The sequence below is a fragment of the Muscardinus avellanarius genome, assembly GCF_963383645.1.
Source record: "Muscardinus avellanarius genome assembly, chromosome: 19".
Lineage (NCBI taxonomy): Eukaryota > Metazoa > Chordata > Mammalia > Rodentia > Gliridae > Muscardinus > Muscardinus avellanarius.
In genome coordinates, this window is record NC_137805.1 from 41975958 (window position 1) to 42219750 (window position 243793).

Genomic DNA, 243793 nt, shown 5'->3' on the forward strand with positions numbered 1-243793 from the left:
AGGGGAAAGGCTCCTGTAATGGCAGAAATGGGACCGGTTCGCTTACAGGGGGACAGCTAATCCAGCCAGCTCCGTTCATATAAGCCTAACTAGGTGTTTAATAGCAGTTTTTGGGATAAGGAAATAAATGTTCATTTTAAGAACTGGCTGGCAAGCTGGGTGTGGTGGCACATACCTGTAATACCAGTACTTGGAGGCTGAGACAGGAAGATTGCAGATTCGAGGCCAGCCTCAGCAACTTAGGAAGACCCCTTATTTAAAAATAAAAATTGCTGGTCGTGGTGGCGCACGCTTGTAATCCCAGCATTTGGAATGCTGAGACCGGAGGATCACAGTTCGCGGACAGCCTCAGCTACTTAGTGAGGCCCTTCGCAACTCAGTGAGACCCTGTTTCAAAATAAAGAATAAAAAAATTGCGCAGGGGGTGTAGCTCAGAGGTCAATGTCTCTGGGTTCCAGCCCCAAACCCGCAAAATATATATATATATATATATATATATATATATATATATATATATAAAATAAAAATTAAAATTAATAATCCAGGAATGATGGTGCATGCTTGTAATCCCAGTACTTGAGAGGCTGAGACAGGAAGATCACAGGTTCACGGCCAGCCTCAGCAAACTCATGAGGCCCTTTGCAACTTAGTGAGACCCTGTTTTAAAATAAAAATATAAAAATAGGGCTGGAGGTATAGTTGGGAGACTGATTTCAATCCTCAGTACCACAAAATAAATAAATAAATATTTCAAGAGGATGGGAAGCCGGATACGGTGGCACACATTTTTCATCCCAGTGCTTGGGAGGCTGAGACAGGAGGATCATAGGTTTGAGGCTACCCTCATCGAGTAGTGAGGTTCTCATCAATTTAATGAGACCTTGTTTCAAAATAAAAATAAAAAATAGGACTAGAGTATAGCTTGGAGATAGAATGTCCCTGGGTACAATCTCCAATGCCACAAAGAGGGGAAGGGGCCTGGGGGTATAGCTCAATACTACAAAAATAAATTAATGAATAAAGAAAAGAACTGAACTGAGTGTGGTGGCCGCACAGGCCTGTAATCCCAGTACTGGGAGATTGAAACAGGAGAATCATAGGTTCTAAGCCAGCTTCAGCAACTCAGTGAGGCTCTCGAACACTTACGGAGACCCTGTTTCCAAATAAAAAATAAAATAAAATTGGTCTGGGGATGTAGCTTAGAGATAAAATGCCCCTGGGTTCAGTTCCATGTGCCTCAAAAAACAAACAACAACCCCCCCCCCAAAAAAAAGAAAACTGGCCTGCAGTCCTTCACTGCTGCTGGAAAGAAGCAAATGACAAAGTCACTTTGGAAGAGGGTTTGGCAGCTTCTTTCTTTCTTTCTTTCTTTCTTTCTTTCTTTCTTTCTTTCTTTCTTTCTTTCTTTCTTTCTTTCATTTTGTTGTTGCTGTACTGGGGTTCCTGGAAACCCTTCTATCTCCAGGCTACACTCCCAGATCTATTTTATACTTTATTTGGAAACAGGGTCTCTTAAGCCAGCAAGGTTGGCTTCGAACCTGTGCGATCCTCCTGTCTCCGCCTCCCAAGCGCGGGGATTACAAGCGTGCGCCACCACGCCCGGCTGGCAGTTTTCTTGGGAGGCGGAGACAGGAGGATCGTGCAGGTTCGCGAAGCCAGCCACACTGGCTTAGGAGACCCTGTTTAAAAAAAAAAAAAAAAAAAAAAAGTTTAAAATAGGTCTGGGAGTGTAGCCCGGAGGTAGAAGAGTTTCCAGGAACCCCAGTACCACCAAAAAAAAAAAAAAAAGTTAAACATTCTCTTACCACAAGACAAGGCAATTCCAGTCCTAGAGTCCCCCTAAGAGCAACAAAAGTGTATGTTCTCACAAAACCTTATATGTAAACATTTATAGAAGGTTTTGTTTTGTTTTGTTTGTTTGTGATGCTGGGGATAGAACCCAGGAGCATTCTACCTCTAAGTACACCCCCAGCCCCATTTTATTTTTTTTTTATTTGGAAACACGGCCTTACTAAATTGCTAACATTCGCACTGAGTTGCCGAGGGGCACTGAGTTTGGAAGTCACACTGAGCCCCGGCAGATCGCTGAGCGGCTCACGTACCCTCCCCAGGCCCCGCTCACCTGTCTGTTGCAGTAAGGACAGCAATGGCAGTTGGGCGCAGCGGCCACAACTGCAATCCCAGTTCTTGAGAGGCGAGACAGGTTCCACAGCCAGCGTCAGCAATTTAGCAGTGCCTTCTGCAGCTTAGAGAGACCCTATTTCAAAATAAAAAGTAAAATAGGGCTGTGTGTGTAGCTCAATCCATCCACCATGTGCGCACCTTCTGCCCCCCACAATAGAGATGGTCACTCTCACTTGCAAGGCTTACCCTTCGCCACGCCTGTATCGACACACTTCACGGTAATCTTCACCGCAGCCCATGCTGAGCCCTTTTACACCCATTCTACAGAGGAGCCAAGTGAGGTCAGGCATGAGGTCCAGTGCAGTGGCTGGCAGAGTGTTTCCACCAGGGTTGAATTCTGAATCGCATGGCCTCTCCATCTTACTCCGAGTCCTGCATCTGAATCCTGGTCCAGCAACTATTCTGACTGCCAAGCTCCGCAGGGCCCCTTGCATTCGCTGCAGTAACCCCACACCTCCGAACTCTATAGGAGCCCATGGGGTTTCCAGCCGCTCCATCTCCTGCCTGCTCCTGTGACCCACCAGCCCCTTCTGTTTTGCTTTCAGTAGTGTGTGTGTGTGTGTGTGTGTGTGTGTGTGTGTGTGTGTTTGTGTGTGTGTTCTTTGGGATTGAACCCAGGGCCATTCTACCTCTGAGATATACCTCAGCCCTTTTTTGTTTGGAAACAGGGTCTCATTAGGTTGTTGAGAGTCTTACTGTGTTATTAAGGCTGTCCTCAAACCTGTGATCCTCCTATCTCAGCCTCCCAAGTACTGGAATTACAGGTATGTGCCACCACACCCAGCTGTTTTTAGTAATATTTATTTTAAACCCATCATTCCTTGATGGGTATGGTGGTGCACACCTGTAACCCTAGTACTCAGGAGAATGAGACAGGATGGTTATGGGTTCAAGGCCAACCTCAGCAAGTTAGCTGTACCGTGTTGTTAAAACAAAAAAAGGGGGCTGGGGTGTAGCTTAGAGGTAGAATGCCCCTGGGTTCAATCCTTGATACCAAAAATAAAATAAAGCCATCATCCCATTCTTAATTGATGGGGATTCGTGCTGACCTGACAAATTCATGACCAGGCCAGAGGGTGCCATGCCATTTATTCCTTGCCTCTATGGGGTGGCAGGTATGTTTGTTCTATGCCAAAAACATGACTCAGTGCTGGCTAAGAAGTAAGGTCACAGTTTCAGTACTAGGAGGGTCCTCAGAAACTGGCTTCTACCTGTGCGCGGTGGTGCATGCTTGTAATCCCAGTATTTGGGAGGCTGAGATAGAAGGGTCGCAGGTTTGCAGCCAGCTCAGCAACTTGTGAGGCCCTGTGCAACTTGGTGAGACCCTGTTTCAAAATAAAGAATAAAATCGGGCTGTGGGTTTGGGTCTGAGATAGAATGCTTCTGGGTTCAATCTCCAGTACCACAGAAGAAGAAGGAGAAGGAGAAGAAGAAGGAGAAGAAGAGGAGGAGGAGGAAGAGGAGGAGGAAGAGGAGAAAGCTGGCTTTTTTTGGGGGGGATGGTACTGGGGATGGAACCCAGGGGCTTTCTACCTCTGGGCTATACTCTCAGACCTATTTTCTATTTTATTTGGAGACGTGGTTGCACTAAGTTGCTGAGAGCCTCACTAAGTAGCTGAGGCTGGCTCTGAACCTGTGCGATCCTCCTGTCTCAGCCTCCCAAGCGCGGGGATTACAAGTGTGCGCCACCATGCCCGGCTAGCTTGCCCCATTTTAAAAATCAGTTTTATAGACTGTGGCTAAGTGGAAGACTTCCAAAGAAATAAACAGTTTTTAAAAGTTTGAGAGTTGCGGTCTATGCCAATCCCCGAGTTTCCAGGCAGAGTAACTGGGGCCCGGAGGGTTGAAAGAACCGGTGAGGGTCACGGAGGGCGTGATTGACAGGCGTGGGAGAGGTGGCAGGTCTCACACCTCCACCAGAGCTTCTGCCTCAGACGCTTTTATGTCATTTTTAAAGATTCCTTAGCTATAGGCAGGAAAAATCTGGAAACACAACAACTCTCCCAAGGTTTTCCGTCTCTTCTCTCGCTTCGCACTTCTCCGAGGCAACCGCGCTGTTCACCAGCTTGACACTCGGCGGCGGCTCCCCAGGCTAGCTGTGGAAATGGGCCTCCGATGGCAGCGGGCGCAAATCAAATAGAGGAAAATTCTGATAATTGGTCGACAAGGGAGAGAGCGAACAATTTTCCTCACTAAGGGGAGAAAAACACTTATTGGTAATGTGTCTGCCCCAAAGTGAAATAAAGTTAAGCGCAGAGTAGAGACTGAACTTTTTAAAAGGCACATTTATCTCAGAGAATAAATGAACCTTTGGTGTCTCACCATGATGAGCACTCCAGTTATTACAGTAGCAGCATCCTATTCTCCATTCCTCCTGGAATAATATTACAACTCTATCCTCTCTTCGTCCCCTCAAAGATAAAGAGGAAGTTTGATATGGGTCTTAATTTGCGTGGGGCAAAACCTCTTTTCCCCCCCGATCAGGGTTCATCCTTGCGATGCTAAAAATGGTGCTCCGGCTGACTTGTGGGTAATTGATCCTCTGATGCGGATGACGTTTGGGAAATGGAGGTATAAATGATGTGAGCGCCAGGCAGCCACGGAGTGAATGCCCAGCGTTGTTGTGGGACCGAAACAGCGTCTCACAGCGGAGGGAGACCTGCCACACCGGAGGTGAGAGGGGTGGCCCCGGGGGCTGGGCTGGATGGGGGACAAGAAAAGTTGACATTCCCACAACTCCAAGACCCCACAGGAAGGAGGCCCGTCGCCATCTCCCTGTCTGGTGAGTACCTTCGGGCCCCACCCTGGGTAAAATGGCCCCTCGTTAGGGGCTCACACTTTGGATGTTGGCACAATCTGGGGGGCTGTCTTGGATGTGTGGTGCTTGAACTGTGGAGCAGTGGCCGGTGAACGTGCCGCCGGGGCGGTGGGGAGCTGAGGGAATGTCCCCAGGGTTTTTTCCAAGGGGTGGGGCAGGCTTCCAGGGAAAGACCTGAGCTGGCTCTTGTCAACAATGGGACTCGGCCATGGATCAGAGAGAAGCCAAGTGGCCGGGTGAATCCATACTGCTGGCTCATCGATCGCTCAGAACACAATTGCCTGAAAATTGACTTTTTTTTTTTTTTTTTGCTTTCTTGCTCAATTACAGCCATGCTCCTTACTCTAGTATTTAGACATCGTTGTCTTCCTTTGGAGCCCTCCATTATCCCATGCCGCTCCCCTAATTCTCAATTGGATGGTCCTGAAGTAATGGGGTTTTTTCACGATAAGCTGCTTCAGACCCCTTTCGGAAAGACGGCGGATGTCACTCTTTTTGTGTGTGAGATACTGGAGATTGCAGCAAAAGCTGTTCTGCCTCCGAGCTATACCCCATGCCCTATTTTATTTTTTATTTTGAAACAGGGCCTCACTAAGTTGCTGAGACTAGCCTTGGACCTGTGATCCTCCCGTATCATCCTCCCAGGTACTGGGATTATAGGCATGTGCCACCACGCCTGGCTGGTGGCACTCTTTTGAATAACAGTTCAGGGTGCTTCCTCATTAAAGATTAGATTTGAAGCTGGGCATGGGGCTCACGCTTGTAATCCCAGCACTTGGGAGGCTGAGACAGAAGTATCGCGGTTCACGGCCAGCCTCAGCTATTTAGTGAGGCCCTTTGCAACTCAGTGAGACCCTGTTTCAAAATAAAGAATAAAAAATAGGGCTGAGGGTGTAGCTTGGAGGTAGAATGCCCCTGGGTTCCATCCCTGGTACTGCTAAAAAAAAAAAAAAAAAAAAAAAAAAAAAAAGATCTGGGGCTAGTAGAGTACTTGCCTAGCATGTATGAGACCCTGAGTTCTATACCCAGCACCACCAAACTTAGATCTCCTTACACTGGGCACATTATTGGTGAAATGGCTTATAAACTGGAACAAGATGTCAATGTTCTGGGGTCCTCAATTCGAAAGGAAGTATTTAGGAAAGGTAAAATATCCCCCCTCCAGGTTTTCAATTCTTGAGACCTGACTCCTGCCATTAGCTAAAGGTGTGTGGCTGCAGAATTCTCATGACATCCATGGCTTGAAGGCTAGCAAGTGCCAACCAACAAGGGCCGAGTGCCTGTTTACCCTGCGTGCAGACAACCGCAAACATGTTGAGTCATTGAGTGTGGGGGTGCACACCTCTCATCCCATTACTTGGGAGGCTGAGACAGGAGGTTGGCAGGTTCAAGGCCAGCCTCAGCAATTCAGCAAGGCCCTCAGCAATTTAGTGAGATTCCTTTTCAAAATAAAAGCCCAACCTGACGGAGCACACCTATAATCCCGGTACTTGGGAGATTGAGACAGGATGATCGTAGATTTGAAACCAACCTCAGCAATTTAGGGAGACACTGTTTCATAATATAATATAAAAGCTGGGCATGGTGGAGCACACTTGTAATCACAGATAGTACTTGGGAGACAGGAGGATTGCAGGTTTGAAGCCAGCCTCAGCAACTTAGTGAGACCCTGTTTCCAAATAAGAAATAAAATTGGTCTGGTATTATAACTTGTAGGTAGAATGCCTTTGGGTTCAAACCCCAGGACCAAAAAAAAAAAAAATTATATGTATATGTTACATAAAATATACTTTATTATATAAAATATGTATATGTTTATATAAAATTTACATAAATATAATTTTATATATGCATATAAAATAAAATAGGGTTGGGGCAGTAGTTTGGAGGTAGAATATCACTGGGTTCGATCCCCAGAACCCCCCCCCAACACACACACAGAATCAGCACTGCAGAAAGCTGAAGGGCACACATCAGGAAAGGGTTTGAACTCTAGAATACCCTCGGAGTCACCCAGCGGCTGTCAGCGAGGTGGTTGGTTGGGGTTACCCTTCACTGTGAAGTTCAGCTCCTTAGACTGACCTGTGGGACGTGTGTGTCAACAGCTATCTTTTTATCCTTCTCTTACTAGAGGCTGGGTAGTTCTTGCTCCCATCTTATGGAATCCCAAGCCCTAGGATTTGGCAACCCCATGGATGAAGATTCGGTTCATTCCTGCAGCCCGGGGAGGCTGCGGGTCTGGCCCCCTCCCCCAGGGCACATGGTTTATAACCAATGCTGAGCCTCCTGCTTGATCAGACTGTACAGCTCAGCCTGGCCCTGGAGCGGGGTGCTCCCAAGCTTTTTGTGGCTTGTACCCCCAAGTCTGCCCTCTCACGAGGTTACTTTCAATTCGCTGGAACCACGGGGCGTGCAGAGGGCGGTCACGCAGGTGCCGCCGTTTGTCGCCCTTTTGATTTTCTCAGAGGCCCGATGACAAAGAGCGAATGCTTTCTGGGGCTTCGGAGCCCTTTCCCATGTGCAGGTGATGAATTCTGAGGGCCGTGAATGGGGAGCGCTGTGAATAGGGTATTGTATCTGAAGAGCTGCCTGGAGGAGCCGGAGGGAGTCTGCTCGCCTGGGAACCGGGGCCCATTCTCAAGTGCCCACCCCAAGTTCATTGTGATGGAGGGCTGTGGGAAAGGGCCTTCTCCTCTTTGGGGTCTTTTCTTCAGCTGTAAAATGAGGGTGGCGAGCCCTGCTCCGGAGGGAGAGCGTGAGGGGGGCTGTGCGGGACGGGAGGACGCAGCGCTCGGCAGGGGCAGGAGGTGAGGCGCTGGAGAGCAGGCCGAGGGGGCGGCCCGGACTTCACTCTGGAGGCAGTAGAAGGCCGAGGGTTCTGGGCAGGGAGTGAGGCCACAGGGCCTACGTAGGCCCAAATCTTAGAAGAGGAGCAGCAAAGGGGTCAAGGAAGCCAGGCCGCTGCAGGGAGGCAGAAGCGTCATGGTTTGTATCAAGGAACTTACCTGTCCCCCAAGATCTTCCTGCTTAGAAAATTGGATTTCTGCTGGATGTGCTGGCACATGCCTGTAATCCCAGCCCTTGGGAGGCTGAGACGGGGGAATTACAGGTTTGAAGTCAGCCTCAGTAACTTGGTGAGGCCCTCCACAACTTAGTGAGATTTTGTTTCCAAATAAAAAGTAAAATAGGGCTGGGGGTATAGCCCAGAGGTAGAAGGTCCTTGGGTTCTATCCCCAGTGAAGGGGAGAGAGAGAGAGAGAGAGAGAAGAGAAGAGAAGAGGAGAGGAGAGGAGAGGAGAGGAGAGGAGAGGAGAGGAGAGGAGAGGAGAAGGGAAGGAGGGAGGGAGAGAAGGGAGGGAGGGAAAGAGGGAGGGAGGGAAAGAGGAAGGGAGGGAGGAAGGGAGGGAGGGAGGAAGGAAGGAAAGAAGGAGAAATGAAGGGAAGGGGAGGGAAGAGAAGGGAAGGGAAGGAGGGAGGAAGGGAGGCCCTTGTAGAGAGGCAGCCTCCTCCAGCTGGGGTAGAGGGAGCCAGGTGTGATGTAGTGTGTGCAGGACAGAAGATCACAGGCCCTGGTCTGAGGAGCCCAGTCAGGTGCAAAGACGTCACCAAAGGGGTCAACAGGCGTGTTCAGGTACAGATGCTCTGGGTAGCACAGAGGTGGGTGTGGGGCAGATGCCGGCTCCTCTTCTCTCCTCTAGCCTCAGTCCTTACCAGCATAGAGGAGGCCTAACAACTGTCACGTGTCAGTGCCAAGGATGTATTCTGAGAAATGTGCCACTGGGCTGGGCGTGGTGGTGCACACCTGGAATCCTAGTACTTGAGAGGCTGAGAACAGAGGATTGCAGTTCACGGCCAGCCTCGGCTACTTAGTGAGGCCCTCCGCAACTTAATGAGACCCTGTTTCCAAATGAAGAATAAAAAATAGGGCTGGGGTGTAGTTTGGAGGTAGTATGCCCCTGGGTTCAATCCCCAGTATCGCAAAATAAATAATAAATAAAATAAAATAGGCCTGGTGGTGTAGCTCAGAGGTAGTGTGGCCCTGGGTTCAATCCTCAGTACCAAGAAAAAAAAGAAAGGAGGGAGGGAGGTAGACTGCGCCACTGGGCACCTCGTCGCCATGTGACAAAGCACAGATTGTGCGTACGCACACTAAGATGGCTACCACTTCCCCGGGTGATTTAACCTCGTGGGGCCAGCAGTGCACACGTGGCCGGTGGCCGAGCAAAACGTCACCTGACGCAGGCCTGTGTTGGGAAGACAAGGGAATCTGGGGTCCACACTGAAGAAAACAAGATGAGCTCCATGTCCACGTGGGTCAGCATGGTGACAGCACGTGCTTCTAGAGCGCTCCCCATGTGCTGAGCTGCTCATGCAGGTGCCTCCGCCCATGGGTCCACATGAGGACCTGAGGCAAGGCAGACATCACCTCTTTGTGTGTGTGATGCTGGGGACGGAACCCAGGGCGTTCTACCTCTGAGCTACGCCCCCAGCCCTACTTTTTATTCTTTATTTTGAAACCAGGTCTCACTGAGTTGCAGAGGGCCTCACTAAGTAGCTGAGGCTGTCCACGAACGCGATCCTCCTGTCTCAGCCTCCCGAATGCTGGGATTAAAGCGTGTGCGGCCATGCCAGGCTCCAGATCTACCTCTCTTTACGTACGGTTGGGGAAACTGAGGTCCAGAGAGGTGAAGCTGCTCCCTCTGGGACACCGGCCAAGCGGCAGCAGAGCCAGGATTTGGACATGGACTCCTCTGACCAGAGCTGAGCTTAGCCCTGCTCCTGTGGTCACTGCCGCATGGATGGGGGTGTGTGCATCCGTCGCCCCAGCAAGGCTGAGAGCGCACCTCTCAGGCCTGCCCCCACGGGTCCTGGCCACCTGCTGAGGTAGCCAGAGAGAGTCACTGGGGATTGGACCCAGGGGCATTCCACCTCTAAGCTACTACACTCCCAGGCCTATTTTATTTTTATTTGGAAACAAGGTCTCACTAAATTGCCGAGGACCTTGCTAAGTTGCCAAGGCTGACCTCGAACCTGCGATCCTCTCAAGTACAAGCATGTCTCAGCCCCTCAAGTACAAGCATGTGCCACTACCCCTGGCTTGTTTTTGTTTTTTCCTTTTTTACCCCACAGCTTCCAGAGGACAAGAACATGAAGGCTGGTCATGAGCAGAGCCCGGAGCAGAGCCCAGCAGGCGAAGGGCATCCGTGGCTATGGCCGCACCTGACCGTCCCCCCTGCTCTTCCGCAGGTGCCGCCCCAGGGTGAAGGATGCCGCTCTGGGTGCTCCTCTTAGTGATCCTCACCCTCAGCAGCGGCTCCCAGTGCTCCCCGCCCCCCTTCCTGCCGCTCAGGTAAGCAGCCCAGGGCTCCCTGGCTTTCTTCAAACAGCACCCATCCTGGGGAGGGACCAGATACCCTGAGGGTGAGCGGGACACAGGGCGACAGAGGGACCTTGAGAGACTCGGCAGGGCAGCCCCGCTGACCTCTCCCCCATCCTCACCCCGACCTCCGGCTCCCCGTGCACAGGGTACGGCGGTACGCAGACGCCATCTTCACCAACAGCTACCGGAAGGTGCTGGGCCAGCTGTCGGCCCGCAGGCTGCTCCAGGACATCATGAGCAGGCAGCAGGGGTGAGCGCAGGCTGCAGCACTTCACATCTGTATTTGAATTTTATAAGTTGTCCCCAAATGTCCTTTAAAATTATTTATTTTTTGGATCTAGGATCCAATCCAGGGTCATGGTTTCCACTCTGTTGGCATGTCTGATTAATTTCTGCAATTTAATAGCGATCCAAAGACTTTCATGACATTGACTTTTTTTCCCCAGTACAGGAGATTGAATTTAGGAGTATTCTATCTCTGAGCTACAACCCCAGCCTTATTTTTTTTTTTTTTTATTATTATTTTGAAACAGGGTCATGCTAAGTTGCTGAGGCCGGCCTGGAAACTGTGATCCTCCTGTCTCAGCCTTCCAAGTTCTGAAATTATAGATGTGTACCACCACAGCCGGCGACACTGACTGTTTAGTGAACTTGTCAGAAGCGGCGTCAAAGTCAGGTTACACACGCACAGAGGTGGAGTGTGTCTTTCCCAGCGCACACCAGGAGGCACCAGTGTCAGCTTGGCCCGCTATTCGTGGATGATCGGCTGAATCAACTGGTTACCGTGGTCCTGCCAGATTAATTACTAATCTTGGGGAGATTCTGAGACCATGTGCACCCGCGCACTGCGCTCTTCATACTGTATGCCTGCCCTCCTGATGTGCTGAATCTAAGTCAGTTGTGTGGGAGAAGCCACAGCAGATATTAGAATAGCAGCTGTCTACATCCTGCTCAATGGTGACCTCACTGTCTGTCTGTCTGTCTGTCTGTCTCTCCCCAATCACAGAGAAAGGAACCAGGAGCAGAGAGTAAAGGAACGACTCGGCCGCCAGGTGGACGGTGTGTGGGCAGGCCAAAAGCAGGTGACTCTGGAGAGCCTCCTGGTGGGCCTGCAGGGGAGCAGGTAGGCTGTGTGTGTGTGTGTGTGTGTGTGTGTGTGTGTGTGTGTGTGTGTGTGTGTGTTCTTAGGGACCCCAGAGGTTTCCACTGCCAGGTAAAAGGAAAGAAACTTGTCTTCTCCAAAGGTGTGGGCCTCTGCCAGGAGAACTGAGAACAAGATGCCTCTTTCCACATATCAAGAATAGAAGAAGCTGGGCATGGAGGCACACGCTTGGACTCCCAGTACTTGGGAGGATGAGACAGGAGGATCGCAGGTTCAGAGTCAGCCTCAGCAATTTGGTGAGGTTCTCATCAACCTAGCAAGACACAGGGCTAGGGGGTGCAGCTCAGAGGTAAAATGCTTCTGACTTCAATCACTATACAAAAAATATATATATATTTCATATATATATATATGAAAGTAAAAGCCAGATGTGGTGGTACATACCAATAATCCCAATTCTTGGGAGGCTGAGAGAGGAGGATCACAGCTTCAAGGCCAGCCTCAGAAATTTAGCAAGGTCCTCAGCAACTTTAGTGAGACCCTGTTTCAAAATAAAAAATAAAAAATAGAGTTAGGGTGTAGTACAGAGGTGGAATGTCCCTGTGTTCAATTTACAGCACCCCCTCAAAAAAACAGAAGAGCTAAGGCAAGAGGATCACAGATTCAAGGCCAGGATGTGATAACACTGAGAGCCTGCTTCAAAATAAAAAATAGGATAGGACTGGGGTTGTATAACTCAGTGGTAGAACCCCAGTGCCCCCCCACACAAAAGAATAGAGAAAGGACTGTAGTCCCAATTATTTGGAAGGCTGATATGGAAGGATCACTAGAGCTCTTGAGCATGGGGCCAGCCTGGACAATGTCGTGACACCCTACCTCAGAAACAAACAAACAAACAAACAAACAAACAAAAAACAGAGGAAGGAAGGGGAGGGAATGTGTGTTGGGGCTCATCAGCCTGACTGTCCAGGCTCAGGATCTGAATCCAATACTGTTACTCACTGGTTCTGAGCTAATCCCAGAAACCTGGATTTCACCAAGTGATTGCAATGTGGGTGATCGGAGAGGTAGGCAGGAAGCCCTGCACCGTGGCAGACCAGCACACCCAGGCACCCTGTCCTCAGTGGGAGAGATGGTCATGGCCGTCACGTCCCATCTCACCGGCCCCCTACCTTCCCACGGGAAGTCAGGGAAATTGGGAATGTACCTTTCCATTTTATAGGAGAGGAAAAGGCAAGGAAGGGTTGCAGCTGGCCAAAAGTCAGGGACTGGCAAGCCCAGGTCCTGCTTTACCTCCTAAGATGTCTTCACCCAAACAAAGTTTCCCAACGGTGGCACCACTGTTTGGAGAAAAACTGATGTATTTTAGACACTGGCTTTATATTTATTTATTTATTGCAGTATGTGGGATGGAACTCAGGGGCATTCTACCTCTGAGTTACACCCCCAGCCCTAGTTTTTAGTCTTTTATTTTTGAAACAGGGTCTCACTGAGTTGCAGAGGGCCTGGCTAAGTAGCTGAAGCTGTCCGCGAACCACGATCCTCCAGTCTCTGCCTTCCGAATGCTGGGATTACAAGCGTGCGCCAACATACCCGGCGTTTTATTTCTTAATTTTTGCAGCACTGGGGATTAAATTCAGGGGTGCTCTACCACTTAGCAACAGTCTCAGCCCTTTTTATTTTGAGACAGGGTCTCTCTAAGGTACCCAGATTGGCCTTGAACTTGCAATCCTCCTGCCTTAGTCTTCCAAGTAGCTAGAATGTCGGGTGTGTGCCACTGTGCCTGGCTTTTACAGCCTGATTTAAAACTGTGAGCTAGCCAAGCATGGTGGCACACTCCTGAAATCCCAGTACTGGGGAGGCTGAGACAGGAGAATTGCAGGTTAGAGACCAGCCTTAGCAATTTAGTAGGGCCCTCAGAAATTTAGTGAGAACCTGTTTCAAAGTTAAAAATTAAAAAGGGCTGGGAGTGTAGCTCAGAGGTAGAACGCCCCTGATTCCACCCCCAGTACCATGAACAATATGAACAATAAAATAAAATTAAAAATTAAAAATCTGAAAAGCACAAGCATGTTCCAGCATGCTCCTGCCAGGACACTTTCTCAGTAACATGTAAAACAGCTCTTCCCAGCACAGCTCTCAAATGCCCCTTCCCCAGCCCAACTAGACACCAAGAGCCCAGTTGTGCCACCAGCCACCGCCCGGAAAGACCATAGAGAAACCACCGGGGCAAGAAGTAGGCTGCGCCTGGGCCTGGTTCTAGGACCAACTCCCTGCCCACAGACGTGGGTGGCACATGCCTGGAATCCCAGTACTTGGGAGGCTGAGACAGGAGGATTGCAGGTTCCAGGCCAGCCTCTACATTTTAGCGAGTCCCTCAGCAACTTAGACCATTTCACAATGAAAAATAAAATAGGGCCAGGCATGGCGGCGCACGCTTGTAGTCCCCGCGCTTGGGAGGCTGAGACAGGAGGATCGCACAGGTTCAAAGTCAGCCTCAGCCACTTAGGCTCTCGGCAACTTAGTGAGACCCTGTTTCCAAATAAAGTATAAAATAGATCTGTGAGTATAGCCTGGAGGTAGAAAAGCCTCTGGGTTCCATACCCAGTACTACCAAAAAATAAATAAAATAAAATAAAATAGGGCTGGGGAGTAGTTCAGAGGTAGAATGCCCCTATGTTCAACCTCCAGTAACACACACACACACACACACACACACACACACACACACACACAGAGAGAGAGAGAGATAAAAGAAACAGGCATCTTCCTAGTTTCCTCAGTGGAAGGAGCAACTCAGCTCTGATCACCTCCGGTGTCCTTATGGCTATAATTCTTAAAACACTGCCTCTCAGAAGGATGTCCCCACACCTCTCAGGCTGGGAGCAGGTAGATATCCACCTGCTGTGGTCTCTGCCAGGCCGCCGGAGGCAGGAGTGGCCCCAAGGAGGGCCGATCCTGAGGCTTCGGGCTTTGTTCTGCAGGTTAAAAGCAAAAGGCTTCACAGAGTGCACTGGAAGGGACCAGAGGCCATTTCAGCCTTGCTCCCCATCAGTTTAACAGCTGCAAATACCAGGATTTCACTAGCCAGGCCCAAGAAAACATGAAATAAGAGTGAATTCTGATAAGTTAATCGCGCAGAGCAATTTGACAGACGCACCTCTGCGTCCACCACACCTGTGTTCTCACAGTTCCGGAAAAAAACTGAGTTTTCAGTTTAAGCCATCTCCCTTCCCCAGTAAAAGCCACTCAGTGACTGCCGGGCACGGTGGTGATGCCTGTAATCCCAGGATTTGGGAGGCCGAGACAGGAGGATCCCAGGTTAGAGGCAGCCTGAGCTGCACAGCAAGACTCAACAACCTAGTGAGACCTTGTTCCAGAACAAAAAATAAAGTGTCGGGGATAGTAGCTGTGAGGTAGCGCCCTCGGGTTCAATCCCCAGTACCCCCTGCCCCCGCCACACACACACAGGCATCCAGGGACTAGCGGGTGCCAGGCTGTGGGCTGGAGATCAGCAGAACGGGACAGCCATGGCCCCTGCTCACAGGGAACTCAACACAGAGGCAGCTGGGACTCACGCAAGGTGCTGCGCGGGGGGTTATTCAATGGGAAGGGCATGGTACAGTAGGCACTTGGCTGGAAGAAAGCTGAGTCTGGGGATTACGTGGAAGGGGAGTGACTGGTCTAGGGTCTCAAGGAGCCAGCTGGCAGACAGGCCGGGTTCTACTTTACTGACAGACACGAGCATCCTGCCCCCACATCATGCTGCCTCGCAGAGGAGACAGCCAGCTTCTGCCCTGAGCATCCATCACCCTGGGTCAGCTGCTCCCCAACGCACCCTGCAGCCTCAGGATTGACTCTCTCTCTCTTTCTGCAGCAGGAATTCTTAAGGATGAAGACTCCACCAGAGGCTCGGGCGCTGCTGCCCAGACACAGCTGGGTCTGGTTCATCCCATTTCATATCTGACCTCCTTCTTCCCTTGTGAATACAATAAAATTCCCCACACTGGTCTGCATTTCAGTTTTGTTTTGTTTTTTAATCTAGAGCTAGCTTAATTTTTACCCTGTTTTATACAGTTCCATTTTCCAAGGTGACATTATAAGGTATAATTTAAAGCAATAGCTAGGGGGGAGGAAGGCAAATCTACCACACACAGAGCAGCGGCTGAGCTGCTTGGACACTCTCAGCTGCTCCCGGTCCTCCCTGATTAGGAACCGAGGCACAGAGAGGTTAACTGAGCTGCCCATCCCTCAGCTGCCAGGAGAGCTGGGCTGCAAACCAGGCTGTCCAGCCCAGAACGGAGCTCTCAGCCATGCGCATCTCCCCTGGGTCAAACCATCCTCCAGCTGCCGGGGACTTGCCTATCCATGAGTAATACCGCTTAGCCACTCTACAGATATTTAGGGCTGGTAGTGTAGCTCCATGGCAGAGTGCCTGCTTAGGTGTGTGAAGCCCTGGGCTCAGATCCCTAGTCCTGAATATTTATCTATTTACTATTATTATCATTATTATTATTATTGTGTGCATGTGTGTGTGTTGCTGGAGATTAAACCTAGGAGCACTCTGCCTCTGAGTTACACACACCCCAGCCCTTTTTTATTTTTTAATTTTGAAACAGTCTCACCAAATTGGGGAGGGCCTTGCTAAGTTTCTGAGGCTGGCCTGTGAACCTGCAATCCTCCTGTCTCAGCCCCTCAAGTACTAGGGCTACAGGCGTACGCCACCACATCTGGCTTTATTTATAGAGCACGCACTGGGACAGTGTTCCAGGCAACGGGGAGACAGTTGTGAATACAGTCCTTAGCCTCACAGAGCTTTACTCCTATGGGGGATGGTAATAAACAAGCAAACACTGGTGCAAAACACAAAGCTTGGAAGAGGTGGGCGTGCTGGGGTTATTTTAACTCCATTTAAAGACAGTGATGTGACATTCAATTGAAGAGCTGAGGAAGGAGGAATCGGTGCTGGGAATATCTGGGTAAAGACCATGCCAGGCAGGTGAAGAGAGGCACACAGGCCTTGAGGCCAGAGCATGGAAGGAGGACTCTCAGGGCCGGTGTGGCCAGCTGGCGCGGGCAGGGATGTGCTCAAAAGGAAGCCAGGCCCAGAGGGGCTGCGGCAGCTCATGGGCCAGTGGAGGGAAGAAACAAAGTTCAACAAACTGCACTAAATGACTGCATGACAAATGGTGATTCTTCACAGTGATTCATGGACTGGGCAGTGTCTTGCAAGGGCCTCCAACGAGCTGAGCAGCACTGGCAATTTTAGGGGGAAAAAAAAAAAAAAGAAAGAAAAAGCCAGGCGCGGTGGCACACGCCTGCAACCCCAGTACTTGGAGGCCAAGACGGAAAGCCAGCCTGCAGTAACTTAACCAGACCATTTCCTTCCTCCCTCCCTCCCTTCTTCTTCCCTTTCCTCCCTCTTCCTCCTCCTCTTTTTGTGTGTCTGGGGATGGAAACCAGGAGTATTCTACCTTCAAGCTACACTACAGCCCTTTTTGTTTTTTATTTGGCAACAGGGTCTTGCTAAGTTATTGAGGGCCTCACTGAGTTGCTGAGGCTATCCTCAAACCTGTGATCCTCCTGTCTCAGCCTCCCAAGTACTCATGTTACAGGCGTGCCCCACTGCCTCCCACTTCAATAATATCTCTATATTGATCAAATATCAAGATGATTATACTTTGAAAACAGTTGGTTAAATAAAATATATTAAATTTAGCTTTTTGTTTGTTTGCATTGCTAAGGATTGAACCGGGGCCTGATTCGGTTTTAAAAGGTTAGATTTACTCACAGTAAAATGCATAAACCTTAAGTGTATAGCTCAGTGAGTGTGTGTGTGTGTATATATATATATATATGGAGAGAGAGGAAACCTTTTATATATAGAGAGAGAGATAACCACATATATATATACACACACACACTCACTGAGCTATACACTTAAGATTTATGCATTTTACTGTGAGTAAATCTAACCTTTTACTGTGAGTAAATCTAACCTTTTAAAACCGAGAACTGTGAATTCTGGATAGTGGGATGTTTGTATCGATTAAAATTGCAAAAGATTCTCAGCATCTTGAGGCTGATAGGCAACCCCACCCTTTTCCCCTTCCTTTTCCAAGATAGGACATGGTCACTATGGAAGGGAAATGCTTAACCCAGGTCCATGGGGGCTGGGAGACAGGAGACCAGCCCCAGAACAAAAAGAGCGACAGGCTTCATCATAGGGCTCAACCACCTGCTCTCCCCAGGAGCCCTGGGAGAGAAAGGAAGCGTGGGAAACCCTCTGCAGGGGGCCACCAGAGACAATAAGAACAATGGGAAACAAAAGGCCCTCCAGAGAGAAGGCTGGCCATTGAGGGCAGGCGTCCACTTCAACCAGGAGAGGCCTGGGACCTGCCAAAGCAGAACAAAGGAGCCGGGCTGAATGGGAGAGAGCCCGCCTGAGACCCCTCCTCCCTCCTGGACCCACCGGCTCATCTCTTTCCCTGGCCTGTCCCAACAAAAGCAGAAACCCAGGGCTCTCTCATTTCCAATTAGTTTTTCAAATGAAATAATGACCGCTGGGTCCTGCTGCTACTTGAGGTTTGGAGGTGAATGCAATTATAGAGGGGAAACCATCAGGGCGACAACTCAGTGCTTTATCTCCATTAACTGCAACACTAATGGCGTCTTAAAAGACAGCCCCTCTCCACAGAGGTGCCGGGGACCTACTCCCGTGGGAGTTCTACTTAAGACTCAGGGCTATTTATCCCCTAAAGAAACGCTCTAATCAGTGGGGGACTTGTTGCTGTTAACATAATCCTTCATGTTTGTATTAAAGTTCACAAAGAGGCTTCCCGTCCATTCCTTTATTTGCTCCTACAATACTTGGGAGGCAGAGACAAGGATCACAGATTCTAGGCCAGCCTCAACAATTTAGCAAGACCCTGTTTCAAAATAAAAGAATAAAAAGGGGTTGAGGATGTGGCTCAAAGGAAGAACGTCCCTGGGTTCAATCCCTAGTAACACACACACACACACACACACACACACACACACACACACACACACACAAACAACTATAAGTCAAACATATCTATAGTTTGCAATCTCTGGGAAGGCGGGGCCTGCTTCTCATCTTAAGGTGGCCTGCAATTTCCCAGATTGTCCTCTTACCTGTACAACACCATTTAGAACTAGCCCAGACTACTAGAATCTTTCTCTTTCCCAACCAAAAATCCCAATTTCCTCACTGTAGTAAAGTCCAGTTAGGTTGAAAATCAATCTGAATAAAATGATATAACATGCCGGGTGTGGTGTCGCACACTTGTAATCCCAGCATTTGGGAGGCTGAGACAGGAGGATGGTACAGGTTCGAAGCCAGCCCCAGCTACTTAGTGAGGCTCTCAGCAACTTAGTGAGACCCTTTTTCCAAATAAAATATAAAATAGGTCTGGGAGTATAGCCCAGAGGTAGAAGCCCCTGGGTTCCACCCCCAGTACCACAATAAAATAAAATAAAATGATATAACGTCTACCCCCTGAATTTAATAAACACTGTGAGAATGAACTGTATCTCAAAAGTTGACTAGATGCCTCATGTTTCAATTAATAGAACTAGAGGCAATGAACCAGTGTATTCAGTGTCACACGCTGGCAGGATGTGTGCGCACCGTGATGAACTCTCACTAACCCAGATGGCACAGCCTCCTACACACCGAGGCTGCCCGGGACCGCCGTCACTGAGCACGGTGTTAGGCCGTGCTCAGCAGGTAAGAGGCCACGCACTGAAGATGCACCAAACGCTTTGATCCTTTGAGGCAGGCCCTGTTATTACTATCGCTCAGGCTTACAGAAGTCGAGCTGCGTGCCAAGTTGCCCCGGTGAGGTGCAGCAGCAGGCCTGCCTGGCGCACTTGGCTCAGCCCTACTTCTCTACACAGTGCCTCAAGATGTGCTGGTCCTGGGACACAAATCTGCAAGGACCGTTCTTAAACTGGGAGCCCGTAATCCCAGATACACAGGAGGCTGAGGCAGGAAGGTCACAAGTTCAAGGCCAGCCAGGGTAACTTAGACCCCATCTCACAATAAAAATTTAAAAAGGGGTTGAATCAACTGGATGTGGTGGCATATGGTTGTAATCCCAGTACTTGGGAATCTGAGACAGGAAGATCACAGGTTCGAGGACAGCCTCAGCAAGTAGTGAGACTCTCATCAACCTAGCAAGACCCTGTTTCAAAATAAAAATAAAAAATAAGGCTGGGGGTATAGCTGAGAGGTAGAATGCTCCTGGGTTCAATCCCTAGTACTACAAAAAGGGGTGGGGGTTTGGTGTGTGACTCAGTGGCAGAATTTTTTTTTTTTTTTTTTTTTTTGTGGTACTGGGGGTGAAACCCAGAGGCTTTCTACCTCCGGGCTATACTCCCAGACCTTTTTTATATTTTATTTGGAAACAGGGTCTCACTAAGTTTCTGAGAGCCTCACTAAGTAGCTGAGGCTGGCTTCGAACCCATGTGATCCTCCTGTCTCAGCCTCCCAAGAGCTGGGATTACAAGCGTGCGCCACCACGCCCGGCTCAGTGGCAGAATTTTTGCCTAGTAACACACACATGTGCGAGGCCCTGGGTTCAATCCTCAGTATTGCCAAGGAAAAAAGGTGGGACCTTTAAGCTGACTTAGTAGGACCCTATTCCAAAATAAAAAATAAAAAGGGCTGGGGGTATAGTTCAGAGGAAGAACACTGGTGGGATCAATCTCTAGTTAATAAAAACAAACAAAACAGGCCCTCACTAGACACATCATATCTGTCAGTGTTTGAACTTAAGACTTTCCAGCCAGAACTGTAAGAGATACACTTTTTTCTTTTGTCATACTGGTGATTGAACCTAGGGGCATTCTAGCTCCAAGCGACATTCTCCAGCCCTTTTTATTGATTATGAAACAGGCTCTCGCTAGGTTGCCGAGTCTCACTGTGCTGCGAAGGCAGTCCCTGAACCTGTGATCCCCCTGTCTCAGCCGCCCAAATCCTGGGATTACAGGTGTGTCACCACACCAGGCTTAATACACTTCTACTGGTGTACTACAGTCTCACGTAATAATGTTCAGGGTGACAGGGCTATACAGAGCACCCGGGAAGCTTCCAGGTGCCCCTCTCTTCCCTGCACATACTGAGCCCGGCAGGGCTGTGTTTTCTTCACTAATGCCCCCCCATTGCTCCCATGGGGTCTCCCCTCCTTTATCTAAAGACTTTCTGGTATCCCAATGACTCCCTAGCTTCCACATATGAGAGAAACCCAAGACCCTTCACCTTCTGTGATGGGCTACTTTCAACACATTTATTTTCCTGCAAATGATGTAACTTTGCTCTTTACTGCTGAGGAGAATTCCATAACTTTATTGGCAGCCATCCAAGTCGGTTCCGGGATCGGCTATTTCCATTACGCATAAGCATAATGAATCACTTAAACATTCTGATTGTAAGAAATATATTTCTATCATCTGCAAACAAATTACCCAGTTTCTTCCTCCTCCTTCCTCCTTTTTCTTTTTTTCTCTTCTTTTTTTTTTTTTTTTTTTTGGTATTTGTGGTACTGGAAGCTGAAGCTAGGCATTCTACCTCTGAGCTACACCCCCAGCCCTTTTTACTTGTTGTTTTAAAACAGGGTCTCACTAGGCAGAGAACCTTGCTATGGTGCCGAGGCTGTTCTCGAACCTACGACCCTCCTGTCTCAACCTCCGAAGTACAGGGATTCCAGGTGGGTGCCTCCATGCCCAGCTCAATTAGTTTTCTTTAAGATAATCCCTCCCCTTCTCCACGATGTGCTGAGACCAAAGTTTCCAGGCAAGAGCCTGGAGCAGGTCCAAGAGGAATCTTCAAACAGCCTGCTGCAGTGCTCACTGTTGGAGAAGCACCAACAAAAACATGCCTGGATGAACGCCTGGCGTGCTCAACAGCCAACTCCCCACGAAGCCCTTAGATTATCCACTCGAGGACCCCCCACCCAGGAGTACTAGGCAAGCTCTCACTCAAGCCTTGGCGCTATTAGCATTCTCTTTATTCCAAAACAGATTAATTACAGGTCTCAACTTTTCAAATACAACATTTAGGTAACTTAGAGTATCCGAGCACCTTGCTGGGCTCCTACCAGAGGAACAGGCGATCTGGGCTTGGACGTCTGCTCTGTGGGGAACTGGGAAGCAACAAGCGACAGCACAGCCACATCTCATGGCTTTTTTTTTTTTTTTTTTTAAATAAAGTTGTTGGGTTTTCCACCCATTCCTCTTTTCACATTGAGAATTGTTCTTGACTTTTCTTCTTGACATTCATTTCAGTTTACAGAATTTCTATCCTTTTTCTGGAACTAATGTGCTGTCCTAAAAGAAAATGGAGACAAACACAAAATCAGAGAAGGATCTGATTCTCTGTCACAGTTCCTAACTGTGTAGGATCCCACTTATAAGGGAATATTCACTATCTACTGGCTCTGTTCACTTTTGCCCCATCTCATTCCACAAACAAAGTCAAGTGGCTAATTCAGAATTAAAGCTGACGACGACTTAGAAACAATGAAAAAGCTTGATGATAATCAGGGTAGCGTGTACAAACACAAGATGAGGTAATTCCAGGCACACCTCTCACCATGAGGCCAGAAAGCGTAAATTTCACAAGGACAGAGAGGACACAGGGTTTTGTTGTTGTTCTGCCATACTAGGTATTGGACCCGGAGGTGCTCTACTGCTGCGCCACACCCCAGCCCTTTCCTCTCTTCTTCCCTTTGGTACGGGGTATTGAGTTCTCTACCTCTGAGCTACACCCTTGGCAGAGTCTCCCTCAGTCCCTGAGGCTGCTCCTGCCTCAGCCTGTGAATAGGCAGGATTACAGGTGTGTGCCACACCCCCGGGGAGAGGAGAGTTTAAGCAATGTCCATCTTCAATCTCCCAGATTCCACATCTACCCATCAGCATAGCCTTGCACAGCACGGGAGACGACATCCTGCGCCGTATTTCTACCATGTAGCTGTCTTCTTGCTAAGAGACTCAAATCTAATACAGGACAATTCTCAAAAATGGGAGTCACAAAAAAATTTCCAGCAGGGATAATATCTATTTCTTTATTTCCTCTTTCTGATTGGTTGCCTTTCCCTGGAGTCTAAGAAGTGATGGGGAAACATAAGAAGTGAAAATGATAATCTAGACAGATCTGGAACGAGGGCAGCAGTCGCGGGTTCGGGCAGGCTCTGGTGCACAGGCCCCCAGTACTGTCCTCAGCAAGTCAGGCAGCCTGACACTGTGGGGAGTGCTACGGTGACGATGTCTCAGTCTTGCAGAATGGCAGGCTCCAAGCCAATTACCACAACCGTTCCCAGAGGCATGCACAGGCACGGAGCTGACCACGACAGCCAGGCTGTGCACCCCTAATTCCTCCCAATGTTCAGAGGTTCTTAGAAACATTAAAGCATGGGCATTCAGAAAGGGTTGTGCAGAAAGGATTGCATGAGTATGAAATAAAAACAGGTGATGAGCCGGGCGTGGTGGCGCACGCTTGTAATCCCCGCGCTTGGGAGGCAGAGACAGGAGGATCGCGCAGGTTCGAAGCCAGCCGCGCGCGCTGGCTTAGGAGACCCTGTTTCCAAATATAAAATGTAAAAAGAGGTCTGGGAGTGTAGCCCGGAGGTAGAAGGGCTTCCAGGAACCCCAGTACCACCAAAAACAAAACAAAACAAAACAAAACAAAAAAAAAGAACAGGTGATGAGCAGTGGCCCACCACTTCCATCTTAAGTGAGAAGTTGTGCCCTGCATCATTCCTGCTCAGATCAACATCTGTCTTCAGACCACGAGTCCTCAGCTACTAGGGGCTATACTAAACACTGGGTCTGGAAATCAGAAAGTCCCTAAAGTGCAAATGGCCAAGTGACTTTCCTCTCTCTCAAGCAATGTGAGATGGGGGTAGGAGGTGGAGGACGACATATAAAACCCAGGTGTGCTGTCAGGCGTGGTGGCGCACGCTTGTAATCCCTATGCATGGGAGGCTGAGACAGGAGAATCGCACGGGTTCGAAGCCAGCCCCAGATACTTAGTGAGGCCCTCAGCAACTTAGTGAGAGCCTGTTTCCAAATAAAATATAAAATAGGTCTGGGAGTATAGCTTGGAAGTAGAAAGCCTCTGGGTTCCACCTCCAGTACTACCAACAAAACAAAACAAAACAAAACAAAAAACAGGTGTGTGTGGGGGGGGGTGTAAAATCAATACAGAGTAAAGAATTAGAGAACTCAACACGCAGCAGGACTTCCTCTGAAAGGGAACCTTGGGTAGAACACGTGTAATTTAGGACACACTTAGTGGCCAAGGCCAGGCAAGGCCATGGGGAGGGAGAGGGGCTGCCCACAAGAGGGTGCAGGGAACTTCCTGAACTGTGGAACAGGCCTCTCCCCATCACGACTGAGGTGGTGGTTGCGTGACCACACACGCTTTTCAAGATTCACAGAATTATACACAAAAAAGGGTCAATTTAGCTAGCCGGGCGTGGTGGCGCACGCTTGTAATCCCCGCGCTTGGGAGGCAGAGACAGGAGGATCGCGCAGGTTTGAAGCCAGCCGCGCGCGCTGGCTTAGGAGACCCTGTTTCCAAATATAAAAATGTAAAAAGAGGTCTGGGAGTGTAGCCCGGAGGTAGAAGGGCTTCCAGGAACCCCAGTACCACCAAAAAAAAAAAGAAAAAAAAAAAAAAAAGGGTCAATTTACTGGATGAGAGTTACACCTGTTAAACTTGGAAAAAACAAAGCCAAAATAAATGCAGTTCCTTTCTGACAGAGGGTTAGAAGGCCAGCTTATGCTCATACACCAGTGAAAGGGCTCTCCTATTTTCAGAGGATTAAGGAGGAGATGGCTTCATTGATTTGGCAGAGAAATTCCAATATCTCCCGCCCCTCTGCTGGACAGGGGAAGGTCAGCAGACCGCGCCACACAGGCCAAATCCAGCTCACCACCAGTTTAGTAAATAAAGTTTTATTGGAACACAGCCACTTGTTTATGTGACTATGGCTGCTTTGTATGAGTGCTGGAGCCGAGTGGATGCAACAGAGACCACTGGCCTGCAAAGCCCAAGACGGAACCTGGCTCTTCACAGAAACCTCTTGCTGGCCCTGATCTAGGAGTGACCCACAAAGCGGCAGCTACTGTCCTGCTTCCCTGCTTCCTACCCCACTCCATGCTGTCCTAGGACTGACCCCCGGAAGGCCAAGTGGCCTGAACCACCATGAGCTCTAGGAAATCAGATTCTGGTGTTGGCTTCGATCTGTGGCCATCAGTCCTTCAAAAAAAAATTTTTTTCCCCGGTATTGGGAATTGAACCCAGGGGTGTTCTACCTCCAAGCTACACCCCCAGCCTTATTTTTTATTCTTTTCATTTGAAACAGGGTCTCACTAAGTTGCAGAGGGCCTCACTAAGTAGCTGAGGCTGTCCATGAACCTGCGATCCTCCTGTCTCAGCCTCCCCAAGTACTGGCATTACAAATGTGGGCCACCACACCCGGCTTCCTTCATAATTTAGTCTCACCAAACCACAGTGTTTGGCCCAACTAGAAAATAGGGTTAGAGAAAGGCCTAGAAACTGTGACAAGGTGTGCCAGGATTTGCCATGGACCCCTATTTAATGAACTTGTGTCTTGGATGAATTCCCTTTTAGAAAGTTCAAGGCTGAACTTGTCTTATCCTCAATTCTGCTCTCCTATGAACAAAGACAGGGCTCTCAAGTATACATTAGAAGTACCCCATGGGACATAGAGAGGATGAAGTTTTATACAGCTGGGGCTAGGCCAAAGTTGCTACAAAGTTATGCAACCAGCTGGCTAACTCAGGAGTCTTTGGCCTGGTCCAGTCACAACCTCATCCAGCAAGTCAGAAAATGGCCTCAGAAATTGGCTTTGGCATTGGGAGGGATGGGGAGGAATGAGTGGGCTGAAAACGCAATCAAACAACTGACATGCATAAGGTGGGCAAGATGGCAGGGTCCTGCTCCTGGGATGAGCCCGCCCTTCATCTTTACCGTAGTGTCCTATATTTTGCCAATCTACTGCTCTGCTCTGCAGCGATCCTGCCAAAGGAAAGAGGGTTTGAGAATCAAGAAAGGACAGTGAGAGGAGAAATCAGCTGAGGAAAGAAATGGCAAACACCCAACCAGAGCTTTCATTAAGTTACCAATTTTCACAGGGCAACACTGGCTCTAGGACTTAGGGAGGTATGATAGAAGGCTTGTGCTTTCGTGTGTGTGTGTGTGTGTGTGTGTGTGTGTGTGTGTGTGTGTCTGTCTGTCTGTCTGTCTGTCTGTCTGTGGGGATGGAATGGCCTCTGGTCCCCTTGAGATTCTGAGAAAAACCATGGTCTCTCTCCCCAGAAATGCATACAACTTTAGATTTCAGATTAGGAACTTCTGCTAAGCAGCATTTGAGTCAAATGGATTCAACCCTGCTCTCCCTCTGGTTTTGACTGACTGTGAGCAACTCCCAGCAAAGAGAGAAGGTAGCAGAGGGCTGCCTCTTGGTTTCACAGGGGATCCAGGCTGGCTGCTGCAAGGGCGCAGGGCTCTGCTTTGGAATAGCCGCAGAGTCTCCACCTGTCTAGATGCAACGTGTGCCACCGAGCAAGTCAAGCAGCAGAAAGACCAGCGCCCTGCTGCCGAGGGAGCTCTGGTGGCCCAGACCACCACAGGGAAGCCAAGCGCATGTCTGCGCCATCTCCGCAGTGAGGCGCCCTGAAAGCTCACAGTGGGAACCTGGGTGGACCATTAATGGTCTCCCTGGGAAAATCTCTCTCAGCTCTGACCCACCTAATTGGTAGCCATGTTGGAGGGCACATTATTGAGTGACGTTTGGCCAGCACAAGTCTTGAGAGGAGAAAGCAGAGCAGGTATGAAAATGAGTTCTTCCAAAGCTGAAAGCAACTCTGACCTTTTCTTACTGACCTTTGCGTAGCTGAAATCGCCCAGGTTCTAATAAAGTCAAATCAATGAGAAACACCTACGTGACATTTAAATTTGCTTCTAATTCTGTTCTGAAAGCCAAGCTGCCAGTGAGCTGCCATCATGTCAAGGCCTAACTACTTGTCTGATTCCCAGCCTGCCTGGCTCCCGGGCAGGGCAGAGGCTCCTTGGCAGATGATCCCTGTGAGCTTCTGTGGGGCAAGGACACCCCCCCACACCCAGGAGAAACTCCAGGCATGCTAGGGGCTACTGAAGGGGCACTCTCAGGGGCATGGAAGAGGTTGGGCAGCAGAGAAGGAAATTTTTACACAGCCAATCATCTTCCACAACATATTCTACCCCACTTCTTTAATCTACACAAAACAATTACTTTTCACATTCTAATGCGTAGGGACATAAATTATTGTGGTTTTAATATAGGCACAGCTGATTGCTAAGGTGCTTTTCTGACTTCAAAGTTCTGTGGCTTCTGTGTCAGGCTGGAGATGAATCACTTTTCACATAGTCTTGGTCTAAAGCTGGGTGGGCAGAACTGAAGCAAGTATCGCTAAGCCTGCCCTGCAGCCCCACCTTACCTCTTGACTGCCTGCTGGGCCAGCATCCGGTTGCCAGCCAGAAACGTCACGCTGCCCAGGATGGCCAGGTACTTCAGGGTCTGAAACATGTTGAGCTGAGTCCAGTAGACATACATGAGCCCCAGCATCGCTACAAGAGGAGGTATCATGATATCCAATTAAACAAAACTGTGACAAGGACAGGGGAGGGGTAGGAAGAGTGACTACGGGGTCAGGGAAGGGTCTGCATTTCTAGGCCAACTTGTTTTACTCCTTATATCTGATGCCAGAAAATAGCTCAATATACTTGCCTCTCAGCTCTGACTACCAAGAAACTCAGAAGTAAAAATCAGAGTTCAGCTTCTTTTTCTCAGGCTAGATTTGTTCACATCTATTTCTTTCTTTCTTTCTTTCTTTTTTTTGTGGTACTGGGGTTCCTGGAAGCCCTTCTACCTCCGGGCTACACTCCCAGACCTATTTTTACATTTTTATTTGGAAACAGGGTCTCCTAAGCCAGCGCGCGCGGCTGGCTTCGAACCTGCGCGATCCTCCTGTCTCTGCCTCCCAAGCGCGGGGATTACAAGCGTGCGCCACCACGCCCGGCAGTTCACATCTATTTCTTTGTTCGCTTCCTCCTGCTCCTGCTCCTCCTCCTCCTCCGAGGTAAAAATCAGAGTTCAGAATCTTTTTTTTTTTTGTGGTATTGAGGCTGGAACCCAGGGGGCATTCTACCTCTGAGCTATACTCTCGGCCCTAGTTCTTTATTCTTTATTTTGAAACAGAGTCTGAGTTTCTCAGGGCCTCACTAAGTAACCACAATCCTCCTGTCTCAGCCTCACTAAGTAACCACAATCCTCCTGTCTCAGCCTCCCAAAATGCTGGGATTATAAGCATGTGCTACCACGCCCAGCAGAGTTCAGATTCTTTACCTTAAGCTACAGATTTGTTCACATCTATCTGTCTCCTTCCTTCCTTCCTTCCTTCCTTCCTTCCTTCCTTCCTTCCTTCCTTCCTTCCTTCCTTCCTTTGTGCTAGGGATTGAACCCAGGGGCATTTTACTTCCCAACTACACTCCAGACCTACTTCTTATTCTTATTCATAACTTGCTGATGCTGTCTTCAAACCTGCAATCTTGCCGGGCGTGGTGGCACACGCTGGTAATCCCAGCATTTGGGAGGCTGAGACCGGAAGATCACAGTTCGCGGACAGCCTCAGCTACTTAGTGAGGCCCTTTGCAACTCAGTGAGACCCGGTTTCAAAATAAAGAATAAAAAATAGGGCAGGGGGTGTAACTCGGAGGTCAAATGCCCCTGGGTTCCATCCCAAGACCCGCTAAAAAAAACCAAAAAAAACCAAAAAAAAAAAAAAAAAAACCCTGCAATCTTCCTGTTTCAGCCTCCCAAGTACTGGAATTACAGACATGCACCACCATACCTGGCTTATTTCTCTGCTTCTTTAATGCAGGTTTTTGTTTCATTTAAAAATTTACTATCATAATATATTTGGAATTTACTTATTATCATTATTATTATTATTATTTTATTTTTGCAGTACTGGGGACTGAACCCAGGGGCATTCTACCTCCAAGCTACAATTGCAGCCCTATTTTTTATTCCTTATCTTGAAATGAGGTTTCACTAAGTTGCAGAGGACCTCACTAAGTAGCTGAGGCTGGCCACGAACCTGCAATCCTCAGCCTCACAAGTACTAGGATTACAAGCATGTGCCACCACACCACACCTGGCTCTATTTTTCTTTTTCTTTTTCTTTTTTTTTTTTTTTTTTTTTTTTGCAGTACTAGGGATTAAATCTAGGGCCTCACAGATGCTAGGCAGGCACTCTACCACTGAGCTATACTTTAGGTGTTGACCCTAAGGTCATGCTAAATTACCCAGTCTGGCCTTATTTACTTTTTCATGATACTAGGGGTAGAACCCAGGGTCTTTCTACCTCTGGGCTATACTCCCAGACCTATTTTTATATTTTATTTGAAAACAAGGTCTCACTAAGTTGCTGAGAGTCTCATTAAGTAGCTGAGGCTGGCTTTGAACCTGTGTGATCCTCCTGTCTCAGCCTCCCAAGCGCTGGGATTACAAGAGTGCGCCACCACGCCCAGCCAGACTGGCCTTAAACTTGTGATGCTCCAACCTTAAGCTCCAGAGTAGTTGGAATTATAGGTATGTACCACTGCACCCAACCTTTATTTTTCAAATTCTCACTAAAAGTATGCAGGATATAAACAATTTAATAATTTCCTTTTTATTAAAAACATGTTAAGTACGCCAGGCACTCTGTCATGTGCCTGTAGTTCAAGGGAAGCTGAGATGAAGAAATTGAGATCCTGGGCAACATAGTAAGACCCCCCCCCCATTCAATAAACAACAAAACAGAAACATTAAAAATGATCCACCACTCTGACTAGAAGGGGAGCCAGGAGGACTGCGGAGAAAGGTTTAGTAGAAAGGGATCAGAGCTGGGCACTGACAGCTTACCAGCCTTTATGCCCTTACCAGCCACTTAATTTCTGAGTCCAAATTTACTACCTGTCAAATGGGATCATAATTCCTGCCCAATCACTCCATCAGCATTTTAGTGAGAATCAAACAAGGAAAGATGCACAAAAAGGACACTGGCAAGAAAAGTCATGGCTCTCAACACATTTTTATTCAGGTTTTGTTCTTGGTCTGACCCGGGGGGGCTATCATTCAAACCCAGCAAAGGAGCAGGAGAGAAAGGTCATTCTGTCAATTTAGCCCTGAAGGATGACAGATGGACTGCGGCAGGGGTTCTTAACCATTTCTGAGGTCCTTGACCTCAGAAACCTGAACTTCAGACCTGAAAATCAGTTAGACTCTCCCCAGAAAAATACAGATACACATTGGCCTGGAATTTCAAGGGATTCATCTACAGACCCCTCCAGAAGCCATATACTGTGGATGCAGAGATGATGACTCCCGAAAGAGAAAGAATTAAAAAATATCGACCTCTCAGAGAGACAAAGGCAATGCGGAGCCAATAGTGTCAAAGTCTCAGAAATGCTTAACTGATTTGTGAATTTACTGTCTCATTATGTGCAGACTGCTTAGGTCCTAAGTTCTCAAGAGAACAACACAGGACAGTATGTCTGACTATAAAAGGGGCTGTTTTCTATTACTGTCCAGACAGAGCCGCCAGCAAATGTGAAGATCGATGCGGTGGGGAAAGATAACCTTTGGAAACTGCATTAATGCTCTTCATCCAGGAAGATGGCTCAGTGTAAAGATATGATAAGTGAGTAATCTCTAGAAATGAACAGGGCTATTAAATGAAGGTAAATGGGCTGCCAACAGCCTGCTGGTACAATGAAGCCCAATATAATGACAGCTGTTCTAAGCTGATGGGCCAAACAGGTTTATCATCATATTAACTATCTTAAAAGGCCAGGAGGAAGAGGGAAATGTTATGCTATTAAGTCATTATAGTTAATAGGTTGTGGGTCTACTTAACAGGCCTTTTGCGTGTGTAGACAAAATGTCAGAGGAGGTTAAATGGAATTAGCGGCCTGGGGCACTTACCAGCATGTCCCAGGTGAAAGATAATCGTGCTAGGAGCAAAAGTGAAGTTGGAGACATTGGCACCAATCCGGATCCACTGAACGATGGGGAGAAATAAATTAAAAAGACATTAGAACTTGAAAGGGAGGCAGCACATGCCATGCCAATGCTAATCCAATGAACAGCCCAGAGGCTTAAAAGTTCATGCACGCCAGAAAGACAGGGAATTTTTCCAAGTGACAAGCACCTTATTACAAGCCCTCAGGAAAATATTGCTCCTTTTTTGCTTTAGAAAGGCATCTCAGCACTTGCTCTCAACTGGGTTTGGGTAACTCAGCCCTGAACATCATTTTTAATGACAGCAAACCCCTCTACTTTAAAACAGGCGAAACTATGAAGCAGAAAGGTCAGAAACTGCATTTATGATAAAGTAACTGACACTTCCACTATGTTCTTTAAGAACTGGTAGGATGAACCTGCCACAGCTGGCGGGTCGCGTGCTCTGCTCTGGGCTCCTGCCTTCTGAAATTCCAATCACTCAGAGGAGAACAGGTGTCCCGCTCTAGGTCCGGTTTCTAAAAGCATGTGTCATGCTTTCTAGATTTAAACTAGCCAACAATTCTTTTGTCAAAATCAATGCATTAATTAGGAACTCTAGCAACTTTCCAAAAGTTAAGACCAAATGAAGATTTTCTCAAAAAGTCTCTGAACTTTTTTTTGTAATTTTAAAAGGGAAAGAAAAAACAAAAACTGATCAGCTAAAAAGTATACAAACAGTGCAATAAAGTATAAAAGGTACAAGTTTCCTTCCTCAACATTCTCCAAAATGTCCTCTCCTTAGAGATGACCAAACTAAGACATATCTTAGAAATGCTTCTCACAAAGTGGATCACATGGAACCCACTGGCCTTGTCTTGCCATCCTCACTCAATAATCTACCTTGTCCATCTTGTCACAACAGATAGACACCTACCAATGCCGTTAACAAGCCGCACCTTATCCCACTGCACGGCGTGCGCATTAACACTTGCTGTTATGAGGACTGTGGCTGTCTCCAGCTGTGTGCGCCCCAGGGAGCTGGAAGGCAGCCCTGCCTCCATTCTGCACAGCCTTAGCCGGCCCTTGCTTTTTTCCCACTGATCTCATCTGAACACTCTTCTACAGCATCGAGGCCCACACACTTTTGTCATTCTCCTTGGCTATTAGGAACTTTCTCAGGCCCTCTTGTTAATGGATCAGTTTATCTGGCCACTCCCCCATCGTGGAGAATTCTGGTTATTCTAAAATTTTTTGACCATCCGTTCAGGTCACAGCTGCTGGACCCCTCCAGAGCACAAAGCCCCCTTTGGAGCGGCTACATCTGCCGAGTCTGGCGCCAGACACACGCTGCCCATGCTAATTACAGCGACTCACCAGAGCAAAGAGCAGGAGCAAGGGCGAGAGGATGAGCGCCGTGAACGTGTTGGACACCACCGTGGGGGGCCGCTTCTCAGGCTCTCGAAACAGGTGCTGCCAGGAGACACAGCAACAAGACTTCAGAAAAACCCTTCCCAGTAGGGGCTGCCATGTGCACCAGGGACCACAGAGTCAACAGCAACCACAAAGAGAAAAGGCTTCTTGGAGGCCACGCCCTCCTGGCAACAAGGGGTCCTGGGACTCTGCCCCTCTCAGTGCTGGCTTCTGATCTCAGGTCCCCCTTCCCCAGATACCACACCGGTTCCAGCTCACTGCTTGGTCAGCCCTTTTTCCACCCCAAAGACTCACTGCCGCTAAAGAGGCTGCAGCATACAACTATAAAGTTACATCTGGCCAAGTCACAAAGGGTGCCCAGGTCTACAGATGGCTTCGGTGGCACACCTGAGGCAAGACTCTGAGTTTCACAATGCTTCTGGGTTACAGGGTGGCATCTGGGTTGCTAGGTCATAAGCTGCTTCCTCGCTTCAGTTAGGTAACTGGCCGCCCCTTTAATATTTAACACAGGCGCACTATAGAGGGTTCTGACCTTGCCCACTGGTCCCTCCCCCAGCCAAAGTTCCAGGGATGCTCTGAACACTTTCTCTCCACTTGCTCTCCTTGACGTTCAGAGTTAAGCCAGAGGCGGGCAAGCATCCCACTGATATTTGTCTTCTGAGAAAATTCCTAGAGTCTTTGGGACGCTCACCCAGACAGCACAACCTAGAAGCAGTGATAGATTGGGGGTCCAGAGACCTCTGTATAAGCCCAAATTAATATCTATGGCTGTGAAATCAGAAGCAATAAACCTTATTCTTTGCCTCGGTTTCTAGTGGAAAATTGGGGGTGGAAAGAGCAACGACCATCCTACTAGGCTTAAAAAGATACTGCAAGGACCAAATGAAATAGGGCATTTGACTATGCTTTATGAGTTGTAACAAACTTATGCAAGCTGTGTGTGTGTGTGTGTGTGTGTGTGTGTGTGTGATTATATATATATGCTGGGGATTGAACCCAAAAGCATTCTACTTTCTCAGCTTCTCGAATGCTGGATTTATTTATTTATTTATTTATTTATTTATTTATTTATTTATTTGGTGGTACTGGGGTTCCTGGAAGCACTTCTACCTCTGTGCTACACTCCCAGACCTATTTTTACATTTTTTATTTGGAAACAGGGTCTCCTAAGCCAGAGCTGGCTTCAAACCTGAGCGATCCTCCTGTCTCTGCCTCCCAAGGGCGGGGATTACAAGCGTGTGCCACCACGCCCGGCTCAAATGCTGGTTTTAAAGTGCGTCACCACGCTCAGCTGGCACTCTACTTTTGAGCTACACCTTCAGCCTAATTTTATTTTATATTTGGAAACTTGCTGAGGCTATCCTTGAAACTGTAATCCTCTTGTCTCAGCTTTCCAAGTACTGGGATTACAGGTGTGAGCCACCATGCCTAGAGACTTTTTTTTTAATGGATTTTTCATAGCTGGGGCTAGTGGTACATGACTATAATCCCAGTTCTTGGGATTCTGAGACTGGAGGATCGCAGGTTCAAGGCTAGCCTAAGCAAGCCTATCAGCAATCTAGCAAGACTCTGTTACCTTAAAACAAAAAATATAAAATGGGCTGGAGGCAGAATGCCCCTGGGTTCGTCCCCAGTACCCTCCACCCCACACACATTTCCTCCAGTGTGTAGATTACGGCCATGTGCTCGGCTGGCAGATGCCTTGGCATCCCAGCTCCACGGCTTGGCCCACAGAGCGCCTGTGCTTGAATTTTCACTTCAGCCTCGCTGCCACTGCCACTCAAGGTTTCTCATCTGCAGCTATGCTACCGTGCCTCCACCATCACAGCTACACGTCCGCTAACTGTTCCATGCTCCTTATTTTTGTACTGAGGACTGAACCCAGGGACATTCTACCTCCAAGCTATACCCCCAACCCTTTTTACTTTTTACTTGCTAAGTTGTTCAGGCTGGCCTCAAACCTGTAATTCTCTTGTCTCAGCCTTCCAAATAGTGGTATTCCAGGTGTGCGTCACCACAGCTGGATTTGTACTTTACTCTTTTTTTTTTTTTTTTTTTTTTTTTTGCGGTACTGGGGATGGAACCCAGGAACATTCTACCTCTGAGCTACACTCCCAGCCCTATTTCTTATTCTTTATTTTAAAACAAGGTCTCACTGAGTTTCAGAGGGCCTCCCTAAGTAACAGGCTGACTGTGAACCATGATCTTCTTGTCTCAGCCTCCCAAATGCTGGTACTAAAAGTGTGTGCTACCACGCCCAGCTTGTACTTTACATTCTTTTTTTTTTTTTTTTTTTTTTTTGGGTATTGGGGGTGGAACCCAGAGGCTTCCTACCTCTGGGCTATACTCCCAGACCTATTTTATATTTTATTTGGAAACAGGGTCTCACTAAGTTGCTGAGGCTGGCTTCGAACCTGTGTGATGCTCCTGTCTCAGCCTCCCAAGTGCAGGGATTATAAGCGTGTGCCACCACGCCCGGCTATACTTTACATTCTTAAACAGCACTCTGTCAACATGAAGAGGAGCTGGAAAAGAATTCTACTACATTACCTTTTGGGCCCCATCACTTTTTCCAATAATAAAATGAGAGCAAGTTATGTGGTCTTAACATTTCACGTTAATTCATATGTAGGTTTCCATGTCACTACAGTAGGACCACTTCTCACCACTGCAAAACCATCCACTGAATGGATCCACCTCAGTTGCCTTAACCAGTACCTGAACTGCTTGGCAATTGCTGTGTTCACCTTGTAATGGGCTCCAGAAACACTTCCAAGTCTCTTTCCTTATCCATTATCCATTCTGTCTTCACCACAGTCCTGTGAGCAGGGTGCGCGGGGCTTGCTCATGTTTGTATTGCAAGGGGAGCCTGAGAAATGAAGGGCCTGCCCGGGTGCGTGACCTGCCGCCCCGATTCACGCAGGAGCAGAGGAGATAGTGCTGAGCTCATCTGTGCCTATAGCGCAGCATGAGGGCTGAGCTTCCGCATACTGAGAACAGAGACAGCTCTCATTTCATTGCCTATGCTCTGCTTTCTTGGTGCTCCTCCATACCTGTTTGTTCAGCTCGAGGATGAGACTGTTATTTACCCTGCCTAACTCACACGGTGGTGAGTGAGGCTCAAACTATTAAATGACATAAAAACAAAAAAGGAAAGAGGAGCTGTGCCATCGTCCAGGGGGTGCTTATTGCCCTCTCACTGCGCCATCTATCCCCGCTGTTTAGTGGGCAAGGCCTTTGGGGTGTACCTGAATTTCCTGTTTCGGTGTGAAAAGGTTCTGGGACAGGACAGTCGAGGGAGCTTCTTCTTCAGGGAATTTGATGACCACATCAGCCTAAAAAGTAAGGACAGTCTTTAGAGGTGAACAGTGGAAAAGGGAGTAAAATTCCTTGGCAGGATGATACTTCCTGACCAGGACCATAACTGCAAAAAGCTACGAGCAGTCCAATCACCTTTGATCCATTAGTTGACAAATAGAGGCAGTAAAAATTTCAAGAATAAAACAAGTGTTTGAAAATGCTTTTTAGAGCAAGAGTTCCAATTTTCTACCAGTATGATAGAAAAAGCCCCATAAAGCTGCTTAATAAAAAAGACCCAGCTGGTACACTGGCTGTAACAGTTGTAATCAGAAACTGCTTGTTGTCCCCGGGAAGTGTGATTTAATCACAGTAAAAAAAAAAAAAAAAAAATAGAAAAAAAAGAAGAAGGAGAAGGAGGAGAAGGAGGAGGAGAAGGAGGAGGAGGAGGAGGAGGAGGAGGAGGAAAGAAATGAAAATATGATCTTGTACAAAAAACAGCTCAAAGTCCAGGAGAAGAAAAGGAGCCCTGAACACAACACAGAAAACACAGCTGCCCTCTGTCCTGCACACGATCAACATCGCTCAGGCTTCAGTCTGACTTCTGCTACCTTTCCAGCTCCATCTCCTATGGCTCTCCTCAGAGACGAGGGCTCCAGCAAACATAACCACTCACGAGCTTCTCTGTGGGCCAGTCCCCAACAATTCTCCCAGCATCCCCTGATATTTCCAGCAAGCCCCTATTTTTCTTCAACTCTTTGCTCAAAAGCCAGGTCTCTTGAGGTATTTTCTGCTACTGCGCAATTCAAAGAGAGGCAGAAAAGAGCGCTGTATACATACACTGGCGACACAGATACTCACGAGCATCTTGCACACCTACAATTCCTCACCCCATAGTATCCTGAACTCTTATCCCTCCCATGAGGCCGTATCATATCTCAAAGGCCAGGGCCTTGGCTTTTACATCTGTGTATTGCAAAAAACAGCCTTGCCGTAAAAACCGCCTTACAGTATTACCACTTACAGAAATTCACAGATCACTAAAATTATGAGAGTGAATTTATTCCATTCATTAATTGAAGCAATATTTACTATCCACCTGCCAACCCTAGGCATTGCCCTAGAACCACATACAGAGAAAGGGCACAGTGCCTCCTATGCAAGGTGAGGGCGAGGAGACCTGTCACCCACTGGGGTCAGGGCACACTCAGCCACATACCACATTCCAGAGGATTGGGTTCTTCAAAGTGGCATCTCCGATGATTAAGTAGAGCGTGTAGGTACCCGACGCAGAGTCAAACTCGATCTTCCTTTCAGAAGTGTCCAGTTCAAACTTGTACACATTCTTATTGTCCGGCTCAGCAACAAATACCACTTCCTGCCCAGTTTTCTGGTTATGGAGTCGGACGAATGTCTATTTGGAACAATAACAGCACCTTTCATCTGATCATTTCAACCCCCCGAAGGCCCAAGATGGAATCAGCCAGCAGCAGACTATCAGTCTTTTCCTCGCAGTGAAAGCTCTGGGATCTGCCAGATGCACACTGGAGAGTAAAAGGAGTGGCTGTCCCACCATAGCTCCTAGCTCAGGGACAACTTTTTAGTGGTACGAGGAAAGAAATTGAAGTTAGGGTTCCAGTCAATTTTTGCCAACTTAAGAGCCTGTATGCCCAGTTTGTGAATGATTTAAGCCCTTTGCTATTGCTGCAATTTCTTCTTCCTGCCAGGCTTTTGGCCACTTTGCTGCTCAATTAACTTCTTCACCAGAGGGTGAAAAGAAGGGAAATGAGGTGGAACTATAGAGGCCCGTTTTCAATTTCCTGGTGCCTCCAGCTAAAGATTTAGTAGAGGAGGCTTGAGTGTCGATAGCAAGGCAGAGTTCTAATCAAGCAGAGCGCCCAGTGTTAGAGAGCCCCAGCTCTGAAGACAAACGGTTCTGACTCTACTACTTATTAGCTGAGCAGGTTATTTAACCTCTTTGCACTTTGATTTCTTTAAAGTAGAAGGATTTGTAATAATTAATGCAAAGCATGTGTCACAGGACCTGGTATCTAATAGCCAGTCAACAACCAATAGCTAATGATATTCTCAATACAATGGGACTAAGTCTAATCACTTTATCCTCCTCGTGGTACAAGAAACTAAGGTTTTTGTGCTTAAGAACAGCAGCAAGGTGGGGCCTGGTGATGCACGCTGGGAACCCCAGCATTTGGAAGGCAGAGACTGGAGGATCGCGGTTCATGGACAGCCTTAGCTACTCAGTGAGGCCCTTCACAACTCAGCAAGACCCTGTTTCAAAAAATAAAGACTAAAAAAAATAGGGCTGGGGGTGTAGCTCAGAGGTGCAGTGCCCCTTGGTTCCATCCCCAGTACAGGAAGAAAAAAAAAAAATATAGCAGTAAAACTTAAATATTCACTCAGAGTCTTCCTTTCAAGAGTTTCAAAATAAAGAATTCCAAGGTAAGTATGTTGTTCCAACTTACAGATAGTAAGCATAAGAATTAAATGAGCTGTCATGGCCGCCAGCTAGTGCTGGATCTAAAGAAAAAGTATAAATCTCATTTGTTACTCTACACCTGGGCAACAAAGAATAACCTTCAAGTTACTTAGGGAAGAGAGCCCAGAGACAGGAAGCATCTCAACTCCAGCGGTCAGCCCTGGCTGGGAACGGCACTTAGGATGCCTGGTCTCCCCTCATGAAGCTCAAGTGGCTGTCAAGCACATCTGCACAATGCCTCTCCACCTGGGCGGTCTCTGGGCCATGGTTTTCCAAAAGAGTTTAGGAAGAAACAAGTATTTGGTTAAAATTGTATTTCCTCACTAACCCTCCCTACCCTAATTCTACCAATTTAGTCTTATAAATTCTTTTGTTCATACTTTTTTCCCTTGTGCTCTTTGGTTGCCAAGTGTCACTCTGGGAGAGAACTGGGAAATGCTAAAGAGTCTTCCATGCTTAAAGGTCACCGGTTGTGCCTAACTGCCCGACTAAGCTGTGTGGTGTCTGAAGGTGGAGAAGAGAGGACAGTGCCAACTGTGGTCCTCGGGGCAGATGCCCTTGGGCACCGGTACAACAGCTGCAACCAGGAGACAAAGAAAGCGAGAGGTGTGCAGTAATTCCGCTCACTTCAGTGGTCTGCTCTGAAGTGACCTCTCGGCACAGACAGTCTGCTGGTTCTTGCTGAAGCACCAGTACAGAGCACTGAAACCAGGCCCATAAGCTCCCCTTATTTCTTGGCATGAATGCGTGTGTGCATGTTAGTTCCTGGGGATTAAGCCCAGGTTCGTTCTGGTTCCGAGATAAACCCCAAGTTTTTTTTTAATCTTTTCATTGTGAAACAGGATCTCACTAGTTTGCTGAGAATCTCACTACTTGCTGAGGCTTGCTCGAACTTGCAATCCTCCTATCTCAGTCTCCCAAGTACTGGGATAGGCATGTGCTACCAAGCCTGGTTCTTTGCTGCCTCTAAGCATTCATCTATCTGAATTTTCCTCTACACACACTTAACCATGTATGTGGCAGGGCCATGAGTTCTTCCCAATCCAGATGAAAAAGGCAAGAGTATGGAGAAGTCTAAGCATGAGGGGACATACTGAGTTCCCGTAGAAAGAATATAAGGTTTGAAAATTTTTTGAATAATAATTTTCATTTTACATATGAACAAAAAATGCTTTGCATCTTCTGCCTGGGTTTTCCTTTCTTCAAAATTATCTCAATATTCTCTTTATTTATTTGTTTGTTTATTTATTTTTTTGTGGTGCTGGGGTTCCTGGAAGCCCTTCTACCTCCGGGCTACATTCCCAGACCTATTTTTTATATTTTTATTTGGAAACAGGGTCTCTTAAGCCAGCACGGTTGGCTTTGAACCTGCGTGATACTCCTGTCTCCGCCACCCAAGTGCGGGGATTAGAAGCGCGTGCGCCACCATGCCCGGCTTCCCTTTATTTTTTTAAATAAAAAAAATTCTTGGCTGGGAGTGGTGGCACACGCTCATAATCCCGCGCTTGGGAGGCGGAGACAGGAGGATCGCCAGGTTCGAAGCTAACTGTGCTGGCTTAAGAGAGTTTCCAAATAAAAAGTATAAAATGGGTCTGGGAGTGTAGCACGGAGGTAGAGGAGTTTCCAGGAACCCCAGAACCACCAAAAAAAAAAAAAAAAAAAAAAATCTAAAAGCTCAAATGCTAATCTGCCTTAAATACATCTTCTCAATACCATCTAATCTGTTAAAAAAGAAAAAAGAAGTGCATCCATTGGGAATAGTGGTATACACCTATAATCCAGTACTTGGGAGACCGAGACAGAAAGATCACAGTTTGAGGCCAGTCAGCCTCAGCAACTTTTGTGAGACCCTTACGTAGTAATTTAGTGAGACCCTGTTTCAAAATGAAAAATAAAATAGGGCTGGGGTGTAGTTCTGAGGTAGAAAGCCTCTGGATCCAATCACCCCCAAGGTGCATATGAGATTTAGAGCCTCATGTGGGAGAGCCTGACATTTTCTCCTGCCAGAGCACGCCACTGCTCCAGCGTGCAGTCATGTTTCAGGCCCCCCGCGCGGTCTGGGCTTCTGCCTCACCTGGTGCGGGGTGAGTTCAGCTCCAGTGTTCACATCCACCAGCTGGAAGAACAAGGCGAAGTTCTGGTGGCTGTCGGCGACGAATGTGCCCTTGGCCTTGGCCGGGTAGGTCACCCTGAGAGACACGACACAGTGAGTCTCTAGCCAGGATGAGAACAGGCAAGAATACATACTTCACCCCACCACCTAAACCCTCTCCTCAGACCACTTTTGTGGTGGGCAGACAGATGTGGAGAAATGCCTGTGGCCTGCGGACGGAGAGGACTGATAAAGCCAGGACTGGAAGAGAGTTTGTTGTTGTTCTATTTTGTTTTCTGCAGTGCTAGTACTGACCTCAGGGCCTCGCATACAAGTGCTCCATCAGTAAGCCACACCCCCAGCCCCTAAGCCAGGACTGCGGAAAGCATAGAGAAAAGTTCCATCTGGGTTTGGAGAAAAGGCTCCCCGTAGATGCTGGCACCTGTAGGTGTTCACTTCAAAGACCTAGACTCTCAGCTCAAGCAAGTCAGACACTGGTGGAGCCCTGCAGGCCAAGGGCAGGCTGAGAGCCGGGCTGGCAAGCCTGCAGGAGACGGTCATGGACTGACGCAACAGCTCGAGTGAGGCTGGAGGACAAGGGGGGGAAGGGAGAGGCAAAGGAAGAAAGGGGTCTTGGAGATTTTTCTTTTCTTTTTTGCTATATTTTTTCCTGGATACTGTTTGAATTTATTTTTCTGCCCTAAAATTGGGTTTCAAGTCTTTTTCTCAAAAGACAGATTTGATGAGAAAAACTGTTCTCTGAGCTACCTCTGGGATTTTAGGGCAAGAAAGCCAGAGGTAAACAAGCCAAGTGGTTACAGAGCTCACACCCAACTTTATTTTATACTTTTAATTTATATTTATTCATGAAGAGCAACTCTTTATATAGAAAATTAAATTTTGCAAAATGCCCTCACAGATATTACTTCAGTAGATTCTCATAGTGCTCTTCTCTCCTGTATCACTATGATGATAACCAAGCCAGAGAAAGGCCACTCTACCTTGACTTAAAGAATGAACACTGGGTTCCAGGCTCTGGCTAACATCCCATCCTGAAGATGGCCTGGAGGGTTCACCTACCATCCTACACTCTCCAGCCACCCAGCTGATTAAACTGGGACTCAGCTATTCTCAGAGATTTAGATGAGTACCACCTCCCCACCAGGATCTGGGGAGGGCTGACAATGGGCTTCAGACAGCCTTCTGCCCAACTCCCATCAGGTGTCAATGATTACTGAAGGCTAGAGTGAATTCAGAGGAAACAAATACCCAGTAATGCCTGCCACAGACATGGGAAAGGGAACCACCCCTAGTGCCAGGTATCACCATTTCAGTTCTAATGACCTGAGGCTTTCAAATGATTCCAAATCCACTCCAGGCCAGAGAGGGCTGCCATGAGGCCACAAGAAGCAAACTCATGACTGTGCAGATAAGGCAAGTGCACCAATAGGTAAATTAATGCAGCTCATTCTTCGTTGAGAAAGTCTTGTTATTAAAACCTGTCATCTGAATAAACAGTGTGCCTGGTGGCAGAGCTGAGACTGACTCAGACTTCCATTCTGAGGTAATCTCTAGTCTCAATGTGGACTGGTAATAAAGAGTTTGCCTGCAGGCTGGTATACAGACAACCCCCAGACCTGCTCAGATGCCAAGTAGAATCCCTGCAGCAAGTACCACTGGAATCCAGCCTCTTGAATCTGGGATGCAGGATGGATCACTGTTGACACAGAAATGCCATCTGGAGGCAATGCCCAAGGTATGTGTGTTTTTCTCAGCTCTGGAGCCTGGGGACACCCTAAGCCTATGTGGCATCTCACCTACCGGGTGGTTTTGGGTGCGATGCTCTGATCCTTATCCACAGTAGACAGATCAACATTTGTGATGCCAACTTCAGTGGAGATCTTAACTCTGAGCTAGACCAAAACATAGAAGACAATTACCAAGTCAACTGGTGCTTATACATGGAATCACATGTATATCCAAAGTCTTCCACTCTTAAAAAAGGCATTAAAAGAAATTCTAGGCTGGGCGTGGTGGCCCACATTTGTAATCCCAGTACTTAGAAGACTGAGACAGTAGGATTGTAGGTTCAAGGATAGTGCCAGCAAGTAGTGAGACTCATCAGTTTAGCAAGACCCTGTTTCCAAATAAAATAAATTCTACAACAGAAGTCCTTTTTTTTTTTTGTAGTTCCGGGAGTTGGAACCCAGGGGCTTTTCTACCTCCAGGCTATACTCCCAGACCTTTTTTTTTTATACTTTATTTGGAAACAAGGTCTCACTAAGTTGCTGAGAGCCTAAGTAGCTGAGGCTGGCTTTGAACCTGTGTGATCCTCCTGTCTCAGCCTCCCAAGCACTGGGATTACAAGCATGTGCCTCCACACCCGGCCCAGAAGTCCATTTTTGGGGGGGCACTGAGGATATGGATAGAAATCTTTAAGGATCATATAAATCTGACCCAGCAAAATAGTCTTTCCACCTCTCCCATTCTAAGGCCTAAAAAGCAACTCCCCAACTCTATCTCTTCTTCTCTGGCTTTGGTTCGATGATAATATATCCTAAAGAGAAAAGGACAAGAAGAAAAATAATAGGCCTTTTCCATGTATCCTGTAAAATATATAAGGGGAGCTGGACATGGTGACTAATACTTGTAATCCCAGTACTTGGGAGGCTGAGACAGGAGGATCAGGGTTCGTGGACACCCTCAGCTACTTGGTGAGGCTCTCTGCAACTTAGAGAGACCCTCTTTCAAAATAAAGAATGAAAAATAGGGCTGAGGGTGTATCTTGGAAGTAGAATGCCCCTGGGTTTCATCCCAAGGAACACACAGACATACACACACACGTACATACATACATAAGAAATTCCTAACTATAACCTTTAAATAATCAATAAGCACCCAGCTGGGCAAGGTAGCACACACCTATAATTCCAGTACTTGAGAAACTAAATCAAGGCGTGTGTGTGTGTGTGTGTGTGTGTGTGTGTGTGTTAGAGAGAGAGGAGAGAGAAGACAGATAGATACTGAGAACGAAACACAGGGGCATTCTTCCTTTGAGCTACACCCCCAGCCCGATTTTTTATTCTTTATTTTGAAACAGGGTCTCTCTGAGTTGCAAAGGGCCTCAATAACTTGCTGAGGCTGTCTGCAAACTGCGATCCTCCTATCTCAGCCTCCCAAATGCTGAGATTACAAGCATGTGCCACCATGCCCGGCTCTAGGCAAGTTTGAGGCCAGCTTTGGCAACATAGTGAGAATCCATTTCAAAATTAATAATAATAAAAAGACTGAGGGTACCGGGCATGGTGGCACACGCTTGTAATCCCAGCATTCGGGAGGCAGAGGCCGGATGATCACAGTTTGTGGACAGCCCCAGCTACTCATCGAGGCCCTTTCCAACTAGTGAGACCCTGTTTCAAAAGTTAAAAAAAAAAAAAACTAAAAAAACCTAAAAAACAGGGCTGGGGGTGTAGCTCGGAAGTACAATGCCCCTGGGTTCCATCTCCAGTACTGCAAAAAGACTGAGGGTGTAACTCAGTGGTAGAGTACTCATGGCTTCAATTCCCAGTAAACATTTACACACACACACACACGCACGCACGCACGCACGCACGCGTGCATGCACACACACTTGCACACCATTCAATTCTAATGATAGCTAAGATTCATTGAGTGCTTACTATGTGAAAGGCACTGGCCTTGTGAAGACAATGTCATTTAATCTTAAAGATCAGAGATTAAGCTTTCTCAAAATGAGAGGACGGGTTAATGATATAGTCAATATTCAAGCTCAGGCAGGCAAAATCCACGTGTTTAGGAAGCTTGTTGTCCAGCTTCCCACCAGCATGTCGGGCGTTGCAAGGAGCACTGTAACTCTGCCCATGGAAACCCAGGACGCGAAGGTAGTTATTGGGAGTTCATAAGTACTTCTCATTCTGCTCTCGTGTGATTCTTTTACTCCCCAGCCCCCGTAGAGTCAGGCACAGCACGTGACTCGTCTAGCCAAGGGAATGTGAGCAGAAGAGAAGCTTTGAGAGTGAGTGTGCTCCTCAGCCAGAGGCCTGGAGGAAGGACGGCACGAAGCACAGCCTCCGACGGACACGCTGAGAAACACTGCGTGGAAGTAAACCGAGACTCAGCTTATAATAAGCACAAACCATCTTGATTTTGAATTCTCTATGTCTCTTATAAGTATTTCCATAAAGAGGAGCTACCTGATGTCAGTAAATAAGAAATCCAAATATTGAATTAAATAAATATCCAAAAGAAAGAAAACATGTTAAAAAAATCTATTTGTGGAAAAACTCTTAGTTAAAATCTAAGTCTAAATGTGCAAATTAAATAGGCACTTTTATGTGCAAATACATCTATGAAAGTCGCAAGTATCAGACTTTAGTGTAATGCTTGAGGAAAACCTCGCCAAATCCACTGGTCTAGTATATGTCAGGGTCATGGAGCAGAGACAGAGGTCTGGGCAAATAATTGAAGGATAAAGTCAGTATTTTTCTAAAATGCCAGAGGCAAAGAAGAAAAATTTAGAAAGCATAAAGACAGCTATCAAGCAATCCTTTTTAGCAGTCTACCCTCCTGCCGCCATAATAAATACTTTGTGACAACAGCTCCAGTTATCAAGCTGAATACGGTGTTGTTTTTTTTCTGAAAAAGAAAAATTGAATATAAAAGACATATTACCAGGCCGAGCATGGTTGTGCACGCTTGTAATCCCAGCATTTGGGAGGCTGAGACAGGAGGATCAATAAAGTTCAAAGCCAGCCTCAGCTACTTAGTGAGGCCCTTTGCAACTCAGTGAGCCCTTTTCAAAATAAAGAATAAAAAATAGGTCTGGGGGTGTAGCCCGAAGGTAGAAGGGTTCCATTCCCAGTACCACCAAAAAAAATAAATAAATAAAATAAAAAAAAATAAATAAAAGGGCGGGTCTCCAGTGACTAGAGAACTGTTTGGCTTTTCGGTGTGCCCCAGGCAGAATGACACGGAGGCCACCAGCGGCCGGGTCCTCGCTTGGACCCCCACCTGCAGCAGTGATGTGGCCTCCGGGGCTGCTCAGCAGGCTCACGCCACATGTTTGTTCTGAGGACCTCACAGGCACTCAGCCCAGACAGACAGGAAGGACACAAACAAGGCAGACAGCAGCGGCCACTGCTGGTTTGTTTTCACTTGTTTTAAGTCTCCATAAGAGAGCTTTCTTTGCTGCCTAGAAATAGTGTAAGGCCTTTTATGAATATAGAATAGCTTGAAATAAATCCTTCTACTCCCCAAATCTCACTATCAACAGATCTCCTGAAACACTCAAAAGCATTTTTATGCCACTCTTTTAAAGCAAGCTGAGCAATATAAACCACAGCTATTATCATTTTTGGAGTGAACCCAGAGGTTCACCACTAAGGTGCATTTCCAGTTCTTATTTTTATTTTGGGACAGGGTCTTCCTAAGTTTCCAAGCCTGTCCTCAAGTTGAGATCCTCCTCCTCAGCCTCCTGAGTCACTGGGATTACAGGTGTGCCAGTGTGCCCAGGTCACTGAAACTTTTTTCCAAGCAGCAGCAGCAGCAGCAGCATGATCATTATTTTGGTGGTACTGAGGATTGAACACAGGGTCATTCTACCTCTGAGCTACACCCCTAGCCCTATTTTTTATTCTTTGAGACAGGGTGTCACTAAGTTGCAGAGGGCCTCACTAATTAGCTGAGGCTGGCAGTAAACCTGCAATCCTCCTGTCTCAGCCTTCCATGTACTGGGATTACAAGTGTGCACCACCACACCCTGCTCAAAGCCCTGTTTTAAAGAATTTGGTGTAGAGCTAGGCACGGTGGCACGCTCCTGTAATCCCAGTTATGGTAGGCAAAAGGATCACAAGTTTGAGGCTGCCCTGGCCAATTAGCAAGAACCTGTCCCAGAATAAAACATAACAGGGGATACAGCTGACTGGCAGCATGTGACTGGGCTCACCCCCAGCACCACATAGAGCTCAGTGTACGGGCCCATTGCTTAGCTGATGCTTCTTTCAAACCAACACTGTAGGGTTAGTTTTCCTAACGGGAGGGGACTTGTTTCTCCACTTTATATGTAGCTAAGACTGCTTCACATAGGATCAGGCTAGTCCTTTCTTTGCCTGTGCTGTGTGCTATATACATCTCAAAATTGTTTTAATGTCAGGAAATGCAGTCTTTCTGCTGGGAGTAATAATGCCCTGTTTAGCTTATTGCTGTCAAACATGATGGTGCATTAGGGGCGGTTAATGCTAATGAAAGCTTCCAAAACCCATGCTTCCCTGACAGTCATTCCAGTGTCGACGAGTGCTATCACACGCTGCCACACCAACAAGCACTAATGCACTCTGGCCAGTGGTGGAGCACATAGGACCACTGAGTCGCTCCGAGGAGTAAGTGTAAATGTTCCTGAGATCACAAAGTCGCCTATGTGGCAGTTAGGGCCTGCACACACGCACTCTCGCTCTCTAATGTGATGAAGAGGGAGATTTTCTTAGTGTTTACCCCATCACCAGGAAGGAAAAAAGCAGCAAATGGCTTCAAGAGGGTCTTATTATCATTGCATGAACAACAGCTATTAGACATTTCTGCTGTTTAGTACTTAATTTTCCTAACAACCACAGAAACACTTGGACAAACACCAGATTTGATGTTACAAAAAGCCAAGCTGTTACAGTAATCAAGACAGTGTGGTACTGGCATAAGGACAAAAATACAAACTAATGGGATAGAATTTTGAGTTGAGAAATTAACTCTCAACGTTTATAGTCAATTGAGTTCTGACAATAATGTGGAGACAATTCAGTGGGGAAAGAACAGTCTTTTAAAAAATGGAGCTAGGACAACTGGATAGACACCTGTAAAAGGAGGAGGTTGGATCCCTACCTTGTAACATACACAAACATTAATTCAAAACTATCACAAACCTAAGTGTAAAAGCTAAAAGTAAAAAATCTTGGATTAAAGCAATGGTTTCTTAAATATATCACCTAAAATACTAGCAACAAAACAAAGAAATAAAAAAATTTTGTCATCAAAAGTAAAACCTTGGCCAGGTATGGTGGCACATGCCTGTCATCCCAATACCTGGGAGGCTGAAACAAGAGGATTACAGGTCCGAAGTCAGTTTCCATATAAAGTTCGCGTCAACTTAGCAAGACTCTTTCCAAATAAAAAATTAAATAGGGCTGAGGGTGTACCTAGGAGATAGAATACCTTTAGGTTCAACTCCTAGTCTGTCTGTCTGTCTCACACACACACACACACACACACACACACACACACACACACACACACACACCCTTGCCAGAAGTGGTGGTACATGCTTGTAATCCTAGTACTCGGAAGGCTAAGACAGGATTGCAGGTTAGAAACTAGCCTCAGCAACTTAGTGAGGCCCTCTCCAATTTAGTGAGATCCTGTTTCAAAATAAGAACTAAAATTAGGCTGGGGGTGTAGCTCAGAGGTTAGAACATTCCTGGGTTCAATCTCCAGTACCATAAAATAAAAATTAAAAAAAGGCTGGAGGTATAGCTCAGAGTTAGAATGCCCCTAGGTTCAATCCTTAATAACACACACACACACACACACACACACACACACACACACACGATCTGATAAAACCATGCAATAAATACAATTATAGACAGGGTATAAAATACTATAGCAAAAAAAAAAAAAAAAAAAAAAAAACTAAACTTCAAAAGACTGAAGCCCTAAATCTAAGGAGAAAAAACACCACACATTGGAGGATCCTTTTATAACCTTGAGGAAGCACAAAATTTTTTAAAGATACAAAAAAATTAAGCTTCATTAAAACTAAGGTTTTGTGGGCTGGACATGGTTATGCATGCTTGTAAACCCAGCATTCGGGAGGTGGAGGCTGGAGGATGGTGGCTCACGAACAGTCTCAGCTACTTAGCGAGGCCCTCTGCAACTCAGTGACATTCTGTTTCAAAAATAAAAAAAATAAAAAAAAAAAATAGGGCTGTGGGTGTAGCTCACCAGTTCCACCCCCAGTACCACACACACAAAAAAAGTGTTTGTGTATAAAAGATGCTATGAAGTAACGCTAGAAGATACCTGATGCTTATACCTAAGTATCAATATCTAGAATGTGTATCACTTCTAAAAACCAATGATAAGAAGATAAAGAAACAAAGAAAACAAGCAAAAGATGCATGACAATTCACAGGAAAGAAAACCTAAATGGCCAATAAAAACAAGAACAAATGTTTTATTGCACTAGGAACCAAGAAAAAAGATTAAAATAACAAAGACGCCATTTTCCTATCAGATTTTTTAAACTAATGCCAAATATTGGTGAGAATATGAAGAAAGAGCAATCTGGCAATAACTAATGAGGCGACAAAGGGCTCGCAGAGAGGCCACGCAGGCGGGTAAGCGGGCCTGGAGATGAACTGGTGAACAGAAGGAGGCCTAGGAGCAACTGTGAGCAAGGGCCCTCGTGGAGCCGGCACTGCTTCCAGGGTGGGGAGGTGGAAGGAAGAGGCTGCAGGAAAGCAGAGCTTTTTATTTAACCTTCAAGGTTACAAGTAAGGCGTCCCAATGAAGAAAATGCACATTAAAAGAATCTGGACTTAAAGGTTCATGGTTCTGTAGTTTCTGTCCAAATTTTATGCTAGTGAATGGACTATGATCAGACATCTTATGCCCAAAAGGTCAGACATGAGACAGAGTGACTAGAATTCCAGAAAACATATTCCTTTCTGCCAAACTTTACCACAAACGCTTAATCTACCTATGTTAAATAGTGTCCTATTTTTGAAAAGGTCACACCTGCTAGCTGCTGACTCTTCATTAAAAGAAAGTGAGTGTTAAAGAAGCCAAGTTGATGAGCTCGCCAAGGCAAACTAGGATAACAGGAGCAATAAACCTCATTGTTATTATAAACAAATTATATATCACATATGATGTGTATATGTATAAATTATATGTTATTATAAACATAAGTTATATATTACAAACAATAAGTATATTTATTTTTACTTTTTGTGGTACTGGGGATAGAACCCAGGGGCATTTTACCTCCAAGCCACACTCCCAACCCTATTTTTAATTCTTTATTTTAAAATAGGGTCTCACTAAGTTGCAGAGGGCCTCACTAAGTAGCTGAGGCTAACCGCAAACCTGTGATCCTCCTGTCTCAGTATCCCAAGTGCTGGGATTACAAATGTGCGCCACCACGCCTGGCTAAGTATATTTATTATAATGATAAATATTTGCATACCACCGGGCATGGTGGTGCACGCTTGTAATCCCTGCCCTTGGGAGGCGGAGACAGGAGGATTGCGCAGGTTCGAAGCCAGCGCGCTGGCTTAAGAGACCCTGGTTCCAAAAATAAAATAGGTCTGGGAGTGTAGCCTGGAGGTAGAAGGGCTTCCAGGAACCCCAGTACCACCCAAAAAAAAGTAAATAAAAATATATAAATAGTTGTATAAAAAAATAAAAGAAAAAGGGTATTTTGCTCTTACCATCGAAGTCCAATAAATAAGAGTAGAAAGAACAAGAGAGAACAGCACTTTCTGACAAATGCCACAGTAATGCTATAGATAAGAACATCAGAATATTCGCAGTCTCAAAGTATCACTACTTACAACACATCGTTACAAAGCAGAACAACAGAAGCTTCCATTTAAAACCTAGCAAATATCACCTTGCCAAGTGATCAAAGTTAACATGGCCAGCAATTAAGCATATCAATGTCATACTTCTTCCCACCTCAACTTTTATATTATGCTAGTGATGAACCCAGGGTTTGTGCATGCTCAATAGGTGTTCTAAAACTGAATTATATGCCCAGCCCTCATCATATACTTCTTATTTATTGGTAATACTGGGACTTGAACTCAAGGCCATTCTACCTCTGAGCTATGTCTCAGCCCTCTTATTTTTTAATTTGAAAGAGTATCTCGCTAAATTGCTGAGGCTAGCCTCAAACCTGCGATCCTTCTGCCTGAGCCTCCCAAATACTGGAATTACAGGCATGTGCCACCATGTCCCTCATATACTTCTTAATGTGATGCACTGAGGAGGACAGAAAATCACTTTGGGAGTATTTTTGCTAAAGTATAACCTCAATTTAATCATGAGGAAATATGAGGCAAACTGCGATGGAAAGAAATTCTATAAAGTAACTGGCTAGCCCTCTTCAGAAGCGTCAAATTCATAAAAACAAAGAGATGTTATATTAGAGGAAACTCAAGGGACAGGACAACAAAAGGAACGTGAGCCTAGGTCGCCTCACGCACTAGGGAAGGGGCGCTAGAAAGACACAAGTGGCAAACCTGTGTTAGCCTCTGTAGACTAGTTAATAGTATTATATCAATATAATTCCCTGGCACTAATTCTATTATAGTTATATAAGATGTTAACATTTGGAGAAACTGGGTAAAGTATATATAGGAATTCTACTTACTATATTTGCAAATTTTATAAAGATTAATTTTTTCAAAATGAAAACAAAATTAAAAGACATCTGAAAAACAAAGGAGATAGTCATCGCAAATAGCACACATTTAATATTTCTGGAAAAGTACTGTACCACTCCAAGCAAAAAAACCACAATGATGCAGACAAGTAGGTGCTGCAGAAAAAGTAGCTGAAACATTGAGAGATGACAGCTGAAAGTGGTGGAAGAGAAAGGAGAAAATAGCATTACAAAAAGGTCAAGCCAGGTGTGGCGGCGCATTCCTATAATCCCAGTACCCGGCAGGCTGAGATAGGAGGATCACAAGTTCAAAGTCAACCTCAGAATTCAGAGAACTATAGCAACATATGCATACCTATGTTCACAGCAGCACAATTCGTAATAGCCAAAATATGGAACCAACCCAGGTCCCCATCAACAGATGAATGGATTGCAGAACTCTGGGAAATACACACAATGGAATTCTACTCAGCAATAAAGAAGAACAAAATCATAACATTTGCAAGAAGATGGAAAGTCCTGGAGAGCATTATGTTAAGTGAGACCAGCCAAGCACAGAAGGAGAAGGTACATATGTTTCCTCTAATATGCCCAAACTAGGGAACCTAGAGGATACCAGTGGGACCCCAGATAATGGAGGGGAAATACCAGCAAAGCCTGAGTGGATAGAGGAGCAGGAAGGTTGAACTTGATTAATGAGGGTCCACATCCGAATATGTGTAAAATTATGAATATGGCATGGTTACCCGGGACAATTATTGTTGGGAGGGGGGAAGGGAAAACAGGGGCAGGAGGGGAGAGAGGGCACCAAGTATAGTTTAAATGTATACCATTTATGTTCAATAAAAAAATTTAAAAAAAAAAAAAGTCAACCTCAGCAACTTGGTCAGGCTCTCAACAATTTAGCAAGACCTTGTTTCCAAATAAAAATAAAAAAGGACTGTTGGGTTAGATCAGAGGTAGAATGACCCTGAGTTCAATCCCTAGCACTGCCAAAATAAATAAATAAGTAAATAGGCAGGCCAGAACCAGTGGGAGCACAACTGAAGCCCAGCTACTTGGGAGGTTGAGGCAGGAGAACTGCTTGAGCTTTGAGGCCAGCCTGGGCAACACAGGAAGATCCAATCTCAATAAGCAAACAAACAGGCAACTGCTAGGAATGCATGCACACAGCCCTGCAGCCTCTAAGGCTGGCTCTATATTCACCAGGGCACACTAAACTGGTATTGTACAGGAGATGTACCCACCATCACTGGAATGACCCTGGACACATTATCCCTTTAACCATCATCTATGAAATGAAGACAACTCCACCCACCTGAGGGTTGTTGCTAGAGTGAAAAAATGCAAGAAAGAACACACAGGACTGTGCTCCTCACCTAGAGGGATTTAGCAAAGCATTCCGATGACCTCAGAGGAAGAGAGTGTTCAACCATACTCCAGACTTAAGTATGAAAATCTGTAATTCATCTTCAATAAACTTATATCTACAAATGTTAAAACGAAAGCCACGGTGTCTGTAGGCGTAAACTTCCATTAGCTGGGAAAAACACCATTGCAAAATATCTCCTTCCCACAGAGCATCAGATAATTGAGACTTAGTTTTCTGTCCTTAAAGCTACTTGGGTATTCTTCCCAACTGGAGTTAGCTAAACGTCTGCAACACAATGCATTATGGAAGATTATTGGTTTTCTTCGGTGCTTTCCCCAGAGCACCTCATTACAGTGTATATACACGTCACATGATGCTTTTCACCACCTAATTGACATCTAGCGCTTTTCTAAACCTACCAAACCTACCACACAACACATTTTAAGGCTACTTATGTCTCAGCAGAATTGTGAGTGACTTTTATTTTTCTATTTCCTAAATTTCATGTAAGACACTCATGCCAGGGTAGGTCAGTAAGACATGTGTGAGGCCCTAGATTCAACCCCCAGCACCAAAAAGAAAAGAAAAAAGACAGTAACATAAACTTGCAATAGAAAACTAATGACTAGCAAAAGAAAACGTTCTCTGATCAGGTTCTTGATTTACTACCTTGGACGACACTGTCAAACAGCACAGTGCAAACCTCTCTCTTCACATGGTCACGCTAAGCAAGATCAGAGAAGCCAATGCACTAGATGATGAGTGCTGTGCATCTCAGTCAATTCTCTGGCTATGAGACATGGCAATGGGTGAGGAAACAAGCACCTACCTCTACAGTGTTGGCAATGTAACGGCTGTCACCTTCCACTTTGACAGAAAAGTCATAATAACCACTGGAAAACTTGACATTCGCGAAGTTTAGTTCAAAACTCTCCCTGTTAGAAAAGACATCGGGGTTAGCAAGAAGTCACACAGGAGCAGGGCGTGGTGGCGCACACTTGTAATCCCAGTACTTGGGAGGCTGAGACAGGAGGAATACAGATTCAAAGCCAGCCCCAGCAGCTTAGTAAGGCCCTCAGCAACTTAGATCTTGTTTCCAAATCAAAATATATATATAAAAAAAAGTCACATAGGAGAGTCATGAATGTAACAGAGGATCTACACATCTCCTACACCACACTTCAACTTTTCACCTTCCCACCCGTCACGAGCAAGCTCCTGCTCACGTGGGTTGTAGCGTGCGCACAAACAGCAGCACCGTCCACGATCATCTCCTCACCTCGATTTCAGCTTTGTTTCTTCTCAGTTTCTAGACTAAATTTTCAGTTTTCCTTTTTTTCTTCTAACCTTTAGACTTCTACCTCCCTCTGGTAGCTTCCTACAATTTAATGCAAAACAGCTAAAACTATAGCATGCTCCTAATTACATTTTGTTTATTTTTCACTGCTGAGGATGGAGCCCAGGGCCTTGAGCACTGAAAGGCAAGTACTATACCACTAAGCTGTACCACTAAGCTGTACCACTCCACCTCCAGTTACTTTTTTTTTTTTATGGTACTGGGGATGGAACAGGGTCATTCTACTTCCAAGCTACACTCCTAGCCCAATTTTATTCTTTCTTTACATTTTGAAACAGGGTCTCACTAAGTTGCAGAGGGCCTCACTAAGTTGCTGAGTCTGTCCTCAAGCCTGCAATCCTCCTTCCTCAGCCTCCAAATACTGAGATTAAAAGAGTATGCCACCACACTCGGCCCCCCAAATACATTTAACAAAGAAACCCACAGAAGAAAATAATTTAAAATGTTCAAAGGCATTGGTGTAAGGTAATATAACTGTGAATCATTTTTGGGTAACATTTTCCTGTTTTGTGAATTTCCCCCAAAGGATGTATATCTCACTTTCTATAAAAAGAATATAATTTTTATTTCATTTTATTAAAAAAATTTTTTGTGCTGGGCATAGTGGCACATGCTTGTAATCCCTGCGCTTGGGAGGCAGAGACAGGAGGATCGCGCAGGTCCGAAGCCAGCCTCGCTGGCTTAAGAGAACCTGTTTCCAAATAAAAATATAAAATAGGTCTGGGAGTATAGCCCAGAGGTAGAAGGGTTTCCAGGAACTCCAGTACTACCAAAAAAATAAAAATATAAAAAAAATTCTTTGTGGTACCAGGGATGGAACATTCTACCTCTGAGCCACAACCTCAGCCCTATTTTTTTATTCTTTATTTTGAAGCAAGGCCTCAATAAGTAGCTGAAGCTGGCTGCCAACCGGCGATCCTCCTGTCTAAACCTCCCAAGTTCTGAAATTACAAACATTTGCCACCACAGCTGGCTTTAATTTTTATTTTAAAGAGAAAAAAAAGTGAGACGCAATAGCACACACCTGTAATCCTAGTAGTGAAGAGAACGAGACACAAGAAGGGCCATAGGTTTGAGGGTAACCTCAGCATTTAGCAAGACCTTCAGCAACTTAGGGAGGCCCTGTTCTTTCTTTCTTTCCTTTCTTTCTCTTTCTCTTCTCCTCTCTCGCTCGCTCGCAGTACTGCGGATTAGACCCACAGCCATTGTACCTCAGAGCTATACCCAAAGCCCATCCCCTTTTTGGGTTTTGAAGAAGGATCTTGCAAGGTTGCTGAGAGTCTGGCTAAGTTGCTAAGACTGTCCTCCAATGTGCAATCTTCTCCTCTGCCTCCCAAGGACTGGGATTACAGGCACGTATCACCACGCCTGGCTGAGATCCTATTTTGAAAAAAAAATTAAAAAAAAAAAAATATATATATAGGGCTAAGGCATAGCCTGAAGGTAGAATGCCCCTGGATTCAATCCCAAAAAGAAGAAGGAAAAAAAATATTATAGAATACTTAATTCTCTGGGGAAATAAATGTTCATGACACATTGTTACAGAGAAAGCATAATTCTAATTCAATCTTAAAAATGTATTTATATGCATAGAAAAAAGATTGACAAAAAGATTGTAAAATGTTAGCAGTAGTTATCCCTGGGTGGTACAATTATGGGTGATTCATATATATCTTTTTTGTGCTATTCTGATTTTTTCTTATTATGAATGTAGTACTCATGCATAAGAGAAAAATATATTAAATTTTAAAGTAGCCATTCATATCACAAGACAGAATCAACCAGAAATACACAGAGTAAAATCAAAATTATTTATTTTTATGTATTTATTTTTTTGTGTGGTACTTGGGATGGAACCCAGGGGCTTTCTACCTCCGGCCTATACTCCCAGACCTATTTTTTCTTTTTCCCCCAGTACTGGGGATGGAACCCAAAGGCATTGTACCTCTGAACTACACCCTCAGCTACTATTTTTTAGTCTTTTTTTTGGAGCCTCACTATGTAGTTGAGACTGGCTTCGAACCTATATGATCTTCCTGTCTCAGCCTCCCAACTACTGGGATTATAGGCATGCACCACCATGTCCGGCAAACCAAAATCCTTTTAGTTTTAAAAATCCTTTTCTAGAGCCAGGAATGGTGGTGCACGCTTGTAATCCTGGTACTTGGGAGGCTAAGACAGAAGGATCAAAGGTTCTCGGCCAGCTTCAGCTAGGCCTTCCACAACTTAGACCCTGTTTCAAAATAAAGAATAAAAAAATAGGCTGGAAGTGTAGCTCAGAGGTAGAATGCCCCTGGTTTCCATCCCCAGTACTGCAAAAATCACAAACAAAAAACAAAAAACCCTCCTTTTCTTAAACTGAACTATAGGGTTTTATTGAATTTTGGCAAATTTGGTTTTATGATCTTGGTAATACACTGGCTGCAGGCTAACTTTTCAAAACAAAGTTTGGTGCCTAGCAAGAACACTTAATGCATCGACTCACCCCACAGGGGAGAAGGGCGTCCTCTGGAGCACGGTGGCTCTGGAGGCGACAGACTTCGCATGCTCTAGTTTAACAGTGGCCTGAGTCAGGGGCTGGGACAGGACGTTGGTGACTTGCAACTAGAGACAAAAGACAGACGAACAAATCAATAGCAGTGGAGGTTTAGGGGTAGAGACTTCATTGCTAGGGTGCTTTATCTATAGGAAGAAGACTCGGCAGAACCAGCGTCCACTTTAGGAATCTCCCTTGACCTCTGCTCTGCTGCCCACCAGAGATCCAACAAGAAAAGCACGATTCAATCAGGAGCAGGAGAGTACTGAATGCGAGAGCTGGAGAGGACCCTAAAGACAATCTTGCCCAACAGTTTTAGAGCGCAAGACAGAAAATGACTAGTACCAAATTAGTTCCTTTTTTCTGATCCCCTGTTCTATTCATTCTACTACAGTATCTATCTATAAAATATAATTATATGTAAGTAATATATACTTTTCCCACTTTGTTCTCTCAGCCTTCTCTCCAGAGTATTTATATTAATCAGGTTATTTCTCATCATACTCTATAAGGGAACATAAGTTATATGCAGAGACAGGATGGGCAATTTTGAAGTACAGGCCACTTCCTCAGGAAAATGTGTGCAAGGGCCACAAAAGAACTTTTGGGATATATGGTACTGTCGTCCAGGGAAGAACTCCAATATTAGACATAAACAAAATGCTAATTTCTATGAAGATCTTATTTTACCATTGGCTTCCAAACAATATTAACAAAATGCTTCATTTGAGGTGAAATTTCTAGGCATATTCAAGATTTGTGCATTTTCTCTGCTTAAAAAACAAAATTTAAAAACACAAAAGAAAAGTCTATGCTCACTGCTGAGTGTGAGGGAGTGCTGCGCTATGAAGAGGAAAAAAGATTCTTGATCATCAGCACCAGGGAAGAAGAGATCTAGTTATTTTAACTATAAGCACAAGAATTACTTGAGAATTTAAAACAGCTGTGTTAAAACAATGTATTTGGAAAATAGAAAATTCTGGCACTGGGACATATACTTTAGAAGCATCTGGCAAGGCGTGCTGATGCATGTTCGTAATCCTAGTACTTAGAAGGTGGATTATAGGTTTGAGGCCAGCCTTAGCAATTTAGCAAAGCCCTCAACAACTTAGAGGGAACCTGTTTAAAAATAAAATAGAGCCGGGCGTGGTGGCGCACACTTGTAATCCCCGCGCTTAGGAGGCAGAGACAGGAGGATCGCGCAGGTTCAAAGCCAGCCGCGCTGGCTTAAGAGACCCTGTTTCTAAATTAAGAAAAATACAAAAATAGGTCTGGGAGTGTAGCCCGGAGGTAGAAGGGCTTCCAAGAACTCCAGTACCACCAAAAAAATAATAATAATTTAAAAAATGAAATATAAAAAAATAGAAGCCGGGTGTAGTGGCACATGCTTGCAATCCCAGCATTCGGGAGGGTGAGGCAGGAGGACTGCAGTTTACAGCCAGCCTCAGCTACTTAGTGAGGCCCTCTGCAACTAGGTGAAACCCTATTTCAAAATAAAAGGTAACTAATAGGACTGCGGGGTATCAATCAGAGGTAGAATGCCCCTGGGGTTCCATCCCCAGTACTACAAAATGAATAAATGAATGAATAAAATAGGGGGAGATGTAGCTTAAAAGTAAGTCACTGGATTCAATCCCCAGTATGGGGAAGAAGAAGAAGAAGAAGAAAAGAAAACATCTGGAGTTAAGGACCTAGAAATAAGCTGGGGGCAGTGGCACAGTGCATTTAGGAGACCCAAATAGGATGACTGCAGATTCACGGCCAGCCTCAGCTACTTAGAAACCCTCAACAACTAGACCCTGTTGTTAAAAAAAAAAAAAAAAAAAAAAAAAGCATACAAAATAGGGCTGGGGGTGTAGCTCAGAGGTAGAATGCCCAGTACCCCCCCACACACACACACACACAAATTTAAAAAAGGACCTAGAATACAATTTCCTTGCATTTAATTTATTGACAGCCTTTACTATTAAAAAGACTTTTTTGAGCTGGGCGTGGTGGCGCATGCTTAAAATCCCCACGCTTGGGAGGCCGAAACAGGAAGATTGAAGCCAGCAAGGCTGGCTTAAGAGACCCTGTTTCCAAATAAAAATATAAAAAATAGGTCTGGGAGTGTAGCCTGGAGGTAGAAGGGTTTCATAGGAACCCCAGTACCACAAAAAAAAAAAAAAAAGATTATTTTGGGCAGATTTGCAAGGGTCTGTGACGAGTTCCCCAGTGGTCATGTTCCCATCTCTATGATAAGCAGAATAGGCCTTGCTTGCCTGACATTTCATGAATCCTCATGAGGGATCCAGCTGGCTGTAAAACATAACCTGCAGATTTCTGGGAGCCTTGCCCTAGGAGTGGCATCAGAGTGGCATATCTTGGGCATGGAGGTCATACCCGCAGGAGAGCCTGTTCGTGAGTGTCGGAAGCAGAGCCCTCAGGCACAACCACAACTGGCACATGGTAGCGATTTTGGGAGAGCGCAGCAGCAGCGGAAGCCACACTGAAGGCTTCTGACAGCGACTCAAAGTTCTTCTTGCTGAAGATGGTGTTCATCAGCTGGATGACCTGATCCTGAAGGAAAAGGGGAAGGCAGATCAGACCTCCTCTGCCGGAAGTGGAAAGCCCCACATGCTCCCCACCAGATTCCAGTCATTCACGAGTCACGTGTTCACATGAAACGCTTCTAGCCAAACTGCAGGAGGAGGAAAACATATATGCTCCACTTAACACTTCAAAGTGAACTTGATTGCTTCATTCTATCTTTTATTAGAAACTGAAACGCATGCATTTATTTGTCCGCCCTTTAATGAATACTTACTATAGAAATGTGAAGTACTTCCAGATGACTGAGATATGCAGGGTATAAATTCATCTGACAGTAAGTGTTTGTTAAATGCCAGCAGGGGCCAGGAATCAGGATGCTTTCCATCCTGAATGACTGGCATCATCAATGCTTTTCAAATGAGGAAACTGAGGCTAAAGCAGGTTAAGTAACTGTGACAAGCTGGGAAGGCAAGAAGGGAGGGAGGGAGGAAAGGAAGAAGGGAGGAAGGAAGGAAGGAAGGAAGATAGCAACACCAAAACCCAAATGCAGATTTGTCTCCAATGTCCTGCCACAAGAAAATCTGTACTTTCTTAGTTTCCATAACCCTTCCAGCTAAACTACCTTCTCTCTGAACCCAACTCTAAAGTAGAAAATTGTTAAGTTTGTATTTGTAAGACCAAACTTTATAGCCAAAATGTACAATAGAAAGAAACGAAAATAACTCTCCATTAGGAACTAATGGGCTGCTTAGAGGAAGGACTAAAAGCAGCTTTAAAACAAGTGTAACCTAAAAGCATTATTACAGTTCTGGAGGTTGTTTGCTTAGGAGGAAACATTTTCCACTTCAATCAGTTTTGTTTTTTAAAATATCCCATCTAACAAAAGAGCTCCCTTGTTCCTGACAGTGTTATTCACAGTTGACATGAAATAATTTTCTTTAATTGTACCAATTACATTTTTCCATCACTATGCTGTTGACATGTTAAAACGAGTGACTATTCACTAGAATTGCTGTATCAAAAGCAGTGACAGCTAAATTACTCCAGCCAAATACCTGGCTAGTGGAAGCTTGGAAATAATGCAAGAAAAAGTTTAAGTTATTTATGTAGAATGTCACCAATTCATCTGACTTACTGTGTATAGGAGAATCCCCAAATAATTTGTACCATAAAGACCCTACACATTTGTCCTTTCGCCAATGACAGAATTCAAAGGGAGGATGAGCAAGGAGCAGCAGCACACACCTGTAATCCCAGCTACTTGGGAGGCTGAGGCAAGAGGATCACAAGCTCGAGGTCTAGCCTGGGCAAGTTAGAGATCCCGTTTCAAAGTTTAAAAATAGAGCTGACCGGGTATGGTGGCAAACACTCGTAACCCCAGCATTCGGGAGGCTGAGACCGGAGGATCACCATTTGCGTCCAGCCTCAGCTACTCAGTGAGGCCCTTTGCAACTCAATGAGACCCTGTTTCAAAATAAAAGAATAAAAAATAGGGCTGGGGTGTAGCTCAGAGGTAGAATGCCCCTGGGTTCCATCCCCGGTACTGCAAAACACACACACACACACACACACACACACACACACACACACACTTAGACAGAGACAGAGAGCGAGCCGGGCACAGTGGTAGATGCTTGTAATTTCAGTATTTGGGAGGATGAAACAGGAAAATCACAGGTTCAAAGCCAGCCTCGGCAATTTAGCAAGGGTCTTAGCAATCTAGTGAGACCCTGTTTTCAAATAAAATCTAGCTGGGGTGTAGCTCAGAGGTAGAATGCCTCTAGGTTCAATCCCAGTCCCTCCCTAAAAAGAAAAAAAATTTTTAATAAATCAAAAGGACAGCAAGCCGGGCGTGGTGGTGCACGCTTGTAATCCCCGCTCTTGGGAGGCTGACACAGGAGAATCACACAGGTTCGAAGCCAGCCTCTGCTACTTAGGGAGGGTCTCAGCAACTTAGTGAGACCCTGTTTCCAAATAAAGTATAAAATAGGTCTGGGAGTATAGCCAGAGGTAGAAAGCCCCTGGGTTCCACCCCCAGTACTACCAAAAATAAAAATAAAAAATAAAAAGGACTGCAGATATGATTTCCCCAGTACCACTAAAAAAAAAAAAAAAAAAAAAAAGGTGTGTTTGTGTGTATATGATACTTCTTAACCTCCTACACTTAGGACAAAGGAACAGACAATTAAAATGCAAATATATGAGCTGGGCATGGTGGCATATGCTTGTAATCTCAGTACTTGGGAGGCTGAGACAGAAGGATCACACAGGTTTGAAGCCAGCCTTGGCTATTTAGTGAGGTTCTCAGCAACTTAGTGAGACCCTGGTTCCAAAACAAAATAAAAAAAAAAAAAAATAGGTCTGGGAATGTAGCCCAGTGGTAGAAAGCCCCTGGGTTCCATCCCCAGTACCACCAAACCAAAAAAAAAAATGCAAATATATGAACAAATTATTAGGGGTTTTTTCCCCTCTACTTAGGAAGCTGAGACAGAAGGACTGCAGGTTCATGGCCAGCCTCAGCAAGTTAGTTGAGGCTTTCCGCAACTCAGTGAAACCCTGTTTCAAAATAAAGAATAAAAAAGTAGGGCAAGAGGTGTAGTTTGGAGGTCAAATGCCCCTGGGTTCCATCTCCAGCCCCCCCCCCCAAAAAAAAGATAAAATAGGTCTGGGGATATAGCTCAGAAGTAGAATGCCTCTGGGTTCAATTCCAAGTACCACACACACACACACACACACACACACACACACACACACACACACACAAAGAGGAGAGAGAGAAAAAAAAGTGTCAGACACAATAGCACACACTGTACTTAGATAGCAGGTTCAAGGCCAGCCTTAGCAAGTTTGCAAACCTGTTTCAAAATAAAAAAATAAAAAGAGCTTGGGGTGTAGCGTGAAGGTAGAATGTCACTGGGTTCCATCCCTAGTACCAAAAAAAAAAAAAAAAGAAAGGAGGAAGGAAAGACGGAAGCCACAAAACTCATAAAGCATAAAAGAAATGAAAGTCCTAGTTTTGAACCCAAATCTCTCCTCCAAAATTTTAAATTTTAATAATAGCAGCTAGTACAACTAGTACTCCCCCCCTTGGTAGTACTAGTATTTGAATTGAACTAGTAGTACTAGAATTGAACCCAGGAGCATTCTACTTCTGAGCTACACTCCCAGCCCTTTTATTTTTGTTTTTTGCTAGGTTGGTTACTGAGATATGTTGCGTAGGCTATCCCCAAACCTGCAATCCTCCTATCTCAGCCTCCCCAAGTACTGGGATCACAGACATGCGTCACCACGCCCAGCTGGCAGCTAGTAATTTAAACACTTAGAGATCAAGGATTGGTAACCTTCTCACACTGGAGGGTACAAAGAGGGCCCTACTCAAAAACTTCCAATACATATTCCAAGTACAGATTAATTCAAGTTAACAAGCTCCTCTTGGGGAAGAAAAAAATAAATAGACCTTTTTTTTTTTTTTTTTTTTTTTTTTTTGCGGAACTGGGGATGGAACCCAGGAGCATTCTACCTGAGCTACACCACCAAACCCTATTGTGTGTGTGTGTATGTATGTATGTATGTATGTATGTATGTATGTATGTATTTTTGTTTTGTTTTTGTGGCACTGGGGATGGAACCCAAGGGTATCTACCTCCAAGCTACATTTCCAGTCCTATTTTTTTTTTTTTTTTTTTTTTTTTGCGGGACTGGGGATGGAGCCCAGGGGCATTTTACTTCTGAGCTACACCCCCAGCGCTATTTTTTATTCTTTATTTTGAAACAGGGTCTTTCTGAGTTGCAAAGGGCCTACCTAAGTAGCTGAGGCTGTCTGAGAATGGCGATCCTCTTGTCTCAGCCTCCCAAATACTGGGATTATAAGTGTGCGCCACCATGCCCAGCTTTATCCTTTATTTTTGAAACAGGTTCTCACTAAGTTGCAGAGAGCCTAAATAGCTGTGGCTGGCCACGAACCTGCAATCCTCCCGTCTCAGCTTCCCAAATCCTGGGATTACAAGCATGTGCAACCACACCCGCTTATTTTTAATTTTGAAACAGGGTTTCACTAATTGTGGAGGCCCTCACTAAGTAGCTGAAGGTGGCTCCGAACCTGTGATCTTCCTATATCAAACTCCCAAGTACTGGGATTACAAGTGTGTACCAACATGCCTGGCTTAAGAATTAATTCTTTTTGTTTTCGGTACTAGGGATGGAACTCAGGGGCATTCTACCTCCACGTGACACCCCCAGCCCTATTTTTTATTCTTTATTTTGAAACAGGGTTTCAAGGAGTTGGGAAGGGCCTCACTAAGTAGTTGAGGCTGGCCTCAAACCTGCGCAATCCTCCTGTCTCAGCCTCCCAAATGCTGGGATTACAAGAATGCACCACCATGCCCAGCAAGAATGAACTCTTGATAGCATGAACCACATCCATCAGCCAAAATGAGCTCAGACTTAGCTACTGCTGAAGATGAAAGGAAAGAGAAGATCAGGCAGTTTAAGATCAAGGCACTTCTCAAAGAAAGGTTTGCAGGCGTCACCAAAGTGGAAAGCATTCAAACAAGCAGAAGGGATATCAGAAGGGAAAAGGAAGCGGGGCAAGTATAACATGCGTGGGCTTCTTACCATTACGTCAGGCCTACTCGTGCCATTTAAAGTAGGGTGATAATTTATCGCATGCCTGTCACGCTGGCAACCAGTTTCTTAGCACCAACACTCCATACTTCTCTATCTCATTCTTACGGCGTACCTCAAGACACTGAATGACAGACAGCACCTCAAGGTGTTATCTGAACACCGCTCTGAAAACAGCTGTCCCTAGCAGCTAAAGTTGGCACTGTCTTTTGGGTGTAGGCCTGAGATTGTTAGGTTGGTACCTCTTTAATGGACGGTACAGCCCCCACGTGGTCCATGAGCTTATAGGTGGCAGCAACAAATAATGCTGTGGTTTCCAGTCCTTCTTCAAACTGGAGATACACGCCCCCCAGCTCATCCAGGCGAGCAACGAGGTCCTGTTACCACAAAACAGAAGCATGCTGACGTCAAGCGATCGGAGGTGAGATGCAAAAACCACCACCCCCTACCCCATCACAAACAGTCTTGAGAAATCTCTTCTCTAAATCTGAAACCTACCTCCATCACTTGATATTTTCTAAAAACAAAAACAAAAAAAAGGCCCTTAGGCAGAGGGTGGCATATATCTCCACTCGCAGAACAGTCTCTCTGGTGGCTCTCGGAGTACATCGTCCGTCCTAGGAGCATCCCATGGTGACGACGTTAGGACAGCCTGTCGTGACTGCCATACAGTCTCCGAGGGTGGGCCCGGAGAAAGAGGACGTCCTTGGCAAAGGCCAGAGCAAGAATAAAAACCGCCATGGCCATGGCCACTTACTAAGCATCTACTATGCATTAGGTTTTTTTGGATGTAATGGGAATTGAACGGAGAACCTCGTACAATAAAAACTCAACCCTTTTTATTTTGAGATAAGGTCTCACAAAGGCTGGCCTCAAACTTGTGATTCTCCTGATTCAGCCTCCCCAGTAGCTGAGATTACAAGCATGTGACACTTTGCCTTTTAGAACTTCATTTGTTCCTGCAACCACCATATAAAGAAACGAAGACTCAATGCTATATTAAATAACTTGCCTAAAATTACAAAAGAGTAAATGGCAGAAAAAGGTACCTGAATTTTAGGTTTGCTAGGTTCCAAAACCTACACACTATTAGATTATTTCTACAAAAAGGTAGAAGAACAATGTTACTTAATTTATGGTGTAACTATCAAAAGCCTAACAAATATTCCTAGGACATTCCATTGCTCTAATACAAAGAACTTAAATATGCCAAGGACTTAAAATGGCTATAACAAATAATCGGGCATATCTATGTGCAGGCCTAAGACAGGAGCAGGGAGACCCATTTGGCAAATCAGGGCCATACCTCTATCTCCTCCACGATGCTCCTCAGGTCAGCCTGCTGGGACAGGTGGGATGCTGTCTGCAGAGCCTGGACAGTTCTGGAAGGTAAAGAGCAGAGCATGGTGGTGCATATCTATAGTTCCATTACTTGGAAGACTGAGACAGGAGGAATGCAGGTCTGAGGCCAGCCTCAGAGACTTAAAAATAATAATAAATTAGGCAGGGGGTATAGTTCAGAGGCAGAATGCCTCTGGTTCAATCCTCAGCACCACAAAAAAAATAAAGAAAAAGAATGATTTAAGCTTGTAAGGGATATGCTCTTGGGGAGAGCAGGAGGCAACCAAGGTGTGTCTGGCATCCCCAGTGTTATGTAGGATCAGCACTAGCTGCCTGTTAATCTTTTACTGTTCTTAATCAAGAACAAAGAGATATGGTGGAAATTATATTTGTAGAATTTTGGGTAGAATTTGGGGCAATTTTTCTGAAACTAGCGCAACATGAAGAGAAGACACTCAGTAAATATGTGCTGAAGGGTGAACTCTTGTGCTACCACCACCTGCTGGGGGTCCTGGGATGCCTCACATCCCTCAGAGAGGAAGTAAGAGGAAGGCACGGAGGATGTGGTCCTAAACCAGTTTATTATTATTTTCTTTTCCTATTATTCACTATTCAATTTATTTTTAACTTAATAATCTCTGTATATCTCTATGAAAACAAATATGATTTATTCTTATTAATAATTGTATTACAGTGCCTAAATATGCCAAAATTTACTCAATTTTCCATTGACACATTTTTTATTTTGTGGTACTGGGGACTGAACCCAAGGATTCTCTACCACTGAGCCATGCCCCTAGCCCTTTCCATTTTGAAACAGGGCATCACTAAGTTGCTGAGGCTGGCTCTGAACTTGCCATCTTCCTGTCTCAACCTCCCAAGTGCTAGGATTACAGGCATGTGCCACCATACCCAGCCAAGAAGCATTTTATTAAACTAGGTTTTTACAATGCTATAAGTGATAATCTTTATTTATGTATAAGTTTTCTTTTTTTCTTTTTTTGGTGCTAGGGATTGAGTCAAGCTACCCCCTCCCCAGGCCAGATTTTATTTCTTACTTGGAAACAGGGTCTCACTAGCTTGCTGAGATACTAAATTGTTGAGGCTGGCTTTGAATCTGCGATCCTCCTGTCTCAGCCTCCCAAGTACTGGGATTACAAGTGTGCGCCATCATACCCGGCTCATATATATATATTTTTTTTAATTTAATGAGGTAAAATTCATATAACAAAATTAACCATGTTAAAGTGAATAATTTCGGGAGGCTGAGACCGGAGGATCGCGGTGCATGGATGGCCTCAGCTACTTAGGCCCTCTGCAACATAGTGAGAGCCTGTTTCAAAATAAAGAATAAAAAATAGGGCAGGGGGTGTAGCTCAGAGGTCAAATGCCCCTGGGTTCCATCCCCAGACCCACAAAAAAAAATAAATAAATAAAGTGAATAATTATTTAACAAGATTCATATGGTATACAACCAAGACATACTGAGATCTAAAACATTTCTATCTGTCCAAAAGAAAACTCTATACCTTTTTTTTTTTACCAGAGGTGAAACCCAGAGGCTTTCTACCTCTGGGCTATACTCCAAGACCTATTTTATATTTTATTTGGAAACATGGTCTCACTAAGTTGCTGAGAGCCTCACTAAGTAACTGAGGCTGGCTTTGAACCTGTGTGATCATCCTGTCTCAGCCTCCCAAGCACTGGGATTACAAGTGTGCGCCACCACGCAAGCAATTTGTCCCAATTCCATCTTCTCCCAGCCGTTGGCAACCTCTAATCTATGTTCTGTCTCTGGATTTATCTATCCTAAATATTCATATAAATTGTATCATATAATACAAGAAGGACATTTATGTCTGGCTTTTCTGACTTGGCATAACTTTGTGTGTGTGGTTCTGGGGATTGAATCTAGGAGCACTCTACCTCTGAGCTACACTCCCAGCCCTATTTTATTTTTTAGTTGAAAGTCTCTCACTAAATTATAGAGGGCCGCACTAAGTTGCTGAGGCTGGCCGTAAACCTGTGATCCTTCTGCCTCGGCCCCCCAAGTACTGAGATTACAAGCACATGGCCGGGCGTGGTGGCACACGCTTGTAATCCCGGCGCTTGGGAGGCGGAGACAGGAGGATCGCACAGGTTTGAAGCCAGCCGCGCTGGCTTAAGAGACCCTGTTTCCAAATAAAAATATAAAATAGGTCTGGGAGTGTAGCCCGGAGGTAGAAGGGCTTCCAGGAACCCCAGTACCACAAAAAAAAAAAAAAGAAAGAAATAAACAAGAACACACCACCACACTGGACAGCATAATATTTTGGGGCTCATCCATGTTGTAGAATGTATCAGTATGCCATTTATTTTTTATGGCTTATTCATATTTTGTCTGAGGGTTGTTTTTTTTGGTGGTACTGGGGGTAGAACCCAGAGGCTTTTCTACCTCTAGGCTATACTCCCAGACCTATTTTATATTTCATTTGGAAACAGGGTCTTACTAAGTTGCTGAGAGCCTCACTAAGTAGCTGAGGCTGGCTTCGAACCTATGTGATCCTCCTGTCTCCGCCTCCCAAGTGCTGGGATTACAAGTGTGCACCACCCACCCGGCTCTACTTTGAGTTTTATTCTCCATTAAAAAAAAAAAAAAAAAACTTTTAAGGTGGAATGTAATATGTGTATATGTATTTTTTTTTATTAAACTATACTCTCTTAATACATATAGACAGTTTGAAAAGTATACATGTGCTTCTCTGGGTGAAAGGAGGGAAGCTGAGTCCCCCTGGTGGTCACACAGACTGCTGCTTAAGCCCTACTTCTAGGACAAAACGGGGTCTTGTGTAAACCACCACTATCAAGTTAATGTGTCCAGAAATGCAGAGCGAGAATCTATCTATTTATGCCAGGATCATAACAATTTAGATTTCCTCTATGGAAAACTAATTCCATTCAAATAACAAGTTGGAAAACAGAGGGGTCACAATTCACAGAGAGAAGCCATATGAGCATTCAACAACCCCTATTGGATACCTGTTATAATGCACTTGGGAAAATGAAACCTGAATTTTCAAAAATAAAAACCCCACATCTACCCATGATAAATGCTGAGCTCAGAAAAGGTTGTTAAGATAGCCTAGAAAGAACGTTTCTATTAAGATATCATTTTGCTCTTCTTTGGAACCACTGAGTGCCACGCTGGTAACCACCCCAAAAATTTCAGAATAAAATTAAGCCATTTAGCTTTAGAAAAGTTTTGTCACTGGCTTTAATTACTTATTCCTCAGCCAGCAATTTCTTCTCTCTGGAGTACTATATTCAAACACCAAGAAAGCAAGCCCTATTTTGCTAACACATAGCAGATAATTCAGAGAAATTGGTTTTTGAGACCGCAATGACATATTTTCATATGGTTTACTTAAACCTATGAATATTTTCTCTTTCAGGACAAATTTATGAACATACCGTTCCTGGAGTAACTCCACAAATACAGAAGGCCTGTTTCAAAGAGTCCTTATTTAAAATAATCAGATTTCCCTAAGCAGGGCAAAATAGTAGTAATAATATCAAAGCATGCTGTAGTTTAATCTTCAAAATAGCCCCATGAAATAAATACAATCTCTGGTTTTTATCTGTGAAAGTACTAAGGTTTAGGGGAGTTAAACAGCCCACTCATGGTCACAGATGTAGGAAGCAAAAGAATATGGATTTGAACAAGTTCTATCTGATCCAAAGTACTTCCTCTTTCTGCCTGTGAGCATTCTACAAGACAGCAGAATGCTCACTTTTCTTTCTTTTCTTTTCTTCTTTTTAATGTGGTACTGGGGATTGAACGGAGGCATTCTACCTTTGAGCTATACGCCCAGCCCCTTTATTTTTTTGTCTTGAAACAGGATCTCCCAGATTGCTGAGAGTCTCACTATGCTGCTGAGCTTGCCCTTGAACCTGCAATCCTCCTGGCAGCCTCCCAAGTACTGGAATTACAGGTTGTGCCACCAAGCCCAGCTCTTTATTAATTCTATTATTTCTTTATTGGATATTCAATGTGCTGGGCTCTACCAGAACTGTAAATAAAGCTTAGGATCTAAAATAGAAAAAAGGCTGAGAAGCCAGGTGTGGTGACACAGACTTGCCATCCTAGGACTCAGGAAGCTGTGACAGGAGATCGCAGGTTTGCAGCCAGCCTTGGCAATTTATTGAGGCCCTCTCCAACTCAGTGAGACCCTGTTTCAAAATAAAAGGATAAATTGGGCTGGGGGGGTGGTAGCTCGGAGTAGAATGCCCCTGAGTTCCATCCCCTATACCACACAAAAAACAAAAAGGATACAAAAATAAGGAAAGGCACATGCTTGTAATCTCAGTACTTGGGAGGCTGAGATAGGAGTATTGCAGGTTACGTTGCTGTTTTGGGGGGGGTTTGGTGCTGAACATTGAACTCAGAGGCATTCTACTTCCAAGCTAAACCTTCAGCCTAGTTTTATTCCTTATTTAAAGACAGGGTCTCAATAGGTTGCTAAAGGCCTCACTAAATTGTCAAGGCTGGCTTTGAACCTGTGATCCTTCTGTCTCAGTCTCCCAAGTACTGAGATTGAGTACAAGCGTGAACCACCACACCCAGCTAGAATCACAAGTTTGAGGCTGATCTCAGCAACTTAGCAAGACCACTATGAAATAAAAAAGGGCCAGGGATGTAGCTCAAAGCTACATTGCCCGTGTTCAATTCCTGGCACTAAAATAAATAAATTAATTAAATCAAATAGAAAATTACAGTGCTACCAAGGAAGTATCCAGCTACCTGAGAAGGAAACGCTTTAGAGAAGGAACTGTTTCCTGTGTGCTCACTCAGAACAGGCCCTGGGTGAGGCTCTGCACATCTACCCTCTCATTTCACCCTGCCATTTGCTATCTGCCATAAGGACTCTTGGTCCCATTTTACAAATGAGGCTTAATGGAACTTAGTAACTTGCCCAAAGTCACACAGCAAGGAAAGAGCACAGCTGGGATTCAAATGTGAGTCTGCATGACTCCAAAGCAAATGTGTTTTTCTTGTACTTCTTCCAATTCTAGGGTTGTTTTTTGTTTTTTGGTGGTACAGGGGTTCCTGGAAACCCTTCTACCTCCAGGCCACACTCCCAGACACCTATTTTATATATATATATATTTTTATTTGGAAACAGGGTGTCTTAAGCCAGCAAGGCTGGCTTTGAACCTGCGCGATCCTTCTGTCTCCGCCTCCCAAGCACGGGGATTACAAGCGTGCGCCACCACGCCCGGCCAATTCTAGGGTTTTTGAGAAAGGAGATTTTCTTTTTGTATGTTTTTTTAAGAAGGTGGTAGCATACGAGCAAGGCACTGACAGTGACATTATGACATGAGACGGTGGTAAGCATTTCACCAAAAGGGCTTATGAGCGGAGATTGAAATATGTAGCCTGGCCAGGCTCACAATCCCAGTACTTGGCAGGCTGAGACAGGAGGATCACAGGTTTGCAGCCAGCCTCAGCTATTTAGTAAGGCCTTCTGCAACTTAGTGAGATACTGTTTCAAAATACAGAATTAGCCAGGCATAATAGCACATTCCCCTTGTCTGTGTGGCTGGGTTTGTGCTGACTCAGCACTTGTGTTCTGCCTGAGCTGCGCAGAAGACTGTGTCTGTGTGCACTCAGAAGGACAGGGCCCTTACTGTCTAATTCACTATCTGCCTGCTGTGCCTAGCAGAGCACCCGGCACATAGTAGGTGCCCAGGAAGTATTTGCTGAGCCAATAAATGACCCCTGTCTTTATGTGGGATGCCTAAGAGAGCTTGAGCTGACAACTCACGCCAGCACGGTCTCCTCCTTGCTGAGACGAGCAGTGAGAGCCCCAAGTGCTTCCTGGGACGCCAAGGGAAGGCCAAAGCCACTGAGCGCTGCGACTGCATGGTAGATCTGGCTCATAGACGAGTCTTCACTGACAGCTGCCAGGAGCAGGTCTTTGGTCTCATTTGAAACAGAGATCTAGGAAAGGATTGGCAAAGTTTTAGAACAGGTTCTGGCAATTTGTGGCAACTGTCAAAGTCACAGCACATGCTCACTCCCCCACAAAGGCCATCCTAAGCACAAACCGTTTTAAAGGGGACTGACAAGTTACTTATCTATTTATATGGTTTTCCTACGTTCATAAAATGATCCAGAAAGCTAGGGTGAGGATAGATAAACTTTGAACATTTTTAAATGTAAAGGAAGAGGGAAAGAAAAACTCAAGGCCTCCAAAGACAAAGGCAACAACTGCAGGAAACAGGCAATGCCCACAAAAAGTAGAAATTTAAGGATAAAGAAAATACACTATACGTTCTTAAGAAAATAATCAGCCAAGTGTGGTGGTGTATGTCTGTAACCCCAGTTCTTGGGAGACTGAGACAGGAGGATCACAGGTCCAAGGACAGCCTCTCAACAATGTAATGAGACTTTCCGCAACCTAGCGAAACCCTATGAAAACAAAAAATAAAAAAAAAGGCTGGAGGTATAGCTAGGAAGCAAAAATGCCCTCTTGGTTCAATCACTAGTACCACAATTAAAAAAAAAAAAAAAAAAAAGCCAGGTGTGGTGGCACACGCTTGTAATCCCCGCGCTTGGGAGGCAGTGACAAGAGGATCGCGCAGGTTCGTAGCCAGCCGTGCTGATTAAGAGACCCTATTTCTACGTAAAAAAGTATAAAATAGGTCTGGGAGTGTAGCCCATGGGAATGTAGCCTGGAGGTAGAAGGGCTTCCAGGAACCCCAGTACCACCCAAAAAAAAAAAAAAAAAAAAAAAAGCCAGGCGTGGTGGCGCACACTTGTAATCCCAGCATTCGGGAGGCTGAGACCAAAGGATCGTGGTTCACAGACAGCCTCAGCTACTTAGTGAGGCCCTCTGCCACTCAGTGAGACCTGGTTTCAAAATAAAGAATAAAAAATAGGGCAGGGGTGTAGCTCAGAGGTCAAATGCCCCTGGGTTCCATCCCTAAACCCGCAAAAAAAAAAAAAAAGCATCATAGGAAGCCAGGTGTGGTGGCACATGCATGTAATCCCAGTACTTAAAAGGTTAAAACAGAAGGATCGCAGGTTCAAGATCAGCCTCAGCAACACAGGGAAGCCTTCAACAACTTAGTGAGACCCTACTTCAAAACAAAAAAATAAAGTGAGGCTGGGGGTAGTTCAGAGGCAGAACACCCTTCAATTCTATTCCCAATACCAATAAAAAACCCAGAGCCCAGGTATGGTGGTGCACACTTGTAATCCCAGTCCTTGGAAGGCTGAGACAGGAGAGGCCCTCCATGACTTAGTGAAACCTTATTTCAAAATAAAGAACAAAACACTAGGGCTAGGGATATAGCTCAGAGGTAGATTGACTCTGGGTTCAATCCCTAGTACCTAAAAAAAGGAATATAATTCCCACACACATCAATGGAGTCCCATTATTTAAAAAGAAGTCATAAGTCGGTATGGTGGTACATGCCTGATCCCAGCTACTCAGGAGGCTGAGGCAGGAAAATCACAAGTTTGGTTCAACCTGGGCAATTTAGCAAGACACTGTCTCAAAAGTAAAATAAAACCAGGCATAGTGATGCACACTTATAAACCCAGTACTTGGGAGGCTGAGACAGGAGGGTTGCAGTTCAAGGCCAGCCTCAGCAACTTAGTGAGGCCCTTGGTAACTTAATGAAACCCTGTTTCAAATTACAAAATAATAAAATTGGGTTTAGGGTGTATATAGCTCAGAGGTAGAATGCCTCTGGGGTTCATCTCCAATACCACCAAAAAAAAACAAAAAGTAAAATAAAGCCAGATGCAGCGATACACTCCTATAATCCCAACTACTAGGGAGGCTGAGGCTGGGGGAACACAAGTTCGAGGCCAGCCTGGGCAACTTAGTGAGACCTTGCCTCAAAATAAAAAATAAAAGGGGAGGAGAAGTAGCTCAGTGGTATAATGCCCCTGGGTTCAATCCCTAAATACCACAAAAGAATAAAAAATAAAAAGGGCTGGGCCTATACCTAAGCTGTAGAGTACTTGCCTAGCGTGCTGGGTTTAATCCCCAGCACCATACATACACACCCTCCCAACACACACACACACACACACACACACACACACACACACACACACACACGACCCTTCCCCCTTTAAATTGTGTTTTAAAGTAACATTTAGAGTAAATGTCAGCATAAAAACCTGGACTCACCTCACACCCTGAAAGGGCCTGGCTAGCCTGGGCAGCATAGAAGAGAGAATCCACGCTGCTGGGGTCAAGGTTGGATTTGATGAAGGTGCATGCTTTCTAAATAGAAAAGAAAGTCAGTATTAAATGGTGACCTCTGCGGTGACTAGGAAAAGCAAAGGTGTTTGGGGTGGTAACACTCTAAACCACATATGACGGCTTGAAGTATGGGCCACATGAGATTTAGTTTTTAAGTAGTCACGTTCATAAAACAAAGTGCTATCCAGACCGCTGTCTCCCCACGAAGGGCAGCGTGCCTGGAGGCTCGTGAGTACTTCAGGGCCTGAGCCTGCCTGAGCTGTGTGTGCTATGACACTCTTCCTTTTGATGACCACTTTTTTTTTTTTTTTTGCGGGTCTGGGGGTGGAACCCAGGGGCATTTGACCTCCAAGCTACAACCCCAGCCCGATTTTTTTATTCTTTATTTTGAAACAGGGTCTAAGTTGCAGAGGGCCTCACTAAGTAGCTGAGGCTGTCCGCAAACCGCGATCCTCCAGTCTCAGTCTCCCGAATGCTGGGATTACAAGTGTGCGCCACCACGCCCGGCCTGATGACTTTTGAGGACCCTTTGTAGACAGAATCACCATTCCCGCTAACAGCGCAGCCTGAAGTTAGTGAGTCTCTTCCAATTCTTGTTGTAGTGGGGTCTCCACTGAGATGTCTCCAAGGCCTAGCACACTCAGCGAATCTAACGTGACCCTGAAGCTTTCTCCTTCTTCACCTGGAGATTCTGACTCACATACAGCATCATTATGCAACCACTCCCCAAGGCCAAAACTGGAGAGTCAGTCTTGACTTGCCCCTTCCCCAAGCCTGTCAAGTCTATCTCCTTAAACTTCTCAGCCCAAGTCTGGCCCACTGGCTTCTACCATCGCCTTAGAGTGGCTCCTCAACATTCCTCACCTGGACTGCCGCAATCCTTTCCCAACTGATCTCAGGCCACAGCATCCATTCTGCACAATGTTTTAAGACTGATCTTCAAGCTGGGTGTGGTGGCACATGCCTGTCATCCCAATACTTGGGAGGCTAATCACAGGAGGATCACAGTTCAAGAACAGCCTCAGCAAGTAGTGAGACTCTCATCAACCTAGAGACCCTGTTTCAAAATAAAGTAGGGCTGGGATGTATCTTGGAAGGAGAATATCCCTGGGTTCAATCCTCAGTATCAAAAAAAAAAAAAAAGACTGTTCTTCACAAAACGTGCCCATGTCCCTGCGTGCGTGCGTGCGTGCGTGCGTGCGAGCGAGCGAGCGAGTAAGCGAGAGAGAGAGAGAGAGAGAGAGAGAGAGAGAGAAAGAGAGAGAGAGATATGATTGACTGATTGATTGATTTTGGGAATGAAACCCAGGGGCATTATACCTCCAAGCTACACCCCAACCCTATTTTACTTTTTATTTGGAAACAAGACCTCACTAAGGTGCTAAGACCCTTACTAAGTTGCTGGGACTATCCTTGAACCTACGATCCTCCTGTCTCAGTCTCCCAAGTCCCACGATGCTAGGCACGCACCGCCATGCCGGGGCTTACTTAGCTGTTAAACCTTTTGATGGTTCCCTATTATTCTCAGCTGTGATCCAAAGTTTCTGACACAGCCGGGTGTGGTGGTGCACGCTCGTAATCCCCACGCTTGGGAGGCTGAGGCAGGAGGATCGCACAGGTTCGAAGCCAGCCTCAGCTACTTAGAGAGGCTCTCAGCAACTTAGTGAGACCCTGTTTCCAAATAAAATATAAAATAGGTCTGGGAGTATAGCCCGGAGGTAGAAAAGCCACTGGGTTCCACCCCCAGGACCACCCAAAAAAAAAAAAAAACAAAGTTTCTGACACAGCATGAAGTACCTTCATGACTGACCCTTACTCTGTGTCAGCTGTATTACCACACCCCACCACCCACCCCAAATCCTCCACACCATGGTACTGGGGACTGAATTGAACCCAGAGGCATTCTACCTCTGAGCTACATCCCCAGCCCTTTTTTACTTTTTGCTTTAAAACAGGGTCTCTCTCTAGGTCGCTGAGAGTCTAAGTTGCTAAGGATGGTCTTGAACCTGGGGCCTCCTTTCTAAGCCTCCCAAATACTGGAATTAAAGAAGTGCACCACCACGCCTGGCGCAACCTCAGACTCTCACCTCCTGCAGCTCTCAGCCACGCCTGTCACCTTCTGATCCTGCAACTCTCCTTCCCTTGTCCCTCTCCTGCCAAACCAGGTTCTATCGTCTCTGCTCAGATGCACTTCTTCTACAGAACCTGATTGAGGAGGAGCAGGCACCTCCCTCTCCCAAAGCACCTGCTCCTCCCTGCCTCTGCCTCCCTGGGTGTCAGCTTCCAGAGAGCACCAAATGCCCATCACAGTGACTGGCAGAGTCAACATGGAACAGAGCCCTGGCAACTTCTATTCCATCCAGTAAGATTACTTAATAGTTATATTGCTAACATTTTACTTGAAGTAATATAAAATCTAGCTATTCAAAATTATATGGCAAGCTAGGCATGGTAGCACACTATATTCCCAGTACCTGGGGGGTTGAGACAGGAGGATCGCCAGCCTCAGCAACTTAGTGAGACCCTGCTTCAAAATAAAAATAATATATGGCTGGGGGTGTTGCTAGGAGGTAGAATGCCCCTGGGTTCAACCTCCAGTACTTAAAAAAAAAGCGCACACACACACACACACACACACACACACACACGAAACCCAATCAGAAGCAGGCACTTCTGGAGAACAAGGGGAACAGGGCAGGGTGGGCTGTGCAATGGCTTGTTACTTTTCTCAAATAGCTGTTCTATGTCATGTGAAGTTTTGACACATGGATGTTACTAGAACCAAAACACTTTAAAAGCTCTTAAATTAGTTTTCAAACAGATATTTAAAAGCAGCCCGAGGGAGAAAGGAAAGAAATACTTCACCTTATACAAATTAGGGGTGTGAAAAGCAAAGCAAGTGACTCAAGCACAGATCCTAGTGATAACCCAGCCACACGCGCGCCCTGTCGCCCCCTGGTGCTTTAGCAAGGAACGACCATTTCCCATTTACTCCCCAAAGGCCCCTAAGCATTGGCACTTTTACCAGTTTAGGTTTACAGACAAGAGGTAAAGGAATTTGTTCAAGGTCTTTCAGCTCTTAACAGAAAAACTCAAATTCAATCCTGAAGAGCCTGGCTCCGGTCTGAACTATACAACTTTCCTCTCAAGAGCCCACCACAAATGATCTGTCCTGGAGTAAAACTAACATCAAGCCGCCTCGGAAGCGTTGGAAAGACAAACTGAGGTAAATGGTACTGTCCAGTGGCTTCAGGACCCATGATGTTTTCAGCAGCAGGAGAAGGGGGCCTTAGAAAGCTCAGGACTCCTGGGGAGCCCCCTGGACTGAAGAGGTACATATAGCTCTGACTCAAGCCACCCGTTCCAGACTTACATTCCCAACCACATGTCAGAACTGCTCCAAATGTCTACCCCTATTTGCTCAATTCCGTTTTGTGTCCTGGGTTAGTAATACTCTGCTCATCCCGAAATCCTCCTGAGCAGAGAACCTCAGTGCGTTCCTCTTCTTCCCACAGCTTCCTGCACCTAATCAGGTGCAGGCCCCACACTGAAGACAGCACATGGCTCTCCGCTGCCCACCCTCTCCCTTGCTGCCTCAAGAACACGTCCCCGCTACTCTTGTCTCCTCTAAGACTGTGCATGGAGCGCCTGGCCAGAGCCCTACACCAGATCCTTTGTCATCACGCCCAGTTTCCATGTGAGCTGCAAGCCCCACTTACCTCTGCTCCAACTGCCCTGGACACCCACTCATGGCCTCAACACTACAGGCCCTTTTAAACCTCTAGTCTGTACAGAACTCTCCCCAGCCGCTCAGCTCCTCCCTCCCTACTGGCAACTCATAACATTTTAATAAACTTCCATGCTTATTTTTTAAATAAAACTTCCCCGGCCAGGCATGGCAGCATACACCTGTAATCCAGTGCTTGGGAGGCTGAGACAGGAGGGCCACAGGTTCAAGGCCAGCCCTGACAACTTCATGAGTGTCCCTCGGTAACTTAGACCCTGTTTCAAATTAAAAAGGTGTGGGGGTGTAGCACAGAGGTAGAATGCCCCTCAGCTCAACTTCCAATACCAAAAACAAAAACAACTTCCCTCAATCCCTCTCCCCACCAGATGCTCACTTTTCTCCTCCCCAGCCACACTTCTCTGGAGAGTTGCCTGTACTTATGAAACCTTCATTTCCTAACCCCCACTCACACCAATCTGGTTTCTGCCCTCATCATGCCACTGGTGATCTCCAAACTGTCAAAGCAAAGCATCTTTCCCAGTGTTCACTCCCTCCACACTGGCCAGACCCACCTCATTCTGAAACCTGTTCATGGGGTTTCCGAGACTCCACCGCCTTCCTGATTCTCTTCCTACTTTTCCAGTAGCTCCTTCGCAGTTTCAAGCTCTTCCATGTGCCCAATGCTGGAATGTCTCAACTTCCTGGCCCACTGCTCGCCTCGCAGCCCCAGTCAATCTAGTTCATACCCACGACTTCACCCAGAACCTTGATGTAGATAATCATCATATTTGTACCAGCTGATTTCACTCGACAGCACAAACATGACTTAAAGGCACCTCAAGCTCCACATATCGAAGACCAAATTCAAGTTTTCCTGTACCAACCGAATTCTCTTCTGGCACTCCTACCTCTTGGAATGGCCACACCAGCCTTCCACACAGCAAAAGCTCTAAGTCTCAGTATTGTCCTTGCACCTCTTCTGCAGCCAGTCTTAACCACCACAGCCTGTCCAGCACAAAGTAGGAAAGAAATACTTCCAAAATGCAAATCAGATGACAGGAACTGCTATTTAAAATCAACTGCTCTTTGGAACAAGATCAAGGCCTCCCTGTAGTGGCCAAGGCCCTGGGGCTTGGTTCCAGCCTTCCTCTCTAGCCTCACTCCCCCAGCCCCTCTGACTGACACATGGTTTCCTTCCAGGCTCTCAAGTATAACTTGCTCTTTCCCCATGCAGGCCCTCTGCTCAGGCTACCTCCCTCCTTGACATCTCTTACCTCTCCGGTATCCTGGCTAATTCCTACCTTCCCTTCAGAACCAGTTTATTCATACCCTCTTCATTTAGTAAACAGCTACTGAGTGCCCACCACATGCCATGTGCTATGTTGGGCACCAGGGGTACACAGCAAATAGAAGAGACAAAACAGACAAGTTCCTGCCTCAAGGCGCTGTATTTAGGATGGTGAAGAGTGGGATTTTAGAGCCAGAGGTTTCCTTGGGAATGCCTTTCCTGACTGGATCAAAGTCCTCTCTTTTGTGGACAGCCCCTATTTATAAAAGAACTGTTACAAATAGTCGTGTATACATCTGATTACGATTGATGCCTAGCTCCACTTTTAGACCATGCATTCCAAGAGAACAGGGGTCTCTCTCCCGTTCAACACTAAATCCTCAGTGCCTAGCACTAAGCCTAGTACCTAGTAGAAACCCACCACATATTTGGTGCATGACTAAATGAACCGTGCAACAAGCAGCCAGTGCAGAAGGCAACTGCGGTGTAAGGTGTGGCCAACAGGGGGAGTGCTGCTGGCTCCCTCTGCTGGACTCTATGGCACTTCCCACAGACTATACTATACCTCTGTACTGAGCACTCTACAGTGGTGCTTGCCTCTCGCTAGATAAGGAGCTCTGTTGTCTCTCTGCACTCAGACAATGCCATCGCTCTATAAAGGACTGACGCCCTGGGGCTGGCTGCGGGGAGGACCAGGCTCTCACACACGCCAGGCAAGCACTACCCTACCATACTTTTATATGCACCTATCACACACCAAGAACGAAGACAATTAGATTATACTTATTATCTTATCGATACTCCATATCACGTAGGGCTCATTAAGCCCAGTTTAAAAGAAGGAAAGTGCTTGATTCACATAAATAACCCGTGAACAATGCTTAAAAGTTCCTTATTTCAGTCATTTGAACACTTCCATCACAATTTTTGCCATAATACATATCTTATATACTGAATATATTCATTGTGACCACAAAACATCTCCCAGTGTTATGTTTTCTTAATCTTGTGAAAAGCTAAACAGTATCTATAAAATTAATACAATTTTGAACCAGGCATAGTGGTACACACCTTTAATCCCAGCACTTGGGAGGCTGAGAGAAGAGGATTGCAGGTTCAAGACCAACCTCAGCAACCTAGAGAGAGACCCTGTTTCAAAACAAAAAATAAAACTGGGTGTGGTGGGTGGTGCATGTTTGTAATAATCTCTGCACTTGGAGGCTGGGAAAAGAGGATCACAGATTTGAGGACAACCTCAGCAAATAGTGAGACTCTCATCAACCTGCCCTGATTTTCTTCTTTTTTTTTTTTTTTAAGATTTAAAGAAGTTTATTAAAAGATAGAAATACAGAAAATAGAAATACAGCCCCATGCCAAAATGGCATGGGGGGGTGACTCGAAATGAATACACCAAAGGGCTTACACGTGGACTCAGCCTTTTATACCCATGACCTCCATCTTGTTTGCGTGACTCTGATGTAATGAACTTCCCTGTAAGGTACCTCTCCCCTTAACCCTGAAAGGTACCTCTCCCAGCAAGGTGTGGCGAGGTGTCTACTTTCATGAAGGTTGACCCCTACCATCTTAGCCAGCTTATCCAATCATGTAGATCTGTCTTTACATAAAGGCCTAGTTCTCTTCAACTAAGATCTGTCTTTAGATAGAGACAGGCCTAGTTCTCCTCTCCTGTTGACTGGTTAATTGCTTTTAGCTAGGTTAATTTACATTGGAATAGTTGCCTGCTTTTAGGCAGAAACCAAGTCCTTGCACAGATTTGCCCCTCACCCAATTTTTGAAATATATTAATAATCATAGCTTTCTCAAATCTTCCTAGGTCATTCCCAATACTGGTACATTCCCCCCTTTGTCTAGTAACTTCCTGACACCTGTCAGGCCAAAGGTAGATACAGAAAATACATTTTGACATTTACAATTTTACATTTAACAGGAACTCAATTTCCCATTAATTTTTTTCCCTATTTCTATTGCATGAATGTACCCCTTAGCAAAGGAATAAGGACGTCGAATTGGTCATAAACTGCTTCGAGCTGTACAGGGGCGAAGTTAGGGGGCCCCAGCTTTAGGGTAACATTCATGCATGTAGTTGGCATGGGGGAATCAGATGGGTCTGTACTGTGTGCGTCTATCCAAAGGGCCTTGATAGATGTCTGTCAGGTTCTGTCTGTCGGCAAGCTTTAACCCTTTTGGGGTGCAGTGGTACTAGGACCACTGACGAGATGCCCTGAAGTCACTTTCAGAGATGCCGTGATGCAAAAGCTGCTGTACGGTTGTTTTAAAGCTCAATAGCTCACCAGCTGGAGCTAAAACGGCTGCTGTTCCCCACTGGCCCATTAGACAAAAAGTCACGTGAAAATTACTGAGCCACGTGCTCCGCACTGCCCCAAGACATTGGGCGCCAAAAATGTTGCAGTTTGGCGCCCTTAGAAAGAGGTAAAGATAGAGCTTAGAGCAACGCACCACGCCTCAGAGTGACATAGTGGGATGACCCAAAACAAAGTTAGCCCCGTGTTGGCGCCAAAAATGTTACGGATTGAGGAGTATGGTTTGTGGGAAACTGTTCCCCGGGGACCCCTGCTAGGGTCCTGGACACTCTTTCCCCCAACCCATAACATAAACCAAAAACAGAAATAAACCGTGGGCTCTTGTCCTAAGCTAAGAATAAATATGCATAGCTTGGACAGTTGCTGAAGATTTAAAGAAGTTTATTAAAAGATAGAAATACAGAAAATAGAAATATAGCCCCATGCCAAAATAGCATTGGGGGGGGGGGCTCGAAATGAACACACCCCTCTTATTTGCAAAGCCCCCTGATGGGAGAGGAAAAACAAATTGAGAAACATGGAGTGCAGCAGTGTTGACTGGTTGGGCGGTGGTGCTACAGATTGGACCCAGGGGCGTTCTATCTCTAAATGCTACCCAACTAAAAGGCAGTTTGTGAAACTGGATTAAAATACAAACCAAAAAGTGAGTCTCTAGCATACACCGTTTAAAAGAGATGAATTAGTTTGATGACTTAACTCACTGATCCAACTTTATCACTAAAAATAAAGAACCAGAGATAAACATCTATTGATAGAATTCAAGCACCACCTATGAAATATTTTTGCCAAGAAAAACGACCCTGAAAATAATTAAGCTGCAGTTGAGCATAGTGGTGCACACTTGTAATCCCAATACCTGAGAGGCTGAGACAGGAGAGTCACAGGTTCAGTCAGCCTCAGAAACTTCGTGAAGCCCTCTGCAACTCAGTAAGACCCTGTTTCAAAAGAAAGGAGTAAAATAGGGGTGGAGGTATAGCTTGGAGATAGAATGTTTCTGGGTTCCATTCCCAGTACCACACACACAAAAATTAAGCCTCAAGAGCTAACTATCAATTTGAAAGAATATATGGATTAGGGTTAATATGTTCAAAAACATTATGAAGATGCAAAGGCCAGTGTCGAGTAACTGAGCGAGACCCCATTTAAAAAGAAAATATAAAATGGGTCAGAAGTGTATCTCAGAGGTAGAACACCCCTGAGTGTTCAATCCCTAGTCACTCCCACACACACAGTACTCAGGAGGCTGAAGCAGGAGGATCACTTGAGCCCAGAAGTTCAGGGCTAGCCTCAGCAACATAGCAAAACTGTCTTAAAAATACTCACTGGGCGTGGTGGCACATCCTTGTAATCCTAGTACTTGGGAGGCTGAGACAGGAGGTTTGCAGCCAGCCTCAGCTACTTAGGCCCTCAAAATTAGTGAGACCCTGTTTTAAAATAAAGAATAAAAAATAGGGCTGGGGGTGTAGCTCAGAGGTAGAATCCCTGGGTTCAATCCCCAGTACCACCAACAAATTAATAATTAATAATAATAATAATAATAATAATAATAATAATAAATACTCCAGGATTTTTTTCCTGGAAACCCTTCTACCTCCAGGCTACACTCCCAGACCTATTTTCATACTTTTTTATTTGGAAACAGGGTCTCTTAAGCGAGCGCAGCTGGCTTCGAACCTGCGCGATCCTCCTATCTCCGCCTCCTGAGTGCGGGAATTACAAGCATGTGCCACCAGGCCTGGCCTCCAGAAATATATTTTAAAGGAGAAAAATGTAATCAAAATTGCAAAACATGAATAACTGTTCAAGCTGGCAGATAGTACAAGGAGGTTCATGTCTATGAATGTTTGAAAACTTCCATTATAAATGGCTGAAATAAGAGTTGCTTTAGCCAGGCATGATGGTGCATGCCTATAATCCCAGTACTTGGGAGGCTGAGACATGAGGATCACAGGTTCAAAACCAGCCTCAGCTTAAATGAGGCCCTCCACGACTTAGTGAGATCCTGTTAAAATAAAATTAAAAAAAAAAGTAGGGCTGGGGTATACCTTGGAGGTAGAATGCCCTAGTTCAATCCCCAGCAGGCCCCCCACACACGCACACAGCTTGGAGGTAGAATGCCCCTAAATTCAAGTCGGGCGTGGTGGCTCACACTTGTAATCCCCGTGCTTGGGAGGCTGAGACAGGAGGATCGCACAGGTTCGAAGCCAGCCTCAGCAACTTAGTGAGACCCTGTTTCCAAATAAAGTATAAAATAGGTCTGGGAGTGTAGCCCGGAGGTAGAAAGCAGCTGGGTTCCACCCCTAGTACCACAAAAAAAAATAAAAATAAAAAAAAAGAATGCCCCTGAGTTCAATCCCCAGCAGTACACACACACACACACACACACACACACACACACACACACACACACAGAGTTGCTTTGTATTAGCTTTGTTACTGTAACAAAATATGTGAGATAATCAGCTTATAAAGAGAAAAGGTTTCCTTTGGCTCCTGTTCAGAGGTACCAGTCCATGATCAGTTGGCCCCACTTCTCTGTGCTTATGGTGGCATATCATGGTGGGAATGTGGCATGGCAGAGCAAAACCACTCCTCCACAGCCAAGAAGTAGAAGAGAGAAAGAAGAAACTAAGCTCCTACAACCCCCTTCAAGGAAATACCCCATTGGCCTGAGGTCCTCCTACCAGGCCTCACCTCTTAAGAGTCTCTACCACCACCTCGCAACAGTGCCCCGGGCTGGGGACGAGCCTGACACATGGCCCTTTAGATCACATCAAGCCACAGCACCACTCTTCTTTTCATTTTGGTTCTGGGGATTGAACTCAGGGCCGCTCTACCTCCTAGCTCTACTCCCAGACCATTTTGGTTTTTTTTTTTTTAAACAGGGCCTATGTTGCTGAGGCAGGCCTTGAAACCATGACTCTCCTGTCTCAGCCTCCCAAGAACTGGGATTATAGGCACATGCCACAACACCTGACTCGGCACTGTTTTTTAAACTTGCACCTCACCATAAGCTCTGAAGGCAGTGATATGACTGATTCCCCACTGTGCGCCCAGGGTCTAGCACATGTGTCAGTAAACAACCGCACAGTGAGTGAGGAGTACCAACTGATTTCGTAAGCTAATGTCCACTCAGTGGGTCAAGATGCTCGTTATCTTCTTGGGAAAAAAAGTTCTTAGGCCAGGCATGGTGGCGCACGCTTGTATTCCCCGCGCTTGGGAGGCTGAGACAGGAGGATCTCGCAGGTTCGAAGCCAGCCTCAGCTACTTAGTGAGGCTCTCAGCAACTTAGTGAGACCTTGTTTCCAAATAAAATATAAAATAGGTCTGGGAGTATAGTCCATAGGTAGAAAGCGTCTGGGTTCCACCCCCAGTACCACACACACACACACACACACACACACACACACACACACACACAAATTCTTAGTCATGAAAGAAGCCAAGAGCTCTGAGTCCAGGGCCAAGGAGGGCCACAGGCCAGCACTGAGACAAAAGCACTCAGGAGGCCAGCGGGGCGGGAGGTGGTGTCCTCATTGAAATGCACTGCCCCTCAACTTCCCAGGCCGCAGAACCCAGGCAGGACCCACACTCCACTAAGGAACAAAATGAGAAGAGCAAGAAGTAACATGTATTTCTTCTGAGTGAAAGAGAAGTTTTTAGGAGTCATGCACTCCTTTGCCCTCTGCACACATTCCAGATGAAGACTGCTCCTAAAAATCCTGGACCACAGAAATAAAGCAAAGCTTCAACTGGTCCATGATGGCCAAACAGCAAAAAATAAACTTTTATCACAAGCCACTGATATTTGGAATCGTTTTACAACAATATGAGATATATTAGGCAGAATTCTAAAGATGCTCATCTACCCCAATATTTCCATCCACTGATTATTCACTTAAATACAAATCTAGGAACTGCTATGAAGGGATTCTGTAGGTGTAATTAAAGCCTCAAGTCAGTTGATCTTAAAAGCCAAGAGTTATGTAGGTGGCCTGACCTAAACATGTAAGCCCCTTGGGTAGCAGACACTTTTTTCTGGCTGATGGCCAAAGAGGTCAAGGGGACCTGAAGCTGAGGACTGAGCAGGCCACTGGTAGTTTAAGTGTGGAAGGGCCACATGAGAAGAAAGTCAGGGACCTTTGAAGAACAGAACAGCCCTTGGCAAAGAGCAGCAAGAAAACAGGGACTCAAACGTACAACCACAAGGAACTGTATTACACCAGCAGCATGAATGAGCCTGGACGCAAATTCCTCACCAGAGCCTCTGGCAAGAGCTAGTCTGGCCAATACTTTCCTGCATCTTGATCTCAGGAGACACCCAGCAAGAGCCCAAGCAGACCACCTGGACTTCTGACCTATAGAACTATCAGCTAATAAATGTGTGGTGTTTTAAACCCCTATGGGTTTATGGTAATTTCTTAGGCAGTCATAAAATACTAAAGTAAGCCAAAAAGTGGCACATACCTCTAATCCCAGTACTTAGAATAATGAGACAAGAGGGTCATAGATTCACAGCCTCAGGAACTTAGTGAGGCTCTCAGCAACTTAGCAAGACTCTGTTTCCAAACAAAAAATTATGCAGGAAATAGTCTCAGGGTGTAGCTCAGAAGTAGAATGACACTGGGTTCAATCCCCAGCACAAAAGTAAATACGTAAATTAATTAAAGTACTAAGGTATATGTGAGAAATCTGGCACAGACTGTCCATGCTACAGTAATGAATAAAATGTATTCACAGATGGGCATGGTGGTAAATGCCTGTTAACCCAGTACTTGGGAGGCTGAGACAGAAGGATCGCAGGTTCAAACCAGCCTCAACAATTTAGTGAGGTCTCAGCAACCAAGTGAGACCCTGTTTCCAAATAAATAAAATCAGGCTGGGAATAGCATGGAGATAGAATGCCTCTAGGTTCAATCCCTAGTACCCAAAAAAAAGTAAGTTCACTTAATATTTTCCCCAAATTCAGCAAAGGCTTAAATCATGATGCATTCTCATCAAAAGTAAAAAAAAAAAAAAAAAAAAAAAAGTCAAAGTTGCCTAAGTTGCCTAATGAGTTGATGGTCACTTGCTTAATACACAGGAAAATACATAGGTGAATTCCATACCTGGGATGCCTCCTTGAATTTCTTTGTTACTGATAAGCCACAGTCCCAGACACTTTAGAAGTACACGCAGTACCGAACAGCCTCACTCACAGAACTACAGTAAAAGTTTCTAGAGGATCTATGACTTGCTCTTCTTTCTATTCCACTAATAACCTCTGACATGGTTCTAAATATACATTAGGCACCAAAAAATACCTGTCAGACTGAAATACTTAATATTTGATTAGTCTTGCTTACCCTGAAATTGCCCAGGGTTTGTTGTGAATTACCCAAAAGACACAGCGAGGAGATGAAGGTCCCCCTGAACGTGCAGCCTTACCTTCACATCTGGCACCTGGGCCCCAAGGCTGCTGAGGCCCGCGATGGAGTAGAAGGCAGATTCCAAGTCTGTGAAGGGGCGCTCCAGCGAGGCTCTCAGTCTCTCCACGTCATGCTTGGTGAGGTAGTGAGTGGGCGTCAGAGCCTGGGCGCCGGCTATGATTGTCAGGGCCAGCAAGAAGACAGTGCTTGAACCTTGGAGGGAAACAAGTATTAAAGACATTCCTCACAACTCCAGACTTCTACAGGCAGTCCCAAGGAAGAGGCACACCAAGGTCTGGGGACCAAAACACATGGGCAAAGGAAAGGAACTTGGGCTGTGGGCTAACTCAAGAAGAGACTTGGGGAATGGCGAGCCTAGTCAGCTGTCTGAAGGACAGTCCTCCCAGCAGCACTGGGCATCTAAAGCACTGGGCTCCTCACACCATTCCATCCATTAGCAACGTGACCATGGCAAAGCTGAGCCAGGGCCTCAGCTTCCTCAAGAGTGTCAAGTGAGACAACAGCAATAGAATCCTCAGGGTGGTTATGAACTAGAAAGATCTTAGCAGAATGACTAGCGTAAGTCAGAAGATGGCCACGTTCCTATATTGCTCTGTGCAAAGAGGAATAAAACACTGCTTTTTCAGACACAACGAAAGAACAACTGAAGAATGACTGGCACACACCAAGCCTATGATAACGTCAGCAACTACTTCTAGTATCGTGAGCATTGTTATATCTACTTATAGCGATCTCTACCTGTCCTATGCAGTATTTTTTTTGTATGTGTGTGTGGTACTAGGAGTGGAACCCAGAGGCTTTCTACCTCCGGGCTATCCTCCCAGACCTATTTTATATTTTATTTGGAAACAGGGTCTCACTAAGTTGAGAGCCTCACTAAGTAGCTGAGGCTGGCTTTGAACCTGCACAATCCTCCTGTCTCAGCCTCCCAAGCACGGGGATTACAAGCGTGCGCCACCACACCCAGCTTCCTATGCAGTATTAATCACAACTATGATAGTATGAGATCTGATTTCTTTGCTAAACTTTAAGTTCCATGAGGTTAAAGACTATTTCTCTAGTTTACCCCAGAATTTTCATGTCTTGCAAACTGCCTTGCATATGTAGGTACTGAATTAAGTATTTGCCAAATAAATAGAAAAACTAGCCCCCATCTATGATGCCCCAGGGGATAGGAAGAAGTTATACAAGTATTCATTTCTATTTTTCATTTAAAAAACAAAACGGGCCAGATGGCACATGCCTGTAACCCCAGTACTTGGGAAGCTGAGACAGAAGAATCAAAGGTTCATGGCTAGCCTCAGTAACTTAGCAAAACATTCTTTCAAAATAAAAATAAAGCCAGGTGTGGTGGCATGCTTGTAATCCCATACTTGGGAGGCTGAGATAGGAGGACTGCAAGGTCCCAGTTGGCAGCCAGCATCAGCTACATAGTGAGACCCTCTCTAACTTAGTGAGACCTTGTTTCAAAATAAAGAATAAAAGCCTGGCATGGTGGCACACACTAATCCCAGTACTTGGGAGGCTGAAACAGGAGGACCTCAGCCTCAAAGCCAGCCTTGGCAGGCTTTTTTTTCAACAACTTAGTGAGACCCTGTTTCCAAATAAAATATAAAATAGGTCTGGAGGTGCAGCCTGAAGGTAGAAGGCCCCTGGGTTCCATCACCAGTACCGCAAAAATTTAAAATAAGAAAATAATGTAAGCCGAGTGTGGTGGTTTTTGCCTGTATTCCCAGTATTTCGGAGGCTGAGACCGGAGGATAGCAGTTCTCAGACAGCCTCAGCTATATAGTGAGGCCCTCCACAACTTAGTGAGACCCTGTTTCAAAATAAAGGCTTAAAAATAGGGTAGGGGGTGTAGCTCAGAGGTTGAATGCCCCTGGGTTCCATCCCCAGAACTGCAAAAAAAAGAAAGAAAAAAAAAGAAAATGTAAAACAATAAATAATAACATATAGGGCTGGCCAGGCGTGGCGGCGCACGCTTGTAATCCCCGCGCTTGGGAGGCGGAGACAGGAGGATCACGCAGGTTTGAAGCCAGCCGTGCTGGCTTAAGAGACCCTGTTTCCAAATAAAAATATAAAATAGATCTGGGAGTGTAGCCCGGAGGTAGAAGGGCTTCCAGGAATCCCAGTACCACCAAAACTACACACACACACACACACACACACACACACACACACACACACACACACGGCTGGTGGTGTAACCTGGAATGCCCCGAGGTTCAATCTCCAGTACTACAAAAACTTAAAAAGGGCTGTAAGGTGTGCCTCAGAATGTCCCTGGGTTCAATTACCAGTGCCAAAATAAAAAACAAAACAAACTTTTTTGTGTGGTACTGGGGGTGGAACCCAGGGGCTTTTCTACCTCCGGGCTATACTCCCAGACCTATTTTCTATTTTATTCGGAAACAGGGTGTCACTAAGTTTCTGAGAGCCTCACTGAGTAGCTGAGGCTGGCTTCGAACCTGCGCGATCCTCCTGTCCCAGCCTCCCAAGCGCGGGGATTACAAGCGTGCGCCACCACGCCCGGCCAAAACATTTTTGAATGGATGCTTCATGATAAAGTGAATTGTCTGCACCCAAGTAAAAAGGAATAAAAAGCAATCATGAAGCTAACACTACGGTCTCAAATCTACTGCCTATAAGTGGCAAGTTTAGTTTGAACTAGAATTCCTTAAGAAAGGCATATCCATTTTACAAATAAGAAAACTGAGAATCACAGCAGCTTACACAGAGCCAATCCCGGACTCAAACCCAAGTCTAACATATAGAGTTTGCACTCTACTATTTTTTGGAGATTACATTAGCAGTAACTCAGGGAACCATTCTTCTATGAACATTCATCCCATTTAGGTTCTTGTGTGTATTAACCTAAAAAATATTAAAGTTCGGGAAAGAAGGGAGGAAGAAATAATGGAAGGAAGAAGAGGGGAAGGAGGAGGGAAGGGTAGACAAGGGTACAGGCTCAGTGGTAGAGTGATCCTCTCAAATGTACAAGGCCCTGGGTTCAATTCCCAGCTCTGCAAACAAATCCTAAACAAACAAAAAAATACAGAGATGTAAAATGTGAACTATCATGAATGTGTCAAACACTATTTTAGGTGAAATATAGCAGAAACCACCTGCCCCATTCTCAAAGAGCTTGTTAAAATCTAGTGAGAAAGAAAGACCTCTCAGGAGATAATTAAGAAACATGACTTATTAGGCTGGAAAGTAAAAAGTGCTGGGGAGAAAAGTGAAGCAGAGAAAGGATATGTGGCAGCTGGGCACAGTAACCCAGGCCTGTAACTCCCAGTACTGGGGAGGCTAAAACAGGAGGACTGTGTGGGGGGGGGGGGTTACTGGGGTTCCTGGAAACCCTTCTACCTCCGGGCTACACTCCCAGACCTATTTTTATACTTTATTTGGAAACAGGGTCTCTTAAGCCAGCGAAGCTGGCTCTGAACCTGCGCGATCCTCCTGTCTCCGCTTCCCAAGCGCGGGGATTACAAGCGTGCGCCACCACGCCCGGCTAAGACTCTGTTTTAAAATAAAAAAATAAGCCGGGCGTGGTGGCGCACGCTTGTAATCCCCGCGCTTGGGAGGCGGAGACAGGAGGATCTCACTGGCTTAAGAGACTGTTTCCACATAAAAATGTTAAAAAATAGGTCTGGGAGTGTAGCCCGTGGGAGTGTATCCCGGAGGTAGAAGGGCTTCCAGGAACCCCAGTACCACCAAAAATAAATAAATAAATAAATAAAATAAAATAAAATAATAAAATAAAATAGGACTAAGGTGTAGCTCAGAAGGTGTCGCTCAATCTGCAGTACCACCAAAAATGAAAGGATACGTAGGAAGGGCTACATGTTAAATATGAGCCTGTGAAGAGTCAGAGAGATACCAAGCGTCCACATGAAAGGGGAAGGAGCACATCATGAAGACATGGGGGAGAAACCATTTCAAGAAGAAAAAGCAAGTTAAAGACTTGAGACCAACGAGGCCAGGACGCCGCGAGGGAAGCCCGAGGGAGACAGCAGAGGCCAATCCAGAGGGCCGCTAGGCCACCGAAGGGACTCTGACTTCTACGGAACAAGATGGGAGTTGCTGGAACGTCCTGAGCAGAGAGGTAACTTGGACTACATTTTTACAGGATCACAATGATGAATAGAGAGCATGCAGGAGGAAGGACAGAAAGAGGAATACAAGTTAGGAGACTATTATCCATAAGACAAGCCAAGACGAGGGTGGTCAGAACCTGGGCAACTGCAGCAGAGGTGGTAAGCAGTGGTCAGGTCTGGGCCTCTCAGGTTGCGAATGGATAGAAAGGTGTAAGTCTAAGAGGTGTCAAGGTGCTAATGCTGAGTCTCCAGTGCCTGGTGTAAATGCACGTACTCAAAACTGCAGTCCACAGTGAATGACTACAACTAGCACTTTCCCAGCTAGACTGTAAAACTAGCAGAGCATCAGCGACAGAATCCTTATCTTCTCACTGTGTTACAAATATCTTTTTTGTCAAAGATATGAGCACTTAACATTTGCCAGGCAAGAGCAAATTAAGTTCTCTGCATACCTCGAGTCACCAAATACTTACAATATCTAAGTGAGATAGCTATTTTCTGCATTTCCCCCCCCCCCTTTGAAACAGGGCCTGGCTAAGTTGCTGAGGCTGACTTCGAACCTGCGACCCTCCTGTCTCGGCCTCTCAAGTACTGGGATTCCAGCTGTGCACCACCACACCCGGCCTGCTTTCTGCATTTTACAGACTGAGAAACTGAGGCTCGGAAGTACTTACCAGCCTCCGCCCTAAGTCACAAAACTGAACTCAGACTTAAACCAGTTACTCTCCCATCACTTGTCTAGCACTAAGGCGGCTAGCCCATTCACGGTTATCCTGGTCAAGTTACTCCGGCATCTCTGGGACTCCAACCTCTCAAGGAAAGACACCCAGTTTGGGATGAAAAGACACGAGATCCCATCCTGGGGTGTCCACTCCATACGCCATCAAAGCAGGGCACCCGGAGTTGCTAACCTGGTGTATACAAAGGCGACTGTCTCGTTTAATACGGCAACGCCATGAAGCAGGCAATGCACTAACTTGTTTTACAGACGGGAAACTGGGGTGTCGGGAGGTTAAGAAGCTGGCCCTAGGTCACAGAAGGAAAACGTGGCAGGCCACGAGTTTGCATCCAGAGTTCGGACTCGAGAACACAGGCTCCAAGTTCCCAGAGAGAACTAAATGATTCTCCTGGGCCTGGCACCGGACAGGGGGCGATGGACCAAAGCACGGCCGGAGGGCTCGGCCCAGCGCTCCCACCGAGGCCGGGGGGCTGGAGCGCCAGCTCGGGCCGCGCCCCGGGGCCCGCCGGGCGGGGGCTGGAGGGCCAGCTCGGGCCGCGCCCCCCGGGCCTCGCGGGGCGCCGTAGCCCGCCGCGCCGCCGCAGTCGCGGGCACTCCCCCAGCTCGCAGCCCGTCGGACCCTCGACCCCCAAGAGCCCGACCCCATGCCCCAGTCCCGCAGGGGGCGCGGACCCCGCCTGGCCGGCTCCCGAGTGGCCGGCGCCAGCCTCCCGCGGCCCAGGGCCCGCTCCCCTCGGCGTGCGGACCGCGGGGCCGCGCTGCCGAGCCATGCGCAGCGCCTCACCCGGCGGCGCCATTCCTCCGAGCAGGTCCCGGCGGAGCCCGAGCAGCAGGCTGACTTCCGCTCGGGAAAGTGGCTCCACGAGCGCGCCGGAGGGGACGCCAGGGACGCGCGGCGGGGGCTGCTGGCCGGAATGGGCTCCAGGCACAGGTCGGTGTCCGCGGTCCCGCCGGGCCTGGCCGCTGCCGGCAGCCGCGGCAGGGACTCCAGGCCTCGCTCGCCCCCGGGCCTCGCGGTTCCTGGGTGCGGGCCCGCCTCCCCCCGCGCCCCGGCGCACTTGGAATCGACCGTCTCGCAACGGTCCTGTTGTGGGCGGTGCCCGGACGCGGTTGGACGAGGGCGTTGGGTGGGCCCGAGACGGGGCCGCCTCTGATTGGCCGATCGCGGTGATTGGTCGGCTGCTCAGTCACTCACGGGTCTCCTTGCAGCCCGGTCAATTTTAAAGGCGCGGGAAAGGGGCCAGTTCGAAGGGGTGACTCCTAGTCGCACAGGCTTCGGGGGTTCTTATTATTTGCGGGGTTTTATTTTTTTCCTTTTGGAAATTATGGCAGTGTCCCCCAAAGGTGATCATTTCACTTATTAACAACCGACCCAAGTGAAGTTTTATCTGATTTTCAGAGCAAATCTGTCAGGAGCATATTAGCCCAATTTTTTTTTTTTTTGAAGATTTAAAGAAGTTTATTAGAAAGATAGAAATACAGAAAATAGAAATACAGCCCCATGCCAGAATGGCATAGGGGGTGACCCGAAATGAATACACCCTATTAGCCCAATTTTAAAGATTTGGCAGACTCAAATCTCATACAAGAAGAGTATTAATACTTAGATGCAATCATGGCAGTACACCCGGACAGTGTACTAAGCACTCTACATACAGTATTTACTCCGTGTCACCAATCCGTAAACAGCCCAGTAAAAACATGGGCAAGGCATTTTAGTGAGTGCTTCATCAAGAAGCAGATATAAAAAGAACACATGAAAACACCAACATTATTGAGAATTAAGCCACAGAGAGAGACCGCTACACATCCACTAGAATGGTTAATTTTTTAAATCTACCAAGTTTTTGTTCTTCCTGTCTCAATCTCCCAAGCACTGGGATTACAGTTGTGCCCCGCCAGGCCTGGCTTGGCTAAATGTTTATAAAACATAAGGAAGAAAGAATAAAGATACAGTGAAACTGTGCACTCCCATCCTCTTAAGAACTTTGAGCTCTTCTCTCTGATCCTGCACATTCTCTCCTCTTCCCTCTCCTGTTAAGAGGCATCCATCCTGCAGATTACATTGTTCTCTTGCTTTTTATCATAGTTTTACAATATACGTTATAATTCCAAGAAGTAAGCCGGGCGTGGTGGCGCACGCTTGTAATCCCAGCATTCGGGAGGCTGGGACCTGGAGGATCGCGGTTCGCGGACAGCCTCAGCTACTTAGTGAGGCCCTCTGCAACTCAGTGAGACCCGGTTTCAAAATAAGGAATAAAAAAATAGGGCTGGGGGTGTAGCTCGGAGGTAGAATGCCCCTGGGTTCCATCCCCAGACCCGCAAAAATAATAATAATAATAATAATTATTATTATTATTATTATTATTATTCCAAGAAGTACAGTTTGGCATGTTTCTTATCATATAAGCGGAATTCATAGCATATTTTCTTCTGACTGTTTTTCTCTCTCAATATTTTGAGATTTATCTGTTTTGTTGTATATAGCTATGGCTCATTCATTTTTACTGCTACATAATGCTTCATTGGGTGAGTGTACCATCTTATCTGTTCTACTACTGATGGGCCATCAGATATCTCTAGCTTTCTACCACGATAACTATTGCTATGAAGATTCTTATACATATTCCTTTTACACATGTGTTTTGCTGGAATACATTCCTAGAAGTTCAATAGTGAGTCTTAGTATATGCACACCTCCAACTTTACCAGATAATAGCAATTATTCCCAAAGTGGTCATACACATTTACACTTCCAGCTGCAATTTATAAGATTTGCTGTTGTTCCACATCTTTGTCAACACTTAATAACCATGTCAATATAAAAAATTAAGTAGAGCTGAGTGTGGTGGTGCACGCCTGTAATCCCAGTACTTGGAGGCTGAGACAGGAGGATGACAGGTTTGTAGCCAGCCTCAGCAACTTAGTGAGGCTCTCCGCAATTTAGCGAGACCCTATTTCCAAATAACAATTAAGGCTGGAGGTAGAGCCCAGAGATAGAAGGACCTTGAGTTCTATCTACCCCTAGTATCACCGAAAGAAAAAAGTAAGCAATATAGAAGTTTAAGAACTGTTTTTTAGTGTGTGGTACTGGGATTGAACCCCGGAGAATTCTACATCTGAGCTACACCCCCAGCTCTATTTCATTTTTTTTATTTGGAAATAGAGTCTTGAAATATTAGCGAGGCTGGCCACAAACCTGCCATCCTCCTTTCTCAGCCTATAATCCCAGTACTTGGGAGGCCAAGACAGGAGGATCACAGGTTCACAGCTGACCTCAGTGACACAGTGAGATTCTCAGCACCCTAGTGAGATCCTGTTTAAAAATAAAAAAGGGAGCTGGGCGTGGTGGCGCACACTTGTAATCCCAGCATTTGGGAGGCTGAGGCCGGAGGATCACGGTTCGCGGACAGCCTCAGCTACTTAGTGAGGCCCTCTGCAACTCAGTGAGACCCGGTTTCAAAATAAAGAATCAAAAATAGGGCAGGGGCTATAGCTCAGAGGTCGAATGCCCCTGGGTTCCATCCCCAGACCCACAAAAAAAAAAAAAAAAAGGGCTGAGGGTGAAGTTCAGGGGTTGAATGCCCCTGGATTCAATCCTCAGTACACACACACACACACTCTAAGTTTTTCTCCGAACAATTCTATTTCACAAATGTTTGGTTTGAATTCGACAGTTTTTCACGTCCCAATGTGTGTGTCCCAACATGCACATACTTAACCACTTTTGCAAAAATTTTGTTTTATTCTAGTAAAAATAGGACTACATTGTACCCACTCGTTGGCAACTTGTGTTTTCATTCACTGGTCCCTGTTAAGTAGATGCAGATATACCCAGTCCTTCACTGTAGGAGTATTTATTGGACAGTCCATGTACCAGGCATTGTTCTAGGCTCTTCGGACACATTGAAAACAGCCAAAGATCGTTGGCTTTGTGAAGCTCACATACTAACGGAGAAATAGATGATAAACAGCAAGCATCATAAATAACTGAGTTCAGCTGGGGGTCTGGTTGTGTGGGAAAGCACATGCTTGGGAGGTGCAGGGCCCGGGGTTTGATCCCAGTATCAGTCAATCAATGAAAAATGGAATGATACATTATCAGCTCTTATATAGCTGAGCATGGTGGTGCACACCTGTAATCCCAGTACTTGGGAGGCTGAGACAAGAGGATCATAGTTTCAAAGCCAGCCTCAGAAACTTAGCAAGGCTCTCAGCAATTTAGCAACATCCTGTTTCCAAATAAAAAATAAAATCGATCTGGGGGGATAGCTCATAAGTAGAATGCCCCAGTATCCAAAAAAAAAAAAAAAAAGATATTATGTCCTATGGAAAAGGAAAAAATAAGTAGCCAAGGATCAGCAGACTGAGGCAGGCTAGGTGGGAAGGGGAGCTCAGTCTGTTTCTAACAGCAGCGCAGCACTCCTGGCCTAACCATTCACGTCTTATGAGGCTGTGACAATATTCTCGGTGCCCGGGATACAACTATAACCGTGTGACAAGGTTTCTCCTCTGATGGCGTTCACAGTCTAATAGGAGACCAATGAATCCAAGTGAATAAAAGCGGTTAGTAATAAGTAAATACTATGACATAAGGAGCAACTATAGGCTGGGGAAGAAGCTGCTTTATTTGACCTGATGATCAAGAAATACCTCTCTATGAAGGAGACATTGCGGATTTCAATTGAATAATGATACAGAAACAATTCTAAAACACTTGACTTTTCTTTTTTTTCTTTTCTTTTTTTTTTTTTTTAATTGGTACTGGGGATGGAACCCAGGGGGCATTCTACCTCCGAGCTACACCCCCAGCCCAATGTTTTTATTCTTTACTTTGAAACCGGGTCTCACTGAGTTGCAGAGGGCCTCACTAAGTAGCTGAGGCTGTCCGCGAACCCGGATCCTCCGGTCTCAGCCTCCCGAATGCTGGGGTTACAAGCGTGCGCCACCACGCCCGACTTAAAACTTAATTTTTCCAATCCCTTTTTATTTCTAGGCTCTGTGATCAGGAAGTAATTATCCCTTGTGCTTCTGACAATGACTCTGAAAGTGTGGATTTGCAGCTGATGAACTTAGAGGATATTAAAAAAGACCAAAGTGGCACTGAACTTACAGGTGAAATGGGGAAAGAATTTTTTAAAGGTGGGATTGGGGAATAATGGAGTCAGTTTGTCTGTGTCTGTCTGTCTGTCTGTCTGTCTGTCTCTCTCCCCCTCTAGAGCTCTGGATCATGCCTCAGGCATGCTAGAGAAGTGCTCTACTTCTGAGCTGCACTTTTTTTTAAAGTCAAGCCTTGCAGTATTGATTACTTGCTGGGGAACTAGCTGTTGACTAGAATTGGATAGTGAATTTGGTTCAGAATCTAGTTCAAAATAAGGCACAATATTCTAGACCCACAGGAAACTAAAGCTGATTTTGAGACAGGCAATCCTGCAGCCCCTACAGCAAAGCGTGAGTGCAAGAGGGATTCTGAGACGGAAGGCGTATGTATGGGCTGACAAAGCGTGGAAGGACTTCATGCAGAAGGTGGGATCAGGATTGTCCTACAGAAGGACTACCTTTTATTTATTCTTCAGTTTTTTTTTCTTTTCTTTTTTCTCCTTTTGGTGGTACTGGGGTTCCTGGAAACCCTTCTATCTCCGGGCTACACTCCCAGACCTATTTTACATATTTTTATTTGGAAACAGGGTGTCTTAAGCCAGCAAGGCTGGCTTTGTGATCCTCCTGTCTCGGCCTCCCAAGAGCGGGGATTACAAGCGTGAGCCACCACGCCCGGCCTTCTTCAAACATTTTTTGAATGCCAGGTGCTGGGCACACAATAGTGACTCTACCTGACATGATCCTGCCCTTATCGAACCAATATTACAGTATAGAAAAAAGACCCAAAAGAGAAGACAGACAGTGACTAAAGCGATTATAAACTGTGGTAAGCACTATGGAAGAATTAATTAAACAAGTGGCTGCAAAACAGTGAGGGAGATGGGGACCTACTTTCATCTATGGTTGTCAGTGAACTCCTGTCGGAGGTGGCGCTGTTGAATCCAGACGAGGAGGCCTCGAGGACACAGGACAGGGCAAGCCAGGTGAGAGGCAGAGCTTGGAAGAGCTTTCTGGGTAGTTGGAAAAGCATGTGTGAGAGCAAGACAGGCCTTAATGTATTGAGGAAATATATTGACTTATCCAACGAATATTCACCGAAGCCCTACTGTGCCGTCAACCCCGTCTAACTGCTGGTGGCGCCGCAGTTAACAGCACCCACAGGGCACTTAGAGGTGAACGAGCAGTTGGCTCAGTGTGTGCGAGTGAGGGTTAGAGTTGGTATAGAGATGTTCATTCGTGGCTAGGCAGATGGATACTTAGCCAACATAGGCAGAGAAGGAATTTAGGGCCGGGCCCCTGGAGCTGAGGCCTGGAGGATGAGTAAGAGTTAGCAAGGCAGACAGAGGTGAGAAGGTGGGAAATGCAGGCAGAAGGAGCAGCCTGTGCAAAGATCAGAGATGAGTGAGAACGTGGTGTCAGTTATTGTAACTAGAAGACAAAAGGAGACAGGGAGTGGAGGAGCTGGCAGAAGAGGCACTCACGAGAGTGATTCAAATCCTCAGATGTAAACCGGGTGTGGTTTGCACATACCTGTAATCCCAGTACTTGGGAGGCTGAGATAGGAGGATCGCAGGTTCATGGCCAGTCTCCACAACTTAGCAAGGGCCTCCACAAGTTAACGAGACCCAGTTTCCAAATAAAAAGTAAAATAAGACTGGGGGGTGTCGCTCAGAAAGTAGGTTCAATTATTAGGTTCAATTCCCAGTACCATTAAAAAAAATCTTCAGATGCTAAACATGTTAAAGGGAAAATAGTAAGATCATTTACTCAATAGAAAAGAAGGATTTTGTATTGGAAGAGAGAGGAAGTGAAGATGTAAAGATAACAGAGAGGAAAAGGTCACTTGGGGAGCAAGGAATGGCATTGGTGCTAGCTGTGTGTCTGCCAGATGAGGTAGGTTCAATTAGCATCGCCATTTGCAAATGAAGAAATAGACAAACTAAGGCCACACAAGTTACAATGCGAGAAAGAGAGCAGGCCCCCCAGCTGCGCAGCCTGCGGGATCACAGCTGCCCAGCCCAGCACTTGCTGCAGCTGGGCCCGCTGGGAAGAGGCTGGGAAGAGGCAAGCATCCGCAAGGAGCTATGTGTACACGGGTCACTTCAGAATAAGAGTGTTTTTAGTTTGAATCATAATATTGGGACTGGGGGTGTAGCTCACGGTAAACTATGGACAAACACACAAGGCCCAAGGTTTAATCTTCAGCACCCAAATTAAAAAATATATATCTGACACTCAGGGCTTACTGTGTCAGATGCTAGGATCTGTTCTTTGCATGTATGACCTAATTTGTTTCTTACAATAACCCATTTTACAGATGAGAAAACTGAAGTTACGGGAGGAAAACAAACTTGATAAAGGTCATGTAACTAATAACTGGAAGAGCCAGGATTCAAACTAGTCTTAAACTGAGGTTGTGTGTGTATATGATACTAGGGGTTGAAGCCAGGGGCATTCTTCCTCTGAGCTCCATCCTCCCAACCTCATTTTATTTTATTTTTTTCAGTACTGGGTATTGAACCCAGGAGCCTTCTACCTCTAAGCCATACGCCCAACCCTATTTTTTTTTTTTTTTTTGCAATACCAGGGGCATTCTACCTCTGAATTACATCCCCAGCCCTATTTTTTATTCTTTATTTTGAAACAGGGTCTCATTAAGTTATGGAGGGCCTCACTGAGTAGCTGAGGCTGGCTGTGAACCTGCGCTCCTCCTTTCTCAGCCTCCCAAGTAGCCCATTTTATTTTATTTTATTATTATTATTATTATTATTTTTTTTTTGGTGGTACTGGGGTTCCTGGAAGCCCTTCTACCTCCGGGCTACACTCCCAGACCTATTTTTACATTTTCATTTTTGGAAACAGGGTCTCCTAAGCCAGCGCGCGCGGCTGGCTTCAAACCTGCGCGATCCTCCTGTCTCCGCCTCCCAAGCGCGGGGATTACAAGCGTGCGCCACCACGCCCGGCCTCTAGCCCATTTTATTTTGAAACAGAGTCTTGCTAAATTTCTGAGGCTGGCCTCGAACCTGTGATCCTCTTGTCTCAGCTTCTCAGGTACTGGGATCACAGGTGTGCGATACCGCGTCTGACTGAAACGGAGCCTTTTAAAGTCAAGGTTCTTTACCACGCTGCTGCAGCGCAGTCCCAAAGGTCCTTGTAGCTTAGAAGGCCCTTACAGAAAGTTGGATTTGGAATTTAGAAAAGAGAGATTCAAAGAAGAGAAGGGATTTTGCTAGAGTCACAGAGCAAGTAGGAAAACTGTCTGCCCTGCCCCGTGGTTGTCCCACTAAACTATATATACACTGTCACGTCACGTGGTATGGACGTGTCATCTGGTGCCTTTCTTTTGGCATTAGACTCGGACAGCTCTGACATCTCTGTGCTTCCTCGGGAGTCCTACACAGACAGCTTCAGATCCGTGACCCATCGGAGGCCCCTCAGTGAGGCGAGCGTTGAGAGGATGGTCCAGTCCATCCAGGCAGTGTTTAGTGGTAAGCCGAAGGTATGCACAGCCATCTGCCTGTTACCCAGCTAGTCCCTCCAGGTCAACTAATGCTGTGAACATATATTACTTATTATTCAAAGGTTTTATATGTTACAAAATGGTGCTTATATTTATGCTTTTGTATTTATTTTGTATTTAGAGTTCAAAATTACATGTTTATAACTTATAAAATTATATAATTCGCGTAAGCCAGCTGGGCGTGGTGGCGCACGCTTGTAATCCCAGCATTTGGGAGGCTGAGGCTGGAGGATCACAGTTTGCGGCCAGCCTCAGCTACTTAGGTAGGCCCTCTGCAACTTAGTGAGACCCTGTCTCAAAATAAAGAATAAAAAATAGGGCTGGGGGTGTAGCTCAGAGGTAGAATGCCCCTGGGTTCCATTTCCAGTACCGCAAAAAAAAAAAAAATCATATAAACCAAAGAAAATTATAATAAAAATCACAACTTAATCTAGCCAGTACACAAGAACTGTAGAGAAGTCTGAAGGCACAAAGACCCAGAAGTAAGAAAGTGCAGGGGGAAAGTTAATTTGTCTAGAGCTCAGAATCCTGCAGAACAAAACAAGAAACAATCTGAAGTCCCGGGATCCCATTGGAGGGAACTGGACCTCCGGTTGAAAAGGTTGTAGGTAGGAAGTTTCCTGAGAAAGATTTATCTGGCTATAGCTTGGGAAACTAATTGGAGGGGAGCAAAACCGAGTTTTAAAAAAAAAAAAAACCACTGTTAGCCGGGCGTGGTGGCGCACGCTTGGAATCCCAGCATTTGGGAAGCCGGGACTGGAGGATCGGGGTTCGCGGACAGCCTCAGCTACTTAGTGAGGCCCTCTGCAGCTCAGTGAGACCCTGTTTCAAAATAAAGAATAAAAGAAAGGGCAGGGGGTCTAGCTCGGAGGTAGAAGGCCCCTGGGTTCCATCCCCAGTACCGCAAAAAAAAAAAAAAAAAAAAAAAGTTCATTGTTAAAAGGCTCTACTGGTTCGTGTGAGAACATAGTCATGAACACACAAAGGGGAAAGGATGGAAGAACCGTTCCCAAGGTCATGAAATTATTAGTGCTTTTGTTTTCCTCTTTGTACTTTTTTTTTTTCAGCACGGGGAATTGAACACAGGTACCTACCTCAGAGCTACACTCCGCGCCCTTTTTGGTTTGGTTTGGTTTTGAAACAGGGTCTTACTAGTTTGCTGAGAGACTCATTCAGTCAATCCTCCTGTCTCACCCCCACGTACTGGAATTACAGGTGTGTACCACCGCACCTAGTTTTAGACTATTTTTCTAAAGTTTCTAAGATAAATATAATTTTCATAATCAGGAAAATATAATGTTGATACAAAAAGCTTTTACTTTTCAAATCAGAACTTTCATTTTAATAATATGACTTGAAATAACGACTCTAATGACACCGAGAGGGAACTAAACATAATAGCAGAGGTCGCTTTCGGGAAGCTTGACCTGGCAGCACTGCCCAGGGCGGGGAGGTGGGGAAGTCAAGTCTAAAGGTGGGAGGCAGGCACGGTGGAGCATACCTCTAACCCAGCACTTAGGAGACTGAGACAGGAGAATTGCAGGTTCGAGGCCAGCCTCAGTAGCTTAATGAGACCCTGTTTCAAAATAAAAAATAAGCCGGGCGTGGTGGCGCACGCTTGTAATCCCCGCGCTTGGGAGGCGGAGACAGGAGGATCGCGCAGGTTCGAAGCCAGCGGCGCGCTGGCTTAGGAGACCCTGTTTCCAAAATGAAAATGTAAAAATAGGTCTGGGAGTGTAGCCCCGAGGTAGAAGGGCTTCCAGGAACCCCAGTACCACCAAAAAAAAAAAAAAAAATGGGTCTAGGGATTTAGCTCAGAGGTAGAATGCTCCTGGTTTCAATCCCCAGTACCACAAAAAAAAAAAAAGAAAGAAAAAAAGAAAAAAAGAAAGAGCCATCATGAAATGGTTAGTAATATAGCTGAGAGGGGAAGCAAGGTCCCAGATCAAAGTAGGCCCGATGCCCGATGAACAAGGACTCCCACTGAGATGCCTCTACAATTCATTATTCCTTGTATGAAAATGAGCACTGGGGGCTGGGCATGGTGGTACACGCTTGTGATCCCAGTCCTTCGAAGGCTGAGACAGAAGGATTGCAGGTTTGCAGTCAACCTTAGTTACTTAGTGAGGACCTTCACAACTTAGTGAAATCCTGGTTTTTTTTTGTGGGGGGGGATATTGGGGATGGATCCCAGGGACATTCTCCCTCCTAGCTACACCCCCAGCCCTATTTTTTAATCTTTATTTTGAAACAGGGTCTCACTGAGTTGCAAAGGGCCTCACTAAGTAGCCAAGGCTGTCCACAAACCATGATCCTCCTGTCTCAGCCTCCCAAATGCTAGGATTATGAGCATGTGCCACCATGCCCAGCTAATGAGACCCTGATTAAAAATAAAGAATAAAAGCCGGGTGTGATGGCACACACTTGTTATCCCCTTGTTTGGGAGGTGGAGACAGGAGGATCAAGCAGGTTGCAAGCCGGCCTCTCTGGCTTAAGAGACCCTGTTTCCAAATAAAAAAAATAAAATAGGTCTGGGAGTGTAGCCCAGACGTAGAAGGGTTTCCAGGAACCCCAGTACCACCAAAATAATTAATAATAATAATAATAATAATAATAATAATTTAAAAAATAATAAAAAATAGAATGCTCCTGGGTTCAATCCCCAGTATCGCAAAAAAAAAAAAAAAAAAAAGATACAGGGATTTGTTGAAATGCCAGATGTTTAAAACATTCCCAGAATCTTTTCAAAGGTCCTCTACAATTACCAAATCAGATTCTAATGATTAATGATATTTTTATCATTTTTCCACAAATTCAGGGTGAACTCGAAAAGCTGATGTTCCTAAGATCTTTGTCTTCTCTCAGCCGAAATTTATGTTTTGATGAAACCACAAAGTCATTCATTTACCACCACATACCAGACATAGTGCATACCCTGCATGTAAGTATTCCAACTGTATCTCAGAGTGTTGGGGTCATACAAGCTTGGCGGCTCGGCCAACATGTATGTTGTAGTCTCAACATATCTTCCGTTCCCTTAAGCCTCTTCTCATATCAGCCTTTCTGCACAGAGAAGTACTTGGAGGTACCCCATAGATATATCACCCTTGAAAGCCAGTTAAAAGAAGAAACTGTAATCCCGGTTCTTAGGAGACTGAGACAAGAGGGTCCCAGGTTCAAAGCCAGCTTCAGCAATCTAACAAACCCTGTCTTAAAATAAAAAAAATAAAAGGGCAGCGATGAGCCAGGCATGGTGGCACACATTGTAATCCCAGTACTTGGGAGACTGAGACAGGAGGATTGCAGGTTTGAGGACAGCCTCAGCAAGTAGTGAGACTCTCATCAACCTAGTGAGACCCTATTTCAAAATAAAAATAAAATAGGGCTAGGGGTATGGTTCAGAGATAGAATGGCCCTGGACTCAATCCCCAGTACCATACACATACACACACAAAAATGCGGGGAGGTAGCTTGGGAGTTTAATGGCCCTGGGTTCAACCTCTAGTACCAATAAATAAATAAAAAGGAGAAAAATAGTATTTAAATTTCTCAGCAAGGCCAATACTGTTCTCATTCCTTAAGCAGTAATTTGGGGTACCATCTATAATCAGCTTCCTGGGTTAAAGGCCAGCTCTGCTTCTTTATAGTCATGTGACTTAAAGAGATTGTTTATCTTTTTTTTTTTTTTTTTTTTTTTTCGTGGTACTGGGGTTCCTGGAAACCCTTCTACCTCCAGGCTACACTCCCAGACCTATTTTATATATATATATTTTTTTTGGAAACAGGGTCTCTGTAAGCCAGAGAGGCTGACATCAAACCAGCGTGATCTGATCCTCCTGTCTCTGCCTCCCGAGCGCGGGGATTACAAGCGTGCGCCACCACACCCGGCTAAAGAGATTGTTTAAACCAGGCGCTTGGGAGACTAAGACAGAAGGATCATAGGTTTGAGGCAAGCCTCAGCAACTTAGTGAGACTCCATTTCAAAATAAAAATAAAGCCAGATGTGGTGGCACACGCCTCAAATCCAAGTACTTGAGCAGCTCAGACAGGTTTTCAGGTTTAAGGACAGCCACAGCAAGTAATAAGACTCTCATCAACTTAGTTAAACACTGCTTTAAAATAAAAAAATGAAAATAGGGCTGGGAAGGCTGAGACAGGAGGGTCACAGTTTGCAGACAGCCTCAGCTACCTAGTGAGGCCCTTTGCAACTCAGTGAGACCCTGTTTCATAATAAAGAAAGTCAGGGCTGGAAGTGTAGCTTGAAGGTAGAATTCCCCTGGGTTCCAATACCACAAAAAATAAAAATAAAATAGGACTAGGGGCGTATCTCAGAATACCTCTTGGTTCAGTCTTTAGTACCAAAGAAAATAAATAAATAAATAAAAGATCTGGAGACTAAAAAAATAGAGTAATTGAAGTCAAGCTGAGTCTGTTTGTTTGTTTGTTCTGGTACTGAGTATGGAACCCAGAGGTCTTCTACCTCTGGTCTATACCCTCAGACCTATTTTGTTTTTTATTTGAACACAAGATCTTGCTGAGCTGCTGAGAGCCTTGCTAAATTGCTGAGGCTGGCTCTGAACCTACAATCCTCCTGTCTCAGCCTCCCAAGTACTGGGACTGCAAGCATGCACCACCATGCCAGGCTCTGACTCTGCTTTTAGCCTCCTAAATGAAAAGGTAGATAGAACAGGTCTTGTTGGCTACACGCATTCAAGATCTACTTATCTACCAAGAGCAGTTATATACTTTTCATTATTGTACTATAGAGAATAGGAATAGTAAATTTTTAAAAAATTCTTATTGATGAATTATATTCATATATCATAATGGGGTAAAAAATAACTTGTGTAGACATAAATGCACACATCACGGAATAGTAAATTTTTAGTGAGAAAGATGTAGTGAACACAGGAGAATCTTACTCTGCTCCCTAGAAATTGGGGAAGTGGTTTGAGGAGTCAAGTTGAGGATTTCTTCCCAAGTGCAGGCTTCACAGAGTCCAGAAAGTTTTCCTGTTGCTTCCCCTCAAGATAGAGACCAGAATGGCCTCTTTTACAGAAGGCCACATCACTGCGAACTGTGCTCTCGCAGCTTCTGAGATGTGCATTGTGTGACACTAGGATTTTAACAAATTTTGGAGACTTGAGAAGTTTTAAGATGAAGGCCTCGCTACCCATTTATTTGCACATTCTTGGACATTATACTAATGTCCAAGTATGTGCTTCAGAAATATTTTACTGGATGTGTGCAAGTGATGGTGTATCATTTGGACCCAGAGGAAGTCAATCATTAAACATGCACTTTTATTATTTATTTATTTATTTATTTATTTATTTATTTTGGTGGTACTGGGGTTCCTGGGAAATCCTTCTACCTCCGGGCTACACTCCCAGACCTATTTTTTTATATTTTTATTTGGAAACAGGGTCTCTTAAGCCAGCGCGGCTGACTTAAACCTGCGTGATCCTTCTGTCTCCGCCTCCCAAGCGCGGGGATGACAAGCGTGCGCCACCACGCCCAGCCAAACATGCACTTTTATAAATAAAAGGCAATTTAATTACCAGGAAAAAAATTATTTAACTTCTTGATACCTGTTTTTTCATCTATAAAATAAGAATAGCTATAGTTACTTCACAGAGCTATTGTGAGCATTGAGTTTAAAATTAATGTAAGCCGTAAACATGACCCATAACACATATTATGCATTTGAGAAACACGATTGTAAATGTTGTTATTGTATTTGGCCTGTTTGTACTTGCTCCAGCCACAGTCTGCCACCAGCTCACCCATTTGTCCCCTGTGACTTGCCTGACGGTTGCAGGCAGTGTCCTAAACGCTGAGGCGGCAGACAAGGAAGGCAAATGTCTGTTCCTGCAGCCGAGTGAGGGATAACCGGGTCGCTACTGCAAAAGATTAATGGGTTTGTTGGGGGCCCAGAGGGATGCATGAGAAGCCAATTCCATGTCAAATGATCCCGAAAGGGTCGCAGAGGAGGCATGTACTTAATTAACTTCTTGGTGCTTTATTTTTCTGAAGAAAAACAGGTGCAATTTATTATACTTCTGCTACCTTAAAATAAAAAATCTAGAGCTGAGCATGGTGGGATATAAGCGTGTACCACCACATCTGGCTCTAGACTTTTTATTTTAAGGCAGCAAAAGTATAATAAATTGCATCTCTGATAGCAGGAATGACACGTTTGGTCTTGCTAAGCTAGACATCATCTCTAGTGTTGTAGTTTCCTGGTCTGTGGACCAGCAGAGTCCCAGGCTGACACGAATAAATTATCTCAAGACAAAGATTTTGCGTTGCAAGAGGAGAGAGAAGAAGGCAAGAGAGTCAACCTCCGCGAACAAATCTCAAGCCTTCCTTTTATTAAAAAGGCGATATAGCGCCGGGCGCGGTGGCGCACGCTTGTCATCCCCGCCCTTGGGAGGCGGAGACAGGAGGATCGCGCAGGTTCGAAGCCAGCCGCACTGGCATAAGAGACCCTGTTTCCAAAAATAAAATAGGTCTGGGAGTATAGCCCAGAGGTAGAAGAGCTTCCAGGAACCCCAGTACCACCAAAAAATAAAAAAATAAAAAACAAATAAAGGCGATATAGAGTTCAAATTGTTTTCCTTTAAAAAGGAACAAAGACATTACCCACGTTTTGATTAAAGCATAGAAAACATGACAACAGTTAGTTATATAGGTTAATTTTAACTCCAACCTTCCATAACAGGAAGCCTAGGAAATTGTTTTTCTTATGTTAGAAAGAAATATAACAAGCTGGGTATGGTGGTGCACACTTGTAATCCCAGGACTCTGGAGGCGGAGACCAGAGGATCGCAGTTCGGGGCCAGCCTCAGCTACTTAGTGAGGCCCTTTGCAACTCAGTGAGTCCCTGTGTCAAAAGAAAGAATAAAAAATAGGGCTGGAGGTGTAGCTTGGAAGTAGAATGCCCCTGGGTTTCATCCCTAGTTCCACAAAGAGAGGAGAGAGAGAGAGAGAGAGAGAGAGAGAGAGAGAGAGAGGAAAAAGAAAGAGCAAGAGCAGGAACACTGTCTTCAGTGTCCCCTTCGATGGCCTTCCATCAAAGCAGGCAGAAAGCTAGAGATTCGTGAAGCCAACAGTTCCTAGGTTCAGAATTGTTTCCCACACACTAGTAATGAAAATACTAAATAGCAGGCACTAACAATTATCCAGGGCTACTAGATACTATGAGTTTACTCAGTACTTACAGCCAGCCCGTGAGGGTAAGCAGTATTGCTGTCTGCTTTGACAGATAAACTGAGGCCAGAGAGCCTCAATTGCTTATGTCAAACAGCTCATAAGAGGCACAGCCAAGGTCTGGGCTCTGGCTCTGATGAGAAACACCCACCTCCGCTGGCCCCCCCAGGCCCAGAGTGGACTGCTGCTGCTCTGGAGGCCGCCTTCTCCTCTGGTCACCGCTGGCCTCAGTCAGTGTGTCGCCTCCCTAAAGTTCTTTCCCTCTCCCTGCAGGTGCTGGTGACAGAAGAACCCCTGCATTTTCTATTCAACTCCGTGCGACAGGAGGCCTTTGTCGCCATCACTGACCTCAGGTGACACCCGCTTGCTCCTCACCTGCGCGCCCTGGTTTCTCATTCCAGGCCACTGCACAGCTAACTGGCCTGTCCCATATTTTAACATTTGAAAACTATTTAGATAGGGAAGGGGAAGCCAAATCCATGTTTGTGTGTCAGAATGTTGATTCTGGGTATGCTACCATCTCTATCTGAAAGACCTTGTTGGAACCTTTCTGGAGTGGAGTTTTGTCCAAAATATCTTCAGTGGAGAGTGACTCCTATACGTGCCCCATGACAGTAAAGCCCCAACCTCTAAGAGGGATGCGAGGGCTGCCTGCATCTGCTTCTTTCTCTTGGGGATTTGTATCCTAGTGATTAAAATGACTAAAGGAGCCACACGTGGTGGTAATCCCCACGCTTGGGAGGCTGAGAGGGGATTGCACAGGTTCGAAGCCAGCCTCAGCTACTTGGTGAGGCTGTCGGCAACTTAGTGAGACCCTGTTTCCAAAATAAATTATAAAATTGGGTTGGGGATGTAGCCAGAGGTAGAAAGCCCCAGGTTCCACCCCCAGCACCACACAAAAAAGATGATTAAAGGTTTAGAAAAGTCCTTTAGTAAAACATTTTTTACTTGATTCAACTCACTATTCTGCAAGTGAACACTCATCAGAACACACTTAGAAAAGCTGGCTCACTGGAGCCGCCTGTCGCAGGCTTCCTTCCATGGTGAGCGGGGCCTGGAGGGCTCCCCTCAAGGGACTCCCGAGCAGACGTGAGATTCGCCTACTGACCAGCCATGCTGTTTACTGTTGTATTAGAGTGATACTCCAACCAACCAGTCTATCCTGCTGTGTGTGTGTGTGTGTGTGTGTGTGTGTGTGTGTGTGTGTGTGTGTGTGGAAAATAAACCGAGGGGCATTCTACCTCCAAGTTACACTCCCTAGCCCTGTTTTTCATTCTTTATTTTGAAACAGGGTCTCACTAAGTTGCAGAGGGCCTCACTAAGTAGCTGAAGCTGGCCACCAACCTGTGATCCTCCTGTCTTAGCCTCCTAAGTACTAGGATTACAAACATCCACTACCATACCCAGGTCTTATTTTTTATTTTTAAACAGGGTCTTAGCCGGGCATAATGGCGCGCGCTTGTAATCCCCGTGCTTAGGAGGTGGAGACAGGAGGATCGCGCTGGTTCGAAGCCAGCCTCCCTGGCTGGCTTAAGAGACCCAGTTTCCAAATAAAAATATAACAAAAAGGTGTCTGGGAGTGTAGGCCGGAGGTAGAAGGGTTTCCAGGAACCCCAGTACCACCTAAATAAATAAATAAACAGGGTCTTGCTAGTTTGATGAGAGTGTCACTAAGTAACTGAGGCTGTCTTCAAACATATGATCCTCCTGTCTTGGGATTACAGGCATGTACTACCATGCCTGCCTCTGCCATTTTTAGTTACTTTGATCCCTGCTTATCAATATCGATCAACCCTCCTCCCAACTTGCTATTTCAAACTTTCTTTTCTTAGTTACCAAGATGTTCACTTGCTGTTTGGCTCTGAAGATCGAGCTGACTTGTTCAGTCTTATCACCAAAAGTATCATCACTCTGCCCCACGTGAAGACGCTTAACCAGATGGAGGAAATCATGCCGTTTGGACCCTATAACTCCAAGGTGACCCATCTTTTGCTTTAGTAACTTCCCGTCCTCAGAGTCAGTCTTGGCTTCTTTAGTTTATTAAAACTAGCCAAGCCGGGTGTGGTGGCGTATGCTTGTAATCCCCGCGCTTGGGAGGCGGAGACAGGAGGATCGCGCAGGTTCAGAGCCAGCCACGCTGGCTTAGGAGACCCTGTTTCCAAATAAAAATACAAAAAAAAAAAAAGGTCTGGGAGTGTAGCCCGGAGGTAGAAGGGCTTCCAGGAACCCCAGTACCACCAAAAACAAAAACAAAAAAACTAGCCAAAAACTTAAATTTGGTGAGTAAAATGGGTGCTTAAATTAGATAACAGCTTTCACCCTTTTAATGTCTTATTCTTTCATTTTCCTTTATTCCAACCTTTCTTTCATTTTGGCCTTAAAATAGGGGGAAGTGTTCTTTCATGTATTTTTATTTATTTTTTAGAGTTATTTTTGTTTGTGGTACTAGGGTCTGAACCTAGGGGTATTTCACTTCTGAGATACACCCCCGGTCCTTATTTATTTATTTATTTATTTACTTACTTACTTACTTACTTACTTATTTATTTTTCCAGTACTGAGGATTGAACCCAAAGGCATTCTATCTCTGAGCTGCACTCCTAGCCCCATTTTATTTTTTATTTTGAAGCAGGGTCTCACTAAGTTGTGAAGGGCCTCACGAGGTTGCCGAAGCTGGTGGGAAACCAGGATCCTCCTGTCTCAGCCTCCCAAGTCCTGGGATTACAGACATGTGCCACCATGCCTGGCTCAGTCGTGTATCTTACAGACAGTTATATAAAGGGCTCCCATGTGCTGAGCATTGTGGTGGGCAAAAGGAGTAATAGCAGCACACACTCTCATTCATGGGGCTTATGTTCTGGCACAGAGAGACAAACCACTGGCAGATAAGTGTGTCAGCTGGCAAGGTGGTAAGTGTCAGGGAAAAAATAAAGCAGAGAAATAGGAAAAAAAAAGTAGTGCTGTGGTTGAGACACACCCGGGAGGCAGAGGGAGGAGCAAGGGCAGAGGCCTGGTTTTCTTCTGTGACTGGTAAAGCAGTTACCTAAGAAGACTTAGTCCCCTGTTTCTAGATGTCAGAAAGAGTCACAAGCACCTTGATGACTCCCAAGAAGCTCCCTAGATGTAGTTAAAACCAGTTAATGGTGGTCTCAACGATGCAGAGGTGTCCATTTGAAATGGGGATTTATTCTGTTTCACCTCATGCCACAAACTGCACAAACTGTCTTATCAGTTTACCAGAACTTTATCCTGGGTTTGTGCCTTTGAGTAAAGTCTTGAGATAACAACCAGAGCCTTAAAAGTGTGCAGAAGCTGGGCTTGGTGGCATATACTTATAATCTCAGCACTTGGGAGATTGAGACAGGAGAATTGCAGGTTCAAGACCAGCCTCAGCAATTTACCAAGGGCTTCGGCAACTTAGTAAGATCATATTTCAAAATAAAAAAAATAAATAGAGCTGTGGATTGAACTCAAGAGTTAGAGTGCCCCTGAGTTAAATCTCCAGTACCACACACACACAAAAATAATAATACCGAGCTGGGCCCCTTCCTGGGGCCAGCACTGACTCTGCACCTTTTCAGTGTCTTTACAGACAGACGTTCCAGGCATTCTCTGAGATGCTCCAGAGTTTGGTGGTAAAAGACCCACATTTGGAAATTTTTGACACCATTTTTCAGGTAAACAAGATATCAGGGGAGAATAAGAAACTATTCCCATTCACTGGTGACAGTGGAAGAAGAAAGTGTGGCAGGATTAAGTTGCAGGAGCCAAGCGGCAGCGGGGAGAGGATCAGCTGTCGGGGCTGAGCGGCGGCGAGGGCTCCACGCTGGCGGCCACCGCTCACTGGCTGGGAGTCCTTGGGCTGTAGCTCCTGAAAGGACGTCGCTCTCTGAGTCTCATTTTCACCTCTACGTGGAGATCATAATTAGTATATCGAATAAATGGCCCTCAGTGAATGGTTCAAAGGGCTGCTATAGTTCTTCCTTAAAGTAATACTCTTTCCTAGCAGAGAAGGCTTTTAGTCAGTGGCCAGGGAACAGAATCAGCCTTGTGAGTTGGTAAATAGGCAGCTCCCTACCAGATGGGACTCACAGATGTTACATGACCACCTGACCTTCCTCACCCTGAAGCCAGCCCAGACACATCATCTCACCTGTAGAGATTTATTCACTGCAGCTCAAACACAGCGCTCCTGGGCCATGCCTGTGCACACACGAATGTGTTACTGGGGATTCAACCCAAAGGCCTTCTACTTCTGAACTATATTTTCAGCCCAATTTTATTTTAATTATTTATATTTATTTGTTCATTTATTTCTGTGGTACTAGGCATTGAACCCAGGGGCGTTCTACCTCTGAGCTACACCCCAGCCCTATTTTACTTTTTATATTGCAATAGGGTCTCAGTAAGTTGCTGAGAGCCTTGCTAAATTGCTGAGGCTGGCCTCGATCCTCCTATCCCAGCCTCCCAAATACTGGGATTACAAGTATGTGCCACCATGTCCCATATGACTTTATTATTTCATTTATTTTATTATTATTATTATTATTATTATTATTATTATTATTATTTGCAGTACTGGAGATGGAACTCAGGGGCATTCTACCTCAAAGCTACACCCCCAGCCCATTTTTATTCTTTATTTTGAAACAGGGTCTCACTGAGTTGCAAAGGGCCTCACTAAGTAGCTGAGGCTGGCCACGAACCGCGATCCTCCGGTATCCGCCTCCCAAATGCTGGTATTACAAGCATGTGCCACCACACCCAACTTTATTTTTTTTATTTTTTTGTGGTACTGGGGATGGAACCCTTCTACTTCTGGGCTACACTCCCATACCTATTTTATATTTTATTTGGAAACAGGGTCTCTTAAGCCAGAGAGGCTGGCTTTGAACCTGCGCGATCCTCCTGTCTCCGCCTCCCAAGCTCAGGGATTCCAAGTGTGTGTCACCACGCCCGGCTATTTTTTATTTTTTAATTTTAATTTTTATTTATTTATTTGCGGGTCTGGGGTTAGAACCCAGAGGCATTTGATCTCTGAGCTATACCCCCTGCCCAATTTTTTATTCTTTATTTTTTTGAAACAGGGTCTCACTGAGTTTTGAAGGGCCTCACTAAGTAGCTGAGGCTATCCACGAACCACTATCCTATGGTCTCAGCCTCCCAAATGCTGGGATTACAAGCGTGCCCTACCATGACCGGCTTATTTTTTATTTTTTAAGCAAAGTTTTACTAAGTTTCTGAGGCTGGCTCTAAGCCTGTGATCCTCCTGTGTTCACCTCCCAAGTACTGGGGTTATAGGAAATACACCACTGTACTCCTCTGTGTGTGTGTGTGTGTGTGTGTGCACGCGCGCGCACGCGTGAATTCCAGAAAGGGATACTCCTTTAAGCCATTATTAATCACGTGTACCTGAGTACAGATGGGCATTGATCCCGGCCATAACTGAAATTGACATTATTTCTCATTCCTCTTCTATTTGGACATCAGTGCACCAGCCAGGTGGGGTTTCTGTCCTTTGTCCAGTTGTACCGTACACTCTCCTACCCTGGTGGTTTAGTTCAGATGATTTCAGCTCTCTGAAAAACTGCCATCATTATGAGCTCCTGCTTGGATACTGTCTTCTCCAGGAGTCCTCCCCTAACTGACTGTTCAGGTAGATGCGATTTCTGCATCCTCAGAGTTCTTTAGTAGCACATTATTAATTTTATTTCTTGCCAAAGCCAAGTTGAAAGGGCTAAAGACACACAGAAGAATGGAATAATTCATTGGAGAAATGGGACAAAAGGGAACAAATCTAGGAAATAGCCCCAGTAGAAGCCAGACCTTCTGAACACCTTCAACTTTAACCCAAAATGGTTTGTCATTTAGGATGGTCTTTTTTTTTTTTTTTTTTTTTTTTTTTTGGTGGTACTGGGGTTCCTGGAAACCCTTCTACCTCCAGGCTACACTCCCAGACCTATTTTCTATATTTTTTATTTTTTTTTGGAAATAGGGTTTCTTAAGCCAGCACGGCTGGCTTTGAACCAGTGCGATCCTCCTGTCTCTGCCTCCCAAGCGCAGCGATTACCAACTGCGCCACCACGCCCGGCAAGGATGGTCTTTTTTGTTTGTTTGTTTGTTTGTTTGTTTGTTTGTTTTGGTGGTACTGGAGGTGGAACCCAGAGGCTTTCTACCTCCGGGCTATCATCCAGACCTATTTTATATTTTTATTTAGAAACAGGGTCTCACTAAGTTGCTGATAGCCTTACTAAGTAGCTGAGGCTGGCTTCGAACCTGTGCGATCCTCCTGTCTCAGCCTCCCAAGCGCGGGGATTACAAGCATGCGCCACCATGCCTGGCTTGGCAAGGATGTTCTTTTAAGACATCAAAATAATATGAATCTCCAGGTGTGGTGGCGCACGCTAGTAATCCCTACACTTGGGAGGCTGAGACAGGAGGATCGCACAGGTTCAAAGCTAGCCACGCTGGCTTAAGAGACCCTGTTTCCAAATTTAAAAAGTATAAAATGGGTCTGGGAGTGTAGCCCGGAGGTAGAAGGGTTTCCAAAAACCCCAGTACCACCAAAAATAAACAAATAACAACAACAACAACAATAATAATATGAATCAGCTGGGCATGGTGGTACACACTTGTAATTTTAGTACTTGGGCAGCTGAGACAGGAGGATCACAGTTCGTCGCCAGCCTCCGCTACTTAGTGAGGCTCTCCACAACTTAGTGAGACCCCGTTTCAAAATAAAGAGTAAAAAATACAGCTGGCCGTGTAGCACAGAAGTAGAATGGCCCTGGGTTCAATCCAGGGAAAATCCAGTACTGGGGGGAAAAAAAAGAATCTTCTCTCTCCACATTTTCTTCCAAACAGAATAAAGATATCACCCCAAATCTTCCTGATAAGTTAGCCTCCCTTTATTTTTTGCAGCACATGGACCCCTTCTTACAGTCAGTCAAAGACAACGAGCGGGTACGGGCCACAGCCAGCATGGCCCAGGTTCTGAAGTGCTTATCCAAACATCTCTGCCTGAAGGTGAGAGAGAGCCCTTTGCACAGGAAGAAGGTTTCAAAGCCCCCCCCCCCCATTTAGGACTCCCAGCCTGCCTCAGCATTATTTACATATCTGCCCCTCTCTGAAAACATGGGCAGCCTGTGGCTGGGTACTGTTTATTAATCTTTGCATTGCAATTGCTTGGCATAATAGTTGGTACCTAATAGGATAGTAAATGTTTTGGGGTGAATAAGTGAAATCTGAAAATGTCTGAGGGCCCACAATAGCCAGGTACCTGTGCAGATTGTTTCAAGAAATGAATTCCAGCCAGGCATGGTGATGCACACCCATAATCCCAGCATTTGGAAGGCTGAGACAGGAAGATCTAGGTTAGTGACCAGCCTCAGCTACTTAGTGAGGCCCTTTGCAACTCAGTGAGACCCTGTTTCAAATTAAGAATAAAAAAAATAGGGCTAGGAGTATAGCTTGGAGGTAGAATGCCCCAGGGTTCCATTCCGAGTACTGAAATAAACAAAAAAGAAAGTAACGAAGTCCAGCCAGTAAATTCAAGCAAATCAATTTAAGCATCCCGGCATCTCACAGAGATCGGTACTATGGTATTTCTTTTCCCATCCTAGCTTTTAGCAGGATGTGGTGGCACACTCCTGTGATCCCAGTATTTAGAAGGCTGAGACAGAAGGATCACAGGTTTGAGGACAGTCTCACCAACATAGCAAGAATCTAAGCAACCTAGCAAGATCCTGTTTCAAAAGCAAATAATACACAGGGCCAGTGGCGTAGCTCAGAGGTAGAACACCTCTGGGTTCAATCCTCAGTACCACCAAAAAGAAAATATATACATACTTTCCACACCTTGTTGAAGCAAATCCCCCTCAAACTATGTTACCTCCTTTTTTTTTTCTTTTTTTTTTTTTTTGTGGTACTGGGGGTGGAACCCAGGGGCTTTTCTACCTCCGGGCTATACTCCCAGACCTATTTTATACTTTATTTGGAGACAGGGTCTCACTAAGTTGCTGAGAGCCTCACTAAGTAGCTGAAGCTGGCTTCGAACCTGTGCAATCCTCCTGTCTCAGCCTCCCAAGCAAGCACTGGGAGGATACATCACCATGCCTGGCTTTGCTTCACTCTTTGAAATTATATTTTTATAGCTACCTTACCTGCTTTTCCATAATAAGACAAAGTGTCAATAAAGCTTTAAGGTGAGCCAGGCATGGTGGCGCATACTTGTAATCCCAGCTTTCAGGAGGCTGAGACCAGAGGATTGCGGTTCGCAGACAGCCTCAGCTACTTAATGAGGCCCTCCGCAACTTAGTGAGACCCTGTTTCAAAATAAAGAATAAAAAAATAGGGCAGGGAGTATATCTCTGAGATCGAATTCCCCTGGGTTCCATCCCCAGACCCGAAAAAATAAATAAATAAAGTTTTAAAATAATACTAAATGCTGTATTTCACTTTACATCAAGGAATTACACTTAGCAGAGTAGCATATTTTCCAGTATTGTAAATTTCTCAGATATTTGATTTCTAATGGTTGTATTCATAGAATGACTTACCATAATTTAATGTATCATTATTAAGCAGTTATTTCCAAAATGTGATATTTAAAACGGTGCTAGAATGAACATCTTTATGCACAATATTTTCATTTTTCAGATTGTTTTCTTAGGTTATGATTATACCATTTTCTACCATGTGCTGGATATAGTGTATGTACACATGTTAAATGTTAGCCCTCTGTAACCTGTAGGAAGAGAGCTGATGAAGTCAAGGAGTAAGTCATTGACTCCCCAGGTAGAAGAGATTTTGGAAGATACCTAACACAGTACACCCAGGCTTCCAGTCTTAGTGCTCCTTTAGGGACCTAAGGGCTGAATGTGACCCTTGAACTTCTCTTGAGTCGGGAGTAGAAGTGGGATTACTTCTCGGCATTCACATGTAAGGCATTAAACACACCTGTATTCTGACAATATATTTCTGTTTCCTTTTTAATTAGCTTCCACTGCGATTCCAAAAACTTGGACACCTAGTGGCTCTGATGGCGCTGCTGTGTGGGGACCCTCTGAAGGAGGTGGCCGAAGAGGCTGCACAGGGCACACACTACTTGCTGCGTATCACACTCAGGCTGAAGTGTAAGGCGCTGCAGAGGGCTCTCAGGCAGCATAAGCACCGCCCTCCTGTCCCCACCTTCCCCTGCTCCAGAAAGGCCTTTTATAGTCGTTCAGGAGGAGGAAGGTCCACCGTCCACTGGCAGAAATGAAGCAATTACTTAACAATTCGCACCACAACACTGGCTCATTCTTAGCCATCTGCATGGCCGTGGAGGAGCTAGCTGTGTGGTCCTGCACGACTGGCCTGATTATTTTGGTCTGAAGTGATAGAGATTCTTGCCACTATTTGGACCTTTATTTATTTGTTTACTTATTTATGTTATTGGAGATTGAACCAGGGGCATTCTGCCTCTGAGCTACACCCCTACCCCCGTTTTGTTTTATTTTGAAACAGGGTCTTACTAAGTTGCTAAGAGGCTAAGTTGCTGAGGCTGGTCTCAAACCTGTGATGCTCCTGTCTCAGCCTCCCAAGTACTGAGATTATAGGCATGCAGCCCAATGCCTGACCATTTCTCTTTCCATAAATATTCATGTATTACTTACTCAGCATCCAACAGTACCTAGAACATGAGCGGCCCCGGTCAAGTGGACAGTCAAGTGGGGAATCCAGACAATCAAAGAGTCAACAAATAGATATCATCATTAAAGATAACTGTTGTTAAGGGAAATTACAGGGCCACAAGTAAGAATCAAGTCCAGATTTGAGGTTCAGAAAGACCTCTCTGGCCAGGTGTGATGGTGAATGCCTGTGATCCCAGTACTTGGGAGGCTGAGACAGAAGGATTGCAGGTTCAATGTCATCCTCAGTAACTTAGTGAGACCCTGTTCCAAATTAAAAAAGGGCTGGGAATGTAGCTCAAAGGTAGAATGTCCCTGGATTTAATCCCCAGTACCACAAAAAAGAAGGGAGGGAGAGAAGGAGGGAGGGAAGGAAGGAAGGAAGGACCTCTTTGAAGATATTGTGAGGAATGAGAGACAATTACCAGGTGGCAAGGTAAGAGAAGCATACTGGGAGGAGGGAACAGCATGGGTGAGCACCCTCGGCAGGTATGAGTTTCAAGAGTTTGAAAAACAGAAATGATGAGGTCAAAGAACAAATTATTGCCTTCCAAAGTAAAAGGAATTTTATTTATTTATTTATTTTTGCGGTAGTGGGGATGGAACCCAGGGGCATTCAACCTCTGAGCTCTACCCTCTGCCCTATTTTTTATTCTTTATTTTGAAACAGGGTCTCACTAAGTTGCAAAGGGCCTCACTAAGTAGCTGAGGCTGTCTGCGAACCACGATCCTCCAGTCTCAGCCTCCTGAATGCTGGGATTACAAGTGTGCGCCACCACGCCCAGCTATAGAAGGGATTTTAGAAGAGGCCTAACACAGCACCTCCAGTCTTCCAGTCCTTCATCCAACCAAGTAGTTGCCCTCCTGGGCTTGCACATCCACCAGTAAGGAAGCTCTGCACTTCCCAAAGCTGCTGTCCTTTGGGCAGCACTGAGAGGATGAACAAGACAAACAGCTGAGGAAATTCAGTCGATCACTGATTCACAAATATTTATGAAGCCCTTATTAACCTGCAGATGCATCAGTAAACAAGACAGACAAGGTTCCTCCCCCAACAGAATTGTCTAGGCGGAACTTTCTACTTGCAAGGGCAGAAGTCTCAACTAAGGGTTCAAAGAATTTCTGCAGAGAAGTTTCCCACAATATGAAGTTACACTAAAACATAAGAAAAGTGAGTCACTACAAGGAGTGTCGACCTCTTACTAAGCAAAACTAGACACCTAAGGACATCTGATATTAGAATTATGGTTTGGGGGTTCTAAGCTTCATAGTGCAACCCTTCAAGATTTCTCACCAGTGGGGAAATGCAAAAACATGCCTTGTTGCAGCTACAAACACTGAAAAGCTCTCACAAAGAGCTCTTTTCTTGCCCAGAATGGTGGCACACACATATAATCCCCATACTTTGGGAGGCTGAGATAGGAGAATCACAAGATCGAGGTCAGCCTCAGCAACTTAGCAAGACCCTACGTCAAAAGAAAAGGGCTGGGGATGTACCTCGGAGGTAGAATGCCCCTGGGTTCAACCCCCAGAACCAAAAAGAAAAAAGAAAGAAAGTAATATTTCATACTTCCTTCTTAGATGTTATTCATGACAAGAAAGACAACCAAATTTTGAGAAAATCATTGAAAAAGTGTCGAGAATTCCTAGAGATCTACAGTATTAAACAGTTCTACCATCATCCCTTCAAAATTGCCCAGGTACACAGAATGGCTAGAAGGATAGAGAGACAGCTTGAAGTCTTGACGTGCTATCAAGATCAAGGATGGGAGCAAACAGAAGTCCCATTGGTTTGTACATGGAAGTGTACAGTGATAAAAATCACTGTGAACAGATTCTGGTAGGGAGGGGTGTGTGTGTGTGTGTGTGTGTGTGTGTGTGTGTGTTACTGGGGACTGAACACAGGGACATTCTACCTCTGAACTACACCTCAGCCTTTTTTATTTTTATTTGAAACAGGGCTCACTAGGTTTTTGAGAATCTCACTAAGTTGCTGAGACTGGTTTTGAACTTGTTAACCTCCTGTCTCAGCCTCCCAAGTACTGGGATTACAGGTATACACTACCATACCTAGTTTCTGATAGTTTTGTTTGTTGATGGTACTGCGGTTGAACCTAGGGGCATTCCATCACTGAACTACACCCTGAGCCCTATTTTTTTATTTTGAAACAGCATGTCACTAGAATTGAAAGGGCCTCACTAAGTTTCTGTGGCTGGCTATGAACCTCTGATCCTCCTCCCTCAGCCTCCCAAATGCTAAGATTACAGGAGTAGGACGCCACGCCCAGCTTCTGGTAGTTTTTTTTGTTTTGTTTTGTTTTGTTTTTTTTTTTTTTTTGGTGGTACTGGGGGTGGAACCCAGGGGCTTTTCTACCTCCGGGTTACACTCCTAGACCTATTTAATATTTTATTTGGAAACAGGGTCTCACTAAGTTGCTGAGAGCCTCACTAAGTAGCTGAGGCTGGCTTCGAACCTGCATGATTCTCCTGTCTCAGCCTCCCAAGTGCGGGGATTACAAGCATGTGCCACCACGCCCGGCTTCTGGTAGTATTTTATAAAACTAAATGCACAAGATTGCTCGGGGAATGTGCTCCCTAAACATTCCATAGTTTGGAGACAAGGCACAATGTTTGTGACTCTTAAATGTATAAGTTTAGGGGCTTAGGTCGACCTGTCAGGGAGGCCAGTATCAGTCTGGATTTTCTTGGCACTAGCTCTGCTCCCACGGACTGGCAGCCCCTTGCACGTGAAAACCCTTGTCACACAAGCGAGCTGCAGGAGAGTGGTGTGGGCCAATGAGCCATACACTACACTTTTTAATTTATGCACTTATTCATTATTAAATAAATATTTCCATATGCCTATGTATACACTAGGCATGTTGGAGACTGAGAAGAAAAGAAAAGGAAAATCAAACAGATCTTATTCAATGTAGGGTAAAAGATATCAGGTAATTTAATCTCTTTGGGCATGTGAGGATCTATAAAAGTTGGGATAACTTATAAGAGTTAGGTGAGATATAGTGTAAGAAATGCTTTTCTTTCCAGGCACAGTGGCATAGGCCTATAATCCTAGTACTTGGGAGGCTGACACAGGAGCATCACAGGTTCACAGCCAGCCTCAGCAATTTAGTGAAGCCCTCTGCAACTCAGTGAGACCCTGGCAAAAGAAATAAATAAAGTAGAAGCCAGGTATGGTGGTGCACGCTTATAATTCCAGCATTCAGGAGGCGGAGACTGGAGGATCACAGTTCACAGACAGCCTCAGGAACTTAGTGAGGCCCCTTGCAACTCAGTGAGACCCTGTTTCAAAAAAAAAAAAAAGAATAAGAAATTAGGGCTGGGGGTGTCATTCAGATATAGAATGCCCCTTGGGTTCCATCCCCAGTAATGCGAACAAATAAATAAATAAAAATAAAATAGGGCTGGGAGTGTAGCTCAGCGGTAGAATGCCCCTGTGTTCAATCCCCAGTACCACAGTCACACCAAAAAAGGAAAAAAAGAGTTTTTACAACTTGCCATGTAGTAAGTGCCCAGTAGACTGTACCTGTTATAATCAGGTGAAGAACTTTATACACTACCAAGTGCAGGGAGACGCAGAATGGCACATCCTCTATTATGTTGCCTCCTGCCAGGTATCTCAGTTATGGCTGGGAGCCTTTCTTGTAGACTCCACTCTTCTACATACAGTAACCGTGTGTGTGTGTGTGTGTGTGTGTGTGTGTGTGTGTGTGTGTGTAACTGGGAATTGAATTGAACCCAGGGGCATTCTACCTTTGAGCTACATCCCCCAGCCCTATTTTTTATTTTATTTTGAAATGGTCTCACTAAATTGCGAAGACCTCACTAAGTAGCTGAGTCTGGCCATGAAGCTGTGATCCTCCTATTTTAGGAGGATCCTCTCAAGTACTGGGATTACAAGCCTATGCCACGCCACCAGCCTGCAGTGTCTCTTTCTGAGGATCTCATAGTAAGGCTTTTTTCTAAAAGTCAGAGTAGGAGGAGGCCTTCACAGTGGATACTTGGGTTGCTTCCAGTTTTCATTTTTATGGACAGCACTGAAGTCAGCAGCCTGTCCTGTATTTGTAGGCTTCTCTGATTGTAAACTTAGGATCTAGTCTTTGTTCAGGGTTCCTTTCATCAACCATACTTCTTAGTTCATTTTTCCTAACTATTTCAGGTCTTTGAAGTTTTTCTCAATTCAAATGAGCTCTGCCAATTTGTAATGACAGCACTGGATGGGCTGAACAATATGAAACATCCCTCTACCCAGCAGTCAGCAGGAGAGCTGCTGATAACATTGGTGAAAAAGGCAGAATCCCGATTCGAGAAGGTAAGCGCTCCAATTCATGGCTGTTTTTCTGGGTCTGAAATTCTACCTCTCTGCTCCTACAGGTATTTGTTTATTTGTTTGTTTTGTCTTTTGTGATATTGAGGATGGAACTTATGGGTTTTCTACTTCCAGAATACAATCCAGCCTTCTTTTCTTTCTCTGTCTTTTTTTCTTTCTTTCTTTCTTTTCTTTCCTTTCTTTCTTTCTTTCTTTCTTTCTTTTTTTTTTTTTTTGTGATACTGGGAGTGGAACCTAGGGGCTTTTCTACCTCCAGGCTATACTCCCAGACCTATTTTATACTTTATTTGGAAACAAGGTCTCACTAAGTTGCTGAGAGCCTCAGTAAGTAGCTGAGGCTGGCTTTGAACCTGCATGATTCTCCTGTCTCAGCCTCCCAAGTGCTGGGATTGCAAGCGTGCGCCACCACGCCTGGCCTTTCTTTTTTGTTTTGAAACAGGGATCTCCCTAAGTTGTTGAGGGCCTCGCTATATTCTTGAGGCTGGCCTTGAACCTGTGATCCTCTTGGCAGCCTCCCAAGCGCTGGGATCCCAGGCCTGTGCTACCATGCCCAGCCCTACTCCTTCAGCCTCTTTTGCTGTTCATGCTCTGCAGAGAACAGCTGCTGATGGGATAGGGTCAAAACCTTTGTCCCCTTGCTCAGGAACACTCTTCCATCCAGTAGACTAGAACTAAACAACTCTGTGTACAAAACTAGGGAGGGAGCATTTAAGAATTTAAGGATTGGGTAGCATCAGGGTGTGTGCCTATAATCCCAGTATTGGGGAGGTTAAGACAGGAGGATTACAGGTTTGAAGCCAACCTCAGCAATTTAGCAAGACCCTGTTAAAAAAAAAAAAAAAGGTGTATCTCAGAGGTAGAACAACCCTGGGTTCGATTCCCCAAAAGAAGGAGGAGGAGGAGGAGGAGGAGAAGGAAGAGGAAAAAGCAGCAGCAGCAGCAGCAGCAGCAGCAGCAGCAGCTAGGTGTGGTGGTGCACACTTGTAATCCTAGTACTTGGAGGCTGAGACATGAACATCATAGGTTCTTGGCCAGCCTCAGCAACTCGTGAGGCCCTCTGCAACTTAGTGAAAGCCTGTTTTAAAATAAAATAATAGAGCCGGGTATGGTGGTACACACTTGTAATCTCAGTACTTGAGAGGCTGAGGCAGGAGAATCTGGGTTCAAGGGCACTCGCAACTTAGTGAGACCCTGTTCCAAAATAAAGAATAAAAAATAGGGCTGGAGGTGTAGCTCTGAGGTAGGATGTCCCTGGGTTCCATCCCTAGTACCGCCAAAAAAAAAAAAAAAAAGCCATAACTGACCCTAGAAAGAGGCAGCCTTAGCCTAAAACCAAGAGAATTTATCTAAAATTGTATAGAAATTGGGCATGGTTGCGCACACTTCTAATCCCATTACTTCAGTTAGTGAGGCCCTCTGCAACTTAGAGAGACCTTATTTCAAAATAAAGAATAAAAAATAGGGCTGGGGGTGTAGCTCGGAGGTAGAATGCCCCTGGGTTCTATTCCCTTTACTGCTGTTTAAAGGTGACCCACAGAGACACACCACACTCCAAAGTGCCAAAGAGGTTGCTTTATTTACTGGCCAGCCAGAGGAAGGCGTACCTACTACACGGCCACCTTTTATATCATCTGGTGGGGCAAGCATCCCCCACTACACTGCCACGCCAACCATTAGTTTCAGCTGCCTTTTATACTCCTTGATTACAGAGTTGGGGGCACCAAAGTGTCAGGTTTTCATGTTTATAAATCATTATGTTGTTTCACAAACACCAGGTGTTCATTGGGGACAGATAACATATTTTCTTCAGATGCTATCTTGCGGCCAAGACAACTTCCTCATAACCATGCAGCAGCAGAGCAGATTATAGAAGCAGATAATGGCAGTTAAAATTCCTTTACAATGTCTCTGGTTTCAATCCCTAGTTCTGGGGGGAAAAAAATCGAAAATAAATAGGGCTGGGAGTGTAGCTCAGAGGTAGATGCCCCTGGGTTCAATCCCTAGTACTATTAGCCAGGCATGGTGGCTTATTTTTATAATCCCAGTAATTGAGAGTCAGCTGAGACAGGAGGATCACAGATTCTCAGCCAGTCTCAGTTTCTTAGTGAGGCCCTCCACAGAATAGTAAGAATCTGTTTAAGAAAAAAAATAGGGCTGGGAGCATAACTCACAGGTAGAATGCCCCTGGGTTCAATCCCTAGTACAACAATCTCCAGTACCACAAAAATAAATAAATAAATGTATATATATATATATATATATATGTATATGTATAAATACAAATATATATATAGATTGGAAATTATAATCTAGAACTTTTATATTCTTATATGTTAATGTTAATATTATATGAGTATATTATAATTATACCTTTCTTAGTATATAATTACATACTATCTACTACATTTAAGTTTTTATAGATGTTATACATCTGGAACAATGGGACAAAATGGGTTAATATGAGGCAGGATCTCAGGATGGTGCCACCCAATCCCAGCCACATGGGGTACAAGATGGTGCCACCCAGACCCAACAACTTGGAGCCTGAGATGGCAGCTCCCAGACCCAGCCACGTGGAGGCTAATACAAAAAATCTGACTCAGGAAGCAGAAATGAAACCTGACTCCTGTTTGCTACTGACCTGATCAAAACCTGTCCCACAGGAGCTATATAATCTGTATGACACCATTCGGGGCTCAGAGTAGGAGCTTTGCTCTTTGGGCCTCACTGATGAATAAAGAGATCTCCTATATGCTACTTTGCCCTCGGTTCCTTGTTCTCCATGGACCAAAGCTTTCCTGCAACAAATATAGTAAAGATATAAAAAGCATAGTATGATAGTAGTACAGTGAGATTAGCTATTGTTGAGTGTTTTCAGTGGCAAAAAAGGCCAACCTTAGCTGGATAGCTGGACACACACCTGTTATACGAGTACCTGGGAAGCTGAGACAGGAGGATCCCAAATTCAAGGCCAGAGGTTCATTAACTTCCAGGAAGATGACAACCGAGAAAAGCAGCGTTTACAAGTCCTGCTAAAACTCGATCTCTATTGCCACAAAATCAGCGCTTTTCATAGCCAGAAAACGCCATCAGAAGAGAAACAAAAAATGTAAACACAAGGGACAGAAAAAAAAAAGACTAGAAGAACAATCAGAGATGAGAAATCAAACCCACAATGCAGCACGAGGCCACGCCGGCACCGTCTTCCCTCACAGCACCAGGCTCCAGAGAGGAAAGGTAAACAAGGAGCTGAAGTGAGCAGCTGCGGATCATTCGGGTATAATTCAGCAGTTCTTTCAGCACAAAGAATGTCTAAAACCCCCAGTGGCCAAGTTCATCACGCCTTCCAGGGACTCCGAACAGAGCTCAAAACCAGAAAAGAAATACGCCAGCCTCACAGCCGAGGGCATGGCAGCGGCACCATATTGCCAGCAGTTCCAGCCTCATAGCTGAGGGTGTGGCAGCAGCACCATACTGCCAGCAGCGCCAGCCTCACAGCCAAGGGCGTGGCAGTGGCACCATATTGCCAGCAGCAACAGCGAGTTCACCGCACCCTCGACAGCTCCTGATCAACACGCACAATAACCGTGAGTGAAATTGTGGCCCCTAAAGGAGAAATCCCTGTACTGTACACCCAGGGACTTTGATAACCTCCCTGGGTCTGAGATTTCTTCACTTACCCAGTGAAGGAGTAGTGGTGGCAGAGATTACCACAGACTCAAGATACAGAGCACCCTAAGTGAAGTCGTAGTGATCTTGGGAAGGCACAAACTTCTGAAATCATAGGAAAGAGGAACAACAATAGAGCAATGAATGCCCACAACCCCATACTATCAGAACCTGATAACACAGAAATTCAGAGATCTCCAGAAGATCAAATCAGGAATATAACTGTCGAAATAATATAGGACCTTCGAAAAGAATTTAGAGAGAGTCTAAAAGACATAAAGGATGCAATCATTGAGGTAAAGGCCTCAATTCAAAGTATAAACAATCGATTAGACCACAAGGAGAATAGAATCTCGCTCCTAGAAGAGGATCACTCCAAAAACGAACGCATAATTTATAACTTAGAAAAAAAATCAGACAGCAGGAATCTGACATTGAAGAAATATGGGCCCATTTTAAGAGAGCTAACCTAAGAATAATTGGAATAGAGGAGGGAAAAGAAGGTGAAACCAAAGGGATCAATAATATCTTCAAAGAAATAATAGCAGAAAATTTTCCAAACATAGAGCAAGAGATCGATACACAGGTCCAGGAAATGTATAGAACTCCCTTTAGACAGGATCAGAGAAGAGGATTCCCACGCCATATAAATGTCAAAATGACCAATGTGGAAGCCAAGCAGAGAATCTTAAAGGCAACAAAAACAAAGGGCCAAGTGACATTCAGAGGCAAACCAATTAGAATCACTCCAGACTTCCCAAACCAACTCATGAGAGCCAGAAGGGCTTGGAGTAACATATTCCAAACTCTGAAAGAAAACAACTTCCAGCCAAAAATTTCCTACCCAGCAAAACTATCTATCAAATTGGATGGAGAAATAAGAAGCTTCCATGACAAACAGAAACTGAAGGAATTTATGTCTTCAAAACCAGCGCTAGAGAAAATACTCAAAGAGATTAACTACAAAGAAGAAATAGGTAAAATACATAGACAACTAAGCAGAGAAACAAGACAACTAAGCAGACAACTAAGCAACAAAGAATATATTCATGTATTTATTGGTTAAAATCTTTGGAGTTCATTATTTATTTTTAGTCCTTTACCTATTTCTAAATTGTATTGTTTGCTTTTATTGTTGCTAATTTTTAGGATTTCTAGTTGGAATATTAATATACCTTCAGATATAGCATTTGGAAATATTTTACCCCATTCTATTAGTAACTTTTAACTCTGTTTACATTGTCTTTGGATGTACCAAATTCAAGGCCAGCCTCAGCAACATAGTGAGGCACCCTCTACAACTTAGTGAGACTCTATTTCAAAATAAACAATAAGCCGGGTGTGGTGGCGCACGCCTGTAATCCCAGCATTCGGGAGGCTGAGACCTGGAGGATCGCGGTTCACGGACAGCCTCAGCTACTTAGTGAGGACCTCTGCAACTCAGTGAGACCCGGTTTCAAAAAATAAAGAATAAAAATAGGGCAGGGGGTGTAGCTTGGAGGTCAAATACCCCTGGGTTCCATCCCCAGACCCACAAAGAAGAAAGAAAGAAAGAAAGAAAGAAAGAAAGAAAGAAAGAAAGAAAGAAAGAAAGAAAGAAAGAAAGAAGAAAGAAAGAAAGAAAGAAAGAAAGAAAGAAAGAAAGAAAGAAAGAAAGAAAGAAGAAATAGGGCTGGGGTACAGCTCAGAGGTAGAATGCCCCTGGGTTCCATCCCCAGACCCACCCCCCCAAAAAAAACAAAATAAACAATAAAGTAGAGCTGGGGTGTCGCTCAGAGGCAGAATGCCCCTGGATTCAATCCCCAGTACCACACATACACAAATTAAAAGATCAACTATGAGAAACTTAACCAAAGGATTTATTGCCGCATGTGGTGGTACATACCTGTAATCCCAGTATTTGGAAGATTGAGATGGGAGGATTGCAGATTTGTGGTCAACTTTAGCAATTTAGCAAGACCCTTAGAAACAGCAAGTTAGAAGCCAGCCATGCATGGTGGTCACATGCTTGTAATCCCAGCATTCAGGAGGCAGAGACCGGAGGATCTTGGTTCTCCGACAGCCTCGGCTACTTGGCAAGGCCCTTTGCAACTCAGTGAGACCCTATTTCAAAAAATAAAAACACTAAAAAATAGGGCTGGGAATGTAGCTCAGAGGTACAATGCCCCTGGGTTCCATCCCCAGTACCACAAAAAGAAAGAAGGAAGGAAGGAAGGAAGGAAGGAAGGAAGGAAGGAAGGAAGGAAGGAAACTTAGCAAGTTAGACCCTATTTCAAAATAAAAAAAAAAGTCCCAGCTATGCCACTCCTTGGTATCTTTCCAAAGGGACTGAAATCAGAGAATTACAGTATGCACAATTCACAATAGCCAAATTATGGAACCAACCTAGTTGTCCATCAACAGATGAATAGATTACAAAATTGTGAGATATACACCCAATGGAATTCTACTCAGCAATAGAGGAGAAAAAATTACATCATTTGCAAGAAAATGGATGGGCCTAAAGAACATGATGTTAAGTGAGATTAGCCAGTCACAGAAAGTGAAGGGTCATATGCTTTCTCTCACATGGGAAAGCTAAGGAATAATTGGAATACCAAAGGAGCTTCAGAAAATAGAGGAGAAACTTAATGGAGCCAGGGAGGTGGTCTAGGGGAAGCAGAGGGGGGATCAGTGAAGGAATTACATCTATCTACATTATGTATACATGTGAGAATACCAATGTCAACCTCAATATCCCATCTGGGGAAGGAGAGGAGAATGGAGGGAGGAAGACCACCAACTGCTGTGTGCACGCATGTCACTATCAGCATGATTGACATGATTTGAGACTGTAATGCACCAATAAAAGTCTATATATATATATATTTTTTTTTTTTGGCGGGTCTGGGGATGGGCCCAGGGGGATTTGACCTCCAAGCTACACCCCCTGCCCTATTTTTTATTCTTTATTTTGAAACCGGGTCTCACTGAGTTGCAGAGGGCCTCACTAAGTAGCTGAGGCTGTCCGCGAACCGCGATCCTCCGGTCTCAGCCTCCCGAATGTTGGGATTACAAGCGTGTGCCACCACACCCAGCTAAGTGTGTGTGTGTGTGTGTGTGTGTGTGTAGCTCTTAAAAACTAAAAAAATAAAAATAAAAAGTGCTGGGGGTATAACGGTAGAAGACCCCTAGTTTCAATTCCTGGTACCACACACAAAAACAGCAGGTAAGACTATTCAGAAAGAAGAAAGACGTTGCTCTCCTTTTTGTCCCTTTATTGAGGAAAGAAATTCTTTGCAAAACCCCCCAGGAAATGTTTCCCTGGCATTTTATTAGCTAGAGATGGGCCCATCCTTTAGCCAGTCTCCAGCCGCCGGGCACTGACAGCCTTTCGTGTGAGGTTGTTGAGGGCCTCCTCACTGAGGACAGTCACAGAGATCTGAAGCCGTTAGTGTGCATGGAAGAGTATGCCAGCACAGAATAGGACCCAAGTCCTGTGGCTCCGGCTTCCTCCACCGGGCCAAGAGATGTCTCTGAGTGGACGTAGGTAAGGGCTCTGGCCATCAGCAGAGTCAGAGTGGAAAAAAACCAGCTTTCTTGCAACACTTTGCTTAGTTTGTTTTTTTGAAATCAACATGTATCATTGAGGGGAAATGAGAAAAATAAGAAGTAAAAAAATCTAATATCTCATCACTCAAAGACACACTAATAACATCTTTGTATATACATCCTTCCAAATCCTTTTATATGCATACACATACATACAGATATGTTGTAAATAGGAACTTTTAAAATTAAAAATAATTTTTTTGCTTAAAGGTCACTTCTTAGTACCTTCCAGAAATGGCCATAGCCAGGTATGGTGACACAAACTTGTAATCCCAGTAAGTGGGAGGCTGAGACAGGAAGATCACACATTCACAGCCAGCCTTAGCTACTTAGTGAGGCCCTCTGCAAATTTGTGAGACCCTGTTTCCAAATAAAGAATAAAAAATAGGGTTGGGTGTAGCTCGGAGGTAGAATGCCCTTTGGTTCAGTCCCCGGTACCACAAATAAAAATGTAAAAAAAAGAAGAAAAAAATAAATGCCACAATATCCACTGTTACCATCACTGTTTCACAGAATTAAGGTCTTAGTGATTTATTTTTCCTCTTTAGGTACCAGAAATTATGGGAGTTATCTGTGCCCGGTTGTCCACAATCAGCCAACGTAAAGTCCGTCAACAAGTAATAGATACTGTGAGTCTTTTTGTCTCCAGGCCCAAGTACACAGACACAGTGCTCAGCCACCTTCTGTGCCATCCACTACCATATGACAGGTAACAGAACTCTGGTCAGCCTCTGAATTAAATTGGGGTACCCATGCTGGGCGTGGTGGTAAATGTCTGTAATTCCAGTACTTTTTTATTCTTTATTTTAAACGAGTCTCACTAAGTAGCTGAGGCTGTCTGAGAACTGCGATCATCTCATCTCAGCCTCCCAAATGCTGGGATTACAAGCATGTGCCACCACGCCCGACTCTGTTTATAAATTAAAAAAAATAAAACAAAACATGGCTGGTGGTGTAGCTCAGAGGTAGGTAGAATGCCTCTGGGTTTAATCCTCAGTACCACCAGGGGGGAAAAAAATGGGAGTATGTGACACAACTCTGAGTATTGTGGGACAGGGTTCCCCTAAAAATCTAATGATGCTCTTGTAGAGGAGATAAGATACAGACTGGTGCCTATGACATGTCACAGTACAAACCAGGCATGTGGGCACAGCCTATAATCCTAGTACTTGGGAGGCTGAGACAGGAAGATCACAGCTTTGAGGACAGCCTTAGCAGCACAGGACATTCTTAGCAACCTAATGAGACCCTGTTTCAAAAACAAAAATTAAAAAGGGCTGAGAGTAGCCAGGCCTGGTGGTACACGCTTGTAATCCCCGTGTTTGGGAGGCAGAGACAGGAGGATCGCGCAGGTTCGAAGCCAGCCATGCTGGCCTAGGAGACCCTGTTTCCAAAAATAAAAAAGTACATATAAAAAAAGGGCTGAGAGTATAGGTTAGAGGTAGAGTAACCCTGGGTTCAATCCCCAGTACTACCACCCCCAAATCAGACTATAATACCTAAACATAAGGAGGTAGGTCAATAAATCCAGAATAGAGAGCATCCTATAAGATCATTGAACTGGACTTTTTTCTTTTTTTGTGTGTGGGTCTGGGGATGGAACCTAGGGGCATTTGACCTCTGAGCTACACTCCCTGCCCTATTTTTTATTCTTTATTTTTTTGAAACAGGGTCTCACTAAATTGCAGAGTGCCTCACTAAGTAGCTGAGGCTGTCCTTGAACCGTGATTCCTCAGTCTAAGCCTCCCAGATGCTGGAATTACAAGCATGCGCCACCACACCCCGCTGAACTGGACTCTTAAAAAAAACAAAAGTTAGCTAGGCAGGGTGATGCGCACTTGTAATCCCAGTACTTGAGACACAGCCTCAGCAAGTAGTGAGATTGTCATCAACCCAGCAAGACCCTATTTCCAAATAAGAAATAAAATTGGTCTCTGGGTGTAGCTCAAAGGTAGAATGCCTCAGGGTTCAATCCCCAGTACCACAAAAAAAAGAGAAAACATTATTGTCATGAAAGAAAAAATAGTGAGGGCACTCTTCTAGACAAAAAGCGATAGAGCACACCTGTGCTCCCAGTACCTGGGAGATTGAGACAGGAGGATCACAGGTTAATGACGGCCTGAACAAGTAGCAAGACTGAAAAACCTAGCAAGGTTCTGTTTCAGGATAAAAAATAAAAAGGGCTGGGTATAGCTCACACGTAGAATGCCCCTGGTTCCATCCCCAGTACCACATACCAAAAAAAAAAAAAAAAAAAGAGAGAGAGAGAGAGAAAAGAAAGATTAAAGCAACATAACTCAATGCAATAATTGACCTTGATTTACTCCTAACACAAAAACAAAGCTACAGCTGGGCATAGTAGCTCATCCCTGTAAACCCAGTATTTGGGAGGCTGAGACAAGAAGATGGAAGATGGCAGGTTTGAGGCCAGCCTCAGCAACTTAGCAAGGTCTTCAGCAATTTAGTGAGACTCTGTTTCCAAATAAAAAATTAAATAGGGTTGTGGGTTCATCTCAGAGGTAGAATGCCCTGGGACCACAAAATAGTAGTAGTAGTAATAGTAATAGTAGTCGTAGTAGTAATGAAGGGCTGGGATATAGCTCAGAGGTTGAATCCCCTGGGTTCTATCCCCAATACCAAAACAAAACAAAACAAAAGCTATGAAAAACTTTTTTGAGAAAGTTTAAATATGGCCTTTATATTAGATTATTAAGTTAAAGTAATTTTGTGTGCTTGTGCGGGGGGGGGGGTGCTGGGAATTGAATGCTGGGGCATTCTACCTCTGAGCTACACCCCCAGCTCTATTTTTTTTTTTATGGTACTGGGGTTCCTGGAAGCCCTTCTACCTCCGGGCTACACTCCCAGACCTATTTTTACATTTTTTTTTAATTTGGAAACAAGGTCTCCTAAGCCAGCGTGCGCAGCTGGCTTCGAACATGCACGATCCTCCTGTCTCCGCCTCCCAAGCGCGGGGATTACAAGCGTGCACCACCACGCCTGGCTCTGGCTATAGTATATCTTTTGACACCTCCATTTTGAAGAACTGAGCAGAGAGGAAATCCTCTTATAGACTGGATTCCAAACATACTCTAGGACGGCTGTGGTCATGACTGGACTAAACGAGCTGTTCTGAACCTTCTCGCTCTGTGTTTCCAGGCACCTGACGGAGCTGTGGAGAGCCCTGGAGGCAGAGCTGCCCAGCACAACCTGGATCCTGTGGAGGCTCCTGAGGAAGCTGCAGAAATGCCACAATGCGCTCCCCACAGAGAAGATGGCCTACGTGGCTGTCGCTGTAAGCCACGGAGCTCTGCCCTCTAACTCCCCGCCCCGCCACGCTCTCCTCTGGGGTGACTGATGCCATCTGAAGAAGGTTCTTTTTTGGTCCCTCTCAAAGGTTGCTTCTGTCAATCATTTTGTGTGTGTGTGTGTGTGTGTGTGTGTGTGTGTGTGTGTGTGTTACTGTGGATTGAATCCAGGGGCATTCTACTTCTGAGCTACATCCCCGGCCCTATTTTATTCTTTATTTTGAAACAGGGTCTCACTAAGTTACCGAGGGCCTCACAAGTTGCTTAAGCTGGCCACGAACCTGTGATCCTCTTGTCTCACCCTCCCAAGAACTGGGATTACAAGTGTGTACCACCATGCCTGGCTCCCAGCCCTATTTTATTTTTTAAATTTCTTTAATTTTATTTATTTATTTATTTTTGCAGTACTAGGGATGGGACCCAGGGACATTGTAACTCCGAGCTACACCCCCAGCCCTAGTTTTTAGTCGGTTTAATTTTTGAAACAGGGTCTCACTGAGTTGGGAAGGGCCTCGCTAAGTAGCTAAGGCTGTCTGTGAACCATGATCCTCTGTTCTTCACCTCCCAAATGCTGGGATTACAAGCGTGCGCCACCACACCCAGTTCATTTTTATTTTGAAACAGGGTTTTGCTAAGATGGTGAGATTCTCACTACTTGGTGAGGCCGTCCTTGAACTTGTGATTCTGGCTTGGCCTCCCAAGTACTGGGAGTACAGGTGTGCACCACCGCATAGCTTCTAAGGACCATTTTACTCCTGTTCCTGATCACCACTGTCTGCCTGCGGGCTAGTGGAACCAGAAGGCGTGTTCTGGCGTAACACAGCAGGGTGAGGTCAGGCCAGATGCTCAGCTCTACTCTGTCTTCTCTACCACAGGCAACAGGCGCCCTGTGTGAGGTGTTCGTGGGAAACAGGCTTCGAGCGGCCATGTTCCGGCTCTTTCCTCAGCTGCTCATGACGCTGCTCATCCAGATTCACCACAGCATCGGCCTCACCATGTCTGACGTTGCCATCCCAGGCGGCCTGTACGCAGACCAAAACGTGTCAACAGAGGTCACGCCCTTGGGGTACTGTCCACTGAGATCTTGCCGTTTAGCAGTGGGCACTTGCGGTGGGCACAGAGCTAGCCGAGGTGTGGTCCCAACTGTGAGGAGCTAACAGTCAGCAGCCACCAGGAGACGAGGATGGAGTGCCTGGGAAGTATTTGAGGCTTTCCCTGGTGGTCTTGTTTCCTTGGCACCCAGGCAGATTTGGCTATGTGAGTCTAGGTGTTCAAATAATGTGCGCGAGCACGCCAGCCCTTTCCTGATAAATAGAGCAGGGACAGAGACAAGCAAAACTGCTAAAATTTAGCCGGGCATGGTGACACACGCTTGTAATCCCAGTACTTGAGAGGCTGAGACAGGAGGATCGCAGGTTCCCAGCCAGCCTCAGCTACCGAGTGAGGCCCTCCACAATTTAGTGAGACCCTGATTCAAAATTAAAAATAAAATAATAAAATAGGCCGGGCATGGTGGCGCACGCTTGTAATCCCTGCTCTTGGGAGGCGGAGACAGGAGGATCGCGCAGGTTCAAAGCCAGCCGCACTGGCTTAAGAGACCCTGTTTCCAAATAAAAATTTTTAAAAAGTATAAAATAGGTCTGGGAGTGTAGCCTGGAGGTAGAAGGGTTTCCAGGAACCCCAGTACCACCAAAAAAATATAAAAAAATCAATAATAATAAAATAGGACTGGGGTGTAGCTTAGAGGTAGAATGCCCCTGGGTTCGATCCCCAGCACTACAAAAAGTTAATGAATTAATTAACTAAAGTAAAAGCCATGAGGATGAATTATCTTATAGGGTATAAGTTTTATTCCAATAGAGATTTTTTTTCAATTAGTGAATATCTGTTTAGCATTTGTTTTAGTAAAAAATTTCTTCCGAAGTCTTGGGGAAACAAAATCTAGTTAGATTTATTTAGGCTGAAAATTTGTTTGAAGGTCCTTTCAAGTAAGAGTATTAAGAGTCTTCAAGAAATCTAGCAAAGGGAGAATCACAGGCCAGCAGCTGGCAAGGCCTGGCCCTCCCCAGCAAGAGCAGATGACTGTGTGCCTACAATTGGGTGAGATCTCTCCTAGTCACCTGTACTGTTTTTGTTTGGCTTAGCTTTGCCATGCAAGCTACAAAGACTCTCCTCCTTAGAACATTGTGTTGGAGGGAATTCAGTATCATGGAAAGGAATAAAGGATGGACTCTTCTAGAAGGAAAAGATTGCCATCTTCAGGGAATAGCTCTACTTGCCAAGTAAGGCTCCCTTGTCATGCATACATACACCTATTCTTTTTCTTGTTCTCTTTTTGTTTTTGTTTTGCTAGGGATTGAACCCAGGGGTATTCTATCTCTGAGCTACACCCCTAGCCATATTTTTTTTGTTTTTGAAACAAGGTCCTGTTAGGTTGCTGAGAGCCTTGCAACGTTGCTGAAGCTATCCTTGAACCTATGAGCCTCCTGTCTCAGCCTCCCAAGTACTGAGATCATAGGCTTGTACCACCACACTTGGCCAGCCCTGGTCTAAGTCAGTATTGTGTTAGGTGTTTTTTTTTTTTTTTTTTTCCTTTTGATTGTCACAGCAACTAAGGCCAGATAACCTTCTCCTAAGACAGGGGCACTCTCCATCACCTGGCCAAGTTTTCACAGGTCCTGCACCTGCCAGATCTTTCTCTATACCTGAAACTGGGCAAAAACTAACTTGACAGGCCCCTGAGAAAATGCCCCTGGGTGGGACCCACATGAGAGTCATTGCGTTGGTGTGTGTTTCAGTGCACTGCTGGAAAGTAACGGCCTGCTTGCACAAAAGGTCCTGTACTTGCTCGTGCCTCTTCTTAACCGAGGGAATGATATACATAAACTCACGGCTGCAGGCTTTTTTGTGGAGGTAAGACCTTCTCCAGGCTCTGGGCTCCGGATGCCTGTGAAATAGCTGAGCCTGCCTCTCCAGGGCATACCCAGCTAAGTGGCAGACCGGGGACCTCTCAGGCATTGATAGAAGTGTTCTTCAAATTCAAGTCTGTTGACACTCTTCCCACACTTTCTTCACTCAGAACTCCTTATGTGCCTCCAACATCAGTATCACCCTAGAGTATGTGCTGTAACATAGGGACTTCAGAGGGGAGTATTGATTTTGGAGTTGATGGGGAGGTGGCTGCCCTCATGGAAAGGGGCTCAAAGGTCATTTCTTTGGCTGATTTCTGATTCTTTAGCTCCTCCAGAGTCCTGTGGCCAGGAGACTCCCCAGAGTATACTCCACTGCCCGCTTGAAAGACTGGTTGTATCATGAAAACTGTCTCTTTAGAACTCTTGCCCTAAAGGGACTGTGCAACCTCGCCGAACACCAGGAGCTGGTAGGAGGCCCCATTACAGATTCTGAAGTCAGTTTAGAACCCCCCAAAACTGATGCCCAAGAAACTGAAAAGTAATTGGAAATGGGGAACAGGAATAGTTGGGAGGTCCTTCCCACTGCACTCTCTCCTTTATCATTTAAATTTTATACCTAGGAAATATCCAAGTACTGAATACTAGAAAATTAAACATATTCTTAAAAGTCCAATTTACATATATTCAGTGTGTGTGTGTGTGTGTGTGTTACTGAGGATTGAACCAGGGGTATTCTATCTCCAAGAGAAATCCCTACACCTTTGTATTACCTGTTTATTGTGTGTATGTGGCACTGGGGATTGAACCCAGGGGCGTTCTACCTCTGAGTTACACTTCCAGTCTTATTTTTTATTTTGAAATAAGGGTCTCACTAAGTTGCTGAAGGTCTTGATAAGTTGTTAAGGCTAGCAGCAAACTTGTGATCCTTCTGTCTCAGCCTCCCAAGTACTGGGATTACAGACACATGCCACCATGACCAGTTCTAGTCATATATTTGAAACCTATAATTTGTGTGGGTGCTGTACTTGTTATCATCACAGCCTGGACAACATTCATGGGTACCTTTATGCTTCGTACCCTGTTGTCCTGTGGAGTAACTGGGATAGGCCATCGATCTGGAGTAACTGGGATAGGCCATCGATCTGGAGTAACTGGGATAGGCCATCGATCTGGAGTAACTGGGATAGGCCATCGATCTGCTCCCAAGATACTTCTCATCTAAGACAGAGATCATCGGCCTTCGCGTTGGAAGAGGCCGCGTCCCCCACCCCCCATCCTCCCTAGGAAACTAGGACTCAGTCAAAAGAGATGAGTAACCCAGAGGCTTCAGTCTTGTTACTTGAGTTCTATTTATTTTATTTAAAAATAAGAAAAAAAATAGTTCTGGGAGTATAGCCTGGATGTAGAAAGCCTCTGGGTTTCACCCCCAGTACCACAATACATAAATAAATAAATAAATAAATAAATAAATAAATAAATAGGTCTGGGAGTATAGTCTGGATATAGAAGGCCTCTGGGTTCCACCCCCAGTACCAAACACACACAAAAAAATAATAAGGTAAGTTATTTATCTAGCTAGTCTTGGTGGCACACACCTGTAATCCCAGTACTTGGGAAACTGAGACAGGAGGATTGCAGGCTCAAGACCAGCTTCAGCAACTTAATGAGATTTTCAGCAACCAAGTAAGACCCTATTTCAAAACAAAAAAATAAAAAAGATCAGAGGTAGAATGCCCCTGGGTTCAACCTCCAGTACAAAAATATGTTTATGTGTGTTTGTGTGTGTCTGAAGGAAAATGATGTGTCAGTATATGTGAATTCTGCCTGGATGTATGAATATATGTTGCTTTATTCTATTTACAAACACACACACACACACACACACACACACACACACACACACACCCTGAGACTGCTTCCTTTTAGGAGTTTCATAAGAGCAGAATCCTAATTCAGTATGGGAAGGACCCTTAAGTATCCTCAATAAAATTCCATTGACTTCCTGCTAAGGGCTCTAAGCCTTTGAGCACTTCCCACACTGGGTGCTCACCGGGACCTGTGCTGGCCGCCCCGCTCGCTCTCTGTGTTGGAGCGCTCTTCCTTACAGGAAGGCAAGGCCATATCCCTGGGCCTCACCACCTGGTCCTCTGTCAGCTCATAGCTGCCCTGCCCCTCCTCACTCAGCAGGCCAGCTAGTCCAGCCCTGAAAGAGGGCAACTGTGCCCTCCTACTTCTTCTCCATCCTGGACTAGCCAGAGCGACTAGGAATTCAACAAACACCAGGGACTGGGTAAAGGTGAGACCCTCCCCCGGGTACCAGGAGAGGCGGTGATGCGCTTCCCTTGGACACACAGAGGGAAGACATCAAGAGCCTGTTGCCTCGCATCTTACACAGCTTGTCTGAAACCAGTGAGGAGGTTGTTTTGTTGGCCATGAAGACTCTCCTGCAGCTCATCCAGATGATGGACTTCACCACCCTGGCTGCTGTGGCCAAGACCTCGTTCTCCTTGTTTGGTGATGTAAGACCCTGAAAGCAGAGATGCCTCCCTGGGTGAGGGGAATGGGCACAGCCGCTGAGAGAAATTGGGACAGTGATAAGTATGTTCTATTTTATATAGAACTTTTGGTTTTCAAAGCACTTTTAATTCTCTTCTCTCAAGATGCCTCCAGGTACAAATGATGTTGGTAGGTCTGGGGGTCACTTAATTTTTGTTTGTTTTCTGATTTTTTTGTTATATTTTTATGGTACTACAGATTGAAACCAGGGGCATTCTGCCTCTGAGCGACAAACCCAGCCATATATTATTCTGTATTCTTAAACAAGTTCTAAGTTGCTGAGGCTGGCCTTGGACCTGTGATTCTCCTGTCTCAGCCTCCTAAGTATTAAGATTATGGGCGTGAGCCAACAGCACACATAGCCTGTTAGTTTTTCAGATAAAAAAAAAAAATCCAGGAGGGGTGGCACACAAGTAGTGTCGCACACAAAATAAAGAATAAAAAATAGGGCTGGGGGTGTAGCTCAGAGGTATAATGCCCCTGGACTCCATCCCCAGGACCACAAGGGGAAAAAAAAGACATTTCAACCCATGTACAGTTTTTTTCTTCTTGGTACTAGGGATTGAATCCAGAGGCATTTTTACCTTCAAGTGAAGCTCCCAGCCCTTTTTGTTTTGTTTTATTTTTTATTTTGAAACAAACAGGGTCTTAGTAAGTTGCTGAAGCTGGCCTCAAACCTGCAATCCTCCTGTCTCAGCCTCCCAAGTACTGAGATTACAGACGTGTACCACTGTACCCAGTTCCACATACAAGTCTAATAAGCTAAGCATAGACAGATCCGGTGAGCTGCTTCCCTGTGGATACCCCCTTCATAGGTGAGACCTGACGTTCATCGTTTCTCCATGACCCTCTTTGGAGCCTCCATCAAGTCTGTGAAACACAAAGAGAAGATGGATATGGAGAGCCAAGTCCTGGAGGGCTTGGTCCCGCTGCTTATGTACTCTCAGGAGGAAAATGACACCACAGCCAAGGTAATGCCGACTGCCACTTCTTTCAGCCTGAATAATTCCAATCCAGAGCCAGCTCTGCAAAGAAGTATTCCTGTCTTCTCAGGATGGGGACTTTGTAGGGCTATCTTTGTTCCTCTTTCCTCTGAGACAGAGCTATGTTTCAATTATTTTGCCTAGGCAAATTGTGTGAAAAATCTTACTCCTAATTTCTATGTAGCAAATTATGGCTCCTTATGCGTAAGAACAATATATTAACCCTCACTGTATCCTTCCCATAATATTCAGCCTATCATGCAAACTTAAATATAGTGCCCAGTTCAACAAATTTTCTTGATAATAATTGATGATAAAATATTCTTCTTGATGACAAAATATTCTATTATCTCTCTTCTTTCACTTGAAGAACTGCTTGATGGCCTTGAGACAAATAATTTGTGTAGGGGCTAAGTCAGAGAGGGTAGCCATCACCTCCCTGAATGCCCCTAAATCTTCCAAGGTTTTTTGCCATAAGAATTGTGGTTTTCCATTTAAACCATCCCTGTCTTCGGTTGTTGTTGTTGTTGTTGTTGTTGTTGGTGGTGGTGGTGGTGGTGGTAGTACTGAAGATTAAACTCAGATGCATTCTACCTCTGAGATATACCCCCAGTGCTATTTATTTTTACTTTGTAACAGGGTCTCGCTAGGTTGCCAAGGTGCCTTAGTTCCTAGAAGGGAAAGAATCGCTGCAGAGAAGAGGCTGCAGTACTTCACTCTCATCCTTCCCCATCTTTGCTGAGGTTTTCGACCGCGAGTGGACTCGCGCCCCAATTAGACTGAGCTGGTTTGCGACACCAAGGCTAGACTCAAACCTGCAGTCCCCCTGTCTCAGCCTCCCAAGTGCTGGGATTACAGGTGTGTTTCACCACACACAGCTCCAATCTAGTCTTAATTCGGGTGGGGGGGAGGTTGAGATGTCAGACGATATATCAGAAGCCTGGTGAGTCCCCAGCGCTAATGGTGACCAGCACTTGCAGTGCCAGGGAGGTAGATTTAGACCTTGAGGATTCTGGGAGAATGCTGGAGGTCTTACCTTCATGTATCTCTCTTATAGAAATGAAAGTCAAGATTGCAGGTTCAGAAACAGGACTTGAGATTAAGGTAGGCCCTGGTGCCTTAAAGAAGGGAAAGTTTGATAGCTTTATAGCCATAAATAGGAATCATTTCAGATTTCAATAAAGAAAAAAGCAAGGCCAGGTATGGTGATGCATATCTGTAATCCTAATACTTGGGAGGCTGAGACAGGAGTATCACAAGTTCAAGGCCAGCCGCGGCAATTTAGCAAGACTCTCAGCAACCTAGTTAGACCCTGTTTCCAGACAAAAAAATAAAAAGGACTAGGGGTGTAACTTGGAGATAGAACACCTCTGATTTCAATCCCTAGTACTACAAGAAATAAAAAGAAAGAGAAAAATGAAAAAGAAGGAAGAAATAAAGAGAAAGAAAAGGGAAAAGCAGAGCTTCCCAATCCTGTGATGGGGAAATGGACCCAGGAGCATTCTACCTCCAAGATGCATCCCCAGCCCTATTTTTTATTCTTTATTTTTGAAACAGTGTCTCACTAAGTCACTAAATTGCAGAGAGCCTCAGTAGTAACTGAGGCTGGCAGCAAACCAGCGATCCTCCTGTCTCAGCCTCCCAAGTACTGAGATTACAAGCTTATGTCCCCACGCTCATCTTCAAATCTTGAACAATCTCCACTTCTCACAGTTCTCAGAGGTAGCCTAAATAGAGATTAACAAGTCTAACACAAATCATGTTTTGGAGTCAACTGGCACATAATAAAGAACATAATAAACATTCATACAGTAACTCCACTCTTAGAAATAAAACAGGATAAGTTATATACCTAGCCAGGAGTGGTGGCACACTCCTGTAATCCCAGTATTTGGGAGCTAAGTAAGGAGCATCACAGGTTTGCAGCCAACTTCAGCAATTCAGTGAGGCTCTCTGAAACTTAGTGAGACCCTATTTCAAAATAAAATAGGGTTTATGGCGTAGCTTGGAGGTAGAATACCCCTGGGTTCGATCTTCAGTACCACAAAAAAATAAAATATAAATAAATAAATAAATGGGGTAGGAGTGTAGCTCAGAGGTAGAATGCCCCTGGGTTCCATCCCCAGTACCAAAAGAAAAAAAAAATGTATATAGCTGTCCCCAACTGGGTTCCCCCAAGAACTGTCGTGTTGAATTCTGTTTTTATCATTTCTGTTGTAATTTTTTTTTATATTTAAGAACTTTGAAAGCTGGGTATGGTGGCACATACTTGTGTGCCAAGTACTTGGAAGGCTGAGACAGGAGGATCACAGGTTCAAAGCCAGCCTTGGCAAGTAACGAGACTCTCAGAAACCTATTAAGACCCTGTTTCCAATTAAAGAAGTAACATCAGGCAAGGGACGTAGCTTGGAGGTAGAATGCCTCTGGTTTCAATTCCCAGTACCACAAAAATAAATAAATAAATAAATAAATAAATAAATAAATAAATAAATAAATAAATAAATATTTTGTATGTTGTATCATTCTATACACCTTTCAGTATTTTGCTTTTGAGTGTTTTTGTTTTTGTTTTTGTTTTTGTTTTGCGGTACTGGGGATGGAACCCAGGGGCATTCTACCTCTGAGCTACACTCCTACCCCATTTATTTATTTAAATAAATATTTATTTAAGCTACAACCTCGGTCCTATTTATCAGTCTTTTTATTTTTGAAACAGGGTCTCAATGAGTTGCGAAGGGCCTCACTAAGCAGCTGAAGCTGTCTGCGAACCGCAATCCTCTGGTCTCTGCCTCCTGAATGCTGGGATTACAAGTGTGCACCACGCCCAGCCTGCCTTTTTGTTTAATGTTGTATTCATGAGACCTGTCACGTTGTATAGCTCTTCATAATCCATTGTCAGTGCTGGCTGGAATGCCATCCTGTGAGCTCTCTACACCGTGTCCCATTCTCCTACTGCAGGACACGTGGATGTGGTCAGTCTTTGACTGCTGCAGAGCTGCAGCAAGCATCCTGTGTGCACAAGTGTGAGTGTCTTGAGGGCACAAACCTAGAGCAGAATACCTGGGTGTCTTTACTTGCACTTGATACCTACAAGTCGCTAAGCAAAGTTGCTGAACTAATCAATCATTGGTCCCATCCATCCCCAAAGGAATTTTTATGGCCCACATATCTAGTGGCCTGAGATGAAATATTTGCTTGGACCCTCATCAGAAGCGGCATGGTCCATGGGCATCATTCTGAAAGCACTGAGTTAGAGAAAGGGCCCGCTGGCTCCATTGTTCTCAGTGTCTGCTCAGGAAGGGACATCAGAACTTCAGAGATCCCTCCAACCCAGGGATGCCCCAAGATGGCACAAAGTCAGGAGATGTACCTCACTGGAGAGAACAGGAAAATGACATAGGAGCAGCAAGTAGGGATAGGAGCCTGTCTCTAGACCATGTGTGGGCACCTCTTCCCACATGTCTGGTCCAGGCTCCATACCTCATGCATAACAGAATCTATCACTTTTGCCCAAGGCCAGTGGTTTCTGCACCCTCCCCAGGAGCCCAGGGGCCTATGGCTCCCTTCAGAACTTCTTGAGGAAGTTGGAGGAGGTAGGCAGATTTCTGGTTCCTTTCAACCAGGGTAATTTTTTTTTTTTTTTTATGATACTAGGGATTGAATCCAGGGACATTCTACCACTGAGCTACATTCTGGCCCTATTATTTATTTACTTATTTATTTTATTTTGTGTGTCTGTCTGTGGTGTGGTACTGAAGATTGAACTCAGGGGTGTTCTACCTCTGAACTACACGTTCAGCCCTATTTTTTACTGTTTTATTATTTATATATATATATATATATATATTTTTTTTTTTTTTTTTTTTTTTTTTTGGTGCTGGTACTGAGGATGGAACAACCCAGCGACCTTCCACCTCCAGGCTATACTCCCAGACCTATTTTATATTTTATTTGGAAACAGGGTCTCACTAAGTTGCTGAGAGCCTCACTAAGTAGCTGAGGCTGGCTTCGAACCTGCGCGATCCTCCTGTCTCAGCCTCCCAAGTACTGGGATTACAAACATGTTCCACCACGCCCAGCTTATTTTTTTTTTCTTTCTCTTTTTTGCGGTACTAGGGATTGAAACCAAGGACATTTGAAACAGGGTCTCAGTAAGTTGCAGAGGGCCTCATTAAGTAGATGAGATTGGCTGTAAACCTGCAATCCTCCTGTCTCAGCCTCCCAGGTACTAAGATTACAAGTATATGCCACCACACCCAGCTGAAAGCAAGGTAATTCTGAGCTTATTAGCTTTTGACATTAAACTTTGGTGTCAGTTTTATTGAATAAAAATTACCTCTGCTAAGCCGGGCATAGTAGCCCAAGTTTATAATCTCAGTATTTAGGAGGCTGAGACAGAAGGATCACAGGTTCGAGGCCAGCTTCAGCAACTTACCAAGACCCTGTTTCAAAATTAAAAAATGAGCCGGAGCCAGGTGTGGTGGCACACGCTTGTAATCTCAGCATTTGGGAGGCTGAGACAGGAGAATCACAGGTTCAAGGACAGCCTTAGCAAGTAGTGAGACTGTCATCAACCTTGTTTCAAAATAAAAATTAAAAAAAAAAAAGGCTAGGGTGTATCTCAGAGGTACAATAGCACTGGATTCAAATCCCATCAACACACACACACACACATACACACACACACACCTCAGCTAAAAACATGTTAGAAAATGCTGACTTAGATCATGTTTTTCACAGGAGAGCAAGCGAGTCTTAGCCATATGTGCCCAGTACCTGAAGTGGAAACTGCCCCAAGAAGTGTACTGCCAAGATCCCTTGTACATCAGACCTATTGAAGTCGGAACAATCTGCAAATTCTTCGTATGTGGGAAATCATGGCTCTGTGAACCTTGATCATTGAGTATATTCATTCGTATATGTTCACACACATTGCGAATAGCATGCACTGTCCTTTATCGTTACAGCTCTGTATTGGCTACAGTCTCTGCCCCTGGACACGGCGGTGAGGCTTACAGAAGCAGCAACGCTGTGTCACAATTTGTACTCTTATTTTTTTTCCCCACTTAGGGAAAAAAATGCAGGGGAAAAATTGACATCCTAGCCCAAACACTGGTATACACCAAGGATGCAAAACTCCCCATCAGAAGAGCAGCAGTCTTGTTTGTAGGTACAAAGAAAATTCTTTCGTTTCTACGGTCACTTTTATTCTGTACTTTCCCAAATTGTGTTGCTGAGCATCCCTATTGTTTATGAAGATGAAATTGAAAATACTGCTAAAAGAAAGGGGCTGTGTACCTACTCTGCAAATAGCAGGCAGTTCAAAGTCCGGTTTTTTGGAGTTTGGCTAATTATCAAAAGGCCACTTCTGCCAGCTACAGAGGTGTGTGTGTGTGTGTGTGTGTGTGTGTGTGTGTGTGTGTGTTGCTGCAGATGAAACCCAGGGGCATTTTACCTCATATACCTTTCAGCCCCATTTTATTTTTTCTTGGAAATAGGGTCTCACTAAATTCCTGAGGCCTTGCTAAATTGATGAGATTGGCCTCTAACCTGAGATTCCTCCTGTCTCAGCCTCCCAAGTACTGGGATTACAGGCAGGTACCACCATACCTGGTACCTAGATTTTTTAGTAATAAAAACTCTTATAGCCAGGCGTGGTGGCCCACACTTGTAATCCCCGCGCTTGGGAGGCGGAGACAGGAGGATCACGCAGGTTCGAAGCCAGCTGTGCTGGCTTAAGAGACCCTGTTTCCAAATAAAAATATAAAAATAGGTCTGGGAATGTAGCCCCGAGGTAGAAGGGCTTCCAGGAACCCCAGTACCACCAAAAAAAAAAAAAACCTCTTAGATATTTTCAAGATCAAAAGCCAAATCACAAACTCACTGGCTTTATTCTATGTTTAGGGCTCTTATCAAAGTACATCGATCACAATGAGCTCCAGATAAAGGGTACTGACTGGATAGAGGATGGTAAGCGTTAACACACCTTGGGTTTCGGATGCACCTGCATCTTGGAAGGTATCTGAGGCAATCATTGGGGATTAGACCCATGGTCATTCTACCTCTGATCTATACCAGCCCTATTTGCATTTGCATTTTTTTTTTACTTTTTATTTATTTTGGGGGGGAGATTTGGGAGATTGAGCCCAGGGGCATTTTACCTCAGAGTTACACCTCTAGCCTATTTTATTTTTTATTTTGAAATAGGGTCTTACTAAGTTGCCAAGGCTGGCCTTGAACCTGTGATCTTCCTGTCTCAGCCTCCCGAGTACTTAGGATTAAGGCATGAACTAGCCAGGCGTGGTGGCTCACGCTTGTAATCCCAGCATTCGGGAGGCTGAGACCGGAGGATCACGGTTTGCAGACAGCCTCAGCTACTTAGCGAGGCTCTGCAACTAAGTGAGACCCGGTTTCAAAATAAAGAATATAAAATAGGGCAGGGGCCGTAGTTCAGAGGTCAAATGCCTCTGGGTTCCATCCCCAGACCCAGAAGAAAAAAAAAAAAAAAGCTTTAAAAAGGAAAAAAAAGACATGAACTAATGCACCCAGTAGATACAACTATTTAACAGGGAAGATTGGCAGTATATATCAAAATCCTTTAAAATGAGCATATTCCTGATTTAGCAACCTACTTCTAGAAATTTAACCTATGAAGATAAACAAATAGTTACAGGAATATTTAGTTCAGTGTCATTTAGAATGTAAAGAAGGAAAACATTCTAGTTTGGAAAAGATAGGAAATTAAATTATAGCAAACATGCCCATATTATAAAATCATATATAACCATAAAAAGCGTTATAGAGGAATTTTTAAACGACTTAGATAATAATGATAAGATATTATTACATTTAACAACATTATTAGGTCATACAGTTCCATTTGGACAAATTAAAGCATACTTATATAAATAAATCACAGAACGAAGACCAGAAAAACAAACACTCAGAGTAACAGTGGTGATCTCTAGATGGAAGGATTGAGTGATTTTTATTTTCTCATAGTGATTACATGTATTGTCTGAATTTTCTACACGATGACTATGTATTTCTTTTGCAATAAAAAACAAAAATAATAAAAGTTTTTTTAAAAATTTGAAGGGAGCCGAGCATGGTGGCACACACTTGTAATCCCAGCATTTGGGAGGTGGAGACGGGAGATCCCTGTTCACAGCCAGCCTCAGCTACTTTAGTGAGGCCCTCTGCAACTCAGTGAAACCCTGCTTCAAAATAAAGAATAAAAAAAATAGGGCTGGGGGTGCAGCTCAGAGGTAGAATGCCCCTGGGTTCTATCCCCAGTACCAGAAAGAAAAAAAAAAAATGAAGGAAGCCAGAAATGGTATTACACCTGTAATTTCAGTACTTGGGAGATTTAGATAGAAGGACCACAGGTTCAATACCAGCCTCAGCAACTTAGCAAAACTCTCAGCAAACTTGTGAGGCCCAGTTTCAGAAAAAAATTTTTTTAAGACTGGGGTTATAGCTTGGAGGTAGAGTTCCTCTGTGTTCAACTCCCAGTGCCACACAAAATAATAATAATAATAATAATAATAATAATAATAATAATATAAAATTCAAAGGGAAAAATGATCATGAAAAAATGAGCTGGGTGTGGTGGCACATGCTTGTAATCCCAGTCTTGGTGGCTGAAACTGGAGGGTCACAGGTTCATAACCAGCCTCAACAATTTAGCAAGGTCTCTGCAACTTAGAGACTCTTTCAAAATAAAAAATAAAATAGGGCTGGGGTGTAGAGGTAGAATGAGATAAAGGGAGAGAGATAGAGGGAAAGAAAAAGAGAAGCCGGGCGTGGTGGCACATGCTTGTAATCACAGCATTCAGGAGGCTGTGACCGGAGGATTGTGGTTCGCGGACAGCCTCAGCTATTTAGTGAGGCCTTCTGCAACTCAGTGAGACCCGGTTTCAAAATAAAGAATAAAAAATGGGGCAGGGGATGTAGCTCTGAGGTCAAATGCCCCTGGGTTCCATCCCCAGACCCACACACACACAAAAAAAAAAAAACTGGCAGGTCCAGGTAATTTGACTTAATAGACTCCTTAGAATGTTATTATTATACAAGAGTAAGATATGGAGCAACTGAGAAGCCAGTATGCTTTGTAGGGCAAAATTAGATGGATCCAACATCATCTAGAGCAGTGTTCCTTTCCTGAGACCTCCAGGGGTGTTCACAGGACTCCAACCTCCGTGTTCTTCCACTTAGAGCTGAAAGATGTGCTGTGCGACCCGGAGCCCTCTCTGCGCATCATCACCTCGCAGGCCCTGTTCCGAGTCCAGAGGGCCAAGGCTGAATCAGAACCCGAGCACACAGTGTGGTGGTGGAGGAAGCTCCTGGGCTGTATCCCTGCTTAGAAATTCCAGGAAGCACCACCAGGTAAATCAGAAATGGTAGAGACAACACACACATTCCCCCTACACACACGCACTTAAGCAATGCCAGCATGAAGACACCTGAGCCCGTTTAATTACCTGCAGTATGTTTTTGCATATGCACGCAGCTCCTGGTTTAAATTTCAAATACAGCCGGGAGTAGTGGCGCACACTTGTAATCCCCGCGCTTGGGAGGCAGAGACAGGAGGATCGCACAGGTTCGAAGCCAGCCGCGCTGGTGTAAGAGACCCTGTTTCAAAACTATAAATAGGTCCAGGAGTGTAGCCCGGAGGTAGAAGGGCTTCCAGGAACTCCAGTACCACCAAAAAAAAAAAAAAAAAAAAAAAAAAAAAATTCAAATACAGTGAAAAATACAATGAGGGTTTTTTGTGTATTTGTGTGTGTGTGTGTGTGTGTGTCTGTGTGTGTGTGTCTGTGTGTGTCTGTGTGTGTGTGTTCTGTTTTTGTACTGGGATATTATTATTATTTTTTTTTTTTTTGGTGGTACTGGGGTTCCTGGAAGCCCTTCTACCTCTGGGTTACACTCCCAGACCTGTTTTTATACTTTTTTATTTGGAAACAGGGTCTCTTAAGCCATCACAGCTGGCTTCGAACCTATGTGATCCTCCTGTCTCTGCCTCCCAAGCATGGAGATTACAAGCGCGTGCCACCATGCCCGGCTAGTACTGGGACAGCCTATCTACAAGCTATACCCCTAGCCCTATTTTAGTTTTTGTTTACGTATTTATTTTTATTATTTCTTTTTGCAGTACAGGGGATGGAACCCAGGGACATTCTACCTCAGAGCTACATCCCCAGCCTGATTTTTTATTTTTTATTTTGAAACAAGGTCTCACTGAGTTGCAAAGGGCCCCACTAAGTAGCTGAGGCTGGCCATAAACCGTGATCCTTCCGTCTCAGCCTCCCAAATGCTGGGATTACAAGCATGTGCCACCACGCCTGATTTTTGTGTGTGTGTGTGTGATAGTGGGGATGGAACCCAGGGGCATTCTACCTCCGAGCTACACCCCCAGCCCTATTATTTATTTATTTATTATTGTTATTGTTGTTATTATTTTAGTGGTACTGGGGATGGAACCCTTCTACCTCCAGGCTACACTCCCAAACCTATTTTATATTTTTTTAAATTTGGAAACAGGCTCTCTTAAGCCAGCGAGGCTGGCTTTGAACATGCGCCATCCTCCTGTCTCCGCCTCCCAAGCGCGGGGATTACAAGCGTGCGCCACCACGCCCGGCCGTTAGCTGATTTAATTCTTGTATGCACTTTATGTATTATCATCTCCATTTTGCAGATGGAGAAGCCGTGGAACCAAACATGAATGTGACTTGCCCAAGGTCACACAACTAGTAAATGGCAAAGCCAGGATTCAGGCGCAAGGAGTCTAGCTGCAGAGGCCCCGTCGTGAACTCTCCGTCGTGAACTCTCTGCTCTGCTCCACTTGGCGCGCTCTTCAAACAGCATTAATGCAGACCTACTCTAGAATTCATCGCAGTTGCTGAGCTTCTGTTCCAAATAAACCCATGCAATCAAACAAATGTTGGGAAGTGATGTTATCAAAATTACCAAATACAAAGGTTGAAGCTTTTTACCTAAAAGGTAGTGTATCTTGTTTTGTTTTATTTTATTTATTTATTTATTTATTTATTTGCAGGTCTGGGGATGGAACCCAGGGGCATTCAACCTCCGAGCTACACCCCCTGCCCTATTTTTTATTCTTTATTTTGAAACCGGGTCTCCCTGAGTTGCGGAGGGCCTAAGTAGCTGAGGCTGTCCGCGAACCACGATCCTCCGGTCTCGGCCTCCCGAATGCTGGGATTACAAGAGTGCGCCACCATGCCTGGCTTCTTGTTTTATTTTTTTAAGTGGACAAAGTATATATCCTACCCTATACTGCAAAGAAAGTGGAATGGGAGCAAAAGTGGTGGTAATTTTTTTTAACATTTTTGAGTCCTTAGTTTGATCTTATAAACAATTTTAATTTACAGCAGAAACAGACCTCTAGTGACTAGAATACATTTGCCTTCAAATTTTTATATTCAAAAATGAATGAGCCAGGCGTGGTGGCACACACTTGTAATCCCAGTTCTTGGGAGCTGAAACAGGAGGACCACAGGTTCGAGGACAACCTCAGCAAGTTGTGAGATTTTTCATCAACCTAGCAAGACCTGTTTCCAAATAAGAAATAAAATCGGGCTGAGGGTGTAGCTTGGAGGTAGAATGCCTCTGGGTTCAATCTTCAGTACCACATACACACACACACACACACACACACACACACACACACACACACACAAAGAATCAATGTATGCCTGTATTTCCAGTACCTGGGTGGCCAAGACAGGAGGATCACAGTTTCAAGATCAGCCTCAGTAACTTAGCAAGACTCCAAACAACCTAGCAAGAGCCAGTCTCAAAATTCAAAAATAATATAAGAGCACATGCTTGTAATCCCAGTACTTGGGGAGCTAAGACAGGAGAATCACAGGTAGAAAGCCAGCCTTGGCAATTTAGTGGGGCTTTCAGAAACCTAGTCGGACCCTGTTCATAAATAAGATATAAAATCGGGCTGGGGGTGTAGCTTGGAGGTAGAATGCCTCTGGGTTCAAACCACAGTACCAAAAAAATAATAATAACCAGCAAGGCATGGTGGCACATGCCCAGGACAGCACAGGCTGTCCTCACAAGTTCAAGGACAGTTTCAGTAAGTAGTGACTCTCATTAACCCAGTGAACACCTGTTTCAAAAATAAAAATAAAGTAGGGCTGAGCTCTTAGCTCAGAGGTAAAATGCCCCCGAGTTCAATCCCCAGTACCCTCCCCAAATAATAATATATGGCTGGAAGTATAGCTGAGAGAAAGAACACCCCTGGGATCAATTCCCAGTACTACACACACACACACACACACACACACACACACACACACACACGAAAGAATAAATGAATAAATGAGTTTCCTTTTTCAAATCCAAAAATAGGAGAGCTGGGCATAACGCCACATGCCTGTGAATCCCAGTACTTAGGAGGCTGAGACAGAAGGATTGAAGGTTTGAGGACAGCCTCAGTAAGTAGTGAGACGCTCACCAACCCAGCCGGACCCTGTTTCAAAACAAAAAATAAGGTTGGGGGTGTAACTCAGAGGTGGAATGCCGCTGGGTTCAATCCCCAGTACCACAAAACCAAAAGGAAACAAAAAATAAATAAATAAATAATAAAATAATAAAATAAAAAACGGGTCTAGGGGTGTAGCCCAGAGATTGAGCGCCTCTGGGTTCAATTTTCAATTTAAATAAATAAAAAAAATTTTTTTTTTTGGTGGTACTGGGGTTCCTGGAAGCCCTTCTACCTCCGGGCTACACTCCCAGACCTATTTTTACATTTTCATTTGGAAACAGGGTCTCCTAAGCCAGCGCGCGCGGCTGGCTTCGAACCTGCGCGATCCTCCTGTCTCTGCCTCCCAAGTGCGGGGATTACAAGCGTGCGCCACCACGCCTGGCCTAAATAAATAAAAATTTTAAAAACATATGGGGCTTGTGTCTTCAGAGACGAGGTTTGGGAGGCAGTTTCAGTGTCCAGAGGCTGAGTGGATCCTTTCTCTTTGCTCACATTTATCTAGAGCCTTTTCCCTCCAGGCACATTTCTATTTTCTGGGCAATACCATCACCAGAAGTAGCAAGCACAACAGTGCTCATTCTACTTTATCCTTTATTAGGTTAAAAGTCATAGAGAAGCATCCATTAAGAGATGGGGCTTGGCCAGGCGTGGTGGCGCACGCTTGTAATCCCCACGAAGTCAGCCACGTGCGTTGGCTTAGGAAACCCTGTTTCCAAATAAAAATGTAAAAATAGGTCTGGGAGTGTAGCCCGGAGGTAAAAGGGCTTCCAGGAACCCCAGTACCACCAAAAAAAAAAAAAAAAAAAAGAGAGAGAGAGAGATGGGGCTTGCCAGGGTGGTGGTCCACGCGTGTAATCCCAGCATTTGGGAGGCTGAGACCAGAGGATCGCGGTTCACGGACAGCCTCAGCTTCTTAGTGAGGCCCTCCGCAATTTAGTGAGACCCTGTTTCAAAATAAAATAAAAAATAGGGCTAGGGGTGTAGCTCAGAGGTAGAATGCCCCTGGGTTCCATCCCCAGTACCACAAAAGAGAAAGAGAGGGGGGGGGAGGGAAGAAGGGAGAGAGAGAGAGAGAGAGAGAGAGAGAGAGAGAGAAAGAGAAGAGAGAAGAGAGGAGAGATGGGGCTGGATGTGGTGGTGCATACTTGTAATCCCGGTACTTGAGAGACTGAAACAGGAAGATCACAGTTTCGAGGCCAGCCTCAGCTACTTAGTGAGGCCCTCTGCAACTTAGATTCTGTTTCAAAATAAAGAATGAAAAAATAGGGCTGGGATGTAATTCTGCTGGGTTCCATCCCCAGTACTACAAAAAAAAAAAAAAAAAAAAAAAAGCGGGCATGTTGGTGCACGGTTGTAATCCCAGCATTCAGGAGGTTGAGAATGGAGGATTGTGGTTCATGGACAGTCTCAGCTACTTAGTGAGGCCCTCTGCAACTTAGTGAGACCCTGTTTCAAAATAATTGATCCAGCAATACCACTTCTGGGTATCTACCCAAAAGAAAAGAAACCAAACTACCAAACTAATGCATGTGTATCTATGTTCATAGCTGCACAATTCACCATAGCCAAACTATGGAACCAGCCAAGATGTCCATCAACAGATGAATGGATTACAAAACTGTGGGAAATGTACACAATGGAATTTTACTCGGCCATCAAAAACAAACTCAATTACATCATTTTCAGGGAAATGGATGGAACTGGAGGACATTATGCTAAGTGAGATTAGTCAGTCACAAAAAATAAGAAATCAGATTCTTTCCCTAATATGTGAGAGTTAGGGAGAAATGAGTCATAGGAGGAACTCTAGATGAAAAAGGAAATCCTATAGAGGAGCAAACAAGGCAACCTAAAGGAGGAGAAAGGAGGGGGGAAGAGGAAAATCTCTAAAACACACAATGTACTTAAACATATTGAAGTCAACCACTAAGCCGAGCAAGGGAGGGAAGGACGGGGAGGGAATGGGGTGGGAATTGAGTAGGGGTTAAATCAGTGATGTGTACATGTCTGTACACACAAGTTTTTTACCCCAATATGATGTATGAATATAATGCACCAATAAAAATAAAAGGGTAGGAGGTATAGCTCGGACGTCAGTTAGAAAGAGCGAGCTGGGGTATAGCTCAGAGGTAGATTGCCCCTGGGTTCCATCCCCAGTACTACAAAAAAAAAAAAAAAAAAAAAAAAAAAGGCCAGGCGTGGTTGCACATGCTCGTAATCTTGTTATCCCAGCATTCAGGAGTCTGAGAATGGAGAATTAAAGATTGACAGTTCACAGACATCCTCAGCTACTTACTGAGGTCCTTCACAACTCAGTGGGACCCTGTTTCAAAATAAAGAATAACAATAGAGCTGGGGGTGTAGCTTATAGGTAGACTCTCTAAGAACCTCTAGAACCCTGGGTTCCATCCCCAGTACTGCAAAGAAAAAGAGAGGGGGGAAAGGGGAGGGGGACGGAAGGGGCAGGGAGAGACGGGACTGCTTTACCTCAACACTTGGAAAGGACTAAGACGCACCTAATAGTAACTATATGAACAAGTCTACTTAATCCAGATAGCGCCATTCTTTATATATAAAGCTCTCTTCAGAGACAGGTTTATGTTTTTATGGATTTTTTAAATATAAGCCGGGTGTGGTGGTGCACGCTTGTAATCCCCGCGCTTGGGAGGCGGAGACAGGAGGATCACGCAGATTCGAAGCCAGCCAGCCACGCGGGCTGGCTTAGGAGACCCTGTTTCCAAAAATAAAAAAGTATAAAATAGGTCTGGGAGTGTAGTCCAAAGGTAGAAGGGCTTCCAGGAACCCCAGTACCACCACCACCAAAACAAAACAAAACAAAACAAAAACAAAACAAAACAAACAAACAAACAACAACAACAACAAAAAAAAAATATATATATATATATATACTGTGTGGACATTTAATTTTGTTATAATATATTTGAAATAAATAAAAGTTCAACATAATAAATTTACATTTTGATTTTATTTTTATATATACTATTAAAACATTCGATTAAAACATAAAGACTAAAATGCACTAATAAAAGAAAAAGAGCCGGGTTCAATCTCCAGAACTTCAAAAATAAATAACATATAATAAAATAAAAATTATACGACAGCACTACCATGCCCAGCTGATAAACTAATTTATTAAAAACTGCACCTAGCCAGGCATGGTGGCGCACGCTTGTAATCCCCACGCTTGGGAGGCAGAGACAGGAGGATCGCGCAGGTTCGAAGCCAGCCGCGCGCGCTGGCTTATGAGACCCTGTTTCCAAATTAAAAAAAAGTATAAAAAATAGGTCTGGGAGTGTAGCCCGGAGGTAGAAGGGCTTCCAGGAACCCCAGTACCAAAAAAAAAAAAAAAACTGCACCTAAACCGGGCGTGGTGGCACACACTTGTAATTCCTGTGCTTGGGAGACGGACACAGGAGGATCGTGCAGGTTCGAACCCAGCCGCAGTGGCTTAAGAGACCCTGTTTCCAAATAAAAATAGGGCCGGGCGTGGTGGCGCACGGTTGTAATCCCCGCGCTTGGGAGGCTGAGACAGGAGGATGGCGCAGGTTCGAAGCCAGCCTCAGCTACTTAGGCTCTCAGCAACTTAGTGAGACCCTGTTTCCAAATAAAATATAAAAAAAAAAGGTCTGGGAGTATAGCCCGGAGGTAGAAGGGTTTCCAGGAACCTCAATTTAAGGAGACACTTATTTTGAAAAAGGGTCTCACTGAGTTGCAAAGGCCCTAAGTAGCTGAGGATGTCCTCGAACTGTGATCCTCCTGTCTCAGCCTCCCAAATGCTAGGATTATAAGCAGGCATTCTACCTCTGAGCTACACCCCAACACGATTTTTTTCTTTATATTGAAACAGGGTCTTACTAAGTTACAGAGGGTCTCACATAGTAGCTGAGGCTGAGGCTGGCCATAAACCACGATCCTCCTGTCTCAGCCTCCCAAGTACTGGGATTACAAATGTGTGCCACCACGCCTGGCTTTTTTTTTTTTTTTTTGAAACAAGGTCTCGCTAGGTTCCTAAGTGTTTCCTTACATTGTTGAGGCTGGCTGGGAACCTGCAATCGTCCTGTCGGCTTCCCAAATACTAGAATTACAGGCATGTGCCACCACTACCAGTTTAGGTATAGTTGTTATTTATTTATTAATTGATTAATTTTATTTATTTACTTATTTATTTCTGCAGTACTGGAAATTAAACTCAAATGCATTGTATCTTCGAACTACACCCCCAGTCCTATTTTTTATTCTTTTTTTTTTCTTTTGGTAGTATTGTTAGGGTCTGAGAGTCGCCCCCTTACCCAAATAACGAAGAACTCACCTAGGATGTAAATCACACGCAGGGTTTATTGTGCTACAGCTCTTACTGGCAAGCCAGTGGCCGAAACGCCTTCACAAGCCTAACTGCCGATAGGGAAACCGCTGGCTACCAGGGAGTGCCCTGGTCAAGCCTTAGCTCCGTTGACAGCAGGATGTGGTCGGAGCCAGCCCCTAGCTCACTTCAGGGTCTGAATTTATAGCCCCAGAAGGGAATGGTTACACATGTCACGGCCTGCCAAAATTACAATATGACCAATCACATTATGAAATAAACAAGTACAACCAGTAATTTTAAAAGCAAGCACACACACACTTGAACCACAGCAAATGGTTTTAAAAGACAGCCCGTCTATCTTGCTTAGGCCTGGTTACTATGGTAACCTTCAACTCGGCCCATAAGTGCCAGGTGTTTTCTTCCATAAGACTGTAGCGGGCTTAGAACTCACTTCCAAGAAAAATAGCTTTACTCTCTAAACCACTTTATAATATTTTAAAATATCTCAAACTTTAAAGAAACGACTCCGAACATCAAAACAAGAATTTTAAAAGACAAGTCTAACCTTAAGACAATTTCTAACAGCAAACCAGGATTTTAGTTTAAAACAACTTTTAGCATTAAAGTAAACGGGACATAAGCAAGCAGTTTTACAAAAGCCAGAACTTATTAGACGCAGGAACTTACAAGTTTATTCTAACTAAATTCTAAATCCAAACATCTTAATTCTCAAAAACAACTCTTAACATTACTAACATTACTCCAACTTAATTCTATATCTTAACTCTATCTCCTAATATCTTAATTCTATAAGGAGAGAGGGATTTTCCTAACTTAATTCTATAAAGGGAGAGGGATTTTCCTAACTTAATTATATAATAGGAGGGGGATTTTTTTTTTCACATCATTTACAGTACTGGGGGTGGAACCCAGGGGCTACACTCCCAGACCTATTTTCTACTTTATTTGGAAACAGGGTCTCACTAAGTTGCTGAGAGCCTCACTCAGTAGCTGAGGCTGGCTTCGAGCCTGTGCTATCTTCCTGTCTCAGCCTCCCAAGCGCTGGGATTACAAGCGTGCGCCATCACGCCTGGCATCTATTTTTTATTCTTTATTTTGAATCAGGGTCTCACTAAGTTTCAGAGGTCCTCCTCACTGAAAGATATTTGGCACGTCCCCCTGTCGCACAGAGACACGCGGAGATCCATTATATGATATGGATGCCTTTATTCATGGGAAGTCGGCCGCCAGGCCCCACGTGCCCACGGGGGCTGGTGGGGGAGAGTGCGCCCCTTTCTCTCTCTCTCTCTCTCTCTCTCTCTCTCTCTCTCTCTCTCTCTCTCTCTCTTCTGTGTGTAGTAGTAGTGGTAGTAGTAGTAGTAGGAGGAGGAGGAGGAGGAGGAGGAGGAGGAATTGAATCCAGGGGCATTCTACCTCTAAGCTCTATCCCTAGTCTTTTATTTTTTATTCTGAAACAAGACTTCCCTAAGTTACTGAGGCTGCCCTTAATTAAACCTTGCAATCCTCCTGTCCCAGCCTCCCAAGTACTGTTGAATTTTTTACACCCACACACTTCTTGAATGATATCAAGCTGCTAAACATTTCCAGATCCTCGTATTTAGACTGCCCCACTCCTAGAGCTCTGTGCTGAGCTGGAAGTTCTCTTAAACAAGGACAGTAGTTTAATTAGAAACCAGATGAACCCATTACGCAAGGATCTCCGTTCATCTCACTTCCACTAGTTCTGACATTTCTTTGTTGGTAGTAAAAAAGTTAGGACGAAGCCAGTGATCCTAGTGTGCTGGTATTAGAAAATTGCTCTGCTATTAATTTCCAACGTGTAAAAAGCAGTCAGAGCCTGGGTGTTGTGTAGAGACTCGGGCAGGAAGGGGCAGCAGCTGTTATACTGCAGAGCTCCCCTCTCTCTCTACCCTTTGTTGTAATGATTAACCTATACTAAGAATGTAAAGAAAATTAAGACCTTTAGCCTTAAAAAGCCCTAGAGACAATCGGAGCCTTTGATCTTAAGAATACCTACGGGTAATCAGCACCGCTGTTGACCTGCTCTTCTTTGTGACCCAGCTGGGGTATAGGAAAGGTAAACTCGGTGCCACTGCTTCAAAGCACTTATAATTGGTGAGCAACCAATACAGCCCAATATGATAGAGGTAGAAAGAAGGTAGATTATTGACCTCTGCACTTATTAAGTGCACTGCCTGAAGACAAAGAGGCACCACCTGGACATTACTAGCCTGTTGCCTTGGTAATGCTGATAAAAACATACAATACAAAAATCTGTATTTAAAGGCCAAGGATGTTGGGAGGCTGAGACAGGAGGATCGCGCAGGTTCGAAGCCAGCCTCAGCTAGTGAGTGAGGCTCTCAGCAACTTAGTGAGACCCTGTTTCCAAATAAAATATAAAAATAGATCTGGGAGTGTAGCCCAGAGGTAGAAAGCCTCTGGGTTCCACCCCTGGTACCACAAAAATATATAAATAAAATAAAATAAAGGCCAGGGATGGAGAGGGGGGCAGAGTTTCGTTTTCAGACTCTCTAGTGTACCTGTCAGGCACACTGCTTTTTCTTCTCTTTCCTTTCTGTTACAGAAATATATTAGGTTTGAGATGATATGGTCTTGGGGAAACCGTCCCCGAGCCCCCTGTTAGGGTTCCAGACACAATTTATCTCAAGACCCAAAAACAGAAAAACCGTGGGTTCTTGTCCTGAGCTAAGGGTAAATACACATTAGCCCAGACTCTTACTGAAAATTTAAGGACGTTTATTAAAAAGATAGAAATACAGAAATACAGAAGACAGTTAAAGCCCCATGCCATTCAGAAATGACAAGGGTGGGTGGTTCCAGCGAATCCACCAAAAATCCCTGCATGCTGATGTTCTTATCCCTACCAAGGCTGCAGGAGGTCCTTTGATATGTAGATATCCTGTCCTATCTCTAACCCAGGTATTCTGCTCTGTCTCCAGCCTAGCCAGATCTGCCCCTTATGGGACAGGGGGTCAGCTCTGTCTTTGGCACAGACCCCCACACCCTTTGTTACACTCTAAAATGTGTTAAGTGGCTTCTCCCATCTGGGATTTCCTCCCATCCTTGAGGCACTCTGCCTCTCTTTAGAAATGTAAAAAAGGCATAGGCTTCTTCTGTTCTTTTGCTAATTATCCATGGTGAAATCTGCTGCTCTCTCCCCACAGTTCCTGGCTTTCTTTACTACCAAAGATATATTTTTAAAATTGGAAATCTTTCCCAATACTGGTACATTAATACATTTTGAAACCTCTTAGCCGGGCGTGGTGGCGCACGCTTGTAATCCCCGCGCTTGGGAGACAGAGACAGGCGGATCGCGCAGGTTCGAAGCCAGCGGCGCGCACTGGCTTAGGAGACCCTGTTTCCAAATAAAAAAATATAAAAATAGGTCTGGGAGTGTAGCCCAGAAGTAGAAGGGCTTCCAGGAACCCCAGTACCAAAAAAAAAAAAAAAAAAAAAGAAAGAAACCTCTTCCCAATACTGGTACACTTTCTATTTCCTACTGATTTTGTAATAAAGAATTGTTAAAAATGCACTGAGCTATTAGTTTTAATTTCCCTATTCAATGAATTCTAGTTTTTTTTTTTTTTTTTTTTTTTTGGTGGTACTGGGGTTCCTGGAAGCCCTTCTTCTTCCGGGCTATACTCCCAGACCTATTTTATATTTTTGAAACAGGGTCTCTTACGCCAGCGCCGCTGGCTTCGAACCTGCGCGATCCTCCTGTCTCCGCCTCCCAAGTGCGGGGTATACAAGCGTGTGCCACCACGCCCGGCTGAATTCTAGTTTAAAAGAGGAAAACCACCCACAGCACCATTACAACTGTAACACTAGTACTTGAGAGGCTGAGACAGGAGAATCACAGGTTCAAAGCCAGCCTCAGCAACTTAGTGAGGCTTTCAGCAATTTAGAGAGACCTGTTTGCAAATAAAAAACAAAATAGGAGCCTAGCATGGTGGTGCAAGCTTATAATCCCAGCATTCAGGAGGCTGAGACCAGAAGATTGCGGTTCGCAGACAGCTTCAGCTACTTAGTGAGGCCCTTTGCAACTCAGTAAGACCTTGTTTCAAAATAAAGAATAAAAAATTAGAATTGAGGGTGTCACTCAGAGGTAGAACGCCCCTGGGTTCCATCCCCAGTACTGCAAAAAACTAACTAAATAAAATAAAATAAAAAGTAAAGGACTTCCGGGAAGATGGCGACAGGGAAAAGTGGGGCTTACAAGCCCCGCTAACAACCAATCTCTGATACCACAAAATCAGCGCCTTTCATAGCCAGAAAACACCATCAGCAGAGAAACAAACAAACAAAAAAAAAATGTAATTTCAAGGGACAGAGAAAAAGAGGGCTGGAAAAACGAGACACCAGAAACCAGACCTCAGTGCTGCAGCCGGAGCCGTGGCGCAAATCGGTGGGTGCCATTTTCCCTTGCAGCACCAGGCTCCAGAGAGGAGGGGGACTCATAATGGAGCTCAGAACCAGAGAGGAGATACGCGGGCCTCACGCCCGAGGACGCGGCAGCAGCGCCTTACTGCCGGCGGCAGTGGCGAGTTCACCGGACAGCACCAGACCAACGCACACAACAGCCCACCAGGCTCCAGAGAGGAGCGGCAGACAGCGAGCCGAGGTGAGCCGCTGCGGATCAGCTGGGAGGAATTCGGCAGATTTCTCGGCACAGGGAGCATCTAAAGCTCCCAGAGGCTGGGCTCAGCACACCCTGCAGGGACTCAGAGCGGAGCTCAAAAACAGAAAAGAAATACGCCAGCCTCACGGCCGAGGGCGTGACAGCGGCTACATATTGCCACCGGCGGCAGCAGCAGCGAGTTCACCGAGTCCACAACAGCTCCATCTGCGCACTCAACAACAGTGAGTAAAATTGTGGCCCCTAGAGGAGAAATCCCAGTACTGTACTCCCAGGGACTTGACCCAGTGGGGGAGTGGCGGTGGCAGAGATATCACACCATAGGAGAACTTCCAACCTGGCACCCCCCATGATCTAAAGCAGCCTCGATTGACTCCCTGGGTCTGAGACTCTGCAATACAACCCAGTAAAGGAGTAGTGGTGACTGAGATACCACAGACTCGAGATCCAGAGCACCTTAAGTGAAGTCGTAGTGACCCAGGGAAGAACCCAGAGAAGGCACAAACTCCCGAAATCATGGGAAAGAGGAATAACAATGGAGCAATGAATGCCCACAACCCCACAACATCAGAACCCGATAAAACAGAAATTCAGAGATTTCTAGAAGATCAAATCAGGAAAATAACTGTAGAAATAATAGAGGTGTTTCGAAAAGAATTCAGAGAGAGCCAAAGAGAGATAAAGGATGCAATTAATGAAGTAAAGGCCTCAATTCAAAGTAAAAACAACTGATTAGACCACATGGAGAATAGAATCTCGCTCTTAGAAGATGATCATTCCAAAAATGAACGCATAGTTTCTAATCTAGAAAAAAATAACCGACAGCAGGAATCTGACATTGAAGAAATATGGGCCCATTTTAAGAGAGCTAACCTAAGAATAATTGGAATAGAGGAGGGAAAAGAAGGTGAAACCAAAGGGATCAACAATCTTTTCAAAGAAGTAATTGCAGAAAATTTTCCAAATGTAGAGCAAGAGGTTGATACACAGGTCCAGGAAATGTATAGAACTCCCTTTAGACAGGATCAGAGAAGAGGATTCCCATGCCACATAACTGTCAAAATGACCAATGTGGAAGCCAAGCAGAGAATCTTAAAGGCAACAAAAACAAAGGGCCAAGTGACATTCAGAGGCAAACCAATTAGAATCACTCCAGACTTCCCAAACCAAGTCATGAGAGCCAGAAGGGCTTGGAGTAACATATTCCAAACTCTGAAAGAAAACAACTTCCAGCCAAAAATTTTCTACCCAGCAAAACTTTCTATCAAATTAGATGGGAAAATAAGAAACTTCCACGACAAACAGAAACTGAAGGAATTTCTGTCTTCAAAACCAGCGCTAGAAAAAATACTCAAAGAGATTAACTACAAAGAAGAAATAGGTAACACACACCAGAACCAGAGAAATAAGATTTTCCATCCAACAGACAACTAAGATTGGTCATCTGTGGAGATTCATTATTTATGTTAGTCTTTTACCTATCTCTAAATTGTATTGTTTGCTTTTATTGTTGCTAATTTTTAGGATTTCTAGTTGGAATATTAATATACCTTCAGATATAGCATTTGGAAATATTTTATCCCATTCTATCAGTAACTTTTAACTCTGTTTACATTGTCTTTGCATATACAATATTTTTTTATTTTTTAGGGAGTTTATTTACCCTTTTGCTGCTTGTGCCATTGAAATCATATCCAAGAAATCACTGCCAATTTTAATGTTGTGAGGTTTTATGACCCAGATTTTCTTCTAAAAGTTTATAGTATTAAGATTTATATTTAGGTCTTTTATCTATTTTGAGTTAATATTTGTATATGGTGTTAGGTAAGGGTCCAATTTTATTCTTTTTCATGTAATTATTATTTTTCAACAATATTTAGTTAAAAGATTATTATTTCCTCCACCAAATGTTCGTGGAAACCTTGTCAAAAATAACTTGACAATATATGGAAGAATGTATCTCTAGACTTTTATTTAACTCCAATGGTTTATATATCTGCCTTTATAACAGTACTACACTGTTTCAATTATTGTAGCTTTATATGGTTTGAAATCAGAAAATATACATCTTCTAGCTTTGTTCTTCTTCGAGATTGTTTTGGGTATCTAGAGTCCATATTCCATATCAGGATAGATTTTTTCTGAAAAATAAATAAATAAATAAATGTATGATAGTTTCACCTAAAAAAAAAAAGAAAGAAAAAAATATTCTCTGGTAAGAAGGAAAGCAAAAAGAAATATTGAAATGTTATCTTTAAGTCATCAAAAGCTTGATATCAGACAAATGAAACTGTTGTGTGAGATTATCATCGTTAATATTGGATAAATTGCTATAAAACTAGATGTCAACCACTAAGCCAAGCATGGGAAGGAGGGATGGGGAGGGAATGGGGTGGGGATCGGGTAGGGGCTAATTGGGCGATGTGTGCATGTATATCTACGAAAGTATTTTCTTTATACCTTTATGATATATGAATACATTGCACCAATAAAAATAAATTAAAAAACTAAATATTTAATAGAAAAAATAAAATAAAAATAAAATAAGTAGGGCTAGTGTGTAACTCAGAGGTAGAATGCCCCTGGATTCTAACACACACACACACACACACACACACAAGTCAGGAAGGACAATAATCTCTACAGATCTACAAATCTCTCTCTCTCTCTCTCTCTCTCTCTCTCTCTCTCTCTCTCTATCTCTATCTCCCTCTCCCTCTCCCTCTCCCTCTCCCTCTCTCGTACTAGGGATTGATCCCAGGGGCATTCTACCTCTAAGCTACCCTTGTGGGCACTGTGAGGCCTGGCAGTGAGGCCAGGCCAGAGAAGGTTGAGAACAAAGGACTTCTGGAAAAACAGGAAAATGCCTCTAAACATCCTCCTCCCTCCTCCTGCCCCATATATTTACCTGTCCTGGCCCACAGTTAAACCACCAATTAGAGAAATACATGACTGCCTCACCCTCTAATAGACTCCCTTCTAATGCGCTATGAAAATTGGGCCTGGTGATGCACACTCGTAATCCCAGTACTTGGAAGGTTGAGACAAGAGGATCGCCAGTTTGTGGCCAGCCTCAGCTACATAGTGAGACCTCTGCAATTTAGTAAGAGCCTGTTTCAAAATTATAGAATAAAATAAATAGGGCTGGGGATGTAGCTCAGAAGTAGAATGCCCCTGGGTTCAATCCCCAGTACAAAAAAAGAAAAAAGAAAAAAAAAAGAAGAGGCTCCTGACTCTTTTTTTTTGGTACTGGGGATTGAACTCAGGGGCATTCTACCTCCAGGCTATACCCCCAGCCCTATTTTTTATTCTTTGTTTGTTTGTTTGTTTGTTTGTTTATTTTTGCGGGTCTGGGGATGGAACCCAGGGGCATTCGACTTCCTAGCTACACCCCCTGCCCTATTTCTTATTATTTATTTTGAAACAGGATCTCACTGAGTTGCAGAGGGCCTCACTAAGTAGCTGAGGTTGTTTGCAAAACGCGATCCTCTGGGTCTCAGCCTCCCCAATGCTCGGATTACAAGTATGAGCCACCACGCCTGGCTTTATTTTTTTAACAGGGTCTCACTGAGTTGCAAAGGGACTCAGTGAGTAACTGAGGCTGTCCATGAACCGTGATCCTCCTGTCTCAGTCTTCCAAATGCTGGGATTACAAGTGTGAGCCACCCCGCCCAGCTCTGGCTCCTGATTCATGGCCTCTTCCTGTCAGTCACCCTTCCAGGCTTTACTCCAATTAAAAAGCCTCTTCTGGTCTATAGAGCTATGTTTTTCCTTTATCCCCATATTTTTTTTAACAATATCCCCAGCCCTTTTTATTGTTTTATTTTGAAATAGGGTCTTACCAGGTTGCTTACTAGACTGACTCCTTGCTAAGGCTGTTCTCAAACCTATGATTCTCCTGCCTCACCCTGCCAAACACTGGGATTACAAGCAAGCACCACCATGCCCATCTTTTAAGCAAGTAAAAGTACATAGGACAGGCTCAGGGTAGACTCTGTGTCAACATTGTCTCCAGAGAAAAATGAGATGTCTCTGAAGTCAGCTCTAGTGAGGAGATAGAAAGGAAATAGGCAGATAGGGAAAAGGCCTCGGGTAGAAAAAACCTGAATTTCCTGAGGGGCGATGAATACTAATTAACTTCCAAGGCTCCTAAAAGAGATCAGCTCTTCCAAGGTTCAGAGATAAGAAGGACCAAAGCTTCACAAAACCATCTGTTTACTAATCAACAAACCCAGGAGACATCACTGGAGCAAGTCTGACACTCCTACTGAAAGGAGACTCTTCAAAGGACATGCAAATACCCTATGCAAATTCTGAGAGCTGCTTCCCAGAATCCCCAGAATCCCAAACTCCAACCAACAGAGGACATGCAGACATATATAAACCCCTAGCGCAGTCACCAGACCGGTTTTACCCTCTCTGGCAACCCCTCCCCTTTGGGGAGCTTTTCTCTCTCTCTTGCAGGTCGCGTTAGCCTTGAGAGAAGGCAGAGTGCAACTGAAGGCACTTGGCCCGGGCTACACTCGGGTAGTGACCTGAAGGCCTCTGCTGGACATCAAGGCCGACCAGGGCCCCCAGGGATGACCTGCACTTCCTTTCTGGCAGATCGCGTGGACTCTGGGAGAAAGCAGCCTGCAACTGAAGGCATTCGGCTTGGGCTACCCTCAAGTATTGTCCTGAAGGCAGCTGCTGGACTTCAGAGTTCCGACAGCCCCTTCACCCCTTCGGGGTGGGGGTGTTCAGCCACTTTTCCCTGTTCCCTGCTGCTTCCAATAAACCTTTTACTCCCCTTCCTGCGGTCTGCGGGTGTCATTCTTCGCTCACCTTAGACAAGAACCCGGTAAGGAAACTTCGAGTTTCTTCTCAAGAAACTCCGTTTCTTTAATGAAACACCGGGTTTCTTCTCAAGAAACCCCCCATTTCACTAGCAGCACCTTCTAGAGGAAGTAGAGTCGGAAGTACCACATAAATGGTTGTTTGAGGCTTCTATGGGGGGAGGGTTTCCTCATTTGGTTCCCAAGTCCCATTCCTCTGTATATGTACAGAATGTAAAACTGGGAGATTTCCAGGAGAAAGGAACTACTGGCTTAAGAGACCCTGTTTCCAAATAAAAATATAGAAAATGGGTGTCTGGGAGTATAGCCCGGAGGTAGAAGGGTTTCCAGGAACCCCAGTACCACTAATAATAATAATAATAATAATAATAATAATAATAATAAATAAAAAATAAGGCAGGGGGTATAGCTCGGAGGTCAAATGCCTCTGGGTTCCATCCCCAGATATGCAAAAAAAAAAAAAAAAAGAAAAAGAATACTATGTTTGAGAGGTCTGTTCTTTTGATGAAGCAATAGGTGAATTATTAGAGCATTTGGAAAATGTTTTTATTTTTAATTTTTAATTAATTATTATTTTTTATATTTTGGCAGTACTGAGTATGAAACCCAGGGCATTTGCATTCTACCTCTGAGCTGCACCCCCAGCCCTATTACTTCTTCTTTTTTTTTAATCTAACACCCTTAAAGATTTATTAAGCACACTTAAATGATGTTACATAGATACACATTTCAGAAAAAGCCATAGCCGGGCGTGGTGGCACAGGCTTGTAATCCCTGCGCTTGGGAGGCTGAGACAGGAAGATCGCACAGGTTCAAAGCCAGCCTCAGCTACTTAGTGAGGCTCTTAGCAACTTAGTGAGACCCTGTTTCCAAATAAAATATAAAAATAGGTCTGGGAGTATAGCCCGGAGGTAAAAAGCCCCTGGGTTCCACCCCCAGCATCAAAAAAAAAAAAAAAAGAAAGAAAGAAAGAAAGAAAAAGAAAAAGCCCTAATGACCACCACCTTCCCCCAAATGAGGCCATCAAGTCAGGCACCAACAGATAGCAGAAAGAAAAACCGGAATTAATAATCCAACATAAAATGGCACTGTCGACTATTCAGTTTAGTGCCCTACTTCACTTTATTCAACTTCTGCCCTCGTAGGCCTGGTGTGACCAATGCCAGCCCAGGTTTTAAACCCTATGGTACTTCTAGACAACGTATGTAAACTTACAGTATACAATTTGGATTCACATGCATGAATACTTTGTGCGTAACATTTAATAAGCTCAATCTACATCCAGAATAATTGACATGTAAGGACAATATTTATTTAAACAGAGCTCAATGGGGTAACCATGGTATCATCAGAGTGCTTCCAGAGGAGAAAAGGGAGGAGGGGCCACATGAGAATCAAAGGCACTCCCGCCCTTTTACTGTCTGATCTACACCACCAGTAACAACACAGGGCGCCATCTTGTAGCATTGAGGCTCTTCATGCATTGCTTGTTCTTGTAATCCCGTACAGGAAGGGTCTTGTCATCAGCACAACTCAAAATAAATTTGCCCCCAGAATGAAAGGGAACTCAAGGTACCCAGTTATCATGACCCACAAGGGTCATAAGGCACATGCCAGTACTGACATCCCACATCTTAAAAGTTTTGCCTCTGGATCCAGACAGCAAGAATGGCCCAGGCTTGCCACGTTTTTTAGTCTCAGATCCTGTTGCTTCAGAGATGGAAGAATATGAGCTTTCTAGAGCTCAGGAAATGCATTCTACCACGTGTTCATCTTCTCGGAGCTCCGCCTTGCATTCCTTTGTTGCTACCACCCATACGCCACACAGTCTGGTTATTCGAACAGCTGGCTATTGGAGTGCCATCTTGATTTGGCCGCACCATACGTACCCATTCTCTATGTCCTGTAAATGTCTTCACACAGTAGCCAGTTTGCACTTCCCACATTTTTATAGCTCTATCCCTTGAGGCAGACACCATGTGATCTCCATTGGGCATGATGGCTGCGGAAGAGACATTACTGTCATGGCCGTGCATAGTTCTAACGCATTCAAAGCCCTGAAAATCCCATAGTTTAACGGTCATATCTGCAGAATAGGAAGCCAGAAGCTTGCCACTGTGGTCAAAGAAAATGTCCTGAACAGAGTCTGTGTGTCCCTTAAGAGTTCGTTCAAAATCTCCAGTGTCATAATCCCACACCTTAATCGTAGTGTCCTCTGAAGCAGAGAACATAGCACTGAACACAGGATGGAATATGACTCGAGGGACTGGACTCCTATGACCACTCAGTGCATATTTTTCTGGTGGACGGGGAATCCATTCATTCTTTTGGGTCTCGTTTCTGATCAAGGGGACCACCCGACGTACATTCTTCTTTTGTTTCATTTAGCTTTGATTCTAATTCCATAACCTTCTTTTGTATTTTTTTTTTTTTTTTTTTTTTTTTGGCAGTACTGGGGTTCCTGGAAGCCCTTCTACCTCCGGGCTACACTCCCAGACCTATTTTTACATTTTTATTTGGAAACAGGGTCTCCTAAACCAGCGCGTGCGGCTGGCTTCGAACCTGCGCGATCCTCCTGTCTCTGCCTCCCAAGCGCGGGGATTACAAGCGTGCGCCACCACGCCTGGCTCTTCTGTAATCTAATAACAGATGTCCACTTTTTTCCCCAAAGACCAGCATACATCTTATCCAATTCTTCATTCATATCTAATTCAGCTTCCTTTTTAAAAAACTGAATACGCCTCTTCATAGCCATTTGAACGAAGACAATCTGCTATAGCTGGGTTTAGCTCATCTCGTTGTCACTGGGACAGCACCATTTGGCTGGAAGGTCAAGTTTATCTGATACAGTGGGAAGTTCCTCCTTCAGGAAATCAAAAGGCTTTATGATCCCGGGATTAATAATTAAATCAGCCACTCAGTGGCTTCCACACAGGGAAAAAGGATTCTTTTACAAAGGAATCCAACCAGTTAACCGGAGTTATTCAAAAAGTAAGGTTCCGTCCTTCACTCCCATCCATGGGGGAGGAGGGTGGCGCGCAGGGCCGGCGGGCTCCTCAGCTGCTGGGGGCGGGGGAGGGGTCCTCCCGCTAGCGCCCCCCCGCTGCGCTCCGGCTCCTCGCTCGGAGTCTCTCGGTCGCTGCTAGTCCGCCCGCTCTCTCCGCCGCCCGGCGCCGCTGCTGCAGTCACAGGAGCTCCTATTTTTTACTCTTTATTTGGAAACAGGGTCTCACTGGGTTGCAGAGGGCCTCGCTAAGTAGCTGAGGCTGGCTGAGAACCGTGATCCTCCTGTCTCAGCCTCCCAAATGCTGGGGTTACAAGTGTGCGCCACCACGCCTGACTGGAAAATGTTTTTAAATTAGTTGTGAAAACAGCATAAACTTTGCTGTAAACGTTTTTTTTTTTTTTTTGGTGTGTGTGTGTGTGTGTGTGTGTGTGTGTGTGTGTGTGTGTGTGTTACAGGGGTTCCTGGAAATCCTTCTACCTCCGGGCTACACTCCCAGACCTATTTTTATACTTTTTTTTAAATTTGGAAACAGGGTCTCTTAAACCAGCACGGCCCTCCTGTCTCTGCCTCCCAGTCGCGAGGATTACAAACCTGCGCCACCACGCCCGGCAGTAAAAGGGATTTCTACTAAATGTTCAACTAAACTGGGTTTGGTGGCGCACGTCTGTAATCCCAGCATTTGGGAGGCTGAGACAGGAGGATAGCGGTTCGCGGACAGCCTCAGCTACTTAGTGAGCTCCTTTGCAGCTCACTTTGAAATAGTGAGACCCAGCCGGGCTTGGCGGCACACGCTTGTAATCCCAGTGCTTGGGAGGCAGAGACAGGAGGATCACGCAGGTTCGAAGCCAGCTGGCTTAGGAGACTCTGTATCCAAATAAAAATGTAAAAATAGGTCTGGGAGTGTAGCCCGGAGGTAGAAGGGCTTCCAGGAACCCCAGTACCACCAAAAGAAACAAAGAAAGAAAGAAAGAAAGAAACAAAATAAATAGTGAGACCCTATTTCAAAATAAAAAATAAGAAAAGCCTGGTGTGGTGGTGAAGACTTGTAATCCCAGTATTTGGGAAGCTGAGACTGTAGGATCGAAGTTCACAGGCCCTCTGCAACTTAGTGAGACCTTGTTTAAAAATAAATAAATAAAACAAACAAATAAATAATAGGATCGGAGGTGTAGTTTGGAGGTAGAATGCCCCTGGGTTCTATCCCAGTACTGCACAAAAAAAAAAAAAAAAAAAAAAAAGTTCAGCTAAACCATACTTGGGTGGCTGAGGAGGGAGGAGGGAGGAGGTCAGGTTTGAGGACAACCTCAGAATTTTAGTGAAAGCCGGGCGCAGTGGCACACACTTGTAATCCCCACACTTGGGAGGCGGAGACAGGAGGATTGCGCAGGTTCAAAGCCAGCCTCACTGGCTTAAGAGACCCTCTTTCCAAATAAAATATAAAATAGGTCTGGGAATGTAGCCTGGAGGTAGAAGGGTTCCATCCCCAGTACCACCAAAGTAAGTAAATAAATAAAATAAAAAATAAAATGGGGCTAGGAGTATAGCTCAGAGGCATAATGCCCCTGGATTCAATACCCAGTACCAAGAAAGAAAGAGATAGAAGAGAGAGGGAGTGAGGGAGGGAGGGAAAAGAAAAGAAAGGAGGTAAGTATTTTCTAGAACCAAGTTATTTTATTTGGAGGAATGCACCGTATTTGAAATTACTAATAATGGAGCTGAATATGATGGTGCATGCCTGTAATCTCAGTACTTAGAAGGCTGAGGCAGGAGGATTACAGGTTTGAAGCCAGCCTCAGAAACTTAGTGAGGCTCTCAGGAACTTGGTGAGACCCTGTTTCCATATAAAAAATAAAACAGGGAGCCCCGTGTGGTGGCACAGACTTGTAATCCCAGCATTTGGGAGGCTGAGAGAGCATTTGACAGCCTCAGTTACTTAGTGAGGCCCTCTGCAACTCAATGAGACCCTGTTTCAAAATAAAGAATAAAAAAAAATAGGGCTGGGGGTGTGGCTCAGAGGTTAGATGGCCCTGGATTCAATCCATATATATATATATATATATATATATATATATATATATATATATATATATATATATATTATTATGGTGAAAAACAGCTATATATAGGACATGGGACAGCCCTGCATGCTGGCATAAGTTTATCTTAGTACTTGGGAGGCAGAGACAGGAGGATCACAATTTCATTGCCAGTTTTAGCAGTTTAGTGAGGCCCTCCACAAGTTAGTGAGACCCTGGTTCAAAACAAAATAAAATAGGGCTGGGGTACACCTAGAGATTCAATCTCCAGTACACACACACACACACACACACACACACACACACACACACACACGACTCTGGACAGTATATTCTGCAAAATAATGTGCACTGGACTGCAAGGAAAACATATCATAGCATGGGAAATCAACAACATATTGAAAAAATATAACTCTTGTTTGAAGTATTTTGCTTCTTCCCCCAAAACACAACAGATCATGAAAGTCACTTCTTCGTATATTATGTAATGTGTGCCCGCACAAAAAGATGCTATAAACTGGGCGTCGTGGCGCACGCTTGTAATCCCAGTAGTTGGGAGGCTAAGACAGGAGGGTTGCAGGTTTGAGGACGGCCTCAGCAAGTAGTGAGACTCTCAACCTAGATAGACCCTGTTTCAAAAATAAAAATAAAATAGGTTGAGTGTATAGTTCAGAGGTAGAATGCCCCTGGATTCAATTCCCAGTAACACACACACACACACACACACACACACACACACACACACACACACACATGATGCTATATTGTTCTCAATGTAGAGGACCATTGTGTTTTGGCTCTGATAATGAAGGCTATATGCACTGCAGATTATGATTTCCAACATATTTTAATGCACCTATGTCAACTGAAATACCCGCAGAATTGAAAACTTGAGAGTCGGTGGGCTAAGCCTAGCTGGGCGGTCGTCCCTAACGCCGCCGCCTCCCTGGTCCTCCAGTGCACACCCGGGGAGAACCAGAAGGGCCCCGCCCGCGTCGAGGGCCACTCTGTGCTCATCCAGCGTCCACCTCCTACTCAAGCCAAGTGTGACGCCAGGAGACGGGCGGGCAGGATGAAGAACAACTCTGGCAGGACAAGCCAGCAGGCGCCGGGCAGCCCAGCGCGGCCTCTGCCCAAATCCACCCCGAGGCCAGGGCGGGGCGGCTCCGGGCGGGCGGCGGACTACAACTCCCAGAGGGCCTCGCGCGCGCGGATCCCTCCGCCGCGCGCTCGTGCGCCCCGCGCGCCCCCGCGGGCCCCGGCCGCCGCCCCGGCCCGGGCCCCGCCTTCCCGGGGCCGGAGGTCCGTCCTCGTCTCGCATTCCGGGGCAAAAGCGACCGGGAGCCCTGGAGGAGAAACGGACTTTTTTTTTTTTGAGGAGACGAGCGGAGGCAGACGATCCCGGGGACGGCACTGTGCGATGGCTGATTTTCGCGCGCTTTGTCGCGGGTGGTTGTGGGTAGCGCGCCCTGGAGTGAGAAAGGAGCCGGGGGCCGTGGCGCGTCGCCCGCGGGGCCTGCGGGGATGTTCGAGGACCAGCCCCTCGCCGAGGGGGCGGCAGTGGCCGCCGCGGCCGGGGAGGCCCTGCAGGCCCTTTGCCAGGAGCTGAACCTGGACGAGGGGAGCGCGGCCGAAGCCCTGGACGACTTCACCGCCATCCGAGGCAACTACAGCCTAGAGGTGAGCGGCGGCAGGTGGGCGCCGGCCCGCCCCTCGCCAGCCCCACCCCGCCCCGCCCCTACCTCGCCCGTGGGGCGGTGGGAGTTTCCCCTAGAGCGGGGTCGCTGCCCAGCCAGGCGCCGAGGAGCGCCGAGCCGCCGGGTGGGCGTAGCCCCGCCAACCCACCCATTTTTTTAAGGCGGGAAACTGAAGCCGGAAGAAGGATCGACTTGTTCCAAGGCCCCTCGCCACTCCGGGGGTCCCACACTCTAAGGTCCCAGATTAGACATCACTGCGCCCGCCGAGTTTCACAAACGTCATGGGACAGCCGTGAAATCCATAAAAAACAGAGTGGGAAAAGCTAAAATAAGTTGCGTGCCAAGACGCCACCGCTCAGCCCTTTGAATATGTCATCTCGGTTCTGTCTGAACACGTTCTGTGATCCCTTTCCGTGGAAGAGCGAGGGGAGCTCCGAAGGCTGGTAAAGCTGCGTGCCCGAGGTCACATGATTAGTGAGGGAGTCAGAGTCTGATCCGTTTAACCTCTTAGCGCTTCTGCTTCACAGGGTGCAGGTATGGTAAGATTTGCCCACTTTGCAGCACAGCGCTGTGCAGTAGTTTGACCAAAACCTGTGCACACACATAGCTGATCTTAGCCCCCACCATCCTCCTGTCAGATCAGTATCCGCTGTGTCTGACTCCGAGGAAAGTAATGTCGGTTTTCATCGTTAGATTTTTCCAATCATTCTTGTATTTTGTCTTCCAACAGCCCTGTGAACGTGGCAGGGCAGTGAGTATAATATATATTTTCCATGTGGAAATATCTGTAATATGCCTCCATATCTGTGATTCAGCAGAAAAGAAATAATTGGAGAAAATAAATTACATCTGTACTGAGCATGTACAGATTTTTCTTGGCACTCCATAAACAATACAGTATGACTATTTACATAGCATTTACATTGTGTTAGCCATTATAAGGAATCTAAAGATTAAAGTCCACAAGAGGATGATCATAGGTTATATGCAAATACTAAGCCATTTTAGATCAGGGACTTGAACATATCCTGATTTTGATATCTTGGGGGTCCTGGAACCAATCCTCCAAGGCATACTGGGGCGTGACTCTTTCAATGTGTTGCTCCAATGGCCTATGTTCTTAAAGGCTTTCAAGAGCCAAGAGGGCTAGACTCACAAGGTGTTCCTGTGACTCAACACCCAGTAAGAGATAACTGGATTCAAATACAAAGAGTTGTTGAGAGATTGAGACAGGAGGATTGCAAGTTTGTGGCCAGCCTCAGCAACCTGGCTGAGATGGTGTTTCAGAGAATAAACTATAGCCGGGCGTGGTGGCGCACGCTTGTAATCCCAGTAATCCCAGCATTCGGGAGGCTGAGACCTGGAGGATCGCAGTTCATGGACAGCCTCAGCTACTTAGTGAGGCCCTTGGCAACATAGTGAGACCCTGTTTCAAAATAAAGAATAAAAAATAGGCAGGGGATGTAGCTCAGAGGTGGAATGCCCCTGGGTTCCATCCCCAGACCTGGGGGGGAAAAAAAAAAAAAAGAATAGGGCTGGGGGTTTAACTCAGGGATAGAAGTCCTGGCTTCAGTACCCAGTACCACAAACAAAATATAACAAAAACAAAACAAATACAAAGAGTTGGAAATATGGAGTTGACTGTACACGAGGGGAAAGTATCTGAGGGAGACTCTTGTGTATCTCTAGAGGAGGACTGAACAGCCTAGATAAAGGACAGAGATCTGCAGCATGACTGGAAAGCAAAGAGGGAGAATAAGGAGTTAGATAGATTATGAATTAATGACCTCTCCATCAAAAACATTGATTTTTGAAAGGCTGGCATTTGTGATATCCTTGCACTTCGTTTGGTCTCTCATCAAATAAGCGCTGAGTGTAGCGGGTGTGGTGGCGCACGCTTGTAATCCCTGCGCTTGGGAGGCTGACACAGGTTTGAAGCTAGCCTCTGCTAGTTTAAGAGACCCTGTTTCCAGATAAAATATAAAATAGGTCTGGGAGTGTAGACTGGAGGTAGAAAGCCCCTGGGTTCCATTCCCAGTACCACCAAAAAAAAAAAAAAAAAGCGTTGAGTGTAAATTCTGGCCAAGGCCCTCAACTAGAGGCCTGTTTCCGATTCTTGAGTATGATGAACTCGTTCTCAGTTGTCTACATTCTACGTGCCAGTGCCATTTGTTTTGCGTGGACCCTTCCCCTCATCCATAACTCCAGGGAAGGCTGAAGATCTAAATCTCTGGTTAGGTAGAGTGTATCAGGACACATTAAATGTTTGCTTTAGAAAGCACCTATGTGTGAATCGAGGGTTTACAAGGGTAGGCTCCATCCAGTGTTTAGCTTGGCCTACTTTCTTTTCCTTTCAGTATTTGGAGAAAAGTGCTGGGAATGGGCATTTTCATATCTTTCTGCTGTTTTCTGTGACCCTCTTCCCAGTCCCTACCTCTTTTGAGTTTATCCAATAAACTTTTGTGTGTGTGTGTGTGGTACTGGGTGTGGAACCCAGGGGCTTTCTACCTCTGGGCTATACTCCCAGACCTGTTTTATACTTTATTAGGAAACAGGGTCTCACTAAGTTGCTGAGAGCCTCACTAAATAGCTTGAGGCTGTCTTTGAACCTGTGTACTCCTCCCGTCTCAGCTTCCCAAGCGCTGTAATTAAAAGCGCACGCACCACCACGTCCGGCTTATCCAATAAACTCTTGCTTAACATTTTCCTCTCATGCCCCGTTTTTGGTAATAATAGTTTCTGTTACTCTTCTTAGCTCTAGACTTGGAGTTCTGTGAAGTTAGAAAATGTCTTTTTTTTTTTTTGTGGTACTGGGGTTCCTGGAAGCCCTTCTACCTCTGGGTTACACTCCCAGACCTATTTTATATTTTTGAAACAGGGTCTCTTACACCAGCGCGGCTGGCTTTGAACCTGCGCGATCCTCCTGTCTCCGCCTCCCAAGCGCGGGGATTACAAGCATGCGCCACCATGCCCGGCTCTAGAAAATGTATTTCTAAAGACTAGTGTCTAGGCCTAAAAAGTAAATAATATACTTAACTCTTTTTAGGAAAAATATCAAAATCAAAATAATAATTCCAGTATTTTCTCTACCTTACTAGTATTTTTATATAGTAACCTACATCCAAAGATTCTATAATATTTGAATGTTATTCCCAAACAATTCATTAACCAAGGTGCCTAGCCCAGTGTGGTGGCATGCATGCTTGTAATCTCAGTTCTCAGTACTCAGGAGGCTGAGACAGGAGGATCACAGGTTTGCGACCAGCTTCAGCTCCTTAGTGAAGCCCTCTGCAATTCAGACCCTATTGCAAAATAAAGAATAAAAAATAGGGCTAGGGTTATAGCTCAAAGGTAGAATTCCCCTGGGTTTCAATCCCCAGTATTGGGGGGGGGGGATTCAGTATTTCAACAACTATTTAAGTGCCTCATTTTTTGAGCAAATAAGACCCTTCTATCCCTTAGGACAGGAACAATGGGTTTTGGCTTTATTGAGGGCCATTCATTTCTACCTATTTCTTTTCTTTTTTTTTTTTTTTTTGTGGTACTGGGGTTCCTGGAAGCCCTTCTATCTCCAGGCTACACTCCCAGACCTATTTTTATATTTTTATTTGGAAACAGAGTTTCTTAAGCCAGCAAGACTGGCATCGAACCTGCGGGATCCTCCTTTCTCTGCCTCCCAAGTGCGGGGATTACAAGGGTGAGCCACCATGCCCTGCGTAATTTCTACCCATTTCTTTAAGAATGTTGTAAGAAGTATTTTTTCTCCTAGTCTTTTTATCCTTGTAGACTCTGTTTTATATATATATATATATATATATATATATATATATATATATATATATATATTTACACTGGGGATTGAACCCAGGGACATTCTGTCTTCAAGCTATACCTCCAGCCCAATTTTATTTTATTTTTTTAAAATTTGAAACAGCATCTCACTAAGTTATTGAGAGCCTTGCTAAGTTGCTAAGGCTAGCCTGGAACCTGCAATCCTTCTGTCTCAGCCTTCCAATTACTTTGATAATAAGCATGTGCCACTGCGCTCAGCTAATCTAGAGTTTAGGCATGTGCCACCACACTCAGCTAGATATAGCTTAAGACCATATTCTGGTCTTAAACAGGATATGCAGAATAGTGAATAGCAACAGAATTATGTTGTGCTGGGAGATTTGTGTAACTTTTTTCTTTTTTGATACTGGGAATTGAACCCAGGGCCTCATGCATGCTAGGCAAGCATTCTACCATTGAGCTACATACCCATACCTTTGTGTGTGTGTGTGTGTGTGTGTGTGTGTGTGTGTGTGTGTGTGTGGTACTGGGGATTGAATCCAGAGGCATTCTACCTCTAAGTTATATTCCCAGCTTGCTGGGAGTGGTGGCGCATACTTGTAATCCCCATGCTTGGGAAGCTGAGATAGGAGGATCGCTTAGGTTCGAAGCCAGCCTCAGCTACTTAGTGAGGCTCTCAGCAACTTAGTGAGACCCTGTTTCCAAATAAAATAGAAAATAGGTCTGGAAGCATAGCCCGGCAGTAGAAAGCCTCTGGGTTCCACCCCCAATACCACCAAAAAAAAAAAAAAAAAAAAAAATTACTCCCAGCTCAATTTACTTATTTAGAAACAGGGTCTCACTAAGTTGCTGAGGCTGGCTTCAAACCTGAATCTTCCTGTCTCAACCTTCCACAAACTGGGATTATAAGTGTGTGCTGCCACCCTTTTTTGAAAGAGGATCTTGCTAAATTGCCCAGGCTGGCCTTGAACTTGGGATACTTCTGCCTCAGACTCCTAACTAGCTGGGATTACAGGTGTGTGCTACCACACCTGGCTTATAATTCTGTGTGTGTTACTGGGGATTGAACCTAGGGATGTTCTAACTCTGAATTACACCCCAATCCTATTTTATTTGTTTATGTTTTGGTACTGGAAATTGACCTCTGAGCTATACCCCCAGCCCCATTTTTTAATTTTTAATTTAATTTATTTATTTGTTTATGTGTGGTAGTGGGGATTTAACCCAGGGACATTCGATTTCGGAGCTACACCCCCAGCCCTATTTTTTAATTTTTTACTTTATTTATTTATTTGTTTATGTGTGGTAGTGGGGATTTAACCCAGGGACATTCGATTTCTGAGCTTTTTAATTTTTTGTTTGGAAACAGGGTCTTCCTAGGATGCTGAAAGTCTTGCTTTGTTGCTGAGGCTGCCTATGAGTCTCCTGTTTCAGCCTCCTAAGTATTGGGATTATAGGATGTGCCACATTCAGCTCGGTTTTTTTGTTTGTTTGTTTGTTTTTTTGGGGGGATTGGGGAACCGAGGGACAATCTACCTCCAAGCTATACCCTCAGCCCTATTTTTTATTCTTTATTTTGAAACAGGACCTCACTAAGTTGCAAAGGGCCTCACTAAGTAGCTGAGGCTGGCTGCGAACTGCCATCCTCCTGTCTCAGCCTTGGAAGGACTGGGATTACAAGCGTGCGTCACCATGCCCGCCCGGCTTCAACTTGTTATTTGAATCCTTAACTTCATCTACATTTTTGCAATAAAGTCATAAAATAATTCTATTTTGGCGATGTTTCAAGTCTACAGCAGAAAAATGTTGAGTTCCCAGATGTCACTTTTTTTTGTAACTATAAATTCACATATCTACTAAAATGGAGAATCATACTATTTTGAAGATAATATACTTGGGGGTAAATAATGCCTCTAGATTTTACCTTGCAAAAATAATGGCCTCCTTTGTATTGCAGAAGGTGGTTATTAATTTTTTATGTCTAACTTTCCTTTTCTCTGTGAAACTGGCTTAGCAAATCATAAACCGAGCATGGTGACCCATTTGTAATCCCAAGTACCTGGGAGGCTGAGATAGGAAGATCATAGGTTTGTGACCAGCCTCAGCTACTTAGTGAGGCCCTCCACAACGTAGTAAGACCTTGTTTCAAATAAAGAATAAAAAATAGAGCTGGGGGTATAGCTTGGAGGTAGTCCTTGGGCTCAATCCCCAGTGCCACAAAAAATAAATAAATAGATATAAATAGATAAATAAATAAAAAGGGCTAGGGTATAGTTCAGAGGTAGAATTCCACTGGGTTCAATACCTAGTAAGACAAGTAATGATAATAATAATAATAATAATAATAATAATAATAATAATTTTTATACTCATATTTGCAGCTAATTTAGTTTTGTGACCTTGGGAAAATATCTTAGTTTTTCTTACCCTTTACTGTAGAAAGGAAGCCAGCTAATTGTAAGAAGACTTCTGGTTCTAAAATTAAAGTATTTTCATATAACATATCTATTTTTCTATATCTTTTGCCTGCCAGGGAGAAGTTATACACTGGTTGGCATGTTCTTTATATGTTGCATGCCGCAAAAGCATTATTCCTACAGTTGGGAAGGGTATCATGGAAGGAAACTGTGTTTCACTTACCAGAATACTACGTTCAGCTAAATTAAGGTAAAGCATTTTGATTTTTCTGATTTTGTTTTATAAATTCTAAATTTAATTTGAGAATTTAATTTCTTACTTTAAATTATTTGACTTCATTCAATCCCGACCTTTTTTTCAAATATATATGTATCTTTTCCCAAGTTTTATATTCTTTCTCTCCCTTTCTTAGATTCTGACTTTTCAACCAAAGGTATCTGCTAAATTTATTTTCACTATAGTTTTTTCATTAGTTTTTTACTATTTGGAAATAGCCGGGTATAGTCACACATTCTTGTAATGCCAGTAGTTGGGGGGGCTGAGACAGAAAGATTGCAGGTTCTAGGCCAGCCTCAGCAAATAGTGAGACTCTTATTAACCTGGTGAGACCTTGTTTCAAAATAAAAATAAAATTGGGCTGGGGGTGTAGCTCAGAGGTAGAAGGCCCTGGTTCAATCCCCAGTGCCACAAAATAAATAAAATTCAGAAATAATTTCAAGCTTATAGAAAGTTGCAAAAATAAGAAAAATAACAAAATACCCATGTAACCTAGACCCAGATTCACCTTCAGAGTAAGTAGCATACATTATATAGCCCTTTATCTCTAAATGTTTCAATGATACACCTTAGTAAACTATGGTATATTAATCAATATAAGTCAGCACTTTCAGATTTTGCCCAATTTGCCATTTCTATTCTAGTTTTGTTAGTTGATGTGATAAAATTCTTCATAGCATTTTTTTCTTTGACTATAATTTTCAGTTTAGATTGCATTTACTCATCAGATTGCATTTACTCATCGTATCCACTTATTCTCCTTTAATCGGGAACAATTTCACAGCCTTTCTTTGTTTTTTATGACATTGACATTGTTTGTTTGTTTGCCTGGTACTGGGGATATTGAAGCCAGGGGCATTCTGTGCCCCAGCTCTCTTTAATTACTCTTTCTTTCTCTCTCTTTCTTTCTTTCTTTCTTTCTTTCTGCGGTACCGGAGATTGAATCCAGGGGCATTTTACCTCGCCCTATATTTTATTTTTTATTTTGAGACTGGGTCTAAGTTGCAGAGGGCCTAATTAGCTGACACTATTTGTGAACCTGTAATCCTCCCCTCTCAGCCTCCCAAATACTGAGATTACAAGCATATGTCACCACACCTGGCTCCCCTAGTCCATTTTTATTTTATTTTATTTTATTTTATTTTATTTTATTTATTTATTTTTGCGGTACTGAGGATGGGACCCAGGGGCATTGTACCTCCAAGCTACATCCCCAGACCTATTTTGTAGTCTTTTTATTTTTGAAACAGGGTCTTACCGAGTTGCGAAGGGCCTCGCTAAGTAGCTGAGGCTGTCACAAACTGCGATCCTCCAGTCTTCGCTTCCCGAAAGCTAGGATTATAAGTGTGCGACACCACACCTGGACTCCCCAGTTCTTTTTATTTTATTTATTTATTTATTTATTTATTTATTTATTTATTTATTTATTTATTTTGTGATACTCTGGATGGAACCCAGGAGCATTCTACCTCATGGTGCTACACCCCTGTAATTGCAGTGACTCAGGAGACTAAGGCAGGAGGATTGGAAGTTTGAGACCAGCATGGGTAACTCAGTGAGACTCTGTCTTAAAATAAACATTTTAAAATAGCCTGGGGTTTGCCGGGCCTGGTGGCGCACATTTGTAATCCCAGCACTTGGGAGGCTGAGACAGGAGGATCACATGGATTCAAAGCCAGCCTCAGCTACTGAGTGAGGCTCTCAGCAATAGTGAGATCTTGTTTCCAAATAAAGTATAAAATAGGTCTGGAAGTATAGCCCAGAGCTAGAAAAGCCTCTGGGTTCCACCCCACCACCACCACCAAAAAAAAAAAAAAAAAAAAAAAATAGCCTGGGGTTATAGTGCATCCTTGGGTTCAATCCCCAGCATTGCCAATAACAGAAAAACAAAACAAAAAAAACTCGTTTTGCTAGCTAGGTGTGGTGGCACAGGCTTGTAATAGTCCTAGCATTCAGATGGCTGAGACAGGAAGACAGCCTCAGCTATATACTGAGGTGCTTTGCAATTAATTGAGACCCTGTATCAAAATAAAGAATAAAAAAATAGAGCTGGGGTTGTAGCTTGGAGGTAGAATGCCCCTGAGTTCCATCCCCAGCACTGCAAAAAAAAAAAAAAAAAAAAAAAAAACTTGTTTTGCCATTAAGCATAGTATTAACAAGTAGTGTTGGGATGGTGGCACACGCTTATAATCCTAGTTCTTGGGAGACTGAGGCAGAAGGATCACAGGTTCATGGCCAGCCTTGGCAACTTAGGTCCTCCACAACTCAGTGAGTCCCTGTTTCAAAAATTGTGTTCATTTCATTGTTTGAAGTTGAGAGAATTTATCCACATTGTCTACAAGTTCTTTTAATAACTTCTGACCTAAAGCAAAACTGCTAGCCAGATGCTGGGACCCGCCTGTAATCTCAGTATTTGGGAAGCTGAGACGGGAGATTCACAGGTTGGTGGCCAGCCTCAGCAACTAGCAAGACCCTGTTTCAAAATAAAATAGGGCCAGGGGTGTAGATCAGAAATAGGAATTCTATCCCCAGTACCATCACAGCAAAGCTTGGAAAGTGTGCCAGGAACAAAGGAGGCTGACTCCACAACCAAAAAATGTATCATAGACTCAACTACAAGGTTACAGTGTACATGGCCAGCAATGCTATCCCTTCCCCTAGTAGTTGAATATTGCTAGTTATTAGGAATTGACCAAGTTTTCACTGCTCTGAACCACCAACTTCAGATTTAGAATGCCAAGCAGATGATCTGAGGACAGATCTCAACGGATGTGCTTCATCCTAACTTCAGTGAAGCTGACCTATCTACAGAAAGATACGGGAAATTCTTCAAAGGAAAGGGGTTTCACATTCACAGAATGAAAAGTCTTCTATAGGAACTAATTTGTAAACAAACAAAAAATTGGCAAATGTTTTTGCTATTGATAAGAATGTCTTAGTGTATCGGATTTTAGCATGTCCACAGTTAAATATCTATGACAAATTAGTTGATGATATATATCTTCATTAGATTAAATTACAAGTATTATCCTGTATGTGGTACTAAACATTTAACTAGACACTCAATTGAGCTTTGACAGAACAAGTTTTCATTCAAAGATCATACTAACAAAATGTACTCAGAATTGAATAAGCCAGGAAGAAAGAGTAATTATCTACTGATTTTACTCTTTTTTTTTTTTTGTTGTTGTTGTTGTTGTTGTTACTATGTGGTTACCTACTTTATTTTTGGTGGTGAAACCATGCCTTGGAACTCAAACACTTGAATTTTACTTCCTACCTCTAACAGTGAGGTGGTTTTGTGATTAACTTCCTTTTTTTGTACTTAGGATGGAATTCAGGGGCAATTTATCTCTGAGCTATGCCTCCCAGCCATTTATTTATTTATTTATTTATTTATTTATTTATTTATTTTATTTATTTTTGTGGTACTGGGTATAAAACCCAGGGGCTTTCTACCACAGGCAGCTTGAGAGTCTCACTATTTTCTGAGGCTATCCTCAAACCTGCAATCTTCTTGCCTTAGCCTCCTACATACTAGGATTACAAACATGCGCTGCCATGCCCAGTTTATAATTTATGGGCACAGCATTGTCTAGGTGCTGTAGACAGTAAAAGAAGCAGGTAGGTACTGTATCTCCCTGCATAGTAGATGACACCATTTATAACCACCAGCTCAAAATCTACATCCAATGGTGCACCAAAATAATTTCATAGCACTTGGGCTTTTGTTGTTTGCTTTTAATAAAATCAGATTTGTTATAATGGTTCTAAGGTTTGAACCCAGGGACCTTCTACCTCTGAGCTATACCCCCAATCCTATTTTATTTTTATTTTGAAACAGGGTCACTCTAAGTTGCTAAGGGCTTCCCTAAGTTGCTGAGGCTGGCCATAAACCTGTGATCCTCCTGTCTCGACCTCCCAAGCATTAATATTACAAGTTGTGTGCCACCAAGCCTGGCTGTAAATTCAGGTTTTTAAATATCCTTAGGCGTGAATAAACTGTATCCTTTTCACTTGATTATATGAACTAATTTTAAAAGTTGCTTTATTTTTCCTGTCTTTTTTTAGCTTAATACAGTTTTTTAGTAAAATGAAGAAGTGGATGGACATGTCAAATCTGCCACAAGAATTTCGTGAACGTATAGAAAGGCTAGAAAGAAATTTTGAAGTGTCTACTGTAATTTTTAAAAAATTCGAGCCAATTTTCCTAGATATATTTCAAAACCCCTATGAAGAGCTACCAAAGTTGCCACGAAGCAGGAAGCAGAGGTGAGACCCTAACCCTACATAACCCACATAAAGCTTGATGCAGGTTTTTCAGGGGAGTTTGGGCTCCCAAAAGTCTGCCTTTTATAGAAGTATCCACTTGCAGGGACTTAAGTTTCTCTTTAAGTCCATGTATAATTACTCTTCTCTGGAAATTCAGGGTAATACTTTCACTTATTTTTCTATATTTTGATTTTGCAGGGAGTACTAGGAGTTGAACCCAGAAACATTCTTCCTCCAAACTACTTTTTTTTAAAATATATTTTTTATTTTATTTTTTGAAACTGGGGATTGAACCCAGAGGCATTCTACTTCTGAGCTACATCCCCAGCCCCATTTTTGTATTTATTTTGAAACAGTATCTCTCTAGCTTGTTGAGAGTCTCACTACTTGCTGAGACAGTCCTCCAACTTGAAATCCTCCTGCTTTAGCCTCCCAAGTACTGGGATTACAGGTGTGTGCCACTTTGCTGGTTTATGTTTTTTGGGTTTTTTTGTTTTGTTTTTTGCTGTTTTTTTTTTTTTTTTTTTTTTTTTTTTTGTGGTACTGGGGGTGGATCCCAGAGGCTTTCTACTTCCGGGCTATACTCCCAGACCTATTTTCTATTTTATTTGGAAACAGGGTCTCACTAAGTTGCTGAGAGCCTCACTAAATAGCTGAGGCTGGCTTCAAACCTGCCTGTTCCTCCTGTCTCAGCCTCCCAAGCGCAGGGATTACAAGCGTGCCACGCCAGCAGGCAATGTTTTTGGTTTTTGAAACAAAGTCTCACTAAGTTGCTGAGGGTCTTGATAAATTGTGAGTCCTTGATCCTGTGATTCTATTGTCTCAGCCTTCCAAATACTGGGATTAGAAGTGTTCCACTACACCCAGTTTATAATCTGTTTTTTGTTTGTTTTTGTTTTGCGGTACTGGGGATGGAACCCAGGGGCATTTTACCTTCAGCTGCACCCTCATCTCTATTTTTTATTCTCTATTTTGAAATAAGATATCATTGAATTGCAGATGACCCCACTAAGTAGTATTGAACTGCGATGTGAACTGATCCTTCTATCTCAGCCTTCGAATGCTGGGTTTACAAGCATGCACCACCTCGCCCAACTATAATCTGGATTTTTAAATGTTGATTTAAAAAAAGGTTACTTACGTTCATTTCATAAGCCATTAGGTTATCTGTTTTTTCTGAATGGAATTTTACATTTAGTTTGAACTTTACTATTTATATTTACTATTTCAGTTTATATGATACTTAATAAACAAGTCATATAAAAATACATTTTTTTTCTCTCTTTATAGGAGAATTCCTTGCAGTGTTAAGGATCTCTTTAATTTCTGTTGGACACTGTTTGTTTATACTAAGGGTAAGGTGACAGTGGTTTTACATTTTATCTGTGAGAATTTGGTGTAATAACATAAGAGGTTTCTGGTTTTTGTGTCTTCTCTTTTTTCTTATAAAGGTAATTTTCATATGATTGGAGATGATTTAGTAAACTCTTATCATTTACTTCTGTGCTGCTTGGACTTGATTTTTGCCAATGCCATTATGTGTCCAAATAGACAAGATTTGCTGAACCCATCATTTAAAGGTAAGACTTTTATTTATTTTGAAAACTAATTTTAATTTTGGGGAGAAGAATTTTAAAACCTAACTATCTTCCCCTCTTTACCCCCCCACCCCATTCCTCTTCATATTCTATCAAACTAGGTCTACCATCAGATTTCCACACTGCTGACTTCAGGGCTTCTGGAGAGCCTCCCTGCATCATTGCTCTGCTGTGCGAGCTACATGATGGACTTCTAGTAGAAGCTAAAGGAATAAAGGAGCACTACTTCAAGCCATATATTTTGAAACTTTTTGATAGAAAGGTACTGTACTTATAAGTGGTTGAGAGATGTTCAGGAGTCAGCAATAGCTCAAAGGGAAAAATGTTCTCAACATTCTAGGACTCAGGGGACAAGATTCCAGGCTTCATTCTTTGGTAAGATGCAGAATTGCCCTATGACCTTGTGTGATATGAGAAACTGCACTCTTGGAGAATGTGACTGAAGATTTGTATTTTCAAACTCATTGTCAGGAACAACTATAGGAGAATTCTAAAGAACAGTTCATCAGTGCCAACCTGATGGAAAATTTATGAAAAACAGGAAGTCTTAGTATGCCAACTAATTTGCCACCACAATTTGAATAACTGCTGTTTACTAAAAGTAGTATAATAACTGTCACTTTAATTCCACGTAAATAGAGCAGATCCACTATAATTTTATAGCCACTTGCAGGCTATCCACCTGCATGAATTATCGAATGTTTTCTCATTGATTAACTTAACTATATTTTTATACTTATAAATTAGCTTGTTGGGGGGGTCTCAATTTCTCAATTGAGCCACCATATAATCTAGTTAGGCCTTCTGATTTTTCTTTGGTAAAATGGATTTTGATTAGGTTATCACTGTGGTCCTCCACTTTGTATTATGAGATATCAATATCTCATAATATATTGTGGGAAGAGGTACTGGGGATTGATTTCTGATATTTATTTATTTATTTATTTATTTATTTATTTATTTATTGTGGTACTGGGGGTGGAACCCAGGGGACTTCTATCTTTGGACTATACTACCAGACCTATTTTATATTTTATTTGATATTTTATTTGGAAACAGGATCTCACTAAGTTGCTGAGAGCCTTACTAAGTAGCTGAGGCTGGCTTCAAACCTGTGTGATCCTCCTGTCTCAGCCTCCCAAGCATGGGGATTACAAGCGTGCGCCACCACGCCCAGCTCGGGTACTGGGGATTGAACCCAGAGGCATTCTACCTCCAAATTACACCCCTGAGCCTGTTTTATTATTTTATTTTGAAACAGCATCTTGCTAGGCTGATAAGTCTCAGTACTTGCTGAGGCTGTCCTTGAACCTGTGATCCTCCTGTCTCAGCCTCCCAAGTACAGGAATTACAGGCATGTACCATGATGCCATGCTGGAGATTTTGTTTTAAAGCATAAAGCCTTCCCTAACTGGTTTCTTCTGTACACAAACTTTTGTTATTTAGTCTTATATTTTCTCCAGTATGGATTTATCATGACTCCTTGTTTGTTAAATATCTCCAACAAAGTAAAATTTTAAAGGAACCAGGGTTTATGTTTGATGTGCTATGCAGACATAATGCACTAGCTCTAGGGTACAATAACTATATATCTTGGTTTGTCTGGATTACTTGGTATTTGTCTGTTGTCTTGGGGTAATTATTATAGCACTTCTTTCATTCCAGAAGTGAAACCATCATCTAAGTGAATCCCTCATTGTATAATAATTTAAATGGATACAGAGAAATTTAAGTGGATACAGAGAAAATATTAGTAACAATATAGTTCTTCTATCTTGCCAGGAATAAGACTATATATTCCTTTTTAATACTTTACTTGCCTGAAGCATTTAATCATTCAAAAATATTAGTTTCCATAGCTGGACGCTTGGAGTCCCAGCATTCAGGAGGCAGAGACTGTAGGATCATGGTTTGTGGGCGGCCTCAGCTACATAGTTAGGCCCTTTGCAACTCAGTGAGATCCTGTTTAAAAAAGTTAAAGACTAAAAAAAAAAAATAGGGCTGGAGGTGTTGCTTGGAGATAGAATGCCCCTGGCTTCCATTCCCCTGTGCCCCCCCCCAAAAAAAAGAAAAATAATTTATAATATTTTATTGCAGCCAGGCATGGTGGCCTACTCTTGTCATCCCAGTACTTGGGAGGCTGAGACAAGAGGATCTAGTGTTTGAGTCCAGACACAGCTCCTTAGTGAGGCCCTCTGCAACTTAGTGAGACCCTGTTTCAAAAAAAAAAATTATTTCATGTTAAATACATTTTACTAGTCTAACCAGGTGTTGTGGTGCAGGCTAAGACAGGAGTGTCACAGTTCTCAGCCTCAGCTACTACTTAGTGAGGCCCTTTGCAACTCAGTGAGACCTTGTTTCAAAAAATAAAGAATAAGAGACAGGCATGGTGGCGCACACTTGTACCCCAGCACTTGGCAGGCTGAGACAGGAGGATCACACAGGTTCAGAGTCAGCCTCAACTACTTAGTGAAGCTCTCAGCAACTTAATGAGAACCTGTTTCCAAATAAAGTATAAAGTAGGTCTGGGAGTGTAGCCCAGAGGTAGGAAAACACCTGGGTTCCACCCCCAGTACCACAAAAAAAAAAAGAAAAGAAAAAGAATAAATAGGGGTGGGGTTGTAGCTGGCAGGTTGAATGTCCCTGGATTCCATCCCCAGTACCACACACACACACAAAAAAAGATTTTACCGGTCTAAAAAGAAATGTTTGGTATGTTGTTTATGTGTGTGAGCAGTATGAATATTTAAAGAAAGTTCATGCTTCTATGTGTGTTAGTATATTTAATTACAGATTAATTAATTTTTCCTGCAGATTTTAAAAGGAGAATGCCTCCTGGACCTTTCCAATTTTACTGATAATAGGTAAGTATTTGGCAGTAATGGTATTGGGCTTATTACAGCCTGCCTACAATGATTTGTTGAAGATTGTTAAGTGAAACAGTTGTATATCAAGGTAAATCTTCCATATTTAAATTCCTTCTGCTTTAATAGCATTAAATGAATTTTGTTACTAGGCCTGATTGGTCTGATTGGTTTTAATACCTTTAAGAAACCATTGGCATTTAAAATAGGGCCGGGTGTGGTGATGCACTCTTGAAATCCCAGCATTAGGGAGGCTGAGACAGGAAGATCTCAGTTTGCGAACAGCCTCAGCTACTTAATGAGGCCCTTTGCAACTCAGTAAGACCCTGTTTCAAAATAAAGAATAAAAAATAGGGCTGGGGGTGTAGCTTAGAAGTAGAATGCCCTGGGTTCAATCCCTAGTACCTCAAAATAAAACCGCCATGCTCTGCTGAGGAACTCATAAATGAGCCCAAAGACCTCTGTATTTGGTTTTACATCTTTTCATTAACCAAATGTTAGCAAACTCAAGGTGTCCATATTTCAAAGCCACTGTTGTTTCCTCAGTGGTTGAGTATCATTTTCTTTCCCTTCACCTAGCTCACTTAGCTTCACCTAGTTTTCGCATTAAATATGTATTTTCTCTTGTTGTTGAAGTAGTTATTACTGTATGTGAATGCAATGTTCATAATCATATAGGAGCCTCTGATACTGTTTGATTAAAAACTAGCAAGTCAGCTGGGCGTGGTGGCACACACTCATAATCCCAATACATGGGAGGCTGAGACCGGAGGATCACGGGTTTGTGGGAGGCCTCAGCTACTTAGTGAGGCCCTCTGCAACTTAGTGAGAGACCTTGTTTGAAAATAAAGAATAAAAAATAGGACTGGGGTTGTAGCTCAGCGGTAGAATGCACCTGGGTTCCATCTCCAGTACCGACAACATAACAAAAACTAGAAAGTCAGGAGTTTTCTCAAGCTTTGGACTATGTCTGTCTTAAATGAGGTCATCTATTGTGTAACTTAATTTTATTCCAGTGGGTTAAAATAATTCTCTTTCCAGCAAAGCAGTGAACAAGGAGTATGAAGAATATGTTCTTACTGTTGGTGACTTTGATGAGAGGATTTTTTTGGGAGCAGATGCAGAAGAAGAAATTGGAACGCCTCGAAAATTCACTGGTGACACCCCATTGGGGAAACTGACAGCACAGGCTAGTGTGGAGTATAACCTTCAACAGCACTTTGAAAAAGTAATATAATCTAGCCTGGCCTCAGTCTTGAATGATCTTTTTCTTTCTCTCTGTGATTTTACTAACAGCAGAAGCATCTTTCAAGTTAAATCTTGAGTTTCTTCTACTAATTTATATTTTCCATGAAAGCTTAAAAGGTAATTTTTTAAAACTATGACATTTCATTATTTTTACCTTGGTTTTTGCTATTAATATTTTGGCTACATTTTCTCTGTACACCTGGGTTTATCATGACATTGTGTGTCTTTTGACATAAAAATTTATGCTTTCTTGCCATCTTTCTTTGCTTCAAACTTAGCCTCTGTTACATCGCCTTAAAATTTGCTTTCCTAGCCAGGCGTGGTGGCGCATGCTTGTAATCCCAGCATTCAGGAGGCTGAGACAGGATCGCGGTTCGCGGACAGCCTCAGCTACTTAGTGAGGCCCTCCACAACTTAGTGAGACCCTGTTTCAAAATAAAGACTAAAAAATAGGGCAGGGGTGTAGCTCAGAGGTCAAATGCCTTTGGGTTACATCCCCAGACCCGCAAAAAAAAAAAAAAAAAAGTTGCTTTCCTACCCATTTGCTTTCCTACTCTTCATGGAGCAAAATACTGTGCTGTCCTCAGATTTCAGCTGTATGACTCTAGAGATTGTTAACAGCCAGAGCTTAATTCTGTATTCACGTGTGAAATGGTTTGGAGGATGACGTCTAAGGAAAACTTCACTCTTCTAGAGTGTATCCATCAGCATTCTTGCATCTATAATATAAAAGACTAATCAGTGTAAAAGAGGAAAGATTTTTCTTACGGTTTCGGGTTCAGTCCATGTGAAGCCAGATCTCAGGGCATGGCTACAGGAAGTGGAGAAAGAGAGCACATGAGCTGTGCTCACATCATGGAGAGAGGAAGCAAAAGAGAGTGGGCAGGGGGAGGAGCATCCATTAACCCCAAGGCCACACCCCAGGGACCCACCCCCAGCCACCCTGTACTTGCCTGGGTCACCACCCAGATAAATCCATTACAGTGGGTTTATCCATTTATCCACTGCTGGGATTGCAGCCCTTTGACTCAGTTACATCAACTCCAAACACTAATTTATGAGCTTCAAGGAGCCATTCTCTATCTAACTATAACATAAAATTGGAAACTTTAGTTTTAGACCGAGCTCTACCATTAACTTTGTTAGCTTTTATATTTATATATACTGGAAATTGAGCCCAGAGGAATTCTACCTCTGAGCTATACCTCCAGCCCTATTTTTTTTTTAATTTATTTTATTGGTGCACTGTCCTATTTTTTTTTTTTTTAAGAGTGTCTCACTGAGTTCCTGAGGCTTGCCCTGAACCTGCAGTTCTGCTTCAGCCTCCCAAGTACTGGTATTACATACACCACCACACCTAGGTCAATTTTGTTAGCTTAAACAAGTTTTTAAAATTCTCTCTGCCTAATTCCTCATATATAAATTTAAAATATGTATATGTTATATTTCAAATTAGTTGTTTTATTTGTTTTTTTTTTTGTGTGTGTGTGTGTGTGTGTTTTGTGGTACTGGGGGTGGAACCCAGGGGCTTTTCAACCTCTGGGCTATACTCCCAGACCTATTTTATATTTTATTTGGAAACAGGGTCTCACTAGGTTGCTGAGAGCCTCACTCACTGAGTGGTAGCTGAGGCTGGTTTTGAACCTGTGTGATCCTCCTTTCTCAGCCTCCCAAGCGCGGGGATTACAAGCGTGTGCCACCATGCCCAGCTGTTTATTTGTTTTTTGTGGTACTGGGAATGAAACCCAGGGGCCTTCTACCTCCATGCTACATTCGCAGACCTATTTTATATTTTATTTGGAAACAGGGTCTCACTAAGCTGCTGAAAGCCTTGATAAGTAGCTGAGGCTGGCTTGGAACCTGCTCAATCCTCCTGTCTCAGCCTCCCAAGTACTGGGATTACAAGCATGCGCCACCACATCTGGCTTCAAATTAGTTTTAAGAAGATAATATAGAGCCTGGCATCGTGGCACACACTTGTAATCCCAGCATTTGGGAGACTAAGACAGGAAGATTGCGGTTCCTGTACAGCCTCAGCTACTTAGTGAGGTCCTTTGCAACTCAGTGAGACGCTGTTTCAAAATAAAGAATAAAAAATAGGGCTGGGGGTGTAGCTTGAAGGTTGAATGCCCCTGGGTTCCATCCTCAGTATTGGGAAAAAAATTAATAGAGATAGAAAGTGTTTTGAAATAGTATTATTCAAAGGCATAGATATTAATTAGCATATTTATTGCTTAAAATTTGGTGGGTAACAAAAGAAGGAAAAGTAAGAATGCCCCTGGGTTCCATCCTCAGTACTGCAAAATAAAAATAAAAAATAGAGAAGATGGTATATGTACCGAATTAATCATATATAGAGGAAAAGTAACTTTTTAATCTCAGGGTTTTATTTTCTGACAGAAACGATCATTTGCACCTTCAACACCACTGACAGGGCGGCGATACTTACGGGAAAAAGAAGCTGTCATTACTCCCGTTGCTTCAGCCACCCAGAGTGTGAGCCGCTTACAGAGTACTGTGGCTGGGCTGAGGGATGCACCAAGTGAGCAACTCATGAATATTTTTGAGTAAGTACAATGACATTGTTTTTACAAATGGTAAATGGCTTTTTAATCTTTTATTTTGGTGGTACTGGGGTTCCTGGAAGCCCTTCTACTTCCGGGCTACACTTCCAGACCTATTTTATATTATTTTTTATTTGGAAACAGGGTCTCTTAAGCCAGCACGGCTGACTTTGAACCTGCATGATCCTCCTGTCTCCGCCTTCCAAGTGCAGGGATTACAAGCATGCACCACCACGCCTGGCCTGTTTTTTTTTTTTTAATCTTTTTAATTAATTTTTTTTTTTTAATGGTACTTGGGATTGAACCCAGGGGTATGCCTACCTCTGAGCTTGAGGTACATCCATAGCCCTAATTTGTTTTTTTGGGTTTTTTACAGTACTAAGGATGGAACTCAGGGGCATTCTACCTCCAAGCTAGATCACCAGCCCTATTTTTTATTCTTTAAAACAAGGTATCACTGATTTGCAAAGGGCTTCACTAAGTAGCTGAGGCTGTCCACAAACCTCGATCCTCCTGTTTCAGCCTCTCAAATACTGGGATTACAAGCATACACCACCACACCCGGCCCTATTTTGTTCTTTATTTTGAAACAGGGGCTCACTAAATATCTGAGGCTGGCCATGCCCAGCTAAATAATTTTTGTGTGTGTGTGTGGTGCTGGGGATGAAACCCAGGGGCATTCTACCTTCGAGCTACACCCCCAGCCCTAGTTTTTAATTCTTTATTTTGAAGCAGGGTCTCACTGAATTGAAAAAGGCCTCACTAAGTAGTAGCTAAAGCTATCATTGAACCTGTGATCCTCCCGTCTCAGCCTCCCAAGTGCTGGGATTACAAACGTACGCCACCATGCCTGGCCTAAACAAATCTAATTTGAAATATCCTTTATTCTGGGCATGGTTGCGCATGCTTGTAATCCCAGTACTTGGGAGGCTGAGAAAGGAGGATTGCAGGTTCACAGCTAGCAAAAAGGCCCTCCACAATTTAATGAGACCCTCCACAGTTTAATGAGACCTCATTTCAAAATAAAGAATAAAAAATAGGACTAGAGGTGTAGCTTGGAGGTAGAATTAGAATGTCTCTGGCTTCAATCTCCATTACCACAAAACAAATAAGTAAATAAATAAATAAATCTAATTTTTTTTGGTACTGGGAATGAACTCAGTGATATTTTACCTCCATACTGTACCTTCAGCCCTTTTTATTTTTTGTTTTGAAACAGTCTCACTAAGTTGTTGAGAGCCTCACTAAGTTACTGAGGCTGGCTCAAACTTAGATCCTCCTGTCTCAGCCTCCCAACTACTAGAATTACAGGGGTATACCACTATGCCCAGCTAAAAGTGTTTTTGTTTTATTTGTTTTTGCAGTTATGAGGATTGAACTCAGAGACATTCTATCTCCGAGCTACACCCCCAGCCCTATTTTTTTATTTTTTTGAAATAAGGTCTCACTAAGTTGTAGAGGGCCTTTCTAAGTAACTGAGGCTGACTTTGAACCTGTGTTCCTCCTGTTTCATCCTCCCAGGTACTGGAATTACAAGTGTGTGCCACCACGCTAAGCTTAAAAGTGTTTTCATATGTTAAAAAAAAAAAAATGTAATTTTACTTGGGAAGCTGAGACAGGAGGATACAGGTTCCAGGTCAGCCTCAGCCAATTAGTGAGGCCCTAAGCAACTTAGTGAGACCCTATTTCAAACTAAACAATAAAATAGGGGTGTGTATATATCTCAGAGATGGATGCCTCTGGGCTGAATCCCCCTTACCACAAAAAAAAAAAAAAAAGAAAAAAGAAATCTAATTTTATATAAAATTTTATAGATCTTTATTATACATTATTTTATATATATAAAATTTTGTTTACATTTATAAGTTTACAAGTGATACTAGAACTTTGACTACTAAAACCCAAACTAATTCTTGAAGGGAGAAATGCCAGTAATCTCTGTTTTTTCTGGTAATTAGTGTGCTCTTGTTTTGTAGATCTTGTGTGCGGAATCCTATGGAAAGCATTATGAAAATAGTGAAAGGAATAGGAGAGACTTTCTGCCAACACTACACTCAGTCAACAGACGAGCAGCCAGGGTCTCACATCGGTAAGAAGAGAAAGTAAAGTTGGTATAGCCTTGAAATTGATAGACTGTTGCTGGGCCTGGTGGCACATTACTGTAATCTCAGTACTTGGGAGGCTGGGACAGGAGGATCACAGGTTGGCGGCCAGCCTCAGCTACTTAGTGAAGCCCTCCATAACTTAGTGAGATGCTGTTTCAAAATAAATTTAAAAATTGGGCTAAGGTGTAGCTGAGAAGTAGACTTCTCCTGGGTTGAATCCCCAGTAGCACTAAATAAATAAGTATAAATATCTAAGAATAACATAGGGCTGGAGGTGTGGCTTGGAGGTAGAACGCCCTTGGGTTCAATTCTCAGTACCAAAAAAAAAAAAGAAAAAAGGAAGCTGGCATGGTGCACACGCTTGTAATTCCAGTACTTGGGAGGCTGAGACAGGAGAATTGCAGTTCACAGCCAGCCTCAGCAACTTGTGAGGCCCTCTGCAACGTAGTGAGACCCTGTTTCCAAATAAAAGCTAAAAAATAAAAAAATAGGGTAGGGGTGTAGCTCAGAGGTAGAATGCCCCTAGGTTTAATCTTCTGTACTGCAAAAAAGAAAAGGAAAATAGATTATCTCCAAAGTTAAAATTCAAGTTTCCTCCTCCTTTTCCTCCTCCTCTTTCTCCTTCTTCTCTGTAGAGCTCTGTATGAAACTCAGGGCCTCATACATGTTAGGCAAATATTCTGCTGCTTTAGTCTTTAACCTTTTTTTTTTTTTTGTACTGTGGTTTGAACCCAGAGGCTTTTTGCCTCCAAACTACAACCTTTAGACCAGTTTTATATCTTATTTGGGAATAGGGTCTCACTAAGTTGCTGAGAGCCTCACTAAGTTGCTGAGGCTGGTTTGAACCTGCAATCCTAGTGTCTCAGCCTCCTAAGTAATGGAATTACAAGCGTGTACCACCATGCCAGGTTCAACCAGATTTTATTTATTTATTTTGCGGGTCTGGGGATGGAACCCAGGGCCATTTGACCTCCGAGCTACACCCCCTGCCCTATTTTTTTATTCTTTATTTTGAAACAGGGTCTCACTGAGTTGCAACGGGCTTCCCTAAGTAGCTGAGGCTATTCTCGAACCATAATTCTCCAGTCTCAGCCTCCCGAATGCTGGGCTTACAAGCATGCGCCATCACTCCCAGCTTTGACCAGATTTTAATAGCACATTTTTTTCCTTTGTTTCCCTTTAGACTTTGCTGTAAACAGATTAAAGCTGGCAGAAATTTTGTATTATAAAATGTTAGAGACTGTAATGGTTCAGGAAACACGAAGACTTCATGGAATGGACATGTCAGTAAGTGAATTTACTCTCTCTTAGCCACTGACAGGGGCCAAAAGTCCTATCTTGGAAGCAGTTTTCTTGGTACTAGTTTTTTGGTACTAGAGATTAAACCCAAGAGCATTCTACCTCTGAGTTACACTCCTAGCCTTTTTTATTATTTTGTTTCAAAACAGGGTTTTGCTAGGTTGCTGAGAATCTCCTTAAGTTGGTGAGGCTAGTCTTGAACCTGTGATCCTCTTGTCTCAGCCTCTCAAGTACTGGGATTACAGGTGTTCCACCATCCCAGTTCGAGATGACATTTTCATTAATTTTAATTGACTTTGGCACATCTGGGGATAGATGTCTAGGCAGAAATGTGAAATACATAAAAATCATCTTTGATGTACTATCCGTATTCTTTACTTTTAGGTCCTTTATTATTGATGTTTGTTCTCCTTCATTCCCAACTAGTGATGATGAATTCCACTTCTCAAATATTAAGCTAACTTATAATTAATATATATTTATTAGTCTGCCTCCCAGAGATTTTTGGATTATAAAGTGATGGTTGTTTTTCTAAAAAAGATACTTTGCTGCCGGGCATGGTAGTACACACTTATAATCCCAGTACTTGGGAGGCTGAGACAGGAAGATCGCACAGGTTCGAAGCCAGCCTCGGCTACTTAGTAAGGCTCTCAGCAACTTAGTGAGACTCTGTTTCCAAATAAAATATAAAGTAGGTAGAAAGCCTCTGGGTTCCATCCCCAGTACCACCAAAAAAACCAAAACACAAAAAATTTTGTTTTCTTTGATCATTTGACCAAGCCTAACCACTGTCTCCAAAAGGTACGTAATATAATTTCTTTACAAATTAAACTCAACATGATTTTTCAGTCTCTTTCTCCTTCCCTTAGTCTCTGCAGTCACTCTTAGTTTTCTGATCTTTTCTTCCAATAGGAACAGATAGGAATAGGTTGATGTCTAAGGATGCTGCATAACTATTATAACAGAATTTCTGTTTTCACCCTAGAAATCTTTTTCATATGTCTTCTGCATTTGGTCCCCTTTTTCCTGTTGTTGTTGTTGTTGTTGTTGTTGTTGTTGTTGTTGTTGTTGTTGTTGTTTCAGAACTGGGGATTGAACCCAGGGGGATGAAACAGGGGCATTGTACCTTTGAGCTACTCCTGCAGACCTATTTTTTAGTCTTTTTATTTTTGAAACTGAGGTTTTCCTCAAATGCTAGATTATTTTTGGTTCTCCAATTATATTTTAATAAGACACTAAAAAGTTGATTCTAGAGTGTGTAAGAAGCTGGGCATACTGGCGTACACATGTAATCCTAATACTTGGGTGGCTGAGATAGGATCACAAGTTCAGGGACAACTTCAGCAAGTAGTAAGGCTCTCAGCAACTTAACAAGACCCTGTTTTCAAACAAAAACAAAAACAGAAAGGAATAGGGGTGTAGCTTGGAGGTAGAATGTTCCTGGGTTCAGTTCCCCGTACCACATACACAGATAAAGAGTACATGAGCAGAGTGTGATGGCACACATCTGTACGGGCTCAGACAGGCAGAATACAGGTTTGAAGCCAGTATATGGTAACTTAGCAAGATCCTATTTCAAAATAAAAAAATTAAATAGGACTGAGGGTAGCTCAGAGGTAGTATGCCCCTGTGTTCAATCTTCAATACCACAATAGATAGATTGATAGATAGGCAGGCAGGCAGACTGGGGATGTAGTTCAGTAGAGCTTCCTGGTGTGCAATTCCTAGTATTACAAAATAATAATAACAACAAACCCTAAAAAAAAATATATATATATATATATTTTGGTACTAGGGATTGAATCCAGAGGTATGCTACCTCTGAGCTACAACCCTAGCACTATTTTTATTATTTGATTTTTTTTTTTTTTTTTTGGTAGTACTGTGGTTCCTGGAAACCCTTCTACCTCCGGGCTATATTCCCAGACACTCATTTTTTATATTTTTATTTGGAAACAGGATCTTTTAAGCCAGCAAGGCTCGCTTCGAACCTGCGCAATCCTCCTGTCTCCACCTCCCAAGTGCAGGGATTACAAGCGTGCGCCACCAGGCCAGCATTTATTATTATTTTGAAATATTATCTTGTAAGTTGCTGAGGATCTGGCTAAATTGCTGTGGCTTTCAAACTTGCAATTTTTCTGTCTCAGCCCCCAAGTACTAGGATTACAGGCATATACCAGCACCCCCAGCTTTCACTAATTATTTCAATCATTGGTCACACACACATACACCACGCCCAGTCTTCACTAATTGTTTCAGTCTTTGGACACACACACAAACACACCCACCACCACCCCCTAGCCTGGCATGGAGGCACACTCTTATAATCCCAGTACTTGGAAAGCTGAGACAGGAGGATCCTAGTTTCAAAGCCCAGCCTTCATTAATTGTTTCAATCAGTGGTGTCTGTCTGTCTCTCTCTCTCTCTCTCTCTCTCTCTCTCTCTCTCTCTCTCTCACACACACACACACACACACACACACACACACACACACACACACACATGCCAGCCAGCCAGCCAGCACTCTTTTAATCCCAGTACTTGGGAAGCTGACACAGGAGGATCCTAGGTTCGAAGCCAGCCTCAGCAACTTAGTGAAGTTCTCAGCAACTTAGTGAGACCCTGTTTTCAATTAAAAAATAAAATAGGTCTGAGGGCATAGCTTGGAGGTAGAATGTTCGGGTTTCATCCTGAGTAGCACACATAACAAGAACAAAAAAAAACTGGCCATGGTGGCTCAAACCTGTAATCCCAGTACTTGTGAGGCTGAGACAGGAGGATTGCAGGTTTGAAGACAGCCTCAGCAAGTAGTGAGTTTCTCACCAACCTAGTGAGAATAAAACAGGGCTGAGGCATAGCTTAGAGGTAGAATGCTTCTGAGTTCACTCTCCAATACTACACACGCACGCACACACACACACACACACAAAATCAGTCTTAATGTTCTTATCTTGATCATAATATTGAATATATTATTTTATTTTTTAATATTTTATTATTCAGATTTCAATGCAATTGTTATGTATACTTCATTTACATTTAAGATCTACCGGTGAACAAGATTACATATAAGAAAACTTTACCATTTTGAGAGCTCTAATAATTTTTTTCTAGTACTGCAGAGTCAACATAGGGCCTTATGCCTGCTAGGCAAAGACTGTAAAATGAACGGTATCCCCAGCCCAAAAACTCTAATTTTTATCTCTGATAACCTAGCATAAAATAATTTGTATATGCCAGATATGACAATATGCAGTTTAATGAGACCCAATTTCAAAATTAAAAATAAAATAGGGCCAGAGGTATAACTCAGAGGTAGAATGCTTCTAGGTTTAATCCCCAGTAGCATGCCAAAAAATTTGCAGAGGTTAGTTTGTCATTGTAGTTTTTTATAGAATGACAAAGACTGAAAGTGCCGAGAAATATTAATCTGTATTTCTTTTCTTCCCCAAGGTGCTTTTAGAGCAGGACATATTTCATCGTTCCTTGATGGCTTGCTGTTTGGAAATCGTGCTCTTTGCCTATAGCTCACCTCGTACTTTTCCTTGGATTATTGAAGTTCTCAATTTGCAGCCATTTTATTTTTATAAGGTGAGGAGATAGCAAAGTTCTGTTATGTTGTATCTCACACAAACAGTGTATTTATTTTAGTGCTGAAGAAACTGAGGTGCTTCTGGAAAATATTTCTGATAACTGTATTCCTTTTGGGTAGAACAAAGAAAAAGGGAGAAAATGAGGTTATCAGTCAGTTACGCCAACTTTACAGCTCAGTTCTTTTTCTATCAATAATCTGCAAATTGTGACCTGGTACTAAGAATTAAACTTTCTTTATTTTGAAACAGGGTCTCACTGAGTTACTGAGGGCCTCACTAAGTCTGTGAACCGTGATCCTCCTGTTTCAGCCTCCCAAATGCTGGGATTACAAGCATGCGCCACCACGCCTGACTCAAAAACACTTTCTTTCAGAAGAAAAAGATCTGAAATTGATTTTTATAGGCTACCAATATGGCTTCATGGTAGAGCACTTGCCTAGCATATACATGACCCTGGATCTGATTTCCATCACTCCCTCAAAAAAAAAGAAAAGCCAGGCACAGTGGTGCACATCTGTAATTCCAGTGCTTGGGAGGCTGAGACTGGAGGATTGCAGGACAGAGAGCAGCCTCAGCAATGCAGTGAGGCCCTCAGTGCGTTAGGGAGACCCTGTTTCAAAATAAAAATTAAAATAGGGCTGTGCATGTGGCTCAGGGGTTAAATACTCCTGTGTTCCATTTTCAGTACCACACACACACAAGAGAAAAAAAAAGAGGAAGAAAGTAAAATCTGTAAAACTGCAGAGATGGTCTGGCTGACGGAAGCGAGATAACAGATCATGCTTATTCCCCAAAGTTGAGCTAAATCAGTTTGTTCGAATCTTACTTACCTATTTTCTTCTGGGACTGCTAGAAAAACAGGAACCTTCCTTTAAAGAGAAACCTCTTCTTCTAGGACTGTTCGAAGTCATAGGTACTGATTTATGTCATCACAGTCAGTAATAGTTAATGTTTATCTAGTTTTCAAATATAGGACTTGATGGCTGCTATTATGTTTTTGGCATGATTTAATTAATATTTACTCATCTGTCTATCAAACTACTGATGAAAGAAATATTAATTTGAAGAATTAAATTTGAACATGGTGCTGGGAATGGACCCAGGCCCTCACACATGCTGCGCAAGTACTCTACCACTGAGTTCCATTCTCAACCCAGGAGTCACCATTTTTTCTTCTTGTTTTTGTTGTGTGTGTTTGGTATTAGGCATTGAACTGAGGAACATTCTGCCTCCAAGCTATATCCTCAACCCTTCTTATGTTTTGTTTAGAAAATAGGGTCTCTAGGATGCTGAGACTCTCACTACACTGCTGAGGCTATCCTTGAATGTGCAGCTCTCCTGTCTCAGCCTGACAAGTACTGGAATTATAGGTGTGCATTGTAAATCCATTGAGAATGTGTAAAAAGCTACACATTTTTTAAATTTATTTTTTAATTTTTATGTGGAACATATTGAAAATGGCATAATTCAGACTATGCTTGGTACCCCTTTTCCCCCTCCCAACAATGAGTGTCCAGGTTAATCATGCTATATTTATATTTTTATACAAATTTGGATGATTCTCCTTCATTAATCAACCTCAGCCTTTTTCCTCTTCTATCCTTCCATTCTAGCTTTGGTGAGGTTTCTCCTTCATTGTGTGGAGTTTCTTTGGTATCCCTAATACTCCCTGGTTTGGGCATATTATTTTTTTTAATTTATTTTATTGGTGCACTGTATTCATACATCATAATGGGATAAAAATAATACTTTTGTAGACATACATGCACACATCGCCCAGTTAGCCCCTACCCGATCGCCACCCTGTTCCCTCCGCATCCCTCCTTCCCATGCTTGGCTTAGTGGTTGACATCTAGTATTATAGCAATTTATCCAATATTAACGTTGATAATCTCACATAACAGTTTCATTTGTCTGATACCAAGCTTTTGATGACTTAAGGATAACATTTCAATATTTCTTTTTGCTTTCTTTCTTACCAGAGAATATTTTCTTTTTTTTTTAAGGTGAAACTATCATATATTTATTTATTTTTCACCAAAAATCTATCCTAATATGGAATATGGACTCTAGATACCCAAAATGATCTCAAAAAAGAACAAAGCTAGAAGATGTGTGTTTTCTGATTTCAAACCATATAAAGCTACAATAATTGAAACAGTGTAGTACTGTTCTAAAGGCAGATATATAAACCATTGGAGTTAAATAAAAGCCTAGAGATAAATTCTTCCATATATTGTCAGGTTATTTTTGACAAGGTTTCCATGAACATTTGGTGGAGGAAATAATTATCTTTTAACTAAATATTGTTGAAAAATAATAATTACATGGAAAAGAATAAAATCAGACCCTTACCTAACACCGTATACAAATATTAACTCAAAATATATAAAAGACCTCAATATAAATCTTAAGACTATAAACTTTTAGAAGAAAATCTGGGTCATAAAACCTCACAACATTGAAATTGGCAGTGATTTCTTGGATATGATTTCAATGGCACAAGCAGCAAAAGGGTAAACAAACTCCCTAAAAAATAAAAGCATATTGTATATCCAAAGACAACGTAAACCGAGTTAAAAGTTACTGATAGAATGGGATAAAATATTTCCAAATACTATATCTGAAGGTATATTAGTATTCCAACTAGAAATCCTAGAAATTAGCAACAATAAAAGCAAACAATACAATTTAGAGATAGGTAAAAGACTAACATAAATAATGAATCTCCACAGATAACCAATCTTAGTTGTCTGTTGGGTGGAAAATCTTATTTCTCTGGTTCTGGTGTGTGTTACCTATTTCTTCTTTGTAGTTAATCTCTTTGAGTATTTTCTCTAGCGCTGGTTTTGAAGACATAAATTCCTTCAGTTTCTGTTTGTCATGGAAGCTTCTTATTTCTCCATCCAATTTGATAGATAGTTTTGCTGGGTAGGAAATTTTTGGCTGGAAGTTGTTTTCTTTCAGAGTTTGGAATATGTTACTCCAAGCCCTTCTGGCTCTCATGACTTGGTTTGGGAAGTCTGGAGTGATTCTAATTGGTTTGCCTCTGAATGTCAATTGGCCCTTTGTTTTTGTTGCCTTTAAGATTCTCTGCTTGGCTTCCACATTGGTCATTTTGACAATTATGTGGCATGGGGATCCTCTTCTCCGATCCTGTCTAAAGGGAGTTCTATAAGTTTCCTGGACCTGTGTATTGACCTCTTGCTCTATTTTTGGAAAATTTTCTCTTATTATTTCTTTGAAGATATTACTTATTCCTTTGGTTTCACCTTCTTTTCCCTCCTCTATTCCAATTATTCTTAGGTTAGCTCTCTTAAAATTGGCCCATATTGCCGGGCGTGGTGGCGCACGCTTGTAATCCTCGCGCTTGGGAGGCAGAGACAGGAGGATCGCGCAGGTTCGAAGCCAGCCGCGCACGCTGGCTTAGGAGACCCTGTTTCCAAATAAAAAAAATGTTAAAATAGGTCTGGGAGTGTAGCCCGGAGGTAGAAGGGCTTCCAGGAACCCCAGTACCACCAAAAAAAAAAAAAAAAAATTGGCCCATATTTCTTCAGTGTCAGATTCCTGCTGTTGGATTTTTTTTTCTAAATTAGAAACTATGTGTTCATTTTTTGAATGATCTTTTAAGATCAAGATTCTATTCTCCATGTGGTCTAGTCGGTTGTTTGTACTTTGAATTGAGGCCTTTACTTCATTAATTGCATCCTTTATCTCTTTTTGACTCTCTCTGAATTCTTTTCGAAACACCTCTATTATTTCTACAGTTATTTTCCTGATTTGAGCTTCTAGAAATTTCTGAATTTCTGTTTTGTCAGGTTCTGATGTTGTGGGGTTGTGGGCATTCATTGCTCCATTGTTATTCCTCTTTCCCATGATTTGGGAAGTTTGTGCCTTCTCTGGGTTCTTCCCTTGGGTCACTATGACTTCACTTAAGGTGCTCTGGATCTCGAGTCTGTGGTATCTTGGTCCCCACTACTGCTTTACTGGGTTGTATGGCAGAGTCTCAGACCCAGGGAGTCAATCGAAGCTGCTTTAGACCATGGGGGGTGCCAGGTTGGGCATTCTCCTATGGTGTGATATCTATGCCACCGCCACTCCCCCACTGGGTCAAGTCCCTGGGATTCAGTACTGGGATTTCTCCTCCAGGGCCCGCAATTTGACTCACTGTTGTTGAGTGCGCAGATGTAACCGAAGTGGACTCGGTGAATTCACTGCTGCTGCCACGCCCTCGCCGTGAGGCTAGTGTATTTCTTCTCTGATTTTGAGCTCCGCTCTGAGTCCCTGCAAGGTGTGCTGAGCCCAGCCCCTGGGAGCTTAAGATGCTCCCTGCGCAGAGAAAACTGCCGAATCCCGCCCGGCTGTTCCGCAGCGGCTCACCTTGGCTCACTGTCCGCCGCTCCTCTCTGGAGCCTGGTGGGCTGTTGAGTGCGTTGGTCTGGTGCCATCCGGTGAATTCGCCGCTGCTGCCGGCAGTAAGGCGCTGCTGCCGTGTCCTCGGGCGTGAGGTCGGCGTATCTCCTCTGTGGCTCTGAGCTCTGTTATGAGTTCCCTTCCTCTCTGGAGCCTGGTGCTGCAAAAGAAGATGGCGCCCACCGCTTTGCGCCGCGGCTCCAGCTGCAGCACTGTAGTCTGGTTTCTGGTGTCTCGTTTTTCCAGCCCTCTTTTTCTCTGTCCCTTGAAATTACATTTTTTGTTTCTCTGCTGATGGTGTTTTCTGGCTATGAAAGGCGCTGATTTTGTGGTAATAGAGATTGGTTGTTAGCGGGGCTCGTAAGCCCCGCTTTCCTCCGTCGCCATCTTCCCGGAAGTCTGGTTTTGGCATATTAGAGAAAACATATGTCCCTTCTCTTTCTGTGCTTAGCTTATCTCACTTAACATAATGTTCTCCAGGTCATTCCATCTTCTTGCGAATGACATGATTTTGTTCTTTATAGCTGAGTAGAATTCCATTGTGTGTATTTCCTATAATTTTGCAATCCCTTCATCTGTTGATGGAGACCTAGGTTGGTTCCATATTTTGGCCATTATGAATTGTGCTATGAACATGGGTATGAATATGTTACTGTAGTTCTCTGATTTCAACCCTTTTGGACAAATACCCAGGAGAGGTAGTCGGATCATATGATGGATCTATTCCCAGTTTTCTAAGGAATCTCCACACTGATCTCCATAGCAGCTGAACTAGTTTGCACTCCCACCAACAGCGTAAAAGAGTTCCTCTTTCCCCACATCTTTGCCAGCATTTATTGTTTGAGTTCTTCATGCTTGCCACTCTGATTGTGGTTAAATGGAAACTCAGCATAGTTTTGATTTGCATCTCTCTGATGGGTAATGATATTGAACATCTTTTCATGTATCTATTGGCCATTTGTATCTCTTCTTTTGTGAAGTATCTATTCAGTTTATTTGCCCACTTCTTGATTGGGTTACTTGTTTTGCTAATGTAGATTTTTTTTTTTTTTTTTTTTTTTTGGTGGTACTGGGGTTCCTGGAAGCCCTTCTACCTCCGGGATACACTCCCAGACCTATTTTATATATTTTTTTTATTTGGAAACAGGGTCTCCTAAGCCAACATGCACGGCTGTCTTCGAACCTGCGCGATCCTCCTGTCTCCGCCTCCCAAGCGCGAGAATTACAAGCGTGCTCAACCACGCCTGGCATTAATGTAGAGTCTTTTGAGCTCTTTGTATACTCTGGATATTAGCCCTCTATCTGAGTGGTGGCTGGTAAAGATCTCCCATTCTATAGGCATTCTCTTTAGGTTCTTTTTTTTTTTTTTTTTTTTTTTTTGCGGGACTGGGGGTGGAACCCAGGGGCATTTGACCTACGAGCTACACCCCCTGCCCTATTTTTTATTCTTTATTTTGAAACCGGGTCTCACTGGGTTGCAGAGGGCCTCACTAGGTAGTTGAGGCTGTCCGTGAACTGCGATCCTCCAGTCTCAGCCTCCCGAATTCTGGGATTAAAAGCGTGCGCCACCACGCCCGGCTCTCTCTTTAGGTTCCTGATGGTTTCCTTTGCTGAGAAGAAACTTTTTAGTTTGATGTTAATAATAATTTGTTAATTATTGCTTTAATTTCCTGCGTTTTGGAGGTCTTGTTGAGAAAGTTACTGCCTGTGCCTATATGTTGGAGTGTTGAGCCTATGCCCTCCTCTAATAACTTCAGTCTCTGGTCAGAGCTACACATTTTAAGAATTGAGGCTTAGAATGTAAAACTTTTTCCATCATCACACTATTACTGAGAGCAAAGACTTTAACTACTTTTCTTTCATGTAGCTTTTTTCACTTTCTCAAATTTTACAATGCATTTATAGTAATGAATACCAAAGATTAATCAATTAATCGATCTGCTGCAAAAGATCAAAACATCTGGAAGTCTTCCCTTTCTCCCTCTCCTCCTCTTCCCCCTCCTTTTCTCTTCTCTTTTTTTTTTTTTTTTAACGCTGGGAATTGAACCCAGGGGCATTCTACCTCTGAGATACACACCCAGTCCTATTTTTTTTTATTCTTCATTTTGAAAGAGGGTCTCACTAAGTTGCAGAGGGCCTCACTAAGTAGCTGAGGCTCACTGTGAACCTGCCATCTTCCTGTCTCAGCCTCTCAAGTACTGGGATTACAAGTGTGTGCCACTATGCCCAGCTATGAGACCATGTTTCAAAATAAATATAAATAAATTAATTAAAGTATAGCCTCAGCTTTTACTTAGTAATAGTATGATGATGGATAAATTTTACATTATGAGTCTCAATTCTCTCATCTCCTCTAGGGACTTGATCTTTATGACCCTGACCAGGTGGCCCAGCTTGGTGAAGGGGGACTCACTCCTTGTCTTTAGCCTTGCCTTCATGAGTTCCCAGACCCCAACCCCAGAGCACTGTCTCAGAAGCTGTCTAAAATGGTCTCATTCCAGGGCCTCTCCCTGCATCAGGGTCATTTACCACTTGGCGTTTTCTCAGAAAAGAAGCACAATTACTTTTATTTATTTATTCATTATTTATTTATTTATTTATTATATTCATTTATTTTGTACTGAGAATTGAACAAGGACATTTTACCTCAAAGCTATACTCCCAGCCCTTTTTATTTTTTATTTTAAAATGGGATATTGCTAAGTTGTTGATGGTCTCATTTAGTTGCCAAGGCTGACCTTGAACCTATGATCCTCCTGTCTCAGCCTTCCAGGTACTGGGATTATAGGTGTGTGCCACTGTGCCAAACCAGCACATAGTTCTTTTTTTTTTTTTTTTTTTTTTTTTGCGGGTCTGGGGATGGAACCCAGGGGCATTCAACCTCCTAGCTACACCCCCTGTCCTATTTTTTATTCTTTATTTTGAAACTGGGTCTCACTGAATTGTAGAGGGCCTCACTAAGTAGCTGAGGCTGTCCGTGAACCACGATCCTCCGTCTCAGCCTCCCGAATGCTGGGATTACAAGCGTGTGCCACCATCCCCAGCTACATAGTTCATTTTAAATAGTTCAATCATTCTGTTCTTATGAGATACTGGGAAGAATAGTCTAGGAAGGGCAATAAATTCAAAATAAAGATAGAATGGAAACTACCACTTTGGGGCTATTGATGGGTTTCTATGTATCATTACCTCAGTATTTTATGTCTCATGTAAGACATAAAAAAACAGAAATGTATGAAAATATTTTTATTTATTTATTTGTTTATTTATTTATTTATTTATTTATTTTAGTAGTACTGGGTTCCTGGAAGCCCTTCTACCTCTGGGCTACACTCCCAGACCTATTTTATATTTTTGAAACAGGGTCTCTTACGCCAGCGTGGCTGGCTTCGAACCTGCGCGATCCTCCTGTCTCCACCTCCCAAGCGCGGGGATTACAAGCGTGCGCCACTACGCCCGGCTATGTGAAAATATTTTAAAGACTTTTTTTATCTGTTTTTTAATATTTATTTATTTACTTATTTTGGTGGTACTGGGATTCCTGGAAGCCCTTGTACCTCCGGGCTACACTCCCAGACCTATTTTATATTTTTGAAACAGGGTCTCTTAAGCCAGCGCGGCTTGCTTCGAACCAGTGCGATCCTCCTGTCTCTGCCTCCCAAGCGTGGGGATTACAAGCGTGCGCCACCATGCCCGGCTGAAAAAATATTTTAAAGACTTTTTTTTGCAGTACTGGGTATGGAACCCAGGGGCATTCTATCTCCAAGCTATACCCACAGGCATATTTTTTATTCTTTATTTTGAAACAAGGTCTCACTAAGTTATTGAGGGCCTTACTAAGTAGCTAAGGCTGTCCTCGAACCTGCAATCCTCCTGTTTCAGCCTCCCAAGAACTGGGATAACAAGCATGCACCACACACTGGCTTATTTTAAAGACTTTTAAAACTTACTTATAAATGAAAAGGTATCAAGCCACAGAATTGTGGCTCAAAGGTGACAATGATTCTGTGTCAGAATAAGGCTGTAGCCAGTCATGCTTGTAAGCCCGGTATAGAACTTATTGCTTGACACCACTTTGATCACTCCATTTTCTCCTCTCCAGGTCATTGAGGTGGTGATCCGTGCAGAGGAGGGGCTCTCCAGGGACATGGTGAAACATCTGAACAGCATTGAAGAACAGATTTTGGAGAGTTTAGCATGGAGTCACAGTTCTGCACTATGGGAAGCTCTTCAGGTTTCTACAAACAAAGTTCCTACCTGTGAAGAAGTGAGTCAGAACAGGCTAATAATCCCATCATATAAAATATTACAGCTTTATGAAGATATAATTCATAGGCCATACAGTTTACCTAAAGTATAAATTTGTTGATTTATACATATATACATATATGTGCAGGCCATCAACACAGTCAAACCACACCTTTTAGCTGTTGCTTCTCTACCCCCATCTTCTCCTAACCCTAAGCAATACTAATCTATTCATTGTCTCTATAATGTACATAAACCTATTCTGGACATTTCATACAAATGGGTTTATACTATATATAGTCCTTAGTGATTGGCTTCTTTCACTTAGCATAATGTGGTTTTGTTTTGTTTGTGGTACTGGGAATTAAGCTCAAGTGCATTGTACCTCCTAGCTATACCCCTAGCCCAATTTTATTTATTTGTTTGTTTGTTTGTCTGCTTATCTGTTTGTTTTTTATTTACAGGGGTACTGGGGCTTGAACCTGGGGGCTTATTCTATTTTCATTTTGAAACAGGGTCTCACTAGGTTGATGAGACTCTTATTACTTGCTGAGGCTGTCCTTGAACCTGTGATCCTCCTATCTCAGCTTCCCAAGTACTGGGATTATAGGGATGTTCCACCATGCCTGACTAGCATAATGTTTTTAAAGTTTACAGGAGAATTGTGGTTCACAGCCAGCCTCAGCAACTTAGTCAGACCCTGTTTCAAAATAAAGAATAAAAAAATAGGGCTGGGTATGTACTAGCCCTAAGGTAGAATGCCCCTGGATGAAAGAAAGAAAGAAAGAAAGAAAGAAAGAAAGAAAGAAAGAAAGAAAGAAAGAAAGAAAGAAAGAAAGAAAGAGAGAAAGAAAGAGAGAAAGAAAGAGAGAAAGAGAGAAAGAAAGAGAGAAAGAGGAAGAGGGAGCAGAGATACAAAGGAGAGCAAGAAAAGGAGAGGAGAAAAGAGAAAAGGAGGAGGAGGAGAGGAAGAAAGGGAAGGGCGGGAAGACTTCCAGATGTTTTGGTCTTTTGCAGCAGATAGATTAATTGATTAATCTTTGGTATTCATTACTATAAATGCATTGTAAAATTTATTGAGAAAGTGAAAAAAGCTACATGAAAGAAAAGTAGTTAAAGTCTTTGCTCTCAGTAATAGTGTGATGATGGAAAAAGTTTTACATTCTAAGCCTCAATTCTTTCATCCCTCAATGGAAGGTGAGTAAGTTCATTGGTTTGCTTCTTTTTTTTTTTTTTTTTTTCTTTTTCAGTACTGGGGATTGAACCTGGGGGCATTCTACCTTTGAGCTACGTCCCTAGCCCTATTTTTTATTTTTTTATTTTGAAACATGGTATCACAGCTGGGCATAGTGGTGCACAAGAGAGACTGAGACAGGAAGATTGCAGGTTCACATCCTGCCTCAGCTACTTAGTGAGGCCCTCTGCAACTTAGACCCTTTTAAAATAAAGAATAAGCTGGAGGCCGGGCGTGGTGGCGCACGCTTGTAATCCCCGCGCTTGGGAGGCAGAGACAGAAGGATCACGCAGGTTCGAAGCCAGCCGCGTGTGCTGACTTAGGAGACCCTGTTTCCAAATTTTAAAAAATGTAAAAAAATAGGTCTGGGAGTGTAGCTTGGAGGTAGAAGGGCTTCCAGGAACCCCAATACCACAAAGAAAGAAAAGAAGAAGAAGAAGCTGGGCGTGGTGGCGCACGCTTGTAATCCCAGCGCTTGGGAGGCGGAGACAGGAGGATCGTGCAGGTTTGAAGCCAGCTGCGCTAGCTTAAGAGACCCTGTTTCCAAATAAAAATAAAAATATAAAAAATAGGTCTGGGAGCATAGCCCGGAGGTAGAAGAGCTTCCAGGAACCCCAGTAACACACACACACACACACACACACACACACGCGCACACACACACACACACACACACACACAGAATAAAGAATTTAAAAAAATAGGGCTGGGTGTGTAGCTCAGAGGTAGAATGCTCCTGGGTTCAATTCCCAGCACCATAAAAAACAAACAAACAAACAAAAAACATGGTCTCAATAAGTTAAAGAGGGCCTCACTAAGTAGCCGAGGCTGGATGTGAACCTGCAATCTTCCTGTCTCAGCCTCTCAAGTACTGGGATTATAGCTGTGTGCCTCTACACCCCACTTCATAGGTTTACTTATACTGGTCAGTATAGCTTACAGAAATAAATTATAAGGTTAAGTCAGATAAGCTTTTCATATATTCAACAACATTAACAATTGAGCACTTTATGAAATTTGTTATATTTTGTAAAGAATTTGTTAAAGGAGGAGAAAACAATAGAAGAAGAAAGCTTTTTTCTAAGTTTTAATCATTGGGTTTAGTGGTACATAAAACAAGGGGTTTTGTTTCCTACAGGTTATATTCCCCAATAACTTTGAAACAGGAAATGGAGGAAATGTACAAGGACATCTTCCCATGATGCCAACATCTCCCATAATGCACCCACGAGTCAAAGAGGTTCGGACTGACAGTGGGAATCTTCGAAGGGGTAGGTTCAACGTTGGTAAAATAATGAGAAACTAATAAAGATCATTTTTGTCAGAGAAAATTTCAAGTTTTAATAAATAATTAAGAGATCTAATTTCTTTATCAGGATTTGACTAGAAGCTTAATGCTTATACCAACACCATTATGTGGTATCTTGTATACTTTGTATATTAAAGTATAAGGATTTTGAGCTTAATTTTGAATATTATTTATTTATTTATTTATTTGCGATACTGGGGATGGAACGCAGGGGGATTCTATCTCCACGTTACACCTTAGCCCTATTTTTTATTCCTTTATTTTAAAACAGGGTCTCACTGAGTTGCAAAGGGCCTCATTAAGTAGTAGCTGAGGCTGCTTGCGAACCACAATCCTCCCGTCTCAGCCTCTCAGATGCTGAGATTACAAGCATGTGCCATCATGCCTGGCTATAATTTTTTAAATAGCATTGTCAGCCAGGCATGGTGGCGCATGCTTGTAATCCCAGTACTTGGGAGGCTGAGACAGGAGGATTGTGCAGGTTTGAAGCCAGCCTCAGCTACTTACTGAGGCTCTCAGCAACTTAGACTGTTTCCTAAAAAGCCTCTGGATTCCATCCCCAGCACCACACACACAAAAAATTGCAATGTCAATTATTATGGAAATAGTGTTTTGTTTTGTTTTGTTTTTTGCGGGTCTAAGTATGGAACCCAGGGACCTTCAACCTTCAGACTACATCCACTGCCCTATTTTTTATTCTTTAATTTGAAACAGCATCTCAATAAGTTGCAGAGGGCCTCACTAAGTAGCTGAGGCTATCCCCTAACTGCAATCCAGCATTTGGGAGGCTAAAACAGGAGAATTGCGGTTCATGATCAGCCTCAGCTACTTAGCAAGGCCCTTTGCAACTCAGTGAGATACCGTTTCAAAATAAAGAATAAAAAAATAGGGCTGGGTGTGCAGCTCGTAGGTAGAATGCCCCTGGGTTCCATCCCCAGTACTGTAAAAACAAAACAAAATAAAGAATAAATATAGGGTTGGGGATGTAGCTCAGAGGTGGAATACCCCTGGGTTCAATCCCCACTACAGCAAAAAAAAAAAAAAAAGATGATGTATCATAATTTTTATATTTTATTACAATGATTTATTTCATGCCTCTGACTTGATATTCCATGAAAGTACAACCTATGTCATTCACTGCTAGATTTCTAGTACCTAATATATGAGTAAGACAAACTTGTTTATTATTTTGGAATATATTTCAAACTGTCTTGAATTTATTTTTCTCTTTATTAGATATGCAGCCATTGTCTCCAATTTCTGTTCATGAGCGTTACAGTTCTCCTACTGCAGGAAGTGCTAAGAGAAGACTATTTGGAGAGGAACCCCCGAAAGAAATGCTTATGGACAAGATCATGACAGAAGGAACAAAGTTGAAAATTGCTCCACCTTCAAGCATTACTACTGACAGTGTATCAATTTCACCTGGACAGACTCTTCTAACAATGGCCACCACCACAGTAACAGGGACAACAGGACATAAAGTTACAGTTCCACTGCATGGTAACCTTTTAATGCACTTAAAATCATTTTTTTCTAAGTTAAAAATAATTAAGAAATGTCTTACTGGATTGTATCACATGATCTTTCAAACTTTGCGTTTTTTCTTGAACCTATGCCCCACCCCTTTTTTTTTAACAGATTTTTTTTTTTTTAAAGATAAGTTTTAAGGTACGCAGCAAAATTGAGAGGAACAAGCCTGGCATGGTGGCGCACCCTTATAATCCCGACATGGGAGGTAGAGATAGGAGGATCACAGGTTCTTCACTAGCCTTAGTTACTTAGGCCCTCCGCGACTTAGTGAGGCCCTGTTTCAAAATAAAGAATAAGCCAGGTGTGGTGGTGAACACTTGTAATCTCAGTACTTGAGAGGCTGAGACAGGATCACAGGTTCAGTGACAGCTTGCAACTTAGCAAGGCTCCCAGCAACTTAGACCCTGTTTCCAAATAAATAAAATTGGGCTGGGTGTAGCTTAGGTAGAATGCCTCTGGGTTCAGTCCCCAACACCAGGTGTCACTGACAGGTAGAGTGCCCCTGGGTTCAATTCCCAGTACCACAAAAAAACAAAATATAACTTGGACTAAGACTTTTTTCCTTTTTTGGGCTGTGGGGGCCAGGTCTCAGTATTTTGCCCAGGATGGTCACAAATTCAAGGACTCCTCCCCCTCAGCCTTCCAAGTAGCTGTGACTACAGGATTGGGCCACCATACCCACCTGTTTTTCTCTTTTTTTTTCATTTTGTTCCATTAGCAACAGATGTGAGAATGAACTTTAGTGTTTCTGGAATTCTGAGAGTAAAAAATTGTAATTTCACAAGTTTAGTACAATAAAGTTTGTGTACATTCACACACACAAAAATAATCCCTAACACCAAAAAATAAAACAAATTAAAGAATTAAAAATAGGGCTGGAAGCCGGGCGTGGTGGCGCACGCTTGTAATCCCCGCACTTGGGAGGTGGAGACAGGAGGATTGCGCTGGTTTGAGCCAGCCGTGCTGGTTTAAGAGACCCTGTTTCCACATAAAAAGTAAGAAAATAGGCCTGGGAGTGTAGCCCATGGGAGTGTATCCCGGAGGTAGAAGCGCTTCCAGGAACCCCAGTACCACCAAAAAAATAAAAAATAAATAAAAATAGGGCTGGGGGTATAGTTCAGAGGTTGAATCCCCAGTAGTGTTAAAATATATATATATATTGTTGAGAAGAACTTACCTTACAGAGATTTCCACCTCACTCTGCCCCACAGCCTCCCCAACCATCAGCATATCAGCATCCTATGAAAGAGCGCTACATTTGTTAAAATCCATGAATCTGTACTGACATGTTACCCAAAGTTCTCTTTTTTTTTTTTTTTTTTTTTCTTTGACAGGAGATGGAACCCAGGAGCATTCTACCTCCAAGCTTCATCCCCAGTCCTATTTTTTATTCTTTATTTTGAAACAGGGTCTCACTAAGTAGCTGAGGTTGGCCACAAACCTGGGATCCTTCTGTCTCAGCCTCCCAAGTACTGGGATTACAATTGTGTACCACCATATCCAGCTCCAAAGTTCATTGTTTTAATTAAGATTCACTCTTGGCCAGGTATAGTGGCACACACTTGTAATCCCAATACCTGAGAAACTGAGACAAAAGGATCATAGAGTCAAAGCCAAGCCTAAGCTACTTAGTGAAGCCTTCTACAACATAGTGAGACCTTGTTTCAAATTTAAGAATAAAATAGGTCTAGGAGTATAGCTCAGAGGTAGAAGCCCCCAGTTCAATTCCCTAGCACTGCATTTTTTAAAAAAATCACTCTTGCTATACGTTTTATGGATTTTGACAATATTCACCACATTAAAAAAATTCACTCAGCTGGGTATGGTGGTGCATGCTTATAATCCCAGCATTTGAGAGGCTGAGAGAGGAGAATCACAATTTGCAAACAGCTTTAGCTACTTAGTGAAGCCTTTTTGCAACTCAGACTCTGTTTCAAAATAAAGAATAAAAAATACGGCTGGGGGTGTAGCTCAGAGGTAGAATGCTCCTGGGTTCCATCCCCAGTACAAAAAAAAAAAAAACCACTCCCCAGTAACGCAAAAATAAAAAAATTCACACTTAGCCAGCTGGTGGCGCAATCTTGTAATCCCAGTACTTGAGAAGCGGAGACAGGAGGATCACAGGTTCAAGGCCAGCCTCAGCAAGTTAGTGAGGCCATCTGCAACATAGCGAGACTGTGTTTCAAAATAAAAAAAGAATAAATAAGGCTGGGGGTGTAGCTCAAAAGTAGAATCCTGCTGGGTTCCATCCCCAGTACCATACACACACAAAAAGAAATTCACTTTTGGTATACATTTTATAGATTTTGACAATGTGTATTGAAGTATATCTAACATTATAGTATCATACAGAGTAGTTCTGCTGCCCTAAAAACTCTCTGTTAGCCACTTTTTGTTATGTTTTGAATTTATGCTGTTTTTTTTTAAGTTTTACATTTTATAAATTTACTCTTTTCATTAGGACTTATTTTGATGTGTCAGTTTTTTCAAATTGAGCAAGAATTTTGTATTTTGATTAAAAACACCTTAAATCACCAGGCATGGTGATGCATGCCTGTAATCCCAGTAGTTGGGAGGCTGAGACAGAAGGAATGCAAGTTCAAGGACAGCTTCAGCAAGTAGTGAGACTCTCATCAACGTAGCAAGACCCTGTTTCAAAATAAAAGTAGCTAGCCGGGCATGGTGGTGCACACTTGTAATCCCCTCGCTTGGGAGGCTGAGACAGGAGGGTTGTACAGGTTCGAAGCCAGCCTCAGCTACTTAGTGAGGCTCTCAGCAACTTAGTGAGACCCTGTTTCCAAATAAAATATAAAAAAGGTCTGGGAGTATAGCCCGGAGGTAGAAAGCCTCTGGGTTCCACCCCCAGTACCACCAAAAAAATAAAAAATAAAAAAATAAAAGTAGATGGGTATGGTGGCGCTTGCTTGTAATTCCCGCACTTGGGAGGTGGAAACAAATTTAAAAATATAGAAAATATGTGTCTGGGAGTGTAGCCTGGAGATAGAAGTGTTTCCAGGAACCCCAGTACCAATAAATAAATAAATAAATAAATAAATAAATAAATAAATAAATAAATAAATAAATGTGAAATAAGGCTGAGGGGTTATCTTGGAGGTAGAATGCCCCTGGGTTCAATTTGCAATAACATACACACATTCATCCCAGGGTTCTATCTCCAATCTCTACTCCCAGCCCCATCTTATTCTTTATTTTGAAGCAGAGTCTCACTAAGTTGCAGAGGGCCTCATTAAATTGCTGAGGCAGGCCATAGACTTGCAATTCTACTGTATCAGCCTCCCAAGTACTGGGGTTACAAGCATGTGCCACCAGGCCTGGCCAAAATTTACTTTCTTAAAATAGATTTAAAGTTTGAAAATGTTACAGGTACAAACAAAAATACAGAACAAAATTTGCTTTTCTTTTTTCTTTTGTGGTACTAGGAATGGAACCAAGGGGCTTTCTACATCTGGGCTATACTCCCAGACCTATTTTATATTTTATTTGTAAACAGGGTTTCACTATGTTGCTGAGAGCCTCCCTCACTCAGTAGCTGAGGCTGGCTTTGAACCTCCGCAATCCTCCTGTCTCAGCCTCCCAAATACTGGGATTACAAGTGTGCACCACCATGCCTGGCTACTTTTCTTTCTTTCTTTCTTTCTTTCTTTCTTTCTTTCTTTCTTTCTTTCTTTCTTTCTTTCTTGGTGGTACTGGGCATGAAACCTAGGGGCCTTTTACCTCCGGGCTACACTCCCAGACCTATTTTATATTTTTTATTTGGAAACAGGGTCTCTTAAGCCATCAGAGGTTGGCTTCGAACCTGGAGGCTGGCTTCGAACCTGCGCAATCCTCCTGTCTCAGCCTCCCAAATACTGGGATTACAAGTGTGCACCACCATGCCTGGCTACTTTTCTTTTTCTTTCTTTCTTTCTTTCTTTCTTTCTTTCTTTCTTTCTTTCTTTCTTTCTTGGTGGTACTGGGCATGAAACCTAGGGGCCTTTTACCTCCGGGCTACACTCCCAGACCTATTTTATATTTTTTATTTGGAAACAGGGTCTCTTAAGCCATCAGAGGTTGGCTTCGAACCTGGAGGCTGGCTTCGAACCTGCGCAATCCTCCTGTCTCAGCCTCCCAAACGTGGGGATTACAAATGTGTGCCACCATGCCTGGCTTAATCTTTATTTTGAAACAGGGTCTCACTGAGTTGCAAAGGACCTCACTAAGTAGCTGAGGCAATCTGCTAACCCGCAAACCTCCTGTCTCAGCCTCCTGAACATTGGGATTACAAGCCTGCGCCATCACACCCAGCTAAAATTTGCTTCTTTTTTTGTGTGTGGGTCTGGGGATGGAACCCAGAGGCATTTGATCTCCAAGCTACATCCCCTGCCAAATTTTTCATTCTTTATTTTGAAACAGGGTCTCACTGAGTTGCGGAGGGCCTCACTAAGTAGCTGAGGCTGTCTGTGAATCGCGATCCTCTGGTCTCAGCCTCCCAAATGCTGGGATTACAAGCGTGCGCCACCACACCCGGCTAAAATTTGCTTCTTTAAATAGAACAAGTATAGGCTGGGTATGGTGGTGCATGCTTGTAATCCCCACGCTTGGGAGGCAGAGACAGGAGGATCGCACGGTTCGAAGCCAGCCCCGCTGGCTTAAGAGACCCTGTTTCTAAAAATAAAAAAGTTTAGCCAGGCGTGGTGGTGCACGCTTGTAATCCCCGCGCTTGGGAGGCAGAGACAGGAGGATCGCGCAGGTTCGAAGCCAGCCGCGCGCGCTGGCTTAGGAGACCCTGTTTCCAAATAAAAATGTAAAAATAGGTCTGGGAGTGTAGCCCGGTGGTAGAAGGGCTTCCAGGAACCCCAGTACCACCAAAAAGAAAAAAAAAAAAAGTTCAACCCTAGACCTACAATAAATAAATAATAAATAAATAAATAAAAACAAAACAAGAGACTGGGATGTAGCTCAGTGGTAGAATGCTTGTGTATCATGCATGAGATCATGGGTTTGATCCCAGCACAACATACATACACAAAAAGAGAATATTCTTGTTTCAGGGGGAAAAAAAAAACAACGAAAATTTAATTCTAACATTGTTATTATTTTGTGCCTTTCTTCTCCTTTTGTACTATATTCCTATGCTTTATTCAAACACACACACACATTAACACACATATATACATATAAAATTATTGACAAAATGTATGTAATTGGCGATTTTTCTGGAACACACACAGCTTATTTCTAAAACAGAAATCTTGCTTGTACATGCAGGTGTTGCGAATGAGGCTGGGGAGATCACGCTGATACCTATTTCCTTGAATGCAACTCAGGAGTCAAAAGTTGAGAGTCCTGTATCACTTACTGCTCAGTCATTAGTTGGTGGGTCTCCGAAACAGACCCATCTGACTAAAGCACACGAGATTCATGTGACTGGAATAAGCAAACCAAAGAGGACTGGATCCTTAGCACTGTTTTACCGAAAGGTATGTATGCTATCTGAAAACTGCTCGTTTAATCAATGCAAGATTGAAAAGCAGTAGCATTGGCTTTTTTGTTTGTTTGTTTGTTTGTTTGTTTGTTTGTTTGTTGTAAAATACACAGGAGAAGCCGGGAATCGTGGTGCACACTTGTAATTCCAGTGCCTGGGAGGCTGAGATAGGATCACAGGTTCGAAGCCAGCTTCAGCAGTTTAGCAAGACCCTGTTTCCAAATAAATAAAATTGGTGGCACACACTTGTAATCCCAGCATTTGGGAGTCTGAGACAGGAGGAATGCCGCTTGAGGACAACCTCAGCTACTTAGTGAGACTCTCTGCAACTCAGTGAGTCCCTGTTTCAAAATAAAGACTAAAAAATAGGGCTGGGGGTGTAATTTGGAGGTAGAATGCTCCTGGATTCTCTCCCCAGTACTTCAAAAGAAAAAAAAACAAAGAAAGAAAATTGGGCTGGGAGTCTGGAGGTAGAATGACTCTGGGTTCTGGTAACACACACACACACACACACACACACACACACACACACACACACAGGAGATAGAGCTAGGGATATAGCTCAGTGGCAGACTGTTTGCCTAACATGTGCAAGGGCCTAGATTCAGTGCCCATTACCCAAAAAATTGTGTGTTTATGTGTATGAATATATATGTATATGTGTTTGTGTATATATATGTATATGTAACTATATATATAGCTCAGTAGTATTTATACATATAAGTATGTATGTGAATGTGTAGTAGTATTGAATGTATATATATAATATGTATATATGTGTGTGTGTGTGTATATACATAATGTAAAATTTGCCATCTTAGCCAGGTGTTGTGGTGCACACCTGTTATCCTGGCTACGTGGGAGGCTGAGACAGGAGGTTTGCAAGTTCAAGGCCAGCCTGGGTAATTTAATAGAGACCCATCTGACCCTGTCTCAAAATAAAATGGACCAAATGTGTAAGTCAGTGGTAGAGCACTTGCGTATTATATATGAAGCCCTGGGTTCAATCTCCAGCACTGGAAAGAAAGAAAGAGGATAGGGATATCACTCTGGTAGAGCATTTGCCTGATGCACCCAGGCCCTGGAAGCTGGGGGAGTTCAGCACCACAACAAAAATGTTAAATTACTTTCTTTGATAATGAATCTAAGATGGACAAAAAGAAGGCTTTATTTGTGAATTCTTCATTTATTTATTTTGATATTGTAAATTAAACCTACGGGTACTGTATCACAGAGCTACATCTCCAGCCATCTTATTTATTTATTTACTTATTTATTTACTTATTTAGTTGTACTGGGGGTGGAACCCAGGGCCATTCTACCTTCAGGATATACCCCAGTCCTATTATTCTTGTTTGTTTGTTTGTTTGTTTGTTTGTTTGTTTGTTTGCAGGTCTGGGGATGAAGCCCAGGGCATTCTACCTCCGAGTGACTCCCCAGCCCTATTTTTTATTCATTTTGAAACAGGGTCTCACTGAGTTGCAAAGGGCCTCACTAAGTAGCTAAGGCATTGGATTAGCTCTGCAAAAGATCCTTAACCAAGAATTATTTAATTTGTATTGTTTTTAATTATTCTAACTAGGATTTTATCTGTTACCTTCTCTCATAATGTAAAGTTGTAGCACCTTTTACTCTGCCCTAACCCAACTGGTTCCTGTTTATCCTCTGGCCAACTGTACCAGAACCGATGAGATAGGATGCAGAAAACGAGTTTGTTGTAGAATTAATTACAGGTGGCTTTGGGGTCAACTACTTGCTTCTCTTTACATCAAATTAACCTGTTGAATATCTTAAATTAGATTTTTTTTGTTGCTGTTTCGGCGTGTGTGTGTGTGTGTGTGTGTGTGTGTGTGTGTGTGTGTGTGCGCGCACGTGCATGCACGCAGTACTAGAATTGAACCCGGGGCATTCTACCTCTGAGGTACACCCCCAGTTCTATTTTTTAGTGTTTATTTTTAAACAGGGTCTCACTAAGTTGTGAAGCGCCTCACTAAGTAGCTGGGGGCGGCCATGAACCTGTGATCCTCCTGTCTCAGCCTCCCAAGTACTGGGATTACAAGCATGCACCACCACGCCTGGCTCTTAAATTAGTTTTTAAACTCAGTTTAAACATTTATTTACCTGTCAAAGATAATTTTCTGTAAGCAATAACACTTTTTTTCTAAACATTCAAAGTTAATGACTGTTTAAGTAGAATATTCTAGTTAAGTAATATCACATCAGGGATATTAAACAGTAAAACAATAAATCTTGCTGGATCTTAGGATCATTTGCATTAGTATCAATTCATACGAGCACTATATATCTGAATGTTTTGGCATTGGCTCAGGTGACTTCTTTTTAAAATATGTTTTCAAAGTATTCCAAAGAATTTTGCTATATCTGTATTCTCTTGGCATAGCATTAAACTAGTACTACAGAAGAGAAATTTCAAGCAATTTTAATGTAATAACAACCTAAGTATTTTTAAATCTTGGCCCATATTCATGGTAAAACAAAAATTTGAGAAATATAGCACATGCTTGTAATCCTTGTACTTAGGCTGAGAGAGAAGGATCACAGGTTTGATGCCAATATGAGGTAACTTAGACTCTATTTCAACAACAACAACAAAAAAAAATAGAGCCAGGCATGGAGGCACACACTTGTAATCAATCCCAGTCTTTTGGAGGCTGAGACAGGAGAATTGCAGGTTTGTGGCTAGATTCAGCTACTTAGTGAGGCCTTCTGCCACTTAGATCCTATTAGACCCTATTTCAAAATAAAGAATAAAAAAAAAAAAAAATAGGGTAGCCGGGCGTGGTGGCGCAAGCTTGTAATCCCCGCGCTTGGGAGGTGGAAACAGGAGGATCGCACAGGTTTGAAGCCAGCCTTGCTGGCTTAAAGACCCTGTTTCCAAATAAAAAATATAAAAATAGATCTGGGAGTGTAGCCTGGAGGTAGAAGGGATTCCAAGAACCCTAGTACCACACACACAAAAAAATAGGGCTAAGTCAGGCATGGTGGCACACACTTGTAATCTTAGCATTTGGGAGGCTGAGACAGGAGGATCACAGTTTGTAGACAGCCTCAGCTACTTAGTGAGGCCCTTTGCAACTCAGTGAGACCCTATTTCTAAATAAAGAATAAAAAATAGGGCTGGGGATGTAGTTCAGAAGTAGAATGCCCCTGGGTTCCATTCCCAGTACCACCAAAATAATAAATAAATAAATAAATAAATAAATAAATAAATAAATAAATAAATAAATAGGGCTGGTGTAGCTCAGCAGTAAAATGTCCCTGGGTTCAATCCCCAGTACCACAAAAAATATACATATAAAATAAAATAGGGCTGGAGATGTAATTCGGAGGTAGAACATCCCAGGGTTCAATTCCCAGTAACACACACACAAACACACATACACAAAGTTTTTCTTTTGTTTTCTGTGATATTGAGGGCTACACCCCAGCCCCATTTTTTTTATTTTGAAACAAACCCTCAGTAAGTTGCTAAAGCTATCCTCGAACCTGCAATCCTATTGTCTCAGCCTCCCAAGTGTGTACCACCACACCTGGTTCAAAGAAAAACATTTTTAGAAATAATTTACTTGATCTTTTATATTAACACATTACCTTGTATCTTAGGTTTATCATTTGGCAAGTGTACGTTTACGAGATTTATGTTTGAAACTGGATGTTTCAAATGAGTTAAGAAGAAAGATATGGACATGTTTTGAGTTCACTTTAGTTCACTGCCCTGATTTAATGAAAGACAGGCATTTGGATCAGCTCCTTCTCTGTGCCTTCTACATCATGGCAAAGGTAATGTATAGGCTGGGAGAAAGCCTTTGCTTTAGTCACCTTATTTGAAACATCAGGAACAAAATCTGTTGGACTAGACCTTAGTTTGCCTTTCATGCTGCCAGCTAACAGTACCTGCCATTATTAAATTGTAATTTGGAACTACTGCCTTCTCTGGACTCTGCAGTTAATTTCCTCAGAATCAGCTTTCCATTTCTTTTTCTTTTTTTTTTTTTTAAGGTACTGGGGGTGGAACCCAGGTGCTTTCTACCTCCACGCAACACCCCAGCCCTATTTTTTATTATTTATTTTGAAACAGGGTCTCACTGAGTTGCAGAGGGCCTCACTAATTAGCTGAGGCTGTCCTCAAGCCATAGTCCTCCTGTCTCAGCCTCCCAAATGCTGGGATTACAAGCGTGCACCACCACGCCTGGCTGCTAGCTTTCCATTTCTGAATATATTGGTCATAAAGGAGTTGGAAAATTTGAATAACACCATTTTTATCCCCACCCTCTGATACCTCTGATGTGATACTTTAAAGTGAAATGATCACTGTATTTTAGGTAAGTAACTGAGGCCCATAACTAAGTAACTTGGTCAGAATGACACAGTAAGTGGCAGCCTAGGATCTCCTCGTTCATAATCTGGTGTAAAATAGCCGGGCATGGTTTCACATGCTTGTAATACCAGCATTCCAGAGGCGGAGATGGAGAAATGTTGTGGCAGACAAGCCTCCGCTACTTAGCGAGGCCCTTCACAACTCACTGAGACCTTGCTTGAAAAATAAAAATATAAAAAGACTAGCTGGTTGTGGTGGCGCACGCTTGTAATGCCAGCATTCAGGAGGCTGAGACCGGAGGATCGTGGTTCTCAGACAGCTTCAGCTACTTAGTGAGGCCCTCTGCAACTCAGTGAGACCCGGTTTCAAAATAAAGAATAAAAAATAGGGCAGGGGGTGTAGCTCAGAAGTTGAATGGCCCTGGGTTCCATCCCCAGACCCACAAAAAAAATTTTTTTAAATTAAAAAATTAAAAAAAATAAAAAGACTGAAAAATAGGGCTGGGGGTGTAGCTCAAAGGTACAATGCCCCTGGGTTCCATCCCTAATACAACAACAACAACAAGAACAACAACAACAACAATAATAATAATAATAATAATAATAATAATAATAATATCATTATCTGGTGTAAAATAGCTTCTTTACTGGCCAGGGAGGTATTGCATGCCTATAACCCCAGCTACTCAGGAGGCTGAGACAAGAAGATGGCAAGTTTGAGGCCAGCCTAGACAACTTAGACTTTGTCTCTAAAAATAAAAAGCTATAGATCTGTAGCTCTGTGGTAGAGCACCCCTGGGGTCAATCCCCAGTACACAGGAAAGATAGCTTCTAGGGCCGGGCGTGGTGGCGCACGCTTGTAATCCCCTCGCTTGGGAGGCGGAGACAGGAGGATCGCGTAGGTGCAAAGACAGCCGCGCTGGCTTAAGAGACCCTGTTTCCAAATAAAAAATATAAAAATAGGTCTGGGAATGTAGCCCGAAGGTAGAAGGGCTTCCAGGAGCCCCAGTACCACCAAAAAAAAAAAAAAAAAAAGATAGCTTCTATACCATATTTCTTTCCAGTGATTTGTTGTGCTTCCTTAAAAATACATTTTATTTTTAATTGCTGTACCATGTTTTAAGTCATAAAATACCTTGTGTGTTTTTTAAAATTCTGATAAATCTGAAAAAAATCTTTTATAATTTTTACCTTGACTATATTAGCCAAACTGTCAATTCTAGCTAATATATGCCTGTTTTTTGGTTTGCTTTTGTTTTAGATACTGGGGTTGAACCCAGAGGCATTCTACCTCCACGTACCCTACCCCTTTTTTTTGTTTGTTTGTTTGGGGCTTTTTGTTATTGTCCTTTTTTATTGTTACTGGTTCTTTTGGGGATTGAGCCAGATGTGTTCTACCTCTGAGCTACACCCCTAGCCCTGTTTTATTTTTTTATTTGGAAACTGTCTTAATAAGTTGCTGAGGCTGTCCTCAAATTTGCAGTCCTCCTTTCTCAGCCTCCCAAGTACTGGGATTACAGATGTGTCCCAACAGGGCTGGCTTGTTTTTCATTTTGAAACAGGGTCTGGCTGATTTGCTGAGGCTCTCACTAACTTGCTGAAGCCAACCTACAACCCGACTGTCTCAGTATTTCAAGTACTGGAAATATAGGTGCGGGCCACTCACCCGGCTGACGTACATTTTTTGCTTTGTTCTATTTTGTTTTTATGGTATTGGGGATTGAACCCAGGGACATTCCACTTCTAAGCTATACCCCCAGCCCTATTTTTTAATTCTTTATTTTTCAAACAGGATCTCATTAAGTTGCAGAGGGCCTCACTAAGTAGTTGAAGCTTGTCACAAATCTGCAATCCTCCTGTCTCAGTTTCTCAGTACTGGGATTACAAGCCTGTGCCACCACACTCCACTCCGTTTTTTGAAGCGAAAAAAAGACCAAAGAAGTGAAGGCCGTATTTTCAAACTCTTTTATAACTACCCACACACACAAAATTCTCTTCAAAATCTCTCTGCAAAATAGGTTTTTTTTTTTTTTTTTTTCGTGGTACTGGAGGTGGAACCCAGAGGCTTTCTACCTCTGGGCTATACTCCCAGACCTCTTTTATATTTTATTTGGAAACAGAGTCTCACTAAGTTGCTGAGAGCCTCACTAAGTAGCTGAGGCTGGCTTCGAACCTGCGCGATCCTCCTGTCTCAGCCTCCCAAGCGCAGGGATTACAAGCGTGCGCCACCACGCCCGGCTCAAAATAGGTTTTAATAAGCCAGGTGTGGTGGCGCACGCTTGTAATCCCAGAATTTGGGAGGCTGAGACAGGAGGATCGTGGTTCACAGACAGCCTCAGCTACTATTTAGTGAGGCCCTTTGCAACTCAGTGAGCCCTTGTTTCAAAATAAAGAATAAAAAATAGGCCTGGAGGCATAGCTCGGAGGTAGAATACCCCTGGGTTCCATCCCTAGTACCACCAAAAAAAAAAAAAAAAAAAAAAGGTTTTGTTTTATTTATTTTTTGCAGGTCTGGGGATAGAACCCAGAGGCATTTGACCTCCGAGCTATACCTCTTGCCCTATTTTTTATTCTTTATTTTGAAACAGGGTCTCACCAAGTTGCAGAGGGCCTCACTAAGAAGCTGAGGCTATCTGTGGACTGCAGTACTCCGGTCTTAGACTCAGAATGCTGGGATTACAAGCATACGCCACCACACCCAGCTAAAAAATAGGTTTTAATAGTCATTAAAAATTAATCATTTGTTTCCTGAGAGGTGTGAAGAGTTTAGGTTTTGCCATTTTTCACTCATTATGCAAAACATGTTTAGTGTTAATGAACAGCAAAATTAGAAAATGAGTAATTTTAGTGAATTTTATAAGAACAGAATAAAATAGAAGGAATTCCTCTTTTGGGATGATAATGTGTTCTCATCTTTGTGCTACTATTTGATTTCTGTCTAAGAATTAGAAACTCTCTAGTCTGTCCTGAAATGTTAAAAACTTAATCCTAGAGCCAGCACAGTGGCACACACCTGTAATCCTAGTGCTTGCAGGCTCAGATATGGTAGCAATTTAGTGAGACCTTCAGCAATATAGCAAGACCCTGTTTCAAAACAAAATAAAAAAGGGTTGAGAGTGTAGCTTGGAAGGAGAGCCCTCCCCCCCCTTCCCATTCAATTCCCAATACTAAAAAAAAAAAAAAAAACTATAGCTGGGCGTGATGGCACATGCTTGTAATCCCAACATTCGGGAGGCGGAGACCAGAGGATCGCAGTTCGCAGACAGCCTCAGCTAATTAGCGAGGCCCTTCGCAAGTAGGTGAGACCCTGTTTAAAAAATATAAGACTAGCCGGGCGTGGTGGCGCACACTTGTAATCGCCGCACTTGGGAGGCAGAGACAGGAGGATCGCGCAGGTTTGAAGCCAGCCGCACGTGCTGGCTTAGGAGACCCTGTTTCCAAATAAAAATGTAAAAATAGATCTGGGAGTGTAGCCCGGAGGTAGGGATCACGCAGGTTTGAAGCCAGCCGCGCGTGCTGGCTTAGGAGACCCTGTTTCCAAATAAAAATGTAAAAATAGATCTGGGAGTGTAGCCCGGAGGTAGAAGGGCTTTCAGGAACCCCAGTACCACCAAAAAAAAAAATATATATATATATATATGACTAAAAACTAGGGCTTGGGTGTAGCTGGAAGGTCAAATGCCCCTGGGTTCCATCCCAGTACCATACACAAAAAAACTTAATTCTATAATAAATACTCCATTTCATTATGAATCACTGTGAAATGTTTTCTTTCCTTTAGCATATGGCTAATTTACTTTGAAATAAGTACCTACAACTAATAAAACTTGAGACTTCAGGGGCTTCAGCAGATCTGAGTTTTCTTACCTCGTTATTTAATAAAGAAATGTGTTTTCAGTAGAGTTAAACCACAGCAATTTCAGTGCGTTTTGATTAATGAAACTGTTAACTGAGTCCCCACAGGCCACAAAGCCTGAACTTTAAAGGTAGTAAAAATCATAAATGTTAGTGGGTTTTGGTCATGAATTGCCCTCAGGTTAATGGTTTTCTGCAAGGCTGTTCTCAGTGCTAACCTATAATTGAAGTTTTTGATCAGAGCTATTTTTCTTTGAAATGGAGTTTTTATTTCCTTAGGTAACAAAAGAAGAAAGAACTTTTCAAGAAATAATGAAAAGTTATAGGAATCAGCCTCAAGCTAATAGTCATGTGAGTTACATTACTCTTCCTGCTGTCCAAAAATAGATTTGTATTATTTGTTTGCTGACAAATCATATTAAAGATAAACCTCCTTCATAGTTTTACTATACTTTAGATTTTCTGGTTTAGTAGATACCATTAAATTAAAGAGAGAGTTCCATTAAAGGACAGTTGTAGTAGCAATCAGGAAATGTGATCCTGACTCATCTCTACACCTACATACACTGCTCACAAGATCTTTCATTCTGTTCCTTCATTTGTTAAGGGAGATACATTTCTCTAGACTATCTAGTGGAAAATTATGTATTGTTACAATATTCCTTAAATGTATAAAACCTGATTCTCTGATGTTTCAATCCAATGAAATTTGAGTTTTGTTTTGTTTCGTTTTTTGGTATTGGGGATTGAACTCTGGGGCATTCTCCCTTCGACCTATACTCCCAGACCTATTTTTAGACTTTATTTGGAAACGGTCTCACTAAGTTGCTGAGAGCCTCACTCAGTAGCTGAGGCTGGCTTCACACCTGTGCCATCCTCCTGACTCAGCCTCCCAAGCGCTGGGATTACAAGTGTGCGCCACCACACCCAACTGAGAATTTATTAACTGTAACTCCTTTTGCCATCTGTAAGAGAGACTAAATTATTCCTGTGTAAGGAATTAAAGGAAAGGAAAATCAGTTCACATCTTAGAAGTTTTTCTTACGTAGGAAAACCTACTCATTTAGTTACTACTTAATTCTTTTTCTTTCTTTTTTTTTTTTTTTTTTTTTTGTGCGGGTCTAGGGATGGAACCCATGGGTATTTGACCTTCAAGCTACACCCCCTGCCTATTTTTTATTCTTTATTTTGAAACAGGGTCTCACTAAGTTGCAGAGAGCCTCACTAAGTAGCTGAGGGTGTCTGCGAACCGTGATGCTCCAGTCTCAGCCTCCTGAATGCTGGGATTACAAGTGTGCCCCACCACGCCCGTCTTAAATCTTTTATTTTATAAACTAAGCTGGCATATTTTAATTGGTAGGCTCTGCCTCAGTATCCCCTCTTCTATGATGTGTATCATAATCTACACATTTTACCTTTGAGTATCACCCATAGGACACATTTTATAATTGGCTTGAAGTTTTATTCTTACATTGATTTTAACATGTGCCTCTGTGTGATTCAGCAGTCCTTTTTCCCTCTGGCCTGTAGGTGTATAGAAGCGTTCTACTGAAAAGTATTCCAAGAGAGGTGGCATACAGTGACAGAAGTGCTGATTTTGAAATGACAGATGGTGGTAAGCTACCTAATTTAACAAACCCCATGTACTATATACCTTTGATTACACTGTACATGATGGAATTGGTGTCAGGCCACAGAGAATCATGATATGGATGTGGTGGGAAACGTTCACACTTTTAAAAGAAATAAGCTGGGTATAGTGATGCTGATCTGTAGTCCCAGCTACTTGGGAGACTGAGATGAGAGGATCACCTGAGCTCATGAGTTCAAGACCAGTGTGGTCAGCATGGGAAGACCCTATCTCAAAAAAAAAAAAAAGAGGCCGGGCGTGGTGGCGCACGCTTGTAATCCCCACGCTTGGGAGGCAGAGACAGGAGGATCACGCAGGTTTGAAGCCAGCCGTGCTGGCGTAAGAGACCCTGTTTCAGAAATATAAAATAGGTCTGGGAGTGTAGCCCGGAGGTAGAAGGGCTTCCAGGAACCCCAGTACCACCCAAAAAAAAAAAAAAAGAAAGAAAAAGGAAAAGAGAAATAAGTACATTTGGGATAAGAATTGAGCAGGTGCTTCCTCCACAGAGACAGTATACTGATATACTGAAACCATTGTTAGCTGTGCATGGTGGTGCATGCTTGTAATCCCAGGACTTGGGAAGCTGAGACACGAGGATCACAGGTTCATGGCCAGCCTCAGCTACTTAGTAGGCTCTGTGCAACTTAGACCCTGTTTCAAAAATAAAGAATAGGAGAGCGGACCCCAGAGAGCCCTGAGCAGCCCCACCGCCGCCGCCGGCCTAGTTACCATCACACCCCGGGAGGAGCCGCAGCTGCCGCAGCCGGCCCCAGTCACCATCACCGCAACCATGAGCAGCGAGGCCGAGACCCAGCAGCCGCCCGCCGCTGCCCCCGCCCTCAGCGCCGCCAACACCAAGCCCGGCACCACGGGCAGCGGCGCAGGGAGCGGCGGCCCGGGCGGCCTCACATCGGCGGCGCCTGCCGGCGGGGACAAGAAGGTCATCGCAACGAAGGTTTTGGGAACAGTAAAATGGTTCAATGTAAGAAACGGATATGGTTTCATCAACAGGAATGACACCAAGGAAGATGTATTTGTACACCAGACTGCCATAAAGAAGAATAACCCCAGGAAGGACCTTCGCAGTGTAGGAGATGGGGAAACTGTGGAGTTTGATGTTGCTGAAGGAGAAAAGGGTGCGGAGGCAGCACATGTCACAGGCCCCGGTGGAGCTCCAGTTCAAGGCAGTAAATATGCAGCAGACGTAACCATTATAGACGCTCTCCACGTCGTAGGGGTCCTCCACGCAATTACCAGCAGAATTACCAGAATAGTGAGAGTGGGGAAAAGAACGAGGGATCGGAGAGCGCTCCCGAAGGCCAGGCCCAACAACGCCGGCCCCACCGCAGGCGAAGGTTCCCCCCTTACTACATGCGGAGACCTATGGGCGTCGACCACAGTATTCCAACCCTCCTGTGCAAGAAGTGATGGAGGGTGCTGACAACCAAGGTGCAGGAGAACAAGGTAGACCCGTGAGACAGAATATGTATCGGGGTTACAGACCACGATATCGCAGTGTCCCTTCCAGGGGCCCTCCTCGCCAAAGACAGCCTAGAGAGGACGGCAACGAAGAGGATAAAGAAAATCAAGGAGATGATACCCAAGGTCAGCAGCCACCTCAACGTCGGTACCGCCGCAACTTCAATTACCGGCGCAGACGCCCAGAAAACCCTAAACCACAAGATGGCAAAGAGACAAAAGCAGCCGATCCACCAGCTGAGAATTCGTCCGCTCCCGAGGCTGAGCAGGGCGGGGCTGAGTAAATGCCGGCTTACCATCTCTACCATCATCCGGTTTAGTCATCCAACAAGAAATGAAAATGAAATTCCAGCAATAAGAAATGAACAAAAGATTGGAGCTGAAGACCTTAAGTGCTTGCTTTTTGCCCGCTGACCAGATAACTAGAACTATCTGCATTATCTATGCAGCATGGGGTTTTTATTATTTTTACCTAAAGATGTCTCTTTTTGATAATGACAAACGTGTTTTTTTTTGTTTTTTTTTTGGTGGTACTGGGGTTCCTGGAAGCCCTTCTTCCTCCGGGCTACACTCCCAGACCTATTTTATATTTTTGAAACAGGGTCTCTTCCGCCAGCACGGCTGGCTTCGAACCTGCGCGATCCTCCTGTCTCCGCCTCCCAAGCGCGGGGATTACAAGCGTGCGCCACCACGCCCGGCACAAACGTGTTTTTTTTTTTTTTTTTAAAAAGCCTGTTTTTTTTCTCAATACACCTTTAAAGGTTTTTAAATTATTTCATATCTGGTCAAGTTGAGATTTTTAAGAACTTCATTTTTAATTTGTAATAAAAGTTTACAATTTGATTTTTTCAAAAAAGTCAACAAACTGCAAGCATCTGTTAATAAAGGTCTTAAATAATAAAATAAATAAAGAAAGAAAGAAAGAAAGAAAGAAAGAAAGAAAGAATAAAAAGTAGGGCTGGAGATAGAATGCCCTGGGCTCAAACCTCAGTACTTGGGGAAAAAAAAAACAACATTGTTAATTGTGTTTTAGAAGTTTTCTAGTGTACTTATAAACATAAATTAAAAATACTTATAAAATTCAAAAATGTAGCAGTGTATGGTAACACATAATCCCAGTACTTGGGAAAATGAGTCAGGAGGATTGATCAAAGCCAGCCTCAACAACTTAGCAAGGCCCTCTGCAAATTAGTGAGACCCTGTTTCAAAAATAAAATAGGGTTGGGGGTTAAGCTCAGAGGTAGAATACCTCTGAGTTCAATCCAAGTACCATACCCCAGAATAAATAAAATTTTAAAATATGTATGACAATGAAAATAAAGTAGCTGTTATGATCTTCTTGAGACATTTAAGGAAATGTCCTGTTCATAAGTATATTGGCAGCCTGGTGTGGTGACCCACATCTCTAATCCCAATACTTGGGAGGCTGAGGCAGGAGAAATGCAGGTTTGATGCTAGCCTCAGCAATTCAGTGAGGTCATAGCAACTTTGGGAGACCTTATTTCCAAAAAAATAATAAAAATAATAGTAAATCTTTTTTTCAAAGAAAGGAAGACCAAAGAATTAGTATTCAGCTGGGCATTGTGGCACATACCTGGGATCCCAGCACTTGAAAGGCTAAAACAGGATTACAGGTCCAAGGCCACTGTGCAGTAATTTAATGAGAACCTGTTTCATTTTTATTTATTTTGTTTGTTTTTGTGGTACTGGGGGTGGAATCCAGGGGCTTTTCTACCCAGGCTATACTCTCAGACCTTTTTTTACTTTATTTGGAACAGGGACTCACTAAGTTGCTGAGAACCTCACTAAGTCGCTGAGGCTGGCTTTGAACCTGCGCGATCCTCCTGTCTCAGCCTATTACTAGCGTGCAGCACTCCTTTTGGTATTTTTTACACATGTTGTTTACCTATCCAGGGTGCTTTTTCTATGCCAACAAAACCAGTTTAGCTAAGAAACTTAATCTCTTGCCAATTTTATGTTTTCTCTAGGAGAAACTATGTAACTACTAAAAAGATGCGAGATAAAAATGTGAGATACACAGAGCAGTAAAATTCTAGAAAGTAGAAGTAAGCAGAAGGAAAATAAATAATAGTTTATTTTAGGTAGATAAGTATCTACCAATGAAGTTTGAGGTTACTGAGAAATAGCTACTTCCCCTACGACCTAAAGTTCTCAAATCGAATTCTCTGCATGACCAGGTGTGGTAGTATATGCCTATCATCTAAGTATTTGGGAGATTGAGACAGGAGGATTGCAGCCTCAGCTACTTAGTAAGGCTTTCAGCAACTTAGTTTCAGCAACCTGTTTCCAAATAAAATATACAAAAGGTCTGGGAGTATAGCCCGGAGGTAGAAAGCCTCTGGGTTCCACCCTCAGTACCACCAAAAAAAAAAAAAATTACTGTTCTTTCTACCTTGGAAAGAACAGTTATAGTTCTATCAATAAATTCTTAAATGTATAAAATAATTACTATTTTAAAAGTATACACACAGCTACATGCCATGGCACATGCTTGAAATCTCAGTACTTAGGAGGCCGAGACAGGAGAGTCACAGGTTCTTGGCCAGCCTCAGCTATTTAGTGAAACCCTCTACAACTTATTGAGACCCCATTCCAAAATAAAGAATAAAAGAATAGGGCCGGGCATATAGCTCAGAGAAAGAATGCCTCTGGGTTCAATCTCCAGTAACACACAACAAGAACAACAAAATTACAGCTGGGCATGGTGACACACACCTGTAATCCCAGTACTTGGGAGGCTGAGACAGGAGTATCACAGGTTTGAAATCAGCCTCAGCAACTTAGTGAGGCCCTCTGCAACTTCATAAGACTTTGTTTCAAAATAAAAAATAGGGCTGAGGGTGTAGCTCAGAAGTAGAATGCCCCTGGATTCTATTTCCAGTAACACACACATACACACACCACATCACACCACATCACATCACATGCACAGTCTGTTTATCCTATGCAGTAAACTCAAGCCCTAGCTCTCTGTCCAGGCACTACCTGCTATAAGAGATTTGCTGTTGAGATTCCAGGTATAAGATTCTTTTAAGTATGTATGCACCAGAACTAGAGGCTGCACCCAGCGTTTCTCAGGATTTTTAAAGCCTCAGGGCATCATCCCTAGGAGTAAAGCCACACGCCTCGCTGGATGTCACCCCTTTCACACTGTTATTGGTAGTACTTCCAACATTTCAACTCTATGTATGGTGGTACACACCTGAAATCCCAACTGCACTGGGGCGGAGGCAGGAGGACTGTACATTCAAAGCCAGCCTAGGCAACATAGCAAGACCCCTAGCTCAAGCAGTCTGCTTATCTTAAATACTTTTAATTTCCCTCAGTATGGCTAATTTTTAGCATTAGTCATACTTAATATGTGATCACTACTTTCATTGACAAAAAAAATTTTTTTTTTTTGAGGAATGGGATTGAACTCAGGGGCATTGTACCTCCAAGCTACACCCAAGCTCTATTTTTTATTTTTTATTTTGAAATAGGGTGTCACTAAGTTGTGGAGGGCCGTGCTAAATTTGGTAAATACAGTTAGTAATTAAGTGACATCCTTTAGTTGTGCTCATATTACAGTCACCAGACAGGTAACCTGTGTCAGTCAGCATTCTCCCTGCCATGATCCAGAATAGCTGACAGCCACTCTTAGAGGAAGGAAGATCTGTCTGCTCACAGTGTTGGCAGTTTCGGCCAGTGTTAGGCCGGTCACATCTGTGAGGTCCAGGGCACGGTGGTGGGAAGCAGAGACAGCATGACGGAGGACCTCTCCTCTCACATCATGAGACCACAGGTCGGGGGAGAGAGAGAGCCAGGGCTGGGTGAAGGCCGTATGGACTCCTCCTCAGCAGCCAAGATCTGCCTCTGACATGGCTGCCTCATCTATGACATGAGGTCGGGGGGACATTCTAAATCAAGCCGTAACATAATCATGATATAAGTAGAGCACATTTTTACTTGTTTTCATACTATAGTGATGTCTTCAGAGCTCAGTGGTCTAAAACCACTAAAGTTTATAATTGGTTTGTGGACAGTAGCTATCTCCATTCTCCTTTATTGTCTCTTCTCTTGGATATACATATTTTCTCCTGGCATATAAAACTTTCTACCCACCCAAGCCCTGGGATAATCTGACTTCTTCCTACTTGTACTTAAAATCCTATGGGAAAAGGCCAGAAATTCAAACTAAAAAATTTAACATGTAGAGTTGGCGGGGGTGGTACATGCTTGTAATCCCAGCATTTGGAAGACTGAGACAGGAGGATGGAGGAAGCCTCAGCTACTTAGTGAGGCCCTTTGCAACTCAGTGAGACCCTATTTCAAAATAGAATATAAAAAATAGGGCTGGAAGTATAGTTCAGAGGTAGAATGACCCTGGGTTCCAACCCCAGTACCACCAAAAAAAAAAAAAAAAAAAATTAACATGTAGCTGAGCAAGGTAGCACACACTTATAATTCCAGCATTTGGGAGGCTGAGACAAAAGGATTGCAGTTTTTAGACAACCTCAACTACCTAGTGAAGCCCTTTGCAACTCAGTGAAACCCTGCTTCAAAATAAATAATAAAAAATAGGGCAGGGGGTGTAGCTCAGGTAGAATGCCCCAGGGTTCCACCCCCGTAACCACAAGGCAGGCAGGCTGGAGTTGTAGCTCAGAGGTAGAATGCCACTGGGTTCCATCCTCAGTACTGCCAAAAAAAAAAAAAAAAAGTGTTTCTAGAGCTCTGCAGGTTATATTCCCATTCTCCTATTTGTCTCATTCACTAAGAGTTTATATAAAAATAGTTTTAATTGCTTGACAATGGCATATAATAATTAAAAGATGTTGTTTTATTTGTGGCAGCAGTGGGAAGAGCTATAAAACTATAATAGTTGACTGGTTCAATCCACAAATATGTATCAAACATATACCATGTGCCTCATTTATATCAGGCAGAGGGTCCCTATCTTCTGATTGAAAAGATTTGTAGCACAACACAAAGGCATAATTTTGATAACATTCTTTCTTCTAGTCTTTTATAAATTCCGTTTCAAAAGCATGCATGATAAAGCTGGGCGTAGTGGCACACGCTTGTAATCTTAGTACTTGGGAGGCTGATGGGAGGATCATAGGGTTAGAATGCTCCTTGGTTCAATCCCCAGTACCACACACACACACAGTATACATGATGATAGAATCACTGGGCCTACTGAGGCTTTACTTTCACAGTATGAGCATCCTTAATGAAGTGGGAAATAGAGTTCATTTTCCTACATAAAGAATAACTGACAATTTTTCGAGGTTTTATTTTTGAAAGGAGGGTTACTAGTGATTGAACCCTAGGGCCAAATCTACTTCTGAGTTACATCCCCAGCCTTATTTTTTATTTTTTTTATTTTTTTATTAATTAATTAATATATTTTTGGTGGTATTGGGGTTCCTGGAAGCCCTTCTCCCTCCGGGCTACACTCCCAGACCTATTCTTTTTACATTTTTATTTGGAAACAGGGTCTCTTAAGCCAGTGTGCGTGGCTGGCTTCGAACCTGCGCGATCCTCCTATCTCTGCCTCCCAAGCACGGGGATTACAAGCGTGCGCCACCATGCCTGGCTTTATTTTTATTTTGAAACATGTTCTCACTAAGTTTATGAGTCTCACTACTTGCTGAGGCTGTCCTTGAACCTTTGATCCTCCAGTCTCAGCCTCCCATGTACTAGGATTACAGGCATGTGCCACCACACCCGGCCATAATGCTGAATCCTTAATTGGTAGTGGTTTTCTTAGCTCATGTAAGCAGATAATGGGGTGGGAGGCAGATGCTTGGCACTAGGGATTGAACAAGGGACATTCTACCTCCAAGCTACACCCTCAACCCTATTTTTTTTTTAAACTGGGTCTCAGTTGCTATAACTGGCCTGGAACCTGTGATATTCCTGTCTCAGCTTTCTAAATACAGGGATTGCAGGTGTGTACTACCATACCCAACTAGCAGATGATTCTTGTATGTTCAAGTAAACTAGTTTGTAATACTCCTCACAAAGATAAAATATGATAAAACTGCCATTCCAGAGTGACATAAACAGAAAAGCGCATCAGGACACTACCCAGAAATTGAGCACTAGGGTTCCTGTTGTACATGGGAAAATAAGGCTCTCACAGACTGCTTGCCATGTATTTGCAGAAAGATAAATGCAATTCATTAACTGGGCGTGGTGGCGCACGCTTGTAATCCCAGCGTTTGGGAGGCTGAGACCAGAGGATTGCGGTTCACGGACAGCCTCAGCTACTAAGTGAGGCCTTTCGTAACTTAGTGAGACCCTGTTTCAAGAGAAAGAATAAAAAATAGGGCAGGGGGTGTACCTCAGAGGTCAGATGCCCCTGGGTTCCATCCCCAGATCTGTAAAAAAAATAAGTGCAATTCATTTTGCTTCTTCCTAAACCTATGAGGATATACTTTTAGAATCTTTCCATCTTTTTCAAATAGCCAGTAAGACTATTCGAAGGCCTCTTTGTTACCTGAAGCATAGGGTTTGTCATTGCCAGCCATACTGTAGAGCCTAGCTGAACTCCAACTGCGGTGGTGCCCCTGTAATGGCAGCCAATCATAAGCTCCCTAGCTGAACTCCAACTGCGGTGGTGCCCCTGTAATGGCAGCCAATCATAAGCTCCCAGTCTGTGGTTGTGAAAATGTGCTTGCTGTACTGGCATCTAGATAAAAGAGCACATCTTTTGTTCACATGCTTGTATTTCTCTAGATTCCTTTTTTTTTTTTTTTGCTAGTTTGGGTCTCAGCCTCCCGAATGCTGGGAATACAAACGTGCGCCACCATGCCTGGCTTTCTAGATTCCAATTTTATTTTTTTGGCAGTACTGGCATTCTACCTCCGAGCTATACCCCCAGCCCCACTTTTTTTGTGTGGTATTGGGGTTCCTGGAAGCCCTTCTACCTCCGGGCTACACTCCCAGCCTATTTTATATATACATTTTTTTTTCTTTTTTTTGGAAACAGGGTCTCTTAAGCCAGCAAGGCTGGCTCCAAACCAGCGCGTCGTCCTGTCTCCGCCTCCCAAGTGCGGGGATTACAAGCGTGCACCACCAAGCCCGGCCCAGCCCCACTTTTTATTCTTTATTTTGAAACAGGGTCTTGCTGAGTTGCAGCAGGCCTGAGTTGCTGAGGATGTCCTCAAACCTGCAGTCCTCCTGTCTCAGCCTCCCAAGTACTGGGATTACAAGCGTGCACCACCACGCCCAGCTCCAGTTTGATTTATGAATAATGCAGATGCATTTCTGAACGTTCTCTGGAACTATTGTTTTTTTTTAATAAGGGTTTCTTTTTCTTTTTGTAGAGAGAGTATCACTCAAGTCACTCACTTTTATATCAAAGTTAACCTAAAACAACACTGAATTCTTTTTAACAGGCTTGGAAGATGCCACAAAAACACCTGATTGTTCTGGTGGACCAATGAAAGAGGAAAGAGGTGATCTTATCAAATTTTACAATTCCATCTATGTAGGAAGAGTGAAGTCATTTGCACTGAGATATGACTTGTCGAATCAGGAGCACATGGTATGTTTTATGTTTTACAACTTTATTAATGTATATAGTGATAGTTGGAATACTTTGAGTACATTTTCCTAAATAAGTATTTCAGAGTTTAAAGCCTCACTAGTGCTTTATAAAGGAGCATATATCCTAGCAGTTCATCAGAGTGTCTAGTTATTTAATATATGATTAAGGTTGTGATACAGTAGAGACTAGAGAAATCATAAAAAATGTATACTATGATTGTGTTGCTAGATATTATGTATGCATATAGGCCGTAGCTAAATAGGAACATGAAATATTAAAACAATTTGAGTACTTTTTCTGTTGTTTTGTTGTCTCTTGTTATATAAATATTATTCTTAAAAATAAATGTAGGGCTGGGCATGGTGGTGCATGTCTGTAATCCCAGTACTTGGAAGGCTAAGAGGAGGATTGCAGGTTCATGGCCAGCCTCAGCTACTTAGTGAGGCCCTCCACAACTTAGTGAGACCCCGTCTCAAAATAAAAAAAAGAAAAAAATAGGATTATGGATATAGCTCAGAGGTAGAATGTCCTCCCTAGGTTCTATTTCAAATTTCACACATACAAAAAAAAAGTGGGCCTGGATCATTGAGAGATAGCAGTGGACTGGAAAAGTATTGTTAAAGTTAATTCTCAGGAGATCAAACTTTAAAAAAGAGGATCATAAACTGGGTGTGGTAGTGCACACTTGTAATCCCAATATTGAAGAGGCTGAGACAGAGGATCTCAGGTTTGCAACCAGCCTAAGCAATTTAGTGAGGCACTCTTCAACTTAGACCCTGTTTCAAAATTAAAAATAGGGGGTATAGCTCAGAGGTAGAGCACTCCTGGGTTCAATTTCCAGTATCAAAAAAAAAAAAAAAGCTATATCCAGCCAGTCCGTGGCCATGTGTATAACTGTGTCTGTACATTTCTTTCTTTGTCCCTTTCAAGGACTATGGCCTGTGGCTAGCCTGAAAGGCCAATTTTATCCTACTTCGTTAGTTCCATAGCCCCTCTGTCATTTGCTACACTGTGAATATCTTTACCATTACTTTTTTTTTTGAGACAGTATAAATATATTTTATTGGCTCATCTCAAATTTCTGGGCTGAAGCAATCCTCTCATTTCAAGCAGTCCTCTCCAAAGTGTGAGGACTATAAAGATGCTCCTCCATGCTTAGCACCATCAGCCAATTGGAACTAGTTTTATTAGCATCAAATGAAGATGATGAATAAAGTACTAGTTAAGAAGCCATTTCCAAGCAGGGCGTGGTGGCGCACGCTTGTGATCCCAGCATTCGGGAGACTGAGACAGGAGGATCACAGTTTGCAGCCAGCCTCAGCTACTTAGTGAGATCCTTTAAACTCAGTGAGACCCTGTTTTAAAAAATAAAGAATAAAAAAGAGGTCTGGGGGTGTAGCTCAAAGGTAGGATGCCCCTGGGTTCCATCCCTGTTACCGCCAAAAAAAAAAAAAAAAGCCATCTCCATTTCTTCTATTTATATAGTAGAAAATATTAAAGAAAAATGAGATCCTTGCTCAACCTATTTCTAAATATTTTGCATTTCTATATGAAGTCTTTACTATTTTATTTACAGATTTGTTTCATATTGTAGTCATCCTTCTAGTTCACAGAACACCCTGGCTCTTTTATTCTTTCTGCTACTATCTTTAGGGTATATGTGATGCCGGGCATGGTGGCGCACGCTTGTAATCCCCACACTTGGGAGGCAGAGACAGGAGGATTGCGCAGGTTCGAAGCCAGCAGCGCTGGTTTAAGAGACCCTGTTTCCAAATAAAAAACATAAAATAGGTCTGGGAGTGTAGCTGGGAGGTAGAAGGGCTTCCAGGAACCCCAGTACCACCAAATAAATAAATAAAATAAAATAAATGTATAGGGTATGTGTGTAAAGAGATTCTTATTGCAAATGTTAGAATATTACTGTTTTTTCCTATTTTGTTTTTGTTTGTCTTGGGGGAGTACTGAAGATTGATCCAGGGCCTCTCACATACTAAGCTACCAATGACCTACATCTCCAGCCCTGTCCCTGTTTTCTGTTTTTGTTTTTGTTTGTTTTGTTTTGTTTTGTTACAGTACTGGGAATTGAACCCAGAGGCATTCTACCTCTGAGCTACACCTCAGCTCTATTTTATTTTTTATTTTGAAACAAGGTCCCACTAAGTTGAGAATGGCCTCACTTAAGTTCCTGAGGCTGGCCATAAACCTGTGATCTCCTGCCTCAGCCTCCCAAGTACTGGGATTAAAAGCATGCGCCCAATGCCCAGCTTCAAAATTCTTAATACTAGTTATAGGATTTCCTGAAAGATTCAAGAAGACAAATTCTCCCTTATCTGGTTTTTGTTTGTGTTTTTTTGGGGGGAGGGGTAGTGAGGAATGAACCCAGGGGCATTCTGCCTCAGAGCTATATTTTTCATTCTTTTATATTGAAACGGGCTCACTAAGTTGTTGAGGGCCTCACTAAATAGCTGAGACTGGCTGCAAACCTGAAATTCTCCTATCTCAGCCTCCCAAATACTGGAATTGCAATCCTGTGCCACCATGCCTGGCTTAATTTATCTTTTAATAATTATTGAAAAGTGAAAGGTAATAGACCATATCTTTGCTTTTTTTCAGCCAAGTATAAGCCCTTTTAGTATAACAGACTTCTAACTAAAAGATGCCAGAAGAATAAAAATATGAGCCAAGTATGGTGGTGCATGCTTATAATCCCAGGCTTGGGAGTACCTAGGATGCTGAGACAGGAGGATCTCAGGTTCAAGGAGAGCCTCAGCAATTTAGTGAGGACCTCCACAACCAAGTGAGGACCTGTTTCAAAATGAAATAATAAGCTGGGCGTGGTGGCGCACGCTTGTAATCCCTGAGCTTGGGAGGCGGAGACAGGAGGATCGCGCAGGTTCAGAGCCAGCCATGCTGGCTTAAGAGACCCTGTTTCCAAATAAAAAAATATAAAATAGGTCTGGGAGTGTAGCCCTAAGGGCTTCCAGGAACCCCAGTACCACCAAAAAAAAAGGGGGGGGGAGAAATAATAAGAGCCAGTCATGGTGACGCACGCTTGTCATCCCAGCACTCGGGACAGGGTTCACGGCCAGACTCAGCTATTCAGTGAGGCCCTCTGCAACTCAGTGAGACCCTGTGTCAAAATAAAGAATAAAAAATAGGGCTGGAGGTGGAGCTGGGAGGTAGATGCCTCTGGGTTCAATACCCAGTGCTGCAAAAAAAAAAAAAAAAAGAGAGAGAGAGAGAAAGAAAGAATAAAATAAGACTGAGAGTGGAACTCTGAAGCAGAATGCTCCTGGGTTCCATCCCCAGTACTCATATATATATATATATTTATGGTAGCTAAAAAATTATCTTAAATTTTTGGTTTTTGGTTTATTTTAGATGGATGCTCCGCCTCTCTCTCCTTTTCCACATATTAAGCAGCAGCCAGGCTCTCCACGCAGAATCTCCCAGCAGCACTCTATTTATGTTTCGCCACACAAGAATGGGTCAGGCCTTACGCCAAGGAGTGCTCTGCTGTACAAGTTCAACAGTAGCCCATCAAAGGTAAGGTAGATATAGATTGTACTCCAAATCAGTGCATGTACAGATACATGTTAACAGTTGGATTTCAAGCCAGGATTTTCATGGAAGTTTACAAAAAAGTTGGATTTCAAATAACATTACCAAAAAAATGGATTTCAGTTACTGGTTAGTAATCATTAATCCTGCATTCTTTCTTTTTACGTAAAGTTATTGCTAATAAAATATGAGCCAGGAATGTCAGTGCATTCTAGAATCCCAATACTCAAGCGGCCAAGGCAAAAGAACCTCAAGTTTGAGGCCAGCCTGGGCAACTTAATGACACCTGTCTCAAATAAAAAATAAAAAGGGCAGGGGGTGTAGCTCAGTGGTAGAGCAGCCCTGGGTTCAACCCCTAGTATCAGAATAAAAATCAAAGTTAACTGGCATGTTTCCTGTGATCGTGAGCAGTATGTTCAGGGAAGGGGTATAGCATAGTGCTTCCCTAGCATGAGGCCCTGGTTTTAATTCCCAACATGAAAAAAAACATAAAATATAAAAAGAAAATGTATTCTGATGAGATAGCTTGCTCTATTACTGTTAATGTGGCATTGGTAGTTAACTTCAAGAGTCCAATGTCTCTCCGTGATCTTGAGAAAAGACCAGAATTTATTTATTTATTTATTTTTTTTATTTTTTTTTTATTTATTTATTTATTTATTTTTTTGCGTGTCTGGGGATGGGACCCAGGGGCATTCAACCTCCGAGCTACACCCCTGCCCTATTTTTTATTCTTTATTTTGAAACAGCTGAGGCTGTCCACGAACCGCAATCCTCCAGTCTCAGCCTCCTAAATGCTATGATAACAAGCCTACACCACCACACCTGGCTGGAAAATGTTTTTTATGGAGGGAGTTTTCTTTGGCTTTGTGAGAAAGGATTTCGCTATTGTCCAGGCTGGTCTTGAACTCCTGGACTCTAATTTGATTCTCCTGCCTCAGTCTTCTGAGTAGCTGGGACTACAGGCCCATTCCCAGATAGACAGTGTTAAGAAAAGGCCTTGGGAGTGAAAATGAATTTGATGGATGGCAGTCAGAATAGTGAAGTCTGAAAGGAAAGGCCTCTCATGTACACCATTATGGAGATAGAATGTCCATCTTCATCTCCATACAGTGATAAAGATGTACCAGGGACATGATTGCTAGTTTTAGATATTTTTAGGTTGTCAATCAGATATATTTGGTAAGTCTCCAGAAGTCAAAATCAGTGTCCACTAAGAAATTGTTGGTCCAAATGCAATGGCTGCTTCTTAACTCATTAGTTTCCTCTTAGCATAACTTTCAGAAATCACTTCTCTTGAGTCCTTGGTACTCACTATAACTCACTAACTGGAAGCATCAGCTTCACCTAGAAAGAAAGAATCAAGAGACCCACCAGCCCTTCTAAACGTGAATGTACATTTTAACCAGATCCCAAATGATAAGCACATTAAAGTTTGAAATGCATTACTCTGAGGAAGAGGATTCTGATGGGCAGCATCAGAATCACTGGCAGGGTGTATTAAAACATGAATTTCTGGGCTCTGCCTCCAAAATGTCTCAGAGAGTGAATGAAGGGTGGAGCTTGAGAATTCTCATGTCTAATAAGTTCCTAGATACTTCTGCTGATTCTCCTCTGAGAATACTTTGACTGACTATATACTGACTATAGAGTCAGTATATACTTTATATACTGACTATACTTTGAGGACTTCTGTTACAAGGTGACCTTGCTTTTAAAACCACCTGAAAACAGGGCGTGTGGCACACGCTTGTAATCCCACCATTCAGGAGGCTGAGACTGGAGGATCACAGTTCATGGACAGCCTCAGCTACGTAGTGAGGCACTCTACAACTTAGTGAGACCCTGTTTCAAGATAAAGAATAAAAAAAGGAAATAGGGCAGGGGGTTTAGCTCGGAGGTTGAATGCCCCTGGGTTCCATCCCTAGACGCCCCCAAAAAAGACACCTGGAAAAGCTGGGCATGATGCTGTGTGCTTGTAATCCCAGTACTTGGGAGGCTGAGACTGGAGTAGCACAGGTTCAAGACCAACATGTGCTAACTTAGTGAGACCCTGTTTCAAAATAAAAAATGAAAAGGGCTAATGTGTAGCTCAAAAGTAGAGCTACACCCACAGTGCTACACATACCAAAAATAATAATAATAATAATAATAATAATAATAATAATAATTTTAGTCACTCTTATTAGGCTGGTGTAGATTCAAAAAATAATCCCCATCCCAGTGTTTAGATTTGGGTAGAAGATAGAGGACAAGGAAAAACAGTTAGCTAGGTTTTTTGCTGCTGTTTCCCTTTGGTCCACTTTAATCTTACACGTTCTCTGCTTGTGCGTAGAGCTTGAAAGACATCAACAACATGATAAGGCAGGGGGAGCAGAGAACCAAGAAGCGCGCCATAGCCATCAGCGAGGACGCCGAGTCGCCCGCCAAGCGCCTCTGCCAGGAAAACGAGGATGTGCTGCTAAAACGACTGCAGGATGTTGTCAGTGAGAGAGCAAACCATTAACAGGCTTCCTGTTTCTGATGAAAGCACTTTGCAGGTGGTTCTGCAGAAAGCTGGGGCTCTGTCCTCCAAACCTTTCTGCCTTGTACATGGTAAATATCACTGGGTTATATGAAAAATTGCACCAAAATGAAGCGCTTTTTTGTAACATTTATCCAAACTGTAGTTGACAGAAGATATATTTTGAGTTGGACTGAAAAGGAATATTTTAAGTGCCTTTATTAATGTTGAAAGTCATAGAATTTTTTAAATGTTTCTCAAATTGGTTTTTAAAACAAGGTAAAGAGAACCTCATTTTTTAGCTCTCATTTAAAAATAATCAAATGTCTCTTCTTTCTGTGCTTTGTAATATGAGGATAAATAGTCTACTTTTAGTAAGTACGCTTTGAGATGTATTTTGAGGGCAGGGTTGTTCTGACACACATGGCTGGGGTGAAGCAGCAGCCTCTCTGGCCTGCTCTGGTGACAGTGCATCAGGGCCTGCTCATCTGCACTGTCTGGATCCTCGTGTTCTGCCACCCGGGAGCTTTGTGCGTGAGCCCCTGCCCTGTGTCAGTCTTCCTCCTCATTCCTGACCCCTCATAGCCTGTGGTTACAACCCAGGAAAATGGGTCCTTGCCCCTTTTTAAAACTTGCAACATTCAGCTGCGTAGAGTGTCACATGCTTATACTCCCAGTCCTTGGGAGGCTGAGACAGGAGGATCCCAGGTTCAAGGACAGCCTCCGCTACTACTGAGACCCTGCTTCAGAATAAAGAAAGAAGAGAGCTGGCAGTGTGGTTGGATGTGGAATCTCTGGGTTTCATATGCCCATTTGGAAAAAGTAACTTGCACCGTTTTACTTCTCATGATACTAACTTAATTATACATAGCTGTGTTAAGCCACACAACAGAATAGGAAACTACTTCTCTAGCCAGTAAGATAAAATTGATAAAGTTACTGAAAACTGAATGTTTTTAGTAAGGTAGCACCTTAATAATGTGTGATATGCTATTTTTGAGGTCATCATAAAATTATTTGTTCTTATTGGTTTAGTTAATTCCCTAAAAGAGATTGAAACCTTTTTTAAAAAACCATATAAAAAATAACCATGCTTGGCATGAAGGCCCCTGCTTGCAATCCCCGTACCTGGGAATCTGACACGGAAGGGTCCCAGGTTCAAGGCCAGCCTCAGCACTTAGTGAGGCCCTCGATGATTTAGTCCATTTTAAAATAAATAATTAAAAAATAGGGCTGGGGGTGTAGCTTGGAGGTAGAATACCCCTGGGTTCCATCTCCAGTTCCAATAAATAAATAAACTGACAATGCTTTATAATTCTAATACATATATGCACGTGTGTGGTGTGTGTGTGTGTGTGTGTGTGTGTGTGTGTGTGTGTGTGTGCGTGTGTATCAGTAAAACAGCTGCTTATGCTCCCTTCTTATTCTGAGTATCATTAGTGTATCATTACCTTCCCATTGGAGTTTGACAACCAGACCCCCTTGAAGATGTATTTTAGTACTAGAGGCACAGGGTACAGCTTTCCAAAGAATCCGTTCTTCAATATTCACTTTTTCTAGTGTGCTTCAACAATATGGAGCAGCCATTCTTAATTTTGAAATTAAAATAAATATAAAAATAAAATACCTATCCAGGCATGGAGGCCCATGCCTGTAATCCCAGTACTTGAGACAGGAAAATCACAGGTTTGTGGCCAACCTCAAAAACTTAGGCCCTTAGCCGGGCGTGGTAGCGCTGCTTCGCTGGCTTCCAAAAATAAAATAGGTCTGGGAGTGTAGCCCAGAGGTAGAAGGGCTTCCAGGAACCCCAGTACCACCAAAAAAAAAAAAAAAAAAAAAACCTTAGGCCCTCCACAACTTAGTGAGACCCTGTTTGAAAATAAAGAATGAAAATGGGGTTGGGGGTGTAGCTCAGAGGTAAAATGCCCTTTGCAATCTCCAGTACTGCAAAAAATAAAAATAAAATACCAAATGGATATATTTCAACTACAAACCTGTGTGTGTGTGTGTGTGTGTGTGTGTGTGTGTGTGTGTGTGTGTGTGTAAGTAACTGGGAGTGGAACCCAGGGGCTTTCTACCTCTAGGATATACTCCCAGACCTATTTTATATTTTATTTGGAAACAGGGTCTCACTAAGTTGTTGAGAGCCTCACTAAGTAGCTGAGGCTATGATCCTCCTGTCTCAGCCTCCCAAGCGCGGGGATTACAAGCGTGCGCCACCACGCCTGGCCAAACCTTACTTTTTTAAAGGCATAATGTTGGAGCTGGAGGTGTAGCTCAGTAAGAGAGCACTTGTCTAGCATTCCCAAAATCCTGGGTTTGAAGTTGCCAAAATAAAACCCCACAAAAAAACAGCATAGTGTTTAACCTATCTAACCTTGGCTAATTTGAATTAGTCTAAGATATGGCTGTCCAGTACTAATTAATATTGTCAACAACTTTATTTTTAAATTTTAGAAGAAAAGAGATTTTGATCCTATTTTGCTTTTCAAAACATTACTCACTTTCTGTGTAGTATCTACACATGTTAAAAGTCAAATAATAAAGTCTGTCTGGTGTCCTGTACATATTTGTATGTAGCTGTAACTGTTGTATTATTTTCATCTTCATTATTAATGTGCAAAATATAAATGAGTATCTACACATTGACTAAAAAGCTTTGGACATGTTTTTATCTGTTTTCAGGACATTGTACCAATGTACATAAAATGGTTAATAAAAATTGGAATATTTGAGATTATTGAAAAAATTGTTCTTTCTTATATAGCAAAAATCTATGTATTTTAAGACATCTACATTAGATGTCTTTTAATATTTCTTAGTAAGCCAGGCTTGGTGGCGCACGCTTGTAATCCCGGCATTCAGGAGGCTGAGACAGGAGGATCGCAGTTAGCGGACAGCCTCAGCTACTTAGTGAGGCCCTTTGCAGCTCAGTGAGACCCTGTTTCAAAATAAAAAATAGGGCTGGGGGTTTAGCTCAGAGGTCGAATGTCCTTGGGTTCCATCCAAAGTACCACCAAAAAAAAAAAAAAAAATAGAAAAGATTCCTTAGTACACTTTAAAAGTTAGTGTTCCAGGTGGTTTCAGGGGTCTACGGGGGAAACTGGAAGCTGACTACTCAGTGGATATAGTGGGTTTGGGAGGATGATTGAAAGGACCAAGTTTGACCACACCAGAGATCACCTTGTAGGCAAGAGATTTATTGGAGGGGCCAGCATGAAAGGAAGAAACAGAGGGAGGGAGAGGGAGAGAAAGAACAAAAGAGAGCACGGGCTGGGGTCAGGGTTGTAAACCAGCTCGGGCTAGGAGAAAGGCCTTTTGAACTAATTGGCTGAGGTCCCACGGGAGGGGGGCTTGAGGCCAGGTGATTGGCTCAGGGCAGCAAGGAATGTCCTTTCACTGATTGGCCAGGGGGCACCAGGAGACTGCAGGTCTCCCTGGTAACTGACCAGGTCCGGCTGGAGGGGGGATTGTGTCTTATCTGGTCAGACCAGGGCCTCTCAGGAAACAGACAATTTATGGAGGATTTCTGGAATAGAAACTTAATTCATCTAACAATGAGACTTTAGGAACTTAATGTAGGTAAACATTGCATAACATCGTGAATTTACTAAATGCCACTGAATTGTACAGCTTAAAATTGTTAATTTTAATCTGGGTGTGGTAGTACACACTTGTAATTCCAGCATTTAGGAGGCTGAGACAGAAGGATCGAAGTTTGCGGACAGCCTCAGCTACTACTCAGTGAGACCCTGTTTCAAAATAAAAATTAAAAAATAGGGCTAGGGGTGTAGCTCGGAGGTAAAATGCCCCTCGGTTCCATTCCCAATATGGCAAAAAAAAATTTTTTTTTAACTAAATAAATTGGTTAATTTTAAGCAGGGCATTGTGGTACATGCTTTGTAATCCTAGTACTTAGGAGGCTGAGATGGGATCCAGGTTTAAGGACAGCCTCAGTATTTAGTGAGGCCTTCCTCAATTTAGTGTAACTTTGTTTCAAAATAAAGAATAAAAAGTAGGGCTGTGGGTCTGGCTTGGAGGTAAAATGCCCCTGGATTCCATCTCCACTACTGCAAAAACAAATAAATAAATGGTTAATTTTATCTGGGTGTGGTGGCACAGATGTAATCTCACTACTTGGGAGAATGAGACAAAAGGATTGTGATAAGCTGGGTCCCTCCCCTCACCTCCCCCAAGTGACCACAGCAGGGACAGGAGGCAGAACCCTGGAAGCAGAGATATCGGGAGACTCCAAACTTCACGAGACATACTTGAAAATCGCCAGACTACAGATGTCTTAAGAGAATCTGCGTTCCCACACTTAGTCCTACCCTCAAAAATACCGGCTTATAAACAAGATCATTTCCTGCCTGCCACATGGGCGATTCAGCTGGCCAATCAGGACTAGGCAGCGGGACTCTCAAGGCAGATGGCTTGTTGGTCCCTTCCCCCGACCCACTTACTTCACCCTGAACCCCTGAATCCTGACGGTGCCGAGTTCTTTCAGATTAAAGCAGATTTTTGTTACCTCGGTGGGTGTTTGCCTCCTTTGTGGTCTCCCCAAGCCCTAGCACCTCCAGTTCAACCTTTCAGATTGCAGGTTCAAGGACAGCCTCAGTAATTAGTGAGACTCTCAACAACCTAGCAAGAACCTATTTCAAAATAAAAATAAAAAAGCCGGGCGTGGTGGCGCACGCTTGTAATCCCCGCATTTGGGAGGCAGAGACAGGAGGATCGCGCAGGTTTGAAGCCAGCCGGGAGCGCTGGTTTAGGAGACCCTGTTTCCAAATTTTAAAAAAAAATGTAAAAATAGGTCTGGGAGTGTAGCCCGGAGGTAGAAGGGCTTCCAGGAACCCCAGTACCACCACCAAATAAATAAATAAATAAATAAATAAAATAAAATACAAATAAAAAATAGGGCTGAGGTTGGAGCTTAGAGGTAGAATGCCCCAGAGTTCAATCCCTAGTAACACACATACACACACACACACACACACACACACACACACACACACACACGGGTTAATTTTAGCATGGTATGGTGGCTCACACCTGTAATCACAGTATTTGAGAGGCTGAGATAGGAAGGTCACAGTTTCAAGGCCAGTCTCTGCAATTTAATGAGACCCTGTTTCAAACAATAATAATAATAAAATTATAGGCTTGGGGTATAGCTACTTAGTGAGGCCCTCCACAACTTAGTGAGATACTGTTTCAACATGAAGAATAAAAAAATAGGGCAGGAGCTGGGTGTGGTGGTGCACGCAGGTTCGAAGTCAGCAACGCTGGTTTAAGAGACCCTGTTTCCAAATAAAAAGTATAAAATAGATCTGGAGTGTAGCCTGGAGGTAGAAGAGTTTCCAGGAACCCCAGTACCACCAAAAAATAATAATTATAATAATAGGGCAGGGGGTGTAGCTCGGAGGTCACATTCCCCTGGGTTCCATCCCCAGACCCTCAAAAAAAAAAAGCCAGATCCAGACATGGGGGTACATTCCTGTAATTCCAGTACTTGGAAGGCTAAGACAGGAGGATCTCAGGTTCAAAACCAGTCTCAGCAACTTAGCAAGACCCTGTTTCAAAGTAAAAAATAAGAAAAGCCAGGTGTGGTAGCACAAGTTTGTAATCCCAGTACTTGGGAAGCTGAGACAGGAGGATCACGCAGG

At 43.8% G+C, this 243793-nt stretch overlaps 4 protein-coding genes and 2 pseudogenes across 7 annotated transcripts; 4 read left to right on the forward strand and 2 right to left on the reverse strand.

Annotated features, from left to right (window-relative positions):
* Window positions 1–10269: 10269 nt before the first annotated feature.
* On the forward strand, window positions 10270–11509 carry GHRH (growth hormone releasing hormone; the record flags this gene model as incomplete). The annotated part of the gene is made up of 3 exons (XM_080716515.1): window positions 10270–10352; window positions 10528–10632; window positions 11389–11509. 3 exons carry the CDS (start codon window positions 10270–10272, stop codon window positions 11507–11509), a joined length of 309 nt encoding a protein of 102 aa, XP_080572641.1.
* A 15502-nt stretch (window positions 11510–27011) lies between these two features.
* Window positions 27012–63037, reverse strand: RPN2 (ribophorin II; the record flags this gene model as incomplete). The annotated part of the gene is made up of 11 exons (XM_080716818.1): window positions 27012–27145; window positions 30549–30624; window positions 31941–32036; window positions 35246–35332; window positions 36514–36708; window positions 39866–39980; window positions 41705–41796; window positions 52541–52646; window positions 55554–55672; window positions 57987–58163; window positions 63002–63037. 11 exons carry the CDS (start codon window positions 63035–63037, stop codon window positions 27012–27014), a joined length of 1233 nt encoding a protein of 410 aa, XP_080572944.1.
* A 27593-nt stretch (window positions 63038–90630) lies between these two features.
* MROH8 (maestro heat like repeat family member 8) lies at window positions 90631–145222 on the forward strand (the record flags this gene model as incomplete). Its single annotated transcript, XM_080716517.1, has 25 exons — window positions 90631–91067; window positions 94983–95128; window positions 98440–98585; window positions 101425–101547; window positions 106092–106171; window positions 107651–107795; window positions 109400–109495; window positions 112740–112844; window positions 114817–114952; window positions 117071–117189; window positions 119670–119822; window positions 127649–127809; window positions 130257–130392; window positions 131281–131471; window positions 132550–132687; window positions 133204–133318; window positions 133644–133784; window positions 135672–135836; window positions 136689–136844; window positions 139815–139879; window positions 140398–140449; window positions 141597–141719; window positions 141927–142026; window positions 142761–142826; window positions 145074–145222. 25 exons carry the CDS (start codon window positions 90631–90633, stop codon window positions 145220–145222), a joined length of 3444 nt encoding a protein of 1147 aa, XP_080572643.1.
* Window positions 145223–163637: 18415 nt separating this feature from the next.
* On the reverse strand, window positions 163638–165030 carry LOC308277353 (platelet-activating factor acetylhydrolase IB subunit beta-like; annotated as a pseudogene). Its single transcript has 2 exons — window positions 164841–165030; window positions 163638–164623 (listed from the first exon to the last, which is right to left on the reverse strand). The product of its transcript is annotated as a platelet-activating factor acetylhydrolase IB subunit beta-like (transcript).
* Window positions 165031–168778: 3748 nt separating this feature from the next.
* On the forward strand, window positions 168779–238130 carry RBL1 (RB transcriptional corepressor like 1; the record flags this gene model as incomplete). 2 transcript variants are annotated; one of them, XM_080716305.1, is made up of 22 exons in its annotated part: window positions 168779–168934; window positions 175277–175410; window positions 179509–179709; window positions 181000–181064; window positions 181161–181289; window positions 181409–181569; window positions 184122–184171; window positions 185213–185399; window positions 187820–187986; window positions 189960–190072; window positions 191272–191375; window positions 194842–194979; window positions 203497–203676; window positions 206015–206147; window positions 207422–207688; window positions 212987–213198; window positions 216828–217004; window positions 221676–221747; window positions 222927–223011; window positions 231912–232060; window positions 235445–235609; window positions 237960–238130. In XM_080716305.1, 22 exons carry the CDS (start codon window positions 168779–168781, stop codon window positions 238128–238130), a joined length of 3216 nt encoding a protein of 1071 aa, XP_080572431.1. The 2 variants fall into 2 exon arrangements, with proteins under 2 accessions (XP_080572431.1, XP_080572432.1); XM_080716306.1 differs by having other exon boundaries at window positions 203497–203661.
* Window positions 223817–224962, forward strand: LOC308277179 (Y-box-binding protein 1-like; annotated as a pseudogene). The gene has a single exon. The product of its transcript is annotated as a Y-box-binding protein 1-like (transcript).
* Window positions 238131–243793: the final 5663 nt, after the last annotated feature.